Here is a 288,358-nt window from a genome sequence, read left to right as displayed (position 1 = left end):
TCATCTCATGTGTGGGGGGAACAGCTGTACCTGCTCTGGGGTTTGCTATATCACTATACTCCTCTGGGTTATAATCACTTGCTCTTGTAAGAGCAGCCTGCTACACTCTCTGGAGTAGGAGAGGACTGCCCACTGGAAGCTGGATCCTGGTCTTGGGCCCAGGGTGGGTGGAGGACGGCGAGACCCCAGCCATGCTGTAACTCTGGAAGTGGGGACTACGGTGCTGAGGGTGTCTGGTGGAGTGCTTGGAAGTACTCGGAGGTACTAGGAAGCAGTGATTGGCGGAAGCACCCAGTCTGGGTGCCAGGCAATCCGTCACAAACATGTTATGCTTATGAAATGTTATATCCTGTAATACTATCTTGATTAATAAAAAAAAAAAATTGAAAAAAAAAAGATGATTGATGGCTAGAGAACAGTCACTAACTATTGCTTTTATGCACAGATCAAGTAATTAGTGACCAATGTAGGAAACACGGAGGAGTAGTAAAAAAGCCTTTATTAATATATTAATATAAAAAATATATTAAATATATTAATATTAATATATTTATTAAGCATAGATCATATGTAATATATAGATTTTTTATGCTCCTAATTTGTTTCCCTCTATTAGTCACTTCTCACTTGATCTGTGAATTAGATCAATATTTTTTTTAAACCATTGAAATACTTAAATAAAGGAAATGTTAGTTGAAATGTTAGTCACTTCTGAAGTTTTAAATAGTAAGATTTTATAAATTGAGGAAACATTCATGTGGTGCATTTTAGATAACAAATGTAATTATGTATTTTCTAAAGGTTAAGGATAATTTCTTACATTATTAATTCATTGCAGTTACTGCAAATGTTAAGCGTTGAAAAATTATGCTCTTTATCAATGCTTGCTAATAAATGGAAAACATGTACTACTCAATAGTGTTAACTGATTTGGCAGGCTATATAACCCAAAGTGCTGTGAAAAGTTGTGACAGATTTAAAGTATGAAAAAAATTAAAGGCAACCTGCCACCACTTACCAGACCCTCGACTCCTCCCTGCAATCTCCTTGCAGAGGTAGGCGTTACACTTCTGCAACACCCACCTCCAGTCCACCATTATCCTTTTTTGGTCTTCACTAAATTCTCCTGTTTGGGGACACTTCTCTAAGTAGGACAAACCTCCTCCATGATACTGACATGCTGGCCTTGTTACAAACATTTTAATAGAGTGCCATCAGACATTTCATTCTTATACTCCCTAACGAGCAACTACTACTTTATTTTTTCACATGCTGTACAATCAAACTACTAAAGCAGTGGTAATGGTGAACATACAATTGTTTGGGTTGTAATAAAAGAAAGGACGCTGAGGGGGTGGCTTCAACCATGCAACTGAATGGACGTGAGATCATGCAAAAATTCTCACCATGGGTTACCCCAAAAGATCCTTGTCAACCCAACACTCGACCAACAAACACTGACTGGGAAATTGGGGGCCCTCACAAAGTTTTTCTGCGACAATGCAGACCTATATATGGGTACTCTAGGCCCAAGTATGGTGCCAGAATCATCCCACGATGGCTCTGCTCCATCGAACTCAGAGGGCTCCAAAGGCTAAATGTTTACAGCTGATTCTGACCTTAAAGTGAAAATCCGAAACCTACCTTAGAAAGAAGATATAGCTGCCATGCTAGTCAAGCTGTAAGTTTCCTTCCAAACAAAAGTGTAATCCCTTGGGACAGACATCTGCCATGTTAGTGACAGGTTGAACACCTTGGAAAATGACAGGGATCTGCTATTCTTGCAAGAACAACAACTACAGGAGGTACTTGAATGCCCGACTTGCTCAAATCCAGGAATATATGCTATCGACAGGGGTTACCTCTACATTAATAGCCATGCACAGAGGCAAAACCCACTCACTTACAACAATTAAGGATATTCACGTTTTTATCAAGCTCTGGATCTTCATGATGTTTAAGTGGCAGACTGATACAGCCTGGCCCAAGCTGCAGCATCCTCGCAACCCCCACAATGCCAAAGGTGGCAAAACCCAACCAAAAAGAGGAGGAACAAGCTTACCAATCACTCACCAGGATCAAGTTCACCCAAAGGCACACATATAAATGAAAAGAGAGATTGTATGTATACTATAGTATATATTTATCCCAAATGTATTTTAAGCATTACACAGCCTTTTAACAATTATCAAATTATATTTAGACCAATATGAAAATTATATCCTTCAATGTAAGGGGCTTGAATTCGACAGGTAAAAGAAGACTCCTCCTTAGGGATATAACTAAACAATGTATTGATGTGGTGTGCATACAAGAGACACATTTTAAATGTGATAGAGTGCATGCAATATTTACTAAATAGTTCCCGACCCAATACCATGCGGTTTCCGACAAGAAGTCAAAAGGGGTACCGTATATACTCGAGTATAAGCCGAGTTTTTTAGCACATTTTTTGTGCTAAAAAACCCCAACTCGGCTTATACTCGAGTCAATAGTCTGTATTATGGCAATTTGCATTGCCATAATACAGACTGGGGGGCTGTGGGGGCTGTCAGAGCGGTACTTACCTGTCCTGCAGCTCCTGTCAGCTCTCTCCTCCTCCGCGCCGTCCGTTCAGCACCTCGGTCAGCTCCCAGTGTAAGTCCCGCGAGAGCCACGGCTCTCGCGAGACTTACACTGGGAGCTGACAGAGGGAGCTGCACGGACGGCGCGGAGGAGGAGAGAGCTGACAGGAGCTGCAGGACAGGTAAGTACCGCTCTGACAGCCACCCTCTCCCCCCACTGAACTGCCAATGCCACTGGACCACCAGGGAAGGAGAGCCCCCCTCCCTGCCAGGTATCAAGCAGAGAGGGGGGACGAAAAAAAATAATGAATAATAATAAAAAAAATAATAATTAAATAATAAATAATAATAATAATTAAATAAATACAAATAATAATTAATAATAATAAAAAAAAATTAAAATAATAAAAATTTTAATAATACAAAAAAACACCCACCCCCCACCAAGGCTCTGCAACTCTGCAACTCTCACACTCTCACACTCTCACACTCTCACACTCTCACACTCTCACACACTCACACACTCACACACTCACACACTCACACACTCACACACACTCACACACACACACACACTCACACACACACACACTCACACACACGCTGCACTCATACACACGCTGCACTCATACACACGCTGCACTCATACACACGCTGCACTCATACACTCACACTGCACTCATACACTCACACTGCACTCATACACTCACACTGCACTCATACACTCACACTGCATTCATACACTCACACTGCACTCATACACACACGCTGCACTCATACACACACGCTGCACTCATACACACACGCTGCACTCATACACTCACGCTGCACTCATACACTCACACTGCATTCATACACACACACTGCATTCATACACACACACACTGTAAATAAATATTCAATTAATATATTTTTTTTAGGATCTAATTTTATTTAGAAATTTACCAGTAGCTGCTGCATTTCTCACCCTAGTCTTATACTCGAGTCAACAAGTTTTCCCAGTTTTTTGGGGTAAAATTAGGGGCCTCGGCTTATATTCGGGTCGGCTTATACTCGAGTATATACGGTATCTATTTTCATACATAAAAATGTAGCCTTTATGTAGCAGAATAAATTAATAAATCCAAATTGTAGATACATCTTTATCACAGGGTTGTTTAAGGATATCCAATATACTATTGTCTCTGTATATTTCTCTAACGTAAATTTAAAAAAAAAAAAATTCTTCATTCTCTCCTACACAGAAAAGATAGGGTAAAACAGGGTTATGTAATATGTGGAGATTTTAACTTTACTCAATAATTCTCGTTGGACACGACTGCTAAATTAAGTGGGAGAACCCACAAAGGTTCCATAGCAAGTTGTAAGGTGATTACGCAAATGCTACATAAATATAATTTTTATGAGGCATGGCGAATATTCCAGCCTACTGAAAGGAATTATACTTTTTTTTCTAGGGTACATAATACCTATACCCGAATTAATGCCTTTCTCATAGATAGATCAACTCTTGCCCAACTTTCTAAATGTAGTATTGGGATATCACATGGTCTGATCACAGTCCAATATTTATGGAACTCCATGATGGATATCAGTATTAAGGTAGAGGGATGTGGTGACTAAATGAATCCCTATTGACAGATGAAACTTTTACTACCACTATTCGAACTTCAGGAATATTTTAACTAAAATGATACAGACCATATAAATATTAATACGTTATGGCTGGCACATAAAACGCAACCATGAGAGGACTTTTTCCTTGGCATTGTTCTTATCTTAAAAAACAGGGTCAAACAAGTTTGCTAGAATGCCATAAACAAATAGCTCTCGTTTCTTCTCTAAATAAAGCTAATCCGTCCCAAGAGTTGGCCTCAAAACTAGATTTTTTACACCTTCAATTAACAAAATTACATGAGGCTAAAAACTACTCGAATGCTATATAAGTTAAGAGCTAAAATATACCATCACAGTGGGAAAGCTAGCAAGATATTAGCTATTTGGTTGCGATACAAATACGCTTCTGCAAAAAACCCATATATAATAGGGGAAAGTGGTAGTAAGAAAATCAGTCCAATAGACATCAGTCAGGAGCTTGCGAGCTTCCATTCGAAGCTGTATAATTTGAAGGCATACCCTAATATTCATACTCCAGAAGAGTCCTCGATAGAGACTTATTTGATGAACATACCTCTACTGAAAATAACAGATGCTCAAAATCAACAGTTACTTCAACCTATTACCCTTGTAGAAATATTAGATGCCATTCAAACATTATCTAATGGAAAGTCCCCTGGAGCTGATAGATTCTCTAGGATACTATAAAGCTGCGCTGCTTTCCACAGTAATAATCTCCCATGCAGGGGTCCACCCCCCCTCCCATTGGATTGAGATTGAGTCTTTTTGGTCTTGCCCCATGGGATTGAAATACCTGGTTTGGATACCAATGACCTCAGATGCAAAATGTACTCAGTAACATGGCACTACTTTTACTCACATGGGATAACTTTAAAAAACAATTAAGACAGGGACACTTGTGGTCCTTTGCCAACTCCATAAAATGCTTACACATAATTAACCCCTCCGTCCCCTCCTTTGACTTTAGACCCTGGCTGACTGGAGGCTGCTCCACTATAGGGCATCTTTTTGACGAAACAGTTCTACTTCAGTTTCCAGACCTCCAGGGGAAGTTTAATCTGCCGTGCAGAGTGTTGTTCTATCTACAGTTTAAAGCGGAGCTCACACAGTATCCAATACAACCACCCACACCTACCATGTCCTATTTTGAGAAAGCGTTATTACTTACCACTGTCCCAAAAAAGTATTCTCCTCCACGTACCAGGTAATTACAGACCTGCAGAAAGAACCACAGGACAAAATTGAATGGCAGAATGACTTAAACCAGACATTAGATACACAGGTATGGAACACAACATTTGTGGCACACAGGGGTAGATCGAGTTGTGCCTTCCATCTAAAACTTATAAGGAAGATACAATATAGATGGTACATGGTGCCAGATAGACTAGCACGTATATATTCAAACACTTCTAGCATTTGTTGGAGATGCTCACAAGAGGTGGGTACGATGTACCACATGTAATGGACGTGTACCAAAATCAAGAAATTCTGGCAAACAGTGGTGAACATCATGACCACTGCATTGGGCACACACATTGAATTCACTCCCTAACTATGTCTAGTATTTATATCACTAGATTCCCTTCCTGGCCCAGCATCTTTCTACTTTTTCACATACTAATAGCTGCAAACTTATTAATAGCCAAGGCATGGAAAACCACTGCTCTTCCAACAACACCAGCACTATTGATCCAAATTTCATTAAACCTCGAGTATGAAACAATGGTGCATAGAAACAATTGCATGGGATAAGCGGGGGATCTTTGACACCAACACTGCAGATGAGGTGATTGGAGAAGCAGGATGAAAGGGTAAGTGTACGAAGTGGTACCTTTGTAGGCACTAGTGGTGTATCCATTAGTTATTTCTTGTTGCACAGTACTACTAAACGATCTTCATATGTTCAGTGTGGATATTTTATATACAGTTCTTGTGTCATCTAGCGATACTTGCAATTAGACTTAATTAAAATGTAGCAGTAATTCACTGCAAAAACATCTAGCACCTCTCTTTATCAACTCTGTACAGTCATTGCCGTCTGCATGTATAATTTACTGCGTAATTCTACTATTTCTGATCTCCTTGCACTAAATCCGTATCTTTTACCAACATACCTCGATCTTAAAGTGTGTAGTACTGCAAAACGATCTGTATTTGTTCCATGTGTATATATATTTTTTGTATCATCTAGCGATACTTGCAATTAGATTTAATTACAATGTAGCAGTAACTCACTGCACAAACATTTTAGAACTTCTCTGTAGTAATTTCGAACAGCTATTGCAGTCTTTCTGTATGTATCATGAGTAGATCAACTAATATCAGCAATGTACTGCTCAATATAACACTGTTTCACACTTTATCCCCTTTTGCATGTATCTGCTGTCCGTTACCCTCCCTCCCCCCCCCCCTTTCCTTATCGTCTTTTGAGAGATTTAGTGGCAGCAATTAACCACTATTGGGAAAGTTAGCCAAGATTTTTCTCCTACATTGCTTTTACACATTTTTCTTATTATCTATTTATAGTTTTAAAGTACTCAATAAAAGTGACATTTCATATTCAAATCAGTATTAACTATGCAGGTAGAAATGCATTATTTTTGTTTTTTATTCTCTTTTTGCAAATTGCAAATTGTAACTTAAAGTCCAAAACAATGCTGGGGTGCGCTACCCAAGTTAAGAGCACCCTGGTGAATCGCCTGATACCAAACACTAGAGTTTCCCGCAATTGTGAACCCGAGGTGGCACGCTGCAGCCTGCGGCGGATGGAGCTGGGGGGAGATGGCCGCTCTCCTCGCCCATGCGCCGGGGGTACAGAGCCACTGACTGCCCACTCCCCCGCTCAGGACCGGTGGGGGTGATCCCGGTCCAACCCCTCAAAGCAGCCTGGACACAACGGACACAAACAGCAGAGCAAAACCAGCAGCATCTAGCTACAAAGGCTTGCGCAATGGCGGACACCACGTGCGCTCACAACAGAAGCAAAGAAGAGTACAACACCCTGGCAAGGCTTAATGCTATATTCAATGCCTTTTGGCAGAAATTGGCTAGCAGAGAGCGACAGACTAAAACATCTGTATACTCACCCGAAGAACGTCCCGCACGTCCTTGCTACAACCACGCTGGTCCCCGTCCAAAGGGAACCCGAATATGGCGCAGAAGACGGAGACCTCTCCCGCCTAGCTGCAAACCAGCACAATTGAACCAAGCAGCGGGACCAATCAGAAAGATCCTACAGGTTCTCCCTAGATTCTGCGTGAAGCCGAGACCCACGGTGAAACCGCTGAAAGGCAGACCTCCCTCACAACACTGGATCCCGACAAAGCCACGAAGATCAAGGGAGTCTCTGACAGGGGCACCATCTACTTGCAACATATATGCAGATCTCCACAGCACTAGGTCGGCAGACCCAAAGCCGGGACCCACGCAGCTGCCCCAGCGGGACTTACATGCCTCACTAACACCCTTCCCTATGCTGGGTATAGGCTGAAGGGGAACTCACATGCCGGGAAGACACGGCGGATACCGCTCAGAACCCGCCTTGGCCACAACGGACACCACCTGGTAAATTCTGCAGCCTCCAAAACCACTATGCTTAGCCTCCAAAACCACTATGCTTAGATATAATGTGAACCATAGTTTGCTACTGCATGATTGTTAGGGTACACTTTACCCCTATATATCCTTCTGGGTTCCCAGCTGCCTCCCTGTCAGCCAGGCTCTGCTAACTCACAACCCTCTCTCTTGAGCGCAGCACAGGTACACTAACCAGATGTAAGGAGTGAGCACACCGAGTTTCTGCTGCCAGTCAAACAGGCTCTTACATTACATTAAGTCAATGTCTATAAGCCTGTTTATGATTTTAAATCAATGTAAATGCCATGTCCGAGAACTCTGTGGATCTGTTTAAATCTCATGTGCTCCAGGTACTGTTTACCTCTTAATTATTTGCCTAGCATGCTAACCCAATTGATTATAATGGCAAAGTTTAAGCTCTTTTGTTTTACATTCACATGCCTACCACAATTACCAATATGCACAACGTTTTATAACTGACCATACGTTCATATCCTGTTTTAAAAAAAAAAAAAAAAAAAAACGTGCACCTAACTCTTGTCATGGTAATGTATGTTTTGATGCTAAATTGGTAAATGTTGCTGTATAAAAATTGTGCTGAATTTTCCACATGCTGACCAACTGTTAACATATGTCTGGTTATATGCTTGTAAATGCTGTTGGGGCATGACGAGCCCACTTGTTATATTTTCATGCACTCCAAAAATAAAGAATAATAAAAACATACTATTATATATTACTGATCCCCTAAATTCATTACCACCGCTTCTGGAAATCATACGAGAATATGAGCAACAATCTTATTATTCTCTTAATACATCCAAAATAAAGGCTTTCCGTATAGGGATAGATAAATCAGTTCTCATCCGTTTATGTTACACATATTATTTTGAATGGAGAACAGATAACTTTAAATACCTAGGTGTAATATTTACGGAAAAAAATAAAGATCTTTTTGCTACAAATTTATGTTAAAACCTGGAGTGAGTGCCAACAACTATTGCATAAATGGAGCCTTTTATTTCTTACTTGGACAGAACGGATAGTAACTTTCAAAATGTCCATGCCCCCGAGGCTACACTATTTGTTTTGTACCCTACCACTTTCCCATCCCAAGTCATTTTTTACAACAATACAAAAAATCTATTACAATGTATTTGGGCTGGGAGGAAGCCTAGAGTGGCACTGACGATATTACTAGCTCCGCTACATGAGGGAGGCTTAGCAGTACCTGATGTTACGTAATACTATCATGCATCAATTTTAGCTTCAACCTTCTCTTTTTGAATAAGTCCCCACCACAATGGTATTCCTGGAAAGGAAAACATTGGAAATATACACTCTTCCTAGTCTATTGTGGCTCCCTAAGCGACTCCAGTCGGGAGTTAAGATAACCTTGTCACAAATAGAATTAGCTGTCCGTATATGGGATATGTATAGAGAAAAAATTGGTACACCTAATGGACTGCCCATAGCAACCCCCTTGAGGGGATTTCTGTATCCACACATTTCATTCTAAAACATGGTCAGATAGTGGACTTAAGATTTTACATCAAATATACTCTAATAAATCACTCTTGGAATTTATTATATTGAGATCTCTATATGATCTTCCTGTGGCCTCACAATATTCTTATATCGGAGAAACACTGGCACCAAAAATAATTTAATTAACACTCTGGGAACAGATATGTATAAATGGTGTTTTACTCCATTCATGTGAACCCATCTCGATGAGTTACAAACTTATAATAGAATATTTACCCTTTGTTGGCTCGAAGTCAGCTCAACAATGGTCCATAGATTTTAAACAAGAAATCACACAAATAGGTGGAAATAAATCCATTTAACCTCTAAAAAACCTATTAAATCTGTTCCTCTATTAGAGCAACAAAGGAAGATGATTTATAGATGGTATATGGTACCGACCCGTATATATAAAATGTTTCCAAACTCTTCTCTGATTTGCTGGAGATGTCAATTATATAGAGGAACAGTGTAGCATGTGTGGTGGGAGTGTAAACGCATAATACCATTGTGGACTTTAGTCCATAAACTTTTTGTAGAAATTACTAATATATCCCTCCCGTTTCAACCACATATATTTCTTCTACTAGATCTACCTAAAGTTCTACGAGCTCTAAGTTCAAATTACTACAGCACATACTTTTGACAGCTCAGTGCATAATAGCTAGAGCTTGGAAATCCCAAACTACCCCTTCTCTCTCCACTTTATTATTAGACAAACAGTTTATATATGAAACCTTATATTATGCCAACTCTCCACCCAATAAACAGGTGGTAGAGGCTTGGACAGAATGGAACACATGGAGATTGGGTAGCCTTATAGCACTAAGTGGTGGAGAAAAAATTGCTGATTTTGGTTCCTCTTAAAGGGTTGATTAAATTGTGTATTAGGACAATGTTACAACTAGCTTAACCCCTTAAGGACACATGACATGTGTGACATGTCATGATTCCCTTTTATTCCAGAAGTTTGGTCCTTAAGGGGTTAAAGGACCACTATAGGCACCCAGACCACTTCAGCTCAATGAAGGGGTCTGGGTGCCAAGTCCCCCTATTTTTAACCCCGCAGTTGTAAACATAGCAGTTTCAGAGAAATTTACATTGAGGGTTAATCCAGCCTCTAGTGGCTGTCTCCCTGACAGCCACTAGAGGCACTTCTGCGATTCTCAATATGAAAATCTCACTGAGATGACGCTGGATGTCCATAGGAAAGCATTGAGTAGCTGACATTGGCAGGAGCTGACGTTGGCAGGGGAGGAGAGGTCACCAGCGACGAGGGAGCCCGGCGCAGAATTAAGGTAAGTGGCTAAAGGGGTTTTAACCCCTTAAGCCCAGTGTTAGGGGGGGATTGTAACAAATCCCTACAATGTGCCTGGGAACATCCATCAGTTTCTTGCCCTTTCTTACTTTATCCTGCACATAAATACAAAGACTGTTCGTATATGGCATTACTGACCCTCTAAGAACTAGCCGGGGACATATAAAGTATAGAGACCACGGATTATATATATATATATATATATACAAAAAACAAATATGCTTGGCACTCACCCTATCTCAAAAATCAAGTTATAGATGCCTTGGTGCTATCCCACGTGTAGAAGATATATATGCAGAAATAAGGGAAGCACTCTCCGGTCTTCATAAAAAGTCCTTTAGTATTTTATTTCCAAATTTTCAAATAACGATCGACGTTTCGACCCCTCAGGGTCTTCCTCAAGATCAGTGTATCAATAAACATTAACCAAATATATAGCATAATCAATAATGTACTCACCAATCGTGACTGAATCACCTCCCCTCCTCCGTGTAAACCCGGAAGTGAATTAGCGATCACGTGACTACGTGACCCGTCGTGCTACGTGCGTGCTGACGTGTACATGTGTTGCTAGGAAACCCATATACAAAACATTTACAGAGTTATCTATCCCGAGCAGTGTATAGATATGTGAATATATATCTATGTAAATTAAATGTGAACTATGAAAAATGTAGGAATAGCTATGCATACAGCTATATAAGATGCAAACAAATTTGTAAGACTTTTACAGTGAATCCACGTATGTGATCACGCAATGAAAATAGTGCCAAATTGCATGCAGTGAAGAAAATGTGCATAGATGTCATATAGATCTCCCCAGAGAGCTATACCACCTAATCTTATATATACATAGGACATAGAAAAATACATATAAAGGTGATATCCACCATATCATAACCAACATAACAATGGAGAACTAGCTTATGATGACCATAGTCTATGTAAAGACGCAAAGCAGGGCAGCTATGTCATAACTGTCAAAAATAACTATTCCAACTCTATGTATAATAGAGTCGGCGGCTCGGGGATAAATAGCCATATTCTTGAGGAGTTAGTCATTTTGAAGACCTATTCTATCGATCAGGAGCCACCAGGAGATACCGGAGAAAGACTGAAAAAGAATGCAACACAGAGAGAACGGAGCAAGAGAGACAGCTGACCATGTCCAGAGGAGGGGACAGATCGAGGATCTTGCTACAACGAGAGGCCCAATGGATATATCGATTGGACACTGTCGCCCCTAAGGGGCTCAATGAAAATATTATTTTGTCTATGTTTCTATAACTGGGGTATAGAACACCGTGAGATGTGTTGTATATATTTGAACTTTTCATTTAGTCTCTCCAGCTGTCTCTCTTGCTCCGTTCTCTCTGTGTTGCATTCTTTTTCAGTCTTTCTCCGGTATCTCCTGGTGGCTCCTGATCGATAGAATAGGTCTTCAAAATGACTAACTCCTCAAGAATATGGCTATTTATCCCCGAGCCGCCGACTCTATTATACATAGAGTTGGAATAGTTATTTTTGACAGTTATGACATAGCTGCCCTGCTTTGCGTCTTTACATAGACTATGGTCATCATAAGCTAGTTCTCCATTGTTATGTTGGTTATGATATGGTGGATATCACCTTTATATGTATTTTTCTATGTCCTATGTATATATAAGATTAGGTGGTATAGCTCTCTGGGGAGATCTATATGACATCTATGCACATTTTCTTCACTGCATGCAATTTGGCACTATTTTCATTGCGTGATCACATACGTGGATTCACTGTAAAAGTCTTACAAATTTGTTTGCATCTTATATAGCTGTATGCATAGCTATTCCTACATTTTTCATAGTTCACATTTAATTTACATAGATATATATTCACATATCTATACACTGCTCGGGATAGATAACTCTGTAAATGTTTTGTATATGGGTTTCCTAGCAACACATGTACACGTCAGCACGCACGTAGCACGACGGGTCACGTAGTCACGTGATCGCTAATTCACTTCCGGGTTTACACGGAGGAGGGGAGGTGATTCAGTCACGATTGGTGAGTACATTATTGATTATGCTATATATTTGGTTAATGTTTATTGATACACTGATCTTGAGGAAGACCCTGAGGGGTCGAAACGTCGATCGTTATTTGAAAATTTGGAAATAAAATACTAAAGGACTTTTTATGAAGACCGGAGAGTGCTTCCCTTATTTCTGCATATATATATATATATATATATATATATATATATATATATATATATATATATATATTTATTTACCTTTTATTCAGCAAAGGACATCACGCTGTCTGAAAATTATATGTTTTACCTGCTTTTGTGGGGATTTTCTTGAAAGACTTTCGGTTGATTCAAAGCATTTGTTTAATTGTTTTCACCAAAACTATATTGACACTGCATTCATCGTACGAATGAAAACTACAGAACAACGGACCACCCTGATACCTAATTGTGCTTCAATTTACCTCCCTGTCCGGCTAATACATTCATATTGAAAACCAATGAACGCTTTATTTAAGTCCCTCGGTGGCCGCCATTTCGGGAGTTTTACACGTGGCAGCGGCCATCTTAAACTCCCGAACAGCGGTGTTTTGCCGTCGAGTGTCTGGAACTAAAATTGGACACTCAACTAGGCAAACACCACTGAGACCTCCAGACTCCCATAAATTTGTGCCGAAACTACTGAACGTCCCGCAGTTCGGTAGACAGACTAAGTTAAACATGGGGATTCTAACGAACCCCAGGATATTCACGGATGGCAAGCATTTCGGGACTTTTAATCCATGGAGACCGACCGCAAGGCCAAAACTTATGGAACTGTTTTCGGCTATTGTGCCTGTGCGGTCGGTCAAAACTTCCATAACAAGTTCCATAACTCCCGAACCCCTGACTCGATCTGGGTGATTTTTAAATACGTTGCTCCCCCAGATTAGGGCTATCAGGGGATACCGGATTTATGAATGTACCCCAGATATTTGGGGTACATCCAAAACTTGGGGAAAAATGTGTGCTTGTTAATTATGTTAAATGCTTATCTAAGGGGAGGGGATGTGTGGCTTGTACCTTGTGTTGTATTGGTTTCTGTAATAATTGTGTAGGTGTCTCCCTTGCATGGGAAGCATCGCATAAAAGGAGAGTATCTGCCATTAAAATGCAGTTCTTCTTGACCCTTCAAAACGTAGCTTTGTCTCGTTCTTGGAAGGGAATCTGCAGCTTAATCACCTGGTTCTTTTTTTTTTTTTTTTTTAAATTTGACATTTTTTATTTTGTAATGATAACAAATAAAATGGGGTACAGAAAGAAGAGAGGAAGGGGATGGGGGTGTTACACAATGAGTACATCAAGTCAGTTCAGTATACAACATAACGAAGTGCAATATAATACATAGCAATTGACATTATCTAGCGGTTTACAGTAAGGGGTATCACAAATACATTCAATATTTTGTCTTTATCTAGGTAAGTTGTCATTACATGTCAACATTTCAACATTATTAAGTGCGTTGCGTGTTTGTCTCACTATTTATCGTATCCTGTCACAGTATGTTATTCCCTTTCTTGCCTCGGGTCTGCTTAATTATGTAGGGTTTTAGGTAATGGTTTGTATCCCTCTAAGGTAGCGGCTTATGGCAGTGATCTCTATTATCATTGACTACGATTTTGGTGGGTATAGGATTGCTAGCCACAGACTCCATGACTGTTCTATGTGTTTCGCCTTTGTGTGGGACTCAGCGGAGAGCAATTCATATCTATAGTATTGGTATATTTTGTCCAACAGTTCCTTACGCGATGGACAATACGTGGTTTTCCATTATTGGGCTATAAGTGTTCTGGTTGCTAATATGACGTGAGAGGCTAGTGTCTTAGCCGCTTTATTCCACAGTGGTGGGAAGAGCATCATAAGAGCTATCAGCGGTGTAAGGAGTGAAGGAGAACCCAGTGTGCTTCGTAATATGAATTGAGCCTGTAACCAAAGTGGTTTAATCAAGGTACATTCCCACCATATGTGGGTCATACTACCTTTGTCTACTCCGCATCTCCAGCAAAGCGGATTTGTCTCGGGGTAAATATGGTGTAGTCTCTGTGGTGTCAGGTACCATCTATAAATTACCTTTTTGTGGGCTTCAACATGAGAGAAACAAGATGTGATCCCTTTGAGGGCGTTTAATGATTGGAGCCATTGGTCATTCGAGATATGTGGTATCCCCTCTTTTTCCCATTGGGTTACAAATGTGAAAGAGTGCGGTGGTCTGTCACCTACTAGAGTTTTATAACATACGGATAAGGCTTTGGGTTTGGTCGGTGAGGAAATGCATCTATTAAAAATAATCATAGCTTGGGTCTCTCGGGGTGTTGGTAAAGAATTTTTCACTGTTACTTTGCTGTTTATCAGACTCTTCAGTTGTAGGTATTTAAATATATACGATGCTGGTATGTTGTATTTCGTCTGTAGGTCAGGGAAGGGTAGTATTTTTCCTTGGGAGCAGAGATCTCTGATATGGGTGATACCATGGGCAGTCCACGGTCTGAATGATAGGCCTGGAGTAACTCCTTCTAGCGCCCCCAACGGGGCATATGTACAGAATTTCCCTTTGTCAGACATTATATGTAGGACCTTGTCCCAGACTTTCATAGATAGTTTAGTAGTAGAGTATAGCCCTTCCTTCTGTTTTCTATATGGTGATGGAGACCACAGAGTGTGTAAGAGTTTGTACGGAAGTGTTTTGTCGTGTTCCATATCAACCCACTGTAGAGTATGTTTAGGGGTGTGAAGGCGTATGGCGGCTTCTAGGAGGGCAGCTTCGTAATATGCAATCAGTTTGGGAAAGCCTAGTCCTCCGTCTCGTTGTGTAAGTTGCAGTAGGGATAGAGGTAATCTAGGTTTTGTTTTGTTCCAAATATACTTGGTTAGGATCGATTGGAGGTGTTTCAATATAGATGGTGGTATGTACAGTGGCAGCATTCTGAACAAGTATAATATTTTTGGCAATAGAACCATTTTAATAGAATTCACTCTGCCTAGCCACGATAAGTGGACGTGTTTCCATAATTGAAAGTGTGAGGTACATATGAGGTGCAACGTACCATAGTTGATGGACACCATTTGTGGGACATGTAACGCTAATTTCACGCCTAGGTACGTGATGTATTTATGTCTCCAGTCAAAGGTGAAGTTTTGGCGCAGCACGTTCGTTTGTGACGAAGATATGTGTAATGGTAGGGCTTGTGTCTTAGTACTATTAAGTTTATAGTATGATATACGGCCATATTCTTGTAATGTTTCCATAATTCGAGGTAAAGATATCTCTGGCAAACTAAGGGAGAGTAGAATATCATCGGCAAACATAGATAGCTTGTATTCATTTGTGTTGATATGTATGCCTGTGATGAGCGGATCCTGCCGGATTTTGTGCGCTAATGGCTCCAACGCTAGTATAAAAAGTAAAGGGGACAGAGGGCATCCTTGCCTGGTGCCATTCGTTAGTGTAAATGGGGTTGACCTGAATCCTGATTGATATACTCGGGCAGTGGGGTCTTTATATAGCGCCATGATACCTTGTATGAGTTGTTGTGGGAAGCCAAATTTTATTAGTACTGACGTCATGTATGTCCAATTGAGCCTATCAAAGGCTTTTTCAGCATCTAAGGCCAGCAGAAGGCTTTCAGTCCCTGTCGATTCGATGTGGGAAAGTATATTAATGATTTTCCTAGTGTTATCGGAGCCTTGTCTGCCTCTGATAAAGCCTGATTGGTCGTTATGAACTATTTTTGGCAAGATGGGGTTTATCCTATTGGCTAGTAATTTGGCATATAGTTTGGTGTCGCAATTTAAGAGTGAAATCGGCCTGAAATTGGAACATTGGGTCGGGGGTTTTCCTGGTTTTGGCAATGTTGTAATATGGGCTTGGAGCATGTCAGCGGGCATATGTCCCGTTTGTAGACAGGTGTTAAAAAGAGAAGTCAAATGGGGCACTAATACCTCTTTGAAGGTATAGTAGTATAGGTTTGTGAACCCATCCGGTCCAGGTGATTTGTGTTTTGGTAATTTGTTTATGGTGTTTAATATTTCTTGCGCGGTGAATGGTCTAATCAATTTCTGACAATCTTCCGAAGTAATGGATGGTAGGTGCATCTCCTGTAGAAAGGAGTCTACCTCTGCCTGCGTAGGGGTATGGTTGTTTGTATCGGTAGCCAAATTATATAGGCTGCTATAATATCTGCCAAACTCTTCTACCACATCTATCGGGTTAGTAAGCTTGTCTCCTTTTGTGTTATGGATGAATGCTATCTTAGAGGACATGGCCTTCGATTTGAGTTGAGCTGCTAATATCTTTCCCGCTTTGTTCCCTTCTTTAAAAAATGTATGTTTCACCTTCGTTAGTAGGTATGTGGTTTTAGCTTGATCAATGTCTTTCAGTTGAGATTGTAGTTGAAGTATTTGTTTCGTAATGTCATGTGAAGGTGATTGTTTGTTTATATGGGAGAGCTTCGTGAGTTCTGAGTGTATGTCTAGATAAGCTTTTGTGCGTTGTTTTTTATTAAAGCTGGCGTGTTTGATAAGCTGACCTCGGATGACCGCTTTGTGGGCTTGCCACAATGTGTCTATTGTCGTTTCGGTGGTGTTATTTATAGAAAAATATCCTTCTAGCTCTTCAGTGATCTGAGATACCAATGTGTGGTCTGTAAGTAAAGAGTCATTGAGACGCCATGTTCGATTTCCGGTAGTAGGGTATTGTGTGGTTATGGACAGTGTTATTGGAGCGTGGTCGGACCACTTGATAATGCCTATTTCTGCTTTGGCTATTAGTGGAGTTTGCGAGGTAGGGAGTAAGAAGCGGTCTATCCTTGAATAGGTATTATGTACTAAAGAGTGATGTGTGTAATCTTTATCCAGCGGATGTAAATTCCTCCAAATGTCAGTGTAGTCATGAGATGTCAGTACGTTCTGTATGAGGGAGGTAGTGCGTGCTCGGCGTCGTGCCGTTGTGGGTTTAATGTTAGCTGATGAGGTGGTATCCATTACAGTATCTACAATAAAGTTCGTATCACCCCCTATAATAATCTCGCCTAACCTGTGGGCTTTTGCAAGGTTACAGATATGGTCTAGAAAGATATGTTGGTCATTATGTGGACCATATATATTAACTAGAGTATATTGGATATTATTGATGAGACATTGAAGGATTAAATAACGTCCCTTTTTATCACTTATTTTTTTTATAAAATGGAATGAGACTTCCTTGCTTATTAGGATCGTGACTCCCCTTTTTTTCTTTTTATAGGTACTATGATAGCTAATCGGGAAGTGCGTGGATGTGAATTTGGGGTGTTGCGCCGTTTGGAAATGTGTTTCCTGAAAGAAAGCAATATGTGCTTTATGAGTTTTTGCTTCTAATAAGGCCATGCGTCTTTTATAAGGTGAATTGAGCCCTTTAACGTTTAACGATAATATGTTGAGTGACATAGGAGGGGGTATCCAGTGTCTATGTAAATTGCTGAACTCTTTAGGGGGTTATTTTGAGTATATAGACAATAGTGTATGGTGTAATTAGATACTCCATAACAGCCATGAATCAATAGCACCTCATAGTCATATCGTAAGGTGGTGTTCAGAGTATACCGATATTGGAACTTTGTGTAACAAGGGAAAACTTGGGGGGAGGGTTGAATAGAAAACACAAAATTACCTATGTACAAAACAAAGGTCTCTATGGTGAGACCCGGGTGTATCACTTGGAATCGGGCACTTAAGCCCATGGGTGGGGTAGAGAATCCCAATTCAAAATACGATGAACGCTATTGTTAGTTAGCTTGTTATATTACCTCAAGTCTGGTTCGGCTCTTTAAACGTGGGGAAACTTATTAGATGTCGAGCTATTATATGCTGCAGCACACCAGTGTGTGTACATGTATCAAGGGGTTGTGTATCGCCTGTCCTTGATTAAGCATGCTCTCTAGAGTATTGAATTGTACAATGCTAGGTACAATTAATTATATACTTAATTTACACATACGTAATTTACACATTGTTCAGGCAGTATATATCCATATAGTTATACATTATTTTGTGTGGGTTAAGTGGGTTCATTCTCAGACAATCTATTAGTTTCATTGCGTCAGGTTGTGTGATATTAACTTCATAGCAAATATATAGTAAGTATATAGACATATTGCGTTGTATGGTCTACGGTAGTACATGACCAGATTCAGAAGATTCCAACACTCTGTGTCGCATGTACGTCCAACATATGAGGCTGCCGGTTATGAATAGTGGCGGGTATTACTAATATTTCTACAAGGCCAATCTAATTAATAGCTGGTCACATTTCATCAGACAGCTTAATGTATGGGTCAAAGGTATCTAGTATAACGTTATAACTCTCAATAGACTATGTGTGACTAAGTCATTGCAATAGGCTTATTACTTAACACTATGCTATATTGTTGGTCTGGCTGTTATCAGCGAGATTTGTGGTAAGCTAGACAGGAGTGCAAAAGCCATTTTCTATTATACCCATATAATTTTTCTATTTGTTTTTATGCATTGCTAAAGATCTTGTTAAGTGTTACATCATACGTAGTGACTATATACAAATATGTACAAAGAATGTTCTTTTTTGCTTTTTTTTTTTCTTTTTTTTTTTTTTTTTTTCCCTTTTTGTTTTTTTTTTTGTTTTTGGTTTGAAAAGAAGAAGAAGCACTAACATGTGCTATAAATGTTCGTCCATTTTGAGGAGGCGGTTATGCGCTTCCATAGACACCAAACAGGTGTAAAGACAGGTTATTTAAACATATATTAATTATTACAGTCACTTATCTGCCGCTGCGGAGTGCCAGTCTGGAACAAGTTTCATTAGCGGTTTAGCAGATCCGTTTCCAGCTGGGGTGTCTTGTGTGTCGGCCTCTATGGGGATTTCCCATTCCGACAGGGTGCTTCTTCCATCTTCCAGATTCAGGATGTGCTTTTCAGTGCCATCCCGTTTGACAATTAGCCGAGCTGGGAACCCCCATTTATAGGGTATATCTGCGGCACGTAGAGCTCTGGTGATTGGCATGAATGTCTTCCTTGTTGCCAGCGTAGCTGCCGAGAGATCTGTGAAGAGCTGGATTTTGCCAAAGGCCTTAGGTAAAAGCGGTTGTTTCCGTGATGCTTGCATAATGGCCTCTTTAGTGGTGTAATAATGAACCCTGGTGATGGTGTCTCTCGGTGTAGTTGCAGGGAGGTTCTTGGGCTTAGGCAGCCTGTGTGTTCTGTCAAGGATCAGAGCTTCTTCGGGGAGATCTGGAGCCAGGAAGTGGAACAGCGATTTAACATGAGTGCTTAAATCTTTAGTTGCGACCGCCTCAGGGATTCCGCGGATTCGAATATTATTTCTCCTGTCCCTGTCTTCGTGGTCAGCCAGTTTTGTGAGAATTGATTGAAGTTTCGCCTCCATGTTGTCATAGGCCGCTGCCACATGGTTATGTGCGGAGATGATCTCTTCCGTTTTGTTTTCAAGGTAATCAGTACGATCACCTAGGGCTTTGACGTCGTCCCTGATTTCTTTTGCCAGTTTGGCAAAATCTGCTTGGAGAGTTGTTTGAAGCTCTTTCAGCATTTTGGCAATGGAGGAGTCTGTTGCCGGGATATGTTTAGTGGAGATGGAGGTAATATCACTCCTATCCGAGCTCGAGGCCGGTGACAGGTTCCCTCCAGCGCCATCTTGGATGCGGCGTGGCGGCGAGCACATAGCCGAAATCTGCATGGAAGGTGTTTTTAGCTTTGCTTTTTTCGCCGATCGGTGAGCCATCTCCTCTGCGGTGTTCTCCGTTTGTATAGAGGTAGGATTGGAGCGGCAAATGGTTGCTAAATCTCTGCTATTCGCTGTTTAATGGGATTTTCATGCGGAGCTGATCACTCACACGACCATCTCCTCGAGCAGTCAGGCCACGCCCCCTCATCACCTGGTTCTTTTAAGAGCTCTGCCTTGCTCTCTACTTGGATCCAGTGAATGGGAAGAAGCAACTCCCCTACTGAACAGCAGCTTGCCGGGAAAAAGGACGTCTCCAGCGGCTGATACCCTCTCACTAACTGGGATAGCCGTTACAGGGACCTAATAAGCCTATAGTGCCAGGAAAACAAGTTTGTTTCCCTGGCACTATAGTGCTCCTATAACGCTTACTGACCAGACCGTTTTTCAATGTTCTTACCCTTAAGGACCAGGGCTCTTTTTCCATTTCTGCAGTGTTTGTGTTTAGCTGTAATTTTCCTCTTACTCATTTACTGTACCCACACATATTATATACAGTTTTTCTCGCCATTAAATGGTATTTCTAAAGATACCATTATTTTCATATCATATAATTTACTATAAAAAAAATAATCAAATATGATGATTTTTTTTTTTTTAAAAACACACCTTTTCTAACTTTGACCCCCAAAATCTGTTACGCATTTACAACCGCCAAAAAAACACCCATGCTAAATAGTTTCTAAATTTTGTCCTGAGTTGAGAAATGCCCAATGTTAAAATGTTCTTAGCTTTTTAGGAACGTCATAGGGCTATAAGTACAAGTAGCACTTTGCTATTTCCAAACCATTTTTTTTCAGAATTAAAGCAAGTCACATGGTAACACTGATATCTGTCAGGAATTCCTGAACAACCCTTCACATATATATATATTTTGAAAAGAAGACAACCTAAGGTATTAAACTCATGCAACCATTTTACCACCAATCAATGCCAAATTAAAAAAAAAAAATAATTGGTGATTTTTTTTGACACACATAGCAATTTAAGAGTGCATGTATGGAGAACTTTAAGGGTTACTGCCAAATAACACCCCAATATGTGTTCAACAACATCTCCTGAGTACAGTGATACCCCCCATGTATAGGTTTGTTGGGTTCTGGGGGCTAAAATTCCTTATTTGAAGGATGCGCATTCCAGTTTTCCAACTTGGAATTTTCTCAGCTGGTCATCATGCACCCATGTCCTATTTGAGACATTTTTGAAGCCGGACAATGTAATTTACCCCCATCAAACCATATATTTTTGAAAATACCTTAAGGTATTTAAAATGGTGGTATTTTAACACTTTCCATGCACTAATTATTCCACCAGTCTTTTTCAAATTTTTGGGTAGTCCTTTTTTTGTGTTATTTTTATCTAACATTTAGGCATAGATTCTCGGTTCCTGTTATGTGTAACTGACAAAGAACACCCCAATATGTGTTTAGCAACATCTCCTGAGTACAACAGTGCTCCCAATGTATAGGTCTTATGGGTTTTTGCAAACTTACAGGGGTCAAATGTAGGGCTTTCCCCTTTTCCATGTTTGCACATTGAATTTTGCCAGATTGGTTTGCTGGGCCTTTGTTGCCTTTGAGACCATATAGCAGCCCAGGAATGAAAATTAACCCTATCATGGCATACCATTTGTAAAAGTAGGCAACCCACGGTATTCAAAATGGGAATGTCCAGTCTTTTGTAGTAGCCACATAACCACAAACGCTTGCCAAAGTTAGCGTTCATATTAGTTTTTGCATTTTATTTACACAAAAACTGCACTTTTACTGGTGATTTCATCATCGTGATAGGTTTTACTGTTTTAAACACTCATATTTGTATTCAGCAAAGTCTCCTGAGTATAACAATACCCTCCATGTACAGGTTTTATGGTGTTTTGGAAAGTTACAGGGTCAATATAGGGCTTGCCCAATTTATTTTGCCAGATAGGTTTGCTGGGTCTGTGTTGCCTTTTGAGACCATATGGTAGCCCAGGAATGTGAAATAACCCCATCATGGCATACCATTTTCAAATATAGGTAGCCTAGGGTATTCCAACTGGGGTATTGTCAGTCTTTTGTAGTAGCCACTTAGTCACAAACACTGGCCAAATTTAGTGTTTTTTTTTTTTTTTTATAAATGTTTTTTATATATATATATATATATATATATATATATATATATATATAAAAAAAAAAAATATATATATATATATATATATATATATATATATATATCCAAATTACTTTATTATATATCATTTTTTAATAAAATAAAATAAAACTGGCAACTTAAGTGCCTGAATATTGTGCAGGATAAGTTTCTTATATGTCCAAGAGTAACGTTGCTGTAATAGCCAACAAAATCCTGTTATGGTAAGATACGTGGCAAAAGAGATAAAACATATATAACTGTGTCTTAATTATAGTTGGATATATCTAGAAACAAATCACACTGAAAGGAGAAAGTATATTTAACAGTGCGGTCTTAAATCAAATTGTTACAGAAAATATGGTCGTAGCCTTAAGTGTATGAGGAGATCTTTTTACTAGACTAATGTCAGTAAAGGGATATTTTCACTGTTACTAATAAGGATTGAAATATTGTGTCAGTGCTAGGTCTGACTTTGTCTGTTGTAGATTGGTATTTCAAGTTAGGACAGTGATTGAGCGCTCGTCTGTTTCCTATGTTATTATGTAGCAACACAGTATCAGGACGCTCATATGCTTAGTGTGTACAGTATCTGAACGTTCCACTGTATGGTGTGATATATAGTGTCAGCACAGTAACAAAAAGTTCATCTACTAGGTTTGTGTGTCTGTATTCACTGAGGGAATGCCGGCTTGGGCAGCATCTGTAGAGATGGCTAAAGTAAAACCCTATGTTGTTAACGTTCATTCTCTGAGCTGTTAGGCTAACACGCTATATCCTAGAGTAACACAAACATACAGAACTAAGTGTCATACGAGCAACATATTTATGTGGAAGCAATATGACCTTCTATGATAGGCTAATGTCGGAGAAACGTTACTGTCAAAGGGGGTAGGTTTCATAAACAGTATGTTTTTGTACCTGGTGGTTTGGTCTTTCTCCAGGACGTGACAATGGATTAGGTCAAAGTATGTGGTTAGAATGCCTCCCCACCCTCCCCACCCTCCCCACCGGTACAGTAGGTGATGAAGAGGGCCGGGTGTTTTCATCATAGTATTCTAAAAAAGCCTTGTGTATGGACTTGGTCGCATATTTGTTGTATATTGAGGCAACTTATTGCACTAGCCGCCAAACTTAAAAAACAACACAATAAGTGAGCTACCTTACTCCTTGGTGATATCAGAGCTCTAGAAAATACACACAAATGCAACACCACCCTAAATACATACTAACATTTGATGGAGAAGAGATCAGGACTGCAACAAATTATGAATGCTCAAGTCACACGTCACATGCTATTAACCAAACACGTCTATTACTGTCAGGATTACAGAATGATCCAGCACGTAGAATTGTGTAACACAGAGGACTGATAGGTAACGTATACCGGACCTTAGAATGGCCGGACTAACGTACAAAGAATAGTCAGGAATAGCCAAGGTCAAGGGAAACAGAAAGAGACACAACGATAAGGAAAAGCCAGGAGTCAGTGATGCCAGAAAACAGGGAAGTCAAAAACAATGCCAAAGTCAAATAACCACAATTACCAGAATCAATAACGCGCTCTCCGACAACCACAAGCAAAACCACGACAGGGCACTGAGCAGGATGAGAACAGGGCCTAAATACCCCTCCTCTAGATCTGATAGGCTGTAACCGGCCTTTGGCCCCAAAGGCAGTTACCAGGTCCCCATTTAAATAATTGCTGCTCAGCATTAACCCTTCTGTGGATCTGGTTGCTGCTCGGCACAACTTTTCCTGTGTGTACAGTAAATGTTATTAGCCACATTTTTATGAGCGGATGAATACGTGACAATTACTCCCATGGAGGCGGCAAGGGTGGGCGCCTCTTAGCCAAACCACTCCAAGACACGAGACAATCCACAATTATCTCCAAAATAAAAACACAAACAGGGGACACATCCAATAGTTTTCCATGAGTTCTACACAGACCTATACAACCTATGCAAAACTTCACCTACCTCATTTGACATAAAACAATATCTAACATCCAGAATCAAACAAATGGTCCCCAGAAATGTTATACAAAATCTAATGCTCCATTACTGTTCGACAAATTCTTCTTAGCACTAAAAGTCTTACCACTTGGCAAAAAACAGGCCAAGATGGCTTCACTGACAAATACTTTAAGCCATTTTTTAAACTGCAAGCATCTCCCTTCATTACAGCATTTAACTCATTCATTACTACGCCATCCTTACCAGACTCAGCTCTGGAAGCTCATATTACCCTCATCCCCAAACCAGAGAAAGACCTGACACACTGTGGGAGTTACTGTCCATTTTTACTCATTAACACAGATCTTAAACTCTTTTCAAACATTCTCACCAACCTACTGTACCCACTTCAGCAGGAACTAGTCCACCCTGACCAGGCTGTCTTTGTGCCCTAGCATGCGGCCAAAAGTAATACCACCAAACTATTAAACATGATGCATCTGGCTCAGCGGTCCAGCGCCCAGAGCCTTTTATTAGCAATAGAAGCTGAAAAGACATTTGACAGGGTGGACTGGTCCCTGCTGTTCATGGCCCTACAAATTATGGGCTTTGGTCCAAACTGGATACATTGGATGATATCTATGTATTTCTCACCATGAGCATGAATCAGAATCAATGGGCAATTATCTGATCCAGTCTTTATTACAAATGGCAAGAGACAGGGGTGTCCCCCCTCACCGCTACTGGGCATTGGAGAAGACTGATTGCCAGCCTCCTGCCCTGTGACTATATTAAAATGCTTGATTTTCCCCTGCAAAGACCCGAAAGCCGGGTCATTCTGTACTTTCCCTTTGTGAGCAGTGTTACCCCAGATAGCCATGCCATGGAGCCTATTCATATAACGAAAGACTATGTGAAAGACTTTGGCTCCATGGCAATTGAACTGTATGTATGTGATCTGAGTGCCATTCAGTCATAGTGTGTGCTCAGATCTAAGCTATCTGGGGATATGAATGTACCTGGTTGATGCAATAGCCGCACAGTTATATTTTTTATGTATTTTATTGTATTTTGCAACCTTATGGCTAAAGAAGTTTTGCCTCTGTCCTTGGAGATAATTGGATTACTTATTTGGTCAAATAAGTCTCATAAGTACCCCAAAACACAACATATGTTACATCCCCTGATAGCCCTGATCTGGGTGAACAACATATCTAAAAATCACCCAGATCAGATCAGGGGTTCAGAAATTTTATGGAAGTCATAGTTTTGCACAGGCATGGTTCCATGCCCAAAACAGTTCCATAGAATTAGGCTGTGCGGCCGGTCTAGTTCGGTAATTTGCAAATGAACAAATTACCGAACAGAGTCAGTAGTCTTACCCTGGAGCTTATTCCCTTCATCCAGACAAATGATCTCACCGAACAGTGCCCTTCTAAGCTGCATAGAAACAAATGCATGCGATGATGAAAGTCCAGCGGTGTTCAGGAGTTTCTGTATCCGATTTTAGTTCCAGGAGATTCATGCCCAAACACTGCTGCCTGCGTCCATGCGAACAAGATGGCCGCCACCTCTTGGTTGTTCATAGGCCACCTAGACGAACAATTAGATCATTGCGGTTGAGAAACATTCCAAGTTGTTAATAGGTGTTAACAAGCTCCAGGGTGGTCTCTGTTCATGTGGTTGTTCGGTAAATGAACCATGTAGTCCCAATTGCACGAACAGGACCTGTTTGAAATATATTAGCCAGTTCTATTGAAGGGGCCATAGTCACAGGGTAAAAGGCTGGCAAGTAGTCCCCTCCAAGAACCAGTGGCGAGGTCACTTTCGCCACATATCTTCATCCCCAAGGGGATACTAACCAGGTACCTGACCTCCTGTCAGTTGGTGCCTGAGTTGGTCATGTAGCCCACCCATAAGCAAATACTGGTACTCCTGGATTCTCGGTTGTTCTTCGGCTGGTAGCTGATGTTACTTGGTGGGCAGAGACCAATGATGTTCTGCCCAGTTGCCAGCATTACAATGAGTTTTTAATCTGGTCTCATTTTGTACACGTTCATGTATGAGTATGTCAAAAGGTTAAATTTCATGAAGAAATTATCACTTCTCTTCTGATTGTTTTTACATGTACAAAACTGTCAAGTGATGAATATTTCTGTAATTAATGATAAATTATAAAAACATATATGGCAAATTGTCCTCCGATCATTTTAATTTAGGATTTACTTGCCTTTAGAGGTCATGAGATTAACAGCCATGTGTGGTCCCATGACTAGCAATCGCATGATCAAGCTTACCAATGAGAATCCTAATAAGTAACAGGTGCTCATGATGAGCAGTCCTACGATGAACTTATTAAAGAGTAACTAGTTGCAAAAAAAAATCATGGTCTGCCATTCTTGTTTTGAAAATATGGAAATAACTTGTTATAAAACTATTATTTTTACAGCTGTCAAGTAACACAATACATCACAATAAATTGTAACAGCACTTTGTGTATTTTTTAATACAGAGTTTGTTATGGATTCATTTTTACATGCCATTGAATACTTACATAAGCTTCATTTAAACCTTTTTTGTGACAGATATAAAGTGTTATACTTAATCAGCTTAACAGATTTGCATGTATTGGCTAATACAAGCCGAATGAAAATACATTTAGATAGCTTGTCTTACCAAGTGTGTTTATCCTGTAAAATGTGTCTATTAAGCATACGGTTACAAAACAAAAATCAAACCCGCAATAGCAGGATATGATTATTAGGATTAGGAAATAGTAAGTGCTGTGGGATCTGAAGAAAAAGAAATAAACATCCGTAAATCATAAATATACTGTATAAATACATTGCCAATAAATACTAAAATAGTGTTATTTAGTGCAATGCTAAAAAAAAACTGCAGCATTGAAGTTACTATATAGCAACTTCCATGATTGTTTGCCTCTCAGAAACTGCTCTTTAAGATTGACAACTAAAGGGATTTAATCAGCAATCAGTGCAGTATCTATCTATCTATCCAGTGCATTCGGATTCTGAAAAATCCCAAAGCACCATATGGACATATAAGTATGCATGGACAAACATGTTTGATGTGTATTCTGAATTTCAACTATAGCACCAAAGAAAGATATGATAGATGAAACAATGGTTGATGGTTAGGGAACATCCACTAAATGAAAAAAAAAAAAAAATATATATATATATATATATATATATATATATATATAATGTAAAATGATGGTATAGTAAGATGGGTGGCTAAATACACTGTCAAGCGACTAGATGAGGAAAAAGCTCAAGATATAAGATAAAGTATGTGCGCTCCTTAATTAAATAAAAAATAGAAATTAGATAAATAACACATAAGTAAATCTTAAATGAACAATAGATTTAAAAATCACTCAATAGCGATATCTGAATCCTCTATAATATAGAATAAAATTAATTCTCACTATAAACTGCTGTCCCCAACTTGGAATATATAACAATGTGTTTACATATACAAAGAAGATATATAACATTTTTCAAAACTGGGATATTGCAACAATGTTAACAAACAATATCTCGTGCAACAACCCAGCATATAGATATTGGAAAAAATCTCAGATACACACTCCTATTGAAAATAAACACTATTATAAGATAGGCAGAAATCATCAACTGTATAAATAAAACATTGATAATGGTATAATTGAAATAGGTGGTTCTTTCACAGCAAAAAACAAGCTCATGAATAAGAATAACAAACAATCAGAAAAAATATATAAAGCATACAATAAAAAATAAAAAAAATATAAAAAAATGTAAAAATGTAGAGAGAAATATATTAAAAAAAACCTGACCTCGGTGTGGGCCCCCACCAGAGGTAAAAACCGAACCAAGTCCAATTAACCCCTTAAGGACCAAACTTCTGGAATAAAAGGGAATCATGACATGTCACACATGTCATGTGTCCTTAAGTGGTTAAAGGGTAACCGTGGTTCCTAGAAGACACCTTAACTGGATACAGGAGAATGTGCACAAATACACCCCGTCCGTGGGTATTACTTAGCCTTAATGAAGCCAATACTGAGGTCAGGATCTTCAAAAAAGGTTGCGGTAGTTCAAAGACCTTCAGGCAATCAAACGGAGAGAAAACAGCTGGTGTGATGTGTGCGCTCGTATACGCGTTCCGTCACTCCTACGGAACTTGTTTGCCTTTCAGAAACTTCTATATAAAATTGACAACTAAAGGGATTTAATCAGCAATCAGTGCAGTATCTATCCATTTATCTTGTACATTTGGATTCTGAAAAATTCCAAAGCACCATATGGACATATAAGTGAGCATGGACGAACATGTTTGATGCGTATTTTGAATTTCAACTATAGCACCAAAGAAAGATATGATAGATGAAACAATGGTTGATGGTTAGGGAACAACCACTAAATGTTCATTTTATTCACAGATTAAGTTAGAAACATATATTATATGTATACAATATGTATAGATTTATTTTGCTGCTCTTCCACTTTTATCCACTTTTGGATACTTTTTTCACTTGATCTGTAAGTTAAATGGCAGGAAAATGTGCCTATCTGAGGATTGCAAAATATAATCTAAAAAATATAATCTAAAAGTACATTGAATGACTCACATTTATGCCATTCGTTGTTTGTCTGAATGTTTCCCCAAACATCTTCCAACGGATGATATTAGGATGAGCTAAACCAACCCATGAATGAGGATCAAACATTGAAACAAAATGTACATGTTGTGAAAAAATTATTGAGTTGAACTGAACTTTTCAACAAGCGCAGGTCTACTAATAATCCACATATTGTGGAAAAATGATTGAGTTGATTTGAACTTTCTCAACAAGCGCAGGTCTAGTAATAATAACAACATAGAAACGTAGAATGTGACAGCAGATAACAATCATTCGGCCTCTCTAGGCTGCCCAATTTTCTAATACTTGCATTTCTCCCTTCCCTTATTTTATTTCTAGTATAGTCTTATGCCTATCCTATGCATGCTTCAACTCAGTCACTGTGTTAAACCGCTACAATTTCAGTTGAAAAAATATTCCATACATCCACTACCTTCTTAGTAAAGTAATACTTCATTATATTTTTAAACCTTTGCCCCTCTAATTTAAGACTATGTCCTCTTGTTGTGGTACTTTTCTTATTTTAAATATAATCTCCTTTACTGTGTTGATTCCCCCATCTCATCTTTCCTCCAAGCTATACATGTTAAAATACTTTAACCTGCTACTATAAGACAGTACAGAATACTTAGCTCCAGATTACCAGTTAAACATTTCTTCATATTTTTCATGCAAAGCGCTAGTACAGCATGCAAAACAAGGAAGGCTAACTCTCCCCTCTATTTGTTCTATGCTTATAGTAAATAAACTGATAGTGGTATGGCTGCTATCACCTTATTGAAAAAAAAACTCTAATCATTCTAGGTAAACTACTAGTGCAAATTAGCTGACAAAGATTGCTCTAGTATACCTTAGGTGAACGACAAGGATGGTTTATCCTAGGGTAATGAATATACTATGATAATGTACCCATTCCATAAACTCTGTGCCAACAAAAAGTCCTTTTCCTATAGCAGCCTCTAGAGTTGACACGGGACAATGCCATCAGAAGTGATAGGTCTAATGAGGTAGATTGCAACTGTTGAGAATCTTATTTATAAGTAACAGAATAAAGACCCAAGACAGAGAATGTTATTAGACTTAGCTTGCTGTAGTGGTTGTGGTTCCAGGAGTGCTTTGGAACCCCCTTCCCTATTGAAAGAAATAAAAATCTTTGCTAAATGCCAGCACCTGACTTCACCTTCACTGCTGGAACTTCCCAAGCAGGGACGTATGTTAGCTCTCAGATGATCTCTCTCAACCAGTGAGATAAGGACTGCATTGCAGGGCCTTGTACAGAAGAAATAAAAAACAATTTCCACATGGGAAGTTCTGGCTCTCTAGCTTTAGTAAAATAGATGGAGAGCAATGAAAAATGGACCCCAGGTAAAGAGTCAAACTGTTCAAAAATAATTTGAAATCTACAGTTTCAACTCAAGTGGCCAAGTTTAGGTTTATACAGATTAGGTTTCAGGGAGCTTGCAAAAATGTGTACAGCACAAAACATGTGTAACTATCTCCAACATAACAGTGGCATGTAATGTATTTGCCATTTATTGTATGATTATATAATGAGTGCATAAAGAACAAACGCCCTGATTTTTATATACTTATTCCCTCACTTTTTGCATATTACCTGTCTGTATTTATATATAAAAAACAAAAATGACCTGCAAGAATGTTGTTTTCATGTATCATAAACATTTTTTTTTTTGCTTTCATTGAAATTCAAGATTAAATGTAAAAGCCTTTTTAAATACACCTAATTTGGATCTCTAAAGATAGTGTATTCAGACCACGTCCTCTTTCCCAAGAATACCATATTGTACACTGAAGGAGTTAAGCAGAGTGACTACTTTTGTAAAGAATGTTATTGTAAAATGCAAATCTTTGAACTTAGAGGACATTGTTTATATAGCATTTGACAGAGGTCAATTTGAAAGAAAAAGACAATCTGAAATTATGCATGTCTGAGGTCCATTGCGATTATATATTGACAAGCATCATCAAACTTTGATTGCTCTACTAAGAGGCTCCATCTAAGAATGCTCCATTCATAAAAAATGTATTGGCTGGTTTTCATTAGAGCATGGAGGCTTCCATTATACTTGGAATTAACCAAAAGCTAAAATATAACCCATAAAGAATATAAAACCTCTTGTTTTGCCCCACACAGAGGTGCATCATTGCAACATAATTCAAATACAAAATAAGCAAGAATACATATAACAATGTCATATGCAAAAAATCTGTAAATACTAGGCAGGATTTTATCTGCTTTTTTATGCATAATATATTTATTTTCAATTTTATCTGAAGACTAAGAGAAAGTGATGAGATACTTAAATGGACACACCACTACCAAAATACAAAATAAATACAAATCACTGTTTAATAGATATATCCCCAATGGAAATGTGTGTGCATTTAATTATGCATTTTTTTTCTTTAGAGTTACATCTAAACAGCTTGCAAAGCTGTAGATCTCTTGTCTGCTGCCTTTGCAAGCCCTTCCCTTTTAACATCGCACAGTCTTTCTGTGGCTATCCAATCACAGACTTCCCAATGCAGCTCAATGATAAGTCTTTGCAAGGCAGGTAATCTGAGCAATTGCTGCCTCCTGAGTTCAGTGCAAATAAGCTAACCAAACCAGGAAGTAACAAGAGCTGTAGTCTGCTTGAAAAGCTAGGCAGGTGTAAAACTGTACATTTTTATTAAAATCTTCACTATTTCCAAAATGAAAATAAAGAGCACACACTCTTCACAAATAATGATTTTCAGCCAGCTAAAGTGCTTTTGGGGTCTGGAGTGTCCCTTCAACACATATGTAAAAATGTGTACAAAAATATGTGAAGGGAGAAAAAAGTATACAGATATATATTTCTGTAGTATGCATGTAATCTAATTTTTTGAATTCCTAAAATTACCACATCAGTGAATAACTCTCTTTCTTATTTTGTATATAAACATTTTAAACAATTAAGCTTTAACTCATAGCTATAATAGCTTTTGGAGTAAATAAAGTAGATATGCAACATTTACCCATAAACAAACATATATGTAACAATAAGCGATACACCTGGGATTTTTTATTAATTTTTAATAGATGCTAAATTTTTGCTTAATTCATGATTCGGATTATCAATTCCCAGCTATAATTCCTACAATTCAATTTGTTTATAAACGAACAGAAAGGTTTTTACTGGAGCATTATTAATTCAGTGTCATGGGCATCTGTAGACAAATATCTAATATAAATCACTGGATATTGAAAATGCTTTCCATATTGTTTTTAAGTGATGAGAAGGCTCAACATAATATTTTCTATTTTCTACTTTAAAATGCATATTTTATATCATCTCAAAGCTTGGCATTCATCAATGTGAAATAAATACATAGTTATCACCTTTACTTAAAGGAAGACTATAGTGTTAGGAATATAAATGTGTATTTCTAAGTTCCCTGGTTGCTATTTAGTTGACTATCACCCATCTGCAGGGGAAAAACATGTTGTTTTACTTACCTTTTCTCCATTGCAATGCAAGTCTCTGTGGCTGGCCTCATCTCCTTGGCTGAGATCAACAATGGCCAATTCTGTGTTTTCCAACAAGAAAGTGAAACAAAATACCACTCTACGCCAATCAAATGGTCTTTCTGAGAACATCTGATAGAAATTCTGCTACTCTGCTATTTCTATGGAAGTGCCTCTAGTGAATGACTTAGTGACAGCCACTAGAGGCACTTACTCCCTGCAATAAAAACATTGCCATTCTGCAATGCTCGTCCAATCATTTGCTCATTTATTCATCTTTATTGCACTCTATAGAGATTAAAAGAACTGAGTGGCATCTTGAGCATGAAGATCCACTTAGAGCACCTGAAATCCATTTAAATCACATCACATTTTTGTTCACCTACACTCCTAAATTTACTGGTTGTGACCACCACTGCAATGGCTACCAAAACACTGTAAAAGCGACAACATAAGGACTATGAAACCTCGGTTGCCAACCTTTTTGCCTCAACCGGAAGGCCTGGAGCCGATAGCGAGGATGGAGCCTGAGCAGAGGTGCATGGCTTTCCTGCAAAAAACACAAGCCAGGATGATTCCCCTATGTGTCTGAAGACGTAGAACACATACTGCACCAAATTGGTATACACCTCTTCACCCTTGGTGCTCTCTACCTCCTGCCTTCTAACGAGTGGTGACTGCAAACTATGTGCAAACTGGAGTTGCAGGTTCCCAACCCAGCTTAGGGATTACAGGTGGATAACATTGTTCGTTGATTGTTTCTCATATGTTTTGGACTGTAAGTGGAAGGTAACAGATGCAGGATACATAAGCACTCTTTTAGGGAAAAAAGGGTGAGCTTAGGCACATTTTATTTTTCTTGTATAAATATTTGTTATGTTTTGGTTTGGTTTTTGATTTATATTGTTATACTGTATGTGTTGTGACCCAAAATGTTCTGTCCCTGGCAGGGCAGCTGGAACCAGAGATGTGCTCTCTTATTACAAAAGGGACCATAATGGTCCCTAGACACATGTTTATACACCTCAGATTGAAAGGACAATATAGGCACCCAGACCACTTCAGCTAACTAAAGTGGTCTGGATGCATAGTTCCAGGTCCCTTAACCGTGCAAAAGTAATTATTGCAATAAATACCCAATAAATACCCAAGTCCTCAAATATAAAATTAACAGACCACATATCTGACAGGGCCTAACTCTCTGGTTCCTTGCAGAACGCAATGGAGTTGCTATTTTAGTCAGGAAAAACTGTTATTTGGGAGTGAGCAATGTCACTGGACATGGGAGATATGTAATTACCATGAGTACACTTCATGGAAGCACGTATCTTTTTCTAAATGTATAAGTCCTAACTTAATATGATCCCAGCTTCTTTGATAAGCTCCTCTCATTGGTTAAGAATAAGGCACTTAATTTCTTTGTACTGGGTAGAAACCTTAACACAGCTCCATGTCCTGGGCTAGATAGGAGGGTGAAGCCAGGATTCCGAGATCGCACAGCCCGGGTGGACAGGACAAACTGCTACACAACAATCAGCATTGAAAGATGCTTGAAGGATTCAGTATCTGAGCACCCTTGATTTTACTTTCTATTTTGCCTCTCTAGACACATATTTGAGATTGGACATGTTCCTGGTTAGCCACTCCCTGATGTTTGCCACTAGTGATGTCCCGGACGGTTCGCCGGCATAGCGTGTTCGCGGCGGCGGCGGGCGAACATATGCGATGTTCGGTCCGCCCCCTATTCGTCATCATTGAGTAAACTTTGACCCTGTGCCTCACAGTCAGCAGACACATTCCAGCCAATCAGCAGCAGACCCTCTCTTCCAGACCCTCCTACCTCCTGGACAGCATCCATTTAAGATTCATTCATTTTTTTTTTCAATTTATTCTTTTTCTTTTTTTTTTTTCAGTGCATATAAATGTTACAAGCAGATACTCCCCCCAGGCACTCTGTATTACTGCAGATACTCCCCCCCAGACACTCTGTGTTACTGCAGATACTCCCTCCAGACACTCTGTGTTACTGCAGATACTCCCTCCAGACAATCTGTGTTACTGCAGATACTCCCTCCAGACACTCTGTGTTACTGCAGATACTCCCTCCAGACACTCTGTGTTACTGCAGATACTCCCTCCAGACACTCTGTGTTACTGCAGATACTCCCTCCAGACAATCTGTGTTACTGCAGATACTCCCTCCAGACACTCTGTGTTACTGCAGATACTCCCTCCAGACACTCTGTGTTACTGCAGATACTCCCTCCAGACACTCTGTGTTACTGCAGATACTCCCCCCAGACACTCTGTGTTACTGCAGATACTCCCCCCAGACACTCTGTGTTACTGCAGATACTCCCTCCAGACACTCTGTGTTACTGCAGATACTCCCTCCAGACACTCTGTGTTACTGCAGATACTCCCTCCAGACACTCTGTGTTACTGCAGATACTCCCCCCAGACACACTGTGTTACTGCAGATACTCCCTCCAGACACACTGTGTTACTGCAGATACTCCCTCCAAATACTCTGTGTTACTGCAGATACTCCCTCCAGACACCCTGTGTTACTGCAGATACTCCCTCCAGACACTCTGTATTACTGCAGATACTCCCCCCAGACACTGACACAGAGCAGAATAGGGACTGTTCCTCCTACATAGGGTCACTTGGCAGATATGGATTGACACCTATCCTAAGGATCCCTGATACACACTGACACAGACCAGAATAGGGACTGTTCCCCCTACATAGGGTCACTTGGCAGATATGGATTGACACCTATCCTAAGTATCCCTGATACACACTGACACAGAGCAGAATAGGGACTGTCCCCCCTACATAGGGTCACTTGTCAGATATGGATTGACACCTATCCTAAGGATCCCTGATACACACTGACACAGAGCAGAATAGGGACTGTTCCCCCTACATAAGGTCACTTGGCAGATATGGATTGACACCTATCCTAAGGATCCCTGATACACACTGACACAGAGCAGAATAGAGACTGTTCCCCCTACATAGGGACACTGGGGGGGGACCTACTGTCCTCCCCCCGCCCCCACCCCTGCGCGGTGGGTGGGGGCCATAAAAATAATGAGGGGGGACCTACTGTCCTCCCCCCGCCCCCACCCCTGCGCGGTGGGTGGGGGCCATAAAAATAATGAGGGGGCACCTACTGTACTCCCCCCGCCCCCACCCCTGTGTGGTGGGTGGGGACCTACTGTCCTCCCCCACGGCCCCCACCCCTACGCGGTGGGTGGGGGCCATAAATCACAATGGGGGGGGACCTATTGTCCTCCCTCCACTGCCACCCCTGCGCGGTGAATGGGGGCCATAAAAATAATGAGGGGGGGACCTACTGTCCTCCCCCCCCTGGCCCCCACCCCTGTGCGGTGGGTAGGGGCCATGAAAATAATGTGGGGGGACCTACTGTCTTCCCCCCGGCCCCCACCCCTGAGTGGTGGGTGGGGGCCCTAAATAAAAATCCCCCCCAATCAAAGGTAACTAGGGGTCCCCAAGTTCCTAGTCACCCACCCCCCCACCCCAAAATAAGTTACCCCCTACCTACCCCCCTCACCCTAAAAAATAGTGAGGGGGAATAAAATAACTAACCTGTAAAGAAAAATTCAACTTACCATTTGACATCTTCTTTTTTCTAGAATTCTTTTCAGGATTACTACACTAGGCTATACAACCACTCCCTGGACAAAACATTTGACAACCAGATGCACATTTTAACCTTGCAATCTTTCTTGATATTGCTGCAGATTCTGACCTTATTGGAAGAAACCTAGGCTATCTTGGACTCGATTATTACTCTGGAGGAGGTCCAAGGGCTCAAAAGCTCCAGGACCATATGGCTTTAGCAGGGGCTATTATAAAGTGCTCCTGGCCCCTTAGCTCATCACCCTATTCAATGCAGTTAGGAAGGTTAAGTCATTCACAGAAGAAACCAAATTGGCCTACATAGCTTTGTTACTCAAGTAGGGTAAGACCCCAGAGATGGTAAACAATTACCACATGATCACACTTATAAATAAGTTGTTTGATAGCATTCTTGCCTGTCACCTCAACCCGATCATCAATAAATTAATCCACCAAGACAAGGTGGAATTTATTAGAGAAAAGCATGCTGAAGCTGACATGATCTGATGGGCGGCGGTCTTGAAGCTGACATGCCCCGCTCCTATAATTGGATGTCAAAGAGGCGTTCGACCGGATACTAGGGCCATACTTTTTGGCTTACTGACTCAATGGAGGTTTCCTGATTTACAATGCCATCAGCTCAGGGTCTACATGGTGGGGGGACTAGTGAGATGTGGCAGAACATTTGGTAAGATGCAAGCAATTTATCCATATGTTTAGGGAATGAAGAACAAGCAATAAAAACAATCATGTATTTGTATACTATCACAACCAAGTCATATAGAATGTGGAGGGGAGCCACAGATAAGTGCTGGAGGTGTTGTGGAGCAAGAGGCACCTACATCCACATGTGGTGGGACTGTATGAAAATACAACCACTATGGCTGGAAGTTAGAGATTATTGACCAAGATGTTTGACAGGCCATTTGACTTCAATCCTTGGGCCTTCAATGGTTCAATGGCTGGGAGATAAAGCCCCTATATGGCAGAGGTACTACACACGATTAAGGAAAATTACCTTATGGACAAAATAACGACCATAGTTCACAATACCACTAAGTCTTTTGAAAATGTATTGGGTCCATGGCTTTTCTTAGGGGAGAGGTATGGAGTTAAGCAAGGTTTGTTGATCTATGGTGGGTCTCACTCTCATGGTGTGGAGGTTGTCTTGATGTAAACTACTGAATATTGCTGGAACACAATCTAAAGACATGGTTCAAAGTTGAAATCTTCTAATTTTATTTAATTTTGGGGGTTTTCTGTGTTGTATTGGAGTGATCATTTGGCTATGTCAATTTAAATTTACTGGCTTTAGCTATTTTAACCTAGCTTTAACTCGAGAAAATGCTAGACCTTAAGCCTGTGTGACGAGAGCAATCTCGGCACATCATTGGAGAAGCCTGGTTGCCCGCCTGTTGCCTTTGGACTATGGCCCTGGGAGATTGGGCCCTTTAAAAACAGTATTCGGCCATACCAGACTGTATGTCACTCATTCTGGCCCTTTAAATACAGTGGGGTCATTCGATACTTGCCCTGTGTGAGCGGTGATACCCCAGATAGCAATGCCATGGAGCCCATTCATATAATGAAAGACTATGGGAAAGACTTTAGCTCCATGGCAATTGAACTGTATGTGTGTGGTCTGAGCACCATTCGATAATGTGCGCTCAGGCCTAAGCTATCTGGGGATATGTTGCATGTATATGTTTTATGTAGTAATTGTGGCATTGTGTAGTTTTATGTCTTTTTGCAACCATGTGCTCAATGGAGTCTGCCTCTATCCCTGGATATAATTGGATCATTTTCCCATTGTCTCCAGGACAGAGGGCTCTGTGGAACCGCTTTTGAGCCAGATAGCCATGTGCCAGTCAGGGCCCAAAATATACTTTTGAACCCCTGGTCTGATTCATGCCGTTTTTTAATATGTTGTTCCCCTGACTGGATTGATTGTGAATATGTAATTTTTATGTGAATGTGATGTATGGTTTTAGAGTTATGAAAGTTGGGTAGAAAGTATGTTTTAACTGTATGTGTAATTGAGTTTCCTCTCAGGATAAGGGGAGGGAATATGTGGGATGTAACTGATATGTGATTGGTTGTTTTATACCTCCCTGTGGGCGGTCCTGTATTTGAAAAGACTGTAATAAAAACCAGGCTGGATGTGCCAGCAACTCAGACCACTGCTTGACCCTCAACACGGAGCCTTGTCTCGTTCTTGGGGGGATTCACTGTATGCTGATAGAGACTGATTGCCAGGAGTGTAAGTCGCTTGGGAGCTTTTCCTGTTCGTCTGCTAGCAGCTATTCGTGAGGTTCCATTTCGGGAGTTTGGTGTTCTGCAGTAGCTGTGCCTGTCTCTCAGAAAGGGGCATATCGCCTAAATGGATTTTAACCCCTTGTCTGCTGAAACGGTCCGTAACAGCCTGTTTCTGTATCACAACAGTAACCATAGCCACAACATGGTCAAAGTTGCCTTAGCCAAACTTATTTATGTTTGTTTTTAGTTCTACATAAAAAATAAAAAAAGGGCGGTTTACAATATATTTTAAATAGTTACGGTGTTTATCACTTAGCTTTTAAGAGTTACATTTGGTTTTCTGTATTGTACAATGTAATAATGTAAGCTAATAATGTCAGCCTGGAGAGGAGAGAGAACCCTGCACAGTCAGGGAAAACAGTCCCCTCCCCAGTACTACCTCATATGCATTTGTTACAAAGACCCGTTATATTGTTATACTCTGCCTCTTCTTATTAAAACTCTATTTTACCGGCATTCAGTCCATACGAATGGATTAAACAAACTGTTTTAAAGTCTCATTCGTCGGTAAGAACGATGGACCACCCAGCCTTTGGCGTGTGCCACCACCTAACCTCGTCACCCCTCAAAGTACCGAATGGCCGACCACCCGGCAAACGGAGTGTGCCGCTCATTAACCGCACATGGCGTTGCGGTCTGCGGTTAACCACAAGCTAATTGACGGTCCCAGGGGACCCCCAATTCGTATACAATTCCCCGAAGGGAAACTACCGAAAGACTCATGAATGGGGGACCACCTATGTTCTGGCGCGTGGCATCGATTAGAACGTTCATCTTGCGGTTAACCACAGGTTAAGTTCCCCTTCCGGGCGGTCTCCATTCATGTCCCGATCGGCCGGGACAACCAGACTGATAGCGGGGATTCGTGTGACTATGTACCCGACCTCCACTCCAAAAGTACGGCGTTGAGTTCCCGCTGTCCATTGATGGACCTAAAAACATGGCCGCCATCGAGGGCTTACAATCCAACTACCAAACAAGACTTTCTATGGCAGAAATCTCCCGTTCTGGGATCTGGGCGCAATTTGTACACTTGATGCATCCAGATCTGAGCTACCGAATGATTCGTGGAATGAACTATATTCTCTCTATAATGCCTAAGTTATATATTTTTATGCTGTTTGCTGGAACACAATAAAGCATGGTCTTTTGGGTGCTTGGAGATAATTAGATTGTATAACTGTTGGCCTCATTATCTCCAAGCTGGGTGGGTACTAGTTTGAAAGATACATAGTATTGTGATTGGTTGACTAGTTGCATTGTACCTGTATCCCATCAGGTCCATGGGGGGCTGTCCCTGGACCTGGGGACTTGCATAAATTGCCATGCTTGTGTGCCATTAAAGCCAGTTCATTTTACCCTCAACTCGCAGCCTCGACTCGTGTTGTAGGGATCTGGGAATCCATAGCTAGTGGGATATTCTACACTTACAGGTTTCTACCGATTGAAGCATCGTTCAACTCTCTGACTTTGAGAAACCAGGACATCCAATCGATCCAACCTCCTGCTAGACTGGTGGCAATCGTAACAGTATTAAACTATAGAAAAAAAATAGACCAACTGCTCTAGTAGGAGACTTCCAGGAATTTCCCGAACTCCTACTCCGATCTGGGTATGTTGTTCAACCAGATCAGGGCTATCCGTAGATGTGACATTTGTGGTGATAGGTGATGTTTTGGGGTGTTTTTCAGACTTTGTAAAAATTTATGTTTTTTCTGCTTAGAGTTAATTGAGTTAGTCCATTGTCTTTGTTTATTATATCACAGGCAGGGGGGAGGGATTGCGTACACTGTATGGGAGTGAAAACTGTTTTTATTGGATTTTGAATTTCATGTCCTGTGCCCCACGAGGTCCACCAGGGCGGTAACCTTGTGGAGAAAAACTGTATAAAAGAGCAGCTGTACCATTAAACCTCCTTATTTTACCCTCAATCTTGAGTCGTTTCTCTTATTGGTGGAAACTGCTACAAGGGATTGCTATAATCACTGGAGGAAGAGAGGTTAATGCATTGGAATCTGGAGCCTTGTCGTAGGTCCAGGGTGGGTAGAAGACGGCAAAACCCCAACCAAGCTGCAGTGGTTCGTGGGGTCTGCAGTACTTATGGTGTCTGGAGAAGTGCTTGGAGCCCTCGGTAAGAACTAGGAACATCCGTCAGCGGAGGTACCCAACTGGGGTACCGGAAGCTCAGTTACAAATGACACTGCTATTTTGTACTGTTGCAACAATAAAAATAAAGTCTTTCTGATAAAATGTATGAAATGTAACTGTCCCAAAAATAAAGAATTAAAAAGAGAGAGATCAGCTTAAATTGCAATACAGTTAAAACCAAATGTTTAAGTCTAATGATTATAATGTGCCATAGGCCATGTATTGAATACCACAGATACCTTAGAGTCACTACTTAGAAAACACCAGTTCAAGCTTAATGGCTTTACTAGTCACATTTGCTGCATTAGAATAAGTCAAGTTACAGTAGTGATTTTTATTTGGGAGTCCATTAATTCCCTTGGTTCAATACATGTTCAATAGTTTGTTGTTTCAAACAAAATTAATTATATAATTTCTGTAATATATATTTTTTATGAATTGATGCATCACATATTATTGTTGTTCAGCACTTTTCAAAGCATAGTCTGCTGGAGAAAGAAAAACTTGAAATCCAGAAAATGAACTCTATCTGGAATTTTTTCAAAAGTTAATTTTAATGGAGGTTCTAGCATGTTTAGCAGATTTATTACTCTTAATAAAGATGTTGCATCCACCTGTCAAGCAATTTTTACATCTTTAATATAGCTTACATACAATGTAAATGTTTACTATATTTTTTTAAGTATATGTTCTATTCTACAGGTGGCCACAATCATGAATGGGGTCAATAAAGCTAGGCAAATCTTGCAATTTGGACTTGTTTTGTGTGTTTGTATTCACAGGACTTGGTTTTTTTTTTGTATTTGTATTTGCAGGACAACTTGCAAGTGTTACAGCAAATGTGTCATGATTTGACTCAATCCAATAAGTTATTTGTCTTCAAAATGGTGGTTATATGAATAACATTTGATATGTTGTGATGATGGCACATCATGTCTGGAGATTAATATTTAGTGACCACTTGTCTGAATATGCCAGCCATTTTTTATTGGCCAGCTGGACTAACACAATGGTTATCTGTATTTAGTTGTGGAATATTTAAGTGGGTTTAATTATGTGGAGAAATCTATATTTTTAAGCCTATGGAGTAAGTTGTTCTAAACCATTGTACAATAACAATTTCTCCTTTATGGATATTTTAGAATTATATATACTGAACTAGTAGCATTGGGAGCATTGCTTTTGCTTTAATATGTGTAAATGTTGTTTTTTAATTATGTTTAACATAGTTCATTGTAAATTTCAGTACCTGTTATATGTGTGTGATTTGGGGTTTAAAATTAATCATATTGCGGGGACATGGTTTGAGCCTAGACTGAGATGGCAGCCTAAACACAGTGCTTCATGCTACAAAGCCACAATAAGTACTTCCACTACGCTCAGAACCCCTCAAATGGTATGCAATAAATGCCCAAAACCCCCAGGGAGGGCAATGCAACCGATGACTCTGGCCCGATGGACGAATACCTTCAAACCCCATTGGTGCCTACCCGAGCAGCACAAGGAACCAAAATGGCCTAATCCGAGTACTCGGAAGCAGGGTGCCCCATGCTCTCTGACATCAGGGCAGACCTCAAGAAGCTAACAGCCACTATGGTCACGAAACAGGACCTTCAGGCTCTGACTGCTACTCTCCATGAGACCATCGCCATGGCGGTAACGGCACTGCGAATAGAGGTAACAGCAGATGATGCACACCTTGAGACCCACGTGCAAGCCTCCAACACACACATGACAGCCACTGACACAGCGCTCACCAGACAGGGCTAGCGCTGAGACGGCACATGGAAGATGCTCCAACATCAGAGTGAGAGGAGTGAGACAAGGGGACAAGGATCCAGAGAGCTTACACCACACTATTCTGGATTATACTGGGAGCAGAGAGCCCCAATTCGACAGAACACACTGAGCACTACAGGACTTGATTTGCTGCCTCCACTCCTACCAGCTTAAAGAGAGAATCATGCAAGACATGTCACTTCCAGGGTTCAGAACACAAGCGTTGAGGGACAGATACATCCCATACAAATGGGTCTTTTCTGTCAGCATCCAGGCAAAACACCACAATGAATGGATAAAAGCCCGATGGCCAGAAGAGATACCAGCCTTCCTTTGACGATTGGAGCTGCTGCCCATTGAAGTGCCAACATAGGCGTGCACACGGGGTGTGCCGGGTGTGCCTGGGTACACCCTAATCCCCGCGGCACGCCTATGGATTAAGTTCTGCAGGATCTGAGTTCCTGCACTTTTTATGAGCAGGAACACCGTTCCTGCAGGCACTCAGCGCCCCCAAATGCTCCCCTTCCTCCCCCTGTCATGGGGAGGCAAGAGGTGATGGACCCCAAACCCCCCGCCCCGGTCGGGCACCTGTCTTCATCTCAGCCGCGGCGAGGGAGCTGTGTGCTCTCTGCTTCCTCTCGCCGCGCGCCGTTTGCTGATGCCGGAGCCGGAATATGTGGTCATATTCCGGCTCCCAGCTACAGCAGACAGCCCGCGCGGTGAGAGGGAGCAGAGAGCACACAGCTCCCTCGCCGCGGCTGAGATGAAGACAGGCGCCCGACCCACTGGACCCCAGGGACAAGTCCACGCCAGCACTCCAGGTAGGGAGGCTGGGTGGACATTTTTTAATTAAAAAATAATAATTTGTGTGTCTGTGAATGTGTGTGCATATATGTGTCTGAATGTTTGTGTATATGTGTGTCTGTGAATGTATGTATGGGTGTCTGTGAATGTATGAGTGTGTGTCAGTGTATGTGTCTGTGAATGTGTGTGTGTGTGTATATGAATGTGTGTGTGTATGTGCATCTGTGAATGTATGAGTGTGTGTCAGTGTATGTGAATGTGTGTGTGTGTATGTTTGTCTGTGAATGTATGAGTGTGTGTGTCTGAGTATGCGTGTCAGTGTGTGTGTGTGTGTGTGTGTGTGTGTGTATATATATATATATATATATATATATATATATATATATATATGCACACACACACACACTGACATTTGATATGTTGATATATATATATATATATATATATATATATGCACACACACACACACACACACACACATTGGAGTGTATATTATTTTTTGGGGGGGGGAATCTTGGGAGAGTTCCCACACTTTATTCCCCAGGACTTTATTCTCCCCTGTCGGCTCACACAGAACCGGCGCTATCTGAGTGCCGGCTCTGCTCTAAGCCTCCATGGGCCGGCGGGGAGATCAAAGATCTACCTCACCGTCCCACAGCAGCATGGAGGGAGGCAGGAGAGGACCCAGGGGGAACTCCAGACAGCAGCTCCGCCAGGTTCCTCTCGCGATATCTGAGCGTTGCCATGGCTAGAGTTAACTCTCCACTGGACCACCAGGGATGGCACATGGCAGCAAGGATCCCCCCTCCCTACATAAGGTACGAAGGGAAGGGGATATTTACTAATCTGCCCCCACCTCCACAATCCCTCCAAACATACAGAACACACACACATACAGCACCCCACACACACAAACAGCACCTACAGAAATACAGCACCCTCACACAAACAGCACACACACAGCACCCGCACACGTACAGTACACATACAGCACGCTCACACACACAGTACACTAACCACACTCTCACAAACACACAACACCCTCACACACAACACACTAACAGCACCCTCACAAATACACGACACCCACACACATCACACAAACAGCACCATCACACACACAGCACACTAACAGGACCCTAACAAACACACACACCCTCACACCCAAACAGCACCCTCACAAACACACACACACACAAACACCCTCACCCACATATCACACTATCAGCACCCTCACACACACACACATCACACTATCAGCACCCTCACACACACACATCACACTAACAGCACCCTCACACATACACACACAGCACACTAACAGCACACACACATGCACACAGCAGTGTGTGTGTGTGTATATATATATATATATATATATATATATATATATATACATATATATATATATATATATATGTATATATATATATATATATATATATATATACACACACATACACATGCGGCGTGTGTTTGTGCTTTAGGGTGCACACCCTAATGCAATAGGCTGCGCACGCCTATGAGTTCCAAACTGGGTCCAAGGACCCCTAGACACACAACCACTACTGCAAAGAACATCCCGTTGGCACCGAGGAGGATCCCCAGAGGGGCCACCTACCCACCATCAACCAGAACCACATCATGCCGGTTCCGATTCCCGAATCACCCACACCACTCACCGACCTCCTCACCCAAGTACAGCACACAGGTACTCTCTCAACCTTGGGGCAAGGCCCACTGGGACTACCCTTACTACCTGATGCTCACTGCCTCACCTGACCACCCTCACCAAGCCCCTCACAGACGGCGATCTGAACCCCCATACCGACAGCCAACTACACCCAGAAGTTAAAGCTCTCACCCCCACCCCTATCACTAGCCCAACAACCACAAGGGTTGTCCCAAACATATACAGGGACTAACATTGCAAAGGCCTGAACCTGACCCGCATAGAATAACCCACAATTGGCACTCACCCACCGTAACGACACCCACATCCGGCCCAAAGACCACCCTACTGGAACTTGACACCTCCACTGTGGTCTACCTACAACACACCAGAGCGGGTGCCCACACATCAAACTTCACCAACTAGCCCCCGACGCACATACCCACTCCCCGCCACCTACCCCGAAAAGATGATCAACATTGGGTTCTCACAGATTTGGGGAATGGGATATCCATGGGCTCCATAAAAGACACTGCAGTGGAGACCCACTTCACTACAGAAACCAAGCAGAGGTCCCCCACAAAACCCTGCCCAATACAACAACTCACAGCAGCGACATGGGGACACTAATTTGCTGGACTGCTACACCTGAGGTGATAGGACAAGAGCTGATGGACACACTGAATGCAGGCAGATGCTGCACACAAATCGCTACCAGACAAGGCTATCCAGGTAATGCACTCATCCACACCGTAAAAAACGGGGAGCAGAACAAAGAAGGGGGCAGTGAAAAGTGCACCCCTCAATGGGGGGGGGGGGGAGGGAGGGGAACACACACAAAAGAAATAATAATAAAATACAATTAAAATTTAAAAAAGAGTATATACATACAAACATAGCTAAATCAAATACCATAAAATATACCCATAGCTCATTAATGCACCTCTACACGGTTTCTCAGGTTCCCCACTATTCCCCACAATTACTAACAACAGCCAGTAGGACATACCCAGACATGGACAAATTTAGATGCCTACATCCAGAGCACCCTAGCCACGGGAGGGGAGGGACCGAGTGACCCCACGGGATCTCTTCCCTTATTCACTGAGACACCAAGCCGGATAAAGGGAGGGGCCCTTGGTGCAGCTGGGTACAGCTCTGCGCTCTGAGGTGGTGGCGCGCTAACCCAGGGCTCTCGACAGGGGTCATCAGACAACCCTGCCCACGGCAACACCCAGTTCCTCAATCACCACCACTGGCCCCACCCACACCCGGATACCATCACATACCAACTAGACACGCTCACAATAGTAACCCAAAACTGCCGGCAGCTTAACATATCAGAGCGCAGCTCCCACCTCTTACGCGACCTTCATAGAACCCGTACATCAGTAGCATTCCTTCAGGAGACACATTTTATGGAAACAGCGGCTCCCCCACTGAAAAACAAACACTACCCATTAAACTATTTCCGCAACCACCCAACGGCTCGTAAAGCTGGAGTAGCAATACTGGTAGCAGCGACCCTACACTTTACATAAGTGGAGAGAGAGCTGGATCCAGAGAGAAGGTATCTATTCCTTAAAGGTGATATACGAGGATACCGATACACCCTAGCGACGCTATATTCCCCAAACCGTAACCAAACGCTATTCATCCGCAAAACCCTGACCGCACTGTCCAACTTCACAGAAGGCACACTTATCCTAGGCGGCAATTTCAATGTTCTTCTCAAACCCCATGATAGATACCTCGACAGGACATAGCAGCATCGCCCAAAGCACTTAGAATACTGCAGCTCATTGACTGCTGGCGAACAAATCACCCAGCATACAGAGACTACACCCACTTCTCAGTGGTTCACTCAAGATACGCGTGCATTTACATGCTCTTCCTACAACAAGAGAACCTATCACAACTACAATCAACCCGCATAGGAGTTTCCACCTGGTCAGACCACTGCCCGGTACAAATGGTGCTTGATTCACCGATGCAATGCCCCGTTAAGAGAACATGGTGACTGAACGATGCACTACTCCCAGACCTCCCAAATTGTGCAAGCATTGACCCCCTATTTCATGAAAACCAGCCAGGTGAACTATCTGATGTCACCATCTGGGAAGCCCACAAAAGCGTCATCAGAGGCTGCAAGATCCGGATCACAACTCAGAAACAAGCATATGCCAAACGAAACGTTAAAGAACTGGTTGACAAAATTTTCACCCTAGAAACGCAACACAAGCGCTCCCAGGTCGCGTTGGTATTCAACGAACTCCTAGAAGCCCGGGGGAAATTACTGGCACTGCTAATGACCCAACACTATAGAACAGCACAAAGATTGAGGGGCTTCTTCTACCTTCATGCCAACAAAGAAGTATGAGTAGAAGCGCACATGCTCCGAGGACTGCAAACACACACACACAAGTCAATCGGATTAAGACCAAGGCAGGAAACACCACCATACTACCGGAGGAAATAGCATCAGTGTTCCTGACATTCAACACTTCCCTCTACAACAACACCTGACCAGGAAATGCAGACACTGAGAATGCCCGCGAGCTGGAACAAAACAATTTCCTAGAGACTTATGTTGCTTCCACTCTCCAGGCAGAAGACACATCGGCACTCAAAGTTCCTATCATGGTAGAAGAACTACTGGCAGCAATTAAGACTACTAAAATTGGGAGAGGCCCAGGCCCAGACAGACTCACCCTGGACTATTACAAGAAATACAGTGCAACATTGATCCCGAAACTCGCCAAAGCACTCAACACTCTGACCAATGGAGGCCACTTCCATCAGGAATCACTCTCGGCAATGATCACCATCTTACCCAAACCAGGGAAAGATCCGGAAGCCTGCAGCAGCTACCGACCAATCTCCTTACTCAACATCGATGTGAAGCTCCTTGCAAAAGTCCTTGTGGTTAGACTCAGCAGGAGACTTCCGAACCTGATTCACCCCGACCAGATGGGCTTCATCCTAGGCAGCAAGGCATGGGATAGCACATTACGGGCAGGAACGCCGTTGCTCCTCCTCTCCACCGACGTAGAGAAAGCCTTCAACCGGGTGGACTGGTCCTTCCTCATGGTGACACACCAAAGATACAGCTTTGGGGACAAAGATACAGCTTTGGGGAGTACGAGTGAACGGGGCCCTGACGGACAGCTCCTGATAAAAAGTGGGACACGCCAGGGCTGCCCACTATCCCCACTCCAGTTTGCTCTATCCCTGGAACTCCTACTGGAGGCAGTGCGATGGAGCGGAGGGGTTTCCGCCAGAACGGGAAAAAGCACAAGGTGGCGGCATACGCCGATGACTTAATGTTTTTAATTGAAGAGCCTCTGACCTCAGTACCAAGTCTACTCGATCTTCTAGCAACATATGGGGTAACGGCTGGGTTTAAACTCAACCTGTCTAAATGTGAGGTCCTGGGCGTCACCATTCCGGTGGAGGAGACAGAAAACCTACGCACACGACTGCCCTTCCACTGGTGCTCCACACATATGAAATATTTAGGGATATGGATAACAGCTAACCCCATGGACCTCTATCAAAGAAACTTCATACCCTTGCTCAATAACATACAACGGGATCTCGGGAAATGGCAATACCCCCACATCTCCTGGCTCGGACACTTAGCGGTAGTCAAAATGAACATCCTACCGAGACTCCTATACCTCTTCCAGACGATACCACAAGCCTTGCCCATGGCATTCTTCACCTCCCTCCGAACCGCGATACTGAAGTATGTCTGGAGGAATGGTAAACCTTGAATACAGCACAAACTACTCTGTCTCCTGAGACAGAGAGATGGCTTAGCACACCCAGATTTCCGCAGATACCATAAAGCCGCGGCGCTCCAAAGATCGCTGGAATGGCACACAGCTCCAAAACAAAAACTTTGGATAACATTAGATAAAGACAGCATGGGACACTCACTACAAGCAGCAATGTGAAATACCAAACAACCCCAACAGGACAGAACACATCAAACATACCCAGCAGCCCAAACTCTGAAAATATGGGAGGCAGTGAGAAGGGCTCCCCCCTGTATCACCAAAACCCAGCCCGATGATCCCAGTGACAAATAACCCTCCCACATGTAATGACAAGACCACCCTGGAGAAAGCAGTCTCCTTGCTATACCAACACCTCCTCACCGGACAACTGGAGACCAATCATACCTTTAAATGAACCTGGGAAGCCATCCTGGGGAAGACTATATCAGAGAACTTGTGGGAGAAAATCCTGATACTAGCACACAAAAGCTCAATAAGCACCAGATACCAGGAAACAAACTCCAAACTCAATATACCCAATATACCCAACACCTGCTGGAGGTGTGGGGAGGCAGAGGGAACGATCTGACACATATGGTGGGATTACCCCCAAGTGACACCATACTGGGAGGCGATGGGCACCAATACCATGGAAATACTAGGAGAAACTCTATCCTTTGTGATAGAACACACACTTATCCACACCACCCCGTCCCCGCTGGCGGCCTATAAAAAAACAAAAATCAATCTACCGTCACCTCCTGAATGCAGCCAAATCAGTGATACCTGCCCTCTGGAAACAATAGAAAACCCCGGACGGTTGAACAGTGGTTAAACAGAGTCACGGAAATCCAATCAGCAGAAGCAATGCACGCATCCCTGACAAACAAAACATACAGAACAGATTCGAATATGTGTTGGGGATTGGCGGGTCGAGGGGGCTGGAGCCGACCCGTGGGGCTGCATCTAAATACCTGACTCCCCTCCACAACTTTTACTACCTCACACCCAATCTTGACCAAAGCTGAACTAACCCCTCTCTCTACTCTACCTATTCACCCACCCAGGGCCGGTGCAAGGATTTTTGCCGCCCTAGGCAAAAGTAAAGTTTGCCGCCCCCCTCCCCCCCCCGATATGACATCACAATGCCCCATGCTAACTAACGCAAGTGCTGCAGTGCCGCCGTGTTTACATTAAAAGGCCTGCAGGGACAGGCTATAGACACCAGAACCACTACATTAAGCTGCAGTGGTTCTGGGGATTAAAGTGTCCCTTTAATGTGAGGTAAATTAGAGATTAGTGCCACAAATAATATACTAGATTGCCTACTTACAATCAGATGAGGATGGTGATGGGCTCTAGCTGCAGTCTGGCTCCACTGGTCTGGTGTAGAACAGGCTCTCTGGAGGCTGTTTGTGTTATGGGAGAACGGGAAGCAGCTCCATTTTTTTAAGGCCTTTTGCACAGCTCAAGGTCTGGGCCCCAGGGTCCACCTTCATGTTCCACCAATTAGTTTGTTCACAGGAGTAGGGGATGTCCTGATATGTGTGTAAGGAATGCATTGTGTGAATCTGTGCTTGTATGTGTAAGGGCTGCAATGAGTGTTTCTGTGTATGTACGGGATGCAGTGTGTGCGTCTGTAAGGGGTGCATTGAGTGTGTGTAAGGGGTGCATTGAGTGTGTGTAAGGAATGCATTGTGTGTTTCTGTGTGTGTAAGGGATGCATTGTGTGTAAGGGTTGAATTGCTTGTGTGTGTGTGTGTCTGTGTGTGTGTTTTTCTGTGTGCATTGTGTGTTTTTCTGTGTGCAAGAGGTGCATTGTGTGTGTGTGTGATGGATGTCAATCTCCCCCCCTCCCTTGTCACTCTCTTCTCCCCCTCTCCCTCCCTCGTCACTCTCTTCTCAACCCCCCTTGTCCCTCTCTTCTCCCCCCCATGTCCCTCTCTTCTCCCCCCTCTTGTCCCTCTCTTCTCCCCCTCCTCCCTTGTCACTCTCTTCTCCCCTGCGTGTCCCTCTCTTCTCCCCCTCCCTGGTCACTCTCGTCTCCCCCGTTGTCACTCTCTTCTCCCCTCCCCACTCTCATTCCCCCTCCTAACCCCGTCAATTCCCCTCCCTGTCAATTTATTCCCCCCCCTTCAATTTATTCCCCCCACCCTGCCTGTCCATTTATTCCCCCACCCTGCCTGTCCATTTCCCCCCGTCCATTTATTCCCCCTCCCTGTCAATTTATTCCCTCCCCCTCCCTGTCCATTTATTCCACCCCCTCCCTGTCCATTTATTTACCCCCCTCCCTGTCCATTTATTTCCCCCCCTCCCTGTCTGTCCATTTATTCCCCCCTCCCTGCCTGTCCATTTATTCCCCCCTCCCTGCCTGTCCATTTATTCCCCACCCCTCCCTGTCCTTCCACCCCCTCCCTGTCCATTTATTCCCCCCTCCCTGTCCGTTTATTCCCCCCCGTCCATTTATTCCCCCCCTCCCTGTCCATTTATTCCACCCCTCCCTGTCCATTTATTCCCCCTGTCCATTTATCCCCCCCTCCCTGTCCATTTATTTACCCCCGTCCATTTATTCCCCCCTCCCTGTCCATTTATTTCTCCCCCCTCCCTGTCCATTTATTTCTCCCCCCCTCCCTCTTCATTGATTTCTCCTCCTCCTCTCCCTCTCCATTTATTTCTCCTCCCCCTCTCCATTTATTTCCCCCCCTCTTCATTGATTTCTCCTCCTCCCCTCCCTCTCCATTTATTTATCCTCCTCCCCTCCCTCCCTCCCTCTCCATTTATTTCTCCTCACCCCTCCATTTATTTCTCCTCCCCCTCTCAATTTATTTCTCCCCCTCCCCCTCCATTTATTTCTCCCCCTCCCCCTCCCTCTCTATTTATTTCCCCCTCCTCCCCTCTCTATTTATTTCTCCCCCCCCCTCTCTATTTATTCCCCCCTGTCCATTTTTCCCTCCCCCTCCCTGTCCATTTATTCCCTCCACCTCCCTGTCCATTTATTCCACCCCCTCCCTGTCCATTTATTTACCCCCCTCCCTGTCCATTTATATACCCCCCTCCCTGTCTGTCCATTTATTCCCCCCTCCCTGTCTGTCCATTTATTCCCCCCTCCCTGTCTGTCCATTTATTCCCCCCTCCCTGTCTGTCCATTTATTCCCCCCTCCATGCCTGTCCATTTATTCCCCACCCATCCCTGTCCTTTCCCCCCCTCCCTGTCCATTTATTCCCCCCTCCCTGTCCGTTTATTCCCCCGTCCATTTATTCCCCCCTCCCTGTCCATTTATTCCCCCCCCTGCCTGTCCATTTATTCCCCACCTCCATGTCCATTTATTCCCCCCCATCCATTTATTTCCCCCCCCTCCCTGTCCATTTATTTCCCCCTCCCTGTCCATTTATTCCCCCCCTCCCTGTCCATTTATTTCCCCCCCTCCCTGTCCATTTATTCCCCCCCTCCCTGTCCATTTATTTCCCCCCCGTCCATTTCTCCCCCCTCCCTGTCCATTTATTTCTCCCCCCCTCCCTCTCCATTTATTTCCCCCCCTCCCTCTCCATTTATTTCTCCCCCCCTCCCTCTCCATTTATTTCTCCCCCCCTCTCCATTTATTTCTCCCCCCCTCCCTCTCCATTTATTTCTCCTCCTCCCCTCCCTCTCCATTTATGTCTCCTCCCCCCCTCTCCATTTATTTCTCTCCCCTCCCTCTTCATTGATTTATCCTCCTCCCCTCCCTCTCCATTTATTTCTCCTCCTCCCCTCCCTCCCTCCCTCTCCATTTATTTCTCCTCCCGCCTCCATTTATTTCTCCTCCCCCTCTCAATTTATTTCTCCCCCCTCCCCCTCTCAATTTATTTATCCCCCCTCCCCTCCCTCTCCCTCTCTATTTATTTCCCCCCCCCCCTCCCCTCTCTATTTATTCCCCCCACCCTCCCCTACCTCTGTTGCGGACTATACCGCACTCGGTCACGCTACAGAGAGGGAGTGACAGGAGGGAGCGCTGAGCGCTTCCCTCCTGTCAGCCCCCTCCCTCTCCTCATGCTGCGCCCGGGCGGTGCGCCCTCATGGACGCACCAGCCCGGGCAAAGCTGCAGCCGCCTGAGGCTCTCTACAGAGCGCTCGGGCGGCTACAGCATTAGGGGGGCCGGCGCTCCTGGCGGCGCCCATTCCCAAGGGGCACCCTAGGCGGCTGCCTAGTCCGCCTTACAGGTAGCGCCGGCCCTGCACCCACCCAATCATTCCACCACATAAATCAACAAAAAACTCAACATTAATTTACTGACATACAAGCAAATATCAGAATGGTCCCGATATGAGAAAGTTTGGTTCACCGAAACGCCGTGCACCAAAATGCGCTTCGGGCAACCTTTCTGATTTCACAGGGCACTCACTATCACTATCATATTTAAGCATGATATATTTTTATTATCACTTAATTCTCTCTCTCTCTTTCATTCTCTCACTGTCAAGCAAAATTAACAGGTAGAGAGGCTTTTTCCTACATCTATGTGGTATCTTCCTTCAGTGTTAAAACATTTATTATTTTATAAGGAACCATCATAGTTTGTTCTGTATGATGTACCTTCCTTCAGTGTTATTCATTATCCTAGTAGGAATTACCTGCAGTTATATTTATTTACAAGATTATGTAGGCATAGATACAAAACTCTGACTTTATTTATTTAGCTTGCCTAAATAAGGTTCACACATTGGAGTGAATATCTACTATAGAAACCTAAGAATCTCCCCTTATCCTGCGGATTGCAGCATATATTAGCTCACTGTAAACCTCCTAAATCTGGCCATGTTTAATTAAAGCCTATATAAGATGGGACAGTTTTGAGTTAATTTTCAGTCAGAGAAAAGCATTATAGCTTTTGTATTCATTCTGATTACACATTTCCTATTTGATTTTTAGATAGGTGTATACCTGTTATTGCTCTTTACAAACATCCAGTCCATATCAACAGAAAACCTTTTCTGTTTTGAATGAGGATATTTGGTACCTCTTTTTGTTAATATTGTATTTGCCCCCCTAAATTAGTTCACTAAGTGCGCTTATTGCACACGAACAAGACATAAGATGTAAAGTATGAAAAGAAAAAATCTCAGGCACTCACTGTGATTGTATCCAGGCAGAATTATTTGCAACGTTTCGACCTGTCAAGGTCTTTATCAAGCATGATAATGATGTAAAGTAGACTTGAGATCCACTTGCATGCTATACACCATATTTCAGATTATACGCACTTTGTTCTATTTCTAAAACTTCAATTGAAGCGACCTTAATATTTTACCTGGATAGCTGTTTCATTGTTAAGTTCAGCAACCTCACAACAGCAACCATGATTAACCTTGATGAATTGTACTATTACAATAATATTATATACCAGTCTAAATTTTAACATGTTCACATTTTCAACTGCAAATGTATGTAAATTACAGTGTATAAAAGCATTTAAACATAAAAGTAATCATATTGCAAAATGTTTTGGATTTGTATGCAATGTTGACATCCATGAAATCAAACAAGAGGAGAAAGAAAGTGTGATTGCTGGTGGAGTGGTGAATGTGTTGCTTTTGTGGTGAATTTTTTTTTATATCTTTACACCAAGACCCTGGGTTGAAATAGAATTTTTAAATGTGAGTTTATCTTAATTTAAAAAGAGTATCTCTTTGTGCACTTTGACAAGCAAAATTGCCCTACATATGCTTTTACAAAGATGATTGTAGAAACTGCACTCAATCCCAGCAGCCACCAGTGCTCTAGGGCAGGACCAGCAATCCCAACACGACAAGGCAAAAAATAAATTTTCAGGCACTCAAAGTGTTAAAGCCGCAGGCAGATTTGAATGGAACAAAAAGAGCAGCAACGTTTCAAACTTCACAGAGGTATTTTTCAAGCCTATGCTTTTAGTCACTTTTAAGAAATCCAAAAGTGAATAATAAAATATTTACATTTTATTCAATGAATGTCACATTTTTTTTCTGGTTGAATCTGGTTTGTGTTTTGTTTTATTTTTTTGGGGTAATTTGTTACCGAGTAATTTTAACAAATTAAGTATTTTTATTAAACATACATTTCTGTCTACATTTTTAAAGATAAGGCAAGAATTAAAGAGGCACTTCCACTTCCATGGATAATGATGTTATGTGTACTAATTCCCTTTATCAATTGTACGTTTCTGAGATCTGAAAATTAAAATAAAATATAGAAAACCACTATGCTGTATTTAGAGATATTCTGAAAGTGAGTGCCTCCATTTGGATTATCATCAATCATGATGTGCCCTGGTTGGTTTTGGTTAAAAAATAAAATTATTTCACTCACTTGATTCCAGTCCTGAGGTCCCTTGGTACTGTTTAAATCTCCCCCCTCTTTCAATATCCACACTGAGGGGGGACCTAGTGCACATGTGTTGCAAGCACTGACGTTGCATTAGTCTTTCCCCATAGGAAGGAATTGCCTCAATGTTTTACAATGGGAATTTTGAAAACACTGAACATCCTTATGCACAGCAGGCGGATGTCCAGCATCATTTCATGGAGTCAAACCCTGTGAAACAGCAGGAAGTGCTTTTAGTGACTGTGTGGTAAAGGCAGTTTTACCCTGCAATATAAGCATTGCATTTGCTCCTGAACAGCAATGTTTTACATTCTAGGGCAAAAGAAGACAGAGACACTGCACCCTTACTACTTCATTGAGATTAAGTGTTTGGTGCCTACAGTGTCTCTTTAATATACATTCAGAAGACATTTCAGTTTTAGATGATTTTAATTTTTTATTCAATGGTGTATTTTCCAGCAATATGTTAGGTACACTTTTGGTTAGTTTTATTGTAAACTACTTATTCAAGTGCTCCGAATTGTGCAATAGAAATATTATATAACAGACAAATATACATATATTCACACATTTTCATAAATGCATATTTTATGATTTGGTTGTCTTTTTTTACTCATTTATGATAGTTTGGTTACAGAATACAAAGAATCATTGTGTTTGTTTTTTAACTTCAGCAAATCCCTTTTTATGATAGCTTCAATCTTAATACAAAATACACTTCATGCATTGGTGAGCTAATATAAAATACAGTTCTACATCAATAAACCTTCTGCATGGTAATAAAAAACGGAAAGAAAACAGTAGTAGCTTTTATAGATCTTGTCATTGAGAGTGCTATATTGATCAAATGTCATCTTTAGAATATTAAATTATACTCAACCACACTTTTTTTTCTGTCACTTAAATTGGTAGTTTTATAGAAGAATAGATTCCTTGTACACACACACACACATATATTCATAGGTTAGGTGACTTCTTTGCCCTTGAACTCTATTCCATTTGAAACATTTTATTAGTAAGATCATTTCCATATGGTAAGAATAACAATAAATGGATTTGTCTTTGTTATATTTAATCCCACCTCCCTAAATCAAAAGGTAATGCATATGTATCCCTCTTGCTTACTTGGAATGGCATCAGCTTCACTTCAGTCAAAATGCCCAAAGAAGGATTGTCTATATTGAATCATTTTGGTCCAAGCTGCCTTTGTTTTCACGAACAGTCTGATATGCAAATTATATATTTTCTCTGTAACTGGCACAAGTAAATACAAATGTGTTGAAGACTAAATAGGGCCTAGCTTAAGGTCAAGCTATTGAGTTTTTACTCATTCTTCATGTTTTTTTCTAAAAACATTCGAAGATTTAACCGAAGAAAGCATATAACAAAAAAGTATGTTTGAAATTTTCAATAAAAATAATATAGTGTAGTATAAATGATTTACCAAAAATCATATTATAATGGCCAAGCTTCCTTTTTACTAGAAATCTGATCATTCTATTTACACTATTTAAAAATAAAATCTTACAATTTTGGCTAGATTTAGAGAGATGTTTCTGGTAAATTACAATACACTTAGAATTATTTAAATAATTTTAATAAAGTGCCTTTAAAAAAAAACATCAATTGTTTTTCAAAATTTGTGGTATTAATTGTAATTATATATAGTAAAAACAAAAGAAAAATAAGTTACCTGCACGCTCTCGTTAATCCCTATGTATATTTAAACAAATGGAGGTCATTTAGTTACTCCAATTGCCATTGGAGGGAATGCCCGCCTGCAGGTCCTACACTGACCCTTCACCTTGCTTCCTTGAGCTTCTGGCAAAGATATATCCAATGAGACAGAGAGGGGTATTTTTTATATACACCCCTATATATTTATTAACCCTTAATAGGGAACACATGGGATGGGCGGCAGCATTGTAACAAAGCTGTGTGATACAAAAAGTGAATACAAATATGCAGGTAACTTGTTTTTCTTTGGTTTTTTACTATATATATTGGGGCTGATGTGCACTGTAGTTGTTGCTGCCGCAGCATTGAAACAAAGCTGTGTGATACAAAAAGTGAATACAAATACACAGGTAACTTGTTTTTCTTTGTTTTTTTACTATATATATATTGGGGCTGATGTGTACTGTAGTTGTTGCTGCGGCCCAGGAGTTATGGGAGTGAGCGCAGGACTTATCTTTCTGTAATTCTAATTATATATATAAAATAAAAATAATTAATAAATAAATTGAAAAAAAATAAAAAAATATGATATACCAGTTTTCATTTGTTCTAACTGTATTTTGATATTAATATACATATATTAAATTTGAAATACATTTAGAATTATGTTATTAATACATATATGTATCTCTCTCTCTCTCTCTCTCTCTCTCTCTCTCTCTCTCTCTATATATATATATATATATATATATATATATATATATATATATATATAAACTAAAATATAGAGAGAGATATCTTGGCACTCACCCTTTCAATCCATATAGCAGTTTAACTTAGTGCCCTGGTGCAATCCCACGCTGTAAATAAATATAATATTTGAAAAAAGAGATGCACTCTGCGGTCTTTACAAAGTATGGTGGTACTTTAATCCATATAAAAGTTTACATGAACCTACAGTAGGTTAATGCATTGATCTTGAGGAAGACCCGAAATGGTTGAAATGGCAAGTAAACTTTTATATGGATTAAAGTACCACTACACTTTGTAAAGATCACAGAGTGCATCTCTTTTTTCAATTACAGGGAGTGCAGAATTATTAGGCAAGTTGTATTTTTGAGGATTAATTTTATTATTGAACAACAACCATGTTCTCAATGAACCCAAAAAACTCATTAATATCAAAGCTGAATATTTTTGGAAGTAGTTTTTAGTTTGTTTTTAGTTATAGCTATTTTAGGGGGATATCTGTGTGTGCAGGTGACTATTACTGTGCATAATTATTAGGCAACTTAACAAAAAACAAATATATACCCATTTCAATTATTTATTTTTACCAGTGAAACCAATATAACATCTCAACATTCACAAATATACATTTCTGACATTCAAAAACATAACAAAAACAAATCAGTGACCAATATAGCCACCTTTCTTTGCAAGGACACTCAAAAGCCTGCCATCCATGGATTCTGTCAGTGTTTTGATCTGTTCACCATCAACATTGCGTGCAGCAGCAACCACAGCCTCCCAGACACTGTTCAGAGAGGTGTACTGTTTTCCCTCCTTGTAAATCTCACATTTGATGATGGACCACAGGTTCTCAATGGTGTTCAGATCAGGTGAACAAGGAGGCCATGTCATTAGATTTTCTTCTTTTATACCCTTTCTTGCCAGCCACGCTGTGGAGTACTTGGACGCGTGTGATGGAGCATTGTCCTGCATGAAAATCATGTTTTTCTTGAAGGATGCAGACTTCTTCCTGTACCACTGCTTGAAGAAGGTGTCTTCCAGAAACTGGCAGTAGGACTGGGAGTTGAGCTTGACTCCATCCTCAGCCCGAAAAGGCCCCACAAGCTCATCTTTGTTGATACCAGCCCAAACCAGTACTCCACCTCCACCTTGCTGGCGTCTGAGTCGGACTGGAGCTCTCTGCCCTTTACCAATCCAGCCACGGGCGCATCCATCTGGCCCATCAAGACTCACTCTCATTTCATCAGTCCATAAAACCTTAGAAAAATCAGTCTTGAGATATTTCTTGGCCCAGTCTTGACGTTTCAGCTTGTGTGTCTTGTTCAGTGGTGGTCGTCTTTCAGCCTTTCTTACCTTGACCATGTCTCTGAGTATTGCACACCTTGTGCTTTTGGGCACTCCAGTGATGTTGCAGCTCTGAAATATGGCCAAACTGGTGGCAAGTGGCATCTTGGCAGCTGCACGCTTGACTTTTCTCAGTTCATGGGCAGTTATTTTGCGCCTTGGTTTTTCCACACACTTCTTGCGACCCTGTTGACTATTTTGAATGAAACGCTTGATTGTTCGATAATCACGCTTCAGAAGCTTTGAAATTTTAAGAGTGCTGCATCCCTCTGCAAGATATCTCACTATTTTTTAACTTTTCTGAGCCTGTCAAGTCCTTCTTTTGACCCATTTTGCCAAAGGAAAGGAGGTTGCCTAATAATTATGCACACCTGATATAGGGTGTTGATGTCATTAGACCACACCCCTTCTCATTACAGAGATGCACATCACCTAATATGCTTAATTGGTAGTAGGCTTTCAAGCCTATACAGCTTGGAGTAAGACAACATGCATAAAGAGGATGATGTGGTCAAAATACTAATTTGCCTAATAATTCTGCACGCAGTGTATATATATATATATATATATATATATATATATATATATATATATATACACACATGCGCACACACACACACACATATATACATATACATGCGTATATATTTAAATTCTACAAATGTATTTATATAATATTTTTACATAATTAAGTCATTTTATTAATTACAATCTGAGGGACCTGCCCGACAACCCAGGCAGAAAGCCCTATATTTAACCCTGTAACTTTCCAGGACACCATAATAACTGTACGTGGGGGGTACTGTTTTACTCAGGAGACTTCGCTCAACACAAATATTAGTGTTTAAAAACAGTAAAACATTTCACTACGATGATACCGTCAGTAAAAGTTTAGTTATTTGCATTTTTCACATAAAAAACTGTACTTTCGATGATATAATTGTTCTAATATGTATTACTATTTTAAAACACTAATATTTGTGTTCAGCGGAGTCTCCCGAGTATAACAGTACCCTCCATGTACAGGTTTTATTGTGTTTTTAAAAGTTACTGAGTCAAATTTAAGGCTTGAATTTCCTTTTTTTTCACATTGAAATTTGCCAGATTGGAGAATTACCCCCATGATGGCATACCATTTGCAAAAGTAGACAACCTAAGGTATTGCAAATGAGGTATGTCCAGTCTTTTTTAGTACCCACTGGCCAAAATTAGCGTTCAATTTAGTTTTTTGCCTTTTTCACACACAAATATGAATGCTAAATTTGGCCAGTGTTTGTGACTAAGTGGCTTCTAAAAAAGACTGGACATACTCCACTTGTAATACCTTGGGTTGTCTACTTTTGCAACAGGTATGCCATCATGTGGTTATATTTCATTCCTGGGCTACCATACGCTCTCAAAGGCAACATAACCAAGCTGGCAAATTTCATTGTGTATAAACTGAAATATGTAATGTGCTATATTTGACCCTGTAACTTTCCAAAACACCATAAAACATGTAAATTGGGGGTACTGCTTTACTTGTGAGACATTGCTGAATAGAAATATGTGTATTTTATTGCAGTAACACAGATAAAAGTATTGTGACATTCACAGTTAAAATGCCATGCAGAACAAAAAAATATATAATTTCTTAATTTCTCTTTTTTTATATTTTATTAATATTAAATTATGTTTAATATACAAATATTTGATGTGACATGAAAGCCCTGTTTCACCTGAACAAAATTATATATGATAAGTGTGGGTGCACATAATATGAAAGATGTGAATTAGGCCTTTCATATAACGCAAATTCAAGGTTTTGTTTACGTTTTGTTATGATCACAACTTGTACAACTGTCTCAGTCCTTAAGGGTTAATGTTTACACACCATTATATTTGTGCTGTTTTGTTTTTTTTTTGTTATAAATGTTTATTTATATTTTTTCATTTTTCACATAGCAAATATAGCAAAACTTCTTGAATAATGACAAGTTTGTTGTTACACATGATAAGTATAATGCATGGAAAGGAGGATTCTACAAAATATTTTTTTTCCTTTATTCTTACATTACATACTGTTACAAATTGCTATTTGTAACTGGCACTTTAAATGATAAATTGCCCTGCTTCCCTGGATTGTGGAGAAGCCTGTTTGCCAGCCTCCTTCCTCATGACTATGGCCCCTGGAAGATTGTGCCCCTGAAAAGGTATTGACTTTTATTTGGTGTGTATGGCCCTTTAAGAACCGTCTGGGGACATCTTGTAACTTTGGTGAACAATGCTCCTTTAAGACTATGTCCCCAGACCTGTAAAATAACTTGTTCCTGGCTTTCTCCCTCTTGGTTCACTAAATGGGGCTTACTGAACCAAGTACCACACAGGCGGACCACCCAGAAGTTAAAGTGTGCAGGCAATTTACCTCCCAGGCTGTGAGGTTACTGCAGTTTAATTGCCGACCGCTGGGTGGCCACCATTCGACAGTCGAACACGTGGCGGCGGCCATCTTTGTTCATTCGAACACGGTCAGCAGTGTATGCTAAAGATTCTGTGGAACTAAAATCGGATGCGCAAATACACGAACACCGCTGACCCTTACCTTCTTCCATACTGAACTTGCAGCTCCAGAGACTAAGTCCCGTTCGAAGATGGGACTTAGTCGTTTTTCTGCATGAAATTGACCGACCGCACAGCCCAAATCTATGGAAATGTTTTGTGCAGGAAATTGTGCTTGCTGTCGGTCATAAAGGACTTCCACTTAACTTTTGATCCGCTGGAGGGATTTGTATGATTTTTGGAAGTGTTTATGTTTGATATATGCTGAGTCTAAATATGTAATTTTTATGGAGATTGAATGTATAGTTTTAAAGTTACAGTGTATGTGTAAAAACTGTATTTTTATTGTCTGTGATAATTATGTTAAACCATAATTATATCACAGACAGAAGGGAGGATTTTGTGTGTAATTACTGGGAGTGGTTTCAATGATGTACGTGTATGATTGGTTGTTTTGTCCCTCCCTGTGGGTGGTCCTGTATTTACAAAATGGTAATAAAAACCAGGCTGGGTGTTCCAGCCCTGAGTTCTTCTTGACCCTTCAAAACGTAGCCTCGTCTCGTTCTTGGAAGGGGATTATTTGGGAATATTACTCTGCTCTTTTTACAGCTGAACCTGACTCTCCCTCTGGATCTCGTGGATGGGATTATACCAGCTTTACTTTTATGCAGCAGCTTGCCAGGGAAAAGGATGTCTCCAACGGCTGATACCCTCTCACTACCTGGGTAGCCGTTACACATACATAACAGCACCATTAATACTAGACAAAATTATGAGTTAGATCTAAAGTACCCGGCAAATGGGATGCAACTGTAGGTTCTATTCTGATGTTTCCAAGGAGCCAAAATGTTTTTATGTTTTTACAATTGAACAATGGAAAGATAATACACATGTTTTATGTTGTACTGGTGTTCAATTTGATTGACTATTTTGAATAATTTTACTTCCTAAGGAATTTTCTAGTTTCTAGCGATGCAAATTTTCACAGCAAATAAAATGTAAGTAATACAACTCTTATGGTCTTTAGAATGAACTGGAAGCTCCATCTTTAATATAAATATTTAGGGGGAGATAAAATTAATATAATTAAATATATGATTCAGCAATACTATAAGATGTTTCTTTAATTTGCTCAAGAGTGTGCAGTCCCATCATATATGAGAGACCCTTGGCTACAAGTCATCTCCAACATATATATGGATACGATCCTAAAATTTTTGTAGTTTTGTTGGAGCAATATACCATTGATATAACAATTTTTAATATGATTCAGTTAGGGCAACATGGTGGATATACGTTATATAGTCACCTGAACAACTTTAGCTTAATGAAGCAGTTTTGGTGTATAGAACATGCCCCTGCAGCCTCACTGCTCAATCCTCTGCCATTTAGGAGTTAAATCCCTTTGTTTATGAACCCTAGTCACACCTCCCTGCATGTGACTTGCACGGCCTTCCATAAACACTTCCTGTAAAGAGAGCCCTATTTAGGCTTTCTTTATTGCAAGTTCTGTTTAATTAAGATTTTCTTATCCCCTGCTATGTTAACAGCTTGCTAGACCCTGCAAGACCCTCCTGTATGTGATTAAAGTTCAATTTAGAGATTGAGATACAATTATTTAAGGTAAATTACATCTGTTTGAAAGTGAAAACATTTTTTTTCATGCAGGCTCTGTCAATCATAGCCAGGGGAGGTGTGGCGAGGGCTGCATAAACAGAAACAAAGTGATTTAACTCCTAAATGGCAGTGAATTCAGCAGTGAAATTGCAGGGGAATGATCTATACACTAAAACTGCTTTATTTAGCTAAAGTAATTTAGGTAACTATAGTGTTCCTTTAAATGTATACTCTCATATCATTGTTCAATTGAAAAGATTTTTCCAAAAGGTTTCTCCCATTTCAAGAGTCCTAAACAAAAGCAACTATTTTGTTAAGAATTTTAGATATTTTAGAAATATTTCTATTCCCTAAGACACAACCTATTAAAGGGACACCTAAGTGCCAGGAAAACAATCTGTTTTCCTGACACTGCAGGTCCCCTCTCCCTCCCACCCCCTATCCCATGTTGCTGAAGGGGTAAAAACCCCTTCAGTGACTTACCTGAGACCACCGCTGAGACCACATAGTGTGAGGACGTCCAGTGACACTCTAGCACAGAAAACCTGTGCTATAGACCAGGAAGTGCCCTCTAGTGGCTGTCTAATAGACAGCCACTAGAGGAGGAGTTAACCCTGCAATGTAATTCTTGCAGTTTATGAAAACTGCAATATTTACAGTTGCAGGGTTAAGGGTAGTGGGAGTTGGCACCCAGACCACTCCAATGGGCAGAAGTGGTCTGGATGCCTGGAGTGCCCCTTTTTCTTTTTCACTCTCATATAAGTGAATATTTCTCTAGAAGTTAAACCAAATTTATGTTGAAGGGAGAACATTTTGTATATTGCCATGTTCACAGATATCAGATAAGAAGACAATTCCACAAGTTAACCAATTTGATATATTTTGATCTTGTATATAGATACATAGATTTTTTTATATAAATGTTTCAATAAGAATATTGAATAATAAACAATGCTTAAGTGGAATGTATAATAAAACCAATAGTACAATATAAAACACTAATGTGTTTCATCCACAATAAGTTTTTTTCAAATGTACTATTGGTTTTATTATTTTGCTTTCAAATAAAACTATTTTTTAATTGAATTTGGACTGCCCTGATTTATCTCTGAAGATTTTACCTGGAAAATTCATAATTATATTTCCTCGGTTACCACCTGAGCTGTATAGGATTAAGCAAAACTTTACTTTGCTTTCCTTTTGTGGGTATACCTCCTTTTATATTTTTATTACTCTTTTAGCAATACAGAGAGCATTATTTTCTGTTTTTATTTTCATTTTAGATGGTGGGGAACTTCTATTGCTATGATATGGCATATTGAAAATGAATACTTCTATCAACACTGACTACTACCCACCGCTGACTGGCCTAAAGATATCCTTCAACACAAGACTAGGACCGGGACCAGGATCATCACATCCATAGATGCAGATTATACCATCCAAGCACATATATCTGGAGTGAATTTTAAACTCCAGAAGATTGTAAGTGCATTTCCTTTCTTTTATTTATAATCACCAGCAACGTAAATACTACACTATATTCTGTTTCTCTTATCTTTAATATTGCTCCATCTTTAATTATATCTGAGGATATTTCTGAAGGTGCTGTATCCCTGTAAGGGTGATGTATGTGTGAGGGTGCTGTTAGTGTGTGTGTGTGATGTGTGTGTAAGGGTGATGTATGTGTGAGGGTGCTGTTAGTGTGTGCTGTGTAAGGGTGCTGTGTGTGTGTATTGTGTGGGGGATGTAGTAAATAGCCCCCCTCCCTTCTTACCTTTTGTAGGGAGGGGGGACCGTGCTGCTGGCATCCCTGGTGGTCCAGTGGTGAATGAACTCTAGCCTGTAGGGCTGTACGGCTAGAGTTCACTTTCGCGAGATCTGAGCGTTGCCACTCCGACCTCGCGAGAGGAACCTGGCAGAGCTACTGGCAAGAGCTCTCGGGTTCTCTCCTGCCTCCCCCTTGCCTGTGGGCCGTGAGGGAGATCTTTGATCTCCCCTCCGGCCCATGGAGGCACATAGCGCGGGCCGCTGGGATTAGGGTGTGCCCAGGCACGCCTATGGGAAGTTTCCACATTTTGGGATTTGTAGCAGCTTGACCGTTCAAATCAGCCCATAAATGCATATCATTTGTGAAAGGAGACACCAGGGAGTATTGCATACAGTATATCTGTATGCAGTGATCACTATCATTGTACATACATCATACAGCTCATTAATCAGTCTGAGGTCACAAAAAAATTATATCATCAATGGGTTAAATTATGTATATATTTTGCAGTACACTGATGGGCTCCTTTTCACACTCTTTTGGTTCATCTAATTCAGTTACTGAATAATTTTATTTGTACCAAAATTCTGCCAAGCTGATCCGACACATGGCCGAACTTCGGGCATACTGAAAAATGTTCTATGTTTGGGAAAATAGTTTGGCCTATAAAAATGTTCTTACCTTGCCCCAACGTACTAATTTGCTAGCAATAAGGTTTGCAAATGTTCATGAGCTACAATTCTCATGATACTTAGTTAGGTATAAGGATTTTCTGAACAACTTAAAAAATGTGAATAGTGGGAACTATAGTTAATTACCATCTACCATAAAATCCAATGTGTTTAACTGGGATATTGTGCTATGCCTTATTCAGATCTATGTTTATGCTGAGGTTTATTTTTGCTACATAGTGAGTTTATTTATGCTACATGCACTATACTTATAGAAAGACTGTATGCTTCATACCAGGGATCTAGGCATTTCCTATAGTTTGATTGCTGTTTAATATAGTTTAATATGTTTTGGTATGTGCTTTAGGGTTTTAATGTAATGCCACATCGCTAATATATATTTTCCTATAAAATGTATAGGAATGTAACTTTTACCTGGTAAAAGACTGGTATTGAGTTTTTAGGCTTAGTGGCAGCAGATAATGAGGTGCAACAGGGTAGGAAACTATTCAGGAACCAGTCACTAAGTAGCAGTTTGCTGAATAATGGGAGTCATTAGCTTCTACTTATTGACTGGCTTTAAGTAGCAACAGCCAGTAATTCCCTGTCACTTCTGAAAAAAATTAGCAGTCAGTAAACAGTGGTCCTCATTGAGCAACAAGGAAATATTTAGGTGAGTATCAGCTGGCCTGAAAAAAAGTGATACCAACATTGGAAACATGCTCTGAGTGAGAAAGCCCTAAATTAGCAGATGTGTAATGAGAGATAAAGATCTAAACAAGCAGACATAGCATAAGATATATTTTACTTTAGCTTTCATGCTCAAGAATAAAAAGCCATAAATGTAATCTTATAGATTAAAAAGCTAACAGAGATGTTCACTCTCTATAAATCTTTAAGGCGTAGAACATTGTCCTTATAATTCCTTGGATCACAAACGTATCCAAATAAGAATTATTCTGAAAACATTAGCATGTGATTTCTGAAAGTGAATATTTATTTTTATAATTCAGTAGATGATTTAATTTATGTAAAGGCTGATTGTTAAAGAAATGCATATTTATGACCTCTAGAAAGTAATTGCACATAAAATGCACTACTGGATATCTTTTGAAAGTAGCTATGAATTATAAAGTGATGATTTGCTTTAAGTGCTTATTTACTTTAGTTCACCCATTTAGAAAAATTATGTCAGCAGGTGGAGCTCTTACATAGGGCACTAACTGTGGATGGTAAGTGCAAACCCAAATAAGTATAAGAGTCAGTTTTAATATATTGACAAAATTGGTATCAAATAGATATATGTACATTTATATATGTATAACAAACGTCTTGGATTGCACCAGGGTCCAGTTCTGACAACCAAGTAACCACTGAAGACCCTTTCAGCGGTGAACATGGGTCATGATGGGCACTCTGACTGGTCTGGAGCTATGCAGCAATATAAGCAGCAAACTACAAGTCACTATGTGTTCTGACACCTTCATAGCATGTCCAGTAGAGATGTCCCGAACAGTTCGCCGGGAACTGTTCGCCGGCAAACATAGCTTGTTCGCGGTCGCCCCCTATTCGTCATCATTGAGTAAACTTTGACCCTGTACCTCACAGTCAGCAGACACATTCCAGCCAATCAGCAGCAGACCCTCCCTCCCAGACCCTCCCACTTCCATGACGAATAGGGGGCAGACCGAACATTGCATATGTTCGCCCGCCGCGGCGAACTGTTCGGGACATCTCTAATGTCCAGCATTATGGGTTTTTTTTTTTTTTAAATCTGAGCGATTTGGCTCTTTTCACAGTCACAGATCTTTTTACTTGCCCATTTTCTTGCTTTCGACTCATGAATTTCAAGAACTGATTGTTTACTTGTTGCCCAATATATCCCACCCCTTGCCAGGTGCCATTGAAACACAATCAATGTTATTCACTTCACCTCTCAGTGACTTATATGTTGTGGTTGATCAGTGAATGTGTACATTGATTAATATATATACAGTGGGACCTCGGTTTACGAATTTAATGCATTCTCCGGGACATTTCTTATTGTGAAAAATGTGTAAACCGAAACGCGGTTTCCCATAGGAATGCATTGAAAACCAATTAATCCATTCTGGAGGTCAGAAAAAAGTAAAAATGGGCTGGCATGGAAACCAACCCACAATGCAGAACACAATAAAAGGCATGCAAACGACGAAGCTCCCTACCTTTCCACAGCTTGAGAAATGCACCAAAAAGTCCAAAAACAACTGCAAACAATTTCCAGCATGGCTTCAAAACTTGATGCAAAAGCCGCTCCAATACCTCGACACCACGTGCTACGCACAGGCTCCAGCATGCAGGGGGCGGTGCTATAAACTATGCATCCTGGGGAAACTTGCTTTGTATTGCAAATTTTTTTTTGTAAACCAAGGTTATATTTTCAATGGATTTTCATTTGTAAACCGAAAATTATGTTAACCGAGGTGTTTGTAAACCAAGGTCCCACTGTGTGTGTGTATAATTATATACACATAAAAATATATAATTTTATTATTTTAGATATGCCCCAATGAAAAAATACATAATTAAATCTATTTATTTTCTCATTGGGGTAAATCTATTAAACAGGTGATTTTAATTGTATTTAGGCGGTGGAGTGTCCCCTCAATATTTGCATTGTGTTCATTCAGAGAGAGAGCAAAGACAAAGGCATACAGTATGGCCAGCAGACAGTCACAGACCACGTATCCATAAAACTAAAGTACATTAATCTGAAGCACCAGCAGTTTAAATACGAGCAGTAGAAAAACTGAGGTTCTACAAAATGTTGCTTGCATTCCCTGTTCGTGTTTACGGACTACCTGAAAAAGACAAAGATCAAGCATGTTGAGTTTCACACAAAGCTGTGAAAAGTCCGTGACATTTTATGTGGAAAAAAAAAAACTATAAAGTTAAAGGCATTTTTAATATTTATTGTTCCTTAAATATATTTTTTGTTGCTTTTAAATTGCTAAAAATGTTCAACTGCTAAACAGAAATAACAAACACTATTACCAATGCGATTTAGATTAACCCCTTCAGGACCAGGCTGTTTTGGCCATGTTGTACGTTAAGGACCAGAGCTGTTTTAACACTTTTGTGGTGTTTTCGTTTACCTGTAATTTTCTGCTCTCTCATTTACGGTTCCCATACAAATTATATATTGTTTTTTTCAGGAGAAGAAGGGCTTTCTTTACATACCATTATTTTTATCATGCCATATATTTTACTTTGAAAAAAAAAAGTTTTTGCCTTTTATTTGAAAAATCTTTTACTTATCTACAAAAGCTAATGAATAAAATCGCACTCGTGAAGGCAGGAAACCTGGCGTAAGTGCGGTGGATCGGGAAAAGCAGGGTAAACCACCGATCGACAGGAGTTCGTAGAGAAATATCGAACACCACGCCATCCGGGGTGAAAGCGCGGGCATCTGAGTCAAGAGCCCTGATGTCGGAAACCCGTTTGCAAGACACAAGGCAAAACAGAGTAACCAGTTTAGCCGACAACTGCCGAAGCGAGAGATACGCATTCAGGGGCCAGGACTCAAACAACTTGAGGACGCAAGACACATCTGAAGTGCAGCTATACTTGGCATGAGGAGGCAGAGAGAGGTCGGCGCCTCAGAGGAGGTGGCAAATCAGGGGATGCTTTCCTGCTGGTAAGCCATCGAAGCCCGCATGAGCAGAGGAAATCGAGGATCTGTACACGTTTAGCGTGGGATACACCCGACCTGAATCAAACATAGACAAGAAAAACTGAAGTATCTCCATCACAGGGGCTGAAATGGGATCCATGTCCCGAGCCACCCACCAGTAAGCCCTGACACACCAGGCTGAACGGTAAGCCACCCTAGTGCCAGGGGCCCATGAATCCACCAGAAGGTGTCTAGCTGATATCCCAAGGTCTCCGGAAATCAGCCACACAAAGAAGGGGGGCCGACCCTCATTCACCAAGGGGTGAGGACAACTGTCGAGGTCCAGAAGGAGCCTTTGGTCAGGCGATAACAGCCTGGGGACAACGATGGCCAACTCCAAGAGGGAGCTAAGCCTGAGCTGGCCAAAACGGCACCAAGAGAACGATCGTCACTTGCTGATGACAAACCTGGAGACGCGTTCTGGGCAGCATGGAGATCGGAGGGAAAGCATAATTGCGATGTCTACTCCAGTCCTGGAGGAAGGCATCCACAGGCATCAACTCAGGGTCCAGTCGCCAACTGAAGAACAGGGGCAACTGCTGGTTCAGTCGGGATGCGAACAAGTCCAGACTTAGTGGACCCCACAGCTGGAGAAGGGAGAGAAAGATGGAGTTGAGTCGCTATCGATGGAGCCCAATAGGAAATGGGAGTTCCAGTCGGCCATGATGTTGGATAGGCTGGGAATGTATGCTGCCCACACCATGATATTACTGGCCAAACCCAAAACGTCACACGCAAGCCCCGATACTGTGAACAATGGGTGTCTGGCCGAGAAAAAAAACTGAGAAAAAAGTGGTTAGAAGGTGAGCCACGGTCAAGGGGTACCAGTAAGTACCAATGGAACCCCAAAATGAGCATTCTGTGGCGTGTAGGAACCACGGAAATTCGAAGAATGGCAAGGCCAAAAATCCAAGATGGCCACCCGGTGAAATGAGGCTTTAAACACACAAGGGGGGCGTGAGAGGGCTAGAGAGCCAGAGGAAACAGACAGGCAAGTAACAGATCAAGCATACAACAATCATAAATGCAGGTGCTGACAAGCAGTAAAAGCACAAACAGATAACTGCACACATCAGACAGCCAGCAGGCTGTTAGTCTAACAAGAAACAGACATGATATACAGCAATTATCAAGTGTTAAAAGGAAATTTGAACAATTCTTAGCTTGTATCCAAAGCAGCAAAGAAAGAGGAAGTTGAAGGGTGTGTTTCTGGATTAGAGGGATGGCTGCTCATGAGGGGGTGTTGTTTGGGAGGTCACATGTTAGCATCCTTTTTTCTCAATGGTTTCTCTTTGCTGCTGTATGTTAAGTTTAGAAATAGATATGCACAGTATGAGCCTCTGTGTCATGAAATAAAATTATTACTACTACCGTAATATAAAGTAACATTTTGAGCATAAACTTCAATTTCACTTTTTTTCACGGATGACCGATGCATGTGGATTAATTTTAGAGCAGTGTATCATAGGTTAGGACAGAAGGATAGAGCAGTCATGGCAGGTGGTCATGGCAGGTATATGCAATATCTGATCACATCTTCTAACTAAACTAGAAATATTTTACTTCAGTAAAGCATTTATAAATAATATTAGCTAAACTTGTGCAGAGCAAAACAATTAGAGGGTAAATAGAGGGTAGTTTGAGGCCCTCTATCCAAATAGGACAAAACCATCAATTTTAATATGGAGCCAGTCAGACTGAATTTAACAATGTTCATTGAATTTAACAATGTTTGGATTGACTCAGTCCAGCATTATAGGCACATCTATGCCACCAGACACTGAACTCACAACCCCAAGTCTGTATAGAAACCAATACAGAATATCCGATTACACCATCACACCAGTTATGTAGGACAAGGTCCCGAGTCTGTCCCTTTTCACAAAGAGTCCATCAAATATGGATGTTGTGTAGATAGAGATCTGTATTGCTGGGGGATGGTGAATTAGCAGAAAACATCAGAGGCATAGTCAACTACAGGCCAGGAGATCGGCTGCTTCTGTTATCCTTAGTGGGTGTGGATTCATCTTTTGGAGCGGACTCAGTAGGGGGTCAGGTGCCTTAGTGGCTGGCGTTTTCGTTCGCAATATTTTACGTTTTGCAGCCTGGTCTCGAAAAGACACCTACCGACGGTTTTGTTTCAGGCCGACGGAGCTTACATCGTTTGCTTTGCTGACGGAGCGTTATAACAGCAAATATGAAGCATCCTGTCATGTTATAAAATTAATAGAATTTCTGCACAAATTCCACAAGGAAGTGGAATTCTCTGCCTGAAGAGGTTGTTTTATCAGAGTTGATACAGCTGTTTAAACAGCAACTGGATAAATACTTGAAAAAACACAATATACAGGGATATAATTTCTAATTAGTGGGATAAAGCTGCTTGATCTGAGGTGATATCTGACTACCATTTTGAGGTTAAGAAGGATTTTTTTCCTAGTTTGTTGCAAAATTGGAAGCGCTTCAGACTGGGTATTTTGCCTTCTTTTGGATCAACAGCAAAAACGTATGTGAGGTTGGCTGAACTAGATGGACGCAAATCTCTTTTCAGCCATGTAACTATAACTATGTTCCACCCTTGTTTGTATTTGCACTTTGGGGTTTATCAACTAAATGATGCTTATGTGTACACAGTCATTTGCACTTTTTTTAAATTCTTTTTTTTTTGGGCTCTTGATATACACTTAGAAATCAATGTATATATTAGCTGTATTTCAATGCATAGCACACCTTAATTGTACGTGTATTGAGATAGCGGGTGTTTTATTGGATGTTTGCACAACATAGGGTTGCTGCTGCACCTATTAATTTGTCCTATTTTTTTTTTTCCCGCACAAATAAGCACAATACATTTGTATTCCACAATCCTTTAGTAGCAGTACACAGAAATTATACAGTGATGGGGTATATTGTAGTGCAAAAGCTTGTTTACCTGCTTAAAGGGATACCACTATAATGGAAAATAAAACTTCCCCTACAGCAATCAGCTGTGCAATCAGAATGGGGATTTTGTTTAGCCTGCTGGTTTGACACGCCCCTGCTGTGAAATCTATTGAAATGTTCAAGAGGGCTGGCAGACACATCCCTGGGATAATGTAAACTGGAAGTCTATCTGTCCCTGTCACCTAGGACACAAGGCTCAATATCGACCCCTGCTCTTCCAGAGAGTATAGTACTGGAGGAGTTTCCAATGATGATAGTTGTGCAAGGAGCCTAATAACAAAATGGATGAACTAGAGACAGTAGCATACATTAAAAGGGATAACTCCAGATCCCTGAAGCACTTTAGCTTGCTGAAAAAAAAGTGCAGATTTTTTTTTAATATTTTATTTCTTTTTATTCCGGAAATCCAGACATATACAGGACACAATAGATAGTACAGTTGAACAGTGTATCGGCACCATGGTTTGTTACAGTGATTGCATACGTTCTGTACATTAATGTTATATTATTATACGGTTATGCAGTTGTGTGTACATGTTCGCTGCCTTCTGTCGGCCGCCAGCCAGTTAACCCCTACTCTGTTAAGTTTCTAGTTTGCTGATTGCCGGCTCCCTAGCCCGTGTGTCGCTCCCTACATATGGGGTCTCTAAGGACTGCGGTAGCGTCGCGTTTGTGTGCCTATGGTCTTTTGTGGTGTGTCCGACTATGTGGACCCCAGTTGTTTTTAGGGAAGTTCCAGTTTAAGGCTGGTTGTGAGGATTCCTATAGAGAGGAGAGAAAGAGAGAGAGGAAAGTAGAGAAGAATAGCGAGATGAGGGTTAGTTTTAGGCATTTATTATGTCTTCTTGGCGGGGAGGGGGGGGTGAGGGAGAGCAGGCAGTAATGGTTGTCTCTACGGGTTCTGCTAATACCTTTGGCGTGATCTAAAAGGTTCCTGTCGTGGATAACTTATTCCTTTGTCACCTGGATGTTGCGTCTTGTGCCACAGCATTTAGGTCCGTCTGTCCTTTCAGCCATTCATTCCATTTTACCCATATATCTAGGTTTTTATTGTGTCTATCAGAGCTCTCATGAGCCATCTTTTCGTACCTGCCATTGAGAGATACCTGTTGTATCACTTCGCTTATGGGAGGGGCAGTGGTGGATTTCCACTTCCTAGCTATTAGTAAGTTCACTGCTATCAATATGTGGAATGTCAGAGTCCCTTGTTGTTTAGAGAGGTGGTCGGGGAATATGAACAGTAGGACAAATTCTGCTGATTCCCTTATCGGTTTGTGTATGACTTCCCCAATTAACCTGGCAATCTTCGCCCAGAAGGATTTGATTATCGGGCAGTCCCACCAGATATGTAACATTGTTCCTTTGTCAGTGTTACATCTCCAACATTTGTCAGAAGTGTTTGGGAACATGTGCGCTAGCCTCGCTGGTGTTAGGTACCATCTGGTGGCTATTTTCCATATTAGTTCTACGTGGGAGTTGCATCTTGTGTATTTTTTGTGTACTTGAAGGCCCCAGACCAGGCGGCTTCAGGTATCTTGTGAAAAGTGCAGATTTTAATAGAATTTGACACCTATATAAACTAACCTGTTTACATCCTCTTGGCTCTTAAGCAGATAACAGTTCCTGTTGCTTCCTGGTTTGGTAAGTTTATTGTAGCCCATGGAGCGGCGCAGCTAGGTGGAATGGGACTTGACAGGGCTAGGAGACATGCATAGGAGGTGTTAATATTGGGGGTTTGGTTATAGGAAGTGGGGGTGGGGTTTTAGATTATGGGAGTACATATAGCGGCCATTTTAAATCAAGGGCCGTTTTGTGGCAGGTTTGTGTGGTTGTTCTTTTTCTGACTTTCAGGTGCTGCTGTCTTAAAGAATGGAAGATTGGCTGGTTGGTGTGTGAGAGGGGTCACTTGGCTCCAGGAACATTTAGGAGAGGCCATGGTTCCATCTGGGCCTGCTGCTGCTGGGCCCACTGCGACGAGGCCTGGACTTCCGTCTCAGAGGACCTGACTGCCGCAACGTCTGAACACGACTGAGGGATCCGTTGGGCTTCGGAGGGTGAGCCCATCACTGCTAGCTAAGCCGGAGGCTGGCCGGAAGCTGGGGAGCACCGGAGTTTGTGGCAGGCATTGCTGTATGGCTGTCTGTACTGCGAGGATGCCGGAGAGCATGGGAAAGTTGGCGAACGTTCGGGAGCATGTGAACATTCGAGCCATGAACGGCCGCGTTCAGGAACACAAGAGGCCGTTTGGGCTGCGAACAGGTGATGGCTGGAAGTGGTGAACGGTCGGGCCGCGAAAAGGCGAATGGCGAACCTGGCTCTGCAAGACAGTCTAGCAGCAGATTTTCGCTCAGATGACTCCATAGCTAGGTCCATGGCACTGAATGTTGCTGGCCATAGAGCACTATGGCTTAAGGCCTGGGATGCAGACACTGCATTCAAGAATAGTCTCTGCTCACTACCCTTTCAGGGTGACATACTTTTTGGACGGCAGCTGAATGAGTGCATCAAAAAGGCTGCAGGAGGCAGTAAAGCAGTATTGCCATGTAGCAGGAGCAACAGAAAATCCTCTAATGCTGACAGGAGATCATTCAGAGACTCAAGGCAATACAGACCTGAAAGACAGTCCTTTCGAAACCAACCATGGAAGGCCAGTCAATCCTCTCATAGAGGTGGTAGATACAGAGGATCATCTGCTAGACAGAATAAAAGGTTCTGACTGGTTCCAGGCTCAGTCTCCAGGAATAGGCACCAGACTGCTTCATTTCTCTGAGACTTGGAGCCAGACCATGAAGGATCTGTGGATCCACCGGTGGTATCCCAAGGTTATCAGCTAGAGTTTGAGGAGAGACAACCTTCAGGAAAATTCTTCACGTCATCATTTCCAGACAATTTAAGAAAAAGAAGGGCACTTCTAGAATTCATAGAATCTCTGTTCCAACAAGTGGTGATCTGTCAAGTTCCCAAACATGAATGATTGCATGGATTCTACTGAAGGTTTTTTCTGGCCCTAAAAAGGTAAGGATGCATGGAGGCCAATCCTGGATTTGTCCATCCTCTATACCTTTCTGTGTGCCAAAAGATTCAGGACTAAATCATTAGCCTCCAGGTGATTGGTTAATTTCTATTGATCTCAAGGATGCCTAGTTCCACATCTCAATCACCAGTGTACATTAGAGGTTCCTGATAATCTGTCTAAACATAAACATTGGCAGCTCAGGGCCCTTCAATTTGGCTTCAGCTCAGCGCCCAGGGTGTTCTCCAAAGTCCTTGTTTCCCTAATTACAGAAATCAGGAAGAAGAATATATTCATATTCCACCACTTGGACGACATCCCTGATATTGGCAAATAATTACCCATCCTTGATTACCCTACGAGACATGGCAAGATTGATCTTGGAGAACCATAGGTAGGTTCTGAATTTCCAGAAGAGTCAATTCCAACCAAGTCAACAGATAATCTGAGTGCCTAGTTCGATACAAATCAAGGGTTTGTTCGTTTATCAGAAGACAGAAGTTATCAGCTGAGAGAGAAGTTGAGTAGAATATGTCGACTTCACAAGATCACAGCATGATCTTACATGAGCATCGTGCGGTCCCTTTCATCCACTTTTACCCGATAGGCTCAATGGCATATCCAGATCCCTCAAAGATCCTTCCTGACCCAGTACAAGCATCTGGATTTAAACAAGCCCATTCATTTGACATCCAAAGTAAAGAAAGTTCTCAGATGGTGGCTCTCAAAAACAAACCTGACCAAAGGTTTTCCCCTGGGAGACAATATCTAGTATGGTAGTCACCATGAATGCATGCCAAAAAGGATGGGGCGCCCATCTGAACCAGATATACCTTCAAGGGAAATGGCTTGTATCCTTCCGATGAACATTTTTCAACTACCTGGAACTGAGGGTGGTTTTCGAGGCCTTGCATCACCTAAAGTCAAGAATCCGACACCATTGGGTGAAACTACAGGTGAACAACACTGCAGTGGTGGCATACGTTAACCACCAAGGAAACACTCACAGTCAGAGGATGAGTAACATGATTCCCCTCAAGAAATGGGCACAAAACACCTTCAAAAAAACACATTCTGGAGTTATGTTCCAGGCTCCATGAACATCAAGGTGGATTTCCTGAGCAGACACAAAATCTTGCCAGGAGAATGGTGTCTATTAAAATGTACCTTTCAGAGGTTGGTTCACAGATGGGGTCTTCCAGAGATCGGCATGATGGCCAACTTCCAGACGAGACAATTTCCAGACCAGGGAGCATCATCCCATAGCGGAAGGTTGGGATGCCTTCAACTGCTTATGGAATTTCCAGACGTGGTTTGCATTTCCCCCGATTCCCCATATCTTCATCCTCCTAAGGAGAATTCGGAGGGAACGAGTGATGGTGATTGCAGTTCTTCCACATTAGCCATGCAGAACCTGGTTTCTACTGTTGAGCCTTTCCATGGAGAGCCCATTTCATCTGCCTGTAAGAGAGGACTTGCCGTCTCAGGGTCCTCTGTTCCATCCTGCTCCTCACACCCTCCAGCTGATGGCATGGAGACTGAAAGTATGTGATTAAAAGAGAAATGGTTCTCAGATGTGGTCATTTCAATTATGCTTCAGGCAAGGAAACTGAATACTTTGGCTGCCTATTACTGTATCTGGGACATCTTCTCTGACTGGGCATCTAACAAAAGGTATTTCCCCAGGTGTCAGGATTACAAGTTGATCCAGCACGCAGTACTGTGTCACATCTAGGACTAAGGATAACGTATAACCGGAACTTTAGAATGGCCTGACTTAACGTCTCTGGCCTTTGACCCCAAAAGCAATTACCAGGTTTCCATGTGCATCATTGCTGCTCGGCACAACCTTTCCTGTCAGTACGATAATTTTGCTCAACACAACTTTTCCTGTCAGGACAGTAAATGCCATTAACCACATTTTTATGTGCGGATGAATATGTGACACGAGGGTCCTTATCTGCTGTGGATCTCCTGGGATTTCTGCAAAATCACCCGGACAAGGGTCTAAGCCTAAACATTCTGAAGGTTCACATTTCAGCCCTTATCTGGAGTGAGATGGGTGCTAAACTCTGATGTGGCTCATTTCATGAAGGCTGTCATGCTGATCAGACCTCTTATCAAGTCCATTTCTCCTCCTTGTCCTGTCAGCCTTACAGGATTCTCCATTTGAACCCATAACAGAGATTCCAGTTATGTTCCTTACTCTTAAGACATCTTTTCTGGTTGTCTTGACTTCAGGTAGAAGAGTCTCGGAATTGGCAGCAATCTCATCAGATGAATCTTTCATCTTGTTCCAACAGGATAAGGTGATTCCAAGAACAGTCCCAGAGTTCAGAGCATGGTGGTTTTATCATTCATATGAACTAAGAGATCATCTTGCCTGCTTACTTCCCATCTCCTTCTTCTGAGGAGGAACGATTGTCTCACACCCTGGATGTGGTTTGCTGTGTATCGGTCCACCTCAACAGAACTGGCAGCTGGTGGAGATCCTCTAGGTTTTCATCCTCCCTCGAGCCCACAATGTTCTTTTGCCATCTAAAACCATCCCTAGGTTTCTGGTCTCAGCTTTACTAAGGCTTATGAGACTAAACCGGTTCCGTTTCCACAAGGTCTGAAAGCCCATTCCACCCAAACTCTATCCATTTCCTGGGCAGCTGTTTCACAGGTCTCCTCTGATCAGATCTGCAGACCAGCTACATGGTCATCTCAGAATTCCTTTATCCAGGATTATCGACTGGATGTGAGATCCTTTAAAGAGGTTCAATTTGGTTATGCAGTCTTATCGGCTTTTTGAACTTATGTTTATCACTTAATAAATTTCAGCCTCATATTATGTTCTGTGTTTCTTCCCCTTCACCCAGAGTTTTATAGCTTGGGCATTGTCATGGAGTAGTGTTGCCATGACCATGACCTGGAAAATTGTTTCATACTTATCAATATTTTCCTTTCAAGGTAATGGGCCGTGGCAGCACTAGGCACCCTCCTGGTCATTATCTTGTTATAAACTGGGGTATTATGGCCTTTTATGTGCTAAAATGTAGTCATGTCCAATGTAATAGTGCTGCCATGGACCATTGCCGGGAAAGGAAAATATTGGTAAGTATATATATGTATGTATGTATGTGACCTTGGCATTCACCCCTTTAATAATGCTTGCCTTGGTGCAACCTTTGAGTACCAATATATTCAGGAGATTGTCGGTGCACTCACAGGTCTTTTTTCAAAGTATCACTTTTATTGTAGTTTTGGATAATGTATATGTAACTACAATAAAAGTGACAAAACAAAAGGTAACTGACTATCAAAATGTCAGAGATGCAGTCTCTGACATTTTCATAGTCAGTTACGTATTTTCTATTTCAAGCTGTCTAGGTACACCACCTTTTGTTTTGTTAATTTTTACTTGGGGTAACCCCCCCGCTTCTATAGTGTACCTAGTATTGGGCTCTATCTCTGTTCTTTTTCTTACAATAAAAAAGTGACACTTTGAAAAAAGACCTGTGAGTGCACCTACTCTCTCCTGTGTGTGTGTGTGTATATATATATATATATATATATATATATATATATATATATATAAACACAGGTAATGGCACTCACCCTTGCTAATATAATAAATAATAGAAGTGCCCTGGTGCAATCTCACGCTGATAAATAATTATGTAGAAAATAGATGCACTCTTCGGTCTTTTTTGAAAAAAATAACAGTCTATAATCCATAGAAGGTTCTATTGATTAAAGACTGTTATGTTTTTCAAAAAGACCGAAGAGTGCATCTTTTTTCTACATAAATATATATATAAATTTAAAAATTACCCTGATGCAGACATCATATGCTTTTTTCTATTTCTTTTGAAGAGAATTCTTCAATATATAAATAAAATAAGAAAGCAGATATATGGCATAATATTGCTAAGATCCTTAATACTAGAAAGATGGTTAATGTTCTACTCACATACAAGAGGGCTTAGTAGGACAGGGTCTTGATCTTTAATTATTTTTTTAATATATGGGAAATACACACTTAAAGTCAGATCCAGCAGATCCTATGATCCATTTCTCTCGATATACATGTAAGAGAAAATATCAGAAAACAGACCGTCTAGTGCAAGTTATCACTACATATATCTACAACATATATGTAGATTCTCTAAGCTTTTATACTCCAATGTAAATGGAACATTTAAAAGTTGCCCCACGCAATCAAGCAGCAGGTTGAATCAAGTGTGACACTTTCCAAATAGTGAAAATTACCACAACGTTTATGGAGCCCAAAAAAATGAATATGTTATTATATTCAGTGATATATGAAATATAAAAAAGCTGACTGATAAAAGATTGGTATTTTTCTGCAGGTGTTTGGTGCTTTTACATATATGCTTAAGGTGGGAGCACTGCTTAAAAGGAATTCCACTTTATGTTACAACAAGAAAGTGCCATGTTTTACTGCTTATATATTTTTTGTTAGATCATATGTCATATTAATGATGTGAATATATAACCTTTGTCCTGTGTGCTCATCAAACCAGAACAGTGTCATGGGGTGATGGCCCAATACATTGTGAAAAAACAAAAACCAACATAGCTAATTGTTTCCATTTAATGTGGATTGTAGCAGTAAAATACTAGCTCACTATCATACATGACATCAGTTTTGGAGTAGAGCTGCCATGGTCACTAACAAGGACAGTAATAATAGACCTGTTTATAAAGAGGTCCAACCTATTTCCCAAACAGAACTTTTGTATTTCCCTTTCTCTATTTCAAACTTGCTAAATTAGGATTTTGGACTTATTTAATAGAAAAGCACAAGCTAGTTCTTCATTGTTCTACTCCTGGAAAGTGTTTTATTGTTTGCTTCCAATCTCTGCCTGCTTGCTGTGTAATTTAAGACTGATTCTTCCCTGTGGGAAGCAAAACTTGATCAGAGAACAGCCTGCACGGCCACCTAAACAAATTATGTTTTAGTTGCTGCTGATGTTGGCTTTGTCATAATGGAAATGTATAATTAATGCCTTTGGTTTAACTGCTTTGAAACTGAAATCACCTGAAACCATGATTCACTAAAGTTGTTTTATAAAAACCTAGACTACTGTCATCTGATATAGTAAAGGAATGAGTTGCTATGATTAGCTCATTTATACCTATGTCAGTGATGACGTTTTTAGTTCAAAATGTAAACAATGCAGACAAGCTGCTGTGTAATTTAACCTGGCAAAAAGAAGAAAAGAACACTTGTCAAGAGGCAGATGAAGCCATTTAATCCTTGAAGGAAGATTAAAACATTTTTTTATTAGTCTTCTGAAAACCTACAAGCAAGAAAGAATGTACATGTGCTTGTTTAACTTAAAATGCACAGTTAGCTGTTTGAATCCTTGGCTATCAATGTATAACTTAGAACTCATAGACATGACTAAACATTTGCTACAGTTATTACAAAAGGATTTTCCCCAATAGTTTTGCAGTTTGTCAAGTGAAATAGTTACATGTAACAATTAAAATAATCTTGTGCTGTTATTGGTGGAGTTTAATTTACACCATGACAATATATCATGCATATATATATTTGATATGTCTCCTGCTAGACATTTAATTTATTTTCTTGTTGAGTGTCTCTTATTCTTTATTTTAGCACGATTAATATTGGGTCATTTCTAATAAAAATAAAAATAAAATATTAAAAACAAACAATCACATATTGAGGATTATTAGACCTGATGTAACATGGTATATTATAAGAACTAAATTTCTGGTGCATTTGTTCATTTTGTTTAAAACACATTTTTCCAAATTGCTTCTCAGCAATATGTTGGCTCGGTTTGGCCATAAACACTGATTTAACTAAACTGAACACATCTACGGCATGAAGGTTAATCATGTGATGGCTTCCCAGTGCTTGCAAGCCAGTCACCACATGGAATAGTTTTTTAAAAAAAAAAAAAAGCAACAAAGCCTGTGAGAGTCAATGATAACCCACATTAGCAAAACTGATGTTTTATATTTCCTCCATGCCATAACTCACTAATGAGGCTTGTCTGCTAAACAGTGAGCAGCCAGTGTTTGCTCACTGTGATAAGACTAGCTACTGGCCCAGTTACTAACATAAACCCTGTGCCCCAACCGTTATGGCTTCTATTTATAGACAGTTATCTAGTGTAGCTATTTATTAAATGAAATAGGTGGGGCTATTGACAAAATAAATCAGGGTGACACTATGTAACAGTAGAGTTCTGAATACTTCACAATGTGGAGAAAACAAAGACAATGAAGGAAATATGGTGGGAGCTTTAATCAAAGTGAATTAGGGGTCTTGGTGTACTCCCAAGATCCTAACTGTGGTAGGTTGGTGGGGGCTGCAACATTAAAGGGACACTCCAGGCACCCAGACCACTTCTGCTCATTGGAGTGGTCTGGGTGCCAACTCCCACTACTCTTAACCCTGCAAGTGTAATTATTGCAGTTTTTCATAAACTGCAATAATTACCTTGCAGGGTTAACTCCGCCTCTAGTGGCTGTCTACTAGACAGCCACTAGAGGGCACTTCCTGGTTCCTAGCACAGGAAACCAGTGCTAGAGCGTCGCTGGACGTCCTCACGCTGTGTGAGGACCTCCAGCGTCGCTCAAAACCCAACAGGAAAGCATTGAAATGATTTTTCAATGCTCTCCTATGGGGAGACGTAATGCGTCTTTTTGAAACAACTTTTCCATTACTATTGTGGCCAGAAAGAGTCCCTGTGGGTTTTAAAATTCGCCTGTCTATTGAAGTCTATGGCGGTTCGCGAGTTTGCGAACATTTGTGGAAGTTCGCGTTCGCCATTCGCGAACGGAAAATGTTATGTTCGCGACATCACTAACGGCCACAGTTCGAACTTTCGAAGTGGCACTTCAAACTCCCAAAGAGTTGAAGTGTCCACCATTCGAACAATTGGTGGCAGCCATTGTGGCGGAACCAGCACCGCGACTTGTGCCTGGAGAGGACTGCTTGCCAGCCTCTTGCCCTGCGACTATGGCCCTGGGATGTATTGCCCTTCTAGGAACTGATTTGGGCATATTGTATTTTATTACGAACCATCTGGGGACATACTGTGGAGTAACTGGGTGGCCACCATTTCATGTATTAGAGGCACATGGTGAGAAAAATGGATGAAGCACATGGTGAGAACAATGGATGGCGGCCATTTTAACTCACAGACACTGTTTGGACTTTTCTACATGGTGCCATCTTGCCGGTATTTGGTGCACAAAGACATTGTGCAGTAGTTTTAAACTATACAACAGGGGACACATTATACAGTAATAATTTTTCATATAGCCTGTATATGTTCTGCGGAATCTGCATTAAACTGTATCTTCCAAACTACTGAACGGATCTGGGTGAATTTTGGATATGTGGTTCACCCAGATCCCCTGGTTCCGATTTTTATGGGGTTATTGCATGTTTGGGGTCCCTGTGATATGTTTTATAAAACTGTATTTCTCTGCCTGTGATAATTATATTACCCATTGTGTTCAGTAATCATATCACAGGCAGAGGGGAGGATTTTGTGTGGGAGTGTCTGTGTGTATTGTACAGATTGATTGGTTGTATTTCAAAACCCTGTGGGCAGTACTATGTGTGTGGATTGGGAATAAAAGAGGCTGTATGTGCCAGTACAGTCAGTTCTGCTTGACCTCAAAACGAAGTGTCGTCTCATTATTGGGGGAATTGGATTGTATGCTGATTGTCAGGAGTGTAAGCTGATTGTATGCTTTTCCTGTTCAGCTGTTTACAGCATTTATATGCTTGAGAGCATTCGTATGCTTCTCCGGTTCGGTGGTTGTGGTGTCTGCTGCAGTGCTTGGAGTCCTCAGTAAGCGCTAGGAGCATCCTTCAACGGAGGTACCCAGTCGGGGTTCCCGTCGATCCGTTACAGCCATCTTGTTTGCATGGACCAAAACCACAAATAGAATTCAGGGGGACTTAGCCGCGATTGCCCCAGAACTATTTACGTCATGAAAACCTTGTGGTTCCCGGTCGGTCCTCCAGCGGCACTTAGCCGCGAATCTATGGAACCATGCCTGCGCCTGGGTAAAACTTTGACTTCCATAAAATTTCTGAACCCCTGATCTGATCTGGGTGATTTTTGGATATGTTGTTCACCCGGGTCAGGGCTATCAGAGGATATGTTGTGTTTTGAGGTACTTATTGGACTTTGTGAAAAAAAAAAAAATTGTCTGGAGATAATTAAGTTAATTCATTATCTGCCTTAATTATCTCCCAGGCAGAGGTGAAGGATTGTGTACTGTATGTGGGAGTGTCATTCTTTGTCACATTGTTTTTATTGGCTTGTTAATTTGTGCCCAACTAGGTCCACGTGGGTGTCACCCTTGTTGGGAAACTTGCATAAAAGGCTAGTGTGTCTCCATTAAAATCAAGTTCCTCTTCACCCTCAACTTGAGTCTTGTCTCTTGTTTAGAGGGGACAGCTATATCACTGTGGCGAAAGTAACCTCGCCACTGGTACTTGGAGGGGCCTGCTTGCCAGCCTCTTGCCCCAGGATTATGGGCCCTGCAAAAAGACATGTTAAAAAGTAACTTCCATGGAAAAACCAATCCACTGAACCGATCTGGGTGATTTTTGGATATGTTGGTCACCCAGATCAGGGCTATCTGAGGATGTGACTCTTGTGGGGTTTCCATGGATCTTGGGGGTACTTTTGGGGTGTTTGTAAATTTTGTTTTTTTCTGTACCTGGAGACAATTCATCAGAGGAGGAGTATGTTGAGTGTATTACTTATCTGTACCTCTACCCTCTCCCCTTTTCCTGTCCCATTGTTTCCTCAGCAGGGCGTTGTCCCAGGGACACTGCCAGACCAGTTTAAACTGGCTGCTTTGTCCCATCTCAATCTCTTATCAGCCCTTGCTAATGTCTGATCCCACCCTTCCTTGTACTATAGTAATCTGTGTAACCTATTGTATGTAAATGAGGCTGTTGGGGGTTTAAATGTGTATAAATTGTAATTGCTGGCTTCCATTAAACAGACCTGCTTGACCACTTCTTGAAGCCTTGGCTCATGCTTGGGGGATGGGATAACTACACTCTTGGGGATTGCTATAATCACAATACTCCCCTGAGTATAAGCTCTTGTAAGAGCTTGTTCCTGCTATGCTCTCTGAAGTAGGAGAGGTCTACCCACTGGAAACTGGATCCTGGTCTTGGGTCCACGGTGGGTGGAGGATAGCAAGACCCCGGTGCAGCTGCACCGCTGGAAGTGTGGTCTGCAGTGCTTATGGTGTCTGGTGGAGTGCTTGGAGTCCTCGGCAAGCACTAGGAACATCGATTGGCAGAGGTACTCGGTTGAAGTGCTAGCGGTCCATCACAATAACTACAAGGGATTGCTATAATCATTATACTCCCTTGGATTCTCTAAGCTCTTGTAAGCGCTATTCCTGCTTGACTCTCTGGAGGAAGAGAGGTTCACCCACTGGAACCTGGAGCCTTGTCATAGGTCCAGGGTGGGTAGGAGATGGCGAGACCCCAACCAAGCTGTGGGGTCTGCAGTGCCTATGGTGTCTGGAGGAAGGCTTGGATTCCTCGTTGAGCACTAGGAGCATCCATCGGCAGAGGTACCCAACCGGGTTACAGGAAGCTCTGTTACAAGGCTGTTTATACCACAGAAGATTGTGCCAATTCTTTCAAATAGTTCAATAGTTAAATATGATTATTGTTCCACTACATGTTAATTAGAAAGATTCTCAACTGCTAGGAGGATTACTTGGATTGAAAGTCACAACAGCTCTCTAGCCCTATGAGCTCTTGTAAAGGAGACATGGTGATGCCTCATTATTAAATGATTTAAATGATTTAACAGGCAGTTTCAGTTTTATATTATTTCTTTCTTGTAGCTTTAAGAAAGAGGACAATAATGGGATGGGTATCAAACACTAATAACAGACAATTATGAAAGACACAGGTCTATACAAATACATTTAGATACATACATTTTATGTTCTATTACTGTATTAAGTTGATTTTTAGTAGCATATTTTGTTGTGCATGGCACGATGAGGTTAGAGCTTTGTTTGTTTTTTTTCGTTTAAATGCAGGTTGGCACACAACATTTAAAAAAAAAAAAACATATTTGATTTCTCTACTATTTAGTTACATGTAGTGACAATACATGTAACTAAATAGTAGTTTAGTACTAAGTCAGCCCTAATTCAAGCACAAACCATTTAAACTTTTTGGAAGGCATCAACTTGGATGTGGTAAAATGTAATTAAAGTTAATTCATTAGTTCTACTCCATTAATATTAGGGCCCCACCTGTTGCCCATGGGCGGAGCAGGGATTCTTCCCTATTTATTATTATTATTATTATTATTATTAGGGCCCAAACCCATCACTGGTTCATGAGGACACTAGGTCCACCACCATTAATATTAGAGTTGCTTCCATTCGATGCCCACATGTCCCACACGTTATTTCACAGGCCCCATCTGGGTCTTCTCTAGTGTCTGGGCAGTAATGACTTTAAATGTTTAGGAGACATTCCCTTATCTTAAAGGGAAACTCCAGTGCCAGAAAAACGATCCGTTTTTCTGGCACTGGAGGGTCCCTCTCCCTCCAACCCACCAATCCCCGGTTACTGAAGGGGTGAAAACCCCTTCAGTGACTTACCTGAGGCAGCTGCGATGTCCCTCGCCGCTGTCTCCTCCTCCGCGACGCTCCTCCTTGTGATTGCGTCGGCCGGTGGGCAAGACTGATCTCGCCCACCAGCCGAGGAGACCTAATGCGCATGCGCGGAAATGCCGCGCATGCGCATTACGTCTCCCCATAGGAAAGCATTGAAAAATAATTTCAATGCTTTCCTATGGGGTTTTGAGCGACGCCGGACGTCCTCACACAGTGTGAGGACGTCCAGCGACGCTCTAGCACAGGTTTCCTGTGCTAAAAACTAGGAAGTGACCTCTAGTGGCTGTCTAGTAGACAGCCACTAGAGGTGGAGTTAACCCTGCAATGTAATTATTGCAGTTTATGAAAAACTGCAATAATTACACTTGCAGGGTTAAGGGTAGTGGGAGTTGGCACCCATACCACTCCAATGAGCAGAAGTGGTCTGGGTGCCTGGAGGGTCCCTTTAAGAGGTGCAGACTTGCTGAGTGAACAGTGCTGATCTGGCAGGGATATCTGTAGATCTGGTTACCAGTCAGTGGATTTGCAGGGGATAACAGGAGACCCAGTGCTATGATGTTATTGGAACCTAAACCATAAAATTAATTTCACATAAAGCATTAAAAGTCATGTATACATGCTTTTGGTGTATCATATATATACCCTGGGAATCATGTGTACATGAGTCTTCTAGTGAAGGGGTTAAGCTTGAAATGAACCACACAACAAAGATATTCATTATTAAACACTAGTGAGTGATAACCAGTTTTTGCTAAGTAAAACCATTACATGTCACCAGATATTATTCACTTATTTATTACTCAACAATACTGTCAGTCAGAAATTCAGTGAAACAGACGAGTATGACAGCTACAGTAAGCTGTGATAAGTAAAAGGAAGAATAAAAATTGAATGACATTTCATTTTAATTGCCATGATCGTGAAGTTGAAATTATAAGGCAGTTTCCAGTTTCATTATTTTTTGTCTCTCTCTTCTAGCAATCTGAAGCTAGCACACCTGAAAACAAAACAATTAAAATTAAACGATGCCCTTAGTGCCTTATGACTAATGAGATGATTAAAAATAGCTGGAGGTGATAAAGTTTAAAGCAGGGAGATCTGTTTACAACATTAAAGATTATCTCAAGGGTATTCAAACATAGCTGGATGTGCAAGAAGGGATTCCTTATGTTTCTTTTATAATATAGCTATGGTTATATATAAAAAAATGATAATAAAATACTTGAATTAAGGACCCTGTGAAAGCAAGGAGGTATTTGGCCAACAGTACCAAGCAATGTTATCATTGTTAAAAAAACAAAAAAACAAAAAACACGAAACAAGAACAAAGCAAAATAACCCTATAATTAAACACATATTGAGCATGGTTTACTAAGTGGCAGAAAAGCCATATTATGAATTAAAGTTTTGCTTGGAAATGAAAAAAATAAAAAACTCTATGCTGTATACTTGCATGGTTCAGGGGCTGCCTTCCTAGTGTATCAAACCACTTTCAGCAATTGTTCTTTTTCTCGGTGTGTGTGTCTCAGGTTTATACGAACCGCAAGAGAAAATACAGCAAACTAAAGCCACAAACAGCAGCACATATTCACTATATCACACAAAGAAAGCTATTTTGGTGCAAAATGAATCACCATGGAAACCAAAATAATGCCTCTCAACATATAGAACTTTGCACCTAGAATAGTACCTGCCTTGATACATATCTCCTATAGTATCATTCTTTAACCCCTTAAGGACACGTGACGTGTGACATGTCATGATTCCCTTTTATTCCAGAAGTTTGGTCCTTAAGGGGTTAAACTAGAAATTCTTAAATAACAAATATATATATATATAGGGTCTGTGGGACCCTGGAGTTTGCAAGGGTCATGAGGGTACACACCTTTAAGCAGGTACTATTTTACTCAAAGGGTACAATTTAGAGGTTGAGTGTTTCAGCTTATACTCTCAGCTTTTTAGTGTCCACTTGACAAACCCTTCCTCATACAGCACTACAGAGAGGAACAGAAGCTGGAAGGCAGCAGTGTCAATTCCTAGAACCCCAATATTTGGGTTAATCCATTGCCAACTGGTTTAACACCTGAAGGTAAGCATATGCCTGGACACTCCTGTTCCCAAAACAATGTATTTAAGCTTAATTTGTTATTGAGGTGGGATTGTTCCATTAAGCGTCTCTATACATGCAGAAAACAAGCAGCAGCCTAATTAAAGAATTACTTTATTTCCAAGCATTTATAACAGATTTGTAGCTTGATATTTTTAGTGTATAGCACACTTTTGAGTTATACAGGGATAATATAACCAGAACTGCAACAATTCCATTGCAATATATAAATCAGTGTACACATGTAACCATGTATATTCTTACTGTGTTACATAAATATTTATACAGAGTTTTGAATGTAAGATGTCACAATGTAACAACAAAGTATTTTTTCATCACTGACAGTATCTCAAAAACTGCCAGTCTTGTTGATCCCTTTGGGAAAATAATGAAAATAAAAAAAAGAAGCAACCAAGCAACAAGAACCCCAAAGGACTAAAAGTGAGGTAAACACCTCCCCATGGTATCTTTCGTTCTGCTGGAAGGTTTCGTAAAAATGCAGCTCCTATATGATGCATTGTATTTTCCACATCAAGCACAGGGGGATAGAACACAATGTTATGGATGACAGACTGTAAACGTAAAGATATGCCTAAGCCAGTTTTCATATTCATTTTTATTGGGGCATTAAATATCCTCTAAATTTTACTTTTCTCTTGTAATACATTTGCATGACTTAAAAAATGGAACATAATATTTCACCAGTAAAAATGAATACAATGGGCTCTATTCATTAAACTCTGAATTGTATCTATTTATCCACCCTTTTGTATTAGCTACGACTTTCTTTGTGCTTTGTGGGGGAGGGAACTGTGTTTGACATCCATCACTGAGTTCTAGCACTCTGCTCTTCTGTGCTGGGACTTCAGTGATGACTTATCTCTCTGTAATAACATTATTCATATCTGTGAAATCGCCACTGATAGATCTGAGCCATTAGCTTCCCCATTAAGTGAGGTTACTTCCTGATCAGACACAGATTAAGAATTTTCACCATGTTGGGTAGTTTATAGCTAAAATTCTTGACAGCACTCTGGCATTGCCCCTGTATACCTCCCCAACCCCTGACCACCAAATCTGCTTTGCTGACCAGTCCCTATTGGTCATATATTTTTCCAGAAATCCCATACCTTGGAAAATGAAGATTGCGAATATCTAGTTATAGTTCATTCATTAAACAGTTCTCTTCAATATTGGATAAAACGTCTTGCAAAGTGGGGGCATATGTCTCCAGCCATCTAACCACTAAAACCCTCCTAGCTGCCAGAGTTTTCAGATTAAATAGTTTGAGCTTGTTTGGGTAACCCATCAATACAGAAAGTAAACAAGGATACCCAGGGGGAAAAGGCCTCTGAAGGACTGTCACTGTCCCTTTCCAGAACCCATGCAACTTGGGACAGTCCCACCATTTGTGGAGGTATGTGCCTCTTTATTTAGGCCAGCATAAATTTCTCCCTATTTTACATAGTTGAACTGGGATGACATGCCAGAAACAAAATGTAGATGCAGCTTCCCAAATATCCTCCAACTCCCTTATTCCTTTAGTCTCCCCCACATCCTTCTCAAAACTTCTGTATTTGGAGGTATAGGAAGAAATCTAGTAGCTAACTTGGTGCTTTGTTTTAGGTCCTCAAAGCTATAATTTCTTCTGACCACAAGTGTTGGTATCTTTGAATCCCCATTACTTCCTAGTTTCTAAAATGAACTGGATTATGATGAGCATAGTAATCCCCATAGTATGTGTACAGAGGTTTTTCATTCATCTCTTACTATGCAACTATAGTTAGGCTGTAAATTAAAGAGATGCTATAAGCACCAAAGCAACAAGTTACACTTATAAACAAGATGTGTTGGGCAAAAAATGTGCTGTGGCCCTTTGTTACTCTCGTGGGATGAGAACTGAAAGGATGTTTATTGAGCATTTGACAGGGTCAACTGGATTTTTCTAAAAAAAAACTTGGAAAATTATGGAATAAAAAAGATTCCTTTCTAGATGCAATATGTGCTCTCTATAAAGACCCTGTAGCGGATTATGTTTGGCTAATATCCACCATCCTTAATTTTGGCTGTCCATAACGTTTTTTGTTGCAACAGTATATTGAATTCCCTATGGTTAGTTACTTGTAAGACAAAAAGTAAGCAGTAAACTGCTGAAGCATTCGTCTGGTTGTTTGGTAGAAACACAATGGCTACAAGGTCAAATATCCCCGTTCAAAATACAAACAAACTACCAAACAGCCAGACCACCCTGGAGAGAAGTGTGGCTCTAATTTACCTCCCTATCGTTCTTCACACCAGCCTGATTGAGAATCATACGAACGTACAGTGTATTCCCTGGGTGGGCGCCGTTCGACATGTGAACACGTGGCGGTGGCCACCTTGCCATATGAACACACCAGCAGTGTTTGGTCATTGAGTGTCTGGAACCCAAATCGGACACTCGACCACGCGAACACCACAGAGACCTCCATACCTTCACCCGTGTGTGGGAAAACACACGAACGTCCTGGCATTCGGTAAAAAGATACCCACGAACAAGGGGATTCATACGAATCCAGGCAGAGCCCATTATGTTGAATATTTTCGTGTCTTTCACCTCGTGAACAGAGACTGACCACAAGGCCAAAATACATGGAACTGCTTTTGGCTATTGCATCGTGTGCGGTCAGTAAAACGAACAACTCCATAGAATTCCCGAACCCCTGATCCGATCTGGGTGATTTTTGAGTATGTTGCTCACCCAGATCAGGGCTATCAGGGGATGTGTCATTTAGGGGTGTATGTCATGGTCTTGGGGTACATCCAGAAAACGGGGAAAAATGTGTGTTTAAAATATATTGTTAATTGGGTTCTCTCTCAGGCTGAGGGGAGGGGATGTGTGGGCTGTAACCAGTGTGTGACTGGCTAATGTAAAATTTTCTGTGGGTGTCTCCCTTGCATGGGAGAGTTGCATAAAAGCAGGGCATGTGGCATTAAACATCAGTTCTGCTCCTGATACTGTGTGTCATCTAATAATTGGGAAAGGTGATGGGATATTTGTGGATTGTTTTATTTACTACTGATGCTGTTCTTCCTGTGCTAACTACTTGATACTGAGTAACTCTTGGAATACCAGCAAATAAAGTCTATGTGGAACTAGCGCTCCGCTACAGACCCATCTACCTGAATTTTAGGTTTAGGAGTTAAATCACCATGGTTTGAGATCTGTAATGATACAAGGCAGGGCCCCCATGCTGTATAGATTATCTATTGAACTGCTGGCTCAAAATATTAGATAAAATAGTAATATAGATGGAATTGTCTTCAAAGAAAAAAATGTGTAAAATGTCCCTCTTTTCGGATGACATTTTATTAACATTAATAAATGCACAGTTATCCCTAAAAATAATTACTATTTGAAATTCAGAAATACTCTCAACTTTTTCATTATAAACTACATATAGACAAATGCCAAGCATTTATCTCAAGCCACAATGGTAAACATATTTGCAAATTGCAGGAATTCTGTAATTTGTAATGGTTAAAAATGGTTCAATTAGCTATTTAGGTGTTAACATATCATTTGATTTGAAGACAACTATAGAAAAAAAAAGTATAAACTAATTCTAAATTCCTTTAAAAATAAATGAAATTAATAGAATAAAATCCCTAATTGGATACAAATAATTAATGTTATCATATCTTACATTGTTCCTAGGCTTACCTTTCTTTTCAGATCAATTCCTCTCTGGGTCAAAAATGAAACTCTATTAAACTTTTAATACATTTATATGGAAAAATCGAAATGTTATAATTATTTTTAGCTTAATCTCAAGAACAGGAAAGAAGGGAGGAATAGGTATTCTAGATATTTTAATGCTTCATGACTTAAGTAAATGGTTTTCATCTGATGAATAAAAACACCAGTGGAAATATATTAAGACAAATAGTGTGAAACTAGAAAATATAAGTTATCCCACACTGTTATCCCATTGTTAAAAATCTATTGAGCATGTGTAAGCCAATTAAACCACCTTATCTTTCATATTATAATTTTTCTTTGGCTACTCCAATTTAATTGCTGAACTTTTAATAAAAATATAAATCTAACTAATTGGAAAAAATGGTCAATACGCTATTAAACAAGTTATGTCAAATCTTATGGTAATTCCATTTGCCAACTTGAAATCTCAATTCAATATATTGATAAAAGAAATATAAAACTATCTAAGAATAAAAACATTTCCTAGAAAAAGAAATGATGAGTAAAATAACAATAAGATTAAGGATATGATTTCTGGAAACATGTTAAATAGAAGGGGTCCATGTATAAAGCTAAATTATAAAAGCACAATCCCCAATCAGGGAGGTATTACCGCTTTGAGCAAAGCTCTTGACCATTTGGGTTTTGAGGGCCCACCACTATCTTTTTTAATACAACTCCTGACCATAGTTATGACAGAGAACTACTTTGCTTTTAGAGATGAATTTTTCATCCAAACCAGGGATTTTGGTAGCTTGTGATTTTGGTAGCTTGACAAAGACAAGGTTGATCAACACGATGCTTTGGCTGTGGGCTCAATAAATTGCCCATTTTTTTTATTTGCCTGGACCCTTCTTTTGTTCTTAACCCCTTAAGGACCGGGCTGTTTTTGCGATGTTGTACATTTGCGACCAGGTCTTTTTTTACACTTTTGTGGTGTCTGTGTTTAGCTGTAATTTTCCACTCTCTCATTTACTGTTCCCATACAAATTATATTTTGTATTTTTCAGGACAAAAATGGCTTTCTTTACATACCATTATTTATATAATCTCATGTAATTTAATTAAAATAAAATAAAAAAATATGATAAAAAATTGAAAAAAATACATGTTTTTTGACTTTTACTTGAAAAATCATTTACTCATCTACAAAAGCGAATGAAAAAAAACTGCTAAATAGATTCAAAATTTTGTCCTGAGTTTAAAAAATGCTTTTTTTTTGCAAGTTATAAATTTATCAATAGTGACATTGTAACACTATTATCTGTCATAAATCTCTGAAAAACACCCCACATGTACATATTTTTTTTAAAGTAGACAACCCAGGGTATTCAATATGGGGTATGTCCAGTGTTTTTTAGTAGCCACTTAGTCACAAACACTGGCCAAAGTTAGCGTTCATATTTGTTTGTGTGTGAAAAAAGTAAAAAACTAAATTGAACGCTAATTTTGGCCAGTGTTTGTGACTAAGTGGCTACTAAAAAAGACTGGACATACCCCATTTGAAATACCTTGGGTTGTCTTCTTTTGCAAATGGTATGCCATCATGGGAGTAATTCTTATTCCTGGGCTACCATACACTCTCAAAGGCAACGTAACCAACCTGGCCATTTTCAACGTAAAAATATGTGACCCATATATTTGACCCTGTAACTTTCAAAAACGCTATAAAACCTGTACATGGGGGGTACTGTGATACTCGGGAGACTTTTCTGAACACAAATATTAATGTTTCAAAACAGGAAAGCGTATCACAACAATTATATCATCAGTAGAAGTGCTGTTTGGGTGTAAAAAATGCAAAAAAAGTCACTTTCACTGACAATATCATGGCTGTGATATTTTTTACTGTTTTGAATCATTAATATTTGTGTTCAGCGAAGTCTCCTGAGTAAAACAGTACCCTCCATGTACAGGTTTTAGGGCGTCATAGAAAGTTACAGGGTAAAATACAGTGCTAGCACATTAAATTCTCCGGTCTTTCGTCCTGGGTTGGCAGCCAGGTCCCTCAAATTGCAATCAATAAAATTACTTAATTATGTAAAAATATTACATAAATACGCATGTAGAATTTAAATATATATGCATATTTATATATTTGAAGTCTACGTGTATATTTATATAATTATTTATGTAATTTTGTATATGGACATATGTATATTTTGTATTATTATTATTTATTTATATATACATAGATATATATACAATTTTGTTCTAAGTGTATTTTGATATAAATATATATATATATATATATATATATATATATATATATATATTAATATCAAAATACAATTAGAATAAAATTTCATATAGATATATAATTATTTTTTAATTTTTTATTATTATTTTTAAATTTTTAAATTTAATTTAAATTACTTATTATTTGTATTTTATAATATATATATATATATACAATATATATAGTTATTAAGTGTTCTTGCAGTTAGTGTGAAACATGCAGCACATGTACAGCGTGGAGGAGGCATATGCCTTCCTGGTGTCAGACTCTGAATCCACTGACACTGCGTCCGATTTTGACCAAGGTCAGTTTTCCGACACACCTAGTTACATGTCATCTGTGTTTGAGCCGGCTGCAAAAAGAAGCTGTGCTTTCCCTGCTACGCTGAATGTGGAGGAGGACTGGGTACCTCCACAGTTAGTTGAGCAGAACAACCCCCCTTTTAGTGCCAACGCAGGCATTAATGTCAATGTGGATAACTTCTCCCCTATACAATATATGGAGCTATTTTTAGGGGATACCATCCTTGAGGAGATTGTTTCCTGGACTTATTTACACGCTAGCCAATTTACTGATACCAATCCAGGTAGCTATACAGTCAGGGAACATGCTTGGCATCCCACAGATGTCCCTGAACATAAGAAATTCAGCGAAAGTGGCTACACAATTGCCTTTCATGTATATGAGGGGAAATATGGTCAACTGAACCCTCCTGGTTGTCCTGACTCCCTGGAAACAAGTGGGAAACTACTGACCCCCTTGTTCAATAAAGGTTACCACCTTTATGTGGACAATTTTTACAGCAGTGACCACTTGTTTAAAATGATTTATGGCTTGCAGCACTGGCCTGTGGCAATGTGAGAAGAAATGCCAAGGATTTCCCCAGATCTCTCATAGAGGCCAAAAAAAAAAAAAGGTGAATGCACAGCTCTGCGCAAAGCTGAAGTGCTTGCAATAAAATGTAAGGACAGGAAGGATGTACACATGCTAACCATCATCCATGACGAAAGCATGTCAGACGTCACTGTCCAAGGCAGAGTACAGATCAAACCTGCTTGCATCAGGGCGGCTCATAACAGGCCCATGGGGGGTGTTGATTTGGCCTATCAGCTGATGCAGCCATATCTTTTCTTAAGAAAGACAAAAGCCTGGTATAAAAAGGTGGCCATCTATCTGATGCAAGTAGCAGCCCACAATTCATCTTTACTTTAAAAAAAATAATAATCTTGGATAAACCACCTTTCTCCAATTTCTGTTCATGCTGATTTCCACAATCATTTATGGAGATGATCAAGTTCCAACAATGGTGCCAGAGGAGTCCAGACATTTTGTTTTTAAGATACCACCAGAAACGTTGCCAGGTCTGTTATAAAAATGGAAAAGGACAGACACCCCTTTGCACTGTCCTGAATGCCCTTCAAAACCTGGACTGTGTATTGGAACACGTGTAACGGATCACCTGGCACCCCGACTGGGTACCTCCGTTGAAGGATGTTCCTAGCGCTTCCTGAGGGCTCCAAGCACTCCAGCCGACATAATAACCACCGTAGACTCCTTCAGAGGTCAAGACAGGAACAAGCTCTTAAAAAAGCTTAGAAGTGATTATCCAAGGGAACATGCAGAGCATAGCAATCCCTTGTTGTAATTATATAGCAATTCCCCCAATAAGAGACAGGACTCTAGATTGAGGGTGAAGAAGAACTGTATTACTTGGCACCAAATGGCCTTCTTTTATGCAGGTTTTCCACACATAGTACCACCCACAGGGTTTTTCAGAACAACCAATAAACACATTACAACACATACAATGCAAGTACAGCAGCCAATCAGACACAATGGGACAATAGAAACACACCCATCATATTCCTCCCCTCTGCTTAGGAGATACATGAGTCAATTACTGTATCTACTCAATTATCTCCAAGCTGAAAAGTTACACTTTTTATACATTTTTATAACTTTGTGAATTTACATTAATTTAAAAAAAAAAAATGTTGTATAAAATCACTCTAAAAAATGTCCACTTAAAAAATGTTGGGGATTGTTCCGTCTATGCGAAATAACAGCTGAGCTCTGAGTTAGCTCTGAGAAATGTGAGTGTGCACTCATTCAGCACTCCTTCACATATTCACTATACTTACTTTATTGCACTATTATTCTTTATGTTTTTTTTTTTAGGTCAACTGTATAGAGACCCTTATGTAAAGAGAGCACTATATGATGTACTTTTTTTCTACTATATATGTGGATGCTGTTAAAGAAGTTGTGAACCAGCTTTGGTGGGGATAGTGCTGCCTTATACTGACAAAATTGAGCTTAAGTAGCAATATAGTCACTATATATATTCCATACTACACTGTTGTATGTTATTTGTGCTTTTACATGTTACACTGCCAGCCATCCATCATTAGAATAATGGGACTATACTGTTTATTTTGTCTTCAACTGTTTTTTATCCTGTATTTTTTTGTTCTTTTATTTTCTTGGAATATTGTGAGGGGGCTCTACAATTTGTTGTTTTTGGTTAATCTGCTCTAGTACAATTTAGCACTTATTCATATACTGTGTATCCTGTAAAAAGCTGTCCACTCTGCCTAATGGGAAAGCCAGTCTCTTTACTGTAAGTCAGTTTTTGGAATAAAACTCTATTTTGTAAAAATTAAAGTATAATTTATTATCCCTGCTGAATAGATTATATCTCAGTCTTCCCATTATGAACTATAGTAAAAAACTATTTGCACCTAAAGAAGCTTTTTTTCTAAATCCTTTAACAAACAGGCATATAAATAATGATAGAACATAGTCAAAACAGCAACGTTAGATATATCTGCATAAACTGTTACAATGTTCTGTATTTTTTCTATAACTCTAATAGATTTAGGAAATCACTTTTTATATATCTCAGTAGATAAAATTAAACTCTACAATTGAACATTTTCAATAAATAGTTTAGATGGAATATATATTCCCCATTTTCAATAAATAGTTTTTATGGGTAATATATTCCAATCCTTTTAGCATTTTGTTTAATTTCTGATGAAAGTATTAGCAACTCATATATAACATATGCCTTGAGACATCTGGATCTGTCTAACTGTGATGTGTGCACTAAATGCATGCCTGAAAGAGTAATTATTTTGAGAAATATGTGCATTTCAAACATATGTTTATCCCAAATCCTAACCTTAAATATGTAAACAACACACAAATAACCTTACATATAGTTGTAAAATATTCTATTTTCTATTTTACAAGTACATACACATTTGAAGTGCCTAGTACATTTTTGGAAAAAAAAGATGGGCAGATACAAATAACAAATATTTCCATATTTGTGTTACAGCTGCCATAAAATGAAAAAAAAACACAGAATATAAAAAGCTCACAATCGTCTGCCACTACCAGAGAAATTATTCTCAATCTACCCAACAAAAGAAGATTAAATGAATACTCCAAACACCATAACTACTACAACCACTGTTGTAATGTTCATGGTGCCAGGAGTGCCTTAGGATAAATAGTCAAAATGTTTGTGTACAGTTTATAAACTTACTAAGGGTTTTACTGATTGCCCATTACCACCACCTCTACTGCTGAAAAGCTCTGCATGAGCAAAGGCCAGCAGTGTAGAGAGGTGCTCTTAATCAAAAAGCTGACACTGTAATGGTGGTGTTGACTGGGGACTGAGGGGGAGAGAATGAGACTTGTGGAGGGGCTAGGGGTAGGAGACACATTAAGGGGTTGGGGTGGAACAGAGGGAGGGGGGAAATAACACATGGAGGAGTTGGGGAGGGAATTAAACACACGTAAAAGGGCCCTGGGACAATTTTTGCACCGGGCTTGGTGGTTTCTAGTTACGCCTCTGTTGGTGTGGAATATGAGACCTTCATTATTTTACCTGTAAGAATGCGTGAAGGAAGCCTTAATGTTCTCCCTGTTCAAGTCTGCCATTTGCCAAAGCATCTCGTTCAAATCTTAAATTGTTCCCTATTCCAAAAGATATCAAAATGTGTTCATTACTCATTGGGGTAATGGATGCAAACTTGTCCTGGGAAGTGCTGTACTTACTGGGGGCTGGGGCATCCTAAAGGACCATGGTAGAGAATCTGCCTTATCTAGCCATCTGAGAAAGCTGCTTTTGGCATGCTGGGATAGGAAAAAGTAAGGATATGATGAGCACTGCACAAGACAATTGCAGCCTTGGATGGAGTTCCCCAAGGCTCTGTACTGAAGTCTTTTTTCTTAATTTGCTGACATGTTGCCTTCACAATTTCTAAAACTTAAACTCTCCATGATGGAACTCATTGTCTTTCTTCTCACTAAGGCCATATCTGCTCCCAATTCCCTCCAGGTTAATTGAGCTAACATAACCTTTACTCTGCAGACACATTTTTTTTTTGGTGTGCTTTGTGACTGACTTTTCCTTAACACTAATCATCGATTCTTGTCACTTTCACCTTAATAACATTTCTCACATTTTTCCCTATCTTACTCAGGATGCAATTAAAATAATTGTCTATGCTTTCATTGTTTCCCTTCTTGATTTTTGTAACCCTCGGATTGGCCTGAAAAAATTCCCACATTACCCCTATACAGTCCATAATAAATACCTCTGCTGGACTATTCTACATCCTAGAAATTTCAGTGAAATTGCCTGCTTCACTTAGGATTCAATACAAAGTTCTCATTCTTACTTACAAAGCTCTACATAAGTGTGCCTATGCTTATTTTTCCTACCTCATCTGCATAGTTATTCCAGCCCAGCCTTTTTGCTCTACATACACACTGCTATTGTCCCATTTTTGTGCATGCAACCCTGACTCACACCTACTGAACTTCTCCAGGGCTGCCTCATCTTATGGAATGCTTTTATGTGGCACTTTTGACTTAATTATTTCTGCGGCACTTAAAAACAAGTTTCTTAACCCATAACTTCCTATTTCTAAAAATAACTTCCTCTGCTTTCTATCATTCACTGTGCTCACTCCTCCCAATCACCCCTCCTATCTCTTCAAGTATATCCAGATCATTTGATTCCCTCACTCTCCAGATCATTTGATTCCCTATCTCTTCAAGTATATCCAGATCATATGGATATTATTCCCTCAACTTTTTAGATTGTAATCTCATTTATGGAGGGCCTTTTTCACCTAATGGTCATGTATATCAAATGTGCTTTGTTAGAATTGTTTGTCATGTTTGGCCTATTCTACAGCACTGTAAATATGATTGCACAATATATCAATTATAATTGTTACAGACACAAAATTAACAAAAGGAGACACACAAGAAGGATTATGGACACAAGGGGGGTAAAAGACAAAAGGTAAGCAACAAAGGGGGGTAGGAGATGCATGGAGGTGCAAGAGTTGTACGGTAAAAGACACAAGAGGGGCATATTAGATACAAGGCTGGGTAAGACACACAAAAAGAAGTAAGAGACACAAGTGCAAAAGAGGGTAAGATACACAAAAGGTTAGAGACAGAAAAGTAGGATGGGACACAAAAGAACAGGTAAGAGGTGACAACAGTGCTGGAAAAGAGACACAACATGGTGGATAAGAGGGAAAAAATGCAGTAAGAAACACAAAATGGGCAAGTTATGGTAAAAGACAAAAAGTGGTAATTGAGGTTATGAGACACAATGTGGTAAAGTGTGGTTAAGCATAATATAAGGTATGTAAGAAAGACAAAATAAAATTAAAAAAAGGGGATTAGGAGATACACACGAGGAAGATCAAGAAATACACAACAAATTACAATTCATGGACTTGATTGCCAACATACATGCCATTTTTTTCCCATGGATCTTTGTATCTGGTTATTCTAATCTATGCCATGTTTTGCAAGTGTATGGTGGAACTTGCGTTATGAAAGATATGTTGGAGCCCAGACCAAGTGGCCTGAAGCTTGGTTTCGACTGTAGGAACCAGAACATTCACTTTTATTGCACTTCCAAAGTTTATTGCCTTTAGTCATACAAAACTGTTAAGATGACTGCAGATTAAAGAAAAGCAGGAGCCCTCAAGTGTTTAGGTATCTGTGTGACAGCTGGGAACTATTTTGAGTAGTTACTGGGGAATCAGTTAGTGAAGCAGACATGTGCTTGAGGCTGGAAAAAAGGTTACTTGAAATTACGGTTCCAGAGTCCAAATAATATTTGGGGATAATTACTGGCACTAGGTAGTAACATACCACTTAATGTTATCAACATAAACACAGGAAACATAATAAAAATAGTTGTTGTTTTTTTGAGAAGCCTAAAAATATGATTGTGTTAATCCCATCAGGGTCCTAAATTCCTTCCTTAGCAAATTTGGACTTTCATGGAAACATGTTAGCTGTGCTGGTCTGGTTAAATTACTGATTTGTAAGTGCAGATTGCACTTTTATGTGAGTGTTATTCTCTTAGACTAATTCACTAAAGTTAGAATTGTCAGAAATTTAAAGTGAATTCAAAGTGAAATGAAATCATTACAAATAAAAAAAAAAATGCATCCAAGTTCAACCTTTCTCACATCTGTTTGTGCTATCGATCCAACATAAAGCAAAAAAAAAAAAAAAAGAAATGCAGTTTAAAGTTCTTTCTAATTTTGCAACAAACTAAAATATTCCTTCTCAACCACAGAATAGCTAAATAAAGAACCAAAAATCTTCCATTTTCTTATTCATTTTTTAACCCGCAACTTGTCACTTTTTCTAGTGTCCTATTATTCTTCTTAAGTACAGGTGCCAAAAATAACATTGCATATTCGAGATATACAAACACAATAAAACAAGTGAAAAGATGGTGCTATCAATAAAATTTATAAAAAAGTAAAAAATAGGAGCAGCACCTAAAACAGTGTGTTAGCCCCAAAACACTCCTAAAACCACAACAAACAAACAATAGGTGTGCTATGATTTAAAGTGCAGTAATATTCAAATAGAACAAAGTGTAAATTCACAGTGCAATGGCATAAAGTGCTTAATTTTGTGACAAGACACTTATACACATTTATAGCAAACTGTGTAAACAATGGTATAAAGTGCTAAATTCAGTGAGAAACACTTGCATAAAAAAGGTGTGAACTAAAAACCACTTAAAGTGATATTGTGCATACAGAATATGTATGAAACAACTTACACTAGCAGCAAATATTCAGGTAAATCCCCAATAATAGAGACATAAAAACAGAAAATGTATATAGTGTAAAATTGTAAAGTAAAGTAAGTAATAAACTCACAAATATAGAGCAAATGAGTCTGCTCTAACTTTAACAGCCTCAGTAAGTAGACTTTCACTCCAGCCAGTGGAATACATTAAACAACAGCCTTTATTGAAAACTCAAAGCTTCAAATATCACCCTGGTCCCTTGTAGCAAAAACAGTCCTGCTGCCGGATACGTGCAGTTGCCGGCCGGCCAAAATGTTTCTGCAAGTTCCTATTTGCGGCTTACTCTCTTGTTATCTAATGTCCCTCTGTTCTAGGAGCTTAATATTGTTGGTTAAATTTTTCACACACAAACGGCACTTTCACTGATGATATCATCACCATCATATATTTTACTATTTTGAAACACTCATATTTGTGTTCAAAGTCCCCCCCAGTTTGATTGTTAGTGCCCCCAATGGCGGTGGTCAGGCAAGTTCTAAGGACCGTGAGGACGTGCAATACCATCCAGCACAGTTTAGTACAGCCTCCTTAAGGGAACTCTCCAGTGCCAGGAAAACAAACCCATTTTTCTGGCACTGCAGGATTCTGCAGTGCCCCTCTGCCTCTCACCCCCCCCCCATGCCATGTTGCTGAAGGGGTTAAAACCCCTTGAGTGACTTACCTGAATCCAGTGCCCATGTCCCTCGGTGCTGGGTCAGGCTCTGCCCACGCTCCTCCCCCGCCGATGTCAGCTGGCGGGGGAGACCTAATGCGCATGCGCGGCAATGGCCACGCCCACATTAGACCTCCCCATAGGAAAGCATTATTCAATGCTTTCCTATGGGGATTCCGGCAAAGCTGGAGGTCCTCATGCATAGCGTGAGGACGTCTATCGTAGTTGAAAACACTTTTTTCATGTTTTAAGAACCCAGAAGTCCCTCTAGTGGCTGTCCGATAGCCTGTGGCAGTCCCCTCTGCCTGTGATATAATTAACGAAGACAATGGACTAACTTAATTAACTCTAAGCAGAATAAACGTACATTTTTACAAAGTCTGGAAAACACCCCAAAACACCACATATCCATACATCCCCGAATAGCCCTGATCTGGGTGAACAAAATATCCAAAAATCACCCAGATCAGAGCAGGGGTTCAGTAATTTTGTGGAAGTCCCATTTTGACTGACCGTGCACATGGTCCTATGCCCAAAACAGTTCCAAGGAATTAGGGCCAACAGTCGGTCTCTTTATGGAGTACAAAAGTACTTACAATACCTGAATGGAGCCTTTTAAAGTGTATTGGGAAAGGTATATTGCAGGGCCCATAGTCACAGGGTAGAAGGCAAGCAAACAGGCCCCTCCAAAAACCAGTGGCGAGGTCAGTTTTTCCACATATCTCCCAGGAACCTCCGTTACAAGAGGTATAAACATGGGGCATTGGATACACAAAGAAGGCATGGAAAAGGGGCACACAGGGTGGCATAGACTACTAGGGATTCTGCAAACACCTAATGAATCACCAGGTGTTTAATAATAAACACAGTCACAATTACACACACACACACACACACACACATTTACACTCAGCCAACCATGCACACAATCATATTGAACCCACACCCTCTAGACTAGTAGGAATCCTGGAATCAGCACACCCTGGGATCCTGCCAGCACCCAATACATCACTAATTATTAATTATTAACACAGTTGAGATCCCACGCACAATATACTCTGCCAACTATACACACAGTTGCATATAAACAACCACCATACTGTCACACTTAGCATACCACCACACAATCAATGTCAGCTGACCACACACACACAAGATGGGGTGGGAAAAGCATTTGAGGAGGGCTTCAATGATTCTTGCACCAAGACCCTGCAGTTGCCAGTTACAACCCTGCCGGGGACTCTCCTTCAGCGTTAAAGGACCACTCTAGGCACCCAGACCACTTCAGCTTAATGAAGTGGTCTGGGTGCCAGGTCCAGCTAGGGTTAACTAATTGTTTTATAAACATAGCAGTTTCAGAGAACCTGCTATGTTTATCAATTAGTTAAGCCTTCCCCTTTTTCCTCTAGTGGCTGTCTCACTGACAGCCGCTAGAGGCGCTTGCGTGATTCTCACTGTGAAAATCACAGTGAGAGCACGCAAGCGTCCATAGGAAAGCATTATGAATGCTTTCCTATGTGACCGGCTGAATGCGCGCGCAGCTCTTGCCGCGCGTGCGCATTCAGCCGACGGGGAGGAGAAGAGGCGGATCGGAGGAGGAGAGCAGGAGGAGAGCTCTCCGCCCAGCGCTGGAAAAAGGTAAGATTTAACCCCTTTCCCCTTTCCCCTAGTGCCAGGAAAACGAGTATGCTTTCCTGGCACTAGAGTGGTCCTTTAACACTAAATGGAGGAATAACACTAGCAGAATATGGCTGAATAAGTTAGTGTGCCAAGATTGTCCCTTTAATACTGATACTGCTAAAGGTGTGTGTGTAAGGAATATAATCCTATGCAGTTTTGTTTTCTTTCCTTTTCATGTGTCCCTTCTTTTGCTGCTATAAATTATGTTTTTCAAAATATTTTTTCCAAGAGATCTGTTAGTTGGAAGTGTTGTGTTTTTTATTCACATGATGGTTATCAGTTAATCAGTTAATTTATTGTTTCACTATTGGTGTTTCCAAAATATTGGAAATTTTGAGCAGGTATGATTATTCCCCTCTATTTCTCTTATTTTCTATATATAGCTTTTCTCAAGTTGACCTTTTCTTGCTCCCTATTTAGTTTTGAATTTCAAAGAGAAAGTGGAAAAAAAAAATCTTACAGCAATAGAAAGTGCCTTTTTTGTTTCCTCTGTGGTTCCTTGAATAGATTCAGAGACATTCAATAATTACTTTTCATTTGGCTAAATGCTCAGTTAGACACATTGTAGAATTGCTTTCCTACTCCTAATTTTGTCACAAACATCATGCAAGTCTATAAGATGTTTTAGTTCTTCAGGAGTATAAATAATTAGCTAAAATGTGCAGTATGTTTGGAACAGACATATACATCCCCATGTGCATACAATACATTAGCTAACAGGTCAACATTTAGCACTGAATAGATATTCATATCTGCTAGCTATTAAGAAACAGAATCACACATCTCTGCGTGTATTTATGATAGGAATGCAAATCACGGCAACGTATGCCACTTTTCCCCCCTCATAATATTTAGTGTGTTTATGTCATTATGCCAGCCTCCTTGTCTCCTTACGATAAAAGTTTAAATTTCACTGCATGCTATGCCAGTCCTGCAGTTGACTCTGACTTCTGACCAGCGTACATCTATTCTCAGTTGTTTTCTCTCTCTACTGCCTACTGTAACAGGTGGCAGACTGTAACACAGAATGTTCCTCTCTGTAGTCTACTGATTATTAACATTCAACAGCCATATAAAGGGGCACCGCAGGCACCAATAAAACATTTATGTATTTTAAAGATTTTTGGCCTCAAATAAGTATCTTATTTTTTGGTATACTCTTTTTTTATTTTATTTTTTGCAATGGAGAAATAAACAACACATATGTTTTCAGCATTCAGCAGCCTAATTGCCATTTGTTGATTATAACCATTTTTCTATCCCTCCTTCCTTACCTGCAGTATTTCAATAATAACACTGTAACACATGTCATCAAGAAGCATAGTTTCTGGGCATTCTAGTTCAACTAGCAGCTTACATAAGAAGAATACTGATAACTGAACTACAAATACCTGCAGTGCTCTGAGTAAAAAGTAAGCTGTGTACAGGGCAAGATCTACCCTCCATACTGCCCCCAAGGTCAATTTTACCACATGACAGGAGGCTTCCTATTTTGCATTAAACTCTCTTTACTACATAGAAACATAGAAACATAGAATGTGATGGCAGATAAGAACCATTCGGCCCATCTAGTCTGCCCAGTTTTCTAAACATTAGTCCCTGGCCTTATCTTATAGTTAGGATAGCCTTTTGCCTATCCCATGCATGCTTAAACTCCTTTACTGTGTTAACCTCTACCACTTCAGCTTGAAGGCTATTCCATGCATCCACTACCCTCTCAGTAAAGTAATACTTCCTGATATTATTTTTAAACCTTTGTCCCTCTAATTTAAGACTATGTCCTCTTGTTGTGGTAGTTTTTCTTCTTTTAAATATAGTCTCCTCCTTTACTGTGTTGATTCCCTTTACTAACTCCACATAGCAGTAAAGTGAAAACATTAACCAATCAAAATGCAATAGGAGGTGTGGTATTCTCAGTGATGAGGCTCCTCCCCCTCTTTCTTTACTGCTCCATCAGCAGACAGGTCAGAGTTTTGGCTCTTCCCTTTGAACTATTATTTTTGGTGTTTTTTTTCCTATATGTTCACTTTGGTTTTTCCATTACCTAAGATTATTGCTTATTACTGTTTATTTTTTATCTTACTTTGTTTATCCTTTATTCTCCTACTTTGGTGTCTGGGTTTTTTACCCCTTGTGTTTTCTGCAGGGGCTTTCCTGCCCTCTCTCTCCCCTCTCTGGGGTTTTCTCCTCACATTCTCGGTCCGCCGGCTTTTTCCGCCGTCAGACCGCTGTCTCCATACTGAGGGTAACGCTACCCTGCCATCTCCCTCCCACCGCCCGTTCTCCCTTGCGGCTTCACAGCCGCGCGCACGTTTGCCGGCACGACGAGAAAGCTATTCATTTCTCGTCGCTCCGGCGGCCATCTTGGATCTCGCGTCTCGCGAGATCCACGGCTGCCATCTTGGGAGACCCGCGATCTCCCTCATTCCGGCTCCCGACACTCTGTAATTGGACGCAAAAAGGCAGGGGTCTCTCACAGGTCAGTCAACTCTCTGCCACCTACACAATAGGGTTTTTTAACCCTGTACATTGGGGTGAGGCCCCTATACTTATTTATCCTACTACAGAATAAACTTAAATTCTGAAGCTGTATCAGTGGATTTTGTGCCACTCACAGTCATTTACTGATTGAAGCCCTGTATCATCGCTGCTACCAGGTGGATTTTGTGCCACCTACATATATACATTCAGGGTGCAGCCCACTACTATCCCTGTCAGGTGGATTCCGTGCCATCTATTTATGTATATATAGCTGGGTGAGGCCCAGTACAAAACCCAATATACCCTGCTGGGGACAACTGGTATTCCGACTACCACATTATTAGCATTTCACGTACTCACCCTGCTGGGGTGTTGTTGCCTCGTGGTTACACACATAACTTACCCTGCTGTGGTTTACTAGGTACTGCAAAGTATCTTTACTCACGGTGTGCAGACTGACCCCTAGCCCTACATATCCCTGTGCCAAGTGTTTTTTTCCTAATTGATATTAGTCCCACTCCTATACATCATGGAAGCATCCCAGAACCCGGCTGACTTCCAAACTATGATTGCCAAAGCCATCTCCGCTTCTATGGAGAAAGCGCTATCCAGGGTTATGACGGCTTCAGCTGATCAAGCTAAAGTAGCCACAAAAGCCCAGCACCATGACTACGATTCTGAGGCATCAGAATCACATGCTCAGACTGACTCACGGCCTAGCAAACGCCACTGGAAAGGCGAAAAAGGCAACGATAACCCAGGCAAAGGCAAGGCGCCAACCAAATGCCACAGACCAGCCCCACCCACGCCTGCCCACTACTCCTCAGATGAGGAGGAAGAGAACACGCGCTCCATGGCCGTGGTAGACGAGTGGCAAGCCGCGGATTCTGATTCGCAAGACAATGACTGGGCTTCTGACGCTGGCTCCCGTTCGGGCTTCCTACAAGGCACGTTCTTGGATGACGTTCAACTGCCAGATGATCTTGCCCCCGTCCAAGCAGAAGGGGAAGCCATCCTGGACCCCACAGGACAACGTCTCTTTGACCCTCGCAACATCCGGCATCCTCGTTCTGGGGACTGGACTCCCCCTGACCACCTTTCCAAGTTCATGCATTGGTGGCTCCGCAAGCCCCTGGACAAAACAGTGCGGAATCGCCTACGCTCAGAATGCCCTCGCCCTTCGCTTCCCGACCATGTGGCTCAGACTCCAGAATTCGACCAGGTCATGGCCACCTTCATGTCCCGGGGTGGCCGGGACCCCCGGAGAAGAGTGGAAAAAGGATTCCATGGAGAGCAGGACAAACTTCTGGACTCCATCAGCCCATTGTCCCGCATCATGTTTTTGGCGGATGATGCTTTCACAAGGGCTGACGAATTCGATGCCAGCATGGTAAAAGAGTGGGCGCATGATATAAGAGAATGGGCACAAAGGTGCTTCTGTTTTGTTGGTAACACCAACGTGGTAGGCGTAAATCAGCGTTGGTCCGCATAGACGGGAAGCTGGAGGAATTGGGCACCAAGGAGTTGGGACCACTGGCACAGGGCAAACTGTTTGGGGAAACTTTCCTCAAAGAACTTAACAAGCATGTCAACATCTTCACGTCCCTTAACAAGGCTCAATCTTTCATGAAACGGGTCTTTAGGGGCTACCCCAGTCAGGGTGTTTTTGGACGGGCTGGCCGCTACAGGGGCCGAGCAGCCAGCCGATTTTGGCCTTCTGGCAGACCTCAGCCCTTCTACCCGGAAGTGGGCTTCAGACAACCCTTCTCCTATACTAGAGGGTCCGACCGAGGCAGAGGACCACGCGGCCGTGGCAGAGCCCATTTTCCCACAGGTAAGTCATATTACTCCTCATGTACAACTTTCCCAATGTACTGCAGGTCGCATCGCTCTGTCTTTTCAGAACTGGACGACCATCTCCACGGACGCATGGATCCTACAGACAGTTCGGGGCTACATCATCGATTTCATAGACACCCCAAACCAAACTGTCCCTCCGCACCCCATACAGTGCTCCGCAGAGGACCGACATCTCATAGACAATGAGCTACGAGAGCTCCGGTCGAAAGGAGCGATCGAACCTGCCCACAACTACCGGGGTTTCTTCAGCAATATATTTCTAATAAAAAAGAAATCCGGGGAATTCCGACCCGTCATAAACCTGAGATGGCTCAATGCCTACATAAGGTACAGGCATTTCAAAATGGAGGGTATCCACCTCCTGAGAGACAAGGACTGGTTAACAAGATTGGACCTCAAGGCCGCGTACTTATCAGTACCTGTCCACCCCTCCTGCCGTCAATTCCTCAGGTTCCAAAGGCAAGGCCGACCCTGGCAATTCACATGCCTCCCTTTCGGCCTCAGCTCAGCCCCGTGGTGCTTCACCAAACTGCTGAAGCCAGTTGTCACACATCTACGAGCACAAGGAATTCGGTGCATTATCTACCTGGACGACCTGCTACTGTTTTGCTCCGACAGGTCCAGACTGAATCAACACACACAATATACCACTCAATTCCTGACATCTCTAGGCTTCGTGATAAACTACCAGAAGTCGGCGATCGCTCCGGCCCAGACAGTACAATTCCTGGGCTTCGAGATCGATTCCAAGTCCAGCACACTACGGCTACCGACATCAAAGATCACAACCATCAGAAAGGAACTTTGCAGGGTCATTCGCTGCCGTACCATTCCACTCCGCATTCTGGCGCGAGTCGTGGGCCTACTGTCCGCCTCCATCCAGGCAATATTCCCGGGAACGCTCCACTACAGAGCAATGCAACGCCTGAAGGCCTCCTTTCTCCGCCAGAACCCTTCCTACGACCAATCCATTGCAGTGACGGCAGAGGTCAAGGAAGAACTCGGATGGTGGCTGGAAAGCATGGAAGCCTGGAACGGCCGGGCTATCTTCAGGAGCACACCCGACATAGTCCTGGAATTGGACGCCAGCCTCTGGGGCTGGTGAGCCACGAGCCAAGGCAGATCGACAGGAGGCGCCTGCACTTCTCAAGAAGTCAACCTTCACATAAACTGCCTGGAACTCTTGGCGGGATCGTTTGCAATCTGCAGCCTAGCAAGGGACAGGACAAATTGCTGCATTCTCCTCCGAATGGACAACATCTCAGCGGTCCGTTACATCAACCGCTTGGGAAGCGCACGGTCCCGACTCCTCTCAGAGATCACGAAGGAGATCTTCGAATTTTGCCTACTTTGCAAAATCTCCCTGATAGCAGAATATCTCCCGGGAGATACGAACCTGACGGCAGACTGGTTCTCACGCCACTGGCGAGACAGCAGCGACTGGAGACTGGATCCACAGGTCTTCCATCGCCTCTCGATCAGGAGAGGTCCCCTCCATCTGGACTTGTTCACGTCACGCAGCAACAAACAGACAACCGAATACTTCAGCTGGCTACCGGACCCGGAGAGCAAGGCAGTCGATGCATTTCTCCAACACTGGCCACCCACGGGGGCATACGCTTTTCCCCCAATCGCCATAATAGCGAGGACGATTCAATATTTGAAGACCCAACTAGGATCTCTACTCCTCATCACCCCCCTATGGCGGGGCCAACCTTGGTTCCCAGACCTCCTGGCTTCATCATACAGGGATCCCCTCCTCCTGCCGTCCTACCCAACGCTCCTCACGGATCCGAAAGGGAACTCCCATCCTCTCGTCCTAGAAGACCGCCTCGCCTTAGTGGCCTGGACTTTTTCAGGGGCGCCTGGCAAACCAGCAAACTATCGCAAGCGGCTAGAGACCTCATATGGGATATGTGGGCCCCAGGAACCAGACGATGTTACCTATAAGCTTGGAACTCCTGGTCCTCTTGGTGCAGTGAACGGAACCTCGATCCCTTTACTGCACCTGTAACGACCATCCTGAACTTTCTTTCTCACCTCTTCTCCGTGGGTCGGTCATACCGGTCCCTCAACGTCGTACGTTCCGCGATTTCGGCAGCCCACGTACCAATTACGGGGATCCCCGTCGGGAAGGATCCGCTGGTATGCCGACTCCTCAGAGGCATATGATTACAGAGGCCTCCGAAACCCAGATACGCCCGCTTGTGGGACGTCGAAGTGTGAGCAACCCTCACACACACACACACTGCACCCCTCACATGCACACACTACACCCCAAACACCACACTGCACCCCTCACATGCACATACTACACCCCAAACATCACAATACACCCCTCACATGCACACACTGCACCCCTCACATGCACACACTACACCCCACTGCACCCCTTACATGCACACACTCCACCCAAAAAACACACTACACCCCTCACATGCACACACTGCACCCCTCACATGCACACACTATACCCGAAACACCACACTACACCCCTCAATGCACACACTATACCCCAAACATCACACTACACCCCAAAGATCACACTACATCCCATACACCACAGAGCACCCCAAACACACACACACACACACTACACCCCAAACACCATACCACCCCCACGCACACACACTGCACACCACACATCACCCCTCACACACACACATTGCACCCCAAACACCACAGTGCCCCCTTCACACACAGTGCAGCAGCCTTCACACATCCTGCACCACACACACTGCACCCCTCACACACACACAGTGCACCCTTCACACACACACCATGCACCACTCACACACCCTGCATAGGATTTTTGCCTATGGGAAAGCATTGGATTGGCTGAAATCATGGAAACATTTCAAGTGTACAGTAACCACACCAAATGGGAAATTGCACTGACAATCTTATCATAAAATGCAGCCCAAGCATCAGTGTGTCTAATGAGAATACCCAGTGTGACAATAAATTAACATAAAACATTGGAGAATAGTAGAGAAAAGTAATGCAAGAATAAAAAAAATTCTCTGGATGAATGTAATATAGAAAAGGAACAGGGGTGGGCATATAGCACCAGTGCCCATGGAAACAGCCTCATCTGTCTATGCTGGCGTCTGTCAATTCACCTTGAGACCTTGATAACATGGAAAGGCGGAGTTTCTGCCCAAAAGTGGCCGTCCCTCCCAACTTAATGGCAGCCCAGGCACCAATCATTTCCACCAGCCCACTGAGGGCTGAATCTGCAGAAAGCACTGAATCAGTGTGCCCTGCAGAGTCCTAGTGCCCTTAATAAGGCTTGAGTGCATCTGATATGACTGTTGAGGCAGTCCCCTGGTGACCCCAAAAGTGGGACACCGGGGGCTAAAATCAAGTAATGAGAATAACAGATGTGTATACTGGGTGAATCTGTGTACACTCTCTGCTCCCAAAAGATCTCTAATAATCAAATACAAAAAAGTGCAAAATATAGGTATCTCCTAAAAATACACTGAATATAGTATATTTTTAAGAGATTCCTACATTTTGCCCTTCACTAGACTGTCCCACCGAATTCAGGATGGTTGGGAGGCATAATTTTGGCATCTGCATACGTAATCAAACCAATGGGACCAAAAGCATGTGTGCTTTTCCATTGAGTTTTTTTGCTGAAGCACTCAGTACTTCAAATTCTTTAAAATTCTACCTGTAGCAAGAGTGACCATTACACGGCAGCCATTTTATGAGTAGATCTGTCATTCTATCTCTTTTGATCTGTATCTGTCTTCTGTGCTGTCCCCCTTGGTTCTTTTCTGTCTCTCTTTCTCCTGGTATCTTTGTCCTCTCTGTGTGTGTTCTGTGTGGGTGCTTTGTGTGTATTCTCGGTCCCCTTGTTGTGTGGCTCTTGTCCTCCACCACCTCTTTTTGTTTTACCAGTAGTGGTAGCATTGAGCCACTGTTGAAACTGTCATGGAGAGGCTGTTGGGCAAGATCTGCGCGGTGGCGCTGTCTGGGCCTAGCAGCACCTCGGGCCCATCATGGTGGAGCTGGGACCAGTGGGAGGACCAGTGGTGCGACCGGCGAGGAGGACGAGGCCTCCCCAGAGACTCAGCCCGGAGGATCCAGCGGGCCACAGGCAGCCTATCAGGAGAGGCGGGGAGTAGAGTAGGCTGGATGCAGGATCCAGTATGGCTGCTGGAGGTTGCCGCATCCGGGTGGATGGTGAGGTTCCCGATGTCCAAGACCCACTGCAAAGGCGTGCAGTGCTGGCCGCCGGGGTGGAGGTCGGAAGGAGAGTCACCAGGAGGAGCTCGTCATCCAGCCAGCGGGGGCAGTGGCGAGCAGCAGGAGTTCCAGGCTGTGACCATTAGAGGCTGAGGTGAGCATCAGGAGTGCTGGGTTGCAGCCACTGGAGAAAACGGTGAGAAGGCTAGAAGGGAGAAGTGACATTGATCCAGGATCCGCTTCAGGTGACAGTCTGGGTCCCGCAGCTAGCACTAGAGAGGCGTGGAGGGCTGTGCTGTCTGGAGTATCTGAGGGCGATCAAGTTGGAGATGTCAGTGGCAGGTCTGGAAGTGAGGCCGCGGAGGCCATGCAGGTGGAGTTCCAGGAGGACAGGAACCTGGAGGCAGCTGTTGAAGTCAGTTCACTAGGGGTTCCTTCGTTTTGAAGGGGGAACTGCAATGACTGCCAGTTCCAACCAGTTGCAGGTGGCACCGCGGTCTAAGAGGATTCGGCTCACCCACGGCAAAGCTAGGAGGAGAGTACCGGTGGAGGGAGAGGGGAGTAGCTTGACGTAGGGATTCCCTCCACCCCAGAGTTCTAGGGCCCTAGGGGGGTTGGACTTCAGTTTAGGGGTTCCACAGGGAAGGGTGAGCATAGGGGGATTCAGAGGGGGTACCCACATCCAGAATTTGGGGGCTCCTAGCGGTGGGATGCAGCATGGGTCCAGCATGAAGGTGTCATAAACACCCACACTTAAAGGACCACTATAGGCAACCAGACCACTTCAGCTCAATGAAGTGTTCTGGGTGCCAGGTTCCTCTAGTTTTAACCCTGCAGCTGTAAATATGGAAGTTTCAGAGAAACTGCTATGCTTACACTAGGGTTAATCCAGCCTCTAGAAGGGGAGGTTTGTGAGGGATGTCCAGACTATAAAGCACAGCAGGGGAAAGGTGAATAAGCTGAGTGCCATTTTTATTCGGTCACTGAAGGGGATAGTGGTATGGCATTGGCCACTGGAGGGTGACAGGGCCGGCCTCGGTGCTGCAGATGGGGTACACTTGTTGGGTATCTGATCAGATTTCTTTTTGCTCGGTTTACAGGAAGGGATAGAAAAGGCCTTGTTTTTAAGGGTGGGGAAGCCCAAGCAGAGTAAGCGGTCATCCGCTAGGGCTGTGGCGGTAGCTTACTCCTGGGGTTGGTAGATGGCCTCACAATGAGGATTTGGTGATAGCCTAATGGAGGCTGGGGAGAAGTTGGGTGCTGGAAAAGGTTAAATGGTTATGTTAATTATGGTATGCAAGTTATGCATGGTTATGTTAACACTGTGTTGCAAATTAATTAATTAAATAAAATGGCTGTGGCCTTTTCTACCCACTATGTCTGTGCCATGTGGTTTAAATTTATGGTAGATACAGCCTGGTAGTCGAGGCTACAACTGCCATGAAAAAAAAGCTGTATGTATACCAACAACTGCAATGTGAGGCTCACCCTCCGCTTACACAAGAACTAAAAGACAATTAGACACAAAGGAGGGCACTCCATGCTTGGACAGAGATTGTGAAGGGTCTCCAGTTTGGAGAAAGGAGTGAACACATGGCTTTATTCCAGTGAATGAAAATAACTTGTGCAAAGCTAATGGTGCCAAAGAAATCTTCTCTGCATTGCAAATAAACTTAAAACGTAAGCTAAGTGTTTATTCCTGTGTAACAAAGTTTGAATTTCTTTATATTTTCATAAAATAAACATTGTTATAAAATCACTCTGTGACACAATTTGCCTGAACCTAACACACAAACCTAGGTATCAGCTAGGAATGTATGCATAAGGGTCCTAAGAGTGGCCTGAATAGCAGTGTGAATATAGTCACAAGACAGAAAAAGTAATATTTAAAACACTCTTGGGTAAACAGAAACCATGTCAGGGCAAGGAAAAAAGACATCATCATCATCATCAATTTTTTGTTAAAAAGAAGACCAATGGGAGGGTTTCATGTCATATATGATGTCATAATGAGCCACAAGGAAACTAGGGATGAGTGGGTGTGCATCAGAACACAGAAAATACATAACTTCCATGACCCCACAGCGGCGCGAGGGACCGGAATTGTGACAGTGTTTGCATTTACTAAGTTAGTAATCTATGCCATCGCTGAAGTATTTATTTTTTAATGTGTTGTGAGATTAATCAATTCAGTAAGTTTCACATACATATTTATTTTTTTTATATGTTTTTGATACCAAATATTTTTTTCAAATTACAACTAATATTGAATATGAAAAATAATACCAGACATTTTAACTTTTTTTTTTTACACAACCTGGACGTTTGTTGTCAGACCAACACATTGTAATTCACAAGGACAAGTTAGGAGATATACCACATAACTTGTTTAGCACATTATCTGTTCCCTTATCTCATATTCCCTGTGAGTGACAGTAGATTTAAAATTCCTTATTTCCTTTCATACTTGTCATTTTTCAATTTAACAAACTGAGCATTTATTGTCCAACCACATATTGTAATTCACATTTTGTGAGTTACTTTCATATGGGGATGATTTAAGGGAAATGCAATTTTTTTTTTCAATAAATATTTATATGCAATTTTTATTGGTCTGCACTACGTATGTGTGTTTTTTTTATATTTTTAAGATTTTCTTTTTATATAGAAGATATCTGTGAGATAAACAAGTATTGTCATTGATATGTTTGACACCATAATTAATTTACTTAGTTATAGTAGAGTGGCTGATGCTAAGCACTTATAGTCAGGGGAGGGCTGGCAGCCTTAGGCCTGGGGGGCAAAACCAGTCAAGTGGCCCATTGCACCACCAAATCAGTTCACCATCCATGCCCACCTTTTCCTGGTTTTATAACGGATATTGATGTTATGCTAATCGGTAGCTCTTTGCCATACCCGCTCCTTCACAGCTCTGACTTTCAATGTTGTCAGAGCGCAGGCTGAGAATCTCTGAGCCTGTGCTCTGACTCACTAACTGAGTACCAGAACCACGAGGGAGAGGATATAATCTGACTGCACCTACTGCTGGTGCGCACCAGTGGACCACCAGCGAATCGTTTCAATTGAATATGGTGGTGTCCCCAACTTGTGAGCTGTTGTCCGCTGTGCGCCTCTGTTGTCATGGCACCCTGCGTGATCGCACAGCTTGCACACCCCAACAGCTGGCCCTGCTGACACACACTGATGTTACTACTTAGAAATCCCTCAATATTAATACAGACATCAGAGTAAACACCAAAAAACTGTGGAAACAGAGCTGACCCCCCCTAAATTTATAAAGAGTTGCTTAGTGGATTTGTTGTAAGATTAAATCATGCCTCCTCCTCTCTCTCTCCCATGCGCTGCTCTGTAGGCTGGAAGGAAGTGAAAAGTAATCACAATCTCCCAGCACAGCGGCAGCTGTGGCTGCATGGGGAACAGCTGAATTTTCCGCCCCCACATGTAACATCACAATGCCCCACCCATATGATCTGCCATACGTACTAACGCCAGTGCTACACACAGTGTGTGTTTACATTAAAAAGCCTGCATGGACCGGCTATAGACACCAGAACCACTTAATTAAGCTGAAGTGGTTCTGGGGACTATAGTGTCCCTTTAATGTGAGGTAATAATATGTCACTAATAATATACTAGATTGCCTACTTACAACCAGATGAGGATGATGATGGGCTGCAGTTTGGCTCCACTGGCCTGGTGTAGAACAGGATCTCTGGAGGTTGTTTGCAACTGTGGTCACAAAATTCAATGTTCTGGGAGAGTTGGAAGCAGCTCCATTTTTTGGGGGCCCCTTACACAGCTCAAGGTCTGGGCCCCAGGGCCTGATGGTGAGTATGCCCACAAGGCCCACTCATAAGTCCACTTATATGTTCCACCCACCCATGAGTTCGCTCACAGGGAGTGGAGTGTGTAGGGGATGTGTTATGTGTTATTGTAGAGGATCTAATATGTGTGCTTGGTATGGCATGTTGTGTATAGGGATACCAGTTTTTGCAGGTGATGCAGTGTGTTTGTGTGTAGTGGAAGCAGTGTGTATTTGTGTATAAGGGATGTATTGTGTGTTTCTGGTTGTGTGTAAGGGATGCATTGCGTGAATCTGTGTTTGTATGCATAAGGGATGCAAGGTGTGTGTCTGTATGTGTGTGCATTGAGTGTGTGTAAGAGATGCATTGTGTTTCTGTGTGTATGTAAGAAAAGCAGTGCGTGTGTTTGCATGTGTGTGTGTAAGGGTTTGCATTGTGTGTTTCTGTGTATGTGTGCAAAGGATGCATTGTATTTGTGTGTAAGGGTTGCATTGTGTGTGTGTAATGGATGCATTGTGTGTAAGGGAAGCATGTTGTGTTTCTGTGTGTGTAGGGATGCATTGTGTGTTTCTATGTATGTATAGGGATGCATTGTGTGTGTGTGTGCGTGTAGTGTAAAAGAGTCTTGCCCCCTGTACTATAGAGTCTTGCCCCCTGTACTATAGAGCTGTCCCTTAGAGCTCTCCCCTGCCCCTTAGTGGTCTCTCCTCTCCCCCACCCTCCCCTAGCGTTCTCTTCTCACACTCATCCACCGTCCATGTGTTCTTCTCACCTCCACCATCCCTGTGTTCTCCTCACCTCCCCCCTCCCTGTGTTCTTCTTACCCCCTCTCCTCCCTGTGTCCTCCTCATCTCCCCTTCTCCTCACCCCCTCCCTGTGTTCTTCTTACCTCCCCCCTCCCTGTGTCATCCTCACCTCTCCCCTCCCTGTGTTCTCCTCGCCTCCCCCCTCCCTGTGTTCTTCTTACCCCCTCTCCTCCCTGTGTCCTTCTCATCTCCCCTTCTCCTCACCCCCTCCCTGTGTTCTTCTTATCTCCCCCTCCCTGTGTCCTCCTCACCTCCCCCTTCCTGTGTTCTCCTCACCACCCACCCTCCCTGTGTTCTTCTCAGTCCCCCTTCTCCTCACCCTTACTCTCCCCCCTCTTCCTTATGTTCTTCTTACTCCCCCCTTGTTCTTCTTACCCCCGTTTTTCATACCTCCCTTCTTCTTCTTACTCCCCCTCCTCCTTCTGTTACTCCCCCCTTCCTTCTGTCACTCCCCCTCCTTCACTTACTCTCTCCCCCCTCCTTCACTTACTCTCACCCCCTTCACCTACTCTCCCCCCTTCAGTTACTCTCCCCCTCCTCCTTCACTTACTCCCCCCTCCCCTCCACCTTCACTTACGCCCCCCTCCCCTCCCCTGTAGCGTGGCCGAGCTCCTCTCCGGTCCGCGGTGCCCGGCCGAAGTGTTAGGAAGGTGCACACTCAGTGTGCACTTCCTGTCAGTCTGGACGGTTTCAGGAAACAGAAACTCCTGTTCCGCGCGGAGTTTCTGTTTCCTGTACCTGGCCGGACTGACAGGAAGTGCACACTGAGTGTGCACCTTCCTATCACTGCGGCCGGGCACCGCGGACCTGAGAGGAGCTCGGCCACGCTACAGGGGAGGGGAGGGGAGAAGATGTGCTGCAGCCGCCTGAGGCTCTTAACAGAGCGCTCAGGCAGTTGCAGCATTTAAAGGGCCGGCCCGGCAGCGGACGGTTTTAAAAGGTTTTAGGGCGGCCTGGGGGGCAATTGCCTCCCTGCCCCCCCGGCCCAGTCCGCCCCTGCTTATAGTTTAATGCTAATTGCACATTTAGATTATTTGAGCATGTAAATTGTTTGCAGAAATACACCCTATTTATTGATAAGGGATTTTTAGATTTAAACTAGCACTTTAAATTGAGCACCAGATATAACTTAAAGTGGCACTGTCACACTGAATTCAAAGTTTTTCTTTTTATTTCCTCGTCTCTCAATATTTTGGAATCTGTTCTACTTTTCTTTGTTTCTGATATAGTTTTCTTTAAAACATGACATAAAGTAGAAACCACTTTGACGTATGTATTTTTCCTACGCATGTCATTCTCTAACACAAGGAGGAGCTTAAGTCAGCAGAGCACTCTTTTTGGGTTAGTGAATTGTGTTAGGAAACCTGTGACATGAACTATTGGTATTAATTATGAAAACCTTTTTTACCTTCATCAACAAGTAGAGCTATTGGTTTTTTTTTGGCTTGCGCATTTCTACTAATTGCTGTAATAGCAAAGCAATAGGCACTGACAAAGAGGTTAAACAGATACAGTGCTGACTCTAGAGGACAGCAAACACTGAAGTTTGCATACCGTAACAATCCAAAAGAGTGAAAAGAAAAAAGGGGAGAACCCAAGTTGCACCAAATAACAATGCAATTATGTTAGCACTTTGTACTTAAATGACAAAAGATGGTGAAAATATGAGCTACAAAGTACCAAAGATAGTTCATAATAGACAACAAAAATTAGTTACAAAGGAAAGTGCGAGAACCTTTGCTACTACTCCAACAATGATTTCTCAGGAGTAATATAAGTTGTTCAAACATAAGAACTAGCAATGATGCAGCTTATCACTATTATTAGGGATGACTGAATTGCTTGAAAAAGTGTCCCCAAACAGGGTGCACTGGAGAGAAATCCAAAGTAAGTGCTAATTCAACAACTCCTGACATAACAACTTAATAAAGTATTTACCTATATGACGAATTATATATTATATTGCATTGTGCGCTATATATTTAAAGGGACTCTCCAGTGCCAGGAAAACAATTTGTAGGTCCCCTCTCCCACCCACCTCCCATCCCCGGTTGCTGAAGGGTTCAAAACTAGAGTTGAGCGGACTCCTGGATGTTCGGTTTCGCCAGGTTTGGCAGAACTTCGGCAAAAAGTTCGAGTTTGGGACTCGAAATTGACCCGAACCCCATTGAAGTCAATGGGGACCTGAACTTTTGGGCACTAAAATGGCTCTAAAAAAGTCCTGTAAAGCGCTAGAGGGCTGCAAAAGGAAGTAAAATTCATTGCATAAGTACTAATATACTTACCCAGTGTCACATCCTGCTCTGTTCTGTTCTGATGTCTGACTTGGCTTCTGGTATCCAGTACTCTTTTTATAATTCTTGTTTAGTTTTTCTTGTTTTTTGGTTTTCTATTCTATGTCTGGCTTTCTTTATGCTGGGTTTCTGGGTTCATCCTTATATTCCTTCCCTGGATTTTCCGGTTTCATTTAAATGTTTGTTTTATGTTGCCACACCTGTTTGGTTTCCATCATTCCTTTTGTTTCAGCCTGGACTTGCAGCAGTATTTCAAGTCTCTGCCCTTTCTTGCAGGTAAGTGCTATTGTGGTTTAGTATGATTCTTTTAGTGAACTTTAGGCAGTGTAGGACCTGCCGATTATGGGGTACATTGGCGATGTGGCAGGCTTATGCAATGTATGATCATATAATGTAACTAAATCACCATACTTTTCATATATAGTGCTTAGTCTCCTCTTGTTTTGCCTATTATATCTTGTCTTGTTTTAGTTTGTATTCCCAGTCCATATACAGCCCTGTCCTGCCCCTGTTTAGTTAATGTTCCCTTATGTATTGTGTACATGTTCTGGTTTTAGCTTCCTATCCTTCTCTGGTTATGGGTTCTACTAGTTCTGTCTTGTTTTCATGTTTGGTGCCTGTTGTAGTCTTGCCTTGTGTCTGTACTGGATACATGTCTGCTGCAGAGCCCCCCCTATTTCCAGTTCCTGGGAGGTCTGCATATCAAGCTCCTAGTTCCTGGGATCCACTGTAGCTGCATCAGGGTTCTGGTATGTGGCCGCGCAAATGCTGGTGCTCAACACCAGAGGGCATGTGGTTACCCTGCACCAGGCCCTGATAATCCACTTCCATGCTGAAGACTCCCACTTCTCATCAGGCACTCTGGGGTCCCGGTCTCCGTACCGCCACCCGTGACAGATGGCCGTAGGCACTTGGAGTTCGTGGAGTGGACTTTGCAGCTTTCCTGTTCTGTCTGTCGTGTCATGCCTGGTTCTTCTGCATGAAGAGATCCTGTATCTGGACCAGTCTGCTGCAGATGGCTTCCTTATTTTTTTTCGTGGAGCAGGTCGATCTGCTAAGCTGTATGGTGGTCGCTTCAGGTGTTCTCTTGTGATGCTTGGTTCCTGTTTCGTGGCAGTGCTCCTATTCTGGAGTGGGTCTCGGTCCTGGCTGGTGGTTCCTTTGCAGCAGACCTTTCCAAAGGAAGTAAAGTAGTTCGGAATGGCAATGTGAGCCGCAAACTACTTTCCTGCTGTGTCGGGGAATCCTTGCCTCTGGTAAGTCTTGAGGACTTAGTTGCTGGATTCTCGCTTCTTTCCTGGTCTCTGCCAGAGAGCCGCTTGTCACGCCCGGAGGTCGCTCCTTAAGAGGGGAGTTATGTCACATCCTGTTCTGCTCTGTTCTCATGTCTGACTTGGCTTCTGGTATCCAGTACTCTTTTTATAATTCTTGTTTAGTTTTTCTTGTTTTTTTGGTTTTCTATTCTATGTCTGGTTTTCTTTATGCTGGGTTTCTGGGTTCATTCTTACATTCCTTCCCTGGATTTCACAGTCTCTTGGTTTCATTTAAATGTTTGTTTTATGTTGCCACATCCGTTTGTTTTCCATCATTCCTTTTGTTTCAGCCTGGACCTGCAGCAGTGTTTCAAGTCTCTGCCCTTTCTTGCAGGTAAGTATTGTGGTTTAGTATGGTTCTTTTAGTGAACATTAGGCAGTGTAGGACCTGCCAATTATGGGGTACATTGGCGTTGTGGCAGGCTTATGCAATGTATGATCATATAATGTAACTAAATCCCCATACTTTTCATATATAGTGCTTAGTTATGTCTCCTCTTGTTTTGCCTATTGTAACGGACCGTTTCAGCAGAAAAGGGTAAAAATCAGTTTAGGCGATAATCCCCTTTTCACAGACAGGCACAGCTACTGTAAAAGCACCAAAACTCACGAATTCGGATATAAATGAATGCACCAAACTCCCGAACTGAATACAAGGGAATAAGGTAGCACCCCAAACTGGAACCTCACGAATAGCTGCTAGCAGACGAACAGGAAAAGCAGACATCAGCTTACACTCCTAGCAATCAATCTCCAGCAGCATACAGTGAATCCCCCCCAAGAACGAGACAAGGCTCCGTGTTGAGGGTCAAGCAGTGGTCTGAGGTGCTGGCACACCCAGCCTGGTTTTTATTACAAGTGTACACATACAGGCCACACCCAGGGGGAGGCATAAAATAACCAATAGTATCACGGGTGCAACCCACACATCCCCTCCCCTTAGTGTGACACATAATCCCATTATACATACAGTAAAAATACAGTTTCCACACATACTCTGTAACTTTAAAACCATACATCACATTCACATAAAAATACATATCCACAATCAATCCATTCAGGGGAACAACATATTAAAAAATGGCATGAATCAGACCAGGGGTTCAAAAGTTAGTAAAAGTATCTTTTGTTCCCCCTGGCTGGCAGTAAAACATCCCCACAATGCATCCTGGTTTCCTCCCTTCTGCCCTGGAGATAATTGGAGAAGTAATCCAATTATCTCCCAGGTCAAAGACAAAACTCCATTACACATGTGGGGACCTAAATACAGGAATGTGTTTTTAAATATATAAAGTCACTTTTATTACACCAAACACAGACATGTTACATATCCCCAGATAGCTCAGGTCTGGGTGCACATTATTAGGTGAATGGCACCCAGACCACACGAATACAGTTTAATCGCCATGGAGCCAAAGTCTTTAATCACACGAATAGGCTCCATGGCATAGCTATCTGGGTTACCACAGTTCACATAGAAATACCAAAGGTATGGCTGTTCGGCTACATCCTCACGAATGGGAACCAGGAGACGGACGGCTCAGCAGTGTTCGTGCAGATAAGTGTCCGTTTATAGTACCATAGTTTAGGTGCCGGACACTGTTTTTAAAGGGCCCAATCTCCCAGGGCCATAGTCCAAAGGCAGCAGGCGGGCAACCAGGCTCCTCCAATGCAATGTGGCGAGATTGGTCTCGTCACATCTCTCCCCCTTTCCAAAAAGACTAACAGGGTACCTGACCTCCTGCCGGTCAGTGCCCTTGTTAGTCCAGCAGCCCACCCACAAAGCAGAAAAAACAGTACAGCCCACCCACAATAAATGGTTACTACACCTGGGTAGAGGAGAATCTTGTCCATGTCCAGGTGCCTCACCACGGCTGTGTGGGGGACTGGTAGGCTGCCTTGGTGGGTTGCTGCGTGGGCAGAGACCAGCGGTACTCTGTCCGGGTGCCAGTACTACCATCGGAGTAGTCTGGTTGGAGCCTGGTTGCTGGAGACTGATTGTCTCCCCCTTGGATACACAGCTCTGTCGTCGACCGACCATCCCTACCCCCTGTGTGGTAAGTGAAGAGACCACGGTCCCATCTGCACCGGTGGGGGGCTTACAGTCTCCCCCTGGTACATTAAGCTGCCGCTGGGGAGAGGGGGTAACAAGCTCCTCTCCCGATAAAACACTCTGCCCATTAATGATCCGCCGCTGGGGAGAGGTGGTAACAATCTCCTCTCCCATACATACTTCCAGTCTTTGCGGAGGGAGACCGACTGTCTCTTCTCCCAATACAGAGTTCTGCTGCTGGGGAAAGGAGACTGGGCTCTCTATTCCCTGCGGGATACTCTGCCGCTGGGGACTGGAGACTGGGCTCCCAATTCCCAACAAATAACACTGCCGCTGGAGAATGGAGACTGGGCTCCCAATTCCCGGCACATCACAGTGCCGCTGAGGAATGGAGTCTGGGCTCCCAATTCCCAAAAAATCACGCTGCCGCCAGGGAGGGAGGACAATGCTCTCCTCTCCCTGTATTTCACACTACCTTCCTGGCATATCACTCTGCTGCTGGGGGGCAGGAACAACTACCTCTGCCCCCTGTAACTCAGCCTGCCGCTGGGGAATGGAGACTGGGCTCCCAATTCCCTGCAATTCACACTGCCGCTGGGGACTGGAGACTGAGCTCTCTCTGTCCCGTAACTGTAATTTCCGGTGGAGGTCCACCCAACGTGGCAGCTGACCATCACCCTCTGCCCGGTATAGCAGAGTCTTGAACACTAGACCCCTCACGAACTTCACGGATTTCTCAGCTGGATTAGGTCCGAAGAAGTTCAGCCGCAACCACATCATACGGTCAAATTCGTCTACAGAATATCTGTACTCCACTGCTGGTTCCATCCTGGTGCTGTCAGGGTCGCTGTACTGAGACATGTGTTGCCCTCAAATTGTTACATCCAAAGCAATGGTGTCTCCTGTAGCTGTCCTTCTGGCTGTAGGAACGATCCCACCGCTATCACCAATTGTTATGGACCGTTTGAGCAGACAAGGGGTTAAAATCCGTTTAGGCGATATGCCCCTTTCTGAGAGACAGGCACAGCTACTGCAGAACACCAAACTCCCGAACTGGATACAAAATAGCACTCCAAACTGGAACCTCACGAATAGCTGCTAGCAGACGAACAGGAAAAGCAGACATCAGCTTACACTCCTAGCAATCAATCTCCAGCAGCATACAGTGAATCCCCCCAAGAACGAGACAAGGCTCCGTGTTGAGGGTCAAGCAGTGGTCTGAGGTGCTGACACACCCAGCCTGTTTTTTATTACAAGTGTACACATACAGGCCACACCCAGGTGGAGGCATAAAATAACCAATAGTATCACGGGTGCAACCCACACATCCACTCCCCTTAGTGTGACACATAATCCCATTATACATACAGTAAAAATACAGTTTCCACACATACTCTGTAACTTTAAAACCATACATCACATTCACATAAAAATACATATCCACAATCAATCCATTCAGGGGAACAACATATTAAAAAATGGCATGAATAAGACCAGGGGTTCAAAAGTTGGTAAAAGTATCTTTTGTTCCCCCTGGCTGGCAGTAAAACATCCCCACAATGCATCCTGGTTTCCTCCCTTCTGCCCTGGAGATAATTGGAGAAGTAATCAAATTATCTCCCAGGTCAAAGACAAAACTCCATTACACATGTGGGGACCTAAATACAGGAATATGTTTTAAAATATATAAAGTCACTTTTATTACACCAAACACAGACATGTTACATATCCCCAGATAGCTCAGGTCTGGGTGCACATTATTAGGTGAATGGCACCCAGACCACACAAATACAGTTTAATCGCCATGGAGCCAAAGTCTTTAATCACACGAATAGGCTCCATGGCATAGCTATCTGGGTTACCACAGTTCACATAGAAATACCGAAGGTATGGCTGTTCAGCTACATCCTCACGAATGGGAACCAGGAGACGGACGGCTCAGCAGTGTTCATGCAGATAAGTGTCCATTTATAGTACCATAGTTTAGGTGCCGAACACTGTTTTTAAAGGGCCCAATCTCCCAGGGCCATAGTCCAAAGGCAGCAGGCGGGCAACCAGGCTCCTCCAATGCAATGTGGCGAGATTGGTCTCGTCACACCTATTATATCTTGTCTTGTTTTAGTTTGTATACCCACTCCATATACAGTCCTGTCCTGCCCCTGTTTAGTTATGTTCCCTTATGTATTGTGTACATGTTCTGGGGTTAGCTTCCTATCCTTCTCTGGTTATGGGTTCTATTAGTTCTGTCTTGTTTTCATGTTTGGTGCCTGTTGTAGTCTTGCCTTGTTTCTGTACTGGATACATGTCTGCTGCAGAGCCCCCCTATTTCCAATTCCTGGGAGGTCTGCATATCAAGCTCCTAGTTCCTGGGATCCGCTGTAGCTGCATCAGGGTTCTGGTATATGGCCGCGCAAATGCTGGTTTTCAACACCAGAAGGCATGTGGTTACCCTGCACCAGGCCCTGATAATCCACTTCCATGCTGAAGACTCCCACTTCTCATCAGCCATTCTGGGGTCCCGGTCTCCGTACCGCCACCTGTGACACCCAGTGGAAGAAGAATGTTACACTGTATACAATTTTAAATAAAAAGTATACAACCATAGCCAGGATTCATTTGCAACACTTACAACAATCAAGTAACACACATTCATATAAAATGTAAGTTACTTGGCCGGTCAATGTAATTACAGGAATGAATAAGTAGATAACTCCCTAAGTCCCATGGTATTAGAGAGCTATCTACTAAAAGGCTGAAAGACCTGAATTGGTCTTTCAGCCAAATTTACTAATACTAAGTAAAGATTACTTAGTATTAGTAAATTATGCCCCTACTCGCTATACCGCAAGTAGGGGCATGTCTATTAAACAGTGAGCAGCCTAGGGAAAAAAAGGGGAACCTATTGTCCTCCCTCCGGCCCTCACTCATGAGCGGTGGGTGGGGGCCCTAAATTCAAATAAGGGGGGAACCTATTGCCCTCCCCCACAGACCCCACCCCTGAGCGGCGGGTGGGGGCCCTAAATTAGAATAAGGGGGGTGACCTAATGTCCTCCCTCCTGGCCCCCACCCCTGAGCAGTGGGTGTGGGCCCTAAATAAAAATTGGAGGGACCCTAATGGCAGCCCTGAGCGGTGGGTGGGGGCCCTAATGTCCTCCCCTATGGCCAACACCCTTGAGCGGTGGGTGAGGGCCGAAAATAGCAATTAGGGGGGGACCTAATGGGTAGAAGTGGTCTGGGTGCCTGGAGTGTCCCTCTAAAACTGACAGAATCACTTTTATCTTTGATTTCTTGAAATAGTTATTTGTTAACTTTGTGGTGTGCTTTAGGTCATCGCCTTGTCAAAACATAACTTTTCAGATACAATATATATCCACTGTCTGTGGAACATTTACTTTCAGTATTTAGTAGAATCCACTCTCTCTTCCCTTATGATACTTGCTGTATTACTATCCCAAAGCATAATAAAGGCACTCACGGTTAACCCATTAAGGATGTTAGGATTTTCACTACTGTCCTGAAAATAGTGGGCTTAAACTGGGCTTAAACGCCATTAGAACATGGGATGTCCTTTCATTTTAGTGTGAGCAAGGTTAAACCAATTAATAGTTCAATCTTTCTATAGATCAATCAATTCCAAAGACTCATTTCTGTCAGCTGGAGCCATATTTTGTAGATCCAGACTGATTATGAGCTTTATGCAGCACTCAAAACTAGCATTGCATACAATCCTTTAAGTCACTAATTACATTCATTTGTGATTATTTGAGTGTCCGATGGGATTCTGAGGTTCTCTAAAACAGAGTGAGACCATTGGGATCTGAAAAGATCCCAACTGGCTCACCCTGCATGCCCCAATAGTAAGTTTCACAGGGCTCTGCCAGCTGCTCAGCATCAACCATATTGTTATCGGCAGGGACAGAATTGGCTGCAACATGAGAGGGAGGTCTTCCTCTCAAACTGCAATCAAACAGTACAGAGAGCCCACTGAGACTGGGGTATCTAAAGTCAAGAAACACTAAATAATGCCAGGAACATGGTAAAAAGCCATATCTAATAATCCATCCAAATGATTAAATACTGTTGGAAAAACTTCCCAAAAACATTATCTACAGAAGTAACCATTAAAATCTATTGGGTTATTTTTGTTTTGCAGATAAATAATTTGGAGTTTTAGAACAGTAGTCAATCATCTGGGAAGTTTATTAAATGAATGCCATAGAGATATGAAGACCTACATAATGATTAGCACAGGTTGTAATATATGTATACTGTACAACTAGATTATCAAGATTATTTTAATGCACAGCTCATTCACTTAGCCCTTACAGATATGTACACTGCATATCTTAAACATATGGCATCTACGTTATTATACCGGATACTTGTTCTTAAACATATTATAAACAAATATAAAAGGACAAATTGTATTTGAAATATGTGGAATAACTGAGCAGAAGCATATATTTTCTTTTATGTTCTCTTTTCCTTTATGCTAGTTGCCACTTTATATGTTTTCCTGTCATTTTCATTTTTGCCTGTTATAACTACTGTAGTATATTTACACGCTGAGCTGTGTATCATGCTGTCTTCTCTGCTAAGGTTCTGAGAAGCTATTCATTATTATAACAGCTTGTAACTGCATGCTACCAAATGTTCCGTGTTACATTGTTATCGCTTTACATCTAAAGCAACAGATATTTTAATATTATTTGCATAAAGTAGCTCAATACACTCCAGTCATGGAACACTTGCTGGGCTGAAACAAATTATACTTTAAGTCCAGTAAGTTTCTATCCATAACAGAACCATCATTTAAAATGTTCAAAATCTCACATAAAAGGGTGCATCTTCAAAGGCTTAACCTAATACATTTGTTATCCCTGACTGTGAAGAAAAAGTGCATCTAGGGCTATTTAAATCAGTCAAAAACAGAAGAAAGTGGCTTTACATTTGTTACAACATACTAGACAATAAATGTTAAGGTAATAAACATAGACCAGATTTCTTTATACACTGCTCAAAAAAATAAAGGGAACACTTAAACAACACAATGTAACTCCAAGTCAATCACACTTCTGTGAAATCAAACTGTCCACTTAGGAAGCAACACTGAGTGAAAATTCGGCTAGGTAACATACTTCCGGGTTAAGACTCCAAAGTACTTCCGGTTGCGTCATGCGTTCCGGGATTGCTAGCCAAGCCTCACTTTGGTTTTTCATTCATATAGGCGGCGATCACAGGGAGATTGCGTTCCACTTGTGTTCCAATGTTAATGATTGAATATTTCAGCCCATAATATATGATACATAAAACGAACATTATATAAAGATTGATTATCAACATATCCCATATGAGTTAAAGAACAATAACATTAGTAATACCTCTATCTAATAGAAAGACATTTAGGTGGATAGAATGAAGTAAAATAAGAATAAATATAAAGTAAAAATTAAATACTAATAGATAAATATAAATGAAAGTAAATAAAAAAAATACAAATAAATAAACAAAGATAAATAATTAGATAAATAAAGAAAAATTATAATAGAGTAAAAATATTATAAAAACTCACAAAGATTACAAAAATTACAAAAATCAAATCAAATCAAAATCCACATTCAAACCCCTTGGTTTCATTGTTTTTAATGTATGGATCCAGTAACCCTCTCTTTTTCTTAAAGCCATCATTAGGTCTCCACCTCTTTCATTTAGGCTTACTTGTTCTATACCTATAAATTTTAGCGTATTAAAATTTAAAAGGGGACAGTTATTACAGTGCACTGGCACTGAATGAGTTAACATACCCTTTTTGATGTTATTTCTATGTTCTTGAAATCTATTTTTTTATTTTCTCCCAGTTCTCCCCACATACTGCATCCCACATCCGCAGGTGAGAAGATACACTACATGGGTAGAGGAGCAGGATACCTTATTTTTAATTTTACATTTCAATTTGGTTTGATCCTTCTCAGATCGAAAGGCACTAGGTGCAAGGATCTGTTTTAAATTGGTGCCCTTTCTAAAAATGACTTTCGAGAATTTGTTTACTTAAGAATTCATCTTCAACTAACAATCCCCAATGTTTTCTGATTATTCTCTGTACATCGAAAGCTCTCCCATTATATTGAGTGTTAAACGAAAAATCAAAAATAGGGTTTCTAGTCATATCCTTTTTCTTATTTAAAAGTAAATCGTTACGACAGATCTTCCCAACTCTATCAATCTATGAATCCAGAGGAATAGCCCTTCTCCACAAAACATTTTTTGAGAACTTCTGCTTGTGTGAAGAAGGAATCTAAGTCGCTACAATTCCTACGCAACCTAACAAATTGGCCTTTAGGGACCCCTCTAAGCCAATTCAGGGGTTAAACCCAAATGGACTACACCTTCACGAAACTATACCAATTATAAGAAACATAATGAAAATCAAACTCTAGTACAACATATCCCCAGACCTCAGAAGGCTACAGCCTCCAGTACAGTGAATACTACCTGACCCTCTACTCAAGACTGCCATTTGGAGAGGGATTTTTTAGGGAAGGGGCAAGACCGAAGGAAGGGGGAGATCACGGACTTCTTCCTTCCAAGGTCTCAAGAACTGACCCTCACCAACCGTTTTGCACCTCTCATAGAGTTGAACACTCCAGGGAAGAAGAGGAGGTTGAGTGGAGAAAGGGTGGGGATTTAACTACAACACAAGAAGAATATTTGGGAGTTTTTAATATTTCTGGATTCCATTTAACCCCACAAGAAATTCTCCTCTTAAGTAAGGGCCTGAAATTTGTTCCTGAGGAATCTCCCAATTGTTTTCAACTTTTTATTGATGCCCAGATATTTTTAAGAAATATGTCGATTAAAAGATTCTTCAGTGAAGGTTTTTCTAATGTTTTTACCGAATTCTACTAACGATAAAGAACCACAGAGATTTAAACCTAAATCTAAATTTTGGCCAAATGAACGAGGAAGCCAAGTTGAAGCCTTTAATAAAATGATAATTAGAGACTTTGATAAACTTGGAAAAGATAAAGCTAGGAAAGGTAAACATAAAAATCTCACCCCCAAAGAGAGTAACACCTTGATGAATTTGAGTAAAAGGAAGGAGCTCACGATTAAGAGTGCTGATAAGGGAGGAGGAGTGGTGATCATGTCAACTCAGTATTATGTTACAGAAACTTATAGACTTCTTAATGATCATTCTACCTACAGAAAACTTGATTGTAATCCTAACTATGATTACAACCAGGATCTTAAAAGTCTGTTATGTGATGCTAGAACAGCAGGTATTATAGATCAGTCTATATTTTCTTTTATGTTAACAGATTTTCCAAAGTGCCAACATTTTACTTTCTCCCTAAAATTCACAAATGTAAAGACAAACCTCCAGGGAGGCCGATAATAAGCGGTATTGATTCTCTCACATCCAAGCTCTCTGAGTATATTGATTTTCATCTACAAAAATATGCTCAGGGGGCCATGTCATATCTGAGAGACACTAAACATCTCAGCCAGGAGTTAGAATGTATTGAATGGGATAATGAATATACTTGGGCTACTTTGGATGTAACTTCACTCTACACTGTAATAGATCATGATCTTGGTGTAGAGGCAGTTAGAAATAATCTAGAATGTGATGTTGACCTGGAACCCCCTTTCTGTTCTTTTTTGGAGACGGCCATTTGTTTTATTCTTACCCATAACTTTTTTAGTTTTGATGGGGACTTCTTTCTCCAGATCAAGGGCACCACAATGGGCACCAAGTTTGCACTAAGCTATGCCAACGTGTTTATGGACTGTTGGGAAAGATCGTCCATCTGGTCCAATAACCCGTTTGGTGCAAACTTGGTGCTCTGGAGAAGGTACATCGACAATGTCCTCATGATCTGGCGGGCCCTATAGATCAGCTGCATGACTTCTTTAAGTATGTCAATCATAATTCTTTGTCTTTGGTTTTTACTCCCAAGATAGGTGCTCAGAACATTGATTTTCTTGAGCTGTCGATATTTATCGAGGATCGGAAAATTAAGTCTAAGACTTTCTTTAAGGATATTGATTCCAATAGCTTTATCTATACTAAAAGTGGACACCACCCAAATTGGCTTAGAGGGGTCCCTAAAGGCCAATTTGTTAGGTTGCGTAGGAATTGTAGTGACTTAGATTCCTTCTTCACACAAGCAGATGTTCTCAAAAAACGTTTTCTGCGGAAGGGCTATTCCTCTGGATTCATAGATTCAGAGATTGATAGAGTTGGGAAGATCTGTCGTAACGATTTACTTTTAAATAAGAAAAAGGATATGACTAGAAACCCTATTTTTGATTTTTCGTTTAACACTCAATATAATGGGAGAGCTTTCGATGTACAGAGAATAATCAGAAAACATTGGGGATTGTTAGTTGAAGATGAATTCTTAAGTAAACAAATTCCTCAGGCTCCGAAAGTCATTTTTAGAAAGGGCACCAATTTAAACAGATCCTTGCACCTAGAGCCTTTCGATCTGAGAAGGATCAAACCAAACATAAGGGAGGTTTCTATACATGTGGAAACTGTAAAAAGCTGTGGCCATCAATTTAATACTGTGTATGATTTCGTTAGCACACAAACACAAGTGAAATTAAAAATTAAAAATAAGGTATCCTGCTCCTCTACCCATGTAGTGTATCTTCTCACCTGCGGATGTGGGATGCAGTATGTGGGGAGAACTGGGAGAAAATAAAAAAATAGATTTCAAGAACATAGAAATAACATCAAAAAGGGTATGTTAACTCATTAAGTGCCAGTGCACTGTAATAACTGTCCCCTTTTTAATTTTAATACGCTAAAATGTATAGGTATAGAAAAAGTAAACCTAAGTGAAAGAGGTGGAGACCTAATGATGGCTTTAAGGAAAATAGAGGGTTACTGGATCCATACATTAAAAACCATGAAACCAAGGGGTTTGAATGTGGATTTTGATTTGATTTGCTTTATGTAATTTTTTTAATCTTTGTGACTTTTTATAATATTTTTACTTTATTATAATTTTTATTTATTTATCTATTTATTTATCTTTATTTATTTGTATTTTATTTTATTTGTATTTTTATTTTTATTTGTTTTTATTTATTTTTATTTTTATTTACTTTCATTTATATTTATCTATTAGTATTTAATTTTTACTTTATATTTATTCTTATTTTACTTCATTCTATCCACCTAAATGTCTTTCTATTAGATAGAGGTCTTTCTAATGTTATTGTTCTTTAACTCATATGGGATATGTTGATAATCAATCTTTATATAATGTTCGTTTTATGTATAAAATATTATGGACTGATATGTTCAATCATTAACATTGGAACGCAAGTGGAACGCACTATCCCTGTGATCGCCACCTATATGAATGAAAAACCAAAGTGAGGCTTGGCTAGCAATCCCGGAACGCATGACGCAACCGGAAGTATGTTGGAGTCCGAACCCGGAAGTATGTTACCTAGCCGATTTTTTTCGCACCAGAACCGGACTGATTTAAAAGGGAGAAGTTGGGTTGTTTTATTTTATGCCTGCATATGGACAGTATTGTGTCAGATGCCCCTGAAGAAGTTCATTATTGAACGAAACGCGTAGGGCTTGTTTTTTGTGTTTTTGAGTATCTTTTATTTATTTATTTTATTTCTTATTTGACTTTCCTGCTCCCCTGGACCCTATTGGGATACGTTTTCATCTGAGCTTGATGTGCCTACTTGACACTTCTATCTTGTAAGTGTATTTGTTAATAAAGTGTGTCATTTTTTACTTGGATACTCTGCACTATTATTTATCTTTTTCCTCCTATGCATGATATCGATGTTCCACAAGTCCTGAAGTTAATACACCATTTACTTGATATGCCTTCATTCAAACTGGTTTTCTGAGTGCAATCATTTATATCTATAACTTACATTCTGCAACATTATTGTGCTATGTCCGTCTCTATTATTTTTGTATTGTAGATTGCCATTTTTGGGTACTTTGTCATTATTGCCTTGAGGATATAAGAAGAATCCTTTTATCTACAATACAGTCAATTAAGGGTAATTTTTGTGTCTTTTCACTAAATACCCACTAAGTGTGTTTTCTATCTGCACACAGGTGAATTTGTATCTTTTGTTGTTTGTTAATTAGCAAGACACCCCCAATAAAGAAGTGATTCTGCAGGTGGTGACCAAAGACCACTTCTCAGTTCCTATGCTTCCTGGCTGATGTTTTGGTCACTTTTGAATCCTGGCGGTGCTTTCACTCTAGTGGTAGCATGAGACGGAGTCTACAACCCACACAAGTGGCTCAGGTAGTGCAGCTCATCCAGGATGGCACATCAATGCGAGCAGTGGCAAGAAGGTTTTCTGTGTCTGTCAGCGTAGTGTCCAGAGCATGGAGGCGCTACCAAGAGACAGGCCAGTACATCAGGAGACATGGAGGAGGCCGTAGGAGGGCAACAACCCAGCAGCAGGACCGCTACCTCCGCCTTTGTGCAAGGAGGAACAGGAGGAGCACTGCCAGAGCCCTGCAAAATGACCTCCAGCAGGCCACAAATGTGCATGTGTCTGCTCAAACGGTCAGAAACAGACTCCATGAGGATGGTATGAGGGCCCGAGGTCCACAGGTGGGGGTTGTGCTTACAGCCCAACACCGTGCAGGACGTTTTGGCATTTGCCAGAGAACACCAAGATTGGCAAATTCGCCACCCTGTGCTCTTCACAGATGAAAGCAGGTTCACACTGAGCACATGTGACAGACTAGACAGTCTGGAGACTCCATGGAGAATGTTCTGCTGCCTGCAACATCCTCCAGCATGACTGGTTTGGCAGTGGGTCAGTAATGGGGTGAGGTGGCATTTCTTTGGGGGGCCACACAGCCCTCCATGTGCTCGCCAGAGGTAGCCTGACTGCCATTAGGTACCGAGATGAGATCCTCAGACCCCTTGTGAGTCCATATGCTGGTGCGGTTGGCCCTGGGTTACTCCGAATGCAAGACAATGCTAGACCTCATGTTACTGGAGTGTGTCAACAGTTCTTGCAATACAAAGGCATTGATGCTATGGACTGGCCCGCCTGTTCCCCAGACCTGAATCCAACTGAGAACATCTGGAACATCATGTCTTGCTCCATCCACCAACGTCATGTTGCACCACAGACTGTCCAGGAGTTGGCAGATGCTTTAGTCCAGGTTTGGGAGGAGATCCCTCAGGAGACCATCCACCACCTCATCAGGAGAATTCACAGGCATTGTAGGGAGGTCATACAGGCATGTGGAGGCCCCACACACTACTGAGCCGCATTTTGACTTGTTTTAAGGACATTACATCAAAGTTGGATCAGCCTGTAGTGTGTTTTTCCACTTTAATTTTGAGTGTGATTTGATTTCCATTTTTTTTAATTTATGTGTGAATTTGTTGTCAGCACATTCAACTATGTAAAGATCAAAGTATTTCAGAAGGATATTTAATTCATTCAGATCTAGGACGTGTTTTTTTTTTTGGTGTTCCCTTTATGTTTTTGAGCAGTGTATTTTGAATGGTGAAGCACCATATTGTGTTTTCTGTCAGACTTTAAATGGCTCAGTGATATTTATACATGCTCACTAAACTATTCCAAAAATAAATATAAAATGATTAATAGAATTAAAGATTATTTTTGGACTGAACTGCAGTTCCTCATAATTTGGGTTGATGAGGAGATTGGTCATATTATCGAACTCCAAGCTCGGAATCACGAACAAACCATAATGTGTAAACGGCTAAGTATGGCCGTTTCAGTTTGTGATCCTGTATTTTGCCTGTGGTACCAAAAATAGAGATGACTGAAGGGAAAAAGATGATAGGGGACAGTCACTAAATTTTGATTTTATTAACAGATCAAATGAGAACTTGCCACTAGAGGGAAAAAAAAGGAAGGCACAAAACAAAAAAAGGTATATTTATATATTTAAAATAGATATTTATAACTGCAACTTGTTCTTGTTTTATATATAGTAAAAACCAAAGGGAAAAAAGTTACCTGCACTCTCTCCTTAATCCCTATGTATATTTAACCCCTTACAAATAGTGTCATTTAGTTACTCCAATGGCCACTGGAGGGAATGCCTGCCTGCCAATGTCAAGGCAGACCCCCCCTAGATGGATTCTACACTGCCTCTTTGCTTCCTTGAGCCTCTGACAAAGATATCTCTAATGAGACAGAGAGGGGTATTTTTATATACACCCCTATATACTTATTAACCCTTAAAGGGGACACATTGGATGGGCGGCAGCATTGTACGGGAATTAAGTGGCTTAGTAACAGTGCCCTTGATTTATTGATTATGAGCAAGTGTGACTACCACTATAAAAACCCACGGTTTAGCAGTTTGCTGGTCTGGAGCATTAGGTGTGTGTTACTACAATGCCAAGGAGGAAGGGCATCAGAGATCTTAGAGAAGCAATTATTGCTGTCCATCAAGCTGGGAAGAGTTATAACATTATTTCCAAACAATGTAAAGTCCACCATTCTACAGTGAGAAAGATTATTCAAAAGTCCAAAGCATTCAAGACAATTGCCAATCTTCAGAGAAGTGGACATCCCAGCAAATTCATCCCAAGATTAGACCGTGCAATGCTCAGAGAAATTTCAAAAAGACCAAGAGTTACATCTCTGACAGGCTTCAGTTAGCAAGTCAAATGCTAACGTTTATGACATTACAATTAAAAAAAGATTGAACATACATTATTCTATGATAATACTGGTTAAATATACACTTAGAATGTATTATTGGACGTTTGTTCATTATATTACCCCATTCTTGTTATTGTTAATTCTTTTCTGTATTGTTTATATTGTATAATTATTGAAAAGTGTATTATTAACACATTGTTTCCAGCCCTCCAAACCTGGATGTTTGGTTTGCTTGGGCCCATCTAAAGGATGAAATAAAATCACAGTGGATGGGGACCAAGCAATAAAGGAGTTGCAGACTCACATAGGTCTCCAGTCACACCAGTTGGGAAGGGGCATAGGACCTGAATAACTGCCACAATTAGTGGTAGAAGAAAAGCCTTAAAAGGGACAGCCGTTACATAATTAACCCTTTTAACTATTTGACCATTGGCTGTTTGCACTGCCAGTGGGCAAATAGTTCTTTAAATGATCAATTCACTTGCAAAAAGTAAGTGAATGATAATTTGCAAATGTGCAACCTACCAGGTGCATCTGGTTTATCATCAGCCACCATGGGGTCATTGATACATTTCTGATTCCTATGCTATAACTTGGTTCAAACGCAGAAATTGGTAATATTCTGATTACAAACAAATGTTAAATAGTTGATTTGACCAAACTAATTTTGCAGATTCTGCAAATTTCCAATGCGGTCAGAATTTTTTATACATTTTTACCAGATTTTGTCCATTCAGACAAAAAATTCCAGTGTTTAGGGAAGAGCAATGCAAGTGTAAAAGACTATGAGGCAATGCTGTTTTATAGAGTTTCTTATATTAGATACTGGTTTTACAGTAAATTATTATTTTAGCAGTCATTTTATATTTTAAGTTGCATTGTATTCTCTTTTATCTTATGCAGTACTATGTGAATCCCAACTCACTAATATTCAGAGAGGTCTTAGAAATAAAATACAAGTCAAGCAAACCATTTAATTTTGTAATTTTGAATAGTATTTATTATATTGAAGAGTGTCATTTTTTTGATAATGTGAAAGGAAAGTAATACTGTCTTTGAATATATTCAGTGATAACTGCATACAGAAATGTATATTCCCTCAATCAGATTTTTCTTTTGAGATTGACAGAAGTCTCAATGATTGAACTTCAGTTGCAATTTGTGGCTACTCTCTTTCATCTTGTTGCTTACTCCTATGCAAGTGAAAGGAACAGAATCCTAGAATGTGTCAAAAGTAAGAGGGAAATAATTAATTATGCTAGCTACACCCTTGCATAAGTTATAATATATTCTTTAAAATTATCAAATTAAATTAAACATAAAAATCATATAGACATATTTATAATTGTGAAGGACATGAAACATACATGCATAACAGAAAAATAAATAAAATACAATGGTTATTCATAATGTTCATGCAATATGTTGTAAAATATATCACATTGTATAAATATAATTTTATATAAATAAAAACATAACCTTCCCGACCCTTTAGGTGTTGTTATTATCTACATAAACCTAGTTCTATTTACCAGAGGCTTGGGAGGCTGAGGGTTTAAAACAGTATCACAGTTGTCCCTAGAACTGCAACTCTTCTGGACAGAGATCTCAGATGTTCCATTTGGAATCTGATAAAGCCACTCTTCTTCTCAACATTTCAAATGGACAACGGACACATTTAGGGGTGTGAGTGAGGTGTTGTCTGGAGCAGGGCTGTTCTTTTAGATTTTAGGTGATTTACAAATAACAATTTGTGCACTTACAATGTAATTTAGAACAAGAACACAAACCGATTTACTGATTACTCAACACATTTATTGAAGTTAGACACATTACTATGAGTATTATTACTGTGGAGCTCTGTCATAGACTTGGACACACCAACAATATGTAGCTCCTAGAAAAGAGGGAAATGGGGGCGTGGCTTGGACTCCGAGAGTGATGGCAGCCTAACTCCAGAGCTCCGCACCGAAGGCTCAGTAAACAGCCCTGTAATCGTCGATTACCGACAAATCAGTCCCCCTAAAGTGAAGCCAGCACGAGAGGAACACAGGTGCTACCCTCACACCATGTCACAGAGGAAAGTGGCAACGAAGAAACAGAGAGGGGGTAATCCCTCCATTGCGGACATGCTGACCGCCATTAAGCCTGCGGCACGTGGAACACACGGGGCAGAAAGCCCGGCGGGCGCATCCTCCCCGAGCCCCCAAGCAACTCCGGCATCACTTTACGGGCATGCCAAGGACCCTCAAAGCGCTATACTACACTCACTGGAGGAGGTAAAGGGGTACTTGGCGGGAAAAATCGAACGGTCAGCCAGGGAAGTGAAGGCCGAAATACAGGCCATTGGTATCAGAACAGAGGCCCTGGAAAGCAGACTGGAGGATGTGGTAACAGCACACAATGACACCACCACGGCCACCAATGCGATCCTGACCAGGGTAGCTGAACTGGAAATGGAGCTAGAAGACAGTTCCAACAGAACAAGGCGCAACAACATGCGCGTACGCGGCCTGCCAGAAGAGGTACAAGATGGCAACTTGGAACAAGTAATGGCGGAGTGCTTCTGCGCCAGCCTGCAACAGATCCCGGAACACTTACGGCACATCAACAGGATTCACAGAGCATTGCGTGCCAAGGGCCCACAAAATAGCCCACCTATTAGATATTATCATCAGATGGCACTTTTACTCCACAAAGGAAGCAATACTTAAGCAGAGCAGGAACCACCAATATACGTACAAAGGAGTGGTGCTCCAGATCTATCAAGACATCGCCCCAACAACCCTGGCAAGGAGAAGGGAATGGAAACCCATCGCAGACCTCGTCACAGCAAAAGGCCTACAATTCGCCTGGGGATTCCCCTTTAAGATGCTGATCTTCAACGGCCCGAGACCTACAGTTCTAACACCACACATGGACCCCAGGGGGGCCCTCCGTGACATGGGCATTCAAGTACCAGACGACCTAGTTTTGCCAACAAGAGGCCCCAGGGCACTGGACCTCCTCCCCAGGGACTGGTCGGAGCACAGGGCGCGCCCTCCTTAAGCGGAGGTGGCAGAGGTCCGCACTGGAGGGACTTAAGCAGCGGACATTGGGACACGCAAGTTGATTTCATATTTGCATGCTGACTTAATTCATATCACACATTTGGGACACTAAGGCTGGCATTACAGCTATAATGACATGGGGGACAGAAGTGGCATGGGGGTCACGGTACTAGAGAGAGGGAGGGGCGGGGGAACAGAATACCGCACTGGAGAATAGAGAAAAAAAAAACACTGGAAATGGATATAAAAATATGAATGTTTTAAACCCATATATGGACCAATGATAGCTGACCCTCTCTCAGTCATGCATAGGTCACACCTGTGGTAGACAAGAGGGTGACCCCAATATCAGACCTCTACATAAAAAAAAGGGGGGGCCCACTTTCTGAAGTACTATAGGACATGACCGGCAGATAGTGGTGTGCAGGGCGGGGGCCCCATAGCCGGTACAGAAGAGAGGTAAAGTGAGGAAGGAGGGAGGTAGGGGGCTCGCAAGACGAGGCTATGGTAAGCACGCATGGGGGACCTCCCTGGGTAAACTGCACCCTCCCCCCCCCCTTAGGCAAAGGATTAGAGAGAAGGGATCATACCACATAGACAGCATTCCAAGACCAGTACTCAAATGACAAGAAAAACATAGAAGGCTGATACAAAACAGTAGTGAGAGTCAGATTCGAGGTAGAATCAAGAAAATACCACCCCGGTAGGGGAGTTCAAGATAAAATCCAGGCACCTCCCCACACCCCCCGAGCAAGATAATCAACACATAGAGAGCCAGCTTCTAGGGGCTGGAGACTGGGAATACCCCATATCACGAACATACAGGAAAAGTTAGAAAGATGTCTACGTCTCGGCGCGGCGAGTGGCCACCCCCGATCGCCTGGCAGACGATAAGAAGGGAAGGAGGATCGTGAGGAAACGACTTCAGCCAGGCCTAGGTCATGGTTGTATATGTTATGTTTTCATGTTACCAATGCACGTTTTCTTACCCCATTTTGTTTCTTTCCCTACCCCCACCCACACCCCCACTAAGACGAGGTTCACGCGACAACCACTCCGGGGGGACCGCCGGGGCGCCCACCGCATAACGGAGAATGCACAGCACTACGAGCCAGCCGCATCCCGAAGCACAAGGTACAACAACACACTACACACATTACAACATGGAGCTTAAACTTACCTCACTAAACGTCAGCGGTCTTAATGTCCCGAACAAAGGTAAACTGCTACTAAGGGAGCTACATAGACAAAGGGCAGATATAGCGTTCATTCAGGAGACCCACATACCGAACACATCTAAGATACAAATCACAGACCACATATACACGGGAGCATATGCAGCCAGAACACTCCGTAAAACAAGAGGGGTAGAAATTGTCATACACAAACGATGTCCACTGGTGATACAAGCCATACATAAAGACCCGGACGGCAGGTACATAATAATTACGGGAACAATCAACTCAACTACATACCACCTCATTAATGTATATGCCCCCAACACCCCAGAAGTAACATTCTGGAAGACGCTAGAAACTTTAATAACCTCCCTGACAGGGGGCATACTGATCCTAGGTGGGGACATGAATGCAGCGCCGTGTCCCGCGGTCGACTGCAGCGGATGGTCGGACCAGCCCAGATCGCAGGGTATGGGGGGACAGGACCGCCTCCTTAATAAATGTATCCAGAAAAAAGGGTTATTGGACCACTGGAGACTGCAGCACCCGAGTACGCTAGACTATACCCACTACTCAGCAGTACACTCCACATACTCCAGAATCGACCTATTCCTTACAAACCAGCAAGGCATGAGATGGGTCAAGACAACAGTAATTAACCAAATATCGTGGTCAGACCATGCCGACATAACACTTACCCTGAAGACACCAGGGCCACATACCCCCGGGAGATGGAGACTAAATAACTCCCTTCTTAAAAACCCAAGGTCCTGGGGCAGCTCCAGTCCGAAATAAACAACTACTTCCAGCTAAACACCAATATGGGCAGCCCGTAAAGCAGTTCTGAGGGGGACCATAATAAAAATAGCAACTCACCATAAAAAACTAAAACTAGCGAAGCTCACAGAACTGCAGACGGCTTTGCGCACGAGGGAAATGCAACATAAACAGAATCCTACACAAACAAACTAGACGAAATACAGAATATCAGACGTACTCTGAGGGACCTCCTCTTGGACGAGGTGAGCAGAGATATCACCCGTTCGAGAAGACTCTTCTATGAAAAGTCCATCAAGATGGACACGTTATTAGCTGGGGCCCTCAGACCCAAACAGAAACAGAAACACATTACGTCCATCACCAACGACAGGGGCCAAACCCTCACATCCCCACCAGACATTGCCGAGGAATTCACTAACTTTTTACAAAAAACAATATAATCACTCCCCCGGAATGGACAACACGAACAGGGAACACGTTGAGGCAGTCGCAAAATTCTTGGAGGGGGTAAACCTCCCCAGGCCCAACAGGGAAGACCTAAATGAACTGGAGGCACCAATCATAATAGAAGAGGTGGAAAGGGCCATAGGGGCTATAGAGGGCAATAGGACTCCTGGTCCAGATGGGTTCGACGGGGCCTATTATAAAGCACTACGGGCAGAGCTAGTACCACACCTGACGGCTATGTATCAGGAATGGATGGAAGGGGGACGGCCCAATGCAGAGCTGGCCACGGCAGATGTGATACTTATCCCAAAGCCGGGGCGGGGTGACACGAAAGTAACCAATTACTGCCCCATTTCCCTAATGTTGACGCTAAAATCCTGGCCACCAGGCTGGGAAATATTCTGCCCAGGTTGGTTCATGCGGACCAGGTGGGCTTCGTACCAACCAGGCAACTATACAAAAACACTAGACGGGCGGGAGAAGTGATCTGGTGGGCCGGACAGACCCGAACGCCTTCTCACGTCCTGTCACTGGATGCAGAGAAGGCCTTCGACAGGATCCAATGCCATTACTTGTTCGCCCTCCTGCGCCATATTGGCTTAACAGACAACTACATCACAGCGGTTAGAGCACTGCACACGACTCCACAGGCTCAGATAGCCATACCAGGAGCGACCCCGAAACCATTCAAGCTAAGCAATGGCACACGGCAGGGCTGCCCGCTCTCGCCACTTCTCTTCATTTTGGCCCTAGAACTCCTCCTGCACAAGATCAGGGATCACCCTAAAATTAAAGGGCTGACAATAGCAACAGAACAATATAAGGTATCTGCATACGCAGATGACATCCTACTAACGATTACTGATTTGAAAAGGTCCCTCCCAAGCCTGATCCACCTACTAGGGGAATTCACACAGGTATCGGGTTATAAAATAAATCTGGAAAAATCGGAGGCTATGCCGCTGGGGTTGACGGCAGAGGACGCGGCGCTGATAGGGAAAACGGCACATATCAAACTAAACCAACAGCACATAAAATACCTGGGAATACGATTAACGACGGAAATCACACGACTATTTCAGGAAAATTACACACCAATGATAAAAACGTTAATTAAAGACTTAGAAAAATGGCATGAAAAGCCGATCTCATGGATCAGTAGACTTCACGCTATCAAAATGAATGTTTTGCCGAGGATGCTATTCCTGTTTAGTGATGTACCAAACTGTTCGCTGGTGAATAGTTCCTGGCGAACATAGCGTGTTCGCGTTCGCCACGGTGGGCGAACACATGCGCGGTTCGATCCGCCCCCTATTCGTCATCATTTGTAAACTTTGACCCTGTGCCTCACGGTCAGCAGACACATTCCAGCAAATTAGCAACAGACCCTCCTTTCCAGACCCTCCCACCTCCAGTACATCATCCATTTTAGATTCATTCTGAAGCTGCATTCTTAGATAGAGGAGGGAAAGTGTAGCTGATGCTCATTTGATAGGGAAATTGATAGCTAGGCTAGGGAATTCAGTGTCCACTACAGTCCTGAAGGACTCATCTGATCTCTGCTGTAAGGACAGCACCCCAAAAAGCCCTTTTAGGGCTAGAACATCAGTCTTCTTTTTTTTTTCTGTGTAATGTAATTGCAGTTGCCTGCCTGCCTGCCTGCCAGCTTCTGTGTCAGGCTCACAGTGTATACTGTGCCCACTTGCCCAGTGCCACCACTCATATCTGGTGTCACAATAGCTTAAGCTTGCATTTAAAAACAAAACATTTTTTTTCACTGTAATAGATTGAATAGTTAGTTGTCTGCAAGCGTCTGGGTGTCAGGCCTTCAGTGTACTCTGCCAACCTCTGCCAGTGTACTTTGCCACTCATATCTGGTGTCACAATAGTCGCCTTTAAAAAGCAAAAAAGTTTTTCACTGTAAGCTTATAGCAGTCAGTGTCCTTAAAGCGGGTGTCAGGCCTTCAGCGTGTACTCTGCCAACCTCTGCCAGTGTACTTTGCCACTCATATCTGGTGTCACAATAGCGTGCCTTTAAAAAGAAAAAAACGTTTTTCACTGTAAGCTAATAGCAGTCAGTGTCCTTCAAGCGGGTGTGTCAGGCCTTCAGCGTGTACTCTGCCAACCTCTGCCAGTGTACTTTGCCACTCATATCTGGTGTCACTATAGCGTGCCTTTAAAAAGAAAAAACTTTTTCACTGTAAGCTAATAGCAGTCAGTGTCCTTCAAGCGGGTGTGTCAGGCCTTCAGCATGTACCAACCTCTGCCAGTGTACTTTGCCACTCATATCTGGTGTCACAACAGCGTGCCTTTAAAAAGAAAAAACTTTTTCACTGTAAGCTAATAGCAGTCAGTGTCCTTCAAGCGGGCGTGTCAGGCCTTCAGTGTGTACTCTACCAACCTCTGCCAGTGTACTTTGCCACTCATATCTGGTGTCACAATAGCGTGCCTTTAAAAAGAATAAACGTTTTTCACTGTAAGCTAATAGCAGTCAGTGTCCTTCAAGCGGGTGTCAGCCCTTCAGCGTGTACTCTGCCAACCTCTGCAAGTGCACATTGCCACTCATATCTGGTGTCACTATAGCGTGCATTTAAAACCAAAAAACCTTTTCCACTGTTATAGATTGAATAGCAGTTAGTTGTCTTCAAGCGGGTGTCAGGCCTACAGCGTGTACTCTGCCAACCTCTGCCAGTGCACATTGCCACTCGTATCTGGTCTCACAGTAGTAGTACCACTAATCCAAAAAAAAAAGACAGGCAGAGGCAGGCCACCCCGAAGGGGCCATCGTGGTCGTGTTGCTGTGATTCCCTTTTGCCCTAGAATAATGCCCAGTTTTCAGAGGCCACTTACCCTGAACTTGAAAAGTTATGAGGACATAGTTGACTGGCTAACACAGGACACCCAATCTTCTAAAGCTTCCGCTCGGAACCTTGACGCACCATCCTCCTCCAGCTTAGCTTTGGGCACCTCTCAAGATACCACTCACCCGCCTGCCGCTACCACCAACACTAGCACCACAGCCGCTTCACTTGGTATGTCAGAGGAGTTATTTACACATCCGTTTGAAGAAATGAATGATGCGCAACCATTATTGCCAGAGGATGTAGATAACAGGGATATGTCTCAGGCAGGCAGTATTATATACATGGACGTACGGTGTGATTATGATGATGTTGTACCTGCTGCTGCTTCCTTTGCTGAGTTGTCAGATACAAGTGAAGCGGTTGATGATGACTGTAACGGATCACCTGGCACCCCGACTTGGTACCTCCGTTAATGGATGCTCCTAGCGCTTCCTGAGGACTCCAAGCACCCTGGCAGACACCACAATCACCGAATCCGAGAAACCTTTAAATTCTCCCAAGCGTATGACTGCTGTAGACCATTGAATAGGAACCATACGAATAGGCTTGTACTCCTAGCAGTCAACTGGAACAGCATACATTAAATCCTTCCCCCAATAATGAGACGACACATCACTTTGAGGGTAAAACAGGAACTCTGGACTGGCTCATCCAGCCTGGCTTTTATTTCCAACTCACACATACAGGCCACACCCAGGGGGAGGCATAAAAGAACCAATGACATAGATGTTACCTCCCACACATCCCCTCCCCTTAGTGTGACACATAATCCCATTATGCATACAGTGTAAAATATACTTTTACACAACTTTCATAACTTTAAAACCATACATCACATTCACATAAAAATACATATCCACAATCAATCCATTCAGGGGAACAACATATTAAAAAATGGCATGAATCCGACCAGGGGTTCAAAAGTTACTAAAAGTATCTTTTGTTCCTTTCTGGCTGGCAGAAAAACATCCCCACAATGCACCCTGGTTTCCTCCCTTCTGCCCTGGAGTTAATTGGAGAAGTAATCCAATTACCCAGGACTAAAGGCAGACTCCATTAACCACATGGTTGCAAAACGACATAAAACACTTTAAAATACATAAAGTCACATTTACACATAACACACAGACATTTCACCTATCCCCAGATAGCTGGGATCTGCACGCACAAAACTACCGAATAGCGCGCAGATCCTACTCACACAGTACAATTGCCATGGAGCTAAAGTCTTTCCCATAGTCTTTCATTATATGAATAGGCTCCATGGTATGGCTATCTGGGGTATCACATTCCCATAAAGTCTGGTCCATAGTCCAAAGGCAAGAGGCGGGCAATCAGCCCCCTCCAAGGACACGTGGCGAGGTCGGTTTCGCCACAATGACGATGCGTCCATGGATGTCACGTGGGTCCCCGCTCGGCAAGAAGAAGAACAGGGCGAAAGTTCAGATGGGGAGACAGAGAGGAGGAGGAGGAGACGAGTTGGAAGCAGGGGGAGGTCGTCGCAAGGAGCTAGTGGCACAGTCAGACAGCATGCATCGGAAACCGAGGTTAGCCCGACAGCACGCCAATCAACGCATACTGTGTCCACCACCAGAATGCCATCATTTCAGAGCTCAGCAGTGTGGCATTTATTTTGTGTGTCTGCCTCTGACAACAGCGATGCCATTTGCAACCTGTGCCAAAAGAAACTGAGTCGTGGGAAGTCCAACACCCAACTAGGTACAACTGCTTTGTGTAGGCACATGAACGCACATCACAAACGCCTATGGGATCAACACATGAGTACAAGCAGCACACAAACTCAAAGCCGCCATCCTCCTCCTGGTCCAGCATCTTCAGCCACGTCAACCACTGCTGTCCTCCTTGCCCCCTCTCGTCCCATTCTGCCACTCTGTCTCTCGCCTTGAGCAGTTCCCGCTCATCTGCCCACAGTCAGGTGTCTGTCAAGGACATGTTTGAGTGTAGGAAGTCAATGTCAGAAAGTCACCCCCTTGCCCAGCGTCTGACAGCTGGCTTGTCTGAACTATTAGCCTGCCAGCTTTTATCATACAAGCTGGTGGAGTCTGAGGCGTTCAAAAAATTTGTGGCTATTGGATACTGCAATGGAAGGTACCCGGACGAAATTTCTTTGAACAAAAGGCAAAGAGGCAAAAGGTGTGTAGGCTTGACCTGTGGCCTGAGCTATCCCAATTTGCGATAGAACTTCTGGCCTGCCCCGCTTCAAGTGTCCTGTCAGAAAGGACCTTCAGTGCAGCAGGAGGTATTGTCACTGAGAAGAGAAGTCGCCTAGGTCAAAAAAGTCTAGATTACCTCACCTTTATTAAGATGAATGAGGGATGGGATGAGATGAGCTGCCTTGGGCTAAAAATGGTGACCCTATGTAGGAGGAACAGTCCCTATTCTGCTCTGTGTCAGTGTGTATCAGGGTCCCTGAGGATAGGTGTCAATCCATATCCGCCAAGTGACCCTATGTAGGGGGAACACTCCCTATTCTGCTCTGTGTCAGTGTGTATCAGGATCATTAGGATAGGTGTCAATCCATATCTGCCAAGTGACCCTATGTAGGGGGAACAGTCCCTATTCTGCTCTGTGTCAGTGTGTATGAGGGATCATTAGGATAGGTGTCAATCCATATCTGCCAAGTGACCCTATGTAGGGGAACAGTCCCTATTCTGCTCTGTGTCAGTGTGTATCAGGGATCATTAGGATAGGTGTCAATCAATATCTGCCAAGTGACCCTATGTAGGGGGAACAGTCCCTATTCTGCTCTGTGTCAGTGTGTATCAGGGTCTCTGAGGACAGGTGTCAATCCATATGTCAAGGTGTCAATATGTCATATGTCAGGTGTCAATCCATATCCATTGTGATTTAGGAATGTTAGGTGAATTATGCCCTTTATGGATTAAAACCAGACTCTGCATCAACTGTGTAATTTTCCATTGGAGTTTTGCCATGGATCCCCCTCCGGCATGCCACAGTCCAGGTGTTAGTCCCCTTGAAACAACTTTTCCATGACTATTGTGGCCAGAAAGAGTCCCTGTGGGTTTAAAAATTCGCAAGCCCATTGATGTCAATGGCGGTTCGCCCGGTTCAACGGTTCGCGAACGTTTGCGGAAGTTCGCGTCCGCCGTTCGCTAACTGAAAATTTTGTGTTCGCAACATCACTATTCCTGTTCCAGGCACTGCCCATCAAAGTCACGAAAGGGGATCTTCAACTCCTACAAACCACAATAGATAAGTTTATATGGGCACACAAAAGACACAGAATAGCCCGACGCACACTCTATAGACCAAAAGGACTGGGGGGATTGGGGCTGCCCAACTTCCACCTATACTACCTATCAGCACAATTAGCCCAAATATTAGAGTGGCACTCACCCCCAGACACACGCAGATGGGCAGACCTGGAATCCCTAATGATGGGTCCCAAAACCAGACAGATCAGCCCTGCACACAGTCTGCCCAGCAATAACTAATTTCATCAGAATATGGGACACCACCGCACATAAATACGCACTGACCAGAACACCCTCACCCCTCAACCCATATTTAAGAAACAAAGCATTCCCACCCGGCATGAGGGCATGTGACTTTAAAGGATTGGAATACACAGGCCTACAGAGGTACTACCACTTATACAACGGGGACACATTCAAAACGTTTGAAGAGCTGAAACAAAATGCTCCATTACAAACAAGAGACCTATTCAGGTACATCCAATTACGCGATTTCGCAAAACACCCCGAAATAAGAAAAGCAGCTAGGGCCCCACTGACCAGCTATGAGAAATTATGCATCACAGAATCAACACGTAAGGGCTTGATCATTATATGCACAACTCAGCGCCCCAGATAGAGACACAGAACCCCTTACTTACATCCCCCAATGGGAAAAGGATCTACAACACACATTGGAAGGGGAGGACTGGAGGGACATATGGGAAGCAGCAGCAAAGGTGTATGTGTAACACTTCAGGAACAGGCATACAAAACCCTCCTGAGGTGGTACACTACACCAGCCAAATTATTTAGAATGGGGAAAACCACCACGGACACATGCTGAAGAGAGAGGATCTTACATCCACATGTGGTGGACGTGCCCCAAAGTGGCAAGATACTGGTCGGACATAGAGACACTGATGATGACAGTACTAGCACGACCAATAAACAAAGACCCATGGACCTATCTGCTAGCCAAACCACAAGACGACCTGCGGCAAGAGAACAGAAACTAGTTAATAAAATTACCTTAGCGGCCAGAAGAGCGCTGACCCAACAATGGCTCAGCCCGGACACCCCTCCTATACACAAAGTGATACACAAAATAAAAGACAACTGTCTAATGGACAAATTGACAGCGCAAATTCGGAACACCACGGGCACCTTCTCAAAAGTGTGGCAACCATGGGAGGACTATATAGACAGGACGACACAGATGCCATGAGACACGCTAGAAAGGCTCGGCGACACATTACCTCGCGAATGCGGTGGGTGCACCCAGTGGGTTCCCCCCCTTTCTCCCCCTGCCCTCACTCCCCCCTCCTACTTACCCTAAAATCAAGTTCGGTCTGGAGCGACAGCCTAAACAGCCAAAAGCAAGACGTACTCTCTGAACCGCGGGCATCAAATGAGAACACCAGGTCCCCACCAATACGGTGACAGAAAGGACCTACAGCAGTAGCAATAAGCATAAACACTGTTTATAACACGGTATAAGCTCACTAGCGAAAGCTCTCTAACAGAACGGCACAGTACATGGGCTCGCCATGTAGTAAACTAGCATATCGTTAGGTAATCAACCGCGGTACATACCTAGGAATAACTGTTCAACGGGAGAAGTGCAAAGTAAGAGAGGTGGATTATACACTTGTAATGCTCGAAGAATCAGTATAATGCGATATGTTAACGCAATGGTACACAGTCATTTGTTGTCAAAGTAATGTAAAGATGACACGGTACATGTACGAAATGTAACACTCCATACCTGAACTCAATATGTTTATTCCTCGTCTCGGGTCCTCTATCAGAGGCCTGGGAGTTTAAGGGTTCTGCACAGTATCTTAGCAAACCCTAGAACTGCACACTTCTGGACAGCGATCTCAGATGTCCCACCTGGAATCTGTTGAAGCCACTCCCCCAGCTCCCAATACAACTGGGACTACTACTGCCTTCACTTTCCACTCCTTTCTAGTTCTTCTTTCAGTACTTGGTATTTCTCCACCTTCTCATGTTCCTTATTCCTCATGGTATAGTCACTGGGTATTGCCACATCCACTACGACTGCAGTCTTTCGTTCCTTGTGTACCACCACGATGTCAGGTTGGTTGGCAAGCACTTGCTTGTCTGTCTGGATCTTGAAGTCCCACATTATCCTGTCATTCTCAACTAATCTTTGTGGTATCTCCCATCTGGATTTAGTCAGGTCCAATCCATATTCTGTGCAGATGTTTCGGTACACAATCCCTGCAACTTTGTTGTCTCTCCATGTATGCTGTTCCTGCTAACACCTTGCATCCGGCTACTAGGTGCTGGACTGTCTCAGATGCCTCTTTGCACAGTCTGCACCTTGGGTCTTGCCTGGTGTGGTAGACTCCATGTATTATTGATCTGGTGCTGAGTGCCTGTTCCTGTGCTGCTAGGATTAGTGACTCAGTGTTGTCTTTCAATCCTGCCTTTTCCAACCACTGGTAGGATTTTGTCATGTGAGCCACATCCACTATCTGCTGGTGGTACACCCCATGGAGAGGTTTGTCTTGCCAAGGAACCTCCTCTTTTTCTGCATCCTCTATCTGTTGAAATCTCAACATCTTTGGGAGCAATCTTCATGATGTACTTGTGGATGCTCTGTGTTTCATCCAGGACTATGGCCTTGACACTCATCAGGCCCCGACCTATTTCCTTCAGGCAGGTGTACAGTCTCTGGGTGCTGGATTTCGGGTGGAATCCTCCATTCATAGGGAGTAGTTTCCTGGTCTTGACATCCATGGTGACCACTCTTGGCCAGGTTATTATCCCAGCTGGGTACCTGATGACTGGTAGGGCATATCTGTTGGTGGCTTGGATCTTGTTCTTGCCATTGAGCTGGGACTTCAGTACCTGTCTGACTCTTTAGAGGTACTTGGATGTTGCTATCCTTCTTGCCTCTTTCTCATGGTTGCCATGCATGTGTGGTATCCCCAGGTACTTGCAGCTGTTTTCTGCATCTTCTATTTGGCCTTCTGTAACTTCAGCTCCTACTGTCCTTATCATCTTCCCTCTTTTTGTTATCATCCGTCTGCTAGTCCGAACAACATTTGATGTCCTTGCTGTATATCCTAGTTAGGTGGATCAGTGAGTCAATGTCCCGCTCACTCTTGGCATACAGCTTGATGTCGTCCATGTAGAGTCGGTGGCTGATGGTGGCTCCACTCTGGAACCTGTATCTGTATCCACTCTTCTTTATGATCTGGCTAAGGGGGTTAAGGCCTATGCAGAACAGCATTCGGGATAGCGCATCACCTTTGTATATCCACATTTGATGTTCACTTGAGTTATTGTCCTGGAATTGACTTCTACAGTTGTTTTCCCCTTGTCCATCAAGTTCTTGATGAAGACTTTTTTTGTTGACTTTGTAGAGAGCCAAGCATTCCAGTATCCATGTGTGTGTGGCATTGTGTCATAGGCTTTTTTGTAGTCAATCGTGCACAGATTGGTCTGTCTGGTCTTAGAATCCCTTGTGATTGTTTGGTCTACCACTAGTTGGTGTTGTGTTGTTTCCAATCCCCTTCTGAGTATTGCTCATATATTGACTTATATGGCCTTGGATCTTGGAGGCTACGATGCCTGACAGGAGTTTCCATATTGTGGCGAGGCAGGTTAGTTGGATGGTGTTGTTCCCTTGTGCGGGTCCTTCATGACCAGTATTGTTTTTTGCTTTGTGTTAGCCAGTCAGGGTGGGAGCCTGTTGCTAGTAGCTAGTTCATTTGTGCTGCTAGGTGTTCCTGCAGCACTCTTACATTCTTTATCCAGTAGTTGTGGATCATGTCATGTCCTTGGGCTGACCAACTCTTCATGTGTGCTACTCTCTGTTGGATATTGTCCACTGTGATGGTGACTGGTTCCTCTTCTGGCAACATGCAGTGGTCTGCTTTCAGGTCTAGTAGCCACTGGGCCTCGGTGTTATGAGATTCTTTTTTTCTCCCAGATATTCTTCCAGTACTGTTCAGTCTCCGCTCTGGGTGGGTCTTGTGAGGAGATGTGGTGGTTACCCTGTACCTGTGCATACACCTTGGATGCTTCTTTGGTAAAGAGGGCATTGATTCTCTTAGCTTCTGCTTCCCTGGTGTATCTGCTCAGTCTGGTTGCCAGTGCTGTCAGTCTCTGCTTAGCCGTTTCCTGCGCTTCTGGTATGGGAATAACTTTGTACTTTCGCATCTTCCGCATCTTTTGATATTTCCACCTCTGTTAAGTTGATCCAGCTTACTAACTTTCTTCTGTGTGGTCTTTATGTTGGCTTCCAATTATAGTCTCCATAGCAGGCATTGCTTCTCTTTGAGCCTGATCTTGTAGTCAAGTAGATGGAGGACCACTGATGCTGTGGCATATATGAGCCTGTTGGTGATGGTGCAAAATGGAATTGTGGATTGTGGACGATTCTTCATTAACTGCAGCTAGCATGCTGTCTTGTGGTTGCTTTCCAGTGATTTTCGGTAGTCTTGTCTGCTGGTAAATGACTGCTAGTTTTTCTAGGATTATTTATTATTCTTCCTTCTCATGGTTGATTTCTTCTGTAGTACATTTATTTCCAGTTGTCGGCAGAGGCAGAGTGTAACATATTTGAAACAATCCTAACCGCAACATCTGAGGAAAATGATTTAGGGGTCATTATTTCAGACGCAGACAATGAAATAGTGCTGCATGTACCATTGTACAGAGTACTGGTGAGACCTCATTTCCAGTATTGTACGCAGTACTAGCGACTGTATCTCCAGAAGGATATTGCTACTTTGGAGAGAGTTCAGAGAAGGGCTACTAAACTGGTTTATGAATTGTAGAGTAAAACGTACAAGGAAAGGTTAAAAGATTGTACCATGTATAGCTTGGAGGAAAGACAAGACAGGGGTGATATGATAGAAACATTTAAATACTTAATGGGAGTTACCACTGTAAAGGAGGAGAGTATATTTAGCCCCTTAAGAACCGGACTGTTTTGGCCATGTTGTATGTTAAGGACCAGGGCTGTTTTAACACTTTTGTGGTGTTTGTGTTTAGCTGTAATTTTCCTCCCTCTTATTCACTGTTCATGTATCATGCCATTTAATTTGCTTTAAAAAAAATATGGTGAAAAATTGGAAAAAAAAAACATTGTTTTTTTTACTTCTACTTGAGAAATCTTTCACCCATCTACACAAGCTAATGAAAAAAAAAAAAACTGCTAAATAGTTTTACAATTTAGTCCTGAGTTTAAAAACACCCAATATTCGCAGGCTTTTTTTGCACTTTATAGGGCTATAAGTACAAGTTTGACATTGCTGTTTCAAAAAATAATTTGTATTACATTTTTCATTAGTGACATTGTAACACTGTTATCTGTCATAAATCTCTGAATCACACTCCACATGTACATATTTTTTTTAAGTAGACAACCCAGGGTATTCATCTAAGGATATTTTGACACTTTCTATGCAGCCATTTTACCACCAATCTTTGCCAAACTTTGCATAGGTAATTTCTTTGTTTGATTTTTTTTTTTTTTTCACATACATTGCAATTCAGGTATAAATTCACAGATAATGTTATGTGTTGCTGCCAAAAATCACACTAATATGCGTCCAGCAATATCTTCTGAGTGCAGTGATACCATCCATGCATACGTTTGTCGGGTTGTTCGGGGGCTAAAAGGCCACATTTGGCAGGTGCGCATATTCATTTTCCAACTTGGAATTTTTGACATGTAGTCAACCTGCGCCCATGTCCTATTTGGGACATTTTTGAAGCCGGACAATGTATTTTACCCCCATCAAACACTATATTTTGAAGAGTAGAGAACCCAGGGTATTTCAAATGCTGGTATTTTAACACTTTTCATGCACTAATTCTACCATCAGCGTTTGTCAAACGTTTGGATAGTATTTCTTTTTTAAACATACTTTAGCCATGACTTAACAGATCCTGTTATGTGTTACTGCCAAACAACACCCCAATATGTGTTTAGCAACATCTCCTGGGTACAGCAGTGATACCACCCATGCATAGTTTTGCTGGGTTGTTTGTGGGCTAAAAGGCCACGATCGAGACTTGTACATGTCAGTTTTTCAACTTGATTTATAGGTATGCTTGACCTGACTTTAGTTTGGCATATTTTTTGCATCTCCCAGTTAATGTTACGATCATGAAAGTATATATTTTTATAAAGTAGACATGCCACGGTATAGTATATGGGGTGTTTTAACTTCCTTCCCCCAACCATTGTTCTAAGAAAAATTCAGAGAAAGTGCATGATGGTCATTTTTGAATTCTGCTTTTTGATTTTAGCCAGCTGGTTATATGTTACTGCCAGAAAACACACTGGTTCGTTTACTGCAAAGTCCCCTGAGTACACCTAAGCCCCCCATGCATTGGTTTACCACAATTTTACAGACAAAACACATTTTGGACTTGCCCATTTGGGCTGAATATAGTTTGCTTGAGTGTGGTGCATTTTTACATCCCCCAAGTTGAATTTATGGTTTGAAAGTTTATATTTTTTTTAAAAGTAGACATCCAAGGTTATAAATGATGGGGTGTTTTGACTTCTTTCCCCAACCATTTTGCCCCCAAAATTTTGAGAAAGTTTGTGGTGGTAATTTTTTTATTCTGTTTTTTTTTTTACACACACTGCTTTTAGATTTTGGCCAGCCGGTTAAAAGTTATTACCAGAAAACATTTTAACTTTTTTAACTTTTATGCAGGTATCAAATGCACTTTTAGCAGCAATCTCTAAACTATATCATGCAAAAAAAATCTAACTGGACATTTGGGGAAAGGAAACTGACTATTCTAAAATATTAAAAGGTATATTCTTTGTGGTAGAGCTTAAAGCAAGTTCCAATACACAGTCCAGGTTATGAAGGGCAATCGGGACAAAAAAAGAGAGTGTCTGTCCTTTTCCCTTTTTTGTAACAGACTCTACAATGTTTCTGGGGATTGGCTTTTTTTCAGTTGGTTGTATCTTGAAAATAAAATGTGTTGCACCAATTCTGGACTTCTCTAGAACTGTTGTTTAGCTTGAGATGAAATTGGAGAAAGGTGGTTCTTCCTGGATTCCTTTTTAAAAAAAAAAGTAAAAATGAATTGTGCGTTGCTTCTTGCACAAGATAGATAATCACCTTTTTTATACCAGGCTTTCGTCTTTCTTAAAATCAGATATGGCTGCATCAGCTGATCAGCCAAGTCAACTCCACCATGTGCCTGTTATATTCCCTGATGAAAACAAGTTTGGTCTGTACTCTGCCACAGGCAGTGATATCGGATATTGTTTCGCCGTGGATGGTGGTTGGCATGTTAACATCCTTCCTGTCCTTAAATTTTATTGATAACACATTCAGCTTTGCGCAGAGCTTTGCATTCTCCTTTATTTAATTTGGCCTGTATGAGCGGTCTGGGGAAATCTTTTGAAATTTTTTCGCACAGTGCCACAGGCCAGTATCTGCAAACCATAAAATATTTGAAACAAACGGACACTGCTATAGAAATTGTCCACATAAAGGTGGTAATCTTTATTGAACAAGGGGATCGGTAGGTCCCAAACTATTTTTCCACTTGTCCCCAGAAAGTCAGTGTGACAAACTGCCATTTGCCACTGGGCATTGGAGAGGACTTATTGCTAGCCTCCTGCCCTGCGACTATGGCCCTGGAAGGTATTGCCCTTTGAGACTTGCATTTGGGCCTAATGGATCTTGGTATACTGTTTCTGGCCCTTTAACTGTGTTGTACAAAGAAAGGGTTTGTACTTTTAAACTGGCACTTCGAATGCAGTCGAAGTGTCGAAGCGCCGAAGCCGTCGACGGACATTTTAATCCACTCGAACACGGTGACCTGTACCTTCGCCTACCCTTCGACACTGCGGCTGGAGGCCAAGTCCCGTTCGATGATTCAAACTCCCGTTCGAATAGGACTTTGTCATTTTGGTGTAAGATAGACCTCCATTATACTGTTGAACACTACTGGAATGCAACCCCGGTTCCACTTCGACACTTCGACAAAAGTCAAAGTGAGTTCGACGATTCGAACGCCGCCTTCAGATGGGCTTTGTTACTTTTCAGGGCAGAAATAGACTGACCGCACAGCCTGAATCTGTGGAACTGTTTTGGGCAGGAAAATGTGCTTGCGGTCGGTCATAAAGGACTTCCAGCTAACTCTTTAACCCCTGGATGGAATTGGCTGAATTTTGGATATGTGTGTAAGGAAAGTATGCTGATTGAATATATAGTTTTAAACTTATGAAAATGTTTAAAAATGTATGTTTAAATTGTACGTTATAATTGGGTTACATCTCAGGCTAAGGGGAGGGAATCTGTGGGATGTAACCATTGTGTGATTGGGCGTCTCCCTTGCAGGGGAGAATTGCATAAAAGCAGAGTGTGTGTAAGTTCTTCTTGACCCTCAATACGTAGCCTTGTCTCGTTATTGGAGGGAGCTGCTATATCACACTGGGGATTGCTATGCTTTGCATACTCCCTTGAGCTTTAATCACTTAGTTCTTGTTCCTGATACGCTCTCCTGGAGGAGAGGTCTTCTCCACACGGTCCTGGAGGACGGAAGCTAATTCCAGGGTGGACGGAAGATGGCGCGGCTCCAGTTAAGCTACGGCGGTTGTGGAGTCTGCGTGGTTGTGGTGTCCAGTACGGTGCTTGTGGTCCTCGGTGCAAGCTAGGAAGCGTCCATCAACAGAAGGTGGTCCGTTACAGTCAGGATTGCCAGGAGGGTCCAGTTGACAATCTTTCCCCTCATATACGCAAAAGGCAAATGTATACCACTTTCGTTCTCGCAAAGTTTATAAAGTTTTACAACATATACATAGCGCTTTGAGGGGATGTACTGTTTGAACCCTAATCTCCCTTTATATTTCATTTAATGATTCATCGATTGATACATTTTGTTGGGGGTATAAACTTCAGAAAATTTGTTTTGAAGATGGTCTACCAGTGGGCGCATTTTATAAAGCCTAACATATTGGGGGTTATCTCTGGTATGACAGAGGGTATGGTCATTAAAGTGTAAAAAGCATAGCAGCAACTCATATCTTGCTCTAGACATGGTTTGGAAGTACACTGGAGTATGCTGGTTGGTGCTCCAGTAAGAACAAATCGATGGCTTCTTTATAATCCCCATGAGCATAGTAAGAGCCCAGATTTTTTTCAGTTAAGGGACATCTGTGGGACACCAAGCATGTTGCCTGACTGCATAGCTACCCGGATTGGTATTAATATATTGGGTAACAGATTAGTCTGGGACGCAATCTCCTCTCAGATGGTATCCCCTAAAAATAATTCCATATATTGCATAGGGGAGAAGTCATGCACATTGACATTAACGCCTGCATCGGTACTAAAAACCTAGGAAATACTTGGAAACAAGACAAATCTCAATGTATCTTTCCTGGTAAAATATTTTATAAGTAAATAAAAAGGGGGGCTCAGCTAACTGTGGAGGTACCCACTCCTCTTCCACATTCAGCATAGCAGGGGAAGCACAGCTTCTTTTTGCAGCCGGCTCACACACAGATGACGTGTCACTAGACGTCTCAAAAAACTCAGAAATCACACGCAGTGTCAGTGGAGTAGAGTCTGACGTCAAGAAGGCATGTGCCTCCTCCAAACTGTACATATGCTGTGTATTTCACCAACACACTACCTAACTAACAAATTACTAATACACCATTTTTTTTTTTTAACAATCTTCCTAACCCTATGCTAAAACTGACTACAGCTACCTAATACACAGCTTTCTAACAAATAAATAAACCTTAAGGGGATAAAAAATACAGACCGTACAAATGCACTGTTGTTACAGGATTTGGCAGGGAAGGGGTTAAAAATTATTTTATTTTTTCACAGTAATACAGTTTGGAACACTTCAAGCAACATTATATCACGATCTCTGCTCTCTCTCTCTCTCTCTCTCTCTCTCTCTCTCTCTCAACAGGCTACAGAGGAAAGAGGGGCAGAGATCACTGTCAAAGTGAGTGTTTGTAACACCCAACTTGACAGCAGCCAATAATGAGCAATCACGTGTCGCTCAAACAACAAAATTGGCTGTTACTATCTTCCTCACATGTCTGGCAGATAGTAACAATGGTATTTCTGCGTAAGCTGTTTTAAGTTAAGACGGTTCAGGACCGTCATCAGTCCTCAAGGGGATGTTTTTGATGACGGTCCTGAACTGTCATCGATCCTCAAGGGGTTAAAAAAGATAAACTACCACAATAAGAGGACAGTTGTAAATTAGAATGGCAAATGTTTTATTTTACTGAGAGGGTAGTGGATGCATGGGATAGCCTTGCTAAAGTGATAGAGGTTAAAAAAGTGAGGGAGTTTAAGTATGTGTGGGATAAGCATAAGGCTATCCTGGACTAATGAAAGTATTTAGAAAATTGGGCAGACTAGATGGGCTGAATGGTTCTATTTGCCATCACATTCTATGTTTCTATGTTGTCAGGTCTGATGAATCACATTTTCTTTTAGATCAGGTGGATGATCAGATACATATGTGTTGTTTACCTGGTAAAGAAATGGCAGAAAAACCAAAGAAAAAAAAGTTACCTGCACACTTGCCCATATCCCTATGCATATTTAAATAAATTGAGGTTATTTAGTAACTCCAATGGCCATTAGATGTAAGCCCACCTGGCACGTCAAGGCAAGAAGAAATGGCAGTATTCTGGGAAGAAGGTAGGCCGGTGGAAACAGTGTTTTGTTCTGGGACATGTTCTGCTAGGAAACCCTGGGTCCTGTATTCATATGGATGTTAGTTTGACACATGCTGCCTACCTAGATATATTTGCAGACCAAATACACTCCTTCATAGCAATGTTGTTCCCTGAGAACTATGGTCTCTTTCATCAGGATAATGCTCCCTGTCAAACTGCAATTATTTTCAGGAATGGTTGCATGAGTATGACAGAGTGCTCTAGGTGTTGCTTTGGCCTCTAAATTCCCCAGATCTCAATCTGATTAAACATCTGTGGGATGAGCTGGAACAACAAATTCAATCCATGAAGTCACCACCTCACAACTTGCAGGACTCAGAGTATCTGCTGCTAATGTCTTGGTGCTAGATGCCACAGGACATGTTCAGAGGCCCTATCTCCGTACTTGACAGGCCATACCTTGAAGCATCAGGGCTGTTCTGATGTTACGATGAGGGTTTATACAATATTAGGCAGGTGGTTGTGGCTGATAAGTGTACAAAGGCATGGGGAAAACAATGTACAGCCTCTTTGAATTTTATGATTTAGCATTTCAGGATGTGAAGGCAATCATATGTTCTTTAATGGGTCTTAAAATAAAATACAACTTAATATAAACAACACATGACACATTACACTGTGTCATGATTTACTTAACCCCTTAACGCCGTTACGGCGTTCTATGCCGTCGCGGCTTTAAAGGGCTTTAAAGCCGTTGCGGCGGCATAGAACGCCGTAACGGCTGAAGCCCCCGGGAGGTACTGTGTACTCACCTCCGCCGCGATCCTCTTCTGGGGGGCTGCCTGAGAGCCCAGGCAGCCCCCCTCCGGCAAATGAGGCCCCCGGGGGCCATGTGATCGCTCTCAAAGAGCGATCACATGGCCCCCTATAGCTGGCTATGGATCAGCCAGCAGGGGGACTGTCTAAAATATTAGACAGTCCCCTGCTGGTAGGAAAGTATAAAAAAATAAATGAATACACATGTTAAAATAAAATACAAGTATTTATACATATATAATATATGTATATATATTATATATATAATATATATACATATTATATATATGTAACGTCATACAAAGTGTATTTTAATATTAATATTAATATATATATTAGTATTAAAATACACTTGGAATGACGTTATATATATATATATAATATGTATATATATTATATATATAATAGATCTACATATATATATTATATATATATATACGTATAATTAAAATAATAAATAAATAAGATAAATAATTAAAGAAATAAAATATTGAAACAAAATTTAAAATAAATTATATATTCTTATGTAATTTCATTCTAACTGTATTTTGTTATTAATATATATATATTGGAAACAGAATACACTTAGAATGACATTCTATATATATATCTATCTATATATAAAATACAAATAACCGCAAATATATATATATAGATAAATACATATAATTACATAAAAGATTACATTAGTATACACGTAGAATTTAAATACCTATAAATGCATATATATTAAAATTCTACGTGTATATTTAAGTAATTTTTTAACATAATTATGTCATTTGATTAATTAAAATTTGATTGACATGCCTGACAACACAGGGAGAAAGTGCAGAGAATTTAATTCGCAAGAACTATATTTGACCCTGTAACTCTCCAAGACACCATAAAACCTGCATATAGGGGGTACTGTTTTACTCGGGAGACTTCGCTGAACTCAAATATTAGTGTTTAAAACTGGTAAATTGTATCACAACAATGATATTTTAAGTAAAAGTGAAGTTTTTTGCATTTTTTACAAACAAACGGCACTTTTATGGACTATATTATTGTTGTAATATGTTTTACTGTTTTAAAACACTAATATTTGTGTTTAGTGAAATCTCCCGAGAATAACAGTACCCCCCATGTACAGGTTTTATGGTGTTTTGGAAAGTTAGAGAGTCACATATAAGGCTTGCATTTAATTTTTTTGACATTGAAATTTGCCAGATTAGTTATGTTGCCTTTGAGACCATATGGTAGCCCAGGAATAAGAATTACCCCCATGATGGCATACCATTTGCAAAAGTAGACAACCCAAGGTATTACAAATGGGGTATGTCCAGTCATTTTTAGTAGCCACTTAGTCACAAACACTGGCCAAATATTAGTTTTTTGCTTTTTTCACACAAAAACAAATATGAACGCTAACTTTGGCCAGTGTTTGTGACTAAGTGGCTACTAAAAAATACTAAACATCCCCCCCCTTTCAATACCTTGGGTTGTCTACTTTTTTAAATGGTATGCCATTATGGGGGTAATTCTCATTCCTGGGCTACCACACCGTCTCAAAGGTAACATTACTAATCTGGCAAATTTCAATTTGAAAATGGAACGTTCTATATTTGACCCTGTAACTTTCCAAAACACCATAAAACCTGTTAATGGGGGGTACTGTTGTACCCGTGAGACATCGCTGATTACAAATATGTGCATTTTGTTGCAGTAAAACCTAACAGTATCATGACATTTACAGCTAAAATGTGAGGCAGAACTACAAATTTAAAAAAAAAATCAAATTTCTCACAGTTTTTTTTAATTTTATTCATAATAAATTGTTTCATATATAAATATTTTATATGAAATGAAAGCACTGTTTCTCCTGAACAAAATGATATATAATAAGTGTGGGTGCATTTAATATGAAAGAGGTGAATTACGGTTGAACGGACTTACAGCGCAAATTCCAGTTTTTGTTTACGTTTTGTTTTGATCAGAACGTGTACTATTGACTCCGTCCTGAAGGGGTTAAAAAATAAAGCCAAAATCGGGAAGATATGTGTAAAAAACCAAGTACACCTTATGATTAAATAGCTTGTAGAACCACCTTTAGTAGCAATAACTTGAAGTAAACATTTTCTGTTTGACTCTACCAGTCTCTCACATAGTCGAGGAATTTTGTCTCACACTGTTTTAATCGGGTTGATATCTGGACTTTGATTGGGCCATTGCAGCACATTGATTCTTTTCTTTTTCAATCATTCTGTTGTTGATTTGCTGGTGTGCTTGGGATCATTATCCTGTTGCATGATCCAATTCTGGTCAAGCTTTAGCTGTCGGACAGATGGCCTCACATTTGACTCAAGAATACTTTGTTATACAGAGGAGTTCATGGTTGACTCAATTACTGCAAGGTTCGCCTTTTACCTTATAGTCATACCCACCAATCCTGTCACATTCCTATACTTAGCCACATAATATGCCACCTACCCACACCCACTTTGCATTTATTGCTATCCAATCATCCACCTAGTCATATTTACCATACAAACACAAATAGAAGCACAATTAATACCACCCAAAACATTGTAAATAATACTTGTGTATGTGGTCTTCTTCAATGTACCAAGAGGAAGACTGTCAAGTTAAAGCGCATCATGCTTATTTTGCACTTTGCTCATGTATATGGTTTCTGCCATTTTTGTTTGTTATTTTATTCTTCATTAAAGTCCATTTTTTTTTAAACACCCATTGGGGCCCTCTATTATCCCAAATGTGGAGAGCTGATTAAGCAACAGGGAGACTGGCTGAATATATAGCTACCAAAAACCATTAAAAGCCAGAGCCATAGTTGCACTATGAGAGTTTACCAATTTCCTTGTGAACTAGAGCAATAGTAAATAATTAGTCAATATAGATTAGTACAGACAGCACCCATATTAGCACCATCCATCAATTTTATTTCTATTTCTGTTTTCCCTTGTCAGCTCCCAATGTATGTACAATCTCCTTTGCAGATATCTCACGCCCATTCTGCATTCTTCCATTCTTCGCTAGTATTCCCAACAAGTCTCTTATTGCCATTATCTGTCACCTTATACTCATAGACTAATATCCCAAGTTTTCAGCATCATCCCTCTACCTGTACATTCTCTCTCTACTTCATGTTAGTGGTCCAGTGTAACTCCAAGTTTATGCTACAGAGTGGAAGGACGTAAATGTAAAACCCTTGCACTGTCATTTATCAAGTAAGCAACACAACAATTATACATCCTCAGACTTTTGCCAACTTTTCTGATGCCAGACACTGTAGCCCCACCCTGTTATGACATAGCCAAGTCATACCTACTTTGCAACATCATCAGTGCAATGCTGACGCCCACTCACCTTTTTGGGCATGGTTATCAAGGAAATGCCCCCATGCAGTCAGTTTCCTTTTGTGGTTTCCATGTAGTCTCAATAGTGCGTTCCTTATTCAGATATTTCTTAGTTCCCAGATTAGGCTTGTCTAACTATTTTATCTGTACTCCTTGACCCAGCTTGAATTCCTGTTATTGTGTATCTATGGAATCCCTGAACTTGCTTAGTTCTTTTACCATGCTATTGTGTTTACCATGGCATTGCATTAAGCCTGGCCACTCTAAGGTCTTCTAATGTGATGCTATCTCCAATTGGATAGCATAGGATTAAGCACTCTGTGTAGGCTTGAAACACTTACCTTAACACAGAAACTCCTGCCTAATATTTTCTACCTCACACAGATCATGCTCTTGTTCAGAGCATGTGAAAAAGTATCACCCATGGTTCTGTGATCCAAAACACACAAATACAAAATATACAGTGAATATTGCAGAGCAGAAACTGCACCCGCTGAGATTCTACCTCACCAACAACAGATCTATGTAGGGTAATCTTTGATTTCACCAGCTGCACCAGATCTTTAATCATAACTTTCCAAATTAGGAAAAAGTTTCAAGCATAGATGAGCAACTCTTAAAATCCAGGCATGCATTTAGTAAAATCTACAGCTAATTCTTTGTTTATTAAAATATATATTAAAACTATAAATAAGGGCAGTCTTCTGCTGGTCACAAACTAGACTCTCAATTCCCTGATATGTGCTTTGAAAGCAGCAGGATTGGCTGAGCCACTTCCTGGTTTGCGTAGCGTTCACTGCAAAAGCTACAATTTATTTTGAATGTGCATATTTTATTAAATGATTTAAATAGCTCATTAAAGCATGGGAAAAGAAGGGCAAGGGCAGCGGAACTGGAACATGGAATGTGCATATAATATTCTTTTTTTCTTAATTTTACTGAATATCTGTCAACGCAGGATGAATTTATTGCACAGTTGAAATTTATGTGCGAAGAATAAAGCACATAGACATGTTCACCATGACAAAAGTACACAAATAAGCTGCAAAGAATACATGTTAGCAGGCAATTCCCAAATTGTGTGCATGGTATTGCTTTTTTCTACAGAAGTAAATATGTATTTATCTAGATAATATGTTTGCTAAACTACTTGCAAACAACGATATGGTAGTCACTCTATTTGGATTTTAATTAAAAAAAAACAAGACAATTTCTTTAAACTGTGATGCTATTATTATTTTAATAGCTTTTCTATCAGTGTATAAGCTAATTTTGCAATGCTTTAACGTGCAATGATGCTATAGTAATGTTGTATTTTTCATTGAAATACTTTATTCCTTATGACTGCATCCCAGGGTACTTACATAAAAAGAAATTGACAATGTAAGATTTGTTGTAGTAAACTGGAAACTTCATGCATTTCTTAATTAGCTGTAATGGTAATCATTTGCTTTTTTAAGCCATACAGTTTACTTTTTCTGTTTAGCTTAGTAAATGTGTTCCAGAGTTATTAATGCATGACAGAGACATTGAATTCCAACTCCTATGCAAGGCTGCCACACTGTCTCCTTGTTCCATTATACCCCATTATAAATATGACCTTTTCTTACTCTTTCAGCAAAATGCAATCCATTGGTTCTCAAGGACAAGCTGATTGAAAGCCAATATTGCTACTTAAATGGTAAAGTAATGTAGTATTAAAAAGATTTGTAATAACAGTCCTTAATTGCTTCCTTGTAGTTCTTTTGGTTTGTAATGATACATGCATTTTAATTATGCAATAATTAATGAGAAGAGAAAAGCATTTCCTGGCAGGTTATACCCTTGTAGAAGAGTTCAAGAGAATTTCACTTGACAGGGCATTAATGTAAAAAGTGCCCAAAATACAAGTTAGAACTGCTTATTATGGCTTGGGTTATTTCTAAGTAGTTCAGTTCTAAAAGCATGTTTTACTTTATTTTCAAAATAACTTTTGAAAATAACAGCACTTTTTGGCTGTTATGGTAATGGAAAAAGATTTTTTCTTATCGTTAAATTTATTTTTGTAATTTTTTTTGTGTAAAATTTCAATAACTGTGAGTTAGGTTAATTATCAGCATCTGGTTACCTTTTTTTTAAAATTAGAAAAGTTAATAGGTAGCATACGAGAAATATGAAAATATGTACACACACACAATATACAAAATACACAATCCAGTGCACTCGCTCATTCACTAAACACCAAATTCAGATCTCACAGATTGTAGTAGTTTTATTTAAAAACACCTCACCTAGGCAAAATAATAATAATGGGGGGTTTAGTTACATTATATGATCATATATTGCATAAGACTGCCATAACGTCAGTGTAACGCATTCCTGGCAGGTCTTGCTCTAGCAGCCTGATGCCTGCTCTTATGAGATTAATCCACTTACTTGGGAAATACTTTCTCCTGGGACTCTCTGCAGGTTAAGGCTAAATCGGGTCCTGGAATGAGGAAGTATTTCCCAAGTATGTGGATCAATCTCATAAGAGCAGGCATTAGGCTGCTAAATTAGGACCTGACAAGAATCGGGTACATTGACATGGTGGCAGGCTTATGCAAAATATGATCATATAATGTAACTAAACCTCCATTATTTTTTTTGTTTGCCTAGGTTAGGTGTTTTTAAATAAAACTATAACAATCTGTGAGCTCTGAAATCACTGTTTAGTGAATCAGTGCGCTGGATTGTGTATTTTGTATGTTGTATATATTGGCCCCTGCAGCATCCTATGATATATGCATGTTCAAGTGAGTGCAGTCCTAACCATCTTTGGCTTCATATATATATATATATATATATATATATATATATATGTGTGTGTGTGTGTGTGTATGTGTGTGTGTGTGTATATGTGTGTATATATATGTGTGTGTGTATGTGTGTGTATGTGTGAGTGTGTGTGTGTGTATATATGTATTAAGGCCACTTGGCCTGTAATTGTGGGAGGTGCTTGTTATTCACTTATGGGACACCCCTTACCTGGCTCCATACCGTTCGAGGTCAGCGTTTAATGAGGATCCACTTCCGGGTTCTCTCAGACGCCATCTTGTATCCACAAGTTTTTCCACGGCAAGCTGTGTCCAGGAATCCTGTTACAGGCCTTTCCGTTCGTCCAGCCTCTCTTGACCCCGGTCATCTTCGTAGATCGCGTCCCAGGGACTCCTAAACTGTAAGTTAGACCTACCTGTCACGCCAGGATCGGTTCCCATGGTGTCCGGTACAGCACGGGTCCTTACTTTACGGTCTTGTTCCCTGTTATATGTTGCAAATTGGACAGTCTGTTTGTGAAATCATTTCATGCAATATTCAGCATTTTCATTGTATTGGTTTTGAGGGGTATCATTTCGCCTAAATCTGCTCAGTGTTTCCGGCGAAATTAGCTATCCTTTTGGTTATTTTGCCTTTCGGCACTTTTTCGTGATATGCTTTCGCACACTTGCCTATTCGCATGGGTTTCCATACGTGTAAACTGTTCGATTCATTTCTGTTTTTCCCTTGCCATAGGGTTTCGGTAATTGTTTGTTCATGTATTCGCATAAATCCTTTTCGTGGATTACATACATAATTTCATGCCTATACCATTCGGTTAAACGAGTTTTATGCTTACTTGATGTAGACTAATTCTATTTACTGTTTAAAGGTATCAGGGTTGTATTGGATTCCATAGCAAACCAGTTCACATATCTGTATGGATTATTTGACTCCCACGCTTTTCAGGGGTTTTCCATACTTATACATTTCAGTCACGTTTTTTCAGTCTACAGTTACAGGCCTCATTTCTGGTTTTAAACTACGACCCACGACATATACATGAGGATACGGTTTCTTTTTCCCAAACAGGGAATTCTCGGGTTGAATCACACGCACTGATCCAACCAATCATACGTCTTTGCATTACAGTACTATCATATACAACTTTACATCATCACTTTGGAGAATTGTTTTCACCCCTTCCAATTGTTGTTAATTATATGTCGGCATGGCTCATCTAAATACAGGCCGTGGCCTCCCCCCCTTCTTACTTGACCCCCATCATACATCCCCTCTGTTTCTAGCCAGAATCCTGGCATTAGAAGACACTGCATCACTCTGCCTTGTTAGTAACATTTATGTTGTCATGGCATTAACTACACTTTCATGCCATTTACCAGTTTATCTCCATAATCAAGTCCTTAAAACACCTGATGCGTCTGTTGTGGTCAGATCTAGGGACGCCCGCCTAAACAGGAAACTGACTATCCCCGAGTTTGTACTGGCCTTTGGTATTTACCGGGATGTCATCTGTGCAGTCTATCCCAATAGACGAGAGGAGTTTGATCTTTATATGCACAAGCTGGTAGACCTGGGCAACAAATATGGTGGATCAGCCTTTTATGACTACCATAGGTCTTTTTCTGCAAAAGTGTCTGGGTCCTTCTCCCATTATGGAACAAGATCCAACTGGGGTAGGATTGATACCGTCATTTTTTGCAGACACTTTGCAGGTCTAAGAACACCGGCTTGTGCATACTGCTCCTCTACATGCATACGACAAATGTATGTCCCACCACGGCAGACGAACATACTTCCACGCAAGGAGCTAGTTCCTCTGGTGTTTCAGAGAAATTGACCAGAGACAAACTGGGACGGCCGATTAAGTTTCTGGGCAAGTCCCAGATATGTAATAATTTCAATGTCGGGTCTTGTAATTATAGTGGATGTAGATTATTGCATATCTGTTTAAAATGTTTCAGGGCACATGCCAAAACCATGTATCCAAATAAAATGTGCCCTAAGCCATACCTAACGTCCATTAATATTTCGGTATTTACAGCATTTCTGGCACATCACCCGTCTAGACACTTGGTAAATTTTCTTATCTCTGGTATAACAGAAGGCTTCCACACGGGTATTCTACACATACCGTCCGGGATTCTGGAATGCCCTAATCTACAGTCCGCACAGCACAACCCCACAGCCGTTGACACTCTCACAGCCCAGGAAGTTGCTGAGGGTTTCTTATTGGGGCCTTTCCAGTCTCCTCCGTTCAACGAATGGCGCACTAACCCCATTGGTATTGTCACAGAGAAATCTTCCCTTAAACAGAGACTCATTATTGACCTGTCTGCACCACACTCATCGGCTAACCCCAGTCTCAATTCCCTCATACCCTCTGAAGAATTCTCCCTGCAATACACTACCATAGATCACGCCATTACAGCTTTCATACAGGCAGTGGTTGGAGCATGGCTAGTAAGACCGATAGTACTCACGCCTTTAAATTGCTGCCAAGTCACCCAAACTGTGGCACCTGCATGGCATCAAGTGGTCCGGGAAATACTATTTTTTCTCCCGCTTAACCTTTGGGTCCAAAAGTAGCCCTGCTGTTTTCAACACATTTGCCGAAGCATTGTGCTGGTTACTATTGAACATAGCCAGATGCCCTACTGTATTACATTACCTGGATGATTTCTTACTGGTCGAGGAGAACACTTCCCCCCCCAGTAGCCTCAAAGCTACCATCAATCTGTCACGGGTAACGGTCTGGTGCCCGGGACCCAGACACTGTCCAGGCGGCGGTGCGAGGACCGGGACCCATTATGCCTGATATTCAGAGTAGGAGTCACAGTATGGATGTGGATTAGCAGGGTCTGGTGCAGGGTAACCGCACGCTCCCTGGTGTTGAGCACCAGCATTTGTGCAGCCACATACCAGGACCCTGATGCAGCTTAAGCGGATCCCAGGAACTAGGAAATTAAGCAGACCTCCCAGGAGGCTCTGCAGCAAGAATGTATCCAGTACAGAAACAAGTCAAGACTAGAGATAGACACCAAACATGAAAACAAGACAGAACTAGTAGAACCCAGAACCGGAGAAGGATAGAAAGCTAAACCCAGAACATGTACACAAGACATGAGGGAAACATGAACATAAACATGAACATAACATGGGCATGACTGGACAGGACTCTACATGGACTGGGTATAGAAACTAAAACAAGACAAGATAACATAGGCAAAACAAGAGGAGAAATAACTAAGTACTACATATGAAAATCATGGGGATTTAGTTACATTATATGGTCATACATTGCATAAGCCTGCCAACAACGCCAATGTACCCCATATCTGTCAGGTCCTACACTGCCTAGTGTACGCTAAAGCAACCAAAGAAGACATATATAGCACTTACCTGCAAGAAAGGGCAGAAGCCTTGAGCAGCTGCCTGCAGCACACTGAAACAAAAAGGAATGATGGAAAACAAATGGGTGTGATATATAAAACAAACATTTAAATGAATCCAAGAGACTGGGAAATCTAGGGACGGAATAAAAGGAATGAACCCAGAAACCCAGCATAAAGAAAACCAGATATAGAATAGAAAACCAAAAAACAAGAAAAACTAAACAAGAATTGTAAAAAGAGTTCTGGATACCAGAAGCTAAGGCCAGATATCTCCACAGAACAGAACAGGATGTGACACAATCTATTCAAGCAGCTAGGTGTCCCAGTCTCCCCAAAGAAAACCGAGGGGCCAGACACGATCATCACATTCCTGGGTATTCAATTAGACTCAACCACAATGCAAGCAAGCCTGCCACACAAAAAGATAGGAAACATTCTTACCTACATCAACCACTACCTTCAGCTCGGTACTTGCAACCGCAAAGAGCTACAGTCCCTGCTGGGTTCTCTAAATTTTGCCATGCGTCTCATACCTCAAGGCCGCTCCTTCATATCACGACTCTTGTATCTATTTCCACTCTTCCTACACGTCACACACAGGTTGTCCTTAGATACCCAAGCTACGGCAGACTTACGCATGTGGAATAAATTTTTAACCACTTGGAATGGTAAAAGTTTGTTCCTCCCTCAATTGACTGACTCATCACCTACCATTTGGTCAGATGCGGCATCTACCACAGGTTTTGCAGCAATTTTTGGGAACGAATGGCTTTGGGGCAGCTGGCCTACAGCAGTTCAGGATTTGGAGGGTTTTTCCACTACCTCAGCTCTTTTTGAGATCTATCCCATCGTGGCAGCTGCCGTGGCATGGGGTCATTTATGGGCAGACTTGTCAGTACGTTGCTACTCCGATAACCAGGCCACCTGTCACATCATCAACAAAGGTCGTTCCAAATCCCTTACGATCATGAGATTTCTGAGGAAACTCACTTGGTTGGCTGCTTGTTATAATTTCTTCCTGTATTGTTTCCATGTTCCAGGTGTATGTAACACAGGTGCTGACAGTTTGTCTTGTTTTAAATCCAGGCATTCCATCAAGCACTCCCGTCAGCCACACTCACAGCCACGACAACTCCAACATTTCAGAAACTAGTACTGGACTAGACGCCATTATGCATCATAGCAGGGCACTGCCCCAATTGGCACTGTCAAACAATACGCACAAAACATACGACAGGGCCCTTACGTTATTCAAAAGATTCCTTTTGGAACCTTTTTGCAACCATTTGTCATGTCACCTTTTTGGGGTTTGCTTCTTTTTGCCACCTTAAACTTAAGATGTCATACAACACCATTAAACTTTATCTAGCATGTATTCAACACCATATGCTAACCTTACAACCAAACAACACAAGTTTCATGGCCTCTCACCAGATTAAGAGTAGCCTCAGGAGCATTCAGAGATCTGAACCCACACGTACATCACAGAGGCTACCCATAGACAACCATATTTTCAAAGCGTTGTCTAACCTGCTTGATTTAAAACCTTTTGACACCAACACAAATTCTGTCACCAAGGCAGCAATCTACATAGCGTTCTATGGATTCCTAAGACCTAGATAATTCACTACGACCAACGCCACACAATCTACTCCTATTCTCCACTATTCCCACTTAACAAAACACATGGATCATTACATCCTGACTCTGCCTCACTCCAAGACCAGTCAGAATGCACGAGTAGAAGTAGCGTACTATCCTATGCACAACAGGTGATGCCCCGTCACGATTCTTGATGCATACATACAGCATCATAACTCACTACCATCACAACCATTATTCATGTTACAAAGTTTGGTACTCACCACTACAACCTTCATGACCTACGTCAGGTCTTTACTCACGTAGCTGTTCCTCAACCCAGCTAACTACTCGGGGTACTCCTTCCGCATAGGGGCAGCATCCACAGCCTCCAGTGTCAACATTCCAGTTCATGCTATAAAAGCACTGGGGCGCTGGAAATCATCCGCTTACTCACCGTACATACCGAACCCAGTACAAGAATTAAGAAATGGATTTAAAGACATGTCTGGTTCATATGTGTATTTGTATTGGTTGTCTGTGATAAATTGTATTATTTAATTTTGCCCTCTTCTTTCTAAGCTTACCTCATCGTCGGTTCCAGCACACCACAACCGACTCGCTCTTTTAAACCATTCTACGTTCATTATGGTATTTTACTCTGTACTATCATGAGCACCTAACACAAGTATTAAGGCCATTTGGCCTGTAATTGTGGGAGGTGTTTGTTATTCACTCCTAGCCTACTTATGGGACACCCCTTACCTGGCTCCATACCGTTCGAGGTCAGCGTTGAATGACTCTCCCACCACACCACATTATAAATAATTATTTTCCTTTTCCTCTTTTCTTTTTCCTTGGTAGGCCCTCTTCTTTCTCAGGCCTACCTCATCGTCGGTTCCAGCACACCACAACCGACTTGCTCTTTTATACGATCCTACGTTCATTATGGTATTTTACTCTGTACTATCATGAGCACCTAACACACACAAAAATATATTTTATACAGGGAGTGCAGAATTATTAGGCAAATGAGTATTTTGACCACATCATCCTCTTTATGCATGTTGTCTTACTCCAAGCTGTATAGGCTTGAAAAGCCTACTACCAATTAAGCATATTAGGTGATGTGCATCTCTGTAATGAGAAGGGGTGTGATCTAATGACATCAACACCCTATATCAGGTGTGCATAATTATTAGGCAACTTCCTTTCCTTTGGCAAAATGGGTCAAAAGAAGGACTTGACAGGCTCAGAAAAGTCAAAAATAGTGAGATATCTTGCAGAGGGATGCAGCACTCTTAAAATTGCAAAGCTTCTGAAGCGTGATCATCGAACAATCAAGCGTTTCATTCAAAATAGTCAACAGGGTCGCAAGAAGCGTGTGGAAAAACCAAGGCGCAAAATAACTGCCCATGAACTGAGAAAAGTCAAGCGTGCAGCTGCCAAGATGCCACTTGCCACCAGTTTGGCCATATTTCAGAGCTGCAACATCACTGGAGTGCACAAAAGCACAAGGTGTGCAATACTCAGAGACATGGCCAAGGTAAGAAAGGCTGAAAGACGACCACCACTGAACAAGACACACAAGCTGAAACGTCAAGACTGGGCCAAGAAATATCTCAAGACTGATTTTTCTAAGGTTTTATGGACTGATGAAGTGAGAGTGAGTCTTGATGGGCCAGATGGATGGGCCCGTGGCTGGATTGGTAAAGGGCAGAGAGCTCCAGTCTGACTCAGATGCCAGCAAGGTGGAGGTGGAGTACTGGTTTGGGCTGGTATCATCAAAGATGAGCTTGTGGGGCCTTTTCGGGTTGAGGATGGAGTCAAGCTCAACTCCCAGCCCTACTGCCAGTTTTTGGAAGACACCTTCTTCAAGCAGTGGTACAGGAAGAAGTCTGCATCCTTCAAGAAAAACATGATTTTCATGCAGGACAATGCTCCATCACACGCGTCCAAGTACTCCACAGCGTGGCTGGCAAGAAAGGGTATAAAAGAAGAAAATCTAATGACATGGCCTCCTTGTTCACCTGATCTGAACCCCATTGAGAACCTGTGGTCCATCATCAAATGTGAGATTTACAAGGAGGGAAAACAGTACACCTCTCTGAACAGTGTCTGTGAGGCTGTGGTTGCTGCTGTACGCAATGTTGATGGTGAACAGATCAAAAGACTGACAGAATCCATGGATGGCAGGCTTTTGAGTGTCCTTGCAAAGATAGGTGGCTATATTGGTCACTGATTTGTTTTTGTTTTGTTTTTGAATGTCAGAAATGTATATTTGTGAATGTTGAGATGTTATATTGGTTTCACTGGTAAAAATAAATTATTGAAATGGGTATATATTTGTTTTTTGTTAAGTTGCCTAATAATTATGCACAATAATAGTCACCTGCACACACAGATATCCACCTAAAATAGCTAAAACTAAAAACAAACCAAAAATATTCAGCTTCGATATTAATGAGTTTTTTGGGTTCATTGAGAACATGTTTGTTGTTCAATAATAAAATTAATCCTCAAAAATACAACTTGCCTAATAATTCTGCACTCCCTGTATAGTTATATAGGGATAAAGTTCAACAAGTGCTGTTGATACAAAAACAAGGCGATTTTTTTTTAAAACAAATGTAACAATTTTTTTTTTTTGAATTTGAAGTTTATTGGTTTTCAAGATGTCATAAAATGGGGGGGGGGGGAGAAGGGTAGGTACAGAAGAAAAAGGGAAGGAGGGGGGGGGTAAGCAGTCACAATACAGATTTACATTTCATTTCCATTTCGGCCATACAATCCAATTCCATCAGAGTTATAGTATTACTTAGAAGTCATTGCTAACCCTGCTTTTCAATTACGTCATAACAGGCTAATGGATGAAATACAGTTAGTACATATTCCTATTGTTGTTAACCCTCGCGTTGGCTATCAATTCTTGGTGCTTCTCCTGTGGGCAAGCTCGACCCTTCATATATTCCTATCTTCCCCTCTGTTTCTTTCTCCCACCTCTGCTATTTACCCAAACCATGTCTGTTACCCATCCTTTACATAAAGATATATATGAATATGTATCGTACACTTGTCCTATGTGTGTTACGAGGAAGGCATTATTGTGCTGTCCCCGGAGCTTGCGGTACCGGAGAGTCTGCGTTTTTTCATCTCCAGGAGCTCCACAGCTCCCATGTTTCTCCATAACATCGTGTATGAGAGTGTATTGTCTTATATTGTGTTTCATAGATTCGTTGCTTATCTATGTCTTGTAGGAGGTGTTGGATGCTAGGGGCAGTGGTGGACTTCCAGGACTTTGCTATTACTCTCTGAGCCGTTAGTAGGATGTGGTATATTAGCTTTTTTGGTGCGGCAGGTAAGTCAGGCGGGGTGTCTAGTAGGAGAAATACTAGGGGGTCTAGGTCGAGGACAACGTCTGTGGTGTCGGTTATGATTTGTTGTACAGTCTTCCAATACCTCTCCAGTTTGGGGCATCTCCACCAGATATGCATCACTGAGCCAAGGTCTTGTGTGCATCTCCAGCAAGTCGGGGGTGTGAGGGGGTACAGTTTGTGCAGGCGGGTTGGTACCATGTACCACCTATATACAGTTTTGTAATATTGTTCTATAAGTGGGGCAGATTTAACTGCTTTCCGCACCGAGGATGCTATGTGCCTCCATGTGTCCTCTGATATACTAGCGTGCAGGTCAGAACTCCAGTGTTGTGCTTGTGTGGAGTCGTGATACGACTGGTATGGTTGAATGAGTTTGTAGCTTTCAGATAGTGGTTTGAATGTAAGCGGGGGTATTCCAGAAATCCCTATTTTTTCCCATATCGAGAGTTTCTCTGCTTGTCTGTGATTGTGTGTTTGTTCTTTCTTACGTCCATGTAAGAAGGATTGGAGCTGTATGTAGGAGTATTGGGATGTTTGTGGTATATCGTAAAGCGTGCACAATTTCGAGAAGGGCAGTAGCTTGCCTGCCGCGTGTAGATGCGAGAGGTGCGTAGCTCCCCTTACTTGCCATGGTGTTGCATGGAATGTTGGGATACAATAGGTGATAGCTTCTACGGGAGTTGCCATAGACAGGGGGTGGTTCGATTCGAAGCAATTCCTATGTGTCTCCCAGGTGTGCAGTGCTAAGCCAATTTGTGTAGGCAGATTCGGGATGCCTGGTCTAATGGACTTATGCAGCCACAGTAGGTTAGCAATCTGGAACGGAGCTATAGCTTGGTTTTCCATTTGTACCCACTGGGGTTGATTCTTACTAGTGAGATGTGTGAGCAAGGAAGTCAATATCGCTGCTTGGTAATATGATTTAACATGGGGAAACGCCATCCCCCCCTTCCTCACTGGGGCCATCAACACTTTTTGCGAAATTCTCGCTTTACCCATACCCCAAGTGAAATGCAACAACGTTTTTTGTATGTCTTTGAAGTAGGAGTTTGGTGCTCGCCAAGGGAGGTTCCTGAATAAGTACTGAAGTTTTGGCAATATGGTCATTTTTAGTGCTATTATGCGCTCTGACCATGATAGGAAGAGGTGACCCCAGCCTCTGAGGATCTCGGCACACTCCCTCCAGACTCTATTGTAATTGGAAGGGAACATTTCATTCAGGTTTTTGGTGAATACCAGGCCTAGATATTTTATGTTCCCAGTTCTCCATTCAAATGGGTATTTCTTCTGGAGGCCTGCTAGTGTTTGTGGGCCTAGGCGGAGGCTCATAGCTTGTGTTTTGGTGGTGTTAAGGGAGTAATAGGACAACTCTCCGTATTCGGTGATGAGCTTCATAATGTTGGGTAAGGATTTGTCAGGGTTGGTTATGTATAGCAGAATATCATCCGCGAAAGCGCTAATCTTTATGTGTTTCCCATGCCAGTCTACTCCCTCGATTCCCCTATGTGTTCGAATAGCTGTAAGTAGCGGTTCCAAGGACAGCACATAAAGCAGGGGGGACAGAGGGCACCCCTGTCTCGTGCCATTCGAGATCGTAAAGGGTTGGGACAAGAACCCAGCTTGTAGCACCTGGGCCGTGGGACTTGAGTACAGGGCAAACATCTGGGTAATAAATTGTTGTGGGAATCCGAACCTCTCCAACACCTGCCTGAGGAAGGGCCAGCCCAGGCGGTCAAAGGCTTTCTCCGCGTCCAAAGCCAGCAGCAGACCCCCTGGGCCCGACCCCCTCATCTTCTCCAGTACGAGGGACAATTTCCTGGAGTTATCTGTTCCCTGTCTCCCCAGTACAAACCCCGTTTGATCGTCATGTATTAGAGTCGGGAGGATTCTGCTCAATCTGGTGGCCAGGATTTTAGCATAGATCTTAGCATCAGTGTTTAATAAGGAAATAGGTCTAAAGTTTTTGCATTGGTCTGGGGGTTTCCCTGGTTTGGGCAAGGTTACAATCGTAGCCAGCAGCATCTCGGGAGGGAGCTGCCCTGTGTCCGCCGCTGCGCGAAAGGTCCGCACCAGCCACGGGCCAATTAATTCCGCGAATGCTTTGTAATATGCGTTGGGTAACCCATCTGCCCCCGGAGACTTCCCCGCGGGCAGATGCTTGATGGTGTCCAGGACTTCATCTAACGTAATGGGTTCGAGAAGGGCTGTGAGGTGTGTGTCGTCAATTTGCGGGAGGGGGAGCTTCTGTAAGTACGAGCGAATCAAAGATTCGTTCAGCGGGGGGACGTTAGGTTGGTCTTTTAGGTTATATAAGTTCGAATAGTAATTCGCAAATGCTTGCGAGATGTCTAGGGGGTTTTGTACCTTTTTGCCTTCAGTGGTGTGCAGATAAGATATTTTAGACGCTGCTAGTCTTGCCTTCAACCTATTTGCAAGATATTTAGTGGCTTTACCACTATGGTGGTAAGAGGTTGCTTGCATTTTTTGCAGAAAGTAGGCAGTTTTTGTGGCGTTTAGCTCTGTCAGTCGGTCCGTCAGGGTCTGTACCTGATTAGCCAGTGCACGAGAAGGGTTTGTTTTATTTTGGGCTGTCGCTATAGCCAATAGTTTCTGGCATTCTACTTGTGTTTCCTGTCTACTTTTTTTTAGGTGTGATGCGCGTCCGATAAAGAGTCCTCTCACCACAGCCTTGTGTGCTAACCACACAGTTGAGTCTGACACCTCTCCCCTGGAGTTCGTTTGGAAGTAATTCTCTAATTCCTTTTTTACCCGGGACAGGAATGTGTGATCTTGTAACAATGTTTCATTTAACCGCCAAGTCCTTCTCCCTTTAAACTGGAAGGAGTCAGAGAGATCTAGATATACCGGGCTGTGGTCCTACCACGTTATCTCACCAATGTGACAATTCGAAACTTGTGCCAATGTCGTTTGGTCTACATAGAATGTATCTATGCGAGTGTAGGTATTGTGTACCTTGGAATGGAAGGTATAATCCCTTTCCCCAGGGTGGAGGACCCTCCAGCTGTCATATAAGTTGTGCAATGTAAGTTGTGCAGTTAACGATTTACCCAAGGCTACCAAGTGTCCCCGTCTCACGCTTTGGTGTATCGCTGACGTGTCTTCCTCAGGAGAGGTAATAAAATTGAAATCTCCGCAGAGGACCAACCCTCCTATTTTTATTTTTTCAATTTGTTGCAAGAGGCGTTGAAGGAACACCTCTGCTCCCGTGTTAGGGAAGTATGCTGAGACAAGTGTGTATGGGGTGTTATTGAAAAGGCCCATCAGGATAATAAATCTGCCCTGCGGATCAACCAATTTCCCCTGTTCTACAAACGCCACATCTTTGTGAATTAGAATAGACGTCCCTTTGGACTTAGTCTCTGAAACAGCATGGTACTGAATCGGGAAAAATTTGGTATATATTTCGGGGGTTTTGGTGTTTTTGAAATGAGTCTCCTGAATACAGGCAACATCTATCCCCTTCGTCCTAAGCTCTTGTAGCAAAAGACGTCGTTTACCTGGGGTATTCAACCCTTTTACATTATAGGTCAATAATTTCATAATGGTTTAATAATAGTATGTAGTACCAAGTGCTAGGGTGTGCTCTATCGAACTGGAGTGATGCCTTGCGCGTGGTGATTATTGTCAAGTTCTGGTACTGTTTGTGGAAATACATTTTCTGGGGAGGTAACATGTGATCTGCATAACTATGGATGGGGCAGGAGGGGTAAGGAGGGTTTGGGACAATTCGTGGGTGGTATACCCAGTTTGACTCCCAAGTGCAGAGTCGCGTTCCGCCGCCTAGCCACTAGGTGCGGTTGGTGGGGGGGATGCCGGTGAACCCGTCTAACATGTCGGATATTCACCTAGGAACCTCAGAGCACTTGTAACATCAACATCAACCAATTCTTAAATATCTAAACAATGAACAAACAGAGCTAATACAATTATGGTTCACTTTCTTTAAACATCATGTGAGCTATTTCAGGCGACATATCTGCCTGTCTCAGCCACTGCTGCTCAATCCGAACCCCGTTTGGTTAACCATGCGTAAGGGGCAGAGTCATAATCTAACCAGCAGTGTATGTTTCCTAGTTATAGAACTATTCGTGATACAACCAGTAATAAAACAAAGTTCGTGTGTCACCATAAGGCGAAATGTCTTTGGCAATGTCTAGTTGTTCAGCTCGACATGTAACGGTGGAGTGTAAAGTGTGTGTGTGACATAGTTACGTGTATCTTGGGTGCTTCATTGGGTCGACCACTCCGGCGACATTCTCGGGACTTTCGCTGCCTTAGGTGGGCCAGTGGATGGAAGTGGGAGCCCCCAGTCGCGTAGCTTGTGGATTCCTTGGGTCGCATCTGTAATCAGGTGGATCGCCTCTTGGTGGGATATTAGGAGTTTAGCCGGGTAACCCCAGCGATACTTCACATTTTGGTCCCTCAGGATCATGGTGATGGGCGCCAGCGACTTCCGAAACTGTAAGGTGGCGGCTGAGAGGTCTGCAAAAATTTTGATAGACTTGTAGTCTTCTGGCATGCCAGCGGTTCTGCTTGCTCTCATGATCTTCTCCTTAGCATGGAAGAAATGTATCCGAGCTATGACATCTCTCTCCGCCGTCGGTGGCAGGTGCTTTGGTCTTCTCAGTCTATGCGCTCTGTCTATAATCAATTGGTCAGGGTGGATTTCTGGGGCGAGTGCCTGAAACAGGTCGGCCAAATAGTTGTGTAAGTCAGCGTTTTGTATTGATTCCGGAATACCACAGAATCTGAGGTTGTTCCTCCGTGCTCTGTCTTCTATGTCTGCCAATTTTATTCTATGCTCTTCCAGGATATTATCCATCTCCTGGATTTTATCTACCAGGCTGTTGTGAGCTACAGCATATTCGTCCATTTTGGTTTCTATCTGTGCTGTGCGGGACCCAATTTCTTGAACCTCTTTGCAGAGTTCTAGTGTGAGCTCCTGAAGCTGTTTTTTCATATTTTTCTGTATGCTTGCAGTAAATTCCGCCATCATTTCGCGGATGCCTCCCATCGTCAGTGGTTGTTCCTCTGATGTGCGCGAGGGTGAGGGGGAAGATTCCCGCGTTTCCTGATCGCCGCCATCTTGGGTAGGCTCCTGATCCTCTCTCCGCTTGGAGGCCGCGGTTTTTGTGAGGAAGAATGCCGCCCGGTCGGTCTTTCCAGTTTTGGATTTTTGTCTCTGGGACATGGCTGACCTGTTCACTGAGCAGTAGGTAAGGTTGTAACTCGTGTTTTCGCTCGGTATACCGATTATTTATTGCTCTTTTGGTTCCTTGTTGCCGGAGCTTTCTCTACATGCGTCTGTCCAGCTCCGGTAGCAGGCCACGCCCCCAAATTTAACAATTTAATTTAAAATAATCATCCTTGATGCTATTATGGCCAGAGACACCATCACGGCATGATGGCGGGAGCAAACACACTGGAGCCCACCTCCTGGAGGGGCCCATTGGGTAGACCATTCATTTAGGGCCACCTGATGGATACTGCATAACAGGGGCACAGTAAGGCACCGGGGTACTTTAATAGCAGCAAAAGTCCCCTGTACTATCGACCACTTCTTCAGAGAGAGAGAGCCATGTGGGAGGTAGGAGGAGGCACTGCACAGGCAGCAGTGGGAGGAGAGAAGCAGATTGAGCTCCTGCAGGGCCCACACACATGATCATCAGCTAAAAGAAACCCAAGCAAGCATTCAGACAAAAAGTAAGCTAACAGGAGGGTGACTGCAAATTTAAAAATGATGACATGTTTGTGTGTCAATTGGTGTGTATATGTCAGTGTGTGTGTGTGTGTGTGTGTGTATATCTGCCTGTCAAGCTGTGTGTATATATCAGTGTGTGTATTTGTGTGTATTCGCTATGTTTATTTTTGTGTATGTGCCATTGTGTGTATCTGTATGTCAGTGTGTGTATCTGTGTATGTGTGTATGTGTTTTCATGTATGTGGCGATGAGTGTCTGTGTATCTGTATGGGTGTCAGTGTGTGTATGTGTATCAGTGTGTGCAAAAGTGTATATGCAACACACAAATGCACGCCTGCATCCAAAAGCCAACATTCACAAGCATACATACTCCATAAAAAAAAAAAATGCCTTCAAACACTGCTCAGCGCTAAATACAACCCTGCAAGGATGGCAACATTGTAGATACCCAACTGGAAAATCATTGTGGGACTTTTACAACAGATGGGAATCTACATTTTGGTGACCCTTTGTTATGACTTTCAAAAAGGGGAACTTGGAGTTTTGTGAAACACAACTGCAGACATACGTTGTAACTGTGCCTGTAACAATTTAAAGGGAGAATTTGATTCCTCTTGGTTTAGAAGTCTTTAATTTGATCCAAATAAAGTTTGAGAGACTGTAACTCTCAGTTATAGAATAGCAGAGACAATTAAACAAGTAGCATTAGGTCATTGGCATAATATGCAGAAGTAAAGAAGCATTTGAAGTATCTTTTGGAGGATTAGAATAATTAGAATACAATATAGTCCACAGGTATAATGGCAGATATAGTAAAATGCAATATAAGCAAGATATGCAGTTCTTCAGCAGAGATCGTAACAAGCAAACGCAATTAATGTCCACAGTATTAGTGTTGAAGCAGAAGCATGCAGAAGTAAACAATCTCCACAGAGGCTTGACATAAGCAGCAACAGTAGATGAGAATTAGTCCCCAATAATTAAAGAAAGGAGGCTTGCTATTAGTGATAATGTCCAAAGGCAATAAGCAATATTAAACGATGTCCAAGGAGGGTATTGTAGCAGGATTAGTAATCAATATCAGTGATACATTTGAGGAGTTACTTGTAGAGATGAAACTAAAGAGTTAATTGCATCCTGCAGCAATAGTTAACCAGAAGGTGAAAGCAGGAGATACTTCAAGAAAGTTAGTTATACTTATGTGCATTCAGGTTGTTTTTAGGAAGAAGATCCTCAGTAGTTAATCCTTCCTTCCAGAATACAGTGGGACCTCGGTTTACAAATTTAATGTGTTCTCCGGGACGTTTCTTATTGCGAAAAATTTGTAAACCGAAACACGGTTTCCCAAAGGAATGCATTGAAAACCAATTAATCCGTTCTGCAGGTCAGAAAAAAGTCAAAATGAGCTGGCATGGAAACCAATCCACAATGCAGAACACACAATAAAAGGCATGCAAATGACGGAGCTCAGCTCCCTACCTTCCCACAGTTTGATAAATGCACAAAAAGTCCCAAAACAAGTGCAAACAATTTCCAGAATGGCTCCAAAATTCGATGCAAAGGCCGCTCCAATACCTCCTAATTCGACACCACGTGCTACCCACAGGCTCCAGCATGCAGGGGGCGGTACTATAAAACTCCCAGGTGCAATGCATCCTGGGGAAACTTGCTTTGTATTGTGAAACAAATTTGTAAACCGAGGCATTATTTTCAATGGATTTTCATTTGTAAACTGAAAATTATGTTAACCGAGGCGTTTGTAAGCCGAGGTCCCACTGTACTTGAGAGATGATGAATCTTTGAATTAGGAGTTTTTGAGAAAGCAGGAACAAAGTTAATTCAAGTAACAACCGATGAGAATCAGGAGCTTAGATGAGCGTTCCCCTCACAAGGCAAAATCACCAAGCAATTAGACTTAGGTACATCTTCCCTAAATGGCAGGGAAGCCATGCATCATCATGTGGGCGAGTTAATTGCCAAATGCGGAAGTAACCGCGAGGATCTAACAATGCGTTTAGACAGGATCTTATACCCTAGTGCTACTAAGGTGGCCCAAAAATAATTATTGTACTTGGGCCCTCTCTATGTTAGTTCCACCCCTGCCCCTGCAGGCATTTGACAGACAATATATTGAAGAAGGGGCCCAATCATCAGCTTCTAGAAGCTCTCTCCAACACTCACAAGCCCCAGGCCTTCAGAGTGTTGCCGTGGTTTACCATAGCACAGCTCCACGCGATATGCAGACCAGTTGGAGAAAGGAGCTACCAAGAGCTGAAGATTATGTTGTCTGGGCCCCCTCTTCACTATACAGCAAATGGCTGCCTGCACAATTTCACTGGACTACCAGGAAGTGTAATGCCCCCCCCCCCCCCCCTCCCTGGTAAGAGGTATGTAATAAATTAATTAATACATTAATTTAAAAAAATGTTTAGCAAAAAACTTTTGCTTGCCACAGAATGCAGCCCCATCCTACCTCACATATATATCACACACTCTGCATCCACTGCACACACTGCATCCACAACACAAACACACTGCATTAACTGCACACACACTCTGCATCCACTCTACACACACACGCACACACACACTGCATCCTTGTGGGCGGGCAATGTGGGCAAACTTGGGGGTTGGCACTGTGAGTAGATTCAGGGTAGGTAATTGATCCAACATGCAGTATAGGAATAAGGATAACGTCTTACCGGACCTTAGAATGGCCGGACTTAATGTACCAGAGAATAGTTGAAATACTAGCTGAGATCAGGAACACAGAACAAAGCACAGTTGCAAGGAATAGCCAGGAACACAGAACAAAACACAGTTGCAAGGAATAGCCAATAGTCAGGGATACCAGAATTCAGGGAAATGAGAACAAAGCCAAAGTAAATAACCAAAGAAACATGATCAGGAACACACTCTCGGATAACCAGCAAAGGAAAACCACGACAGGGCAATGATTAGAAGAAATTAGTGAGGTTAAATATCCCTCTTGTGAATCCGATTGGCCTATCCGGCCTTTGACCCCAAAACGTGCGCACGCGTCCTCTGCGTGACATCATCCGCACGTCGACATCGCTACCATCGTGAACAGATCTGGGGCTACATAACAGTGTAGATCCACCTCGGCCGGTGTCCACTGGCATGTCGTAAAAGCCCGGTCTTATGGCATAGGACTGCTGAGCAGCACTTCTCCTTTTCCTGGAAAGGTGATTTATGTTGTGCGTAGCATATGGAGAGGATGTAAATGTGACACAGCCGTTAAAGCTGGCATTGACGGGGGGGCGTGTCTGGCTTCCGGTGCGTCTGGTCGCATGGGCTAAGAGCTCCGTCGGCTGCTCGACCTGACTAGCTACAAAACAAGCAATATTTTATCTCAAACTCAGAGAAATATCGATTTTTACATTCCCTGACCAACGAGGAGCTGAACTATGTCGCCGTCCAAGCAAATGAAGCTACAGGACTCGATGAAATCGAGGAAAAAAGACCGCCGGAAAACGATCCAAGATGGCGACGAGGAGGCAGAAAATTTTTCCGACGGCCTATCTGATCCAGAATCGGTATCCTCTAAATATTCCGACTCCGTTGTAACGGAAAAAAGCCTCCATAGAATGCTACAAAACCTAAGAGCCACGATAAAAGCGGATTTCCAACGCATTGACGGGGACTTAAGGAGAGAAATAGCAAGTATTGGCGAAAGGACCAATCATCTTGAAAAAAAGTCGGCGGAACTGTGCTCTGCTCACAATGAAGTAGTAGACAAACGTCAAAGCTTAGCAGAAGAAAATACCACCCTGAAACTAAAGCTGGCGGATTTAGAGGACAGATCAAGACGACAGAATATCCGCTTCAGGGGGATCCCTGAAGATGTCTCTAACGACGCCCTCCCAGCCTACATTCTGTCCATCTGCAAAGCGCTAGTCCCTGATGTGCCTGATTCTGCATGGGCATATGACAGAATGCATAGACTCCCCAGGCCAGCCCGACTAACCAGCGACAACCCCAGAGACACAATTGTCAAGTTTCATTACTACGTCCACAAAGAGGCATTGCTATCTGCTGCAAGAAAATCTCCTACACTTCCAGAACCGCATGCTAAAATAGCTTTATTCGCGGATCTCTCAGCGACCACTATGGCACGAAGAAAAGAATTTATCACCATCACCAAGACTCTGCGCAACAATAACGTGGCCTATAAATGGGGATATCCGACCAAGTTACTCGTATGGCGTCAAGGCAAGACTCGAGTGATTGCTGAACCCGAAGATGGTATGAAACTACTGAAAGAATGGGGTCTCTGGCACAACGACACCGACCATCAAGAACCCACCACCGCGACTTCTCCCAAGAAAGTATCGGCGGATTGGCAGATGGCCGGCACGCAAAATAAGAAAAAATAGACTCTCGCATCTAATCCACGTCTTGACCGTGTTGGCGGTATGGGTATGAACTCGAACAAATGAAACAGGCCATATGCATGTTAGACTGTTAATTTCTTATGCTATAAGCAAACGTACCATAGTATGTAATAGGGCACACAGACAAGTTGCTCTCACACACTTTCTATAGGTCGGGCTTAATCCCTCTTGCGGCATGTAACCACGTGCAGCAACCGGGGATTCTTCCCGACAGTTGTTGTCAACACCGCTAGACTATACTGCGACATGCTAATTAGCTCCATGAAGTTAGTCTCATGCCCAGAGACCTAAGGTTATGACTGTAAGCAATGTTATTGGGAATTATATTGCGAGTGATAGATTGTTAGTTTCCTATGTTTTATACGAATGTCCCAGCGGCCGGGATTAATCCCTCTTGCGGCATGTTTACCGCATGAAGCGACAGGGGATTCTTCCCGGCCCTAACTGGCGCAGATGTATGGTTTAACATATAAATTCGATCTTGGTACCACTTACATACCCGGAGCTCAAGGGAAAGGTTTATGGATTATATCTCCTCGAGCATGCAAATAGCACTTTCAACACGGAGCCTCACGCTCTTAACCAACAATAGGCGTATTATGCTTACCTTACTGCTAGATATAAAAGACGTGCTCAACTCCACTCAGCATGCCCCTTACCTGGTACTACACTCTGCTGCCCTTCATACACCCTTCATGGAGCCATAGTATTTACCTGGCACACAACCCATGTAACACACACGCAATATACTAATATGTTGAGAGCATCCAACTACCACTCGGTTAAAGACAAGGACCGCGGTTAGCCCTTACTAATAAGGTTCATATTTATCATTTTGTTCAGTAAGTTATACTGTTATACTTTATTTCTCTTATCAGCTGTCCTTTATTCAAATGGCACTCAATCCACTTTCTGTCAGGTCGACGGGAATGCTCTTACCCCTCCCCCCCTCTATTTCAGGTCACCTCTTGAGTGCACTCGGTGTGCTCTCTACATGACCTTTTTGTATCTCCCCCGTGAGGGAGCGGTTTGTATATACTTTGGTTTCTTTCCATTATACCTACCCCCTCCTCCATCCACCACCTCCCCTCATATCCTGCTCACTGTACTCCCACACCCAGTACCACATTGTATCAGTCCAAATGAATCACCTCCACAGAACCTAGCCTTAACTACTATAGGGCACACATTCTACGCGAATGTTAGTAAGCTGTCATCAGGGCTACACCAAACCATACTCTTAAATTCAAATACGAATTGCAACTCCCAATGCAAGTATTTACTCTATGCAAATGACTAACAGCGTCATGAAAATGTTTTCCCTCAATGTCAAAGGGCTTAATAGTCCCTATAAAAGGCGCCAAGCTCTGAGAGATATGAATGCATCCAATGCAGCAATAGTTTGTCTTCAAGAGACCCATCTCTCTAAGAATAACCCACCCATGCTCCGTTCCCCAAGATACCCCACGGGATTCCACGCACATGCAGACAATAAAACGAAAGGTGTTGCTATATTCTTCCACTCCGACTGGAGCTTCACTTTACATGCCCAATATGCAGACCAAGCGGGCAGACTGCTAATATTGGTGGGAGAATTAAATGGCTTACTAATAACAGTTGCCTCCTTGTATACACCTAACACAGCCCAAATCTCCTTCCTATCTAAAGCTGTTAAAAGAATACTCCGAATGCGCAAAGGCCACGTAATAATCTGTGGCGACTTTAATTGCACATTAGATCCGCTTTTAGATGTACAACGCATACACAATAAACGGCCAAATAAAATCTCTAAGCAGACAAGCAAGCTTTTTTCCCAACTCATTTACTCACACGACCTATACGATTCATGGAGAAATCTCTATCCCACAGCTAAAGATTTCACGTATTTCTCACATGTCCACACCACATATACACGAATTGATATGTGCTTGATAGACAAACTCACGTTGCCGCATTTAATTAGCCAATCGATTGAACCACGAACATGGTCTGATCACGCCCCAATTGTTACCACTATTGCAGTTCCATACCTCGCTAAAGGCAGAGGCAAATGGAGACTAAATGAATCCATACTAGACGGCCCTGCACATTTACAAAAAGTACAGTCGGCTTTGGAGGAATATTTTACGATCAACAACACTGACGACACCTCCATAGAAACGCAGTGGCTAGCACATAAGGCGGTTATTAGAGGGGTTTTTGTCCAATTGGGCTCTTCTATTAAATCCCATTTTAACAAGGAACTTGCCACCCTGACCCAAAAACTATCCTCACTTGAAACGTTGAATAAAGCATCCCCCTCAAAAGCTCTATCCAAACAGATTACTAACACCCGCACAGCCCTCCAACATCTAAACACACAGGCATTTACAACATATGCTCGGAGGCTTAACCAACATTATTACCATATGGGTAACAAAGCGGGCAAATTGTTAGCAAGCAAATTGAAATCTAGATACCTCCAAACAAAAATCCCGTACCTGATCTCCAAATCCGACACCAGGATCTACAATCCCAACGATATAGTAGATGAACTATCCTATTATTACGAAGGTCTATACAACCTAAAATCACAAGGAGACACACACATACCCTCTCAATTAGAAATAGACAATTATCTATCAAAAATTGAACTCCCACAACTTACGACACTCCACAACGAGCAACTAAATGCTCCATTCACAGAAAATGAGGTTAAAGAAGCAATTCGAGCACTCCCCAAACACAAGGCCCCAGGCCCTGATGGGCTATCGAATTATTATTACATCAAATTAAATGATCAAATTACTCCTCATCTTACAAGGTTGTTCAACAAAGTTAGACTAAACGGGAAGTTTCCTGGGGAAATGTTAGAAGCCTATATCATAACCTTACCTAAACCGAACAAAGCACCTACAAGTTGCAGTAATCTGCGGCCGATATCATTACTGAACGCCGATGTAAAATTATACGCAAAATTGTTAGCCAATAGACTAAAACCCCTTTTAACTACTCTGGTGTCGGAGGAACAAGCGGGCTTTGTGCCTGGACGGCAAGTTGGTGATAATACTAGATACTGTATGGATTTATTGGAATGGGCTTTTAAACATAAACAACAAGGAGTCCTAATGGCGTTGGATGCGGAAAAGGCATTTGATCGCCTTAACTGGAACTACATGACTAGCACGCTATCAGCGTTTAATATCTCCCGACCCTTTATAAATAGCATTTTGGCCTTATACTCATCGCCATCGGCTAAAGTATTTAATACGGGGTTCACCTCACGCAACTTCACCATAACAAATGGCACCAGGCAAGGCTGTCCATTATCTCCCCTTATTTTCATTTTATGTTTAGAGCCATTGGTAAAAACAATACGAAAAAACCCTTTACTTCCAGGTCTACAAACGCCAGACGGCGAAAAGAAAATTGCACTTTTCGCTGATGACGTTATGCTGTTCCTTCAAACACCGGAACAATCTATCCCCCACCTTATAGACACCCTGCATGAATACGGCAATGTTTCTTATTATAAGAACAATATAAAAAAAACACAAATACTTCCTGTCCACCTGGACCAGGGGATCATCCATACCCTAAAAGATAAATACTCCTTTGAATGGCGCAAAACATCAATTTTATATTTGGGAGTAAAAATTGCATGTTCCCAAACACAAATTATTCGAGAAAATCATGAAACAGTACTAGCTGGGGTTTTAAAACAGACCAATTCTTGGGAATTGGCACATACATCTTGGATAGGCAGGATCAATTCCATTAAAATGATGGTAATGCCCAACATATTGTACCTTTTTAGAACACTACCGATCGCCCTACCAAACGCTCTTTTAAACAGATTCCAAATTGCAATAAACGCACACGTTTGGAAAAGAAAACCACCGAGGATTGCGGCCCAGTCACTCTGGATCCCTTTCAATAAAGGTGGTCTTAACCTCCCAAACATTAAAAACTACTATAGGGCAACAATTTTAGCTCAAGGCCTAGACATCATCACTAATAGATCCAAACCAGTATGGTTGAAACTGGAGGCTATGTGTGGGGACACTCGGTCTATATCCGATAACCTTTGGTCTAGAGTTCTCCCAGTATCATCATCCATGCTGACGACCACAAGGTTTTTATTGAAATCATGGATATTGGAGAGTTCAATACTTTGCCCTCATAAGGAATTACTATATGTAGCGCCACTACAAGCCCTTTCAGTTATTTCACCAAACCTACCGGTGCACAACTGGGTGGCAAAGGGAATAACCCATGTACATCTGTTATATGCACGTACAGGCCTGATCCCATTTCCAGATCTTCAACGTACATTCACGCTAACGCCACGAGATCTGTTTTTATACTTAAGGGTGAAACACCTATTGCAATCCAGAGAGATTGAATATATTGACCCCTCTACGTTAAGTATAGTGGGGCGCATAGGCTATACTTGCAAGGCGAACCTAGCATCCTTGAAATCCCTCTCCCTTTGCTATCTACGGCTATCGCTGGCTAAGACGAGAGACAAATTATCATATAGACTTCGCTGGGAAAGAGATCTGAGTATAGATACCCAGAGCTCTGATTGGGACAAAGCAGTCAGGTACACCAAACAATCATCTAAATGCGTCACCCATTGGGAAGCGTACCTCAAAGTGGTAATGAGATGGTATTTAACACCAGATAGACTCAGCAATATTTTTCCAAACGCTTCTCCCCTTTGTTGGAGGTGCAACCTTCAAAAAGGTACGCTTCCACATGTTTTTTGGGACTGCACTATGCTTACCAATTACTGGATTCAAATTCAAAACCTCATAAGATCAGTAAGTGGCCAATTACTACCACTCTCTCCAACACTTTACCTTCTCCATTTGATACCAGATCTAGAACTGCTCCCCTCACGAGCCGCGGTGCTAAACATTCTCACTACAGCAAAGATTTGCATTGCAACCCGCTGGAAAGGCACAGCTTGTCCAACATTACAAGAGGTTATCGCCAGAGTCAACACTACATACATATATGAAAAAGAATGGGCTAAGAGAGGAGACATGTCGAAATTCCATGCTCTATGGCAAAATTGGGAAGAGGTACAAAGGTTGCATGTTGCTAATTAAAAACCCCTACACAGTAAAAAAGATTTTGTAATTTTGTAATTTTGTAAATTTGAAATTTTGTAAATCTGTAAATCTTTATGTTTACCAAGTTGCCCCACATGATTACTGTGTTGTTTCACTCACTCCTTCATTCTGTGAGAGTTCTTTACTCCTTATCCCTTATATAAATCGATTCCACACACAAAATTCACGCCAATATCGTGACGCTCTTACCTGATTGTGAACCACTTGCAAGTCGTCCTTAACATGAGCCGTAAAAGAGCGAGGTACAATGTAAAATGCCGATCCATTGATGTCGAAATATGCTATTATGGTGTCATGGTGAGACTGTGATCACTTATATGCCTCTTCCCTACCCTTATCTGTATATCTGTATATCTGTATATTCGTGATTTGAGAACAATGTGCTCTACTGTGTGTATTTTGCTGTATTTTGCTACATTTGTTACCCCCCCTTTCCCCCCCCTTTTTTCCTTTCTGTATCCCCCCCCCCGATTAGTATTATTTATATGAAAAATTCTTCAATAAAAATCATACATTGAAAAAAAAAGCTGGCATTGACAAAATGTTTTCCAAGCTCTTCCCCTTGAGTCCTCCCCAAAGGTTGAGATAATTAGAAGCACTCACCTGATCTCAGCTTTGTTCTTCTAAAAGTAAAAAGGTTGAGTGGGTGGTCAGTTATCCATGTTAACTCACGTTTTCTTTAGAAAAAGGTTAAAAAAGTCCAGTCCTATCAGCATCTCTTAGTTGCATCTGTAAAGGCAACGGGCACTGCATGACACAGTTAAACTGGGCAAAAATATATAATGAAAGACATTTGAAAAAAGTGGGAGAAGCAGCAAGAGTAATGTATTTATTTAATGATTTAAAGGTGAGCAAGGGATTGACCACCAGCACCACTACCACCACCACAGAGTATAGGCAGGGTTCAGTTGTGCAGTAAACTGCATGTACACACAGTGTATGTTACGGAGTGAAGAAGCTTGAACATTTCCAAAGCACATGCAGTGGCACAGAAGCATACTGCAGATAAAATCTGTTTCTTACTGGAAAATAAATAAATAAAAATCATAATTCAGTAAAACAATCCTTCCAGGGTCATGAATAAATAGCAAAGGAGTGCAAACTGATTTATTAAGGGATAGTGTGTCAGGTTGCTAAGTTTAAGATGGGGATGTTGGGGGTAACCCCTAGTTATAATATTTAGGTTCTGAACAAGGAAATAAAGGGAAGGTAAAAGAGGAAGAACAATATATTTAACTAAAAATTAGCCCTTCGAAGGAGAAAGCAACCCATAAATAAATAAAACATAATGTTTTATCAAATTTATTAAAATATTAAATGAGAAACAACATACCAAAAAAGGTATTGATGATAGCCTTATGGAGGCTATAGCGTATTGGCATGAAAAATTAGACTAATTGTCTAATTGTCTAATGATACACCTCCACTGACTCCAAAAGTCCTGACCCCCCTCATGATGACACATCCTCTGTCTCGTCCCAATCCTCATCTTTTTAGACCAGGATTGGCCTCGACTACAGAGGGAGCAACTCCAAGACAGGAGAAAATGGGGGTACAAGACTTGCAAACACAATTCTCAATAGGTGATAAGATGGATGACAACAAAATTATTAATTTATCGCATTTTACTCTGCAACCTAGACACTTACAACTTCTAAGTAAAGGTTCATCTTTTGTCCCAATAGAATCTACACATTTGCTCAACTGGGTGAAAGATGTGAACTTTTTTGGCCACAAACTAGCCCTACATGCCTATCATGAGAATAAATACCTCAGAACAATGAGAGAAATGGGACTTTGAGCTTTATAAGTTCTTGACAGACCTACTCTCAGAACAAGAGTCTTCCAACTCTCTTACAGACTTTAAACCTTTGAGTTGGTTTACTCCCAATTTGAAAGAGTTCCCTTGTATTTATTTATTTGTACAAATGTGTACCAATAAATTGGGAAAACAAACTAGTGAACATCCGTATCGAACATTACTTACAATAAAAAGCAGGCCTTACATGAACTACAACAGCTGTCTGCCATTGTCATTAAATATTTAGACAAAGGGGGTAACATTGTGCTCATAAACAAAGAAAAATATATAGATGCGCGTTACTTATCAGACAAATCTTCTTACCAAATCTAAACGGAGAATCCCAGCTCAGATTACCTAACGGATCTAAATGCAATTGTACAAATAGCCCTGATAGATGAAGTCATTACACAAAAAGATTACAGGTACATTGTATCTCAGACTAATTTAACTGTGGCTACCCATTATTGTCAATTTCTTGATAAACTATTACAACCCTCGGTATTGAAACTGAGCTTATTTATACGGAACACAAAACAAATGCTACTAGCCTTGCAAGACTTAATGGGTTCTCCCATATATGTCACTAGCAAGTCTGGACATAGTGGGATTATGCAACATTCCACACAAAAAATGGATACAAGGCCTATTTTCTGGTGAAAATTGATGTTTTCAGTGAACCAGTACAAACTTCCATCTTATTTCTCCTCAGGATTGTGTTAACACACAATTACTTCAAATTTAATGGGAAATATTACCTCGAACTCAAAGGCATTGCCATGGGGTCGTCCTGTGCACCCAGTTATGCCAATATTTTTGTGGTGGGAGGAAACCATGATGTACACTACTATGAACAGAAGATATACTGCACATATTTTCAAATGTTATAGGTACATAGATGACATTTTGATTTTTTGGACTGGCCCCGTTTCACTCTTTGAAGAAATGGTAAAAGTACTTAACAAGCACAACATAAACTTAATACTCCCCCATCTCATAGATGAGAACTAATTCGTTTTTTTTTTATCTAAAAATTAACATCTTAGAACATAGTGAAGTAACCACGACACTCTTTAGAAAACCTACTGCCACAAACAGCCTGCTACATTGGCACAGTTATCATCCCTACCACCTTAAGGTCAATATCCCATATGGTCAGTAAATGCGAGCAAAAAGAAACTGCTCTTACCCTGTGGATTTTTTAAAAGGGAACCTAAAGAACGCAAAAATAGATTTAAAGGCTTTGGTTATCCAAACATGGTACTTAGATAGGGTAGATCCGAAATGCATGCCATCTGTATCTGCACAAGAGATACAGCAACCCCAGAATATCATTTCAGCCTTGTTAGGCCTTGCAAAATGAAAGGGAGGTCTCTTTCTCATGATGCAGTAATATAGTATATAGTGCTCACAGACCACTCTCTACTTTTTGAGCTGGGAAACTACTCTGCTCTCAGTACTGAATTAGCAGAAGGAATTCTTATAAGTTAGGGTTATCAATAGGGTTAGCATTATGGTAAGGGGTAGTTTTAGGGTTAGGGTAGGGTTAGGTTTATTGTTAGGGTAATGCTATATGTAGTTTTATGCAGGTGCTAATCCTTGGTGGAAGCATAGCACCTAGGCACTCAATAGAAGTGCATTGGTGGGGTGTACAGCACTACTTAGCATGTTGTCCTCAAACAGCTTGTCAGTTTGCAACTTTTGTCTTCCAGCTCTGCGGCCAGGCACCGATTGCAAGGGGTGGAGCCTAATGAGAGGAGCAGGGACCAAATTGTGTTGGCTACACCAATAAGAAATTAATAATTAGATCACATAATTTTCTGGCAATTTTTTTTTTATATACATAAGCATTAATGCCCACATCATAATAGGTACTTAGTGTATTTATAAACTAAGATATTTTTTTTTTTTTTTTTTTTTATGGATCCATTTCTGATGTCAAGTGCTATTTTGGGTCAAATGTAAGATCCAAATACAATTCTAGGCTATAGAAGATTTTTTAATTATTATTTTTTTTTTGATACCTTCTTAAATAGCTATTGTTTTTCTCCAAAACTTAAAGTTCTCTCTAACTTGTAAGTGTGACATTTAGCAAAATAAATAAACAAATATATAAATAAAAATAAGCTATTTACAGATACATTAGTTCTATGTCTTGACAGCATGTTGTGTTACTAGCACCAATAGCCACATTCATTAATAACATGAAAAAAATAAAACATAATCAATGCAGCAACAGTTACACAGTAGTGATTTAGTAATATATGACAACAAGAAAAGGTTATTCGGTATACTTGAACAAGAAGCAAAGGTGATCGAAAGCCGACATTGCTCTAATATTCAGCCGTGTCAAATTATTGGGTAATAAATTGTGAAAGTAAAGCCTACAGCCATTCAGTTTTTTTTCTCCATATTAAATGAAAGACTGAAAATATTATGTTAAAACAAAAGAAAAACATAAAAATTTTTATTTTAGACCAGTAGAACACTGGGGACCATATTCCTAATGTGTTGTAAAAATTTAGTTTACTTTTCACATGCATTTATTTTAATCTTTGTGAGATTAAACTATTTCACAAAGGGTAATTGTAGCATTCAATGGAATCCCAAATGTACATTTAGTGTTGCTGTTTGCATTTCAAGCTATGGGTTGAATGTCACAAAGGATCAAGAGTAAAATAGATCCTTCTCTGAGGTAAAAGCAGACAGCTCCCATATTTCACATACACAAATCATAGTTTTGTCTATATATTGCTGATTGTTACACACTGATAGATGATCAGTAGTTGTTGAAATAAGAAGTTAGGGGTGATTTGGACTCTAAGCAGTGGCTCTACTCTAATGAATGTGGAGCACTTAGCAATGCTATAAGTCTTATGGCCAACTGATAACCTTGAAAAACCTAACCTATACCCTTTTTTGTCATTGCATATATGTGGTCAAATGGGTTATGTACTCTGGTGTTTTTATATTCTCTTTTTGGACAAACAAATGAATTTCAAATGTGAAGCTAAAATCGTGATAGGAATATACATTATTTTAATGACATCTCTTTCAGGAAAATGGTTAGATAGTGGTCTCCATCCACAAAACAAGAAGAGGACTGAGCACCAGGAAATATAGTCACAAGAGGATAGACTTGTGTTGCAGAGTAGAGGAAGAATGAAGGATTCTGGAGACAGACAATAGAGTTAATAGAAAAAAAAAATTAGAGGAAGACAGAGAGACCAGATTTTTAGCCTGCAACTATTAAACATGTTATGTTCCCACATCCTTATGAAGATGTATTAATATACATACATTTTCAACTTTTCATGATTATTATAAGTGAGAATACAGCCAAATTATAAAATAAATAAATAAAGGTTTAATCAAATAAAATTACCATTCTAACAACAACTTTTTAATCTACAAGATGCACAATTTACAAATGGTCACAGACAAAAGGTATGCTGTTCTTCGCTAACATAGTGACATAATTTGTTAATGCGCCAAATATTATGCAATGGTTAGGATTTACTGCCCAAACTTTATGGCCATAAAGAAAGAACGTGATCTTGGCCTAGAAATACTAAGGCTCTGGGAAATTTGAGTATGCTTTAAGAGATTAAAAGTTGTGTCTCTACACATTGGCATCCAAGGAAGACATCCATTAGGAGAGGCATTCAGTGTTTAGCTGAAAGAAGAGTTGCTAGTGTAGAATATCAGCTTTTTCCTTCTCATTAACCTTGCCAATTACAGTGGTAGAGTTCATCATATATGTTTCTCCAAACTAAAAATATTCAAGCATCATGATTTCACTAGAAAAGAAGAAACCCTTGATGAAAAATGGCCAAAGTAATGACATAGGTTTTGAAATTATCTCAACCTCTACCTTGGACCCCTGACAAATTGGTACTCTTAATCTTCAGTATCACCTATATGACACAGAATTAATATTAATGTGTATAATGCTAGCAAGGGAAGATCATGCAATATGTCTGCAGTCAAAATTTAAATGTATTAAAATAAGAATTTCCTCAGAAGATTTATGAGGCTAAAAGCTATTGCACGTCCATAGCTGCATCACTATTTGACAAAAAAAATACCTGAGGCTATTGTTAAACATGAAACTATATTGTTAACAAGGTTTTTTTCTTCAAGTTTGAAATATTAAACAATAGTATACAGCGCAGTTCTATCTTGGAATTAGTTAGAGGGTGGATTGTCTTAGATGCAATGCTATTATTGATGTGGGCACCAAAATGTGTATTTAACAGGAAATATATAAATGGAAACCTAAACTACTAATACTGATACATTTTCTTTTTTTCCTTAAATTAACTAAATAATCAACTTTTTTTCTAATTTAAATGGCTAGATTTAGTCTAGTTTTTAATAAGCTTCAATTATTTTCTGTATTACATATGTTTTTTGTTTTTTTTTTCTAACTATAAAGATTTATTTATAGTTTAAGTAGTCAATGTTACTTTCAATGACAATGGTTTGCATAGGTTTGGCAGGGAACCCAACTTGTTTTTTTTCTCCCAATTTGTACTTTTAAATTATGTTGTCTGTAAATTTAACTACAGCATGTTTTATGGATGATTTTCCTATAGATTGTTGTTTGCAGAAGAGCAATATAATATATTATATTAAGTTGTATATAATTCTCCCTGTCATTTTGTGGTATGTTGTCTTTGTTTTATAGAGTTAGTTTGAGTTCATCTAAGGAGTTTATGCATTTCACTAAGGATTTATCATCTCTCCAGTCTTCATTTACCATTCTAGAACAGTTGCTTGCTTCTTCACAACAAATAACCTTTAGGATCTAGGACTCAATTTTTCAAAAATGTCAGAGCATTTAGTAACGCTTAGAAAGGTAATGTTTCTCTATGTGTTGATGCAGAACTTTTGATTGATCACCTCACAATAGTAGGATATTTTAAGGGCACAGTACAAGTTGCAGGTGTTATTGAATGTTGTATTATTCCTAATTTATGAATTATTATTTTAGGTTTTTATTTAAAATTAATTGCAAACAGTGTATTCATTGTAAACACACACACACACACAAATAATAATTGAAATATTTTTTTTTTGCATTTGGTAAGTAAAATGGTAGATATTGGCAAAATGATTATTATAGCAAACTGTGCCTGTCCATTTGGTATCCTTAGCTGAGTATGCAGAAGCTTTTAATAGCAGCCCCATACTTGCACCACAGATGATTGGATCAGCATATGGTGACTCTATATAAAATATATATTGACAATATTCCAAACAAGGCAGGATATAATTTACGTCATTTGACCAAGTGTTTTATTATTGGCAGACTGTGCATTCCATAAAGATGCAAGTCAGTCATGGGATCAATGGCAATTACATTCAATGTATCTGTGAGGATGGAGTGGTGTTATGAGGCATTCCATATTTCCTTCTGTTCCATGGATGTGAGGTCATTGAAATAGGACCTCCTTGATACTTGGATTTGCCTAGTAATATAAACCTTTGCTGTATGCCACATTTTGCTCATTACTGCTTTCCTTTACGCATTCCAAGATTGTAAATTATATTAACACTCCCTTGATTCTTCCTCTGGGGTTTTCTTTGGACTTGTTCATTAAAAAGTTGTAAAGAGTCTATATCCCTTTCACTTTCTTGCTTTCTGTTATAATTGCTGTTAACATTGATCTTTATTATAAAAGCCTCCAGGGACTTCCTTCATGCTTCATTGATTACTAATTTTACCACATGACAGGAGGCTGCATATTTGTATAATCTTTCTTTACTAAACAACTCCAGCAGCACAGATCAATCAAAAGTTTTAACCAATCAGAATCAATAAACATTTCTATATATGTCTCTGTGGTGCCTGCCTCTTCCTCTTTCTTTGCTGCTCCAGCTAGAGTGCAGGTCAGAGTATTGCTTCTCTTACATTCTACCTTATGATTTGGATTTGTCTTGCTAATTACTACCTTATCTTATTACTGTTGTATAAACTGTTTGCCCCTCTGTCCCCTGTCCGACTACATCCCCCCTTCTGGCTCTAACTATCCCTGTCTGTCCGGGAAGACGGCCTGGCCTCCCTACCCGTGGCAAAAGCTTTCCCGCGGGAGGGGAGGGTGCTCCTCTTACAGCATGGTTTTTATCCAGGGTGGGGGGGTGGGTGGCTGGATGGTGGGGATTATGAGGTGTTTCACTCGCTGCTCACATGGACCGTGGCAGCTGTTCCCGCCGGGCCTCTGTGCGCAGCTGCCATTTTGTTTCCCGTGGGCCGCGATACTCACGGCGGCCATCTTTTCAATTTCAGATGGTCCGCTAGTACTAATACTGCCGGACCTAAGATTCCCTGTACGGAGATCAGGGATTCCCTTCTCCTCACAGGCATTGCACTGCCCCACTGTGTACCTTTACCAACAAGTAAGGACTTCACTGTTGTGCCATCTATTATCAACATATCATATATACTGACAATTGTGTGCCTAACCCTATTACTGCCGGCACTACATACCCAGGGGTGGAAACTGTAGCACTATACGGGTGAGCATTAGTGAAGGTGACTGGAACACTGTCGGTACCATTACCCTTTCTGGGTTTCTTCTATCACACTGGCGGATCTGTAACGCCCGCTTGGTACCTCCCCACTAGAATCATACAGGGTATACCCTGCAGTACTGGAGGCCTTCAGCGCTTCCTCCCAATTCAGGGCTCCGCTCCCTGACACACTAACCCCTCTATACGACTGGCACCGAGGGCCAGCTTTCTGCCTTATCATCATACCAATGTGGGAACTTTGTGGTTGGCAAACCCAATTATGCACACAGGAGAAGCCCGGCAAGATGACCTATCGCGGTTGCTGACCCATGTCCTCTCCTCAACAAATACCAACCGATACGAGGATGAGCGAAATGCCACCACCGACCCAGGACTTCAAGTCCATGAATAACGCCACAGTGGTGGCCAAGGTGGAAAAAGCCTTGTCAAAAATGCTCACCCAACCACCTCCAGAGGTATCCCAGCTTAATGCGGGCATGTCCCCGACACAGGATGAGGACGCAGAGGGTTCAGAGAGGCCCACCAGGAAACCACCTCTCTTAACAAATGACCACAGAGTGGGCACAACATCCTCAGTCAGACCGAAAGTGAAAGATACGGTCAAGCATACCAAATGGTCGGTGAGACCTGAACCTCAACACCCAATAAACTGCTCCCGGGACGAGGATGAATATCCACATACGCTGGATATCCTGGATGAATGGCAAGTGGACGATTTCGAGTCAGAAGGGGATGAATGGAAAGTCCTTAACCGACACGACTCCATGTATGTGAAGGAGTCTTATGCAAGTAAACCCTCATCACGAGGGCCCTTACACAACCTGGAGACAGAGTGTCAGTTCCTGGACTCCCAAGGCTGTCCATTGTTCAACCCGCGGTCCATTATGCACCCAAAATCATCGGAATGGGGCCTCCTGAGTCACCTAGCACAAGTCGTGCACTTTTATATTCGCATACCTCTGGACAAAGAGGCCAGGGCACGGCTACGGGCGGAAGTCCCATGCCCTATTGTGCCCGACAAGGTGGCAGTGACCCCAGAATTAGACCAAACGGTGGTCGTTTTCATGTCCTGGATTGGACGGGACCCCAGGAAAGGAGCCGAACGTGGTCTGAAATCCAAACAGAAAAAGTTGCTCGACATCCTGGGCCCCTTAGCAAAGATGGCCTTTGCAGACATGGCCTTGTCCCAGGGCACATTACATTACAGAAAACACTCCCAGCAATTATACACAAAATCCTCCCACTCTGCCTGTGATATAATTATGGTACACAATGGGTTAACATAATTACTACAAGCAGGAAAAATACAGTTTTTATACATGTACTATAACTTTAAAACCACACATCCAATATTCATAAACCACATATTATTAATCAGCATACTTGAAATATGAGCATACTCAAAAATCATGCAAATCCTTCCATTAGTTCAAAAATTAGTCGGAAGTCATTTGTGACCGACCGCAGGCACATTTTCCTGCCCAAAACAGTTCCATAGATTTGGTCTGTGCGGTTGGTCAATTTTACACTGAAAAAATGACTAAGTCCCATTCGAACCTGCGTTCGAATCTTCGAACGGGACTTAGTCTCTGCAGGTAAGGGTCAGCGGTGTTCATTGAAATGTGTAGCCGATTTCAGTTCCATGGATTTGGCTACACATACCGCTGACCTCGTTCGAATGAACAAAGATGGATGCCGCCACATGTTCGTTTGTCGAATGGCGGCCACTTCGATTACTTCGGCACTACGGCTGTATCTGAAGTGCCAATTTAAAGCTGCAGAACTGTTCCAATACAATTTAAAGGGGGCAGCAAGAGTCTTTTAAAATCCAATCTGCTAAAATAGTATTTAACAGGCAATATCTTCCAGGGGCCATAGTCTTAAAGGGGCATTGTTCACCAAAGTCACAATGTGCCCACAGACGGTTCTTAAAGGGCCATACATAGTCCAATAAAAGTCCAAAAGCCCAAATGCTGGTTTAAGAGCATACAATCTCCCCGGGGCCATAGTCGCAAAGGAGGAGGCAGGCAAGTAGGCCTCTCCAGGACAAAGTGGCGAAGGGCACTTCGTCACACAGGTGATATACCCAGGACCTCTCCATTAGAGAGCCATGCAACGGCTCAAAGCACACTTTCTGCAAGCAGGATACTTGTACAAATCAGGTGATACCACTCAACACAGAAGTACGCACCAAACTCAGGTGGTGGCTCATCCATATGCAAGCCTGGAATGGGAAAGCCATCTTTGGTCCCTCACCAGACTTCGTGGTAGAATCGGATGCCAGCCTATGGGGCTGCGGGGCGCACTGCGCAGACTCCTCCACGGGGGGCCCATGGCTTCACAAAGAGTCGGAGAAACACATCAACTGCTTGGAACTTATAGCGGGCTCCTTGGCCAAACACATGTCGAATTACTGTATTTTACTTGGCATGGACAACGGTACAATATAACAAACACCTGGGAGGGGCCCGATCCAGGGCACTTTCGGAGGCGACCAAAGAAATCTACACCTTTTACCTGGCCAGGAAAATCACACTCCAATCGAAATACCTACCGGGGACATCAAACTTCATGGTGGACTGGTACTCCCGCAACTGGAGGGACAACAGCGACTGGCGACTTGAATGTGGAAGTCTTCCAGGCTCTGTTATTGCATAAGAGTCCACTACAGATAGGCCTATTCGCTTCCAGGACAACCCCCAACTGCCCAGATTTTACAGTTGGCTCCCGGATTCGGAATGCGAAGCATGACCACCCCCAAGGGGCCTATGGGTTTCCTCCGTTCTCCATGATAGCGAGGGTCTTGCACAAGATACAGACTCAAGGGACAACCATCCTTCTGATAACCCTACTCTGGCTGAGTCAGGCCTGGTTCCCAGACCTATTGGAACTACCGTGCGACCATCCACTGAGACTCCCGATCTTCCCATCCCTACTAAACAACCCTCAAGGGGAGCTACATCTGCTCACCCTACAAGACCGGCTCTTTTTGGTGGCTTGGATGGTTTCAGGGGATCTTGGGACATTAATGGATTATCACAGACTACTAAGGATCTCCTATGGGATTCATGGGCCCCAGGCACTCGACAGTGCTACCTGGCAGCCTGGAACAGATGGGCTCGCTGGTGTCTGGAGATGGACTCAGATCCCCTGTTCCTTTAGTTCTGAACTTCCTATCCTCCTTGTTTTCGACAAGACAGTCCTATCATTCAGTTAATGTTACATGTTAGGCGATATCGGCAGCCCACATCCCTGTCCTCGGATGCCCAGTGGGACAGGATCCGTTGATCTGTTGCCTCATGAGAGGCATACGTCTATCTCGCCCACCGGGCTCGAAATATTTGCTTCTTTGTGACATCGATTTGGTCTTGGAGTTTATTCGGAAATGGCCTGACAACGAGTCGCTATCCTTGCGACAACTGTCGGCTAAGCTTACCTTACTACTTTGTCTGGCCTCATTTTCAAGATATCCAATAGTCATTTGCCCAACAAAGACACTGTTGGACAAACTGCAGTCCTATTCAGTGACAAATGATTTCAGTCTAAACTTATGACTGACTATTGGATATTTATCACTGACTATTGCTTTTATTTATATGTTTTTTGTGTGTTTGTTTAGTTTTAAGTACAATTTAGTCCGTATTTGGGGATTTTTTTTTATCAATAACTATTAAAAGTGAAGTTTTAAAGAATTATAGACCACTTTCCTAGGGTATTCCACTTTCTTTATATATATTTTTTACTACTACCTCCACTTTTCTTTTCTTTCAGTATAATTGTGTGTGTGTAATATATATATATATATATATATATATATATATAATATCATTCTACTTGAATTTTGATATTTAGATATATTTATATACATATATATATATATATATATATATATATATATTAATATATATTTGTATTAAAATACACTTAGACAGTGTATGTGTATATATGTGTAAGTGTGTATATACTTTATTAAATGTTTTTTTTCAGGCAGCAGGGGGACTACCTGTCATTCCAGGCACTCCCCCTGCTGGCACTGCTATGGACGGCTATTCCGTCCATGTGATGAAGAGGTCCTTGTAAGGACCTCGCGACCACATGGCCCAGGTGGGCTAATATCAGCAGCAGGTAGGTCCCCCCATCTGTGGTCACCGGCAAGCAGGTAAGTGGCCAGGGCGGTGTGGACGTGCTATGCTGCCTGACATCATTTAGAGTCGGGTCGCCAGGCATGGCATAGCATGCCCGCCATCCTTAAGGGGTTAAGCCTTAACTAATTCTGGCTCGCTAATGTTGTCCTGATTTCTCACATGTTTGCCGGAAGTTACTTGAATTTTTTCTGGAATTAATATATTTTAATAATGAGTTTGCTATGTTAGGCTATTCCTGTGTCATTTTGTATTGCCTACTTCTTACAACTCTGTATGATCTCTATTAATGCTGTATGCACTTGAAGGGACTCACCTCTGCTCAAATACAAACCAAGTGAAAATCACTGTTTAGTGGATGCACCCCGAATGACAACATGCATGCATTTATTTATGTAATTTTTCATACGGGTATAATCTAAAACTGCTTGCAAAATCTGCAGTTCTCTTGTCTGCTGCTTCTGCCTGCCCTGCCCTTCTAACCCTTCCCGGTCTTTCTGTGGCTGTTCAATTGTTGACTTCCTGGTCCAGTTCAATGTGAAGGCTTGGCTAGGTCTGGGCAGTTGCTGCCTCCTGAGTTTGGCTCCACTGGGGTTATGGGAGAGGTTGATTTATGAAGGTGTCATTTTGTACTGGAGACTGCACTTAAAAAAAAAAAAAGTACACACTAAAGTGCTTTACAGGTCTGGAGTGCCCCTTTGAGTGAGTTTTCCCCTTTAAATTAGTTTTCTGCTGTCATAAGCAATTTACAAGTGAGTCTTAATAAGCCCTACATTACAAGTGCCTTAATACACTACAGGGCGTCTACCACCTGGTATGCTTTCAATTAGATTACTGCATTTTATGATTTATTGTCTGCTATGGCCTCATTCGACCACTCAAGCACATACATTTTCCACCTTCCAGATATTTGGTCCGCATTCGACCGCACAGGTTTTCCTTATGCAGTACAAGCTCATCCACTTTTTAGACACGGTTAACATTTTGGCCCACTTTTACCGCTCGTTTTATCGGTTGCACGAACATGCGTCAATCATATTTAGCCATATTAGGCCGGCTCAGGTATTGTGATTACTTTTACTGTTTTATTTGTAGGGTCTTCAAAAATTGCATTATTTAAAACTCATTCAGTTGTGTATGGATAAGTGTTTATCATCCTCTTAAGCATTCGGCATTCAGGTCTTTTTAACGTATATCTTATATCTCCTGTCTCTTCCTATGTATCACGGGCACTAGCCTGTTCAGCCACTGTGGCATTCTAGAGGCATGGGCCTCTGTTCCTGTTTTTGATTCTGTCTGCCGACACCCCGTTTTATTTAGCTCCGTATGTATGTATTCTATGATGCTTTATAAGTTTTTTTTAATTAGGGTTTCAATTATGTTAGCCATTTCATAAACTAGATGATTATTTGTAACTCTATCAGGTTCTCTACCATCTCATCACCAACATTTCTTGGTTACATACAACTTCTCCACAACAATTCTCTGATTCACATCCTACGTTCAGCTGCGCCTACCTTACGGCTGCACAGCCATCCTGTAACTCAGGAAACAAATTGGGACACCTTCTGGTATTATACGCAATTGCCCAGTGGCGTACACACAACCCATGGGGCCCCGGTGCGAAAACTTATCCGGGCCCCCCCCCCTCCCCCCGCGCGAGCGCTTACTCTGCGCAGGCTGGGGCCGCAACACATGGCGGCGGGCACCTGGTCGCAGGGCTGCGACCCGTGCGACCACGGTATGTATGCCAGTGCATGCATAAACACATACACTTAAAGGACCACTACAAACACCCAGCTCAATGAAGTGGTCTGGGTGCCAGGTCTCTCTAGTTTTAACCCTGCAGCTGAAAACATAGCAGTTTCAGAGAAACTGCTATGTTTCACTGAGGGTTAATCCAGCCTCTAGTGGCTGTCTCATTGACAGCCGCTAGAGGATTTTCTGCGATTCTCACTGTGAAAATCACAGTGAGAAGACGCTGAACGTCCATAGGAAAGCATTGAGTAATGCTTTCCTATGGGCGGTTTGAATGCGCGCGTGGCTCTTGCCACGCATGTGCATTCGGAGCTGAGAGGCGGATGGGGACGGAGAGATCCCCAGCGTTAAGGGAGTCCGGCGCTGGAGAAAGGTAAGTGCTTAAGACACACACACACAAACACTCTCATGAACAGACGCACACATTTACTGACAGACACACACTCAGTGACAGACGCACACAAACATACTCAGTAACAGACACACACACACACTCTAACACTAACACACTCACTAACACTAACACACTCACTAACACTAACACACTCACTAACACTAACACACTCTCTAACACTAACGCACACTCTAACACTAACACACACTCTAACACACACTCTACTACTAACACACACTCTACTACTAACACACACACTAACACTAACACACACACTAACACTAACACACACACTAACACTAACACACACACTCACTAACACACACACTCACTAACACACACACTAACACTAACACACACACTAACACTAACACACTCACTCACACACTCACTAACACTAACACACACACTCACTAACACACACACTCACTAACACACACACTCACTAACACCACACACACACTAACAAACACCACACACACACTCACTAACACTAACACACTCCCTAACACACACACTCACTAACACCACACACACACTCACTAACACTAACACACTCACTAACACACACACACACACACTCACTAACACTAACACACTCAAACGTTTTTTTTTTTAATCCCCCCAGCCTCCTTACCTGTGGGAGAGCTGAGGGGATTCCCTGGGGTCCAGTGGTGCTGCTGGCCCTGCTGTCACCCGGCTGGCTGGCGGGAGCGCGAGGGAGCTCTGTCCCCTGGTTGCTCCCTCTTCAGCTCCCTCACGCGCCGCGTACTGATGCCGGAGCCGGAAGATGACGTCATCTTCCGGCTCCGGTTTCAGTGCGGTGCGCGAGGGAGCTGAAGAGGGAGCAACCAGGGGACAGTGCTCCCTCGCGCTCCCGCCAGCCAGCCGGGTGACAGCAGGGCCAGCCTCGGGGGGGCCCGGAGGTGGCCGGCTCCTGGGCCCCCCAGCAGAAGAGGCTGGCCCAGTGACCTACATACCTGGGTCGCAGGGCGGCCGGGCCCCCTGGTGGGCCGGGCCCGGTCGCAGCCGCGACCCCTGCGACCCCGGTATGTACGCCACTGCAATTGCCTACTCATGGCCCTCACTCGGCCTTTACAATGTGTGGTCATATGCCCCACAGTGGGCAACATGCCACGTCCTAATTCGGCACCTCATTTGGGCATTTCATTTGCATTACTTCCGTCTTACAGGGGTTGCATACTACCCAATTATACTACATGCTATCGACAATATACCTATCTTTAAGATTCTCATTTGGTCAATCTCATGCACTTTACCGAACTTTGTATTTATTTGAAAATTGGATGTGAAGGAAGGTGACTATTCTATGCTGTGCTGGGCAAATAAATATTTTGAAGTATCTCCGTTTATGCAGTCCTATATCCGAAGAAGCGATTAAAGCTAGAGCAGGCTCTTTCTGCTCTATAGAAATATAAACAGTATATATATGTGTATGATACCTTAGAGTGAATAACAATGGTATCTAAATATACTTATACTTATCTGATAAAATCAAGAACAGCCTCTCAAGGTCGTGGCCCAGTCCCGACCTTTTACAACATATACAAAGGCAAAGGAGAAATGAGATACGGCTGTATACAATCTAAAACAGGAACAGAAAAAGATACATAGTGTAATACAGTAAAACACAAAAATGATGCGCCAAGATAATATTGCACTCACGAGATCAAAGTGAATAATGCGCCTGAACAGGTGCCTGCCCCAATACGTTTGGGCGGCTGGGTGTCTCCACTTTCCACTGGAACTCCAAGCGGACCAAGAAATGGACTGAGACTTCAGTAGAGGTAAGTAAAATAAATATGCAGATTTATTGTAGAAAAAAGGCTACAAATAATAGCCGTATTCAATAAAAGTATAAATAAAAGAGAGGTCCTACGCGTTTCGTTCCTATGCAAAGGAACTTCCTCAGGGACCGAGATTCAAATAAAATCAATCAATACATAAAAAAATGCATACAATACTATCCCCCCAAAGAGTCTCTTTAAATAGGCTAAGCCTATAGTTCATTGGTGGATCCGGTGGGAGTTACCATTGATTGTAGATCCTGTTCAGTTGCAGAGTATTCATCAGACCTGTTCAGGTGTAGAGAGGTGTTCCAACATTCGATTTCGGCGCTAAACGGAAAAACCGGAAACCGGAAGTAGTATTCCGTTTTCACTTCCGCGTTCCATTGCCCTGTGCGTTCCAACTCAGAGATGAAAAGTGGTTAAGCATATCGCCACCTAGAGGTCGCCTAGGGTATAGCGGTTTTGAAACATTTGCAGAAAACAAGCACATTATAAAGAATGTCTTCCTAATAAAGATGATAATCATAGTGCAATTACTTAGATCCATATAACTAAAACCCTAAAAATAATCAGTGTTTACTTAATTTTCTACTATTACAATTAAATGTATAACAGTCACATTTAAACTCTTTGATAATTAGATTATATGTGTATTACTAATAGTGAAAAACTTTTCAATAGCATTTTGATCATATGCGATCAATAAATTTGATGAAACATTCTATAGCTCAAATGATCATATTATATATAGGTGCTAAACTAAATAATAATTAATAATGTCACACTTAAAGGCAACCAGGAAGTGCATATACAATGTGTAGAATAATTATCAGTATCAACGTCCTAATATAAACTATGTTGATAAGTTCATTATAAATATAAACCAGTGTTACATAACTTTATTTATTTTGTGCTCGTATAGATTCATGTAGTACATATGTTATAAAAAACGGATCTTAATATCCATAAAGATTCCTTACATAATGTATCTTAATGATTATAATAGTATCCAATGTTTGATTATCTTTTATAGAACTGTTCCTTATTTATTTAAGTGAATTTGTCTCACATATTCCAAATGTCCTGACCTTTGTCATAAAGGAAAGGAACATATAGAAAAAAGGAAGGGGAAAATAAACAAAAAAAGGGGGAGGAAGAAGGAGGAAGGGGAATCCTTCCCATGAGGGCACCATCACGGGGTCACCAACGGAAGATAATTATATTAATCAAGGAAGCATATGAGGTCAATATCATGATTGAGTCCCTTTGGATGGAGGGTCTGGAGTTTGTGTATCCAGTATGTCTCGCGTTGTGATAGTTTTTTAAGTCTATCCCCCCCTCTCCAATAGGGCAATACTCTCTCAATTCCCACACACTTAAAATGAGAAAAAGAAAAATGGGGGCAAGCGTTGCAATGAATAGGTACAGAGTGGGTCTCGAGTTTCTTCTTTATATTATTAAGATGTTCCATTAGTCTTATTTTGAGGATCCTTTTTGTACAGCCTACATACTGTTTGCCACACGGACACTGCAGTAGATAAACGACATAGTCCGTGTGGCAACCAATATCCATCTTGATATTAAACTTTTCTCCTGTGCTGAAACTACAAAAGGAATTTGTTCTAAATACCAGGCTTGTAGTGCAAGCCTTACACGTGTTACAACCTCTAAAAGATCCCAACGTTGTAGAATTATTCGACTTGGTAGGTTTAAGGGCATAGCTGGGAGCTAACATGTTTTTAAAGTTTTTATTTTTCTTATAGATAACTCTAGGCAGTTGTGATAAGGTAGCCCCCAACACCGGATCCTGCAGCAAAATTGGCCAATGTTTTTGTAAACATTTTTTGATTCTATTGTGGTCGGTGTTAAATTGTGTTAGGAAGGCTGAAGAAAATTCCTTCACCTGAGGTGTATCTGTCCGAGGTTTATCTCCCAATAGTTGGTTTCTATTAACCTGTCTAGCTAATCGAATTTCTCTATCTAGAGTGTTTTTGTTATAACCTTTCTCCAACAATTTCTTTTTCACATGTGTAGATTGGACATTAAAATCCTGGCTATCGGAGCAATTGCGCCTTAAGCGTGTAAACTGGCTTCTCGCAATGCCCCTAAGCCAGGGTTTGTGATGGCAGCTCAGCTGATGTACAAACCCATTCCCATCGGTGGGTTTGAAAAAACACTTGGTTCTAATCTCTCCTCGGTCAATGAACAAGGTGAGATCCAAAAAATGGATCTCAACCTTGTTCCAGACGGGGGACAGCACCAAGTTATAAGTATTCAGATTAAGAAAATTAACAAATTCCTGAAATAAAGAAGAAGAACCTCGCCAAATAATAATAACGTCATCTATATACCGCCGCCAGAGCACCAGGTTCTCCCTCCAGTCATGACCAGACCATACGTATAGGTCCTCCCACCTTCTCATATAGGTGTTGGCATAACTGGGGGCGAACCTGGTGCCCATGGCGGTCCCTGTGGTTTGTAAATAAAATTCACCATTAAAATAAAAATAATTGTGTTTCAAAATAAAATTAACTGCACTCAAAAGAAACTGTTGGAGGTTACCTGCTAAGTTTGTGTCCTGTGACATGAAATGATTCAACGCCTCTAATCCTAGATCGTGATTAATTACTGTGTAGAGAGAGGTTACATCCAGCGTGGCCCAACTATACTCAGTGTGCCACTCAATGGACTCCAATTCCTGCAAAAAAGATTTAGTGTCCTTGATGTAGGACAAAGCTCCTTGAGCATATTTTTGCAGGAAGGAGTCTGCAAAAGCTGACAGATTTGCAGTAAGTGAGTTGACACCACTGATGATCGGGCGTCCAGGAGGATTAGGTAACCTCTTGTGCGTTTTGGGGAGGAAATAAAAAATGGGAATAACAGGATTTTTTTGGAACAAAAAATCAAAATTCTTTTGGGATATGATGTCATTATTCTTTGCCTCCTCTAAAAAATTCCTTAGTTTCAGATTGAAATGTAAGGTGGGGTCACTTTTCAGGATCATGTATGTCTCTTTATCTCCCAAAATATTGGAAGATTCTTCCAAATAATAGGTAGTGGTCATGAGGACAATCCCCCCCCCTTTGTCGGCCTCTTTTATGACTAAGTCATCTCTTTCCATTAGATTTTTTAAAACATTTTTCTCCCTACGTGTGAGATTGTAGTCACGTGTTTTTTGTTTAGTTGTAAGAATATGGAATTCTTTTTCCACCATACGTTCAAACGTCTCCAAGTAAGGTCCCTTACTCGGAGCAGGGTAAAAATGTGACTTGGGTTTAAATCTATGGGGGATAATGTCTCCATCGTTAGTACCCACATCAGTGCCCACATGGGAAGGACTTAACAAAAAATGTCTCTTGACCGTCAAGGAACGCATATATTTCTTGAGGTCAATATATAAATTGAATTCATTGGCAGCCTGATTGGGAGCAAATTTCATTCCCTTCGAAAGTAAATTAATTTCTTCCTCAGACAATGGGATATCCGTTAAATTAAAAATACCTCTTTCTTTTGCTTTTTGTCTGAGGTTACAGGATCTCTGGGAAATCTCAACTAGTCCTCCGTTCTCCCCCTTTTTGAGGGGGTTTCTTGTTGAAGAGCGGAGAACCTGTTGGGATGTTCCCAAACATCCGCCCTGGGTTGGAAATAATTCATAATGTTTTTTTCTTTGGGGCCTTTCAAGCGACCCTGAAAATTTTGTTCCCTTTCGTTGGGTTGTGAGTGATTGCCCCAATGATTTGTATGATTATTAGTATCTTGTGTACGGGGTTTCACAATCTCACTTCTTATTGGAGATGATCTCCTGGAGAATTGTCGTAAGGATTTTTCCCTTGGGGGTGTTTTTAACCTTCTATTGGTGGTTCCCTGATGGAAGGAATTAAGATCTTTAGAGCCAGTGTGTGTTCCAGGTGTTCTGGACCTTCCTCTATTGTGGGGTGCTCTAGATCTATTACCTCTATAAGAGGTGGGGCGTGTACTTTTCCTAGACAGTCTATTTGAGGTGGAGAAAATATTAGATTTTTTATCCTCCTTATCCCTCATATATTTTTTGTTTTTGGTGTCGGTTATACGTTCATCTAATCTTTTTATTTGGTTTTGTAAGGATTCTTCCCTTTCTTTATATTCTCTGCTTTCAGAGTCTATAGAGAAGGTGGAATCAAGAAGGATTATTTCATTCTCCAATTTTTGTTGGGATTCTTTAGAGTGTTTGATGATTAGTTGAATAAGTTGGAATGAACAATTGGTGAGGATCTCATCCCACTCTTGTAAAAATAGAGGGTCATCCAGCCCAAAGGCGGGTGTCTTATCTAATCTGAGACCACGTGGAATTAAGCCTTCTTTTAAATAATTATCAAGAAAGGCAACCTCCCACCATTTTTTTGTTTCCAAACTCAATAGTTTTTCCTTTTTCCTAAAAAACTCATCTAGCCCTTTAAGGGGCTGAGGCTTTTCCCACTCTTGAAATAATGCTTCAAACTTTTTTTTCCGATTCTGATGTAAATTTGATAAGAAATTAATGTTAGTGGCCATCTCACAGAGAGTATCCCTGTGCTTAACCTGGGTAAGATATGTAGAAATATAAACAGTATATAGTCTTTCTGCTCTATGTTTGTGAGTGCACCCTTCTGGCATTTATTATTTATATATATTTTTTAAAAACGATTTTACACTATTGTGTTTTTTATGTCTCTCCTTTTCCTTTATGTATATTTCGAGAGGACATATGTATGTATAACATTTATTTACACAATTGAGTGCACTTTAACACTTTGCACTTTATTATAATATATTGCACTAGTTGCACTTTGAATCACTTGGGTCTTAAAGACACAGCGCACCTTATCATTATTCTGCAATCTCATGGGGTAATTGTAATCCCTCATTATGTACATTACCTTTACCTCGCATTAAACCCTTCGGTTCACCTATATCTATTTAGGCGAGTTTATTATATCCTTCATAGATATCATATTGAAACTGCTCACATATAGCAAGGTTGTAAGTAAATGTTAACTGGGTCTTGGTTCAGGCCCAATGCCTTTACACCCGTCCATACTGGGCCTTCATCTGTGACAGACCGCCTGGCACCCTGACCGGGTACTTTCATCATTCGCTGCTTCGTAGTTCTTGCGAGCACCATAAACACTGTACTGGAACACCATAACCACCGTAAAACCCACAAACCACCGCAGCTTGGTTGGGGTCTCGCTGTCCTCCACCCACCCTGGACCCAAGATCAGGATCTAGCTTGCAGTGGGTAGACCTCTCCTAGTCCCGAGAGAGTAACAGGAACAGATCTTATAAGAGCTAGTGATTATACTCAGGGGAGTATTGTGATATAGCAATCCCCAATTATGAGCCAAGACTTCATGAAGGGGTAAACACATCTCAGTTTAATGGGAGCCACACTTGGCCTTATATGCAAGGGGTATGCACACATGGACCTCACGGTAGACTGATTTGCAACTTCACAGACCAATAACAATAAGGTTACAAGGCATGACACTCCCACACACAGCACACAATCCCTCCCCTCTGCCCGGGAGATAATTGGATCAGTCACTGTACTAATCCTAATTAAATTATCTCCATGCACAGAAAAAAACATACTTTTTAAAAATACCCCAAAAGTACCCTAAAAATACTTAAAACACCACAAATGTTACATCCCCTGATAGCCCTGATCTGGGTGACCAACATATCCAATAATCACGCAGATCAGTTGAAAGGTACAGGAATTTCCTGTATGTCTTATTTTTGACCGACCGTGCACATGGTCTTATGCCCAAAACAATTCCAGGGAATCAAGGCTAACGGTCGGTCTCTCCATCTGGAGTACAAAAGCACATAACTCAAATTAACATAGACTTTTTGAAGTGCAAAAATGTATATTGCAGGGCCCATAGTACTGAGGCAAGAGGCTGGCCAGCAGGCCCCTCCAAGAACCCGTGATGAGGTTCAGTTCGTCACACCATCATTTGGCCCTCTATGGGCAGCCCAATATGACCCAGTCAGACCATCATTTGGTCTTTGCATAAGTACCTTCCTGCTTCATGGGGCTTATATGTATACACCACTCTTTCTTTCAACATTTTATTACACCACTTGTACTTGTTAGACCTATACCAACCAGCCTATGCGGCCCAAACTCTGCCTGCAAAACTCCATGGTACATTAATCCCTTATTCTATACATTGTATCCTCGCTTCACATACTGTAACTTTGTTCTTGCACAATATTTGCAATGGTATGTCAAGCCACCTACTTTGAGACACCATATAATCTATTGTGTTGGTTGTATACTGGTCATCCTTTGGCCTGGGCCTTATAGTCAGCCTCCACTGCATGCCAGGTTACCATCCTTTCAGCCTAACTACAATTCCAAACACTAGGGCTTCACTATTGGCCATTTCACAAAACCTGTACCTTGGTATGCTTATCCTTCTTTTGTTCGTTCAATTAATCTGTAACCCTCATTCAGCCCTATTTCTCCATCTAGCAGCTCGGGACCAACATTGAGTACTCTGCCTTCTGCTAAAATACCTCTACACATGGCCCTCACTAGGTCTTCACTCCATATGTGTACACATGGCCCTCCAACGGCATTACGACAATTTTGGCCCCTCATTTGGGCAATTACCTACGTTAATTTCCTGATATACTAGGGTGAAAGAAATACAACCTTTCATACTACATTCCAATTTTACACATGGTCTCGTTAGGCCCACGCAAGTCTTTTCCAAACGGCCCTCTCTGGGCACACTCCCGATAATTTGGAAACTATCACTACGCATTTAGCATATCCAGGCCTCTTCGGTCTGTCACTATTTTAACTGTTTAGTACTTCCACTTTAAGGGACCTGCTAGTTCTAGTATTTCGCTTCCTGCAGTACGCTACAGGATTTCATTAGATGTGATGATTGGAAGTTCTCTCACACACACACTGAAGGTCCTTCTAGTTGAAGGATGTGCACTGGGAACTGATGCCTAGATTCGGTACAATTGATATAGATTAATTTAGAAATAAACAAATATGTTTAAATGTCGATCTGTTCCTGTCCAAATCTGAGATGATTAAATTGCGTATACGCAGAAGTAAGTTCACACTGACACACAGAGTTCAGGTTAAAAGCACTTCGAGAAAATGTAATGGCATCTGCTAAAAAACAGGCTTGCAAGCCCTTATAAGAGCAGAATTACATCATCATTGAATATCAAGATAACAGTAAATAAACATCATTAATTGGATTAAGTGTTAAGTGGTTAGTTAAATGCCCTCCCATCTGTATTAGTAATTGGCGTAGGGATTTGAGTGACTAGTGGGGCATCCTCCCATCATGGGATGTCGTAATTTCTGACAAGGATTCAGTCGCCATTGCTCTTTAGCACGAGGCTCTCTCGATGGGAGGGGGAATCTGGCAGCTAGCCATTTTGAGTACTTGGCACCGTTTTGGGTAGTTAGTGATGTCAGACTCGTGATTAGGTTCAGGGTCTTTTTTTTTTTTTTTTTCAATATATAATTTTTATTGAAATTAAATGTGCAAAGGAAGAACAATCACATCAGTAGTACAACAATACTGTAGTGAGAAACAATAATGCATACAGAGACTTCATAAATTGACATGAATATGAGGAATACAATGCACAATACAAGATACAAATTGTTTAGCAGAATATAGTATGATGACTGATAATTCTCAGTGTATGACAACATAGCGAAGTAAACATACAATATAAACATACAATTACAATATTTTATAGCACTCTGTCATAATTGTTCACCGATGAAAATTACAATGTTACCATGTGAAACTCAATGACGCTTCAAGTTGGGAAGTATAATCTGCATGAGACATCTGACGTCTAATGATGTACATGGTGGGCCTAAAGTCTGCAGATCAGGGTGAACAATCCACATGGCCTAATTATAGATCGTACCTTGAAAAATGTATTACGGCTGTAATGCCGTTAACTCGCTTCCTCTCTAGGAAGACTGTCTGGCATGTAACCAGTTCTGTCCTAACAGTTACTTAGTTCTCCAGAGCACGTTGCAAAAACTGAACGAGAGATTAAACAAAAACAAAATTTTTACTTAAATAGGGCGATGAACAAGGAGAAAAGAGGGTGAGGGGGAGAGAATAGAATAACACTCTAATACCAGATATTAAGTGAAGTCCGTAGTCGGATTACCAATGGCTTCCCAGTTGTACCACAATGCATTAAAGGAATCCAAGTGTTTTCCCATTGCCCACTTTTTTTCAAAGACATAAGTGGAGTTAACTTTGTTTATTACCTCCTGAACTATGGGGCATTTTACACTCTTCCAATGAGCGGCTATGCTAGTTTTCGCTGCTACAAGAATGTTTAATACTGCTGCTCTTGATGAGAGGTCGCCTAAATCAGGTAATAAATGAAGAATGTAACTGGCTGGTTTAAGTGGAATATCGTGACCACTAACTGTTTTGATCAAAAGTCGTATTGAGTCCCAAAACGTGTGTAGAGCTGTACAATCCCAGAATATGTGTTTCAACGTACCATTGGGATCGGCACATCTCCAACAGTTAGGGGTCGAACCTGGATAGATTAAACCTAGCCTGGAAGGAGTCAAATACCACCTCATTAATAATTTAAAATAAGCTTCCCAGTGAGTAACACATTGTGAAGATTTTTTAGTGTATGTAATAGCGGCTTCCCAAGTAGATAGGGGAAATATTTCACCTAGGTCTTGTTCCCAACGGACCATGTACGGCAATTTGTTCTTGCCTGGATTTGATGATAGGGACGAGTAGCAAAAGGATAAAGATTTTATAGAGGATGTGCTTTGGCGGGCCAAAAAACACAAGTGCCCTAGTCTACTCCACTCTAGTGGGTTGATATATTTGATGGATCTGGATTGCAGAATATGTTTCAAACGTAAGTACACAAAAAGGTCTTTTGGTGGCAACTGGAAAAGTTTTTGTATGGTAGGAAATGACATTAAACCTGTCTTTGTATACAAAGAAGACACATGTGAAATACCACTGGAGACCCAACGTGATAATGGCAAGTCCGGGGAGATAGCCGTGAGCGCCTGCAAAGGAGCCGCGTAGAGTAGCTCCGAACAGGGCCCCAGCAATGAGCTCCAAGACAACCATGATTTCATTAAAAATGTTGTAGTAGACAGCATGGTTGGTGATGTTGGATGTGTCATTGACCATAAATTATAACTCAGGGGGGAGTGAAGTACCACACTTTATTTCCAGATCCAGCCACACAGGCGTCGCCTTGAGTGTCATTATATCTATACCTTGAGCTAGAGCAGACGCTATATAATAGTTTTTAACGTTAGGAATTTGAAGGCCTCCTTTTTTAATGGGGTACCACAGGGAACGGAAGGATACCCTTGGGGGCTTTTTTTTTCCATACATGAGCGTTTAAGGTCATTTGAAAACGTTTTAAAAGGGCATTAGGAAGGGCTATAGGCAATGTTCTGAACAGATATAGGATATGCGGTAGAGCCATCATTTTTAGGGAGGTAATCCTACCTATCCAGGAGGCATTTGCCCCGTCCCAGGATGCAATTTGTTTTGAGATTTTTGCTAGAACCACTTCGTGATTTTCTAGAATAGTTTGTTTCGTTGATCGAGCTATCTTGACACCTAGGTAGGAGATAGAAGTTTTGCGCCATTCGAATGGATATTGGGCCTGAAGTGTGTTTAACAGCTGTGTATCTAGGTTAAAAGGGAGAATTTGTGTTTTAACTATATTGTTCTTATAATACGATATTTTGCCGTACTCTAGCAAATTGTTTATAACATGCGGAATCGAATGAGACGGTTTGGTAAGAAATAGCATGATATCATCTGCAAAAAGTGCTACCTTTTTTTCACCTGCGGGCGTGAGTATGCCAGGGATCAAGGGGTCTTGTTTGATCGCTCTGATCAGTGGTTCCAGGCATAGGATAAAAATGTGGGGAGAAAGGGGGCAGCCTTGCCTGGTTCCATTCGTTATAGGAAAACTGCGAGAGAGAAAGCCGGTATTGAACACCTTGGCAGAGGGCGCTGAATATAGGGCTTTAATGCTATTAATGAAGGGGCTGGAGAATTGAAACGCCAATAGTGTGCTTTCCATGTATGACCAATTGAGGCGATCGAACGCCTTTTCAGCGTCCAATGCCATAAAAACGCCTTGTTCTTTTTTCTTCATAGCCCATTCCAATATATCTATGCAATACCTGGTGTTATCTCCCACCTGTTTACCTGAAACAAAACCTGCCTGTTCTTCTGAGACTAGATTGGGCAGTAAAGGTTTCAATCTGTTGGCGATGATCTTAGCATATAATTTAACATCAGCATTTAGGAGTGAGATCGGCCGAAGGTTACTGCAAATCGTAGGGGGTTTATTTGGTTTGGGTAGAGTTATGATGAATGCTTCTAACATTTCTTGCGGGAAAGACCCAGATTTTTGGACTGCATTAAATATGTTTGTAATGTGAGGGGACAGATGTGATGCCATTTTAATGTAATAATAATTGGAGAGGCCGTCAGGGCCAGGGGCTTTATGTTTGGGGAGGGAGCGGATAGCTGATTCAACTTCTCCGGTCGTGAAAGGTGTGCTCAACAACTCGTTTTGCTGCGGTGTGACATGTGGGAGATTTATCCGTGTTAAAAAGTGCTGAATTTCTTCTATAGTGGGTGTGTGCGTGTCAGTGTGTTTTCCCAGATTATATAGGTCTTCGTAGTAGTGAGATAGTTCGTTGACAATATCATTAGGATTATACAATTTCACTTCGTCTTTGGATGTAATATAGGGAATTTTAGTCTGGATATATCTAGATTTTAATTGGCGCGCCAACAGTTTGCCGGCTTTATTACCCATATGGTAGAAGTGTTGTTTCAGTTTTCGAGCATGATTAATATAGTCATCTGCGTGTAGATGGTGAATGGCCTCTTGTATTTTGGCTATTTGTTTAGATATGGACTTCGAGGGGGAAGCTTTATTGGATTTTTCCAATGATTCCAGCTGTTGGGTAAGCTTAACCATGGAATTTTGGATGCGTTTTTTGAGCCCAATTTTATGAATGCACCCCTAATGACTGCTTTATGGGCAAGCCATTGTGTTTCAACGGAGGTGTGCTCGGTAGAGTTAGTATGAAAATAGTGGTCTAATTCAGCAGCAATCGCTTTATGGTTTTCCGGACAGTCTAAAAGTGATTCATTTAACCTCCACTTTCGCCGACCCTTGGCGGGGTACGGGACCTCAATAATGGTCTCAATTGGGGCATGGCCAGATGTGGTAGAGTAGATTTGTCTATGATACAAAGGTCTATACGCGAGTAAGTTGTGTGGACATGGAAATAGAGAAATAGGAGTAATCCCTGCCCGTAGGATATAAATTTCTCCAGACATCATATAAATCAGATGAATGGAGAAGGTGGGTAAATAGTTTGCCGTTCTGTATAGATGTCTTAGTAGGGGTTTATTTATGAGTGCGTTGGGTGTCCAACTGGGGTCTAAGGCGCAGTTGAAATCGCCACAAATTATTAAATGTCCTTGTTTAAGCTTGGAGATTTTATTAAAGGCTTTTTTTAAAAAAGGGTATTGAGCTTCGTTAGGTGCATATAGGGATACTACTGTAGCTTTTATTCCGTTCAATTCACACACTAAAATTAGTAATCTACCCGCTGGGTCTACATATTGTTTATACAATGAGAAAGCCCAGTCTGAATGGAAGAATATGGCAACTCCCTTGGTTTTGTTTGGTGCATGTGCGTGAAACCCAGTTGGGTAACGTGGTGAATATAGTCTAGGCGGGCCTTTCTTTTGGAGGTGAGTTTCCTGTAAGCAAACGATTGCTGCATTAGAGGCATGCATGTCCCGTAGCACCTGCCGCCGTTTGTTTGGACTATTAAGCCCTTTAACGTTGAGGGACATAATTTTCATTGTATTACGAGTCATAACAACAACAGTATAGAGAAAGTGCTAAGGACATGGCCGTAACGTCCGATGGACAAATGAGAACACTGAACTATAATCTGAGTGAACGTTTGCTTTACAAATAAACCTCCCTGCGAAGTGGTCGGGCTGTGCTCGTGCCTTCCTTTTAAGCCAATGGTGATGAATGCAGCTTCCACTGGTAACATGTATAAGAGTGTGGAAATTACGGGGGAAAGGGGAGAAAGGGGAAAAATAAGGTGAAACAACAAACAAAAGTATATACAATTATCTCCATTTAGAAGGAGATGAGAAAAGGTCATATAGAGTACACCGAAAGATGAACTCAAGAGGTGACCTGAAAAGTTGGTGGGAACGTGGGAACGTGGAGCTCCTACCGCCCTGATGGTGTATAACTCAAAAGCAGAAAAAGAGAGAACGTATTTTCATAAAGGGTAGTATCATGGCGGATATGCCGTGCCCTAATCATGATTGGAAACAGCAACCTTAAACAGCAACATAACGAGTGATTTGAATAGAGTGCAGTTGGTAGCCACAACAAATAAGCCTGGGTCAAACTGCAGTATATTGCAACAAGTTAATTTTGGTCTGAGCACGGAGTAGTTATAATCGTTAGGTTGTATTGGTCAAAGTGTCTCTTTAACTAAACTTAGCCTTGAATTTAGATCTAAAATTTAAACGGAAATTAAAATGTAAACGGAAAGTCTGGATAACAGACGGAGCCTTAACCCCTTAAGGACCAAACTTCTGGAATAAAAGGGAATCATGACATGTCACACATGTCATGTGTCCTTAAGGGGTTAAGGGTATAACTCGTGAGTTATGACGTGACCTATGCACGCACAGAGCACACTGAAAGGACCAATGTTACATATACCACGGCAGCAGAAGAATAAAACAATATAAATAAAGCATGAACATTTTTGCTTAAAGTTGAACCTTCAGCATGGCAAAGGATACGGGCCGACTTAAGCGTCTACACGCCTTTTACAGGGACAATATAATATGACATAACATATAATGGTAACTTCAACCCCAAGGCCGTCAAAGTGATTAACATTACTGACCAAGAAATAAATAAATGAGGGAGGCCTTAACCATATGGTCAGGGTGAAAATGCTGACAATCGCTCTTACTCTTATTACTATGCCCCTTCAACAAGACCTAGCTTTGGTATATGCAATAAGTTAATAGGTGGGTGTTTACAGACGGGATAGAAACCCCTCTGGAGCATACAGTGGAGTACTATACCAATATTGCTCGAAATATATGGTGCATGATGACTGAAAAAGTTCATTTCGCTGTAGTTTGGGCTCCTGCCATATGCCACTCATTTTGGATTTTCTTCGGAGAACTCTCCCCGGGTGCCACTTGACGTTCTCCTGTTGGTCGCCAGAGTCCCCATTCAGAGAGAGTCTTCATACCTTCTTTAGGGTCGCTTATAACACGGGTTGTTCCCTGTCTCCAGACAATCAATTTTGTAGGGTAACCCCACTTGTAATTCACATTGTTGTTCCGCAAAGTTTTTGTAATGGTGATAAATTCTCTGCATTTGGCCATGGTGGCAGCAGACAAGTCCGCAAATAAAGCAATTGTGGTGTGTGGGTCAGGAAGGTTCGCCGTTTTCCTCGCTGCTGACAATAGGGATTCTTTGTGTACATAGTAATGAAATTTGACTATCACGTCTCTGGGCGATTCAGGAGGTAATCGAGACGGTCGAGGGAGTCTGTGCATACGATCATAGGCCCATGCAGAGTCGGGTAAGTCCGGGACCAAGGCCTTGCAAATAGAAAGAATATACGCTGGGAGAGCATCATGGGAAATGTCGTCGGGAATACCCCGGAATCTGATATTTTGCCGCCTGGACCTGTCCTCCAGGTCAGCCAACTTCAATTTCAGTGCTTCATTTTCATCCGATAATGATTGGAGCTTGTCCACAACTTCGTTATGGGCATTGCATAGGTCGCCCGTTTTGTTTTCTAAGTGGCTAGTCCGGTCGCCCAGGCTTGTAATTTCTTTCCGCAGATCTTTGTCAATACGCTGGAAATCAGCTTTTATGGTAGCTCTCAGCTCTTGCAGCATTTTGTGGAGACTCTTCTCCGTTACTGGAGAGTCTGTGTATTTGGAGGAGATTGACTCCTGGTCGGAAGCGCCGTCCGACATAGTTTCTGTCTCCTCGCCGCCATCTTGGGTAAGTACTTGGCGTTCTTTTTTCTTTATTTTGTCCGATTCGCGAGTTCTCGGCTGCTTGGGATAAGACATACTTCCGACACCGAGGTTCTGCTATGTTAGGGCAAGGTAGGTAGTTGAGTTATCGCTTTGGGTAGCTTGAATTGTAGCCTTCAGGACGGTTTAACGCCGGAGCTCCTACTCCATGCGGCTGCTCACACCGGAAGCCAGACACGCCCCCTTCCAGGGTCTTTTTTATAAAAGAACATTTAATTAGTACAGCGTTTCTCATGGCCTTGGCTATACTTTGTTGCATGTTACAGGAGCTCAATAATTCCGGGGTTAGTCATATCCTTCTAGAAAATACAGTCTCCATTCATTATACTAAATGCTGTTAGGAAATTCTGTCATGTAATGTAGTTAAAATGGAGAATCTGTCATGAAATGAAGTTAAAATGGAGTTAGTACAATAATTCAATACAGGTTTAATAAAGATTTTTTAATAATTCTACATCAGTCCCCCCTATGAAATGTTAGATTCTAAAAAAGATAAACTTTATTGGTTAGTTCCAGAAGACATGTTAGCCCAAAGGCACAAAACCCCATGAAGTAACAGTTCTTAAAGTCTTCTTAGTTCTTCAGAGGGACATCATAAAATAGACAAGCTTCCATTACCATATGGACCTGTGTCAAACTTCCCTTTAGAGGGGTGCTCCTCTTTGTGTTCTGAAGCATGAATGTGGTGTGTCAAGAGTACCTTGTCATGTATTATGTGTATGGACATAATAACCTTGGCTAGGGCACATTTGCTTATTCATCATAGTGTTAAACCTGTCCCACGCTACATCAGTGTAGGTGGACTCGGATCATTTAGTCAATATTAATATCACCACAAACTCAGGATGGGCAAATAATCCTGAGGAAGCTTGGCGTTTGGATCTCTTTAGCTTCACGAGGTCTCCTTTTGGGGTCCTCGGCTTTCCATCGATGGCAGGTGGTCAGGCATTATTATGGCCATCAACCACCTACTTGTTGATATCTTTTTGTCTTCTGACAAGTAATTTTTCCTTTAGAGTCAAAGGTTTGTCAAAATCAACAAATGTTACTTCCCATGTTGCAGAGAGAGTCTTGAATCTGGAACAGTGAATCCACTGAGTGATCTCTGCAACTTTCACAATGCACTATTGGGTATATGGTCTTGGTTGTCACATTGATGACCGGCTAGGCTTCTGGCCATCCTGACAAAATGTCTATTATAACTGGTGCATATTTGACCCAGCAGCTCTTTGGCACCTGGATATAATCACTTGGATTCTTGAAAGGGATAGTGAGAGTTAGCTAGGTGCTTAGGATTCTCCTCCTCTTCTGCCTGAGCTGTCCTTGGCACAAATGACACAGGATCGGCAGTAACTGATGATTAGAGGAGTAATTCTAGGTGCTTCAGAGTATTTAGGGATCAAAGAGTTCATGAGGGTCTTGGATAGGTATAAAAAAATCCATGGGCCCACTGTCCAGTACATGTTTTTGGGTAAACAGAACTTGAGAGTGTTGGAGTACAGCCCGTCTTCAAGGGTTGCCCCTTTCTGTTTTCCAGCTTTGTATTTCTTCAGGGTCAGCAGCTGCTTGTCATTCTTTCAGAAGCTTGAGATCTGTGGATAGGATCTACATGGTGAGTATAGAAGTTTCTTCAGCGGACACCCTTCTGTCCACTTCCCTTGGTGCACTTGTGGCTTGGTTGGCAGCTTGGTCAGCTGAGTGGTGCTTCTTATCTTCCAGATTGATCCAAAATAATGTGCCGCACCCAGGGCATATCTTGAGTCAGTGTAGGTATTGGCATGTCTTCCTTCAGGCATTTTGCATGCCACTGAGAAGGCTGTCAATTCAGCGTCTTGAGCAGATGTGGGTGAGGAAAGTGAAGATGCTTGACGTACCTGATCTTCTGTAGCAACAGAAAATCCAGTATGGTACCTTTCCTCTTTATCTGCAAACAGAGTGGAGTCAGGATCTGGTAAAGCTACTGCATGCTCTGTTGAGAGGTGTCTTGTTTCTTCTTTCATCTGTTCAAAGCAACCATGAGGAGCAGTAGAAGAGGTTTCCTCACCTATTTCTGTGTGAGATTGGGGGTATTTTTCTTTCTATTTACAGTTCTCTTGCTGACCCCCCTCTGTAGAGAGCTGATATTGATCTTTTAGTGTTTCATGTTTTTTGTTCTAATGAGTCAGGTTCCTTTCATGAGATTTCTGGGGACTTAGTGAAGAAAACATGAGGGACAGCCACCTCCCAGTGATGATACAGGTGTCTTACTAAGTAAGACACTTAGTGCTTCTTGAAGCGCTTTATCAAGAATTCGGCTATCATAGCCTCTTTGTAGAAATTTAGTTTTCATCTCCTCAATCTGTTTCTCCATAGTTTGGACATCCGAGTTATTCCTAATGACTCTCAAAAACTGTGCTTTTGGTAATGAGTCTTTGAGTGCCTTGGGGTGTGCGCTTTGGTAATGCAATGTTGTATTCCTGTCTGTGGGCTTAGTATAAAGAGAGTACTGAAGATTTGTGTCACCCACCTCTATCTGGAGGTCCAGATAATGTACTCTTTCAGTGCTTATCTCTGCTGTAAATCTAACCGGAAATGGCAATCGGTTGAGATCACGAATCATCCCTTCTGCTTCCTCAATTGATGTATTCCATATGATAAGCAGGTCATCTATAAATCTATAGTATGATGTAATACTGTTGATGTATTGGTCCAATATTTGTTTTTCTTCATAGATGAACATGTACGCATTAGCGTACATAGGCGCCATAGCTGACCCCATAGATGTGCCTGCTACTTGGAGATACCATGTATCTTCAAACCTAAAATAATTGTTTTGAAGTTTTGAGTGCAACCACACCATTTGAATATATGATTTTTCAGCCCAGGTAATGCACCCGGTTTTTGCATAACAGTGACAGCTTGAGTGCAAGGTACAGTATATATTTTCATTCTAACTGTATTGTGTTACATTTTTTTGTTGAATTTAACTGTATTATGTTTCTATATTTTGTTGAAGTTAATGTTCACATTTGTTTTTTGCATTTTTCACAGAAAAAACAAATATGAACGCTAACGTTGGCCAGTGTTTGTGACTAAGTGGTTACTAAAAAAGACTGGACATACCCCATATTGAATACCCTGTGTTGTCTATTTTTGCAAATGGTATGCCATCATGGGGGTAAGTCTCATTCCTGGGCTACGATACAGAGTCAAAGGCAAGGGCATGGAATGTGCTATATTTGACCCTGTAACTTTCCAAAACACCATAAAACTTGTTCGTGGGGCATACTATTGTACTCGTGAGACATCGCTGAATACAAATATGGGCATTTTATTGCAGTAAAAGCCATTATGTATTTTGACATTCACAGGTATAATGCCACGCAAAACAAAACAAAAAAATGTAATTTCTCACACTTTTTTTTTATTTTATTCATAATAAATTGATATTTATATGTAAAATGAAAGCCCTTTTTCTCCTAAACAAAATGATATGTATCAAGTGTGTGTGCACTTAATATGAAAGGTGAATTATGGTTGAACAGACACATAGTGCAAATTACAGTTTGTTATATTTTGTTTTTAGCAGAACGTGTACATGTATTCCTGACCCTAAAGTGTTAAAACCACCATCTAGACTCCGTGGGGCATAGCCAGCACAAGCCAAACACAGCCCTGGCCAATTAAATCAAAGTTTAATGTCTCCATGCAGAGTGAGGAGACACTTAATGTCAGTGCAGCACATTGCGCAACACTGACCCAGGAAGCACCTCTAGTAGCCATATGAGGAGTGGCTACTGGAGTTATCCCTAGGCTGTAATGTAAACACTGCAGTTTCTCTGAAAAGACAGTGTTTGCTGCAAAATTCCAGAACAGAATGATTATACTCACCAGAACAAATACAATAAGTTTTAGTTGTTCTGGTGACTGTAGTGTCCCTTTAATACCAGAAAGAGATCATTAGCATACAATAGTATAATCAGACATAAATATAGTTCCCCATAAAGTCCTCCTCCTATATCCCCTTGTATTTCTGCTGAAACAGGCTTCAGCCCCACCAAAACAAACAATCCACTCAGACTTACTGGCAGTGGTGCCCTGGTGATCCGCTTGTAATAATTGCTATTGTTAACAACAGTTAATAGTTAACAATAGTTCTTGTTTGTCTGTTGAACTAAAGTGACATTTAACCCCTTAACTCCTTAACACCGCAGCCAAATGTACAAGTTGTGAACGAAACAAAATGTAAACAAAACCTGGCATTTGCGCTATATGTCTGTCAAACCGTAATTCACCTCTTTCATATTAAATGCACCCCCCCTTATTATATATCATTTTATTCAGGGGAAACAGGGCTTTCATTTAATATCAAATATTTAGCTATGAAACATAATTTAATATGAAAAACATGGGAGAAAATAAGATTTATTTTTATTTTTTTAGTTCTACATGACATTTTAACTGTCAATGTCATAATACGGTTTGCTTTTACTGCAATAAAATACACATATTTGTATTCAGCAAAGTCTCACGTGTAAAACAGTACCCCCTATGTACAGGTTTTATGGTGTTTTGGGAAGTTACAGGGTCAAATATAGCGTGTTACATTAGAAATTGAAATTTGTCAGATTGGTTACGTTGCCTTTGAGACTGTATAGTAGCCCAGGAAATAAATTTACACCCATAATGGCATACCATTTGCAATAGTAGACGACCCAAGGTATTGCAAATGGGGTATGTCCAGTCTTTTTTAGTAGCCATTTGGTCACAAACACTGGCCAAAGTTAGCGTTAGTATTTGTTTGTGTGTGAAAAATTCAAAAAACGCCAATTTTGGCCAGTGTTTGTGACTAAGTGGCTACTAAAAAAGACTGGACATACCCCATTTGCAATACCTTGGGTTGTCTACTATTGCAAATAGTATGTCATCATAGGGGTAATCTTCATTATTGGGCTACCATAGGGTCATAAAGGCAACGTAAGCAATCTGGCGAATTTTAATGTGAAAAAAATGAAACACAAGCCTTATATTTGACGCTGTAATTTTTGAAAACACCATAAAACCTGTACATGAGGGGTACTGTTGTACTCGGGAGACTTCGCTGAACACAAATATTTGTGTTTCAAAACAGTAAAAAGTATTGCAGCAGTAATATCGTCCGTGTAAGTGCTGTTTGTGCGTGAAAAATGCAAAAAACGTCACTTTTACTGGCGATATCTTCGTTGTAATACATTTTACTGTTTTGAAACACTAATATTTGTGTTCAGCGAAGTCTCCCGAGTAAAACAGTACCCCCCATGTACAGGTTTTATGGTGTCTTGGAAAGTTATAGGGTTAAATATAGTGCTAGCAAATTAAATTCCTTATACTTTCGGCATGGGTTGTCAGGCAGGTCCCGCTAATTGTAATTAATTAGGATACCTAATTATGTAAAATTATTACATAAATATATGTGTATAATTAATATATGTATATATATACATATGTGTATATATACGTATATATATATATATATATATATATATCTTTTTTTAAAAAATATTTTTATTTATATATAGGTATATATAAAGTGATATATAAGTATATATTTATGTATATAGATATATATATTATTTCGTTCTACGTGTATTTTGATATAAATATATATATATTAATATCACAATACAGTTAGAACGAAATAAAACACATCTATATATTTTTTAATATTTTATTTTTAATTATTTTTTTTATTTAATTTTTTTACGTATTTACATATTTATTTTTTTTATATTATTTATAAATATATATATAACAATAATTATATATATATATATTTAATCAGTATCAGTCTACGTGTAATTTGATATTAATATATATATATAATTATATATATATTAATATTAAAATACACCTAGACGGTGTATGTGTACGTGTGTATATGTGTATATATATACTTAGATCATATATATATAATATATATATATGATCTAAGTATATATATATATTTTTTTTTACACTTTTAACTTAATTTTATTTTATTTTCAGCCAGCAGGGGGACCAACTGTCATTACAGTTGGTCCCCCTGCTGGCAATGCCTGAGCCAGCTATACCGGCCATGTGATTGTGAGGTCCTTGCAAGGACCTCACTCTCACATGACCGGGAGGGACCGGAGGAGGAAGATCTGCCTCGGGGGGGCTCCCTGGGAGTCCCCCCAACCGCGATCGCCGGCGTGGGACCACCGGCGACCGGGTAAGTTAAAAAAAAACGGCGGGCGTATATTTACGTCCTGCGGCGTTTAGAGACGCTTTTAAAAGGACGTAAATATACGTCCGCCGGACTTAAGGGGTTAAGGACGGAGGACGGTTCAGGACCGTCATCTGCATTTTTGCGTTGCCGACCGGTGACGGTCCTGAACCGTCCTAACCGTCCAATGTACTTACCCGATCGCCATCGTTCCCCCGGCGGCGATCGGCGGTGCTCCCGGTGTGGGGAGACTGCCTGCAGCCCAGACAGTCTCCCCATGGCGGTTTAGGACCCCTGTGGCCATGTGATCGCCCAACATGGCGACCACATGGTCACAATAGGTGTCCAAGTATCTGCATGCAGGGGGACTGTCTGTGCTGACAGGCAGTCTCCCTGCCAGTGTAAAATCTGAAAAAAAATTAAAGTGAAAGTTAATAAAAAAATTATTATATTTGTGTATATATATGATATATAGACATATATTATACCTATATAATATATGTCTATATATCATATATATAATGTCATGCTAAGTTTATTTTTATATTAATATGTACATATATTAATATAAAAATACACTTATAATTAAATTACACACGTGTATATATAATATATATAATAACTATATATATTGTATATATATATTATTATAAAATACGAATAATAAGTAATTTAAATTAAATTAAATAATTAAAAATAATAATAAAAATTAAAAAAAATTATATATCTATACGAAATTTTATTCTAACTGTATTTTGATATTAATATATATATATATATATATATATATATATATATATATATATATTTATATCAAAATACACTTAGAATGAAATTGTATATATATCTATGTATATATAAATAAATAGAATGCAAACTATTCATATGTCCATATACAAAATTACATAAATAATTATATAAATATACACGTAGACTTCAAATATATAAATGTGCATATATATTTAAATTCTCTGTGCGTATTTATGTAATATTTTTACATAATTAAGTTATTTTATTGATTACAATTTAAGGGACCTGCCTGCCAACCCAGGCCGAGAGTACAGAGAATTTAATTTGCTATCACTGTAGTTTACCCTGTAACGTTCTACGACACCCTAAAACCTGTACATGGGGGGTACTGTTTTACTCGGGAGACTTCGCTGAACACAAATATTAGTGATTCAAAACAGTAAAACATATCACAGCGATGATATTGTCAGTGAAAGTGACTTTTTTTGCATTTTTCACACACAAACAGCACTTTTACTAATGATATAATTATTGTGATACATTTTCCAGTTTTGAAACACTAATATTTGTGTTCAGAAAAGTCTCCTGAGTAGAACAGGACCCCCCATGTACAGGTTTTATAGCGTTTTTGAAAGTTACAGGGTCAAATATATGGGTCAAATATTTTTACATTGAAAACGGCCAGGTTGGTTACGTTGCCTTTGAGAGCATATGGTAGCCCAGGAATGAGAATTACCCCCATGATGGCATACCATTTGCAAAATAAGACAACCCAATGTATTGCAAATGGGGTATGTCCAGTCTTTTTTAGTAACCACTTAGTCACAAACACTGGCCAAAATTAGCGTTCAATTTAGTTTTTTACTTTTTTCACACACAAACAAATATGAACGCTAAATTTGGCCAGTGTTTGCGACTAAGTGGCTACTAAAAAAGTCTGGACATACCCCATATTGAATACCCTGGGTTGTCTACTTTTAAAAAAAATATGTACATGTGGGGTGTTATTTAGCGATTTATGACAGATAATAGTGTTACAATGTCACTATTGATACATTTTAAAAATGTATGTTTTGAAACCGCAATATCCTACTTGTACTTATAGCCCTATAACATGCAAACAAATAGCAAAAAGCATGTAAACACTGGGTATTTTTGAACTCAGGACAACATTTTGAATCTATTTAGCAGTTTTTTTCATTCACTTTTGTAGATGAGTAAAAGATTTTTCACATAAAAGTCAAAAAAATTGTATTGTTTTCAATTTTTTTAAAATTAAATTACATGAGATTATATAAATAATGGTATGTAAAGAAAGCCCCTTTTGTCCTGAAAAAAACAATATATAATTTGTATGGGAACAGTAAATGAGAGAGCGGAAAATTACAGCTAAACACAAATACCACAAAAGTGTAAAAAGATGCCTGGTCGCAAATGTACAACATCGCAAAAACAGTCCTGTCCTTAAGGGGTTAAATATAATTAAAACCAGTTATAAAAAGGTAAAAACAACTGAAAAATACATGCTTTATAATTCTTTGTAAGACTCTCGCCCAAACAATAGGAATCCCTGCCCTTTAACCTTAGGTCATATATATAATTTAAAAAAATGGAGAACTGGACTGAAAAAAGACAAATGCAGCAGACATTTTACTGAATAAGCAGCCTTTTATTTCACCTTTTGGTATTCAGTATAAAACTCAAAATCTTTCTAGGTGTTTTACTTTAATAAACTTTTTGAACAAATAATATATGCATATATATACATATACATGCATATAGGAATGCACACATGCGGACAGGTTGACTAATTGGAACTGCAGATTAAACCACGCACACAGTATGAAAACGCCAAATGCCTGTTTTGCAAAAATAGCAGGACTGCACCAGGAAATACATTTAGTGACTATCTGAGTGACAGCCACTAGCGGTGACCTTAGGAAGCAATGAAAACACTCTGGTTTTTCAGAAAAGGCAGCATTTGTATTGCTGAGACTAAAGGGGCAGTCTATTTGCACTAGAACAAATACATTAAGATGTAGTGGTTCTTGCTGGCAACATGCTCTCACACAATCAATATCAGAGGAATTTTAACAATCAAATTAACTCAGTTTGGTTACAGTTCAGCTGTTTTTTTTTATTTTTTAAACAGCCAAATCAAACATTTTGCATGGAGATTTGGCTGATTTCAACGGGTATCCAAATAAAAGCACAACTTTTGTTTAATGGAAGAAAAAACAAATTTGCCTTATGTGAATAGCTGATAGGTTTACATTTAAAACAGGAGAAGTTCAAAAACTGAATGGCAATAGGCTGCCATTTGGTTGCCCTTTGGAATTGTGAATACACCCTTAAGTATCTGTTGATAATGTGTTGTGCATAATGTAAAGTAAAGGTATGTATATTTTTTAATGAAATAATAATATGAGAAATTACTTGTTATGGGTTTTATTCACAGGGGTATTGTATGGTTTGGCCAACAATCTTTTTATCTGGAAGAATAGAATAATTTATGGACAAATACTTGCTGATTCAACCGGTTGGCAAGAATAATCAAACAAACTGAATTTCTGTTAGATATGTGTAATACGTTTCGTTCTGAATGTACATTCATACAAATTCATGTCATTCAGACATTGGGATGCTTATGAATGTCCGAAGTGCCGAGCTTCCAAAGCTCTGAACTGACGAAGTTTGGAAGATCTGAAGCTCCGTAGTGCCGAAGTGATTTCTGAAAAGTGACAGAACAATAGATAAAGGGAAAATTTACGTGAATGATGACAGGAATCTTGACCAATAAGCTGATTACTTTTATGCAATGTAATGCTTGCTTGCCCAATCAGATTTCACTATTCCCTGTCCAATGAAATTAGCAAATGTTTGTGATTTATGTTAGATGACAGCCAATTTATGGTGATTTTGTCACCGACACTTGGCCAATGAAGGCACACAGAGTCATTGAGGTGGGATAGTATATAAATCAGACTGTCAGTGTGTTGGCTTGCATTCATGTGACCAGACTAGTTGTGATAGCACAGGAGACATTACATTTATTGTACTTTATTTGTTGCAAACTTGGGGAGCCACATTGCTTTTTGGTGTGTGTTCCAGAGAGAGAGAGAGAGAGAGAGAGAGAGAGAGAGAGAGAGAGAGAGTTTTGCCTTTTTTTCTTCTGCATTTTGGTTCTTTTTTGTGCAAGCCAGGTAGTCTGATTGTCAGGGTGTCTGACTTTGCTACAGTGATTATTATTTTCATTTTTCTGTGATTTAATTTAAATAATTTAATAAAACAAAAAAAAAAAACATAATGGATCATCCACATCCTCCTCACAATCTCCCCTCAAGCAAAGTGACTGATTAAACTGGTAGCCGTCATGTCACTGCTGGTAGTACCACTACTAGCTCCTCCACCAGTACTAGAGTTAAGAGGCAGAGCACACTTGCTTCCTCTTCAACTCACTTGAAGCTGAGGCAAATGAAACAGCAGGAGCTGCTAGTGCCACCACCATCCCTGCCCCTAGAATGCCTACCTTCCCTCCCACCACCATCCCTGGGCAATCTCCCACAACAACCCCACTACCACTACCACCACAACTCTCCCTGGGGGATCCTTTACTGCTTTCCCTACCAGCCATCACTTGCTCTCACTTTGCTCTCTCTCACACACTCTAACTTGCTTGTTCACACACAAATGGCTTTCTCTCTGCTCTCACACTCTGCTCCTAAACTCTCCACAAAGATGGTGTCACAGGGGTTGGATTATATAGTGTGCAGAAGTGTTGCATGCTGGTAGTGCTCCCTGATTGGCTGCACTATATGTGCAGTGAAAATATAATTTTGTAAATTGTATATATACTAAACTAACACTACTAATTACAAACTAAACCCAGACCACTTCTTTAAGATTAAGTGGTCTGGGTGCTGATGTGGGCTACTATGCAATGTAAAACATTGCTGTTTAAGAAAAAAACACAAACATGTTTGTTTTTGAAAACGAACGACATTTCAAACTGCTAAATGCCTGAAACGAATGACATGCCAAATGCCAGAAATGAATGCCCGAATGCCGTGTGCCTGAATGCCGAATGTCCGAACCAAATGCCATTCAGCAGTTCCAAAGTGCGGAACCGAATGCCAATGGTCCGAATTGCCGAAGCAGACACATTTTTTTACTTACCTGAATTTCCAAACCGAACCTAATTTTTTGCCCATGCAGATCCCTAGTTTCTGTTACAATTTGACAATTCGTCAATTTATTGATAAAAGCAAAGGGTTTAAAAATTTATAGTTTCAATAGATCTTTATGAGTGGCACAGAATTAAAATAATACTAACAATTGATTGGTTACTGAGTTATCTTTTAACATCCAAACTTCCGATGTATACCATATGTTGTTTTTGCCAATTTGTATACCATATCTTGTTAAACTTTTTAGAACTTGATGGACTTTAGTCTTTTTTTCAACATAGACAATGTAATTATGTATCATTGGAATTGTTGTTTAACAAATGTCAGTTAATAGGATTTGCTCATGTACACACAGTCTATATAATCAGTGTTCACAATTTATTATCCTCAGTAAAGTCTCTGCACACCAGTTAATTTAAGTGAAAGATATTAAGTCAAAAACAAAGGATACTTTTAGACATACAGTTAATGAAACAAAACCCTGTCTAATCCTTTAGAAATATGGCTACTATTAACTTAATTTCATCCAAAAGATGAAATGAATCAATTTAAAATATATTTACATAGTGGATAGTTGATAAAATACATAGTTAGTGCAACTGGATTTGATGTTTATAATTGGAAAACCTTCTCAACCATATTCTATCGATGGATTATATTACGCATAAACAGATCAGACCATACTTCTCTATGGATAGGGTTGTGCAGGACAGGCTTTCTTACATAATACCAATTTTAAAGCTCTCTGTCTGGAAAATAAAACAACAACATTACATAACACTGATAACAACTTTTATTGAGTTTATTAAAGTTGTTTTATAAATCTGTTTTTTTGTAAAGCTAAAGGTTAGTGAAAAAACATTAGGAGCAAGTATCTCAAGTTCTATAAATGTATACATAAAACTTATTTGCAATACACTTTATTCTCTTATGCTATATTAGACATGAAACAATAGTTATGAATAAAGGACAAATTATGAAAATTGTGGCAGACCATGTCCTATCCCCTTACGGTTGCCTGTATTACCCTTTTTATTTCTCCAAACAAACACCAAAGTCACAATGTGCTCACAGATGGTTCTTAAAGGGCCATACACAGCATAAAGGGCAATACATCCCAGGGCCATAGTCGCAGGGCAGGAGGCTGGCAAACAGGCCCCTCCAAAAGCCAGTGGCGAGGTCACTTTCGTCACACTTCCCTCTCCTGAATTCATCTGAACACTCGCTCCCTGGCATTCATTCGGGCGTATGAACTTGCGTACAGGCTTCAGCGGTACTTAGCCACGACCGCTATAGAACTCAAATTGGCTTTGTAAGTTTGCGGTTCCCGGTCATATTGACCCGGTGTGATGACCCACTTGGCGACCTGCCAGGACAGCACTAATTGGCAGGGAAGAACAATTGCTCCCTGAGAGCCAGGGAGAGCTCCCTTTGTTTGACCGGCCAAGACCACTTTTGTTCTGGAACTATTTTGGGCTTCGCCCACATGTGTGGACAGTCAAAACTTTACCCTCTTGGTGATTGTACAATTCCTTATGGATCCAGGTGTTATTTGGAAAACTTGGGCAATCAGACAAAAGCTATCCAAGGATGTATGACATGTCGGGTTCCTTTGTGTTTTAACTGTGTTTTGGGGTACTTTTATGTTTTTTTATGTTTGGTTCTCTTTATCCGGGTATTATTTAACTTACTGGTCCTTGATTCAATTATGTCCCAGACACAGAGACACCTGGGTGGGGATTGTATGAATTGTATAGAGACTCCATACTGGGGTCTGTGCATAAAAGGCAGAGTTTGGCTTACCAAAGTCAGTTGTACTCCCAGAACTGTGTGCCCTCCAGTTACTGGGAATGCGCTATATTCACTAACCAGTGCTTTGTTCCAGCTTCAGAGGATTTCACAGAGATATTTGGTCTCAGGATTGCAGCTTTGCTATAAAAATATTTTTATTTTCCATAATAGAAAATTATTTATTTAATGCAAACATCTCAGTAAAAATATCAAAGTATTGTTGAGCATAGTTAAAATATTTCATTTTATCATTGTGTTCATATGAAAATAGTATTTTAGTATAAATTAGTATTTTAATTATACGTTTTTCTCCCAGCTACAATTTTATTAAATATTATTTTCATATTAATATTTTTTTTTACATTGCTTTTACTCATTTTAATATCTGGTATCAGTAAATATATGGAAGTGTTCATCAGCTACTCCAAGGAGGTTATATGTAAATCAATACTATAGGAATCAAAACAACTTTAGCTTAATGAAGTGCTTAAGGTGTACAGATCATGCCCAGTGGCGGAATTACCGCGGTGCATGCTGCAATGTGTTGGCCCGCCCGGTGAAACCATAGGGGCTGCATGTTCAGGGGCCCATCGAGTGGCCCATGCATTTAGAGCCACCCGATGGCAAAGTATTACCAGGGGGCCCGGTCAGTACAGTAGCACTTTTACTGCACGACCAGGCCACCTGTGGTGACATCAGAGCTGAAAGGAAGTAACTGCCTCAGTCACTCCTCCCAGCTTACACACCGTGCCAAGCATGGTGAAGGAGAGGAGGGAGTCAGAGTGGAAACTCTGACTCACATAAGCCTGAGCCACCACTGGACCCCAGATAAGTCATCCTCCTGCATCTAACAGGTAGTAAACAAGAGGGTGACTAATGTATGTGTGTGTCTCTGTATGTATATCTATTTGTCTGCATTTCTGTATGTCAGTGTCTGCCCTGTGTATCTGTATGTGTTTCACAGTTTATATCTGTATTAGTATCATTCTGTGTATTTGAATGTTTGTCCTTAAGTGTTTGTGTATCTGCATGTGTGTCTGCATGTATATATACATATTTGTGTTAGTTTGTGTGTCTGCATTTGCATGTGTGTCAGTGTGAGTATGCGTGTCTGTGTATCAGCATGTAGGTCCGTATATGTATCTGCATGTGTTATACGGTGTGTATCTGCATGTGTGTCAGTGTATGCACCAGTGTGTCTGTGTAACTGTCACCACACCACACACTGTCACACCCCTTCACTCTGCCACACTCTCAATAACTGCACCAATCATGTCACTCACCCATGCCATACTCACCACCCATCTCTTTGCACTTTACACTCACCTTCTCTCACACTGTCACACTCACCCCCCAATCCTGTCACACTTTTTCACCATCACCCTGCCACACTCACCCCATTTCACCCTGCCACACTGACCCTATCTCATTCACCGATCAAATTCTGTTATAGTTAACTCTCCAACCATGCCACACTAACCCTGTGGGGCGTGAATTATACACATGGAGGGGCTAAGGGACTGGGTGAGACGTACTGCTCATGTATCTGCTATTTATGAGTAAAATCCCATTTGTTTTTGTTTAAACAGCCCTAGACCACAACCTCCCCCCTCTCCCCCCCCCCCCCCCCCGACTGACTCCCATCACCTGGACATAAAACATAAAATGATTTCAGTATAAATCAGATGTTTAATTGCTTTGGCAGTTTGTCTTCTGCTCTGTATATTGAACCTAGAAGACTATTAGCAGAGCAGGAGAAAATAAATTCTAAATTAAACAGACTGTGCAGGCTGTGCAACATAAGAAGCTTAAACATTATATCTATCTTTTTAGGATGTTTTTGGGATGGTTGTTGAGTCGGGAACACCTAGGGCTTGACTATGGTTGCATAAATGGCAGAGAACTGTGCAGTGAGACTGCAAGGGCATGTCCCTATACACCAAAATTGCTTCATTAAGCTAAAGTCGTGACTCCTTTAATAAAAGATCTCTTTCAATGTAGTGCTAATGCAGGGATTATATAAATCATATAATATGATTAAGCCCTACTAAGGGGAATTATACGAAATCTTAAATTAAAAATGTCATATAAAATATTACTTTATTCAAGACCTTTATACATACACGACTAACACAGTGCAATATAGAAATTAAAATAAAATTCTTACTTTTTCCAGTAATAAAGAGATTTGAAAATACGTGGAAGAAGCAATTTTAAGCAACAATATCTTTACAGGAATGTGATCTTTTTCTTACTAATGAAGTCTCAGCACATTTATTGGATATTGTTTGAAGAATGTGCCCGTTATTAAACAAACACATTATTTAAAAAAAAAAATTTCATAATAAATACATACATGACCAACACATTGTATTGTGGAGATGAAAACAAAATTATCACTTTAAATAGTAAAAGAAATTTGAAAATATCTGGAATCTGTAATTACAAGTAACAATATCTATTCAGAAGAGTGATATTTTTCTTGCTATTGAATTTATCACATTTATTGGATAATGCGTGAAGGATGTGCAGATTATTAACAATAAGCATTATTAAAAACGTCAGTCTTTATTAAAGAGCATTAGATAGGCTGGGATTTGGCCATGGCCAGGGATAGTTGTGAAGTCATTGCCTCATACAAAGTTGTTCACTAAGCACTAGATTTTGTCTGGATGGACAAAATCGCTGGAAAATTCTAATTTCCTGTCGGAATTCAGTCAGTCCGAGCAAGTCTGCAAACATCGCCTTTGTGCATTTGGTGTCCAGATTAAAAGTGCTTTTCACATACAAAGCATAGGATACAGAACAATCACAAACAATTGGTCTTACAAAAATTGGGGACTGAATGCTGTGGCGAAAGTAACCTTTCCACTGGTTTTTGGAGGTGCCTGTTTGCCAGCCTCCTGCCCTGCGACTATGACCCTGGGATGTATTACCCTTCTAGGAACTGAGTTGGGGCTTATGGACTTATATTACACTGTACTGACCCTTTAAGAACTGTATTTGGGCATAATGGATTTTTATAATGCTGTTTCTGGCCCTTTAATTACTTTGGAGCAGTGTTGCAACTTTAAATTGGCACTTTGGATACAGCCGAAGTGCTGAAGTAGTCGAAGTGGCCGCCATTCGACAAACGAACACGTGGCGGCGGCCATCTTTGTTCATTCGAACGAGGTTAGCGGTATGTGTAGCCAAATCCATGGAACTGAAATCGGCTACACATTTCAACTAACACCGCTGAACCTTACTGTGGTGGAACCAGCCCTGCCACTTGTGCCTGGAGAGGAGTGCTTGCCAGCCTCTTGCCCTGCGACTATGGCCCTGGGATGTATTGCCCTTCTAGGAACTGATTTGGGCATGTTGTATTTTATTATGCTACTGGCCCTTTAAGAACCATCTGGGGATATAATGTGGAGTTACTGGGTGGCCACAATTTCATGTATCAGAGGCACATGGTGAGAACAATGGATGGTGGCCATTTTAACTCACAGACACTTTTGACTTTTCTACACGGTGCCATCTCGCGGGTATTTGGTGCACAAAGACATCGTGCAGTAGTTTTAAACTATACAACAGGGGACACATTATACAGTAATTATTTTTCATATAGCCTGTATATGTTCTGCGGAATCTGCATTAAACTGTGTCTTCCAAACTACTGAACGGATCTGGGTGAATTTTGGATATGTGGTTCACCCAGATCCCCCGGTTCCGAGGATATATGGGGTTATTGCATGTTTTGGGGTCCCTGTGATATGTTTTATAAAACTGTATTTCTCTGCCGAGGGGAGGATTTTGTGCCGGAGTGTCTGTGTGTATTGTACGGATTGATTGGTTGTATTTCAAAACCCTGTGGGCAGTACTATGTTTGTGGATTGGGAATAAAAGAGGCTGTATGTGCCAGTACAGTCAGTTCTGCTTGACCTCAAAATGAAGTGTTATTGGGGGAATTTGATTGTATGCTGATTGACAGGAGTGTAAGCTAAATGTATGCTTTTCCTGTTCAGCTGTGTACATCATTAATATGCTTGAGAGCATTAATATGCTTCTCCGGTTTGGTGGTTGTGGTGTCTGCTGCAGTGCTTGGAATCCTCAGGAAGTGCTAGGAGCATCCTTCAACGGAGGTACCCAGTCGGGGTGCCCATCGATCCCTTACACTTACCTTCTCCTGCACCGAGTTTTCAGCCACAGAGACTAAGTCCCGTTCGAAGATTCGAACGCAAGTTCGAATGGGACTTAGTAATTTTTTCAGTGTAAAGTTGACCGACTGCACAGCCCAAATCTATGGAACTGTTTTGGGCAGGAAAATGTGCTTGCAGTCGGTCATAAAGGACTTCCAGCTAACTCTTTAACCCCTAGATGGAATTGGTTGAATTTTGGATATGTTTGTAAGTAAAGTGTGCTGAGTTCGAATATGAAGATTGAATGTATAGTTTTAGAGTTATGAAAGTTGGGTAAAAAGTATGTTTTAAACTGTACAGATAATAGTGTTACCTCTCAGGCTAAGGGGAGGAGATGTGTGGGATGTAACCATTGTGTGATTGGGTAATGTATAATTGTCTGTGGGCATCACCCTTGCATGGGAGAATTGCATAAAAGCAGAGTGTGTGTCATTAAACCAGAGTTCTACTTCACCCTCAATCTAGAGTCCTGTCTCTTATTGAGGCTACAAGGGATTGCTATGCTCTGCATACTCCCTTAGCTAATCACTACTAAGCTCTTTTAAGAGCTTGTTGCCACTTCACTCTCATGGAGGAGAGGTTCACCCACTGGAACCTGGAGCCTTGGCGTAGGTCCAGTGTTTGTAGGAGACGGCGAGACCCCAACCAAGCTGCGGCGGTTCGTGGGGTCTACGGTGGTTGTGGTGTCCGGCTGAGTGCTTGGAGCCCTCTGTAAGCGCTAGGAGCATCCTTCAACAGAGTTACCCAATCGTGGTGCCAGGCGATCCTTTACAGTTAAATGCATCCGTCAAAATAACCATTCACAAATTATTCTTCTCTTGCTTTTTCTAAGTGAATGATAATAACAAATATTTTTTGCAGCACTAGCAGTCAATTGGCAAAAGTTAAATAACCCTTGATGGTACGAGTGTTAGCCATATGGGGGCTGGTCAGATCTTTCTAACCATTTCCACATTAAACAAATATGAAAAAAAAAAAGTCTATTGGGTGGTCAGTATGAACCTACATTACTTTAATAGAGATTTTTATTTAGAGCAGGAGGTGCATATCTACTAAACTTTAAAAGTTATACTAAAATACATTGGTGCTTAGTCTCTAAAAAGACCCCATCATATGAAGCCTGTAAAAAATAGGGGTTAATTAGTTTTTCGTCCCTTGCCCATAATCTTGGGCATTGGGTGTGGTACCATGACCTGCAGGTAGGAGCCATCAAAAAGAAGAATGCAGGAACATACTTATATCTCACCCTGCCCCTACCTGTAATGAGTGAGCAGTGGCTACTTTCTAATAAAAGAGAATGTGTGTCCCTTCCCACCCCCACCCATGGCTCTAAATGCAAGGGAGTGAACATACACTTGTCAAACCCTGGGTGGCAAGGGATTCCCAAACCCCTTGTCACACCCCATCATGTCTGTACCTACATCCCCTCACCCTAAAAATATTGACAGGGAGCCAATAAAAACTCCTGCAAAATAAAATAATTATACTTACCAACAAAATTCTTCTTTTTTCTAAATCTTTATTTATTTAGCCTCAAAAAAGGCTTAATTGCAATCAATAATATGTGATAACGTTTTTAGATTGCAAGATTTAAAAAAAAAAATGTGATGCAATACAAATAAATCCATCTTCACCCTTCAAGGGGTTCACTCAGAATGAGCTTCAAGGTGGGAAAAGCATTTATAAAGGCTCTGATAGGTTGGCTTTTTTTGTATCTAGAGTCTGGACCTATATTAGCGTGTATGAGCAAACTATCTCACTTGAAGAACCAAGTAGTATTATGCTACCTGTACCTTGAGGAGTCAAGCAGTGTGGAAGTGTCTAGCTGAGGCGTATGACCAGTGGCGTACAAAGGGGGGGTGGAGGGGGGCGGAGGAGGGTGGTCCGCCCCGGGTGCCACTTACTAGGAGGGTGCCTGGGGCAGACTGCAATGCCCCTCCTGCTGCGATAGACGAGACCGGCGGTCTGCAGCTCCGCAATGTGCAGAGCTGCAGACCATGGATCTCGCGTGCACTGCCTAATCAGAGCGTTGTCATCTCGACTTTTTTTTTATTTATTATCCGTGCCACATTTTTTATAAAGGTTAGTACCAATCACAACATGTTTCATTTAACATATTGATATATATCACAGTAATGATGTATTTTAATGTCTTACTAACTTAAAAATGGGAGGTGAAAGGGCCTCATAAGTGGAATAGCCTAGGGCCTCTTTTCATCTAAATCCGGCCCTGATTACATGGCAGCTGGCTGAGTGTGTGAAGCTGATCCCACTACAATTAGCACAAATAAAAAATCCACTGTGTTTTGTTAAGGCTACGTTTCTGCTGTTTTGTGTTGTAGAAATTAAGATGTGTGCTTTGTTTATAATTAAGACAATAACAATTGTATTTTGAGTTACTCTGGTGACTTAGAAGCCCTTTAACAGCCAAAAGACAAGTAACGGGGTGGATTGGTTAGTGCTGCATTTGTACTATTTTGTGTAATTGAAATCTCTGTTCTATTTCATTTAGTTTTTGAGTTATTAGTGATTAAATCCCTTAAGGACGGAGGCAATTGTTCAAGTTCTGATCAAAACAAAACGTAAACAAAACCTTGAATTTGTGCTGTATGTTTGTTCAACCGTAATGAACCTCATTCATATTAAGTGCACTCACACTTTTTATTTTGTGTGTATAAGAAAGAACACCATGAGAAATAGGCAACCATCACATCTAATTAAATCCCATTATGTACTTCATGAAGCGAAATACCAGAACTAGCAAGTGACAAAGTGAAGGATAAAACTAAAACACTTCAAATAGTAACATACCAAAGAGGCCTGGATTAGTTAAATGTGTAGTGATACGTTATAGGTTCTTGGGAGTGTGCTAAGAGAGTGCCGTATGGGAAAGGCATTTGTGGGTCTAACGAGGCTGTTAGTAATAGTGGAATGTAGTATGAAAGGTTGTATCTCTTGACCCTTGTATATCAGGAAAAAGATTTATGTAATTTCCCAAATGAGGGGTCAAAGTTGTCGTAGTGCTTGCCCGTGGAGGGCCATGTGTAAACATATGGAGTGAGGGTCTAGTGAGGGCAGTGTGTAGAGGTATCTTAGCATAATGCTCAATGTCAGCCCTGAGCTGCTGGATGGAGAAATAGGGCTGTATGAGGTGCACGGATGTATAGAAGGAACACAATAAGGATAAGTATACCAATGTGTAGAAATAGAAAAATAAGGGAACAGTAAATAGTACAACCAAAAGTAGATTAGTAGCAACCCCCCCCCCCCCAAAAAAAAAAAAACCTTTATTAAAACTAAAAAAGAGCTACTATATCTAACAGAGGGTCCTAAACAGGAAAAATGTGTCTGTATGCCGGGTATGGGGTATTAACCCTATAAGACAGATTAGGAGTACATAAAGCGTTCCACTTAAGTGGGATATCTTACTGCCAAGCAGAAACTAATAAGGGGTAAATAGGGAACACAAGGGGATGGTCTGCATCTCACTAGAAAACATGTGTAATCAGCTACTTCAATGGATATTAACCAATTCGTAGGTTAAAATACTTATCGCCACAGGGGTTAAAAGAAGGTTTTTCTTATTCCCCCTATTGGAACTGACTCCCCCCTTTTTGACTGTGTGAACTTTCTTTCTTTTAATTTAGTATGCATATACAACATATAGTTGTCCAATTTTTGCTTAACCTTTTTTGTTTACTTGCAATTTTAATTGGTGTTTCGTAACGACACTTTCATTCTCATCTTGATAGTGATATTACAGTTACCATTGTACCCTCTAGCGCAGTGATGGCGAACCTTTTTCAGCCCGAGTGCCCAAACTGCAATACATGTCAACATTTTTTTCCTCAAAGTGCCAAAACGGCAATTAAACCTGAATACTGATGTTTAAGTTTAGAAAAAAACAACTCGTACAGTTGTCCGAACTAATTAACAACTTTTGTTTTAAAAGAAGAACACAACAGAGAGTTCAATTATACAAATTTTAAATAATGATATAAATAGATAAAATTAAGCTTATATTTATTAGTATCTCCAACAAATGCAATACATACACACACACACACACACACAGAATGCTGAATACATACACACAGTCTGCTGAATACACACACAGACATACTGCTGAATACACACACATACACAGACTGCTGAATACATACACACACATACAGACTGCTGAAGACACACACACAGACTGATGAATACACACACATACTGCTGAATACATACACACACAGACTGCTGAATACACGCACATACAGACTGCTGAATACAAACACACATACTGCGTTGAGGGGTGCAGTGTATGTGTTTGTGTGTGGGGTTCTGTGTGTGTGTGGGGTGCTGTGTGTCTGAGGGAGGTAGGGGTGCTGTGCTGTGGGGGATAGGGGAGCTGTTCTGTGTGGGGGTATGGGTGCTGTTCTGTGTGGGGGTATGGGTGCTGGGCTGGGGTAGGGGTGCTGTGCTGTGGGGGGTAGAGGTGCTGTGTGTGGGGGGTTAGGGGTGCTGTGTGTGTGGGGGGTGTTAGGGGTGCTGTGTGTGTGGGGGAGGGTGGTAGGGGTGCTGTGTGTGGAAGTGTGGGAGGGTAGGGGTGATGTGTGGGGGAGTAGGGGTGCTGTGTGTGGGGGAGGGGAGAGGTGCTGTGTGGGGGGAGGGGGTGTAGGGGTGGTAAAGGAGGTAAAAAAAGTATGCTAAATCTGTATCCCCCTCCCTCCTTCGTACCTTTGATGAAGGGGGGTGGACACAGCCATCCCTGATGGTCTGGTGGTGGTAAGTACTTTAGGGTGCAGCTCCCCTGTCTTCCCATGCGATGCTGTGTGGAGCGTTGCCAAGGCTCGCGGGAGGACAGATTGCTCGCGGGAGGACAGTGGAGCTTCTTCACAGATCCCTCCCGACACAGAAGCACAGTAGGCGCCTGCCGTTTTGGGCAGGCAGGTGCCTACTCTGCATTGATGGCGAACCTATGGCCGCATGCCCACAGATAGGGCCCGGCGTGCCACAGGTTCACCATCACTGATCTAGCGGTTCTCATCTTGATAGTGATATTATAGTTACTAATGTAACCTGCAGCGGCTTTTCTATACTACTAAAATTAGACTAGTTTATAACAGTAGGTAAGACGAGTGTGAGAATCATTGGATACAGTAGTTTATAACCATAGAGACAACATATTGGACATTATCCATGTGTTTAGTTGCTATAAACCTCACACTTGACTAACCAGGGGACCTTATGATTGCATTATTTTTAAGCTTATTATTAATGTCCCCACTTATTAGCCAAGCGTTTATATGCAACTTTAATATCCCCGTTTAATTACGGTCACATAGGAATCTCATGTGGGCACAATTCTTTGACTGGATAGCCCACCCCCATATCAATGGAAACGCCTACTCTGTACTCGTCATGGATACCGCCCACATCCCACGTGGGGTCGGACCCATGACGTACACTGACGCCTCCCAAGTAGACGTGTCGATGCTGATGAACAGATGTAATTCTCCAGGCTTCCCATGGCAATGGGTAATGTTTATTAGACTACCCAATTAAGATATAGCCATGCTAGCCTCACGTGATGATAGCCTATTGGTTTTTCACTTGTTAGTTAGCACTTCACTGTGTTTTTGAGTTATCTTTATAGGGTCCTTGGTTCAGGTAGGCATAAGGCTAGTGTGGTGCGCAGATATATATTCTTTATGTAGTATGGTGGGTATGTTGGGTACCTAGTATTGACCTTTTATTTTTTAGCATTTTTGCTTTTGTCATCATATTTGCCCTGGGGGCCTCTCTGTTTCTCATATACTCAGCTCTCAATCTCCAATTGGTTGATATCCACTGAACGAGCTGCTTACACATGTTTTTGAGTGAGATGCAGACCATCCTCTTGTGTTAACTTTCTACCCTTTATTAGTTTCTGCTTGGCAGTAGGATATACCACTTAAGTGGAACGCTTTATGTACTCCTTATGTGTCTTATAGGGTTAAAACCCCTTATCCGGCTTACGGACACTTTTTTTTCCTATTTAGGACCCTCTGTTAGCTATAGTAGCTTTTTTTTAGTTTTAATAAAAGGTTTTTTATTTAGTTTTGGTTTTGCTACTAATATACTTTAGGTTGTTCCCCCCACTTGGATACGGTTCCCTTATTTTTCTATTTCTAGTTGCTATGGTTACCCCCTGCAATACTAGTACAACCAGGTTATCTTTCTTTAACTAGGGGATAGGGTTAGGTGTTTACCCTAACCTTTGTCATTTTGGCTGGTGGAGAATCATTTGACCTATCTAAGGTTAAATAATTTTCAAGCTGTCACCAAGGAGTTGTAAAATGGGCAAGAGTGTGTAATAAGCTTACCTTTACCCAGCGCCTGTGAAGCTCCTCTCCTCAGGCTGCGCAGCCTAATTAGAATGTTTACCTTTGGTCCTGTGAACGGCCCCCTCTGCTGGTTCATGGGATGAACTGCAGCCCCTAGAAACGAAATATAAATCTATGACATCATTACCTGTTTCGGCTCGCAGAGATGACGTGGACCAATGGGAAAGCTTTTGTGCCTATTTAAGGCTTGTTGTAGCCTCCATTCATTGCCCTTTCATAGTTTCTGTTATATCCTCGTTTAGGGCTCCTAGAGATTCCCTTGTGATTTCCTATGTTTGACCTCGGCTTCATATTTGACTTGTGATTTCTGGTATCCTGACCCGGCATTATAGTTCGGTAATCCTAACCTTGATTTATCTTGACTCTGTTTCTTACTGTTTCAATACGTTAAGTCCGGCCACTCTAAGGCTCGGTAATACGTCTTTCAGATCCACCTTTTGTGGGTTCCCGCTTTCCTTCATGTTGGGGTATGTCTCCCATAACATTGTGATTCCCTGGTGTTTGGTCCGATCCATTTGTAAAGGTAGGAAAAGTAGTTAGGCTAAAAGGGTGGTAACATAGCATGCAGTGGATGCCGTCTATAAGGCCTATGCCAAAGGATGACAAGAATACAACCAACACAATCGATTATATGGTGTCTTGATGTAGGTGACTTGAGACATATTGTCACGTCCTGCTCTGTTCTGTGGAGATGTCTGGCAATGGCTTCTGGTATCCAGTACTCTTGTTTCAATTCTTGTTTAGTTTTTCATGTTTTTATGGTTTTCTATTCAATGTCTGGTTTTCTTTATGCTGAGATTTCTGGGTTCATTCCTATAATCCGTCCCTGGATTTCCCAGTCTCTTGGATTCTTTTAAATGTTTGTTTTATTTTGCCACACCCGTTTTCCATCATTCCTTTTTGTTTCAGTGTCCTGCAGGCAGCTCCTCAAGGCTTCTGCCCTTTCTTGCAGGTAAGTGCTATATATGTATTCTTTGGATGTTTTCGCACACTTTAGGCAGTGTAGGACCTGCCAGATATGGGGTACATTGGCGTTGTTGGCAGGCAATGTATGATCACATAGTGTGACTAAATCCCCATGATTTCCATATGTAGTACTTAGTTATTTCTCCTCTTGTTTTGCCTATGTTATCTTGTCTTGTTTTAGTTTGTATACCCAGTCCATGTACAGTCCTGTCCAGTTATGCCCATGTTATGTTCATGTTTTCCTCATGGCTTGTGCATATGTTCTGGGTTTAGCTTACTATCCTTCTCTGGTTCTGGGTTCTATTAGTTCTGTCTTGTTTCCATGGTTGGTGCCTATCTCTAGTCTTGCCTTGTTTCTAGTACTGGATACAATCTTGCTGCAGAGCCTCCCTATTCCGCTCCTGGGAGGTCTGCTTAATTTCCAAGCTCCTAGTTCCTGGTATCCGCATAAGCTGATTCAGGGTTCTGGTTGTGGCTGCACAAACGCTGGTGCTCAACACCAGGGGGCATGCAGTTACCCTGCACCAGACCCTGCTAATCCACCTCCACACTGTGACGCCTACTCTGAACGTCAGGCATACTGGGTCCCGGTCCTGCACCGCCGCCTGGATAGTGTCTGTGCCTGGGCACCGGACTGCCACACTGACACATATACAGTGAGGAATAAAGTATTTGATACCCTGCTGAATTGTAATGTTTGACCCTTGACAAAGAAATTATCAGTCTATAATTTTAATGGTAGGTATATTTTAACAGAGAGACAGAATAATAAAAAAGAAAAATCCAGAAAAATGCATGCCAAAAAAGTTATAAATTGATTTGCATGTTAATGAGTGAAATAAGCATTTGAACCCTTCGACTTAGTACTTGGTGGAAAAACCCTTGCTGGCAATCACAGAAGTCAAACATTTCTTGTAATTGGCCACCATTTTCACACATCTTAGGAGGGATTTTGTCCTCCTCCTCTTTGCAGATCCTCCCCAAGTCATTAAAGGACCACTCTAGGCACCCAGACCACTTCAGCTTAATGAAGTGGTCTGGGTGCCAGGTCCAGCTAGCTTTTACCCTTTTTTTTTATAAACATAGCAGTTTCAGAGAGCCCGACACTGGAGAAAGGTAAGAGTTTAACCCCTTCTGCCCCTTTCAACATGGCGGAAGGGGAGCCATGAGGGTGGGGGGGACATAAAGATCCTATAGTGCCAGGAAAATGAGTTTGTTTTCCTGGCACTATAGTGGTCCTTTAATGTTAAGGTAAAGATAATGTACATAATGAGGGATTTCAGTTACCCCATGAGATTGGCCAAATGAGGGTCTTAACGATAGTTATGTTGTCGATAACATGTAGTATGATGGTGTAGTATGAAATGCCCAATTGAGGTGCCAAATTTGGCCATGAGGTGCTGAATTAGCACATTGTAAAGGCTTAGTGAGGGCCATGAGTAGGAAATATGCGTATAATACCGGAAGGTGTCCCAATTTGGATCCTAATTTACAGGGTGGCTGTGCGGGCTATATTGGGATTAATGTGGGTGAAGGTTGGATGTGAATCAGAATTGATAGTTGAAGTAAGACAGTGAAAGTAATCACAATACCCGAGCCAGCCCAATGACATGACTGCCACTAGTAGACAATAAATCATAAAATGCAGTAATCTAATTGAATGCCTATACCAGGTAGTAGAGGCCCTGTAGGGTCCTGTAGCAGCCCTGTAGTGCAGACTTCAGCACAAATAGACACATCCATGAACAAACCTGGATACACCACCCTGTATTCAAACATACAACAGGTCATATCACCCCTCAGCTTGGTCAGCCCAGCTGAGTCAAACACAAGAGGCAGCAACTGCCCAGAGTACTAGCCTTGCAAAGGCTTCTCATTGACCTGCACTGGTAAGTCTGCGATTTGACAGCCACAGAATGCCTGGGCAGGGTTAGAAGGGGAGGGCATACAAAAGCAGCAGACAAGAGCACTGCAGGTTTTCAAACTGTTCTTTTTAGATTACACCCCAATAAAAATTACATAAATAAACGCATGCATGTTGTCTTTTGGGGTATTTTGTGTTTAGTGCAGTGACGTGTCTCTTCGAAGTATTAAAGTACCTTTGGGCAAATATGTGATAAAACAGGACAACATTAGCATGCCAGAATTAGAAAAGGTCTAAATATGCAGGAATGTCTTAGTATTTAGTAAACATGCAATATACAAATCCCAATAACATATCAAACAGGTTACAGTGAAAAAAAAGAGATTATACAGACATTCAGTAGCAACACCTAGCCACATAATAAATAAACAATGTAGACCCAATGAGTGCCTGAATACCCAGAGCCAGACAAAGAAAACATTAAAATGTAAGGTGACTAACTGAAATGCATATGATAAAAGTTGATATGGCCTAGTTATTGCCAAATACAGTAAGCAGAGTAAAGCATCAGTGTGATGTGATGTACAATTGAAATAAGCTGAATTTGCATTAGTAGTAAAATTTGCCATAACTGAATGGCCGAACAAACAAACTTACAGTTTTGTTGGAAAGAAACCAGACACGGCGGTGTATCGTGAGCTTCTAGGGAGGCAGCTGTTTACTAGAGTGAGGTAAAATGAATACTTGCGTGAGCCACACTAGGCCAAGACCAGCTAGTTTGGAGTTTAGGCAGTTGGTGTTGATGACCTTTGAACCGGAAGTAGATGGTTCTGTACTGAACAAGACAATCTTAGGCCAGAGGAAGCGGCTGCCTGTGTACTTACAGGCCAGAATATCCCTTCCCACAACTACAGGCTCAGCCTTTCCTTATATATATATATTAACATGTAAATACAGTTAGAATGATTTTTTTTAAAAAGGTGTCACTCTTTCAGTCCGGGGCTGGCGTGGGAAGGTCTTCTACTTCGTCGGCCGTTCACAAAAAAAGGGTTCTGCTGGCTCTTCAATGATAGCCAGGGCAAGTGGGGTGCAGCTTGCCGTCACAAGCATAAATGTTCCAGATGCGGGGGGGTGCATGGATACAGTCAATGTTTCAAATGCAGTAATTCTACTGCATATGGGGCGCACAGGGAGCTCCAAGGGCATCCGCTGCCTCTGGGGTTGTCGCCGGTGAAGGTTGGTGCGATGCTGCTGTGGCTAAGCAGCTACGGTAATCAGGAGGGTGAGGCACTGCTCAGGGATAGTTTCATGGAAGGTTTCATCATTCCTTATCAGGATCGGGTGGTTGTTTGTCACCTCCTTAATTTGAAGTCACTGGGGGAATTTCCTGACATTGTGTGGGATAAGCTTTTTAAGGAGGTGCAGCTGGGAAGGATGGCTGGGCCATTTTGGGAACCACCGTTGCACGATCTTCTGGTATCACCATTGGGGATGGTGCACAAGAAGGAACCCGGTAAGTACTGGCTTATACACCATTTATCGTATCTGCAGGGTTCGTCGGTGAACGATGATATTGACAAGGCCCTTTGCTCTGTCATTCGACCAAGCGGTCGAGTTGGTTTGGCATGTGGGAAAAGGGGTGTTACTGGCTAAGGCAGATGTGGAAGCAGCCTTTTGGTACCCATTCACCCGGACTGTCACCATCTGCTAGGCAGTTTTTTTTGAAGGACAGTATTTTGTTGATCTCTGTCTTCCCATGGGGTGTTCCATCTCATGTGCATACTTTGAGAAATTCAGTATGTTCCTGGAATGGGTGGTAAAAGTGGAAGCTTGTGGTCCATTACCTTGATGATTTCCTTTGTGTTGGGCTGGCGGGCTCAGACGGGTGTCGGATAGGATTAAGGACGCTGGAATGGGTGGGTTAGTTACCTTGAGGGCACTTCAACCATTGGTGGGCCGGCTTAACTTTGCATGTCAGATTATTCCGGTGGGGCAGGTGTTTAACAGTTTACTAGCAAAAACAACTGCAGGGTCACTACCCCCCATCATTCCATACAGGTGTTGGCATCCATGAAGGCCGATTTGGATGTCTGAGCGTTTTTTCTACTGGATTTTAATGGACGGGTGTACTTTCGGGAACCGGCGGTTTCTTCATCCGAATTGGAACTGTTCACTGATGCGTCGGGCAGTCTTGGGTTTGGAGCGTTTTTTGCGGGGTGCTGGTGTGCGGAACCATGGCCAGAGGAGTGGAAGACCATTCCTCTCATTCGTAATTTGGCATTCTTGGAGTTCTTCCCCTTGGTGGTGGCCTTAGTGTTATGGGGTCACCTGTTGCATGACAAAAAGGTTATCTTCTTCACTGACAACATGTCGGTGGTGGAGACACTTAATGGGTTGTCTGCTTCTTCTCTCCCTGTCATTCGGCTCCTTCACTGCTTCGTATTGGTTTGCATGCATTTAAATGTGGTGTTCCGCACGGGGCACGCTCCAGGGTTGCAGGTGTCGTGGCTGATTCACTTTCTCATTTTCAGTGGGAACAGTTTCGGGAAGCGGCTCCGGGCATACAGGAGGAAGGTATGCCATGTCCGGAGGAGGTGTGGCAGCTCGGGACCTCTTGCTTGGAGGACTCAAAGGGGTCGATGGCGCCGTCCACCTGGACGGACTACTAAAAAGTTTGGAAACACTGGGATGAGGCTATGGTATGTGAGGGGGGGGGGTCTGGAATCTGAGGCGGTGCATTTTGACATGCTGTTATGGTTCTTGTGCTTGTTATTCACTGGGGGGCGTCCCCATTGGCGATCGGGAGGAATATGATGGTGTTGGCCTCCTTGTTTAAACGCAATGCTTGGGAGGATATAACTAAGCATGTCCTTGTACGACAGGCTATCAAGGGGTTTCGGAGTGGGAGGTTGTTGCGGGATTCGCGCCGGCCAGTCTCATTTGAAATTCTGCAGTGTTTACTGGGGGTCCTCCCGAGCATTTGTTTTTCAGAGTATGAGGTTTTGCGGTTTTCTGTGGCATTTAGTTGGGCTCTCTTTTGGTCATTCTGAATTAGCGAGTTGGTCATCAGCAACCGTGCGGGCGATGGGGATCTATGGTGGTCAGCGGTGGAGCTTTGGCATAATCCGGTTGTTCTCTTAAGTTGGTCCAAGGCTCCTCAGTTAAGCTTTTTGGCATGCCGGGGTTAGCGGCGTGCCAGGTGTCTTGTCTGTTGGCTTTCAGGGCAGTACGTGCAGAGATTGGTGGATCTTGGGATTGTTTATGTTCCCTGTTAACATGTTTTTCTTTCGTAGGCTGGACCACTTGGTTGCTGGGACATTCATACGTGTATTTGGCATATTGGAGAGCAGCTGTCCATCGTCATGGCATGCAGCTGGGCTTTCCGTGCTCTTTGGTGCAACTTTAGTGGTTTCGGCTCAGCAGGGCTAGTTGGCAGGGGGTCTGTTCTACACTGTTCAGGTTGATTAGTAAATGCCTAATGTGGTTTTAATACATGCAGGAGGGAATGACTTGGGGTTGGTTTTTCAGAGAGACCGAATTACTAGAATGAAGAAGGATTTGGAGAGGCTGAGGCAGTTGATCCCTGACATGGTTGTCATTTGGAGATGGTTCCCCAGTTGCACTGGCATCACGCCAGGAATCCCAGGGCAGTGGCTAAGAGCAGAGGGAATGTGAATAAGTTGTTGACTTCCTATGTTTTGGGGGTGTTGTGGTTCGGCACCAAGAGTTGGAAGCACAGCTTGCAGGTAATTATAGGCAGGATGGGGTGCATCTTTCAGATGTGGGTATAGATTTCTTGTTGTTAGGATTTCAGGTGGGTTTGCAGCTGGCTTTGTTTTTGGTGGGTTGCTCAGGTAGTTTGAGGTGTTAAGTTCTGAGCTGTGGCGGGGGATTGGATAAACAAGTTGGGATGTAGGTTGTTTATCCAGATGTAAGATAGATAGTTTGCTAAGAACTGTTAGGTTTGGATAGATATTGGTTGGTTCGAGCTCCGAACCTGGTGTGTGTAGGGTGTATCTTGGTATACCCCTACATGGTGGAACATGGAAAATCATGCCATCGGTGGCAATGGTTTAAGTGGTTAGATGTTATTTAAATGTTAATATTGTTTGTTTACGGGGAGTCATTGTCAGGGTAGAATTCTTAAAAGAGCTGGCGTTGATACGTCTTGTTAAAATATGTTGACAATGACCTTTATTAATAAATTTGTTTATTAATAAAGCTGTGAGGGTTAAACAGATCAGCAGAACTGAGCCTTTATTGTCTCTTTTATACAAAGTCACAAAGCCAATCAAAACAATCTTGTACAGTTAGACACTCCCAGATAATGTACACAACCCCCCTCCCCCCCCCCCCCCCAATGGACTAACTCAATTACCCACAGGCAGAAAACACACATTTTTCACAAAACACAGAAAACACCCCAAAACACCACATATACCCACAAATATACATCCCTGGATAGCCCTGATCTGGGTGAACATCATATCCAAAAAACACCAAGATCAGAGCAGGGGTTCAAATGTTTTCTGGAAGTCTCTTGACCAACCGCAAGCCTGGCTTTCATGCCCAAAATAGTTCCACAGATTTGGGCTGTGCAGCCGGTCTATTTTCAATGTTAAAAGTGCACTATAGTACAAATAAGGGTGGGGTCAGAAAATAGCAAGGGCTGATGGGAGATTGAGGAGGGACAAAGCAGCTAGTTTAAACTGGTCTGGAAATGTCCCTGAGATAACGCCCTGCTGGAGAAACAATAGGACAGGAAAAAGGGGGAGGGGAAGAGGCACATTTTCCCATGGAACTCACTTTTTAACATGTCTTTTAGCCATGGGCCACAGTCACAGGGCAGGAGGCTGGCAATCCAACCCCTCAAAAATCCAGCGGCAAAGAAGGTGTCTGAGTATGCTTGGGGTTTTTTGGGAGGTTAATAACGTATATGCCAAAAAGGCGACTATGCATATGTCATGACCCAGCTGGGTAAAGTTGGCACACTATGTTTTTAAAATGTGAATAAAAACACAATTAACATTTGTGGAAGTTTGGTTTTGGAGATATATAGCATTATACATGATCAAACTCCATCTACTTTACACCACACATTATTAAATACCATTTGTTTGCACTAATTTTTGCTGCAAAAAATAACATTTGTGCCAGTTTTGTTTTGGAGAAATTAAACATTATATATGATCAAGATCTGCCCACTTTGCACACCACATTTACATTTTAAAAACAAATATACCATTCATTGTTTCTGTGTTTCCCACCAGACGTGGATTTGCAGTGCTCCAAATTTATTTATTTTTCACTTTTTGTTTAATGTGGTGACTGACCAGCATATGTGTAACAACCTACTGGTTGATTTGCTTGGAAAGGAAGTCAGTTGCAGTGGAAAGGCAGCCCCTTGCAGACATGACCTTCCTATGTGCCTGAGAGTGATATGGGAAACTGGGAGTTCTATGAGGACATGAGTGTCTTTATTTACATAGAAAGCAATGCAGTCAGAAAGGAGAAGACAGGAAGCGGCATCAGGTGGTTCAGTGGTCTGACTTTCAGTTTGACTCTTGACTTTACTCCTTTGCTGCAAGTCCTGAAGTATGGAAAATACATGAATTGGGAGCAAGATGGTCATAGGTCAGAGACAAGAAGCATGGTATGAGTCAAGGCCAAGGGTCAAAAGAAAACCTAGAAGTTTTGGTGGGAATCAGGAAATAGGAACAGGATTCAGGAACCAAGAACAAAATTCAGGAAAAAGGACCAGGAGACTGAGGCATGCACCAGAACAACCAAGCACTAACAAAGTGCAGTGCTTGGGAATTAATAGGCAGAGCAAGTCAGGTGACCAGCCCCCACCCCCTGTAGTTACTATAAAGGAGGGGATGGGACTGGGCACCTTGTCTATTCTGCAGTCCCTCTTACACCCACCCTTCCCTGATCCTCTCCGAATGCTGCTTGCTCATCCATATGGTAGCCACCATCTTGCTGTGTTGGCACCTAAGCGGAGGTGTGGTGACAGTGGACTCTGGAGCAATGAGGGAGAATGGGAGGAGCAGGTGCCTGAGTCCTTTGGAAGCGGTCTCCAGGAAGCCATGGTTGCTACAGAACATGTATGTGCATGCGGGCCATGTTACAATGCACTGGAAAACGGTTTAGCCCTCATATTGCAATTGGTTATTTCTATGCTGTTATTATATGCTACTCATGCTGCAAGTGGGCAAATAGTACTTCAAAGTATTGTTCGCTTGCACAACGGCAAGTTAATGAATCTTTGTGAACGTGCATCTTGCTGGATGCATTTTGTCCATATTTAGTTTAAAATAGTTGCTTTGTGTATCCTCCAGATCCTATCCAGTTTAATCTGGATACCAAAGGCATCGGTGTGATTTATGCAGGTATGATTGGAGAGACCGAATTTTGTCAATACTTGGCTTTAGTAAATATGAGAATTGGAATTTGGTATTTAGTGAATAACCACCAGAGTTCAACATTTCTCCAATTACATAGTTACATAGCTGAAAAGAGACTTGAGTCCATCAAGTTCAGCCTTCCTCACATTTGTTTTTTTGCTGTTGATCCAAAAGAAGGCAAAAAAAACAAGTTTGAAGCACAATTTTGCAACAAGCTAGGAAAAAAAATCCTTCTTAACCCCAGAATGGCAGTCAGATTTATCCTTGGATCAAGCAGTTATTACCCTACATTGAAAGATTATATCCTTGAATATTTTGTTTTTTTTCAAGCATGCATCTAGTAGCTGTTTGAACATCTGTATGGACTCTGATAAAACCACTTCTTCAGGCAGAGAATTCCACATCCTGATTGTTCTTACAGTAAAAAAAACTTTCATTTGCCTTAGACAAAATATTATTTCTTCCAGTCTAAACGCATGGCCTCGTGTCCTATGTAAAGTCCGGTTTGTGAATAGATTTCCACACAATGGTTTGTATTGGCCCCGAATATATTTGCATAATGTTATCATATCCCCTCTCAGGCAACGTTATTCTAAACTAAATAGGTTTACATTTGTTAACCTTTCTTCATAGCTGATATGTTCCATTCCTTTTATTAATTTTGTAGCCCGCCTCTGCACTTTTTCTAATGCCATAATATCCTTCTTTAGAACAGGTGCCCAAAATTGCACATCATATTCACTATGTGGTCTTACCAGTGATTTATAAAGAGGCAAAATGATATTCTCGTCCCGAAAATGAATGCCCATTTTCATGCATGACAATACCTCACTGGCCTTGGCCACTGCTGATTGACATTGCACATTGTTGCATAGTTTGTTGTCTATAACAATTCCCAATTCCTTTTCATGTGTTGTTATCCCTAATTTGCTTCCATTAAGGGTATACGTTACTTGGGTATTCTTTACGCCGAAGTGCATAACTTTGCATTTTTCAACATTAAATTTCATCTGCCATTTGAGTGCTTAGTCCTCCAGTCTATCTAAATCCCTCTGCAGCAAAGTAATATCTTGCTCACATTGTATTATTTTACAAAGTTTTGTGTCATCTGCAAACACTGAAACATGACTTTCAATGCTGTCTTCAAGATCATTTCTAAACATGTTAAATAGAAGGGGTCCCAGAACAGATCCCTGAGAGACACCACTTGCCACCTCTGTCCAGCTTGAAAATGTACCATTAACGACAACTCTTTTGTACTCTGTTTTTAAGCCAATGTTCTACCCAAGAACAAGCATTTTCATCTAGACCGATTTCCTTGAGCTTGAACACTAATCTATTGTGTGGAACTATATCAAATGCCTTGGCAAAATCCAAATAGATCGCATCCACTGCAACACCCTGATCTATACTTCTACTTACTTCTTCGTAGAACGCAATCAAGTTAGTTTGACATGACCTGTGCTTCATAAAACTGTGCTGATTTTTGCTGATAACCATGTTCTTCTCAAGGAATTCTTGAATACTATCCCTTAATAACCTTTCAAATATTTTACCAGCCACAGAAGTTAAGCTCACAGGTCTATAATTTCCAGGAAAGGATTTTGAACCCTTTTTGAATATAGGAACCACATCTGCCTTCCTCCAATCCTCCGGAACACTTCCTGAAAGAAAAGAATCTTGAAAGATTAAAAACAGAGGTCCACTTATTTCTACACTTAGTTCCTTAAGTACACGTGGATGGATACCGTCAGGCCCTGGAGCTTTGTTTATATTAACTTTCTTTAGTTGCTGCAGCACCTTGTCTTGAGTTAACCAATTACAATTATTCTGCAAGTTTTTAGTAGCAATCATTTGTACAATTATCATGCAATTGAATAATTAACTTTGAATATCAATATCAATAACATCTCATTGGTTAAAATTATTTTTTTACGTGATCAAGAAGTTAAATTATTTAACTTAAATAAATAAGTATTGGAGCTTTTTTGGTAAATGCCAGTACGCACTGTACATCAAAACATGTGCTTACTTATTAACACTGTGATAGTACATCTTTTCTTATTATTATTGGTATTTATATAGCGCAAACTTAGTCTGCAGCATTTTACAATATTATGAAAGGGGGGGGGGGATTTAATAATAAATGGGACAATTACAACATGTTACATGAACAATAGGTAGATGAGGACCTTACCCAGACAAGCTTACAGTCTAGAGGAGTGGTGTATAAAGACACAATAGGAGGGGCATCAAGGGGGACAGCATACGACCAGGTGGAAAAGAAATGGACGTGAGAGTGGAGTGTGGCTCTTTAGGAGAGAGCAAGAGACAGATTTGTGAAATAGAAGTTATTCTGGGAGGCCATAAACATTTTTGAAAAGATGGATTTCGAGGGACTTCTTAAACAATTGAAGACAAGGGTGATGGTGCAGGCAGGAAAGGAGCTTCCCGTGAAAAGTCCTGCAGGCAGCACTGAACGGGAGGTGGTCACCGCCAGAGCGGAGAGACCGAGAAGGGACATATCTCAAATCAGTGAAGAAATATAACAGAGGCCAGAGTTGTTTAGAGCGTTATACGCACGGGTTAGTATTTTGAATTGACACCTATAGGTTACAGGAAGCCAGTATAAGGATTGACAGAGGGACAAGGTACAAAGGGAGCGACAGGAGAAAAAGATAAGTCTGGCGGCAGCATTTGTTATTTATTGTAGTGATGCAGTACATGCAAAACATTGTCATAGCATGAACAAGCTTCTTGCCATCATCTTGCATAGGAAAAATGTTTTTGATGTGGTATCAACATGAGTTAGCAACAGGCTAGATATGCCCTCGGCCTACCAATGTACCACCAGAGTGTGGGACTGTCACGTTAGATAGGGATCATTGCTGATCTGGGGTCATTCTATATCTCCCCCAGCTGGGCTGGTTTCACTGCCCTGGCCTATCTGCCAACATTCCCTCCTTCCAGACCGGTATCAACCTCTTTTCTTGTACAGCTTGTTTTCATTCAGATATCATCACCTCTGCCTTTCATTCTCCTCCCTGGCATGTATCGACCCTCCGCCTGTGCTACCTCCAACTACTGTCTTTACACTTGCAGGTCACTGGTCTATCTGTTGCCACTGTCTTTACACAGCCAACTCAGGCCAACTAAAATATCCACATGACCAGAAAACAGTGTAACCAGAAAGCAGGTCCTGAACCTCTTCTACTGAAATTGCTGAATGAACCAGACAGGACACACAATTCCTAATGGAACTAACAGACATGACTTTATTTTGAAAAAGGACTAGCCTTTGGTGACTTGTCCTTAAAAATGTGGTGAAAACATTTAAATACAATAATTCATAACAGTGGATGATAAGCAATAATAATAAATAAATCATCAGTATTATTCAATAAATTACTAAAATGGCCACTAGATGTCCCTCAGGAGTACCCCATCCATTGATTGATCACCTCGTGTTACAAGATGGCGCTGGAATCCGGGGGAGAACTTCATGATAACCGCAATAATACACCCAGTGGGATGTACATTGAATGCATCACTTGACACCTAATCAATTATTGTTGTATTTTTCTCTGTTATTTGTAATTATGCATGTGATGTATTTCTGCTTTATAAGGGTCTCCCTGCCCCCTGATTAAACATTCCTGAGTATTTAATCAACCTGGAAACATGTGTCTGGTGTGAAATTACTTCTGAAAAGCATGCATGCCCCATAACCAATTTGAAAAGGGGCAGAAACACAAAATGATCAGATACTTGATTTGATCCCCAACAACAACAAAAAAAGAATATATATATATATATATATATATATATATATATATATATATATATATATATATCTATATATATATATTTCAAGCACCACTTACTAACATAAGAAAAAGCAAAATACATACAATAAATGCATATAATTACCTATTTAGTTATGTTAATTTGCATACTAACTTTATGTAATTTTACACATTTACAATTAGTCAACAGAGGGTGTTGCAGAGTCCACTCAAACACCATTTATTAAAGTGAGAATTAAAAGAAATGATTTATTGTACTATGCTATATGGGGGGTCTGTAGTCTCCCCAGACTGAGTGGCACTGCAAGATGTATCCATTGGTTGTGTTTTTATGTGTGCAGTCCAATATTTAATGTTACAAACTGTAGTGGCAAATGAAGCGTAATCTGATTGCTCCTAGAAAACACATACAACTGTAAGAGGGATATTCTAACCACAATAATGAAATAAATTTGTGTATGGTATCAGGAGTTCACTGGAACAATCCCACAGTAGGATGTAAACTATTTATGAATGGATTAACACTTACTGGCTCTGTCAGGTAAGATGACTGTTGCAATGGCATACCAACATTGGACATTATTCACAGACTGAAGTGTATCAGAGTGTCTGAAGCAGCAAGTATATAATAAAATGTGTTGATGTTAAATTAATAATTCATATTAATCATTTATTTTTTCAAATTTAATATTTTTATTTTTCAGAAAATCAAAAGGGGTGAGGGTACAGAACAAAGAATAGGGAAGGGTACAGGGGAGGGGGTATACATCCAAGGTGGTAAAACATACCGTAAATACATTGCTTATACAGTGTATGCTATACAGTTTAATATACATCCGGAAACGTCTACAATGTACTGCCTTTGAGCATCCACCTGTAAATGCTCGTGAACAGAAGAACACCACATTCATGCATAGATTCGGTAACTCGTTGTTAGTTAGACATTTATGTTTTCTATATTCCCGTGAATACTATAGTGTAACCATCGTGTATTCCGTACGAATAAACCAGAACGTATGTGACAGGAATTGAATGGGAGCGATTTAAAATTGTAGGGGTATGTCGCGGGTTTTGTGTCTATCGAATAAGTCGACCCAGGGACCCCATGTCTGTTCTGTCTGTCTTTTTTTTATGTAGGAGTCGGCGGAGAGTACCTCATATTTGTAATATAGATTTACCCTTTCTAGTAGTTCTGTATGGGAGGGGCATGTAATACTCTTACATTTGTGGGCCAGTAAATGCCGTGCCGCTAAGATTACAAGGGAGGCAATCTTTTTATCTGTTTGCTTCCACTGTGTTGGGAAGAGAAGCAAAAGAGCGAGTTCAGGTGTAACAGGTGTAGTGTACCTTATTGTTTGGTGCAATATTTGTTGGACTCGTGTCCACAATGGCTTCATTTCGGTACACTCCCACCATACATGCATCATGGTACCTATAGCCTTCAAACATCTCCAACATATTGGGCTTGTGTTGGGATATATTTGGTGTAGCCTCTGGGGGGTAAGGTACCATCTGTAAAGCACTTTTTTTTGCGCTTCCACATGGGAGAAGCAAGATGTAAGGCCTTTTAGAGCATTTATAGCTTGGAGCCATTGGTCATTCGGAAGGATGGGGACCCCTTCTTTTTCCCATTGTTGTATGAAAGTAAAAGAAAGAGGGGCACGGTATTCTAGTATAGTTTTATAGCATAGGGAAAGGGATTTAGGTTTTAGTGGTGCATTATGACATCTGGAGATAATAGCAGATGTTCCATTTACACGTTGGGGCAAGGGCGAATGTTGCCGTGATACTTGAGTGGTCACGATACTTTTCAGTTGGAGGTATTGGAATATATGGGAATTCGGTATAGTAAATTGTTTCTGTAGGTCTGGGAACGCTTTGATGTTCTGTAACGTGCATAAGTCTTTGATGTGCCTAACTCCATATGCGGCCCATGTTTTAAGTGACAACCATGGAGTCAGACTCACCAGCGCTTCTATAGGGGCCTCAATGCAATATTTCCCCTTTTCCGATGTGGTGGCTAACAATTTGTCCCAGTATTTCAAAGTTAATGCAGATGTCGGGTATAGTGCAAGTTTGGGGGGTCGATGTATTTTAGGCGACCACATTACATGTAACATCGAGTGCGGCTGAATTTTTTCTGATTCCATGTCTGCCCATTGGAATGTGTGTCTAGTAGCGTGGAGACGGATGGCTGATTCTAAAATTGCAGCCTCGTAGTACGCGGATATCTTAGGCACACCCAGCCCTCCTTCGGCTTGGGACTGTTGGAGTAGGGACATGGGCAGGCGCGGTTTTGCCTTATCCCAAATGTATCTAGATAGTACTGATTGAATGGTTTTAAGTGTTTGTGGATTTACTTGGAGTGGTAACATGCAAAATATATACAAGATTTTGGGTAGCAGGATCATTTTAACTACGTTGATGCGTCCCATCCAAGATAAGTGGACATGTCTCCAAGATTGGAAAAGAGAGGTGCATATTTGAGACAGCGGTCCGTAATTTAGAGAGACGGTAATATGGGAATGTAGTGCAAGTTTTACTCCAAGATATGTGATATATTTCTGTCTCCAGTCAAACTGGTAGTCTTGGCGTAACTTGTTAACCTTTGGTGTGGGCATATGGATTGGCAATGCTTGCGTTTTGATTTGATTTAATTTATAATATGATATTGCGCCATATTCCCTTAAGAGTTGCATAAGGCGCGGAATCGAAGCCACTGGGTTGCTGAGGGTTACCAAAATATCATCAGCAAACATTGAGAGTGTGAAGTTTGTGTTCCCTATAGGTATCCCTGAGATAAGTGGGTCTTTTCTAATTTTGACTGCTAGAGGTTCTAATGCAAGGATGAAGAGGAGAGGGGACAACGGGCATCCCTGCCTGGTACCGTTAGAGAGGTCGAACGGCAGTGAAGTAAATCCTGAATTGGACACTTGAGCCGTCGGCTTATTATATAGCGCCATTATGCCTCGAACCATTTCTTGTGGGAATCCAAATTTAGTGAGGACTGATGTCATATATGTCCAATGAAACCTATCGAATGCCTTTTCGGCATCTAAAGCTAACAGTAGGCTGTTTTTGCAGTGGTAATGTGAGATAAAATGTTAAGAATTTTTCTGGTATTGTCAGTACCTTGTCTGCCTTTAATAAAACCTGCCTGATCGTTATGAATGATACGGTTCAGAATGGGGCTAATCCTATTCGCTAGCAATTTGGCATACATTTATTGTATTTCAATTTAACAACGATATCGGTCGGAAATTGGAACATTGGGTTGGGGGTTTACCTGGTTTCGGCAGGGTTGAGATATGGGCTTGTAACATGGCGTTGGGCATGCACCCTGTCTGAAAGCACCGATTAAACAGTTTTAACATGTGGGGCACTAGGAGGTCTTGAAAAGTGTAGTAGTACATGTTCGTAAACCCATCAGGGCCAGGTGATTTATTTTTAGGTAATTGCCTGAGGGTGTGTATTATTTCTTGAGCCGTAAAGGGTTGGAGTAAATCGTGTCTTTCTTACCGGGTAAGAGTAGGTAGGTGAATATCGCATAAGTATGTATCTATGTCTGATTGTGAAGGCGTGTGGCAGTCGGGCATCTTCTCTAAGTTGTAGAGACCGCTATAATATCGGCTAAATTCTTCTACTATTGCCTGTGGGTCAATAATCTTATTGCCTTGTCCTGTGGTGAGAAATTCAATTTTAGAAGACAACGATTTAGCTCTGAGTTGTGCTGCCAGCGTTTTCCCTGCTCTATTGCCTTCTTTAAAGAATTTGTGTTTTGATTTTGTTAATAGATATGTCGTTTTTGCCATTTCCATGTCTTTCAGTCTAGACTGTAGTTCGTGAATCTGTTTTGTAATGGCATATGAGGGTGATTGTTTGTTTGTCTGGGTAAGTGTAGCTAGTTCCTTGTGCGTGTCGATGTAGGTTTTCATTCTTAGTTTTTTGTTGTGGCTAGCATGTTTAATAAATTGTCCTCTAAGGACCGCTTTGTGGGCTTGCCATAGGGTTTCTATTTCTACCTCGCCCGTGTCGTTTAAAGTGAAGTATGCGTCTAGTTCCTTGGTAATTTGTGCTACCAGTTTGTGGTCGACTAGGAGAGTGTTGTTCAGTCACCAAGTGCGATTCCCACTCGTGGGATGTTGCGTTGTAAATGCCATTGTAATAGGGGCATGGTCGGTCCAGGTAATAATGCCTATGTCAGCTTTAGTTATCTGTGATTGAAGTGAGAATGGGATGATGAAGCGGTAAATTCTGGAGTATGTGTCATGGACTAGAGAGTGGTGTGTGTAATCTCTGACCAGCGGATGTAAAGTTCTCCACATATCGGTATACCCATGCGTGTGTAAGACGTTTTCTATAAGGGAGGTGGAGCGGGTTCTTTGTTTTGTAGTTTTAAGTGAGATCTTGGGAGAGGATGTCGTGTCTAAATTTTGGTCTAAGATAAAATTCGTGTCCCCCCCAATTATAGCGTCTCCAAATTTGTGAGTGGTTGTTAATGTAAGAATTTGGTCCAGAAATGTATGTTGGTTATCATGTGGACCATATATGTTGACCAACGTATACTGAGCATGGTTAATTATACACTGTAATAAAAGGTAGCGGCCTTTCCTATCGCTTACTCTTTTTATCAGTTGAAATGAAATATCCTTACTGACAAGGATAGAGACACTTTTTTTTTTTTGTAAGTGCAGTGAAAACCTGTTGGGAAGTGCTTGGATAAAAACTTAGGTGAAGCAGACGTCTGGAAGTGCGTTTCTTGATAGAATGCTATGTGAGCTTTTTGCGTTCTAGCTTCCATCAATGCCATACGGCGTTTATGAGGGGAATTGAGCCCTTTGGCATTGATTGAGAAAAAATTAAGGGTCATGTAAGATCAGATGGAGGACTGTTGTAGCTAACTCTCGGCACAATACAGAATTATCTACGTAGTGGAAGTCAGCGTTTATTGTATTAGTAGGTCTTTGGGAGACCGTATAAAACAACCAAAGTATACCATGGTGTACCAGCTCGTGGCAGATACATATCAATTTCTGACAGAAACATGGGGCATATACCATTATAGTGTGGTAGTACGGAGTCACCTTGAAGGGGGAAAGAGAATTATAAGGGGGAGGTAACAAGGAGGAATTTAACCAACTATGTACAATAAAGAGGTCCTCAGTATAGGACCTTATGTTCATGTTGTTCTTGGGCACTGAAGCCCTTACCGGGGGGTTGAAAGACCCCGTTAGTAGAAGGGAGGATAACAACCTGTGCAGGTCCGAAAGATATAGTCCAACCTATATCTCGTGGAGGGTGCATGCCATAGGGAAGGGGGAATCTGAATCGGAATCAGATGTAAGAGCATAGTAGTATGGTTTTATGAGTGGTGAGCAACTATACCCAGAGAGGTTCATGTTCGGGCACCTTCCCGTGAAATTCACCAGTGACCACCTCCCTATGCGCTACAGTCTGCAGCACAACGCAACCTATGGTGTGTTGTTCATTGTAAAGGAATTATAAAATATATAGAAAGCAAAGCAAAATCAAAAAATGAAAACAGGTAACAGAAGGCAGGAAACAAAATTTCGGATTACCCGACAAAATAGATTCACTAGTCCGGTGGCGACCCATTGGGAGCGGGGGTATAATGTGATCTGTACGGCATTTTTATATGTGCCGGGGGCTGTTTCTCGCCCCTTCATAGTGAAGGGTAGCTCATCGGCGTGGGCTCTATTATTCGTACCAAGGCGTCCAGAAGACAGTCCGAAGGACCGGTAAACTTCAGTGGTGTACCCCTAGAAGGTACCTTGGGGCAAGTGGGTTACTGAGTATTACTGACTCGCAGGGGGGTGTCAAATCCTAAAAACGGTATGTGTAACCCGGCCCGCTGCTAAAGTGTAGATGCGTATTGTAATATTTAGCCAACAGATTACGCCATCTTAGCTTGTACCCTGTGAGCCCTAATGGCTGCATGTAGCAACAACTACCCCTTAATACCTGGGTTTTCGGGGGTATATAACTCTAGCGGGCATGTAACAATGAAGCCCGTGTAACAAACCTATAAAGCTAGCAGAGTCTGCCTTGTGTCATAAACATAGCCGCTTCAACTGAAGGTGGGTTCATATGCACATCAAAAAATTTAGATAAAAGATAAATACTGAATTAAAAAGAAAAGAAAAGGAAACTTCACATATCACAAAATACTTGTTACCGGTGCCTGACTTCCTTATGGTGTGGAAGCGATCCGGTGAGGCTATCAAACAAAGTCACAGAGGGCAAGTTCAAACAAAGTCACTTAACTTTAGCCCGTTTTTCCCAGCCGTGTGTTATTTTCATCGGTGAAGTGACCGTGGATGGTGCTGATTGTGTGGCGGCTGCTGATGGCGATTTGTCTTCGGCTAACGGTACATTCCAATCTGCCAAGGCAAGTTTCCCCTCTTCCAGATCAACAATATGCCTTTCAACGCCGTTTCTCCTGACGATAAGGCATGCAGGAAAGCCCCATTTATAAGGTATGTTCGCCGTTCTCAGTGCACTAGTTATCTGTGCAAAACTTCTCCGGGCATTCAACGTATGGGCGGAAAGATCTGTAAATAGTTGAATCTTGTTATATTCTTCAGGTAGGGCGGGATGTTTCCAGGAAGCTGCCATTATGGTTTCTTTAGTGGTATAGTAATGGATTCTTGTTATAGTATCTCTTGGGGCAGACTGTGGAAGGAGCTTAGGCCTAGGTAGCCTGTGTGTTCTATCAAGCAGAAGTGAATTGGCTGGTAAATCCGGTGCCAGTAGATGAAAGAGTTGGTGGACATAATCACCCAAATCATTTTGGCCTATGTTGTCCGGTATACCGCGTATGCGGATATTGTTCCGCCTATCTCTATCCTCATGATCTGCCAGTTTGACAAGGATAGCAGATAGTCTGGTTTCCATGCCTTCATAAGCTGTCATCGCATTATTGTGCGCAGTTATAACTTCCTCGGTTTTGTTCTCGAGGTAGTCAATGCGTTCCCCCAGCGCCCCAACATAATCTCTAATTTCCTTGGCTAGGAGAGCAAAGTCTGCTCTCAGTGATGTTTGGAGGCCATTCATCATTTTTTGTATCGCAGATTCCGTGGCCGGTAGGTCTCTATGTGAGATGGAGGTGATGTCGCTCCGTCCGGAGCTCGAGGCCGGAGAAGTAGGCCTCTCGGCACCATCTTGCGTGCGGCGTGGCGGTAAAGTCATGGCCGAGATTTGCAGTGTAGCTGCCTCTTTAGCTTTGTTTTTTTTTGGCAAATGTTGTGCCATTGTGTCCTGGCTAGACGCTGTGTCCACTGTACGGTTGTATCTCTCAATTGACGCTAATATAATTCGGGGTTCTCTCACGGAGCTGATCGTTCACACGTCCATTCCCTTGAACGGTCAGGCCACGCCCCCCCCATATTAATCATTTAAAAAAAAAAATATTTAGTAATGTGATTAGAGAATATTAACTATCAAAAATACACTGCCTGTGAACGGTTCATAAGGCAGAAAAGCTTCATAACACTGAGATAATCAATTGTACAGTGTATCAGTATCAAAGAGATTTAACAGCACCTTCCCCAAACAAAAGTTGTTTTATTATTAAGTGATCCTGATGAACTGATAAGACTCCCTGCTAGTCTTACTCTAAGGGACCTCACTAATACAAAATGAACAATAATAAGAAGAAACCGTATATTGTTGGAACATTTCAGCCCTTAGAGAAATGTATTTCAGAGTTTTTAGATCACTTCCAAGGCTATCCAATTTTATACAGAAAACCAATAGCCTCAAGTAAAAATGGAAAAGCAGTCATCTGTAGAAATTGAGACAAGATTCCCTTTTTAGTTCAAGGAAAACAGGACATGGTAAGGGTTCCTTTCTGTGTAAAAGCTGAAACATACAAGTTATTTTTACGAAGATGTACGAACGTTTACTTAACCCTTTTCTATGAAAACAATGCAATGCATATGTATACATTTAAAGATTTTCCCACACGTGTTTTGCCAATAATTCATAAATATATTCATTATATATGCTATTTAAAATAGCAAATAATGCCCTCAAATCCTGTATTGCATAGTGTGAACTATATCTAATTGGTTACCACAAATTTCCTGTTATCATCAACTTACAATATTTAATTTTACTAAATAAGTATCTGAGTTTGTTTTGTAAATGCCAGTACAAACATTAAAGCCTGTATTTTACTTATGCAACGTCATGCCTGAGTCTGAGTCACAACATCCACTAATAACTGAATTTTTCTGGGCTGCTGAAAGAACCACTATAGTGTCACAAAAACAAACCTGTTTTCCTGACAGAATATAATCCTTAGGGTTACCCCACCCTCAGGGCTCCCCTCCCGCTGGGCTGAAGGTGTTAAAACCCCTTCAGCCACTTACCTTTATCCAGCGCCGGGCTCCCTCAGAATAGTAAATACAGAAAAGATCCTGCACTCTCGAATCCCAAAACAGTACATTTAGTTGGAAGCCACAAGCAATGCTTCATCCCAAATAAGGGCTTTTCTCAAGCCTGACTGGAGAAATGCCCTGGTTGTCACTGAAATGTCTGTTGTGGGTTCCAAATAAATTGGCTTTTTTGGGGATTTCATGGGAATCATCTTTGTATTTGCTATGCCATCATTAAAAGGACACTATAGTCACCAAAACAACTAGCTTATTTAGAGGTTCATGTTCATGCAATCTCATTGCTAAATTCTCTGCCCTTTAGGAGTTAAATCACTTTGTTTATATAGTCCTAGTCTCCTCTCTGTAAGCCTTCCTACACTTCCTGTAAAGCAAGAATGAATGTTAGTTTATTTAATGCACTGTTTTACTTGTAATTTCTGATCTTTTGCACTGTTAATAGCTTGCTAGACCTTGCAGGAGCCTCAACTCAGTGGTGTATTTTGGATCTGTGCTGCCCGAGACATGACTGAACTCAGTCACATCCTAATCTCAATTTGCTCCATCCCTTCCTGCCAAGGCAACAGTTCCTCCTGTTAAATACTAACACACACTTTGACTGACAGACACACACACTCTCAGATACACTGACATATACACACTCACTGATTTGACACAATCGGACAGACACACATAATTAACGACTCACTCACAGACACACACACACTGACAGACATGCACACACTCACTGACATACACACAATGATGCAGACACATGCACACTCACAAACACACACACACTGACAGACACACACTCACTCAGATACACACACATTCATTGACAGACACACTCAGACACACACTGTCAGACACACACAGCCACTCAGACATGCAGGCTCCCTCACAGACACACACTGGCAGACATACAGACACACACATACCCACAGACACACAGATTCACTGGCAGACATACATACTCCCTCACAGACACACACTGATAGACATACACACACAGACTCACTGACAGACACACACACTGACACTCCCTCACAGACACACACACTGATAGACATACATACACTCAAGGACACAGACACACACAATCACTCAGAAACACAGGCTCCCTAACAGACAAAGACTCACAGACACACACAACCACTCAGACATGCAGGCTCCCTCACAGACACGCACAATAACTCAGACACACAATGACATACATACACACTCACTCACAGACACACACTGACAGACATACACACATATACTGACAGATACACACACACATTTCCCACAACACTCACAGACTGTTATTTTTTTTTTAATATTAATTTAAATCCAACCATCCTCCCTACCTTTGGGAAAGTCAGGTCCATTGGGCCTGCTGGCCAGGCTGTTTGCACTGCTGGTTGGGCGTGCAGGCTGTTGGGTGATGAGGAAGCAATAATTTATGAGCTCTCTCTGCTCAGCTCCCTCAAGAGCCACAGAGTGATACCGGAAGCCAGAATATTATGTAATTACGGCTCTTTGCATCACTCTGCGGCACGCGAGGGAGATGAGCAAGAAGAGCTCATAAATCAGCACTCCCTCGCCACCTGCCTGGAGCTCAACTAGCCGCCTGCCCAGGGGGGCCCAAAGATGGTCAGCCACCCAGCTCTTGGGCCCCCATAAAATAAGGCTAACAAGGCATTAGCCTGGGCATTTGGTGGCTGCGTTTTTTTGCCGCCCCTGGAAAGTGCCGCCCAAGGCAAATGCCTTGTTAGTCTCACGGAAAATACATCACTGCCTCTGGTGTATGATTAAAGTTCAATTTCAAGAGCAGGATATAAAAAAATGTTTAATGTAAGTTAACATCTGATTGAATATGAAACCATTTTTTTTTAATGCAGGCTGCGTCAGTCACAGCCATGGGAGGTGTGGCTAGGGCTGCAGGGACATGAGCAAAAGTGATTTAACTCCTAAATGGCAAATGAGCAGTGAGACTTCAGAGGCATGATCTATAAACAAAACCGACTTCATTAAGCTAAAGTTGTTTTGGAGACTATAGTATCCCTTTAATATATGCCTCCCATCAATCTCACTACATATATACACTGATCAAACAGAACACTAAAATCACTGATAGGTGAATAACATTGATCATATATCATATCATTAATGACACCTGTCAAATATATATTAGGCAGGAAGTGAACAGTCAGTTCTTGAATTTCAGGAGTTGGAAGCAGAAAAAATATGCAAGCGAAAGGATTGGAGTAATTTTGACAAGGGGCGAATTGTCATGGATAGACAACTGGGTCAGAGCTAGTGATGTCCCGAAATGTTCGCTGGCGAATAGTTCCTGGCGAACATCGCTTGTTCGTGTTCGCCACAGATGGCGAACACATGCGCTGTTCGGTCCGCCCCCTATTCATCATCATTGAGTAAACTTTGACCCTCCTGTACCTCACAGTCAGCAGACACATTCCAGCCAATCTGCCTTAGACAAATTAATCATTGATCAAGATACTTATGGGTTCCTATATGAAAAAACACCAATAGTGCCAGTAATCTATATGTTACCCAAAGTCCACAAGAGTCTAATATGCCCTCCGGGTAGGCCAATTGTAGCAGGGATAGGCTCGGTATTGTCACCCCTTGCACAATTTTTGGACTGCCTGTTAAGACCCTTCCTCTTAAACATCAAGTCATACGTGAAGGATACAACTGAGGTATTAAAAATATTAGAGACAGTGAGGAATGTTGAGAATTATACTCTGGTTTCCTTTGATGTAACTAGTCTCTATACCTCCATAGAACATGATTTGGGTCTGTCGGCAGCAAAAAATGCATTTGCGACATTGGGTTTTGAAGGTGATACTTTACTTTTTCTTGTTCAACTGTTGGAAATGGTGATGAGAGAACTATTTTCTTTTTCAGGAGGATATCTATCTGCAGCTTAGAGGAACATCTATGGGCACCAATGTGGCACCCACATACGCCGGTATATACATGTCCGAGATCGAAGAAAAATGTATCTATGATAATGTACTGTTTAAGAGACATGTGGACAAATGGATCAGGTACATCGATGATATACTGGTGTTGTGGACTGGCACATTGGAGTCCTTAGAGCAGTTCTTTTCCTTTCTCAATTCGTGTTCCCGGACCATCAAATTCACTATGACTCATAGTAACAGCGAACTTCCTTTTTTGGATATATTAATTACCAAGGGATCTAAGGGATTTGAGACTGTCTTTCGTAAGCCACTTGATAGAAACACTCTTTTGCACTTTAAGAGTTACCATCCCTCTTCTGTCTTTAATGCTTTACCCAAAAGCCAGTTCATGAGAGTCAAAAGGCTGGTCTCAGATACTGATAAGATTGATATTCAATTGAACAACATGGTTGATAGATTTCTTAAACGGGGCTACCCTAGGGCTCTTTTGAAAGAGCAATTAGACGAAGTTCAAAATAAAAGCAGAGATGAGTGTCTACACCCAAGATGGAAAGATAATAAAAATGTAAGACTTAAGTTCATCTCTAAATTTGGGAGATGTTCATCTTCCCTCAACAAAATCATCTTTAAACACTGGCACGTTTTGTCTGATTGCCACCCCGATATTCGCGAATTTAATTCAAAACCTATGATAGCTTACAAGAAATGTCCTACATTAAAAGATAAATTAGTGAGAGCGGAATTACCATTAATCAAACCTGAAACGACCAGGAAGGGTAATTTTCCATGCTATAATTGTGTGTCATGCCACTCTATGATACAAGGCCAATGGCTTTATCATCCACGTAGTGGTAAGAAGTATGTATTACAACACTTTTGGACATGTAACTCTTCATATGTAGTCTACATTCTCAAATGTCCTTGTGGTTTGTTGTATGTGGGTCAGACCTCACAAAAGATGAAAGAGAGGTTCTCCAAACACAAATACACAATCCGTACCAAAATGATTGATCTGCCCATACCGTTCCATTTCTCTGAAGCACTTCATAACATCTCTCAGCTCCAATTTCAAATTATTGATTATGTCCCTGAAACTCCCAGAAGGGGAGATAGGATTAAAAGGCTATTAATGAGGGAAGCGTTTTGGATTAGGGAACTGGACACAATATCACCTAGAGGGCTGAACCTAGAATATGACTTGTTACCTTTGATTTGAAGATTTCTCTTCAATTGACTTGCTTTCATGTATTATACTAAATTATCTTTTTTTTTTCGTTTTTACAGGCTCCTCTATGGCCTTGCTCGTTTGGGTTCTTCTTTTTTCTTTTCACCCTCTTAAGAGACCTTCTTCTGATCACCCGTTGGTCTACAAGAAGTTATACATCTGCTGATCAACCAATTTTGCTATTGGGACTTTGTCAATATCACACACTCCCTCACGGATAGGATACGTATTATCTGTATATGTCATATTAATCACAATTTCTATGGTCTATATAAACGAATTGATCACTGAGAGTACTTTTGCTGTACCCATTTAGCTATTTTTTTTGCATGTGTTTTGTACACTTTATTGAAATATGGCATTTAGCTACTATATGCACTTTATTAGTCACTTAAGCACTTTTCTCCTTAGTGTATTATATCAAATATTGATGCACTTTATTAAATAATTTACACTGTTGATTAACCTTTTGCATGTTCTTTAACACTTAGCTTTACATTTTTTTGTGTTGTACATAAGTGTGCATGTGTATACACATGTATACAAGTGTATAGCCTTTCTCTATTACTTTTGAGTGGTATAATGATTAATATGTTCCTCTGTATTGATGGAGGAAATAGTGAATTGTCAAAAAAAAAAAAAGGGTTTTCTTTTTGGACCCCTTATTACAGTTAGATCAGATTGGACTTACCGTATATACTCGAGTATAAGACGAGTTTTTCAGCACATTTTTTGTGCTGAAAAACACTCACTCGTCTTATACTCGAGTCAGTTGTCTGTATTATGGCAATTTTCATTGCCATAATACAGACAAGGACCGGGGGCTGTCAGGAAGCTGTAACTTACCTTCACCGCAGCTCCTGTCAGCTCCCTTCTCTCTCCTCCGTCCGTACAGCTCCCAGGTCAGCTCCCTCTGCAAATCTCGCGAGAGCCGCGGGGTCAGAGCGTTGCCACGGGTTACCGTGGCAACGCTCCGCGCGGCCGCGAGAGTTGCAGAGGAAGCTGACCTGGGAGCTGTACGGACGGAGGAGAGAGAAGGGAGCTGACAGGAGCTGCGGTGAAGGTAAGTTACAGCTTCCTGACAGCCCCCCTCCTACAGCCCATCCACTGGACCACCAGGGAGTGAGAGCCCCCCTCCCTGGCCAGCTAACAAGCAGGGAGGGGGGACGAAAAAAAAAATAATAATAAAAAAATAAAAAAAATAATAACATTAAAAAAAATATATATATTACAATAATAATTAATAAAATGCCCACCCCCACCAATGCTCTGCACTCACACACACACACACACACACACACTGCACTCACACACACTGCACTGCATTCATACACACTGCATACATACACACATACACACACTGCATTCACACTGCACTCATACACACACTGCACTCAATTCATTATATACACACTGCACTCACACACTGCACTCATATACACACACTGCATACACACTGCATACACACTGCACTGCATTCATTATATACACACTGCACTCATATACACACACTGCACTCATTATATACACACTGCATACACACTGCACTCATACACACACACTGCACTCATACACACACACTGCACTCATATACACACACTGCACTCATATACACACACTGCACTGCATTCATACATACACACTGCATTCATTATATACACACTGCACTCACACACTGCACTCATACACACTGCATACACACTGCACTCATACACACACTGCACTGCATTCATTATACACACACTGCACTCATATACACGCACTGCACTCATATACACGCACTGCACTCCATTCATTATATACACACTGCATTCATACACACACTGCATACACACACAGCATTCATATACACACTGCATTCATACACACACACACTGCATTCATTATATACACACACTGTAAATAAATATTCAGTTAATATAACTTTTTTAGGATCTAATTTTATTTAGAAATTTACCAGTAGCTGCTGCATTTTCCACCTTAGTCTTATACTCGAGTCAATAAGTTTTCCCAGTTTTTTGGGGTAAAATTAGGGGCCTCGGCTTATATTCGGGTCGTCTTATACTCGAGTATATACGGTATGTATTCTAGGTCTCTTAATTTTAACCTTCATTCTCTTGTGGTACACACTATGCTTTATTTGTACTTATATTACATGCTAAAAACCTATGTGTATCTTTCTGCGGACATATACACATATATGTTTTTGCGTGTATATTTATATATATATATATATATATATATATATATGTATCTTAAATTGAGTGTTAGGATGTTTATTCCTCTTTCGTCTTTGGTATACGCTGTAATATTTGGCTGATTTTTAGTTATGTTGTATTTCTATTTCTTTTTCTCCTTCTTTTATGTTTTCTTATTTTCATTTGTATTATTATTATTCTTATTTCTATTTTTATTATTATTACTTTTATTTAACTTTATTTTTTATTTTTCTATTTAGTTTTCTATTCTTATTTTTTCATTATTTGTTTAAATTTATTGTTTATTTTTATCTTTTATTTTTATTATTTTTATTATTCATTTTTCATATTTTATTTTTTATTTTCTATTATTTATTTTTTATTTATTTTTTATTTATTATTTTTTTATTTTATTATTTTTTATTTTTATTATTATTATTTATTTTTATTTCTATTTATTTCTTTTCACTTTACTTTATTTTTCATGAATTTTTATTTATTATTTTTTATTTATTATTTTCTGTCGTGTATTATTTATTGTCTTTTATATTCTCTTTTACTCTTATTGTGTTACTTTATATCCTCTCTTTTTCCTTTTGTTTTTTTATCCTGGTGCAAGTTACTTATGATATTCAACTGCTCGTTTAACCTAGGGATCCTTATAGGTTTCATATATGATTGTAGATTGTACTGTTTGCCGCCGTGGTTATACATGCTGTGTCTCGCGCACATGCGCGATTGGGCTTCTTGTCGCGCATGCGCCGTGAGTGCCAGACGCTGTATACCCTCTGCGGCCACCGTACTCTGTAACGTAGCGGATGACGCTGCTGCATCAAGTCACGTGGGTTAGGCGTCCCGGTCTCTTCCGGTTTGTGCGATAGGTTTGATTGCCTCCCAGGTACAACTCTCTATTATTAATCATACAATTTAAGTTGAATAATTAAGCTTCATTTGAAGGATCTGTGCATAAACTAATGTGTATGTGGTTACCTCCAAAACCGGGATTTTTCTCTTTACTTTCAGCTATTTGTTTACAGCCATGCGTTTATTTATTCCACAACATGTCTTTGTTTACTTCTATGTATTAAATTGATCTATTAATTGAATTATTTTTAACATATGTTTGTTTAATGAAATCTTGTAATTGATCATCTAATTGATGGATTCTCTGTTCATTAATTTGTGTGTGTGTATATAAGCTCAAGTTTGTCACAGTGGTGTTAGCTTGAAAAATACCTAATTGAGGTAGAAACGTTGCAATAAATCTGCTTGAAGAACAATCACAGTGAGTGCCTGGGATTCTTTATATATACATTCCAGCCAATCAGCAGCAGACCCTTCCTCCCAGACTCTCCCACCTCCTGGACAGAATCCATTTTACATTCATTGTGAAGTTGCATTGTTCGTGAGAGTAGGGACAGTGTAGCTGCTGCTGATTTAATAGGGAAATCGATAGCTAGGCTAGTGTATTCAGTGTCCACTACAGTCCTGAAGGACTCATCTGATCTCTGCTGTAAGGACAGCACCCCAAAAAGCCCTTTTTAGGGCTAGAACATCAGTCTGCTTTTTTTTTCTGTGTAATATAATTGCAGTTGCCTGCCTGCCAGCCTCACAGTATATACTGTGCCCACTTGCCCAGTGCCACCACTCACTCACTCACTGGTGTCACAATAGCTTGCATTAAAAAACAAACAAAAACTTTTTGGACTGTAATATAATAGCAGTCAGTTTCTTTCACGAGTGTGCATTTCAGGGCCTGCCAGGGCACAGTGCCACACCAGTGCAACTCATATCTGGTGTAACAGTAGTGTACATTAAAAAAAAAAAAATGACTGTAATAGATTGAATAGCAGTTAGTTGTCTGCCAGTGTGTGTGTCAGGCTCACAGCGTATACTGTGCCCACTTGCCCAGTGCCACAACTCATATCTGGTGTCCCAATAGCTTGCATTTAAAAATAAACTAAACTTTTTGGTCTGTAATATAAAAGCAGTCAGTTTCCTTCACGAGTGTGCAGTTCAGGGCCTGCCAGGGCACAGTGTCACACCAGTGCCACTCATATCTGTTGTCACAGTAGCTTGCACGCATAGTACCACTAATCGAAAAAAAAAATGACAGACAGAGGCAGGCCACCCCGCAGGGGCCGTGGTGCTGTGATTCCCTTTGGCCCTAGAATAATGCCCAGTGTTAAGAGGCCACGTACAGGGATATATCTCAGTCAGGCAGCATTACACACGTACGGTGTGATGATGATGTTGTACCCGCTGCTGCTTCCTTTGCTGAGTTGTCAGATACAAGTGAAGCGGTTGATGATGACGATGCGTGCGTGGGTGTTACGTGGGTGCCCGCTAGAAGAGAAGAAGAACAGGGGGAAAGTTCAGATGGGGAGACAGAGAGGAGGAGGAGGAGACGAGTTGGAAGCAGGGGGAGGTCGTCGCAAGGAGCTAGTCAGACATGCATCGGCACCCGGGGTCAGCCAGACAGCACGCCAATCAATGCATGCTGTTGCCACCACCAGAATGCCGTCATTGCAGAGCTCAGCAGTGTGGCATTTTTTTGTGTGTCTGCCTCTGACAACAGCAATGCCATTTTCAATCTGTGCTAAAAGAAACTGAGTCGTGGGAAGTCCAGCACCCACCTAGGTACAACTGCTTTGCGAAGGCACATGATCGCACATCACAAACGCCTATGGAATGAACACATGAGTACAAGCAGCACACAAACTCAAAGCCGCCATCCTCCTCCTGGTCCAGCATCTTCAGCCACATTAACCACTGCTGTCCTCCTTGCCCCCTCTCAACCATCCGCCCCTCCGTCTCTCGCCTTGAGCAGTTCCTGCTCATCTGCCCACAGTCAGGTGTCTGTCAAGGACATGTTTGAGCGTAAGAAGCCAATGTCAGAAAGTCACCCCCTTGCCCAGCGTCTGACAGCTGGCTTGTCTGAACTCTTAGCCTGCCAGCTTTTACCATACAAGCTGATGGAGTCTGAGGCGTTCAAAAAATTTGTAGCTATTGGGACACCGCAGTGGAAGGTACCCGGACGAAATTTCTTTTCACAAAAGGCAATCCCCAACCTGTACTCGATTGTGCAAAAGTAAGTAATGGCATGTCTGGAGAACAGTGTTGGGGCAAGGGTCCATCTGACCACTGATAACTGGTCTGCAAAGCATGGTCAGGGCAGGTATATCACCTACACTGCGCATTGGGTAAACCTGCTGACGGCTGCCAAGCATGGAATGCGTGGCTCTGCAGAGGAGTTGGTGACACTGCCACGACTTGCAGGCAGGCCTGCTCCCACCTCCTCTACTCCTCCTACTCCATCCTCTTCAATAACCTCCTCGGCTGAGTCCTCTTCTGCTGCTGCGTTTTGCTCCACATCAACGGCACCCCCCAGCTCCCCAGGTACTGTTCCACATCCCGGATACGGCAGTGTCACGCCGTCTTGGGGTTGACTTGCCTGAAAGCAGAGAGTCACACCGGACCAGCACTCCTGTCCGCCCTGAATGCACAGGTGGATCAATGGCTGACTCCGCACCAACTGGAGATCGGCAAAGTGGTTTGTGACAACGGAAGAAATTTGTTGGCGGCATTGCATTTGGGCAAGTTGACACATGTGCCATGCATGGCACATGTGTGTAATCTGATCGTACAACGCTTTGTGCATAAGTACCCAGGCTTACAGGACGTCCTTAAGCAGGCCAGGAAGGTGTGTGGCCATTTCAGGCGTTCCTACACGGCCATTGCGCACTTTTCAGATATCCAGCGGCGAAACAACATGCCAGTGAGGCGCGTGATTTGCGACAGCCCGACACGTTGGAATTCAACACTCCTAATGTTCGACCGCCTGCTCCAACAAGAAAAAGCGTTAACGAGTATGTGTATGACCGGGGTGCTAGGACAGCCTCCGCGGAGCTGGGAATTTTTTTGCCACGTTACTTGACGCTCATGCGCAATGCCTGTAGGCTCATTTGTCCTTTTGAGGAGGTGACAAACCTAGTCAGTCGCACCATCAGCAACATCATACCATTTGTTTTCTTCCTGGAGCGTGCCCTGCGAAGAGTGCTGGATCAGGCCGTAGATGAGCGTTAAGAGGAAGAGGAAGAGTTGTGGTCACCATCACCACCAGAAACAGCCTTATCAGCATCGCTTGCTGGACCTGCGGCAACGCTGTAAGAGGATTGTGAGGAAGAGGAGTCAGAGGAGGAATGTGGCTTTGAGGAGGAGGAGCAAGACCAAACACAACAGGCATCCCAGGGTGCTCGTTGTCACCTATCTGGTACCCGTGGTGTTGTATGTGGCTGGGGGAAGAACATACCTTCAGAGAGATCACTGAGGATGAGGAACAGGACATGAGTAGCTCGGCATCCAACCTTGTGCAAATGGGGTCTTTCATGCTATCGTGCCTGTTGAGGGACCCTCTTATAAAAAGGCTGAAGGAGAACGACCTGTACTGGGTGTCCACGCTACTAGACCCCCGGTATAAGCAGAAAGTGCCTGAAATGTTACCGAATTATGGCAAGTCGGAAAGGATGCAGCATTTGCAAAATCAATTAAAAAGTATGCTTTACACAGCGTATAAGGGTGATGTCACAGCACAACGGGAATCTAACAGGGTAAGAGGTGAAAGTAATCCTCCTCCTCCCACGACCACACCGGCAAGGACGCTTTACAGACGTGTTGTTGATGGAGGACATGTAGAGTTTAAGTCCTACGCACAGGGCCGGCGCGTCCATAAGGCGGCACAGGCGGCCACCTTAGGGCGCACCGGCTCCGGGGGCGCAAGATTTCAGTGACCGGCAGGAGGGAAGCTCTCCCTCCTGCCGGCCACCATCTCCGCCCCCAGTGCGGCAGGGCTGCGATCAGGCGCTGCGAGGGAGCTCTAACCTCTCTGCTCTGCTCCCTCGCGCGCTGTCTAGTGATGCCGCGGGAGCCGGAATATGACGTCATATTCCGGCTCCCGCGGCATCAGCAGACAGCCCGCGAGGGAGCAGAGCAGAGAGGTTAGAGCTCCCTCGCAACGCCTGATCGCAGCCCTGCCGCATGCCGCCCTGCAGCCCCACTGGACCCCAGGGAATGATCCACACCAGCTCTCCAGGTAGGGAGGCTGGGTGGATATTATTTATGTATTAAAATAATTTGTGAATGTATGTGATGTGTCTGTGAGTGAGAGTGTCTGTGAGTGAGAGTGTCTGTGAGTGAGAGTGTCTGTGAGTGAGAGTGTCTGTGAGTGAGAGTGTCTGTGAGTGAGTGTCTGTGAGTGAGAGTGTCTGTGAGTGTATCTGTGAGTGTCTGTGTCTCTGTGTGAGTGAGTGTCTGTGTGAGTGTCTGTGTGTGAGTGAGTGTCTGTGAGTATGTGTCTCTGTGTGTGTGTGCGTGAGTGAGTGTATGTGTTACTGTGAGTGACTGTGTGTGTGAGTGAGTGTATGTGTGTCTGTGAGTGTGTGCGTGAGTGTATGTGTGTCTGTGAGTGAGTGTATGTGTGTCTGTGAGTGACTGAGTGTGTGTCTGTGAGTGAGTGTATGTGTGTCTGTGAGTGACTGAGTGTGTGCGTGAGTGAGTGTATGTGTCTGTGAGTGACTGAGTGTGTGCGTGAGTGAGTGTATGTGTCTGTGAGTGATTGTATGAGTGTTGCATGTGAGTGTGTCAGTGTATGTGTGTGTCTGTCAGTGTGTGTTTGTGAGTGTCTGTCAAATCAGTGAGTATCTTTGTCATTGAGTCTGTGTGTGACTATCAGTGTGTGTGTGTGTGTGTCAGATCAGTGAGTCTCTGTGTTTGTCATTGAGTGTGTGTGACTGTCAGAAGAACACTAAGGGACAGGGAAGGGAGGGGACCAATAATGGACGGGGAGAGGGGCTGGTTAAGAGGCACATAGGTGAAGATGTTATTTTTGAATGGGGGGGGGCGGAAAAATACATCTTCGCCCATGTACCCAAAAATCCTTGCACCGGCCCTGCCTACGCATCGCCACAGCCATTCGGGGTCCACCCTCAGAGAACGACTCGACCGACAGATAGCAGACTACCTCGCCTTAACTGCAGATATTGACACTCTGAGGAGTGATGAACCCCTTGACTACTGGGTGTGCAGGCTTGACCTGTGGCCTGAGCTATCCTAATTTGCGATAGAACTTCTGGCCTGCCCCGCTTCAAGTGTCCTGTCAGAAAGGACCTTCAGTGCAGCAGTATTGTCACTGAGAAGAGAAGTCGCCTAGGTCAAAAAAGTCTAGATTACCTCACCTTTATTAAGATGAATGAGGGATGGATCCCGAAGGGACTGACAGTGGGCGATACATTCGACTAAAAAAGGCCTGATTAGGGGGACTACTTAACACACCACTCCTATCTGGTGGCACATTAGATTGCACGCGCAGTGCCCCAAATTTGAAGTAGGAGGACCGACCAAGCATCTTTTTCCATCTCCCTCTTCCTGGGTGGAGGAAGAGAGACCTTCAATGACATCAGTGGGGACAAGGAATGGGACATGGCTAGCTTGGTATCCAACCTTGTGCAAATGGGGAGTTTGCGGTTGTGCAAATGGACTGTTTGCGGTGCGTTAAACGGTGAGTTTGGTCTGTCACTGTGAAGCAGGCGTAACCCTTACACTACCTGATCGATACAACATCATACCTGATGTTTTAAAGCACGTTATTCCAAACAATTTAGGAATGTTAGGTGATTTATGCCCTTTATGGATTAAAACCAGACTCTGCATCAACTTTGTAATTTTCTATGGGAGTTCTGCCATGGATCCCCCTCTGTCATGCCACAGTCCAGATGTTAGTCCCCTTGAAACAACTATTGTGGCCAGAAAGAGTCCCTGTGGGTTTAAAAATTTGCCTGCCCATTGAAGTCTATGGCGGTTCGCCCGGTTCGCCCGTTCGAACATTTGCGGAAGTTTGCAGTCGCCATTCGCGAACCGAAAATTTTATGTTTGCGACATCACTAGTCAGAGCATCTCCAAAACAACAAGTATAGTAGGGTATTCTCTTTAAGGAGTGGTTAAATCCTACCAAAAGAAGTGCAAGGAAGGACAACTAGTGAACCAGCGAACATTGGGAGCTAAGGCTAGCCCATCTGGTCTGATCACACAAAATCATAATAAAGACACCTTGATTTTTTAAGACCGTGAGTGTTATCAATCTTTCCATAGTTGTATTTATGGGCCATTGGAAATGCACCTGGCATATAGTATGTTATGTAGCCTGAGAGCAAGGACTATAAATATACAGGGAGTGCAGAATTATTAGGCAAATTAGTATTTTGACCACATCATCCTCTTTATGCATGTTGTCTTACTCCAAGCTGTATAGGCTCGAAAGCCTACTACCAATTAAGCATATTAGGTGATGTGCATCTCTGTAATGAGAAGGGGTGTGGTCTAATGACATCAACACCCTATATCAGGTGTGCATAATTATTAGGCAACTTCCTTTCCTTTGGCAAAATGGGTCAAAAGAAGGACTTGACAGGCTCAGAAAAGTAAAAAATAGTGAGATATCTTGCAGAGGGATGCAGCACTCTTAAAATTGCAAAGCTTCTGAAGCGTGATCATCGAACAATCAAGCGTTTCATTCAAAATAGTCAACAGGGTCGCAAGAAGCGTGTGGAAAAACCAAGGCGCAAAATAACTGCCCATGAACTGAGAAAAGTCAAGCGTGCAGCTGCCAAGATGCCACTTGCCACCAGTTTGGCCATATTTCAGAGCTGCAACATCACTGGAGTGCCCAAAAGCACAAGGTGTGCAATACTCAGAGACATGGCCAAGGTAAGAAAGGCTGAAAGACGACCACCACTGAACAAGACACACAAGCTGAAACGTCAATACTGGGCCAAGAAATATCTCAAGACTGATTTTTCTAAGGTTTTATGGACTGATGAAATGAGAGTGAGTCTTGATGGGCCAGATGGATGGGCCCGTGGCTGGATTGGTAAAGGGCAGAGAGCTCCAGTCTGACTCAGACGCCAGCAAGGTGGAGGTGGAGTACTGGTTTGGGCTGGTATCATCAAAGATGAGCTTGTGGGGCCTTTTCGGGTTGAGGATGGAGTCAAGCTCAACTCCCAGTCCTACTGCCAGTTTCTGGAAGACACCTTCTTCAAGCAGTGGTACAGGAAGAAGTCTGCATCCTTCAAGAAAAACATGATTTTCATGCAGGACAATGCTCCATCACACGCGTCCAAGTACTCCACAATGTGGCTGGCAAGAAAGGGTATAAAAGAAGAAAATCTAATGACATGGCCTCCTTGTTCACCTGATCTGAACCCCATTGAGAACCTGCGGTCCATCATCAAATGTGAGATTTACAAGGAGGGAAAACAGTACACCTCTCTGAACAGTGTCTGGGAGGCTGTGATTGCTTCTGCACGCAATGTTGATGGTGAACAGATCAAAACACTGACAGAATCCATGGATGGCAGGCTTTTGAGTGTCCTTGCAAAGAAAGGTGGCTATATTGGTCACTGATTTGTTTTTGTTTTTGAATGTCAGAAATGTATATTTGTGAATGTTGAGATGTTATATTGGTTTCACTGGTAAAAATAAATAATTGAAATGGGTATATATTTGTTTTTTGTTAAGTTGCCTAATAATTATGCACAGTAATAGTCACCTGCACACACAGATATCCCCTAAAATAGCTAAAACTAAAAAAAAAAAAACTAAAAACTACTTCCAAAAATATTCAGCTTTGATATTAATGAGTTTTTTGGGTTCATTGAGAACATGGTTGTTGTTCAATAATAAAATGAATCCTCAAAAATACAACTTGCCTATTAATTCTGCACTCCCTGTATATATCCACTTACTTAATCCACTTACTTGGGAAATACTTCCTTTACTTGGGACTCTCTGCAAGTCAAGGCTGAGTAGGTTCCTGGAATGAAGCACCTGTGACAGGGAGGGGTGCAAAACCAAGGGGTTGGTCTGGACTTCCAAATATATAAATGAAACCAAGAGGGCTGCACTCACCTGATCATGCATACATTATAAGGTGCTGCTGGGGCCAAAATATACAAAATACAGAATCCAGCACACTCGCTCATTCACTAAACAATGACTTCAAATCTTAGAGATTGTAATAGTTTTATTTAAAAACACCTCACCTAGGCAAAAAATAACGGGGGTTTAGTTACATTATATGATCATATATTGCAGAAGCCTGCCAGTGGCAAAATCAAATCATACAATTTAATTTATAGGACACAGCGTCCCAAGGTTACCTCCCAGATGGTAACCACTCTCAACAGATGTGTATACAGAAAATGTAGGGTTCTTGCTGATTGACCTATAAAACAAATAACATGGTGCAATATTGTCCAATAATCACATAATGCAAGTTATCAGTTGCACTCAAAGGTAAACTTTATTTAAACGCCTTTTAAGGGTGCCACCCTCGATTGCAGTAGGGGGCAGTGGCGGATCCAGGGGGGGGGCAACGGGGCAATTGCCCCCCCCGAGATTCTCCCCTGCCGGCTAATGCAGGGCTGGCATTGCCCAAGTGCCAGCCCTGCAATGTGCCTGCGGACCGGGGAGGGAGATCTCTGATCTCCCTCCCCGGTCTGCAGGCACTGTGCTGACAGCCGGCAGGGGAGGGAGTGAGAGAGGACCCGGGAGCTCTTACCTGCAGCTCCTCCGGGTCCTCCTCTCGCGAGATTTGGAGCGTTGCCGCGGTAACCACGGCAACGCTCCAAATCTCGCGAGAGTGAACTCTAGCCCTGTAGCTGGGCTAGAGTTCACCTCACCACCACCGGACCACCAGGGAATCCCACTGGACCACCAGGGAACGAAATATGTCCCCCCTCCTCATCAATAAAGGTAAGAAGGGAGGGGGGACATAAATATATACATTTTAATTAAATTAAAAAAAAAAGCCTCCCTACCCTCCTTACCCCATACACACACTACCACACACTGCCCCCCATACACACACTACCACACACTGCCCCAGAAACACTGCCCCCCCATACACACACTGCCCCAGAAACACTGCCCCCATACACACACTACACACACTGCCCCCCATACACACACTGCCCCCCCATACACACACTGCCCCCCCATACACACACTGCCCCCATACACACACTACACACACTGCCCCCATACACACACTGCCCCCCATACACACCCTGCCCCCCCATACACACACTGCCCCCCATACACACACTGCCCCCCATACACACACTGCCCCCCCATACACACACTGCCCCCCCATACACACACACTACACACACTGCCCCCCATACACACACTACACACACTGCCCCCCATACACACACTGCCCCCCATACACACACTGCCCCCCCATACACACACTGCCCCCCCATACACACACTGCCCCCCCATACACACACTGCCCCCCATACACACACTACACACACTGCCCCCCCATACACACACTGCCCCCATACACACACTGCCCCCCATACACACACTGCCCCCATACACACACTACACACACTGCCCCCCCATACACACTACACACACTGCCCCCCCATACACACTACACACACTGCCCCCCATACACACTACACACACTGCCCCCCCCATACACACACTACACACACTGCCCCCCATACACACAATACAAACACTGCCCCCCATACACACTACACACACTGCCCCCCCATACACACTACACACACTGCCCCCCCATACACACTACACACACTGCCCCCCCATACACACTACACACACTGCCCCCCATACACACTACACACACTGCCCCCCATACACACTACACACACTGCCCCCCCCATACACACACTACACACACTGCCCCCCCATACACACGCTACACACACTGCCCCCATACACACACTACACACACTGCCCCCATACACACACTACACACACTGCCCCCATACACACACTACACACACTGCCCCCATACACACACTACACACACTGCCCCATACACACACTACACACACTGCCCCCATACACACACTGCCCCAAACACACACACACACACACTGCAATTCTCACACACACTGCCACCCTCACACACACACACACACTGCAGCTCTCAAACACACACTGCCCCACACATACACTGCACCTTAACACACACACTGCAACCCTGACATACACTGCCGCCCTCACGCACTCGCACTTCACCACTCACACACACACTGCACCTTTCACATACACGTCACCCCTAACACATACCCCAGGTAAGTTGTCAAACTGTTCTTAAACGGTTTGACTACTTACTCTGGGATGGGATCCTGGCACTACTGGCGCCATAACTACTACACTGAGCTGTAGTGGTTATTGTGCCTGGATTATTTATTTAAATAATCTACAAGTGCCCCTCCCGAGATCAGGTTCTGGATCCGCCACTGGTAGGGGGCTGAGTTCTTTCCTCGGACTCCTCTCCAGACTGGTCCTTTTTGTACCAAAAATGATTAACCAGAGAATTCTTCTGTATAAAAGGGAATGTTATTATATAAAAAAATAATGATTAACAATTATTAAAAAGATATGGTCGTCCTACACATTTTGTTCTCCTTGAGAACTTCCTCATGGACACATAATGCATAAAACAAATAACAATAAAAGACACCCTAAGAACCCATCCCCACAGTTTTCTTTACATAGGGCTACTCCATAGGTCTTCATTGGTGGGTAGGTGGGTGTCCTTCCTTACGTCCTCTGGATTCGTTGGTTATCCGTTTGTTCCAGCCGTCCTCACTTTTCTTGAATTCATTTTCCTGCCGGTGATTCTGAGCATCCGTCTGGACTCCTATGACGCACTTCCATGTGTTCCACGTCTGGGTAAAATAAAGATGGCCATGCGTTCCAGACTCTTATGTATCTGGAACTACATGCTCAACCTGGTGTTCTTCCAAAGGGAAAAAAAAATAAACTGTATTCTAAAAGGAAACTTGTGTTAATATTCTAATGTAAAATAGATGTGCCACATATTAATAATCTCACTACTGATTACTTTTAGTGCATTGCTTATCAATATAATAATGTAAACATTAAATAGACACTTGTCTTTCTATTTAGTGCATTACATTAACCTCATACCGTGTTTCCCCGAAAATAGGACCTACCCCGAAAATAAGCCCTAGCCGAATTTTCGGGGTGGGCTGCAATATAAGCCCTACCCCGAAAATAAGACCTAGGCATTTTACCTTTGGCGGGACTTCCTTCTTCTATGGGGAGGGGGAGGAGCGTTGCGGTCCGCGGCATCGCGCAGCGTGATGACGACGTGCGCAGCTCCGTCAGTCTGCCTTCACGGATCTTCAGCGGAAGGATCCATTCCGGGCGGTGAGGCACCCAGTGGTCGGACTCTTTGAACTGTGAGTAGATACCGGTATTTTATGCCTGGGACTTAATTAATTAAAGGGGGGGTGAATTAATTAAAGGGGGGTGAATAATTTAAAGGGGGGGGGGTGAATTAATTAAAGGGGGGTTAATTAATTAAAGAGAGGGTGGATGATTAATTAAAGGGGTGGTGGATTAATTAGAGGGGGTGGATTAATTAGAGGGAGGGTGAATTAATTAAAGGGGGGTGGATTAATTAAAGGGGTGGTGGATTAATTAAAGGGGTGGTGGATTAATTAAAGGGGTGGTGGATTAATTAGAGGGGGGTGTGGATTAATTAAAGGGGGTGGATTAATTAGAGGGGGTGGATTTATTAAAGAGGGGGGTGGATTTATTAAAGAGGGGGGTGGATTAATTAAAGGGGGGTGGATTAATTAAAGGGGGGTGGATTAATTAGAGGGGGGTGGATTTATTAAAGGGGGGGGTGGATTAATTAAAGGGGGGTGGATTAATTAAAGGGGGGGTTCAATGTACATACCGGTACCGTAAATAAATAAGCCCTACCCTGAAAATAAGCCCTAGTGTGTTTTGTGTGACTAAAATTAATATAAGACCCGGTCTTATTTTCGGAGAAACACGGTAGTAATTCAACCTTACACACAGCAGAAATAGTAACTATAATTTATTTTTAAAGTGTATAGTGTTCTGAAAGAGGAAGGGACAATATCTATTGTCATATTAGATGGGATAATATATTTGCTAACTCTAGATTATTTACTAAACATATATTCTTTGTTCATATTTCAATATTTTGATAATCAACATACTATATATATATATATATATATATATATATATATATATTCCTCTTTTATCCATCAATTACCTTAAATAATCTCTTAATTAATATTTCTAATAAGGTGATATAAACCACCTTGTGACATTATCTCCTAACATATACCTATTTGCAGTATCAACTAAAATATTGAACTTAATATTTTTTGTTTTTTCATTTTTAATTTATTTTTTCTAGATACTTATAACATATTTATTAGTCTACACCTAATTTTAAAAATCATCATATAGATGTATAAACTAGCCCCTAAAAAATATGATTGTAACAAAAAAGTCAGTATGTATTTAGGAAACATATTAGATCTAGGTCTACGTTTAGTCCTTTGGGAGTTAAAGGGACACTATAGTCACCTGAACAACTTTAGCTTAATGAAGCAGTTTTGGTGTATAGAACATGCCCCTTCAGCCTCACTGCTCAATCATCTGCCATTTAGGAGTTAAATCACTTTGTTTATGAACCCTAGTCACACCTCCCTGCATGTGACTTGCACAGCCTTCCATAAACACTTCCTGTAAAGAGAGCCCTATTTGGGCTTTTATTGCAAGTTCTGTCTAATTAATATTTTCTTATCCCCTGCTATGTTAATAGCTTGCTATACCCTGCAAGAGCCTCCTGTATGTGATTAAAGTTCAATTTTTAGATTGAGATACAATTATTTAAGGTAAATTACATCTGTTTGAAAGTGAAACCAGTTTTTTTTTTGTCATGCAGGCTCTGTCAATCATAGCCAGGGGAGGTGTGGCTAGGGCTGCATAAACAGAAACAAAGTGATTTAACTCCTAAATGATAGTGAATTGAGCAGTGAAATTGCAGGGGAATGATCTATACACTAAAACTGCTTTATTTAGCTAAAGTAATTTTGGTGACTAAAGTGCTCCTTTAACGTCTGCATTTTATGTATCCAATAAGTTTCCCTTTGAGCTAGTTGTTTGTCCCTATCTCCCCCTCTCCAATGGGGCAGAATCCTATCTATCCAGACACATCTAAGGTCCTTTAATTTAAAATGGGGGCAGCTGTTACAATGTAAAGAAATGAATGTGTTTTTAAATCTTTTTTATATTATTGTGTTCCAAAATTCGGACCCTTAATAGTCTTTTAGTGTGACCCATTTATTGTGCTCCGCACGGATATTGCAGAAAATATACTACATAGTCCGTGCAGCAGTCATTTCTGATTTAATGGAAAAAAACTCTTTAGTTCAAAAACTCTCAAAGTTAGCTGTTCTGACAGGCATCTCACTTCCTCTTTCTTTGATACAAAAACAATATATGGAAACATCAGGGAACATAAAAATCTTGGATAACTTGAATAACCGAAACTTGAACCGTAACGTGAAGGGAAACCAGTTTTTTCCAATTCCCGAATCATGAATGGTGATCATGCTGAAAAGAACAGAAACAATTGAAAGGTGGTGGAAAAGTGTGTGTCCACATATTAAGCTTAATATAATTTAGACATTTTAATTATTTATAATATAAGCTAACTGATATTAACTATCAATACTTTATAACCAGAATCCAAGGTATTAACCTGTAAGACATACGATAACAAATCATCGCTACAATATAAAGAAGCGTCCTTGCAATGTAACTCATAATAATATAAGATATGTAAACAATGCCTGTAATAATATCACAAGAGTATAAGGAGGGAAAACCCAGGGAGGGAAAATACTCGCCTCCAGTCATTATTAAAATTAGGATTATAGGCGGAGCCTGGCTCTCAAGGAGAGTGGACGTGCATGCTGTGAGCTCCCGCTGAAAAGGCCAACAAACCACCTTTAAACGGGCTAAAACAGCTATTGACCCCACTGACGGGCAGCACAGAGCCCAGAGGGGACCCAGCGAGACACCCTGAGACTCTGCAAAGCGGATCGGGCACGGGAAACCGGGAGAGCGCCGCTGCGGCCTACAATACCGGAGCTGGGGAGGGACGGCCGACCTCCCTGCTTCCAGGTACCCCACGAGAACAGACACACTCCTACCCCCCCCCCCCTTTGGACCGGTGGGGGTCATCCCGGTCTACGCTCGACAGCCTAACTCAAGCAACATGATATCGGCACATAGACCCAGAACGGAGCACAGCCACATGGAGAGGGCCGAAGCGAAAATGGCGCCTGACACGTGGCATGATGGGGAGACACGAGAGCAGTGTGCCCCAGTCCTTTGCTCCGTGGACCGCACACTACAGCGGCTGAATAAGCACATTAAACGGTTCTGGATCAAACTGGAAACCCTATTCTTTCCTAAGCCGCACCAACCTCGAGTCCAGAAGTGGGACGGCAAGAGCAGGAGGGAACAAGGGACCCCCTCGGGCCTACAGCATCGAAACAAGCCTGCACCTCTCACTAGTGGCCCACCTGGGCCGAAGGCCACCAAGGGTTTGACCCGACGACATCGCCCACACGGACGGAGAGACGGCCGCCACAGACGGCGACAAACCCTTGCATCCCTCCGTCACTCCCGCTATGGGAAGGACCCGGTCCTTGGAAGAGAACGGGCCCATGGAACAAAGATGTCAGCCTTCATACCGGCCTGGGGCTGGAGGGAGGACCCACCCTGCCCCCGGCGAACAGCTGCCTTTGTTACCCGTCCAGCACCGAATGAAGCGAGCAGATCACAGGGCCCAGACCGAAGATGCACCCCACAGATGACGAGCTCCCGGCTCACCTTTGCTGGACTCTGGCACGACGGCTCATGCAGCCTCCCCTCGCAGGGAATTGGGTAAACGGCCTACAACACCTCTGAATGTTGTTAGCAGTAACCACACTGACTGTAACGATAATGACTCTCAGGGGTGTACTGGAGGAAAGTTGCTTTCCACTACATAACACTGGAAATGTATAATTTGATTGGTCACAACTGTGTCTCAGTGCCCTTAACTTGGCGACTGCTGATACAAATATCTAGAAGTTTAACGCCTTTTCAATGCATGTACTGATTCACTTCTCCAAACTATGTCACATAAGTTGCCTACTAGCCCACTGTAACCTGATTCCACCAGGTTAATTTGCCTACCTTGAAAAGCATGTTTAGCTAGATAGCACAGCAACTATCGCTTTTTGTTTTTTATTTACTCTTTAAACCAGGCTATATGTTATGTTTATGCATGCTATATACATCATTAATCATAAGTTACTGGCTTGTTATCTACTGGAAGTATGTGCACTTTCTTAGCCTGATAAACCTAGCGATTGTATTAAAACAAAAAAGAAAAATTGTGCGATTATGCATGCCACAGACAAATCCTTATATATGCTGTTATATGTTGATACACGCTGTTGTGGCGATTGAAGTAACTCTGTACCCACCCGCACTACAAAAATAAAGAATAAAAAAAAATTTAGGATTATAGGTACACTACGTAAGCATAATCTACAATTTTATTACATGACAGGAGGCTTACTATTTTGCATTTTTAATGCGGAGGCAAAAACAACAAGGACGCGTCTAAAGTCTGGCGGAAATAAAAGACTCTCAGGTATCTTCCCTGGTCTAATCCACTGTGCATAGAATATAAGCTAAGGAGGCCCCCGCCATGAAAGCCAGAGAAGTGGCTGCCCCCCGAACCGAGTGAGCCCGAAACACGACTCCACTCTCACTAGGGATAAGAGCCAATGTACCCATCTAGCCAATTTGGTTGTAGTGACTGGTTTGTACGGTTTGGTATAAGAGACCAAAAGTTGACCTGATTGGGAAGACCGAATTGTAGTAGTAACCTCTATGTAACGAAGCAAAGTGCTCACGACACAGACGGGGAATCGCCAAAAAAAACGGAGGAGGAGTCCATCTTGGTTCTGCGAGACACCGTAAAGGTAACACCGTCTGGGGTTACCGAAAAACCGTCTACATCGAAAGCTCGAATGTACGAAACATGATGAAAGGACACTAGACATAAAAGCAATGTAAGTTTGGTTGCTAATTGTCGGAACGAGAGATCCGAGTTATCTGGCCAATCACAAAGGAAACGAATAACCAAATCCACGTCCCACGGTCGATTATACTTCAGAGCCGGGGGTCTGGATAGTTTGAAACCCTGCAGCATAACGAAGGATCCTGCCTAATCGGAGTACCGTTAACCGCAACGTATGTGTACAAAATAGTCGAACGTATCACGTTAATGAAACCATACGACCGCCATGTTGAAAAAAGGGTTGACAAGAAATTCAGTGGTGGACACTCCCCTAGAGGACCAGATGGAAGACAGGGACACAAATGGTAAAATGACCAATCACAGGCATACAGGGTTAAAACACTCCCACAGTACATTACAATCCCTCCCTGGAGATAATTGGGAAGTAATCCAATTATCTCCAAGGACAGAGGCAAAACTCCATTAACCACATGGTTACAATAAAACACTAAAATACAATAAAATACATAATGTTACATTTGTCACATAAAATATATACATGTAACCCATCCCCAGATAACTGGGATCTGAGCGGACAAAAGTACTGAATAGCGCTCAGGAAAGGGTACATACTTGAAACGTAGACACCCCAAGGTATTGCATGTGGAGTGCTTTTTTTTTTTTTTAGCCAGACCAAAAATAAAAAAGTTGAACGTGTGTTGAGGTAACTGTTCAATCCTCATTTTTACACACGCACACTGCTTTTTGACTGTGATTTAGGAGATGTTGTTGGTTATTGCAAGAAAACACCCCAGGTTGTTTTCTGCAAGGCCTCCTTAGGACACCCATGCACCCCATGCACGGGGTAAATGTAACAACCCCCCCCCCCCCCCCAAAAAAAAAAAGACACCAAAAAAAACTGAACGGCAAATGTTAAAAAATAAATTAAAAATGGATCAGCATGTGGTATCGTTTGAAGCAGTTGCCAATGCAGTCCAGGCTGACCAGGGCAATCAGGACAGTAATATACACTATATTTTCTCTGCCCCCTCTTAGAACAAACCCTGCATCTTTTTGGGGGATTCTGCTTTGCCGCAGTAGGGGGAATTTTAAAAATAAAATGTGTAGCCCCAACTCTGCTCTCTCCCATCACCGCACGGGGATCAGGTGCATCACTGTACAAAATCCCCAAAATGATCTGGAGCTGAAACTGTAAAAATCTCAGTTGCATCCCGGGGTTTGCTTTTTTGAACAACAAGAAAGCGTTGTGGGTTGCAACCTGCATTAGGTAGATTGCAACTTTTTTGTACCAGGCCCTTGTCTTTCGTATAATTAGGTAGGGCTGCAACAGCTGATCTGCCAGATCAACCCCACCCATATGCCAGATATAGGCCTTGATGCACACTGGCTTCCTTGTTCTCTCAGCTCTGCCACGTACAGGGACTTCCACAGTCCCCTCAGTGTGGATGGTGGTAAGAAGGTACACATCCTTCTTGTCTCTGTACTTAACTGTCAACAGCTCCTCTTGGCGCAGAGCTGAGGTCTCCCCCCTTTGTAGCCGGGTGCATGCAAGTTGTCCTGGGAACCCTGTGCTGTTCTTTTTAATTGTGCCGCAAGCTATTGTATCAAAACAGTACAGTAGCTTGAACAAAGGGACTCGTGTATAAAATTTGTCAGTATACAAGTACCCTTTGTTCATAAAGCGGAATAGCAGGTCCCAGACAATCTTGCCACTGGTTCCCATATGTTCTGGGCAACCTGG

This window comes from Pelobates fuscus, chromosome 6 (assembly GCF_036172605.1).
Source record: "Pelobates fuscus isolate aPelFus1 chromosome 6, aPelFus1.pri, whole genome shotgun sequence".
Classification (NCBI taxonomy): domain Eukaryota; kingdom Metazoa; phylum Chordata; class Amphibia; order Anura; family Pelobatidae; genus Pelobates; species Pelobates fuscus.
The sequence above is the reverse complement of the archived record's forward strand: the minus strand, read 5'-3'. Positions refer to the sequence as shown.